The sequence below is a fragment of the Brachionichthys hirsutus genome, chromosome 12 (genome assembly GCF_040956055.1).
Source record: "Brachionichthys hirsutus isolate HB-005 chromosome 12, CSIRO-AGI_Bhir_v1, whole genome shotgun sequence".
NCBI classification, from domain to species: domain Eukaryota; kingdom Metazoa; phylum Chordata; class Actinopteri; order Lophiiformes; family Brachionichthyidae; genus Brachionichthys; species Brachionichthys hirsutus.
This window is the reverse complement of record NC_090908.1, coordinates 7,791,542-8,077,714: the sequence shown is the minus strand read 5'-3', so window position 1 is coordinate 8,077,714 and position 286,173 is coordinate 7,791,542. Positions and strand designations below refer to the sequence as shown.

The following is a 286,173-nucleotide window of genomic DNA, read 5'->3' as shown; positions in this document are numbered from 1 at the left end:
ATTTGATCAGGATCGGATCTGGATTGCAGATACTGTCGCGATCCAAATCTTCTAATTTACTTATAATGGCGAAATTGTTGTACTGAATATTCTTTGGTGTGAATGTTGGAGGAGCATGAAGAGGAGGAACTGAGGAATGTTGGATTGGGAAGAGAGAGGGAAGAAAGCAACGGAAAAAAAGAAGGGAAGGTTAATGAGGAGTCTGACGCCCCCGGGGGAAGCTTTCCTTGGCTCCAGACATACATACAAATGCACACACAAATGCAGACACACACACACGACCACACACCCAAACACCATGATAAAACCTCAGTAAAAGCTGTTAGCCTGTAGCTTAGCTAATCATCAGGCAAACAACAAGGGACGGCTGCCCCATTCACACATTTAAATGCACTCACAAGACTAACAGGACAACAGGCACTTTTTGTATATGACACAAGAAGGCAGTGGCTGCTCAATGGTGTGGGAAGATGCCGTCATCTCCTGAAATGAAGGCGTGCTGTTGTTACGGTTGTCTCTCTGCCTCTGCGTTGTGTGTTGGGTAACATATGAAGGTCCACACACGGCTGGTTTTGTCGTCATTTACTGGATTTATACAAATAAAAGTACATTAGCACATCTCGGCATCATGGCTGCTCCTCTCAGCGTGTTCAAACGAAGTGCTGGGGGAGGGGAACCAAGAACTTGGGCAAAACCGCAGGATGGAGAGCCAGGAGGGACAAAATACTCCAAATCATCAACACCCCGAGATGTACATTAAAACAAATGAAATAAAAACGTGCGTAATTATAAAAAGGAAAACAAGACAAATACATTAATGGAAAAAAGATAAATCCCCTTTATGCAGGATTTAACTGCATCCATATTTACTCCGTTACACTGTGAAGTGGTTGTTACTAATGTGTTATTAATGGTGACTTAACAGACTTAAATGCCTTCTTTCATTTGCTTCTCAATGCTACATTTGTTCAAACTGAGATTATGAGGTACTAAAATATCTGAGCTCTAAACATTATTTCTCACACAACAATATTTGAAACTGTCCAATTTTCATCAGGTACCTGCAAAAACTAACATCTAAAAAAGAAGCTGATGAGACATCAACATAGTAGCATCGTCGCATAAGCATGTCAGAATGATGAAATTAGCATTTAGCTGAAAAACAGATACAAACATGAGCCTGTTTGTAGATGTACTGAGAACAGAAAGTCATGTACGATTTCCAAAAATGGTTCTGATTTTAGATTAGAGGGGGCCGAGGCGGGCAGGTCCAGACTCCAGACACAAAACAATCCAGCATCTTCATCTGTTGTGTGACCCAGTCGGCCAGAAATGCTGATGAGTTGAGAAAAGAAGCAGGATTGGAAAGGCCTTCTTATTCATCCTTCTTATCAGGATGACACCAAAAACAAAAAACAGGCTTCATGGGGCTTTGCAAGGGCCAAGGAGGAAACCAGTAAATTAGGAATTTGAACAGGATAATGGAATAGAATCATGCATTTACTTCTATTAACATTCCAAGATGGGACTTTTTTTTCCGCATCTCTATCAATTAGACGGAAACAGCTTGACAGGTGTCCACGAAACGCGCCAAGTTAGGATAATAATTGGAATTTGGTTTGATTTAATGGAATGGATTTGCTCGACTGAACTTCTAGTCTATTTTCCTCTCTGTGTGCAAAAATATTAAGGCAGCACTGTGTTGAATACCTGCCTAAAATATAAATCACCTTTTGTGTCTCGTCCATTTTCCCCACCTGAAATTATGACTGTTCCGAACACCATGAGCACTTCAGTCAGAAATGGTCAGCCCTTCATCCTCGGGTCTGTTTTCTGGCCCGAGTACCTCGAGCTCTCTGTAATTATTGCATTTCCGTATGTATGGCAGCCTTTGAGAGAGAGTTGGAGTGCATTCATCGCATAAACAGTCTTCCCAGATGTATCCATTTCTGTGGGCATGGTCTTCCACAGAAACTTGCCCCACAGCCTTCCTAAGTGACCCAATTTTTATCCCTGACTATTTTTGTTAGGCATCTCACAGCAATAATATAACAAAGGGCCCATTTCATTAAGTTAAGACAGAGAATCAAGGCTTTATAGGTTAAAACTTGTACATTCAATTGTTTTAAACTTTGTTTCTGCAGTCCCAGCACCTTTAATTCGTGAAGTTTAGCCCTTTGCTTCTTTCCTATAGGCTTGAGAATGAAAATGTCACTTTGCGAGTGACATTCGAAGGCAGCGTGTGAAAGTGAGTGTTTGTTAAATGTCAGCAGGCAGTGGGTGTGTGTGCATGTTTGTGCTTTGGTGGAGAGCATGCTTTGCAATCTTTAACCAGCTGGAGCAAAGAGAGGAAAACTTCAGCAATGTGGTGTGAAGTCACTGCTGCCACCCGCCCACATGCACATAAAGTTAGGCTGCATGGTGTGTGTATTACCAATCCACCTAAACATGAGGCAAACAGAAGAACAAAGGAAGCATAGAGGCTAATGAGGTGTGCTTCTATTACAAACCATATAAAGAAAGAGCCCAATCCAAACCAGCAGTTCTCACATTTTGGGAGCTGACGTTCGTTTTGGCAACCGTCCCCCACAGCAAATAAAAGCTTTCTTAAATAAAGAGCAGCAGTTTATTGGTAGTCAACATTTATAAATCGTTTGATACTGGAAGAAAAACAGCAAAAGTGTTGCTTCCAGTTTAAGTGAGAGCTTCTAATAGATATACATTCTAATAAAAATCACACGGGAAGGCTGAGCAACAGTGAATCGTTCATTATCACTGTTCGTATACGTGTGTGTCGGTGTGCGTGGGTAGAGAGAGAGAGAGAAAGAGAGACTTAAGGGTATTTCAATTTTACTTAAAATTTGACACTTATGCACTGAAATTATTTATTTACAAAGAAAAGTTTAATACATTGTGTTTGATTATTTATCCTGTACAGGCAAGATATTTAAGTTATGCCAAGTGTTTTTTATATTAACTTTACCACACACAAAAAATATGTTACAAATGATACAAAGTTGTCATATGTTTCCATTTATACTGTACATAATGTAAAAACACTGAGCTAAAATGCTAACAGTGATGTCCAAAAGCAGAGTTCAGTGTCTTCAGAGCATTTCTGAAGCGCCTCTATTGCTCTGCGGTATTCAGGACAGGGTGATATGCTGTTTGAAATCATCAGATGTGACAGGGGATTTCACAGCCAGAGCCCACAGCAATCCTGCCATCATCTGATGTTGGCAAGCCAGTGAGAGGGAAGCGGCTTCGGAAGCCATGTAAGAGGAAAAAGCCAAGAACCGGACACATCAAGGGGCTCAGTCGAGAAAGCGTGATAGAGAGATAGAAAAGATTGGAGAAGGGTAAAAGGCAAGGTCAGTATAATACTTTAGAGTGTATTAGTGCGATCTTGCATGATGTTTTGGATATTCACACACACACACACACGTTTATAAATGCCTATACACGTGCAGATCTATGAGTATGCACACACACGTGCAGGATTACCCTCATCCGGTGATAATCGCATCACATCTGACGCTCCGTTCATGACCTCTGGCTACACACTGGCTGACTCGTATGTCTGCTGAGATGAAGCAGTCACATACTAAATTAATTAAAAGTCTTTTTTCTTCCATTCCTCCACCCTTCTTTGCACTCACATACGTAAAGGACACTATAATACTTGTCAGGATGTGTAACATGGGTAGAAAAAACGCAGAAATAAAGGTTAACAGAGACTAAGAGATTAAGAATGAGGGGAGTAGAGATTTACGAAAAATGTCATTTCAGGTGAGATCAGGTCTTTTTTTTCCGCTGCCTTCATTCCTTTTATTGTCTTCGTATCTAGGCCTATCATTTCATATGAGGTTCACATATATTAAACCATATACTGCAGATATGATCATGCTAAAGTTGCTTACTGCTCGCCATCTTTCTCTGACACCAAAGATTCTCTTATCCATAAGCCTTCCATAATATAAATGAATATTCTCCCCCACACAATCCCTGTCGCTGATCTTTGTCCATGAGTAATTGAAATATACCATATGATGGGATGAGGTTTATGTTTTTTAACATTTGGCTTTTGTGATGTCTGTGTCCATCAGTCTCATCAGTTCTAGATAGTTGTTGTCTTTCTAATGTACAGCTAATCCACTTTATTTCAGAGAATTATATATATGTATTAATTTATTTATTAGCTGCGACTGAGGTTGCCTTTGTCTCCTTTATTTCTATAGATGGTTCTTATGCATCCAGTTACTGCATCGGGTTTACATTGAAAGAAGAACAGACAAATAAATGAGAGTCAGGCTAAACCCAGAAACCTCCATAAAATACGTACACAAGAACTCACGTACCCACCAGCACGTGCACACGTGCAGATAATGACAGTGTGGGGGAACAGACACAGCCACCGAACACATACAGAGACCTTCACAGGACAGACGCCCAGGCTACTGATGCGATGCAAACGAAATGCCGCAAACAGGAAATTCTCCGAGATGTCTCTCCCTTCATGTGGCGAGTCGCTGGTAGCTCGAGCTTCTCCGCAAACATGTTAATCAACAGGGAGAAGTCGGGGTATTTTTTTTGTTTCGTTTTTTGGAAGAACACAGGATTTATATCAGACTTGTGCTCATGTAAGAAAAATGTGAGAGATTGCTTCTTGGATTACAACATTGTTCTCAATTAGCAAACTCATCACCAACAAATAAGAACCAGAATATGTGAGGAAAAAAACAACAATGCATAATTATATCCTCAGCTTTAGGCTTGTTACCTCAAATTACACAAAGACATTTACTTTACCTTGATCCTTAACTGGAAGAAGGTTAAGTACACGTTTTTTTTTAATGATATCTAATGAGACAAAATGGGTTGTTAAGAGATTTGGAATCCTTAGCGGTGTGTTTGCGCCAAACCTGAGACGTGACCCCAAAGAGATAAATTAAACCCAATACATCTGAGTAATCTTCAACAGATTTTACTCTTGGTTTTATGAGCTCATCAAAGCTCAACATCCACTGACTCACAGTCTCCTGTCCCCTCTGATAAAGAGCAAACTTCCCTCCAATCTGTTCTCAAGGAATGACCTTTGAAAACACAGCGGAAATCTGCCCATGGCCAGAGCATGGTTAGATTTCACTAATTCCTCTGATAGGAACGTCCAATCTAAAAAAAGCCACAGAATCACAACCAGATCATCAAATGTCCTGTGATTTAGTCTGGATGTTTTTCCAGTTGTTTTTTTTACTGTTGCAGCTAAAATGTCAGGCTTAAAATACAGCCTTATTAAAAAAAACTGCATTACTTTGGTTTCCAGCGACACAAACTCAACAATGATCAGCTAGACTGTAGAGTGGAACGAAAGAAAAATGGAGAACATAAATAAAGATTAACGGCTTGTCTGTGATTCAAGAAGCATCGAGCACACACGAAACATTCATCAGCAAGTAAACACTGGAGATTTCCAGCAGTGGAGTGAGTTTAAACTGCTTTCCACCTGCTATCAGAGAAAAAATCAGAGACTCATCAATCCTGCTCACACAGAGAGAGAGAGAGAGAGAGAGACTCACATCAGGGTGGTAAAATCTTTGAAAATGTAACTGCTTCTCTATCTAAATCAAAGTTGCTATGACGACCGACAAAGGGAGGAGGAGTGAACCAGTGGACTTTGTGCTCATGTAACAAACAACCTGTGGGGAGACTGATCAACCATCATTTGTCACCACAAAATGATCCGATAAAGCGCCGACAACGTTGCACGTATCCGATCACCTTTTGGCTTCTTCATCTGGAACAAACTACCTCGTGTCTGTTTAGACAGGCCCCAAAATAAATGAGCTCTGCACGGCGGAAGTCGTCCAGTTGACATTAGGTCTGCTGCTGTAGGAATAACAAATGGGCAAACGTTAAGCTAAGATGGCTGTTATAATGTGGGAACAGCACCGTGATCATTCTTAATGAAAGTGGATCTCTGAGGCCTGATATGTCCTCCTAGGTTTGCTTTGTAAATGCATGTCTCCTGTGTCTGTAGCACTGAATTAGTATAAGCAGGCTCGCTTGCAAGTATTAGTATGTGAGATCACACCTCGCCCGCGCATGCAGCTCTTGTTCGGCATGAATGAGGGCAGTGTTCTGCTGTTTGTCCATGGCTGCCACTAGTAATGATGCTGATCACTGATCCAGGTACCAGCAGAGCATGAAGACACAAAACTCACAAAGACGCTCCTCTTTCATCAGGTGAGACTTCATTCTGAGTGAAGGAATATTATTCTTACTTTGACGTGTATCGTGAGTAAATATTTGGTGATTAGTTTCTCAGGGAAAGTAAGTATTTTTATACAGCATCATTCAGACATTAATGAATATATTTTACAGATTTAATTAGAAGTTAATCTTTAATAGCAATAATATGTTAATTGCATGAGAGACTGTTAAAGCAAGATTTCGGAATATCAGAAAAACTGTAAATAAATGGTGCTAAAAACAAAGTCCAGAGATTAGGGAGCAAATATAGATTATATTATGAGAGATAGAAAGTATAGACAAAAGGCATCTTGAATTGTTGGAGTAAATAATGTTTTAAGATCTGGATTAAAAGAAATGGGTGCTTCATAATGTACAAATAAATCAATAAAAAAAAATTCTCAGAGGACCAATTCGATCTAGGATCCTTTGCCACACAGGAAGCAGCGTAGTAACCTGCGGAGTGCTCTGCTTTCTCTGCGTCGGGGTTGGATGAGAGACCACTCTGATGGAGCCTCCACTCTGGTGGCAGTGATGATGGGTTCAAGAGTGGACTCGATCTCAGCAACGGATATGGTGGTGAACTGGGTGGAAGAGGGTTCTGATGGCTTTGCAGTCACATAATAACTAAAGGTAGCATGAGAGAACAGATTTACACCAACAGCATAAAAGGCTCATTGATATTCAGGAGGACTATCCAGCAACTCGGCTGCATTTAGCCACAGAGAGGAAGAAAGCATCGTCTGAAATGTGAGTCTGATGGCACAGACTTAAATGACTTGCACAGCAGCACCTTCCCATTTGAGAATGTGCATCTCAAATGTTTGCGTTTGCTGTATTCAAGCTCAAAGCTGATGTTGTGCTGCCACAGCTGTTGTAACCATGGTGACTGCTGACCATGACATCATTTGCATGACCTCTGCTGTGAAAGAATGAGCATGGAGATAGTCTTCCTGAACATATGGTGGACGCCATAATTACTGACAGAAGGAAACACTTTAAAACAGCAGGAGATGGCTAGCATACACACACACACACAGGGAAAAAACAACACACAAATTCACATATTGATCTTTGCACACAGGCAATCCACACATGAGACTATGTCCAATGTTTACACTGCTGAAAGTCACTGCCAGTGTTGACAGTTTTTTTGTTTAAGATATTGACTGAATCTTACAAGTTGTTTGGGTATGTGTTCTAAATGTTCATTCTGTTTTTGAATATTATTTTACTTATGGAGAAAATTCAGAAAGAAAAGACAAAACCTCATTGGATGCACTTTGTGTGTGTGTTTTGGACTGGACAGAAGCTGGAGCTGGTGGGGAGAGAAGCTAACAAGAAGCTAACGTCCTGGCCCCCGACACAGAGACATGCACAAATTAATGCTGAACACAAATCTAATTATTGCTTCTCGTCTCGCACAGCATCTGGTTGTTTAATGCCAGTGGGACAAAATTATGTAAAAAGGCTTATTGAAAAAAAAAAGGCTTCTTGGAGGATTACTCCTAGAAACAAAAAATAAGTTTCAATACTCACTTCCTTGGCACAATTCAGAGGCAGAGGAGACTGTCCAACTTGTTTTGAATGGTCAGTACCTTTTTAAAATATGGATGCATTGGGATTGTGTATAATTCGATTAGAAAAGTACATGTTCACAGACCTGAACCAGCCTGTAAAGACAGACATGTTCACTCTGGAGGATAGAATTCAGAATGATTGACAGCCAGACAGCCAGAGAGGTGACGTCTTACATGCAGGCTTTACTTTTGCATCACTTTTCAGTCCTGACATGAACTTTGACCTGAAACAACCATTAAACTGACATGAAGGACGTCCATCACACCCGAGGACTAAAACAGCAGACAAAGGCTTGGAATAAAAGCCTTTGGTGGAAATATAAATATCCCTGTTGTGGTCAGTAGCTGATGACACATATTGTACCAGTATTGTTAGATCCGTAATAACCCCGTTGACCATGATTACATGATCATTGCTACTGATCACCACCTGCATTCAGACTCTTATAATTCATAAAAGTGCTTCCAAAAACTGTCCCCTCAGTTACCGTTTCCTCTGCTACAGAAGGATTGGAAGTTGGAAACCATCTGGAGGTAAGTTGACGTACAAGTAAACATGGCCATGGTTACAGTCACAGCGGTTCCATAAATCACAAGGCTTACCATCGGAATGAAAATAGAAACTGGTCGTGTAGAGGTAGTATTATGTGAGGGCTCTGTGAAGTAGTGATGATAATTATGTTAAACTAAATAGTGTTACTAACGTGCAGTAACTTGCACGTAATTGCATGAAAAGCTTATTTGCAGATATTGTAAACGTTGGTGCATTTTAAAAAGTGTGTTGGTCTGCACAAGCAGCCTCCTCAAGCTAAAATACTGCAGTTATATTTTCCCTGACAAAGTACATTAGAAGTCTGAGCAGAAGATAGAACTCAGGTGATTGCTTTAAGAGAAAAGGCTTCCTGGCACTGTATTGTTGCGTTTCTCCAGGCAGCGGATGTCGACCCACCCACGAGTCTGAAAGCAAAGTTAAATACAAAAGAGACAACTGTTTCAGGAGTGAAAGAGCCAAGCTCAGTTAAGCTCTCCGGCTGAAGGAAGAGATGCATTTCTAGACTCATGGCTATGCCATTACTGCAATTATTGCATGCATGACCCACAGATCACTGGTAACATGCGGGGATAGCAGATGCTGCACACAGGAACATGTTTTGTTTTGTGCCAAAATGGAGGTAGCAGTCTGTAATATGAGAGGTAAAACTAAAAACACATCCTTCTAGTTTCAACATGTTGCACAAAAGAAGCTTTTAGCTCTATTCAAGTTTGAGTTCCTTCCGAGTAAACATGGGCCAGGACAGATGCACTTTAAAAGCTGGCGGGGGGGTTCTGTGAAACCGCTAGGGGAGAAGGAGCAACCAGGCAATAAAGCAGGGAAGGCAGACAGAAAGGATGGAGAAGAAACAACAAAAATGTCAGAGGCAGTGAGGAAGGCAGGAACATGGGAGATGAAAAATGCTCTGTGCATTGTGTTAAAGGTAAGAGGAGTAGGAGAAGAAGGGAAAGGAAGGAACCTCGACATCAAACATGAAGCAGAATACGAGTCTGACCTGTGCAGGAAAGGACAGAAGGACTTGACCCCTGACATCTGTAAAGACACCTTTATTCCAGTGTCTTTTACACACACACACACACACACACACACACACACACACCATTAAATTTGCAGTTCTTTTTTCCCATTCTGCATTGCTTTGAGCTTTTGTCTCTCCTGTGTCCCATTCAAACCATAAACACGTTTTAAAAGTGGAGCTACACTGGAGACAAGTGTCACCTTGTCTCTAATGGAGAAACTGTAGCTTCACCCGGTTTTGCTCAGACTATTAGTTTTCTGGTTCACTGGTCAGAAGTTATATCAGCGTGAACATCAAAATTAAAGAGCAGAATACAAATTGGGTCTCAGCAGTATGAACAAAGCTGCAGTCACTTTCCCTCCCTCATCTTCTGTAGGCACCAAGAAGAAGATCATTAAGTGTATTGACAGTGTTTCAATTTGTGGATAATGACGTGCATCAGATTCAAAGTCGCACGATGTCAGGAAACATTTGCTGGATTGTATTTTCTCAAACCAATGATGTCCCGTTTTAACTTTGGAACCGCCCTGGACCTTGATTGAACACATCCTGAGGTCAAACAAAACATCAAGAGGGTTGTCTACCTCTGATAAATAGGATGTAGCAGGAAGCAGTGGAACTCAATCAACCCCTTTTAATGGCTTTTATTTGCTTAATCTGTTTGTTCATTAGAGTTCTATTTTGTGCATACAGAAGAATATATTACAATCCTCTGCTAGTACAACTGTGCCATCATGTCAAAATGAAATATTTGTATTTTTGTGTGTCATATGTGATCTTAAATAAATAAAATAAAAAAAGGTGTGTGGGTTTTACTGCACAGAATGAGTGCAGAAGTGAATTTTTTTTTATTCGTTTTTATTGTATTTGTGAAACATTCTTGTTTTTAATTGCGATGTGTATTGTGATGCTCTCCTACTTGTCGGTGCTTTCCTCAATACTGACAACAACAAAAAAGACTAAACCCAGATTTGGTTTGGGTTTCCGGACCTTTTGAAGCCAAGCCTGTGATCAGACAGCTCGAGGTTTGATTGCTGTCGGCTCTGCTTAACGTCTCAGCAGCTGAGGGCTGTTTGTTCACTTTAACAGAAAAACACTTTCCCGCGTTTCAAGGTCAAATGAGAGCCCTGTTCAGTCACCATCGGCTTATCTAACAACACATTCAGCGTGACGAGAATATTGAGAGAATGTGCATGCACACTGTGACACACAAACATCCATCATCCAGGTAGTTATCTATCCCTCTCAGCTGTTAGCACAGAGCATTTTGTATGCAGCTACATAAATATACAGGGCATTGTGGATGCTCGTGTTCAGGTCTGGAGTGGGGCAGATAAAATTAGGAATCCAGACTGGCTGAGCATCTGTCCCTTGAAACAGCACACAGACAGACAGGACAGTACCGGGCTAGTTGGCTAAGTGATTCTGTCTCATCTCTCTGCCTGACCAGGCTGGATAAGCAGAGCCATTTGTCTAAAAGAGTCCCGTCAGAGAAAAGTCTCAGGACGGAGCAGCTCCCTATCCTGGATGCGGGAATACTGCTGGAGTAGGTGACAAAACATCTCCAGCGGTCCCATTCAAAATGTGCTTGAAGGCAGATGCTCAGCTTTCATGCACTCGCGAAACAAACAGTTAAAGTTTAAGGTCTCCAGTTGGTAAAATATTTCCTTTGCCTGAGGTGGGTAACAGATCAGGGAGTGGCACAAGTTCCACAAATATTTGTTTGCACAGTGCATGTACAGCCATGAGCACAAGGCAACAACTGATGAGGTCTCAACAGAAATGCAAGTGTTAAAAGGGATAATATTGCCTGCGTTCACACCCACAGTGACATGTTCTTATGAATATCTACCTTTATGCCGCCTATTCCTAATGTTTAATAGAAGATTCCATAAATACAGTGGCGTCGCCTATTTATCAAGCGGAGATGAAATTCATCCTCCAAAAATTCTGTTTTTCATTATTTAGTCTCACACTTTCTGTTGCTGGACAGCAGGCGTTGGTTTGATGGGTGAACTTTATTTTAGGGAAACAATCTGAAAATGCATGATGGCAAACATCTGGCTGTAAAGTTAATGTAAGACGGCCTCGCAGTTTTACTCTGTCCTCTGAAAGAGTTAAAAACAGGAAGTGGCCTGGGAACCAGGCTGCCGTCACATCAACAGGCTGAAGTGACACAAATTTGTTGAGTTTTTGTTTGTTTCAAAGTTACGCAAATCAGATTTTGACACGGATGACTCGTGCAAAGAGGCGTGACTGCTGATATCCAGAGACAGATGTGTTGTAGGGAACTCAAGACGGGCTCCTTATCAATGGTCTGAGTAACAACAGGGAGCCGAGTGATGAGACTTCTGGCCCAGTTCACTACAACTAACACAATCTCACTGAAGCAGCAGCAAATGATGACCAAAATGAGAGCGAATGAAGTATTCTGTTCATGTAATCACTCTGATTCTGCAGAAAAGCCAGGCTTATTCAAGTAATTCATGCGACCTAATGATTTGAGACTGAATTAAACACAAAAGATATCTCATCATAAACGTCATAAACACATAACAGATCCACTTGTCCAAGTCTAAACATAATGACAGAACTAGAAGAATTATAACTAGCAACACGTGCCGAGAGTGAGGCAGCATTCTGTGGCAGGAATAGACAAAGAGAGGACGTTTTGCATTCATTTAATATACCCAACAAATTAATCTCATCTTAAATGTAGCACCAAACTTACAGAATGAAAAAATGAGGCCCAGAAGGAATGCAGACTTGTGAAGATTTTGTAAACACACAGGACTAGCCAAACAACCTCAGAGCACAGTGGGCTTCAGTTTGATGCTGGAGGTCACAATGTGGCACCAATTAGGCTGCACTGTTTGGCTTCTTTGTGGAACCTTCATGACAAAAGCGGCAGCATGAGAACTGAGAAATTCAGCTGACAACTACAAAGAAATCAGTTTAGTTTCCAGCAGCAATGGAACAACAAACATAGGAACAAGGGAGGTCAGAGGGTGTGAGATGATTAGATTTTATCCTGACAGAATCGCACCCCAGTAATGGGCCCACTCGTGTGTGTGTGTGTGTGTGTGTGTGTGTGTGTGTGTGTGAGTGTGTGTGTGTGGGGGGGGGGATAACAGTTTTTGCAGTGAGGAAAGTCGCAGCTGAAAAGCGGAACTTCCTTCCTGTCTGAGCGATATGACACGCCAACAATAACACACACGCTCTCCAGTTTCATCTGTTTATCACACTCTGGATTTGTCTGGATTTGATGCAGTGCGCACACACGCACACGCGCGCACACACACACACAGCAATGGCTCATGTGAGTGGTGCACGCCTACACAACCACACACGTGCGCACACACACACACACACACACAGAGTCACCAAGTGGCAGGGAAGCCTGGGAATGTTACCCACTCCTCCTTGGAACAATGAAGGATAGCGTGGGACAGGAATTAGCATCTCAGTGGATGATTTGCTCATATTTTATAGCAACAATGAGTAGCAGTAAACGTTGTATTAATATATGTCTGTTAATTTGTTTGTTTGTTTTACTACTGGACTTTTGGCTAATCCCGTGAGGGGTTGCCACAGCAAATCAACCTTCTCCACTTCACCCTGTCCTTTGCATCGTCCTCCCCAACACCAGCCACTCTCATGTCCTCCCTCACTACGTCCATGTATCTTCTCCTGGGTCGACCTCTAGCCCTGTTTCCTGGCAGTTCCATCCTCAGCATCCTTCTACCGATATAGTCCCAGTCTCTCCTCTGGACATGTCCAAATCATCGCAGTCTGTCTTCTCTGACCTTATCTCCAAAACGTCTAACCTTCACTGTCCCTCTTATTCTCTGATTTCTAATCCTATCCAACCTGGTCACTCCCAAGGAGAACCTCAGCATCTTCATCTCCTCCACTTCTAGCTCCGCCTCCTGTCTTTTCCTCAGAGCTACTGTCTCTAAGCCGTCCATCATGGCTGGTCTCACCAGTTGTCTTTACTCTACCTTTGCTTTCGTCTCATCTCCCTGTACTCCTGTTAACTCTCTTCTGTTTTCTCAATGACCCACTTCTTCTTATCTAACCATATACACTTCTGCACTTCCTGGTTTCACCACCAGGTCTCCTTATCGCCTTTCCTTCCAGACACCCAGGACTCTCCTACCCGTCTCCCCGATCACCTTAGCTGTTCTATTCCAGTCTTCTGGAAGCCTCTCTTGCCAACCTCTTTCCTGAAGCCACACAACCCTCTTCATTCTTTAGCCTCCACCACCTGGTCCTCTGGTCTGCCCCAGTCCTCTTCATCTTCTTCACCACTAGTTTACTTGTATTATATTTAGCTGTTCATGAATGAACAAATATTTAGTTGTTATTTATAATTTTTTCTCTGTATTTGTTTCACCAGCAGCTTCACAAAACATTAAACACATTGTCCCATTCTGCGAAACCTGGTTTGACCCTTAATGCATCCCTGGATCAGCTTTAGCACAAAGGAGAAATCATGGCCGACCAAAGTGCCCAAAATGCAGGTCCAAAGAGTCTGGTATGATTGCTTTGCAAAGTAAACCAGGTGGTTTGTGAGGGACCAGCTCCAATAGATGCTGAAAAGTATTAAATTAAAACAATTCCCTGTATTCTATGAACCAACATGATCTCACAATCACTATGCCTTGAAATAAAGATCAGCAGATCGGGGGTTTTAAAATATGAAACATGCCCTACTTCTCTCCTCCATGCATGCTTTCCAACTCTTCAGGAACAATGCTGACCTCAGCTGGACCAACTACGTTACTGTCATTGTTTGTTACACTTAACATGCAAAGCATCACAGAATACTGAATTAGGTTGCATTTCTGGTATACGGAGAGATGGGAGGAAGGGGGGGGGGGGGGAGCAGCTAGAGAGACAGATGGATGCAGCATAAGGACAAACAGGTATGCAGACTGCTCTGCCAGTATAACAGAGACATGTGGTCACAAAGTAAGAAAGACAAGCAGAATAAAGACTGAAGCACCCCACGCTTTATTAATTAGAGAGTGAAAACAGTTAGACGTGTAACATCCAAACAACAACACACCCACACTAAAAAAAAAACAAGATACGTCCAAAACAACATGAACACACACAGACAGGCAAAGGGTTGTATCTCCTCAGATTGCAGGTTTTTAGATAAGAGAGGGAAGAAAAAAGGGATGGAAAGAGTAAGGAGGGTTGCAAATGAGTAGGGGGAAAAGAGGAAGGGGACAAGGGGGGTGGGAGAGAGGAGAGGAGGCACAAAGATGGAGTGAATATCATGTGAGACGAGGCCAGATGAAGAAAAGATAAATGTATGAGGAGAGGAGGGGAGAAATGGAGTGTGAGATGAAAAAGAGGGGAGGAAGAGGAGGAGGAAGGCAGATCAGACTGGAGAGGGACAGCCAAAAAATAATGGCAGTAAAGTGCAGTGAAGAGAGAGTAAGAGGTAGATGAGAAAAGAGTGGGGGAGAGAGACGCTGCGACCTCGTGTGCTCGGCTGCAATGACGCCTTGAAGATCATCTGAAGGTCGTTGGATAAGAGGAAACTCAGACAGAGACAAGGGAGGGAAAAGAACCGGGTAAAAGATTGTGAGAGTGATCAGAGAATGAGACAAGGAAAAACAAAATATGTAAAGAAAAAGAAAAAAAAGGAGAGGAGAGGAGGGTGAGAGGGAGGTGAAAGGAAGCGTGAAGAGATAAGATGAGGGCAGAGTATTAGAGAGAGAGGACGACAGTGATGAAAGCCACAGAGGAAATGATTCAGTGTGTGTGTGTGTGTGTGTGTGTGTGTGCGTGCGCACTGTGTTTTAAGTGGGCATGAAGGAAGCATGCATGAGCATTTACGCAGTGTGTGTGTCTATTAGAGCAGGTATGCAAAGATGTTACTAAATGTGTGTGTGTGTGTGTGTTGGGGGGGGGGGGGGGGGGGCTCTTGGCAGTGATTAAGTACAATGAACCTGCCAGCTAGTAAACACCCTGGGAGGATGTGTCCCGTTCCTTAATGCGCTCCCCTTATCAGTTACCCCCCCTCCTTCTATGCAGCCCTTATTTACTCCCCTCTCCATGTGCCATTATAATTCAGGCATGCTTTGTTTCTATCCTTCTTTTAAAGCGTCCTTTACTCAAATACCTCGTTTCGGGTTTACCTTCGTCCTGCCATCCCTTTCCATTCCATCAGTGGCACTGGAGCGTTGGGCGCAGAATTATTAAGCAAGGTTAATTTGCACAAATTACAAGCCACTGTGTCTTGTTAATCACTGTGTTTATTTTAGCATCACTAGCATCGGTTGCTGGAATAGCAATGCAGGTCTTTCAGGTCACAACTTTGGGTTGATGACTGCATCATAATCGGAATTTATCAATTGCTTCTTTTTTTTTTATGAAAATGCCTGAAATTCCCATGTCATCCCACATTATGAACAGAGAAAGCTAGTATGTTAGCATAGTCGCTATAGCTTGACTACATTCAGAAGCTGAATAGGCTCCAAGAACTTTGGTCAGAATTTGACTAAATCTGTACGGACGATTTCATTCTGACAGCGGACAAGCGCCTCTTTAAAAGTTGAAAATGTCCTCCTGACATAACCCCTCATTTCCTCAAAACAAAACAAAAACAAAAACACTTTTGGGTCCAAGTGACTTGATGCAGTGAAAATGAAAGCACCGTTGGCTGCGGTTTGAAATGGCAATGTTACAGCGATTCCTGAGCCGTCAGGTCTCTTTGTGTACATGTTGACGGCAAATGACGGTCATGACTTGAACTTATGTTTACTAATGTGTTACCTGCCATAAATCAAATGAAACGCACTTATATATAGTTAATAGGATTACAGCAGGTACACTGTGGAGGAGACATCAATCTGCTCTGGAAGTCGGCCATGAATTTAGTTCCTTCACATTTCACAGGGTCTCCTTGGCCAGCTGGCAGGGGCTGCTATCTGCATGATGATTTATTGCAATATTTCCCTATTTTTGCTGCAGTAGTGGCTTCAGAAATTAAATATGCACTACAGAGCAAAACTAAAGATTTAAACGAACTGTTAAACATCTTGGGGGACCAGGCTTTGCTGCTGACTGGGTAGCTGGAAGATTGATACCAGTCTCATTGCTACCGGCTGCTGATTAGCTCAGTTCTGTACAGAGGCCCGAAGCAGAGAAGAGCACGAAGCTCACATTCTTTTCACTTTGGGCCAGAAAAAGACAATAAATCAGTTTCTCATAATCTGAAAGTATCATTTCAGTACTGAGCAAGTCGTGGTTGTTGCAATACTTTAGTACGTCTCTCTGTGTGCTGTATCATCATGTAGCAAGTTTAGCACCTCAAGATTCAGGAATTAATGTTGTCATAATATGCAAAAGGAAAAAATGAAACATTGTGGTTTTACATGGTATATAAGCGAAAACTATTTTCAGTGACTGCTCCCAGCCGAGAGGCAGCGCAATAAATACAGGCTAATAAAAGCCCAGATATTCCTTTCTGCATAGATGAGCCATAAAATGTTAATTGGTGAGCTTGCAGGTAGGAGGTTTTACCTTAAGAAAGAGTGATGTTACCTACCTCCACTCATTATGCTAAGCTAATTAAAATGTCTGCTGGCTATAGCTTCATGCACACATGAGAGAAGAGTCTTCTAAACTATCTTTCAGCATAAAAAACAACAACTAATTTTAATCATTTTGCATTTTTCATTGAAAATAGCACAGACAGGATCTAGTAAATGCATTTCAGCACTTTGTTGGGAATATATTTTCTCAATTACCAAATTCAAATTATGAACAAATTAAAGCACAAAGGAGAGCTTAATCTTTTAAAAGAAAATACTATATACTGTGTAATGTGCATTATTTTGCGACTTTAGATATCCTCTGTTTATGAACATGGATATAAACAAAATAATGAAAAAAACTTACAAGACATTTAAAATTCTCATGAATTGTAAAATACTGATATTTTTATTTTTTTCAAAAATGCAGCAGAAATGTTTAATGCTCGGCACAATCCCGCCATCCACTGAGTCCATAGTCCCATATGAAAAAGAAATCAAACATAACCGTTTTTTCTTTTATGTAATTTTTATAAAAGTTATTTGCTCGTCATCCGTAAATGTCTTCGGCTTTCGTTTCTCATGTATTCTCTTGACAATGAACTAAAATCTCTTACGAAGGAGTTACTGAAGATAACAGGAGATTAAGGATAGTCACACAGATCGGGCTGGAAGGGGAGCGGGATGTGGGAATAGGGCAGGTTTGGGCAAGGAAAGGAGCACGAAAAGGACAAAACCAGGAGGGGAGCGTCTCAGTTGGGCCTTCAGTAGAGTTTACATAAGCTCATCAAGTCTTGAGCATTTGTGATTGATCGTTTAGTTGACATGTAAGGTTTTCTTCTTCCTACGGAAACTAGACAACGCTTGACCACTGGTTATTCCATAGTGGCACTCAATGACAGCGTCACATCTCATCTTCAACACAAATCAATATGACTTGGGTGGAGATTGATTTTATGAATGCACCTTATCTTACTGTGATTTCACAAAGTGCTAGCTGCTCCCGAGTCAGCAGGAAAAGGGACTTCTCCCTGACATGGAGCTCAATCATTGTTTCCACAGGGAGTTGGTTGCAAGTCCAATCATTAATTCACATCTTCTGAAGACCGCTTTGGTCGCAATTTGGGAAAACACCCTGGATGCTAACAGGATGCTAGAAGGCTTAGAAGACATTATTTTTGGAGGCCATTGATGTCAAGTTATACATGATGATCGTGCTCATCCCTCCACCCGCGTTCACTTCAATTCATCAAATGTAGATCGAAACAAACGCCATCCTTGAAAACGAGGGTTGGATTTCTGCAATGTGTCACACGGAAATAATTTAAAGTACAGCTTTGCACAGATCTTTCTGATTGAGGGGCAAATTTTTAGTCAGACGTAGGGAGCTCAAGCAGGGAATACTATCTACTAGTAAGAAGTCAGCCATGAAGGTCAGATGCATCCAAAAAAAAAAAAAAAAAATCTCCTTGGGACACACGATGACTCAAGTGTCCCTGAGTCATCACCACCTGCCCATCCTTGTCGAGTTGATTATAAAATGTATTCTAAGGCCTTTCGGATTCATTGTAGGAACAAGGGGGAAAGGAGATCAGGAAGGTGTTCGGTCGAAAGGGTGAAGGGTAATGGTTTTTTGGGCTGGTACGCAATCATCAAACGATAATGCATTATCTACACAGTACGAGCCCATCAAACAAAAAAGACAGGATGGTGTCAATGAGATGTTGTATACGTCATGTTTCAAAACAAGTATCTAGATTACAAATTTAAATAAGAAGTATTGAAGTATCAGTGCATAGCAAATATAGCATTTAAATAATGGTACTGTGTACATACTACAGTGGGTGAGATGGAAAGACAACCAGCCTTGCTTCAGGACATCTACACAATAATATAGTAATAGGTTGAAATGAAAGCAATAATGCGGTTAAATAAGTTTCATGTTTTGATGCAAGAGCAGCTAAAATGCTATAAATCATAATATATCATCTGAATCTCTCAGCAGTTCTATTTACAAGAGTTTAACACGTAGCTGGTAAGAGTGATTCTTCAGTCAGTCTGGCAACACATCAGAGGCCTCCTCCTCTTCTGAAGCAAATCTCTATCTCTTGCTACACTTTCCATTCCTGACTTTTCCACATCACTCGAGCTGTTAAGTCCCTCTCAATAAACGTGTAATTTATGTCCCACCATTTCCCAAATTTCCTTCAACTACTGTTTTTTTAATCCCCTCTTCCCATCTTTCTGGGGTTTTTTTTTTAACATCCGTCTCTCATAGAATATTGTTATTTTTCTCCTCAGCTTAGTTTGATCCTTGGCAGATAGGGCCAAATCGATTTTATTTTTAACGGAAAAATAAAATTGCTACATTCACATTTCACAGGTTGTTCAAGTTGACATCAGCAGTCTGTGTGTGGTACCTTTTTAGTTCTCAGTTCTGCATCTACATCTGCTCTGCTCAGTTCCAGCACTGCTTCACAGTGCAGCACAGACACCAATCCAGAACTGACCATTCCACCGCAGCGCTCCTCCTCTTCCTCCTCGTGTGTAGAAAAAGCAGGAGATCTCTTATCCAAAGCAGGTGCTGAGAGGGTCAATGGACGTCCTTGTTCCATGTTATCAGAGAATGATGCATAGAACTGCATCTCCTGGGGTCCAGTTGGTCTTCAGGTCCTCGACATGCGACACACAGCTGTCTGTCTGCTCATCCTGTTACTGAAAATGTATCTCACTCCGTATGTCACAATCCTGCAGGGTAATTAGAGAGAGGTATTTAAATCGTGTGTGTGTGTGTGTGGTCGTTATGTCCCTGTATGTGCAGCGGTTGGTTATACACGCGTAGTTGAGTGTGTGTGCGTGGAGATGTGTGTGTGTGGTAGATGTGTGTTGCTATATGGGTTATGGTGTGTGTATCTCTGGTGTGGGTGCCCCATCCTCATTCCCACTACTGAGCCAGGCGTCATGGGGGTCATCGGCGTTGCTGGGGTAACAGGGTGAGACCCGGGGGTCATAGGCAATGACCCCGGGGTCAGAGAGGTCATGAGAGGGACGTCGTCAGGCGACCGGCGCAAGGTGAGGGTATAGTCGGGTGGGCAGGTGAGGCGCACGGTGTCCAGTGTGCTGTAAATGTCCTGGGTGTCCAAGCCGTCCAGGGCGTCCAGCGTGTCCAGAGTGTGATGGTGGTGAGCGTTGTTCCTCCCATCTGCTGAGGCAGCGTCACACTCCAGCTGCTTCACCTGAAGGGCGGGACGGGTGGCGAAGGAGGGGGGGGGGGACAATAAGGTTTAAACTGAACATCAGGCTCATGACAAAACCATCAAAGGCTCTCACTAAAGAGGATTGTCATTATCAATCATCCCATCGATTGCTGCAAGGTTACCGAAAACATCAAAGAGATCCAGAATCCAGATCACCAACATTTAAGGTAAGATTCCCAACATTTCCTGAATATTTCATCCAGATCCGTCCAGAACCCTTTGAGTTATCTTGCTAACGGACGGACGGACGTAATAAATGAAATCAAGCTAATTAAGCTAATGCTATGTGGCGTTACATTGCTCTCGTTCCATTGCTAATTAACAGGATTTCCCAGTCTGACATTTCGCACACTGTGTGTAAAATTTCAGCACGACCAATGGAGCAGAAAAGATGCCACATCATCAGTGGCTGAATTGGAAGCAATCCAAGCAGTTGGACACGGTTAACACGTGCAAAAGCATCGAAAAACACACTCTCAGACACACAAATAAGTGCACACACACTCACGCCGATAACATCTGTTGATGACATGTCATGTTCTGCAAAAGCGTTAAGCAGGCCGTCTTTCCACTGGCATGAAAAGTGTCGATTCAGACATTTACACACACACACACACACCGCATCACAACGGTCTTAACTTTTTTATTATTATTACATATTCACAATCATCATCACATAACTACAGAAGCACACAGACACAACTACAATTAAACACACATTAAAACTTCCCAAAACGCACGACTCACCTGCAATGACATTAGGCCCTCCCCCTGCAGGTGGGCGGCGACATCTGCAGGTGTGATGTCTCTTCTCGTGGGAGGAAGTGGGCGTGGCCGACGATGCTCCAGGCGCCTCTTGTCTTTCTTGTACAGCAGAGCTGCGAACGCCAGGATGTTTAGGAACAACAGCGACGCGCCCACGGCGATCGTCACCGAGAGTTCGGTCGAGTAGTCCTCGTTCGGGACGCGGGCGCCGTCTTCCTCGCCGCCTTGGCCCAGAGCAGCCTCTGGCGGTTGTGGAGTACCTCCTTGTGAGCCTGGGTGACGCGTACTACTAGAAGGCCAACCTTTGGCTAGACGTTTAGTGTAAGAATAAGGAGTGTCGTCCTGTGGAGACGGACTGTGTGTGAAAGAGGACACCGATTGGAGGAGTTCGTTAACGTGATGCAAGTGAGGCACCAGCTGGAGCCAGAAGGAAATCTTGGTGGCGCGGTAGTGGTCTCTGACACGGGGCTTCAGGCCGATGTGGAGGTAGAGCTGCTCCTTAGGGGTGTACTTAGACCAGGCCACTTCTTCAAAACGGTTGGGTTTCGTGTGGATGAACTTGGTGTCTTGTGGAACCGGCTGATTCGGGTCCCTGGAAAGAGTGGAACACAATTATGCATTATTTTATTTCCCACATCTGTTTGCGGTTGTTTTGCTTCAGGTGCTGTTTTATAATTTATAATCAACAAAAAAGAAAAGGCAAAACGTGTTTTTCGTTCTGAGCCTGCTATTCTAGAAATAGCTGTAATTGTATATAAAGTACTCCAAGTTGTTAAAAACAAATCATTTCCTCAGCAGTAGTGGAGCGCCTCTGCGGCTCGGGGAAGAAACTGATCGATACGCAGTTTGAGAATCAAGTTTCCACTCCTGTATGTAATTCAAGGTTCATGTCTAATAAATCAATTATCTTGGTGCAGTTATTTAATGTCCAGCCGTGTTTGATTCGTTATCGGGAGCAGCAACATCTCATGCCTTTACACTTTGGATGTCAGAGAACCTAATGGAGCTGCTGCAGACTTTTTGCTCGTTCGTACATCCTGAGGAGTGGAAGGCTCTTCCAGGCTGGTCAGTTTCACAGGTGCTGGCAGAATTCTCTCTCGCCAATGTCAAAGTAACATAAGACCAACAAGTGACACAAAAAACGTACAAAGAAATGCACCTTTGTTTTCCTGTAAAGTAATTCTCAAAGGTGTTTATATTGTTTTAACAACATTCCAGAGACTTTAAATGAAAGCACAGCTCAAACGGTGAGCGCCTTTTCACAAACACGCTGTTGCTGTTGATTTGATGACTAATATGTCTGCGGTGGAACTGGCGTAAATGAAGCGGCAGCATCCTCACAGGTTTGACACTTGCATGCTCTGTGCCCCCACTTGTCAACGTGCTATGAAAAAGACCTGGCAGCAATCAAACACACAGGTTAAGATTTACACGCTCATGCAGAGGCGCAGGGAGAATCATACCCCCCCTCCCTGTTAAATTGAGCTGTCACAGAGTTCCATCACCCTCGGAGGCGCTCTCATCCGACTGAAATATTCCTCAGATAAAGTTCCTCCCTGATAATTGAAGTGCGCAGCGACATCTTCTCGAGCCTGCTTGGTGATTTTTCTCGGCAGCTCGCTGTGGCGGTAATGACAACACAGACTGTGAGACTAAAAGCTGCTGGCGTGATGCGTTTTAATGCCAGAGTCAAATTGCGTGAGAGCACTGTCCTAATTCGGAGTTTTTTTGAGAGATAAGCAAGGCTCTGCGGCGAGTTAGATCAAGGACTGCAGATGTCTCTGTATATCTGGAGAGGTCTCCGTGGAGCAAACCTGGATTGGATCAATTGCTGATAATTACTCACTTCAAGCACTGCAGAAAGAGGCTCCATCCTCAACAATTACCTTTATCTTGTATATCATGTCAAAATGGGCAGATAAAGCACGCTCTTCTCACCGTAACGTGTCAGTTTTTTGTCAGGCTGTATTCTTTGTAGAACATCTGCAGCTTCCTCAGCAGCTGACGGAGCGTTTCACGTTCAGTTTATTATATCGGAGCTCTTGATTTTATTTAGCTGCTGGAATATGCCGTTAATGCTAACATGTTAGATTAACCCCGGGTCTCTGTCTGCCTGTTTTAGCCCGAGGTGACTGAATGAGGCTGCAGAAGGAGAGAAGGGAATATTTATCAAAAACGTGGCCAATTGTTCATTCTTCTCTCGAGATGTCACTTTGCCGGCTTTCCTCAAGGATATTTGAGAGCAGAGGTTCTATAACTTTCTCAGCCAAGCTCCAAAGATGAAAAGCCTTGTCGAGATTTTGACATGACAGAGAACTCATGTGCACCCTGTGCCAAAATTAGCCTGCAGTGCTTCTTTCATAGTTGTGTCTAAAGCACCATCTTTTCACATCAGACTCGTTTTGAAGGAAATAAATTATAATATCCTATCCTTTACCTGAGAGCTCATTATTTTTGTTGCTTTAAAACGGCACTTCGGATTTGCTCCATTAAAGATTTTACCCAAAATGTAATAATAACATTTGAAAAAGCTTTTGTTTTTTTTCCATTGAAATGTCACGTATCTTAACAGGATTGGATTAAGTGGATTTAAGATGATCTGTCCGTTGCATTCGTTCTTAACACACTGTATTTTGCCAACTCAATAAAGTTACATGTGAAAGATTTTTGATAATTACACTCTACTTTAGAGGAAGTTCCTTTTTCGTAAAACATAAATTATAAACATAAAATATTCGTAAAATATTTACTGTGAATTTTCCTTTACATTTTAAAACGTGATTAAAGGGCGAGGCTTTGAGTCACCGTCGAGACACATCTTCTACTTTTTGGTGGAGATTGTAGAATAAAAGCAGAACTTAAGAAATAAAAAAGGATTTCTGAGAAGGTAAAAATAAAAACTGGCTCATACCAAAGCTGCATTTTATCCTCTTTTCTTGAATTCCTTATTATATCCATTCAACAGAAAAAAAAAAGATTTGTCCTCGGTGGGATTTGCCAACTGAAAGCAACGTCTCACATCATCAGTGTGTATTTTAGAAGCTCACCCAGTCTTGGCAAAGTTGGTCCAGTAAGTCATGACTACAGCACTCAGCATCACGTCATTCTTGGAGAAGTTACAGTTGAACAGATCAGTGGGTCCCACCATGGGCACCCCGAACACGTACGGAACCTAAACACACACACACACACACACACACACACACACTTTAGGAGAGCAAACCATTGGAGCCAACAGATTATATTCAATCTCTTGACACCGTGACCAGAACTGAATGACTCCCAGTGACGCCAGAAACGGATTCATAAGTAACATCAGTGAACCCAATCTCATGTCACTAAATCCACCTTCAGTCTGACACATCATCCCACAATCATCTGAACTGAGATCCATCCCGACAAACACACACACACACACACACACACACCCAGCGTGCTGAACATAACATTTATATCTGTATAAAAAAAAAAGAAATATCAGAGCCAATGGTTTAACATCCCGATAATAAATTAAAATAAACACTAGCATAATAAACTGTAATTTTAGGGTAAATATGCAGGTATATGAATACTTCATATATTTTGTGCTGTGCACTATTTTGATCATCACTGTAAAGCTAATTATTTTTAAACGCATTCTAATTTAGTGATAAATGACTGTTCTGTCATCAATTTTTTCCAATATCATGTCTTCTTCCATTACTACACGAGTCACACGTTTGACTTGTTAAACTGGCGCCAACATCATCCTACCTCGTCACCGTGGGCCGAGTCAGCCCAGGGCGGCGTCGCGTCGCTCTGGCAGTGGTGGTAAAAGGAATAGAAGTAGGTGGGGGATCCGTACTGAGCGTGGAGGTCGGCCGTGGCAATTGCAGGTGCCACCCATTGGTGGTCTGTGAAAAGCGCCACCAGGGTCTTCCGCCGGGTTTCTGCGTTGTCGCGATCCGCCCAGTCCGTGTACATGAACCTTAAAATGAGCCATTCAGTCCTTCGATTAACCGAGCAAGACATTTATCTACCAATCCATTAAGAAACATTGCTATTTTTACAACAGAATGCAAAAATAGATTTTTCCTGAAAGTAATACACTCTAATCAATGTTTGATCACAAATATAAAAATGCCATGTTGTGCCTTGGCAAGAAGTATACGAGGTTTTGTTCACACTTTTTACTAATCAAGGATCTCACTATTCTCAGGCTCGAAATAGTTCTGGACCTTCACACTCCAGTTTTTGTATCAATGAAATAAATTAGTTTAAGCATTATCATTACGGAATTTTATAGGTACTTCTATGTCGATTTTGTTGCCCAGTAACCTCCCAAAATGGAACAACGCCATCGATACATTCAAACTCACCTTATGCTCTCTCTCAGCGTATCTCGGCCTTCGGGGTATCCATACAAACTATCCACAAAATCTGACACAGCAAAATCAAAGTCCTCAGCTGTGACGCCGTCCTCCGAGTCGACAATGCCCTCCACGAACTTCACCCCCTCGCCCTGATTGACCCCCAGCATCACGTCGTAGTTCAGAAACTCTCCTTGCTCCATCAGAATCTGGGGGTCATCTGGAATAACGTCACCGTCAATCACCGGGGCAAAGGCCGTGTGGTATTTGGCCGGCGTTATGTTCTGCTCCACAAGTTCACGGTAGCTCCGGCCCTGGAGGCAGGCGACCAGTTGGGTGCTGTCATCGATGCCACAGCCAACCCTCTCCCCGAGCTGCCGGGCATACTTGCTGGGCTGGTAGTTGACAGCCCAACTGGCTAGAGCGCTACCGCTCTGGATGACGGCTCTGTGGAACAGGTCTGGGATGTGGAACACATGGATACGAGTAAGTGTGTATAAAGTATGTGCACTGACATATATGCATGCATTTGTGTGTGGGTGCACGTAAGCACATGCATTATTCAAAAGGACACCTGGTTCAAGTAGGAAAGGGTTAAAAACTCGAAATAAAACCGCTCTTAGCTATGTGACTCGTATTATTAACAAGGCTTATTCAGGTGTTGCCAATAAATGAAAGCCACATCGGTTCACTGGAGACCTTGAGAAATGTCATACCCTTAAATGATACAGCTTTCACTGCAGCTTCAAATCATTATTTATGCTCTCTGTCTCTGTTTACTATGTATTTTAAAAACCTCTCCCATATCTGCGGCACATTAGATTATACTGAAATACACTCCCGTCCTACATTTTGTCCATGAAACATCCTTACCCTCAGAGTAGTGAGACAAAGTGAGCAGGCTGACACAGGAGGCTCCGGCGCCGGATCCAAACACTGTGACCCTGTTTGGGTCTCCTCCGAAGGCTGCAATGTTCTCTTTCACCCAGCGCAGAGCCTGTATCTGATCCAGCAAGCCATAATTCCCCTTTGCTGCCTGGTCACCTGTACTAAGAAATCCTATGGGAAAACAGAGAATGCAATGTTACTGTGATTGGACGGTAAATTGTTCTGTGAAGATTTGAAGGGGGGGGGGGGGGGGGGGTGCGGGGAGGAAGGTAAAAACAAAGATCCATCCCAAAGTAGTTCTAGTCCCGACTAGTCAGAAATTGGTTGGACATTCCTGCATCACAGCATCCACAATGTTAAGATCAATTATGCATGAGCCTTGTTTGTAATAAGTTTAAAGCAAAAACTAATGAAAATTGATGTTCCTCCCCTTCAATTCCTCGAAAATGGGATCAAATTAACGGAGGACATCCATATTCATGTCAGTGAAAATCATCTTACACACACGAGCACACAAGACTTAAACACTCAAGTCACAATCCAATCCCTTATTCCCATTACTGCTGACATTGTTAAGCAAACACAAAGGATCCTAATGGCTCACTCCACTACAGTATATCTCATTACTGCAGAAGCGGATTTCTATGAACCTCCAGCTGTCATATAAAAGCAGAATTAACAATTAGCAATATTCTTAAAATGATACATTTCCTAAAGCGTGTCAGAAAATTATCCCGTGCAAAACAGACATTTTAAGCAAACGACATGACATAACAGTTCAAGTCTTATTTTGATATTGTGCTGATACTGTGTATTTGCATTCCAGCAGATTACAATAGGATTAACAGCAAATTATTCTGTGCATAATATTATGCTGCTGTGCAGAGAAGAGCTCACCTCATGCATCCAACTTATGATGACAATGAAGAGGAAGCAGAGGTGGGAGAAGACACTGTTACTCAAGATGATGGATGATGGCGGTGGTGATGATCACATCGGAGGTGGTGTAAACAGGGATGATGGAGATGAAAACAAAAAGAAGCATGTAGGAATGGTTTTGTTTAGCTCAATATGATAATAATGGCTGCACCAACTAGTTTGATCCCCAAGGTCAGCATTAAGTAGTTGTTTCTCCCGCCAAGCAGATGCAGATTTATACCATTTCATAAAAATCAATATCTGATGAATGCCTTAAAAGCTTCTGGAAAAATAGAAAACACTGCATGGATATAATAAAGTAAAAAAATAGGTTTTGGTTGAATGTTTTAACCTTCTATCATGTATTCTACTTCATTTACAAAAACATATTCTGTGTGATTAACAGAGAAAGAAGAAGCATGTCTTTTCCCTGTCAGGCAAGGCCAGATAAACCGGCCTACTGAATAATCTCCAACGGAAGAGAACGATCATTATCTTGCCTTCTGTCAGCACAATGGCATCAAACGATAGAAATTAAAATAAGTGCAATAAAGAAAGCTTAATTCCATGTGACATTTTCCTTCACTCACTCACAAACTCCAGCATTCCTTTTTGTGAAAACCCACCGGCCATCTTTTGCATCATAAATCTAATTAGACCGAAGGGAAACGGGGATAATAACTAATTAGATATCATAGTGTACGTTTTGATAAAGCGCACAGTCTAATTCATTTCTTGATTAATCGATTATTGAACAGAAGGCAACACCTAATGAGAGTGAAGACGTGACTTAACCCAGCCTGGAACCATGGTGCAGCTTTCTGCAGGTGACGTCATTGAATCTTGTTGTTGTCCTGCTCAGGCTTTGTAATATTTATGTAATATTATGGTTAAATAAAGGTTGGGATGCTACAGCAAACTACGTATTCTGTCTATGAGTGTTTTTTAGCTGGTTAAAGTTAGAGAAACCGCATGGAATGAGATTTATTTTCCCTGTTCAGTGAGCGATGAGTCAGATAGTCGTTGGGGTAAAAATGGATCAGATTTGAGTCGGTGCTACTCGGTGAAAAAAAAAACTGGCTTCAGGGGGTTTATTTCCATTAGGGACGCCATATTGAACAGGTTTTCACTCCAAAAATAAAAATAAAATAAAAAAAGGCACTCTGGGTGAAAACAGCTCACGCATGGTTTTCCCCTTTTGCAGCTTGGCGGAGTAGTAAACAATCCAGATGGTGAGCATAATGTAAATGTGAGAAAATGTTTCGTTAGAAGCAATGGCATTTACAAAGTGTCAACACTAAAATCTTAATATCAAATACAAATCACTTCATAAAAAGCTAACAAGCCATAGCTGAGTTAAAATAATAGTTTAGGTTAAAACCTTCCTCTTGTATGTAAAGATTAACTAAACATCTGCATCCTTTTAACAGGACATTCAATGATTCTTTATCGGCATCTTTTTCATCCACTTATTACCTTTACGCCTCGTCCCTCAATGTAAAGAAAATTACTGTATATTCTGTGTGATACTGCAGTAATATTACTGCAAAAAAAAACCTGAGCGCCTTGGGAGAAATTGCACTGCTGTTCTTGTTCAAAAGGCGCAGCGTGATGATGAAACTCGATTACAAACATTTTAAAAGATGATTTGCTTCTCTATACTTTGTTTCTTTGCTTCATCGTCTTTGGGAGGGGTCTCCAGCGAAGTCTCTTATACGAACAAAGGCCACTATAGAAACGTTCCCGCCGCATGCATATATCAGCATAATCATTGGTTGCCAACACATGACTATGATAATAACAAAGAGGAAGAGAGAATGACTGGTGGCGTACAGCGGAATGCAGATTGATGACAAAGGGCGTAATGTTGAAATATAGCCGTCCCCATGCTGAAAGCATCGAGGCTCACATTACTGTAAAAGACTGGCATGTTCAGCAAATGATGAGGATACAACAGATACGCTTTACCCAGCACGCCGAGGCGATAGTTGAGGGTTATGACAATGACGTTGCCGTAGCTCGCCAGCACGCTGCCATCCATCATGTTCCCGGTTCCTTCCGTGTACGAGCCTCCGTGGACGTAGACCATCACTGGCCGCTGACCCCCCTCCTCGTGAATGTCTGAAAACAAGGGAGGGAGACAGACAGACAGATTGATAGATAGATAGAACCAATATGTATGCATGAGAGAGTCTGTGTCCTTCCCACAGGGGAAGGCAGAAGCCCCTCGGCGACTGGCGCAGTTGTCTGCATACAAAGTGTTGTTCCAACCGGCGGCACGGACAAAGGGCGGGTGCTGCGGGAATTGGTTAAATAGTTTACTTTTTAGAAAGAAAAATACCCCCCCCCCCCCACACACACATATATACAGATTCATTTAACAGGGGCATGCGAGTATCCAGAGGGGACATTATCATGGTTTAGTCCTTTGACACAGCCACAATATTTCGGTTTTGAATTCTGGACAACATGAAAATAGGTATATCCTAATTCTAACAGTGCATGTATACCCCCCCCCCCCCCCCCCTCCTTTCCCCTGATTTACTTTGAGTTCACTCACCTTCCTCTGTTGGCACGTATATGTTGAGGTAGAGACAGTCCTCACTCTGGTGAGTGAGGTACGTCGCCGCTATATCAAGGTTAGCCGTGAGCCACGACGGCATCATGTCTCCCAGCATGCTTCTCTCATCCAGTGACTGCGGGCACACGGGAGCAAACTGTGTCACGTTTCGTATTCCTGGCCAGGGCAAAGGGGGCTCGGGGGGCTGGAAGCGCCGATCCCCAGTGGGAGGTCTCGCGTACGGTACTCCAAGGTACTGAATGACGGGGCCCAAGAGTTCGGAAGGCAGCGGGGTCAGGATGCCACGGATACGACCCTGTGCCGTGGAGACGACAGGCACAGTCTGCTGCGCTGATGATGAGGACGGGTAGAGGAAGAGGGAGAGGAGGGAGCAGAGGAACCCTAGCAGGGATGAAAAGAATGGGAGCGGCGAAGAGGGAGGGAGAGTCTTCCTGGTCCTCAGCTCAGACATGGTGGTGTGTTCGGGGGGGGGGGCTAGCTGATGAAGAATGGTGGGGATTTATAGGGTCGACCCTTCAGTGGTGTCTAACACTCGCACGCAGCTGCTGCTGAGCTTGGCCCATAGCACACACCAAACAGTCCCGAGTCCTGCAAGCAACCTTCTCGTCTTGTTTCTTTGATCCTGCCTCGGAGAGCGCCGTGACTCAGTCTGAGACGCCCTTGAATACACGCCCGTGTGTGTGTGTACGTGCGGAAGTGTTTCAGCGAGTGTGCGTGGCCTGGCCCGGCGATTTGAGCATGTGTGTGCGTGTGTGTGTGTGTGTGTGTGTGCGTCTCTCGTTATGTAAACAGTAGCATCACTGTTCCTCCGTCACTCTCTCCTTCCGGTCAAGCCCATAACAAGCCCCGCAACTGCCTCCTGGAGAAAGAGAAAGAAAGAGGCGGAGAAATGGAAGGGTTGAATGAGACTTCATGAGAAATAAACTAAAGTCACACAAACTCGCAGCAGACTCGCACATCACATCAGAAGACTGCGCTTTGCCACCTCACTGCCGCTCACGTTAAAAATAGATATGAGGGGGGCCGATAGGGGCAAACAAGATGTTGTCCGCTCAGCTTCACTCTGTGTCACGGCCGCTGACAGGAATGGGATCAGAAAGTAACGGGATCTTTGTTCCGCTATTGAAGTAGAGCTTTCAGGTATCTGATTTTTACAGCACACTTTCCTGCCATAACGAGTTAATTAAAGCCAAATGGACAATTCTGCGGTGAAAACCCCATCCATGATGTTTCTGTCACTGTATATCACGCAGGACAGGCAAGAGAATAGATGGAAAATGCAAAAGAGGACAAACAGACAAGAAACACGCAGAAAACTCGGCCGTGATGAAAAGACGTGATGTCCCTGTCTTGTCTGTCCTATTTTCTTCTGCTCTACAGCTATTGCTGGCATTTTGTGAATGGCAGCAATAGAGGTTGAAAATACAGTTTTTAATCCCTTAAATTAAAAGATCTAATATTATATACCCTTTTTCCACAAGTTAACGCAGTTCCCAAACACTTCTAAGAAATATTGAGACAGTCTTTGGTCAAAGCAGCAAACAGATGCTTGCAGACAGCGGCTCTGCCTCTGAAAATGAAAACGCGCGTGCACGCAATGTGCACACACATCTTGTGCACGTTCTAACAATGTGACATCACATTAAGGAAGATTTCTACCAGACACGTTTCAGTCGGTGATTACAGAACTACACGCAAACTACGCAGGACGACCCAAAACCACCATAAGAGTCGTGTAAAAACATGGGAAAGTGAGTTTTTCATAATATGAGACCTTTAATATTATTATAATATAACAACATATTTAAACGTTTCCACACATGTAACTGTACATATACTTAAAGTAAAGAATGCGTGCTCTTTGGACACCTCCAGACAAATGTCACACCCTCAACACGCTGCTTCACAGATCACAGGTCCCGGTTGAAGAGGAGGAGGAAGAGGAGATGGGTGAGGGGGGGGAGGGGCACGTCATACGCTTAATTAAACCCTGAATGCACCGTGGGGCTCCTGACCAGCATGTAGCATAAGGTAGGAAGCCTGTAATACACACGCACACGCACACACACACACACAGCTCTCTATTCCTCTCCCACACAGGCACGCACATTTTTATCACACACTCAAACATAGGTCCGTCTGTCCTCCAGAGGCTCTCTCTCCCTTAAACACGCACACATTCACCCACACACGCACGCACACACAGCTGCTACCCAGCAGACACTGTTATCCGAAGGCCTTAGGGCAGAATATTAACACCTAGGCTCGCGTGCACGCGCGCACAGAGGGAGCAACGTCAACATTTCCGCGCCTCCTCACTCAGCAGTGGAGCTATCAGAGCTGTCCAAGGTGCTAGTTAACATTCCGGTGGTGAATCCCGCTCCATTGATCGCGGCGCGCCGCCCTCCCCGCGACTCGTCTTATGCAGAACATTATTTAAATTAAATTAAAAAAAATAATAATAAAAACAGCTACGCCGCGATTTATTCATAAAATAAGACAAGGAAGAAGGAATGAGGGAAAAAAAGGTTTGGTCTTGTGAGGGCAGAATATTTCTATCGACTCTGAAGCTGACTACGGCAAAAAAAAAAAAAAAACACGCACTCAAATGCAAAGCCCCAACCTGCAGCCCCCCCCGCAGTAAAACCACCGAAAGCCGAAATGTAATGAAATACCGTACCGAGCCAAAGTGCCGAACCCCACGGAACATGCTCCTGTCCGCGTCCACCGCAATATGCGCGCTGCTGCAGCTGGTCCGACGTGCCCGGGATGGGATATTGGGAGCTCTTCCTCTTCCTCTTCCTCTTCCTCTTCCTCTTTCTCTGCCGCTGCTTGCGGCGACGGAACGTCTCCTGTGTGGGAATGACCTGAAGAGGAAAGGAGGGAAAGCTGCCCTCGAGCCTTCAGTCCGACAAAGGTGAAAATGAAAAGAAAAAAGACGTTTTGCATGCAGTAGAATCTTTTTATCCAAGTCCCAGTGCGTTGAAATGATCAATCTCCCTAACTCCCCCTCTCTTCCCTCTCCTCCCTCCCCTGTATCTCTCTCTTCTCTCACTCTCTTCCACTCCCCGTGTCTCTTCCTCTCCCTGCATGCGATTGGACAGTGTAGAAAGCAGCCTCTACTGATCCAATGATAGCACCTATAGCTCCGTGAGGGAGAGGAGAATGGAGAGGAGGAGGAGGAGAGGAGAGGAGAAAAGCGACCAGTGCAGTCAAGCAAACACTCACGAAAGTGCACACAATTACACCAAGCACACAGCTTCAGCAAATCTACACACACCTGTAGGGGGTCCCGGTACACACGAAAACATACATGCACAAACTGACACACTTGCAGGCACACGCGCACACACACACACACACACACACACAGGAGCAAGGGGTACACAAATATTGCTGGAGTACACAGTGACCTCCTCAGGACCAAGAGATGTTGCCATTGCACTGCTCGTGTGCAGCTTTCTCCCCAGGCACCGTGTTTGTGTGTGTGTGCATGCATGTGTGTGTGTGTGTGTGAGTGAGTGTATGTGTGTGAGTGCGGTGGGTCTGCAGCCACAACAACTGTGTTTGAGAACACTCCTCACATCAGCAAAGCCTGCCGCAGCAGCGTTGAGAACTTTCTATCCCTCCCCTCAACAATCTTCCGTCCACCCGCCCATCTCTTTGTCCGGCTGCCCGTCCGTGAACTTATTTGTCTATTCCCCTGTGTTGCCGTCTTCTCACGTCTCCCCCCCCCTCCCCTTACAAATGTTGCATCAGTTTTTTTTAATAAGGCAAAGTGAAACACGCAAGCCATTTGTGGAGAAGTTAAGTTTGTACAAATGCAGTTGGAGAGGTGATTTCAAAGTCTTTGCTGCGTAAGACCGAAGGGCTCCCGTGACAGCGAATGGCCTGTCACTCAGATTATCTAATCAAGACTGCCAAAAAAAAATATCTGAGGCCATGTACAGATGATTAAAGTGTTGGGCTTGCAGCTAGAGGTAAGGCCCAGATAAATAAATTATTGCTGAAATTCAAGTTGAGAAACTGACAGACTGCAAATGTCGGGGCCTAAAAATAAGCTGCAGCAATTTGCTCACATCTGGGGATGCATCACACTTAAGATTAGTGAGGTGTCAACAGATACGAGACACACGGCTCAGACACTCATGTTCGATTCTGCAACAAATGCTTGTCGGGAAACGACCTGAAATTGATGTGATGAATTTGCAATAGCAGATGTAACCAGACATCTATTACAGGTAGAAACAGATCAACCTCACACTCAGAGTTGAAATGGATTCAGGGGCAATAACGTGGAAGCAACAGAAAGTCCGGGTTGTTATTTCTTATTGAATCTTTACATGTTCAGGCCTGAGCTGCTCATTAGCAAGCTTCTAGTTGAAGACGAGTCGTAGCCTGTACGGAGCTTTAATACAGTGAGACATACTGATACAAAGAAAATGCATAAATATAAAAATGTAATTAGGCCAGCAGAGATGTTGCAGTAGCATAACACAGATCGGCATTTACATAACTAATAAGGCTTTTTAGAGTAAACACTTCAGACATTGTAAAATGAACCGCTGTGTGATGATTATGGAAACAACCTGTAACTTGCTCACTATTAAATGTTAAAGATTATCATAGTTTAGTCCGTAGCCAAAACAGATGGAATCTAAACACCAGAATCACAAGCACTCCTGTGATGCAGCAACCCTTCGGGAGGCCAGTCCCCTCCTCAGAGCTGCTCGGAGTAGCTGTTGAGTGAGACGAGGATGCTCACAGGATGCATCAGAATATTGATTATTCTTTAGGCAAATTTCTCGTTATAGGCTAAAGCTGAGTGTGGACCCAAGAATGCAGAGATGGAGGCGCGGGAAAAAATTCAAACAATTTTACTTCAAAAAGTAGAGTTACATAAAATGCTAAACACAGAAGTACAAACGGGACGGATGACGGGCTGGTGTCCGGAAAAAACAACGAATAAAAATACACAGCCAAACTTAAACGGAACTCTAAACTCTCAACCAGCAGGATTGTGTGTCGGACAGATAATGATTAATAAAGTATTTCATTTCATCCAGTGGGCAGGCGCCGAAGGAGGAAACAAAAGACACTTCCAAACAAATAAACTACTCACTTCTATAAGTACAAACGCAATGGCGAAACAAGTGGGAAGACACGGGAACAAGAGGGGGCATCTAGACAGCAAACACTGGAACGAAAGCATAATCTGGTGCCGGGGCGGACCTGAGGAGGAGGATGGTGATGGAGAATGAGCAATAGGTGCACCTCGGTGTGTTCCGCCGCCCCCGCAGCTGCGCCCACACTGAAAATTAAAGAGACAACGCCAAAGAACAGTAGTGCAGGATCAGAAACGCAAACCAAAACACGAGATCATGGCAATTCCAGGTGCCAGAGGTCTCTGCTGCTTTCTGCCTGCACAAATGGAGCGGCAGTCGCCCGTCACGGACCAAGGCAGGGAAAGTAGCAGGGAAATCCAGAAACTGAGCTTTATTGTTCGTTACCGGGTAGTCAGCCCAAACCAGCAGGTAGAGGCAGGCAATGAGGCAGTTTCAAATACCAGGCAGAGGTCACAAACCGGGTAATCCAAATAGGCAGAGGACAGACAGATCCCAAGGGGCAGGCAAAGGGACAGAATCCAGGAATCAGGCTGGGTCAAAACACGGGAGAGCAATTTGGAACGCTTGAGGTAGGAAACGTTACTAACTATCTGGCAGGTGTGTCTGAGCTGAGTATATGTAGAGTCTGAGCTGACGACAGATTAGCTGCAGGTGAGTTTAGGAGCACAGGTGACCGGAATGAGCTGATTGAAGGAGGAGGATCTGGAGAAGTTAGTGCATGGAAAAGCACAGGCCCGCCTCAGGCTGTGACAGTCACCACTACAGTGGGGTCATCAGATGGTGCATGAACTTGGGCATAGTCTATGTAAAGCACGCATCCATGAAAACTGCCCTCATGGTGCCGTACTGCAAGACGTTTGCTCACTCCATTGTAAAATTACTACGATTTTACTCACAAGGAAACGTAGTGAAAACAGCAGCGCCTTTGTCAGTAGTTTGACAAATGGTCTGCATGGAGCAAGACCCTGCTGGAAATATGGAGGCTGTGTTACCTGCCAGTCAGATTTAAGTGGCTCCAAGTGACGATAGTGACCTGAAACATGTCTGACTCATGCAGTGTGGGAGGTGAACACAAAACAACATCTTCAGGCGCTCCTCTGAGAAACAGACAAAAGTAAAAACAGCATGTGCCTGTCCTGCATAAAGATGTACAACCATTAAAATATAGATTATTTTTTTTCTAAAATGGGGCCATAAAATGAGTGGTGCATTTTTTAAATCCCTTGAGTGTACAACAAACACAGCAGAGTGGAGGAAATGTAAAGTAAAAACCTGCAGTAAGGTAAAAACCAATCAGCCTCCCGAGCAGCTTGATCTCGAACGGAGGGTTGAGCTCCATTCTTCCCAACAAAATTCCGGCACTGGTGCTTTAATAATGGTTTGTCACACGCATCAGTATGAAACGGTTTTATTGGTGCTCAGTCTTGCAAGGATGGTATTGATTTGCATATTTGGTGCTGACCACTCCCTTTCTGGGCAGACCTCAACTCAACAGAACATTTAAATGTGATTTTTTTTTTTTATGATATATTCTTGTATGCAGGTGAGAGATATTTTCCAAATGTTATAAAATAACATGAACAGATAATATCACATTATCACATACGCCAGGTTGGGTCGGACAACTTCAGCTCCTAATGCAACCCTAACACAATTGTAAATTCCATATAACCATCAGCTGTATGTATATTGTTGCTGTGGCTGCAGCACATTATTCATTTTCATTATTACCTGCAGGACCTGGATGCAGCAAACATTTTGCATGTTGTATAGTAGAAAATTAACAGCCTCACAAAACGTTACGAGCAAACTTTAGTAAAAACAGCTACCCAGTTATCTATTATTGAGCGCGTAGCATATAAAAGCAACCCATGGTAGCGAGGTCAGAAGCTGAGACAACAACAGCAACTTAAACAACTACTAATTGAATAGAGGACTTGTCCACTGATGAGAGCGAGGGTCTTTTGTACTCATTTTCTGCTCAGTGGGGATTTCACCATGCTTCATTTCTGTATGGTTATTTTAGCTTGAAATAAGTTCCCTTCACAGACGTAACACTTTTATTATTTATATCATTCAGGGGATAAATGTGTGCATTTATTGGACAGATTAAAGCTCTCACTAACTGATCTCATCCATTTTAATATATGCTCTGATTCTACACATCTGATTGGCCCACTGATTGCTCACTTTCATCTAAAAACCCCTCTGCTCAGCCCAGTTGGCCTGCAAGTTGCCCCCCTGTTCACCCCTAGGCCTCCTCGAGGCACCTTAAGTGCCCTCAAGTATAACTAAGCTCAGTCCAAATTGCACTTTTGCTTAGCCTAAGTGCAAAAGGACATAAATGATCCCTTACCTTGCACCCTGTAGAAGTGACCCCTCTTCTTTTCCAATTGTGCCCCATGAAATGACTGACCTGACACTGATCTTGTGTATGTATGTAATATTTATCACCTCCACCACAGAGGTGATGCTTTCTCTGCCAGTGGTTTGTAAAAAACAACCTATTCAGTTTGGAGCGGAAAATGATAAAAGGATGGATCTACGGATTTCTATCATTTCTTTCAGCATTTGAGATCCGGTTTGTTTTCAGCATTTACACAATTACTTGATAGATATAAACTACCCGTCAAACGTTTGGGCACATCTTCTCAGTCACTGTTTTTTTCCTTGATTTTTGTATAGCAAACAAAGAAACTGTGAGAGAACTCTAAATATGTTTAATATTTTAGATTACTCAGAGTCGCCATCCTTTAATTCGACGGCAGCTTCGGAAATCTTTGGCTTTTCCCCAGTGAACTTTATGAGGCAGTCACCTGAAAGGGTTTCCACTTCACAGGTCAGCCTTGTCAAGGTTAACTTGCTGATGTCCTTGCCTTCTTAATCCTTTATTTGAGCAACTGGATAATTCTGGCAATTTGATTTTCTAAAAAAATCTTTTTAATGTTACAACATAAATAAAGTTTTGTTATGTCCTCCAATAATATTCTAAGGTTATTTTTTTTTCAAAGTATTTCAATGATTGCCCTATAAAGGGTTAACAGGGTTGTATAGAGTATAGACGTTAGGTTGCTTACAGAGTAGACGGCTCTGTATGACAACTGTTAGAAGCCCACATTATGAGAAGAGCTAATCAGCTACGAGAAACGACAGCCCATCATTACTTTAAGAACTGTACAGTCGCAAGAATCATCACCTGCTACAACGAAACTAGTTTACACGAGGAGCGATTCCAGGAACGGAAGACCGTGGAGTTCATTTGAGTCACCAGCCTCAGATATCACAAGTTAACAGCGTCTCAGTTTAGAGCCGAGGAAAATGTCACACAAGACACATCTCTGCATCAACCGTTCAGAGGAGACGGAGTCGATCGGGCCTTTAATTAAAAAAAACTGCTAAGAAAACACTATTAATGAAAAGCACCAACAAGCAGAAGAGATTTATCTGGGCCAGGAAACACAAGGAAATCCGTGTGGTCTGATGAGTCCAAATTTGTTACCATTTGGTTCTACCCGCTGTGTCACGGTAAAGGTGAACGGATCTCTGCATGCATGGTTCCCACCGTGAAGCATGGAGGAGGAAGTGTGGTAGGGGGGGGCATGGTGGAGGTCTGGATCACGCGCTCCTAATTTCTTTGCTTTCCTCCCCAGAACTTCTCAGTGAAAATGTCTCCTGTTTTTCTCCTTTTTCTGAAAACTCACTCAAACACACACACACACACACACACACACACACACCCTTTACATTTGTGAAGCGTTTGTGCTGGTTTAGGGGTATTTTCACACAATGCAGCTATTTGTCCATTCACCCATCTTATTAAATAAGTGCTGTTTTCTCTCTATGCTCTTTAGTCCACTTCATCTTCCATCCCTCCACGTTTTCTGTCTCTTCTTCTTCTTCTTCAACACATTTGCTCTGCTCACCTATTAAATTATCTCCTCGTCTCGCTGCAGCCCAATTCCCTTTCAGTTCAACCTTTCCTCCCGCGGCTCCCACTCCCTCTTAAAATATTTATTGATGTCTTAAACACTTTTTCTGTCTCTTTCACACACACACACTTCCTCTCCTTAACTCTTTCACCGCTCTTTGCAACCGCTACCCTGGTTAATTTATTCATAAAAATCAGCTCACCCCGAATGCTTGTTTTACTGTCGAGAAGTAGTTTAATTTAACATTCTGTGTATGTATAACATTATGTAGCCATCTGTAAATGATATACCTGAAAGCTCCTTTCGGATTGCATACCGGTAATTCTTTTTGTCACCATGACTACTGTTTGATTGCAGTTATTTTCACAACATTTGGAGTGCTGCAATCCTGGTGGAACCTCACCAAAAACGCGCGGCAGAAAATGCTGGAAGTGGTCTTCCTGTCTCTGAAACACAACGCAGAATAAACCACTGAGGCTAAGAATTCACAGACACATAAATGCATTTGATGTGATTTGATTGCGTAACATGTCGTTTCTCTGTGTTTAATGTCTGCGGTTTCCTCAGGTTATCCAAGTGCACCAAGATAATCCTTTTATTATTGCCGTCCCCCGAGCGCATTAATGCGGATGCACTAACGAACCGTCATTTCCTCTGATTCAGACATCATAGCCAGGGTAGAAATAAGCACTCCACCGCTGCTCTACGCATTTTCTGTGTACCCTCTTGACACAACATCTCATTTAATTCACAAGTGTTCCAATTACATTTCAGTCAACCTGCATTGCTGCTGTCTCTGAGCCCTTATCTGTATGTCGGTCTTGCTGGCCATGGGTAACTGGTGTAGCCACGCTTTCAGATTTTAATCCCTTTGCATCGCATTTTATAGCTGAGCAGTCAAATCAAGTCAGATTTATTTATGAAGCACTTGTCACAAACTGCTTAGTCACAAGGACCTTTGCTTCCAAGAAAGCAAAAGGACATACAAAGAATTTTAAAAACCCGGGTCGTTAAGCGTCAAAACCGAGAGCACACGCAAATTCTAGTCTGCCAATGTGTGCGATGACGTAATCAGGGTTCGGGATGCATGCCAGACTAAAGCAGACTATTATGGAAGAGCCACAGGGAAAGTAATTGCTGGTCTTTATGTAGGAAGCTTTTCTTGCTTAATGGGCTTGTAGGCTGCAGCGAAGTCAGACACATTCTCCGAAATTATGAAATGGGGAGACTGATGTGTAGAGAGTGAGAGGAAATTAGTGCATGGAGAAGAGCAGGCTTCAAAGACCGAGAGCACAGAGCCAGAACTAATTGTTCAGATTATAGCTATAGCAGCAGATTTATAGATAGACTGCATCAAGCGTTAATGAAGATAATCCACATTCAGGTTTTATGACAGAAAAAAATGGCCTAACCTATAATCCTAAAAGTGGCTCCCATCGGGTGTTTAAACGGTGAATGTGATTATGAAGCCTTCAGCAGTGGTCTGTGGTAAATCTGTCCCAAATTAGAGCAAGATTAAATCTGATGTATAGTTAAAAGACTGACTAGAAAACAAAATGATCACAAATTCACTCTAGATTACATTCTATTAATAATTTATTTAGGATGGTTGAACGTTCGTCATCCTCATCTGCAATTCATCAGCAATGTTGGATCGCTACAACAATACAGGAGTGTAGAGTGACGCTTTCTAAAGTATTCATCTATTTGCATCATCTTAATTCAAACAAAGCACATTTCAAACACATCAAACTCTAAATATCTACACCAAACACAGATCCTTGACAGCAGCTGCTGCTTATCGTTCCCACTGATGAAAACATTTCCCATTCGACATACCCATCGGGGGGGGGGGGGGGGGAGCAGATAGCACTGGTTGGCATTCTTATGGTGTTTTAGGAGCAAACGCTCCAGCACACAGCGACAGGTCCTTATCGGCTATTCTAACAATGTCAGAACAGCGTGAGGGGGGGGGGGGAGAAATTTGTAGATGGGGAATAGGAGCAGGTAATGAATGTAAACAAGGAAGGAGGAGAAAGGGAGAATATTAGAAGGCAAAGAAGAGAAAGCAGCAGGACGAGAAAGGAAAATTGGTGCAAGTGAGAGACAAAGAAAAGTGGCAGAGAGAGAGAGAGAGAGAGAGAGGAGAAGGAGCACCGATGGAAAACTGGCAGCCTGTAAGAAATGTGAAAAGCAATTAGGAGAGGTGAGAGCTTAGATAACAATAAGGTGTTATAGTGAGAGGCGTTCTATCAATCTGTTAGAGTAACAGTTTAGTGAATCTACTGAGTTTGCACATGAAGCGGGATCACAAAGGTGAGGACGAGCACCGATCGACCCACGGCACCGGGATGCATGTTTTTGCAGAGGCCGGGAGAAAATTGGCACGCCTTGGCTATACTTATGTGTTTAAAAAATCTAACCTTGTAATTGGTCATTCTCTGAGCACTGGTCCGGGGGGGGGTAAATGGACCTGAAACTGATCTTCCTGGGACTTCCTGGTTCCACTTACATGTATAACAACATGACTGATGTTACTTCCTTCATTGAATGACAGGACAAATGAGAGATGTCAGGAGTGACCCATGACTAATCAGTTTATTGATCAACTGACTGACCTACAGCTGTACGGATGGACTGGCCAACTGAACGGACTGAATACTGAGAGCAAGAGAGCAAGCATGGCAAAAACAAATACATTGCAAACGCCAGATTATTATTATTTTTTGCAACATAATGCAACATAACATAATTAGACTTTTGCCTGAGACAGAATCCATCTGTACTGCAGGGTTGTTGGGACCAACGAGCTAAATGCAAGCGCTAACATAACCAGACATTCACCAATCTGGACATCCGCCTATCCTTTCCAGTGTCATGATGAGTCTACCCCAGCTGGCAGCTGGCAGGAGGCGGAGTTTAACCTGGACAGGTCCCCAGTTCATCACATGGCCAGCACATAGAAAGACAAGCTTATTAAGCATCTCTGGAAAATTTTAGAGGCACAAATTCACCGATATAATGAATGTCATTGGACTGTGAGAGGAAACAAAACAGCTGGAGGTAGCACACACACACACACACACACACACACACACACGCAGAATACATGCAAATCCAGATGCATCACTGTGCCACGCTTCCCATAAACCCGGGTGAACACACCTGCAACTGACATAATTATTTTAAGTTGCACTTTATCATATAGTATATACTTTTGTTTTTATCTCAACATAGAATAGAATAGAATAGAATAGAATAGAAAGCCTTTATTGTCTTTGCATAGTGGCTACGCAAAGAGATTAGGAGCGTTGCTCCGTCCGGTGCGTAGTACAACATACAGTTCAATAATAACAGAACATGCAGGTAATTGTAACAGGAATTGCTGCGATGTTAAATTCACAGTGCCTGAAATTGGTGTCCATGTATCGCAGCCCTTGAGGGGCTTCCTGCTGTCATCTCGCATTGAATCGAAAAAGAGGCTTTCATCACTCAGGGATTATTATTTTTTAAATATGCATGTGTGTGTCCACAAATGTTGGAGTTCTCTCTTTTTATTTGTGTCAGGAGATGCACTGCCAACGGTACTCCTGAGATGCAATCTCCTGCTGTGGCCCTTGAATTGATTTGACAGATTTTCCATCAACAGATCTATGGCCACTGCTAGGCAACAAAGTCCTCTGGACTTCCAGAGACATCTGGATGCTTATCTTGAATATCCCCCTCTTCTCAGTCGTCTCTGTCAGGTTTTGAGTCTGTGCTACAATCCCCCATGTGGATCGGCTCATACGCACCGCCTGCTGTGTTTGTTTAAGCAGCGTCCCAACATAATTACTGCCATAATGTGATTGTTGTTGAGAGAAAGACTTTCCACTGGTTGGCTGTTGGTTCAGAGTCTCTCAGCTCGGAGGATTGTTCATGATGTCCCGGTCTCATGATGGACACAAAATTGATCCTCATATAATCCAAATGTCGATTTGACACCGGACAAAGTAGCAGGTAAAGTAACATAAATTGAAATAAAATAATAGTATATATATAGTATTTAGCAAAAACCACGATCTCCATGATAATCGATTTACGGTAGCATTACATTGGGCTTTCTTTAAAGTGATAACATTCTATACCAACACTTTTTGTACAATTTGTTTGTCATTACTATTTATTATAGGATGTTTTAGGTTGGCAAAAAACATGAAACATTAAAATCGCTCAGGAGACATTGGGGTTAAAGTTGCACTCATATGTTTATGTGGAAGGAAGGTATGTTTACTGTAATTTAGTGTATAATGTATTTTTCCACACCACAAGCTATTATTTAGGTATGAACATAAATGGATTTCCACACACACGGCTGTTTAATTCAGTTGTTACTCTGGCCATTCCCTTATTTTTCTCATAAAGTAAGAGACCAACATGAACTATGACCTCCGGCCTTGCAGCAGGCATTACTGGTAATGTTCCAGGAATATTCCTCGTACAGGCTGGAAAAATACAATTACATTAAAATGCAATTAAAATATAAGCAGATTAAAATGTCATTTTTCACATGAATAAAGTGCTAAATAAACAGCAGCTCTCTTACAGAAGCCACCAAACCAACGACGGTTTGCACAAACTGACATTGTCAAGCTGTTGGTGGGAAGTCACTTTGAATGGAGAGCAGGAGCGAGACGTTAAGACAGCATCACCCCAAGAAAATATTCGTGTCAAGTGAAGATGTCAAAAAACGAGAGCAGGGCTGAAAAAGAAGACTGGAAATGGGTAAAAAAAATAAAATACCATTCTAACTGTACTGAGCCCCTCAGTATTAATAATTCTCTCAATTTTATATGTGGACAAAATAACCTTTTATCATTTTGGAGCAGTATGTCACTCTTTCAGTCTCAAAATACTGTTCAAACACTGAATGTCTGCAAATAATACCTGTCGACATGGGAGTTTACGGTGTATTAGGGTTTGGTTACATGACAACTACTGAAAAGAGATGTTTTTTGTTTGCATTTCTTTTTTAAATCCTCTAGTCTATATTCATGCAGCACCATTTCCTAAATGATCCCTGTATACATCCCCAGAAATGACTGAAAATACTGTCCTGTGAATGCCAAGGTTGCTGGTGTAGGTTTTAAAAATCTAAATTACAAAATACAATCACATTGGTGGTTCAGCAAATCTATGTTGGTTGAGTCTTCTGCAAAATCTGCAACAGGAACAAAACTGAAGAGTCCAACATGGTATTTTGTTGTTGATGTGGCCATAGACGAGTGTTTCCTTTCTGCTCATGTGAAAGAACCTGGCAGCCATAATAGGCGTGTGTGAAGTTGGACTCTGTCGTCATGAAGTGGCACTTTGAAAAGTTTCCATTATGGAGCATGTTTTAAAAGCTTTGCAGCTTCAGTCCCTGAAAAGGGTTTATATTTTTCCAATGAAATTCTCATTGCGTTAGAAATGTCAAATCCTTAAGATGGAGCGCAAAAGGAAATAAACTAAGACAACTTTCAAAGAACTTTCAAGGACTTATGAACCTCTTTTCATGACAGACAGACACCAAGGTAATGAGTTTGTAGGTTGGCTTTTGTTTGATGTTCACACAATGTGCCATTCTGTATTCCTATTTTCCATTTTCTGTGCCTTCCTTTTTGCATGTCATGCATTGATTTGTATGCATTTGCCTCACAGCACGACTCCACATCATCGATTGATGCAACATACTGTATGAAAAAATTATACGGCAAAAGAACCTGCAATTTATTCTCCGCTATTGCTGGGTCACATGTTTGTGGTAAACTAGCAACTACTCAAGGGAAACCATAATAAACAATCAAGGTCTGACTCTTTTTATGATTTTTCTGCAGCTGTGCAATAACATATCGTCAAGATTCATGACGAGAAATGTCTTTAACTCATTCAATGCCATTAACATCCAAAGACAGTCACTGCCAACCATGACATTGAAATCTGCCTCTCTTCAGTGGCTTATAACTCCGGAACGAAAAATGGTAGGAGCACACACTGACTATGTATAGTCATAGTAAAGAATATTCTGCCGGGCTTGGAAAATCAGGCAAAATGAGCGAAAACTGGGGCACTCAGCATATAGCTGAGTTGAAAATGGCTGGCACTCAATGAGTGAAATTCAAGTAAACTGCGAGGCGTTGAGAGGAGTCAAACGCTCCAGCCGGCATGTGTGCAAGGAGGCATTCAAGTATCCTCACTGGAGGAAGTAAGGTGAGGAGAGGGAAAGAATGTGATGGATTAAAAAGAGGAAAATAGATGCTAGTGAATGTTCTCCACCACAGAGATTCCTGCAGGGCTCAATTCAGGGCCAAAGAAGGTCAATAACAGCCTCTAAAGCGAAACATTCATTCTTCACATATAAATAGACGCTCTGGAATTAAAAGCTCGAGACTCAGCGTGTTTACTAATGAAAGTGGCCACATAACAGAGCTACTGACGCATTTATACATGCCTCCTTATTTTAACTGAGGTGCATTTTGGAGATACTTTGGCTGCAGAGAAGACCTTGGTCTGTTCTACTGTATAATGTATGAGTATGATAAAATATGAACAGGTTCTCCATAAATTTCCAGCAGCAGTGAGGCACAGGGGCCAATTTGTATCTACAGTCCACGTTTGCAGCCAGTAAAAATAACAGCATCAAATCCATCAAATCATGCGGCAGCGTCTTCCCCGGATGCTCAGTTCATAATGCATACTAATGGCTCTTAAAGAAACACAGAGATAAGGCTCAATGTGAGTTTGCAGGTCAGCGTTGTCTGGGTAGCAACAGGAGACGAGCTAACAGACAGCCCCTTGTATCCTCAAAGTCAAACATATCCCGCAGTAAAACAGAATCACAAACAAAACAATGACACATCAGACTTCCTGCCCTCTCTGTAACTGAACAATGTTGTTGCAAAATGATGACGCATTTAAGGGAGCGTTAAAGATACTTTAATACAGATGGATACGTCCACTGACCTCAGCCCTTTGTGGTGGCATCGCCCCATTTCCACTGTCAACGCTCTTAATATGTACCCAAATTAACTCAAAGGATGGGTGGACAGCTCATTCCATATCTATCTTTAATGTAGAGCATAAGAAAGGTCAAGTCATGGCTTCATTTGTATGTGCACAACAATTTCACACAAGTAGAGCTTGCCATTGAAATTCATGACTCTCCTTAGACAATGCTTGAAAATATTAAGAAGAAAACTGCAAAGGCACAAAATTAAGTGCAACTAAAATATATAAATAAAATAAGTAATAAAATGGAAGCATAAAATGTGGATTATAAATAGGCCTTAAGGCGCCACCCTCTCATAAGGACCAATAACCAATCACTCCGTCCAAACATCCATCAGAAGCAAACCGGTTCTCGGGCACTTCTACACTGCAGGGGTCAAAACTTTGAGCTATGCCTGCATTTTTTCTTCCGCTGGATATTTTACTACTTATAATGGGTAATGCATACAGTTATATACATGCAAGAAGAGTAAAAGGAACAAAAAGGTACATAATTTACCTTATGTGTCTCATAATACATGACAATCCGATGGTTCAAGTAGCAGGGAAGTAGTCACCCCCCTGAAAAAATGAGGTGCTTAGTGCCATTATTCAGGTGGACTGAATTCGGGTTAACAGAAGTGGGAGGTAAAGTCACAAGGGAGCCATGAACTCTACAACTACTTCAGCCACTCAATGAAGTGGCAAGTCTAATCTATTTTGCATGGAAGCCATAATTAATGCATGCAACAGAAGGCCGACGCATGCATTTCTTGGCTGTCTTGCTATGTCAGAGTACAGCGAGTTAACTTTAAAAGGGCTGCCGTGTATAAAAATGTGTACAAGTACAGTCAGAGGTGAAAGTCTAGGGACAACAGCAGAGTGAACATGTTGCTGCTGGTGAAAGTGAGTTAGCATTTAACACCCTGTGCTGCCCACTGAGAAAACAGTGAGATACAAAAGAAGCAATGATGGATTTTTTTTTTGCTCACGTCAAATGCATTCTCGTAATGTACTTTACAAGAATAAAATACATTCAGTGATGTAATCATAGCACATCTTTTCAGACAGTCTGCAGCAAACAAGACACCCAGGACAGTTATATGTGCATTTTAGTGTATAGCTATTAAAAAATGTAGACGTTAGTCTCCCTAACTGCATATAAAATAGGTCCCCCCCAAGATTCCTGAAGTTCACATTTAATGAACGGAAAAACAGAATATTAGGTTTTAGTTGAAGACAGGATCATCATGACAGGATCTGGTCTGGATAGATTGGATTGTTAGGAGATGACAGGTAAAGATGACAGGATAGGCTGAGATAATAGAGAAGGAATATACTTCATAAGACGTAATAGCTCCATGCAAGGCGACAGTGTGTTAATGAGGTGGCTTCACAGCTGGCTCATTGCCTTAGTTATCCCTTCCTCATCTTTCTTATTTCTCCCTTATGCATAGTCCCTGATCAATCAATGCTTCTGAGAAATAGCCCTCCCTGTACTCATCTTTCCACTACAGTAACACAATTACCTTAATGATGCCACTTAAGGAAGGATTTATCAGATATTCGGGTATAAATTCTCAATGTATTGATGGTGAATTTGTCCAACTATGAGTACAGAAACTAAAGTTCACCCCACTTTGAGGGAATGAGTATCAGTTCGTGATTAAGTCTTGCGAGCAGTGTTGAACAAAAAGCTTGTTTTGGACATTTTAATTCATTCATGCACCATCTTGAAGGTATGAAACTACGTCAAATGAAGACAATCCAATGAAATTGCTATTACCACAGAAGGCTTAATCCCTGCTAATCCCTTTTGCTATGCGAGGACTATGACTTCAAACTGGAATGCTGATATTCTCAGGATGAGACTCAGATGAATTACTATACAAGAACGTCCTATTTTGTGGAGGACCATCAAGAAACCTTGTTGACCAAAGATCACAATCTCTACGAGGCATCATCCAGATCTGAAGGTTTTTGTGACCATTTTTCATGGATCCGGTCCACGAGTGAAGCAACAAAGTGACATGTTGACAGTCGGTGATTAAACTTCAACTAAATATTGTAATATAAATGCCTTTGAGCATGGACTCTACTCCAACATGTCAAATACAGGACAGATTGGACAAAGTATATATGTACTGTATATCATATCTCTATGCTACCTTACTATGCTATTCAAAGACTGCACAAAGTATGATCCTTATAAGTGACAAAAAAAAACATGTATTTAAATTGGCATACAGGTGGTATACTTAAATCACAGCAACTTCTTGTTTTTAATTAAATATCTAAATAAAGATTTCTTGTGACATAAAGTACACAAGCACAGTTTCCTTCCACGTTCAGTTCGAGGAGCGCTCCGGCCCTAATTGAAGATTACACCAGTATCTCCAGGAATAGAACCTGTGATCTCTCTGAAAGCCAGGGAGACCACTCAACTAAGAAATGTGAGTACTTTACAGCCCTGTGGCAAGTATGAATATTTGATTAGCCAGTTGCAGATTTCAATATTTGATTAGCCTGTTGCAGGTGGCTGAGTTGTCGAGCCTGGGTGTTGCTTTCCTCTCGTGCCGTTTACGCTTTCATCGTCCAATTCTTTTTTCGTGGGGGCCGTGGGCTTACCTCGACAACCTTACCTAATAAAATATCTAGCAACCACTAAATAATGGAGCCGTTAAAAACAGGTGGCTTAGCAGCTATACGGTTAGTTGTAGGCGAGCCCAACAGCCAATCAGAATAGATTATCTCATGCAAGCTCCGACACGCTTACACAAAGACAGGACTCTACCTTGATGCTTTTGTTGTACATGCAGCAAGAGTGCTGAACTAGATGTTGCAGCACGCACACACACACACACACACACACACACCCAGCTGCACTGCGCTACCTCATCGTGATCGTGTCATGACGACAGCGTCTTGTGTCTGTGACACACTCTCCATGTTCACACTACGAACGCTATCATGGGCAATGGGCTGGAACGGCCGCGACTCGGTGAGACACACAGCTCAACAGTGGGGTTAGAGCCCTGGGCGTGAGCGTTCCATGCACGTACACACAAGCAGAGACATTGATAACACTCCCAGTCATGTGACTTTAGTCATAGGATCATGGCTCAGGTGGATTTCAGAGCGATTCAGGGCTTTTATTTCCGATAATCTTGTGTTGGAAATGTAATTGATTGAGATTACTGCAGAAATTACAACGTGTTTATGAAATAAACTTCATTTTGCAGCACACTATCAGTGAAGTGTATGTTCCAGCTGAGGCTACAAAACAGTCCCTGCAGCAAACACACACACACACACACACACACATTAATCTTGATCTACCTTGTTGTGTGTGTATGTCATCATGGGTTCTCTGTCCATGATCACACACACACACACACACAATACCTCTGGTCTGATTCTCAGGCAATGGACTGGAATTAACACACACATTCCCACAGATGTCACACATATAAAAACACTCACACAATAAAAAAAAAAAAGCACACAGGCAGAGAGCTGATGAGGACAAGCATGCTCATAGTAGCTGTGCTGTTGCTGTTAGTTGAACATACAAACACACACACAGTTATGGCTGACTCACAAATGTACACCCTGTCTATATAAATCACTTGCAGCACACACACACACACACACACACACACGCGCTGCAGTGTTCCCATCATTCATAACAATGTGTGCTGCAGCTGCATTCAGGAAGCGGCTGCCTTCATGGGTGAACTCTGTGACAGCGGCCAGGATCAGAGTTCAACGACCCGCATCCAGCTAAGATGAACCGGAGCCAAACCAAATCAGAACTATTTCCTCTCAGTGTTCATGATATTAGCCAAATGTTAAAAAGGTCAATGCCAATAGTGTTAAAGAAAGGGGGAAAAGGTGATCCAGTATCTCCATCCTTACCCAGATCCTACTCACACTACAAACAAACACACACACACACACACACACACACACACAGCAAAAATCATCTCATCCAATTGTCTTTTGTGGAGCGGAACATTTTCCAGTCAAGTCCTCCGGCCTGGTTCCCTCCCACTCCTCTATTTCCCAACCTCTGCCTGGCATCTTACGCCACAATGACAGCCGCCACCCGACACAAACCGTGAATTGTTTATAAAATGAATACTGCAGTTTACTTTACAGTCATATTGAACCATGCCGTTAATCTGATCCGCTTGAATCCATCCATTTTTCAGGTGTCGGGGGGTCCTGCTGCTACGACTTCACAGCATTCGAATGCAAATTGTGCCTTGAATGGGAGCCAGGCATTAGGAGACGTCTCTGAAGAATTTCATCCCAACATTTTAGCATTCTTAGCAATGGTGCAAACTCATACATATTTAAAATTTCAATCTGTGATGGAAAATGAAAGCAATGCTTTGAAATTGTCTTTTTTACTAGCAGTTTGCGTGAACATTATACACGAAGTGGGTTAACGCCAGGCATCCATTAATGACGTTGCTCCTTCCCAGTGCCCTCATGAAATATTCACGCATGCCTGCGCAACATGTGTGTCTTCAATCACGTAAATGTGTATGACCACGATTTCTTTTTGCAACAGACACCTCCTACTTTAATACAATTTGACAGAACAAGGAACCGACAAGTGCATTCAAAGTCACAACCTTTATTGTAGTCCTCTGACCGGGACACGAACCCTCACGGCTACAGACACAGCTCACGTTGGTTCCGTAGGCGGTGCTCCAAATCCTCCACGGAAAAATTAAGCATCTTCTTTTCCCTTTTGTTCCCAGTTTTCCCCTCTTCCTTTGTCTTCACCCTCGTCGGCTTTTATCTCGTCCAGTCTCTCATTTCTCACAAATCCTCTTTTCTCCTTTTCTTTTGGCTGTCGCTGTTGTCTTTGTTAGACTGTCACACATTGTTGGGGAAACAACTCTCACTGTGATCCAGAACTCCCACCATGAGATGAATTCATCAGCTTATCCAATGTGTGTGTGTGTGACCTCCTTTCCTGGCTTCCTGACAGTGGCCAGAGCGCCTGGATTGGCTGGTCGTTGCAAAGCACTCAGCCATCCATCGACTGACAGGCATTGATCTGCAAATTCCAATGAGTCACGAGCTGCTCGGCATGCAGACCACATGTGACTTACATGCAAGCGTCATGCGTGTAAACAGGCAGAAGATGATGCCCTGTGACCGTAATGATTAATCATGTGATTATAGTCCACCAATGAAACAACAAGAAATTAGAGTTAATATTTAAGAGACTGCAATTCATACGGATCACTAGCCCTAACCTACAAATAGCCATTAAGAAAGTGATATTGCAAAACTAAAAGCAGAGTCGAATCACCGGCTCGGCATTTCTAATTGAGACATTTGTTGCGGTTATTTATTTTTTTTGAACTTCCTGTGCATGACTTTCTGCGAGGGAGGAAGGGGCAGAAATGATTTATGGGAGAATTAGAGAGGGTATTATTTTTAAATTAGCAGTCAGTAGATTGATTTGATTTCAGCTCTGCATTAAGAGATTCATCTTTCAAGCATACGCAGAAGAGATAGCCTTCATGTTTGCCACAGCAAATAAAGATTCCGTGTGTGTTAGGAATTGATTTTTTCCCCTCACAATCTGTTTCGAGTTCACCAATTTGATTCGCTTTCTTCGCTACGGATTAGAGAGGGACTATTTTCACTATTTTTATGTGTGCAATAAAAATAAGGCTTTGAGATCTTGCAGAGACTGATTGTAGTGACGGTTAGGAAGGCTTCGTTGGAGAGTCAGTCCCCGCAGTCATCATTTTTATACAGTCCTTTGAATATAATGCTGCTGGAGAGGTTTTTTCCTGAGCTGAGTGTGAGTCACACATTAAAGCTTTGTGGGATTCACCATCAATTCTATATAATTATGTGCATGAAGAAGTAATTTGCAGATATATGGATTTAAATTCACTCTTCTTGTCTTAAATTTTTACAGATTAAAAACATTTTTAACTTGTTTGACCTCACATAATAAAAAAAACTGTATCTGATCCTGGCTTCAACAGCAGAACCAGTTAGAAATGATCAATCACCCTCAAACTGAGCCAACAGTGAGTCACTCCATTCCTGGATTGTGGCTTTATTTTCTCCTCTTGTTCTATTTGAAGAAGAAACAAATATTTAAAGACACTGCTTAGTCCCTAAAATCCATGGTAACAGCACTGGCTGTGTTTATTTGTGTGTAACCAGGGGGATTTGTATTTCAAAGAGGAGTACTGTAAATAATAGGACCTTTCAGATCGACTAATTAAGACCTTGAAATCTTTGTCACGTGCCACTTGACATCTGTGTTAGCAAAATACTCAAAAATGTAACGTTTCAAAGCTCTTAATCCGTACTTTGCTACTACTTGTGACGTTTAACGGCTTCATGTATATATCAAGTGTTTTAAGGTCGTTTCTGATGCACAGTCGAAAATAACTTCCTTCGGTCTCTGACCTTCATCCCTGCAGTTCTAAGGAAGAGAAAGGGCACCGCCTGTCGGACAGTTTCAGAAATGCAACCATTTTCTAAAGCATTTTTCACAGGTACAGTACATGGTCGCATCAAAGCACCTTAAGCAAACATCCAAAACATGCATTCATTTTTATGTTTTTATTTTTCACTGAGCACAAAATCTTGCCAGTAAATAAATTGCAAAGTCAGGTGGTGCTGAAGGTTTTTATTATAGGTCTGAAAGCTGGCAGCCGGTTTCTGAGTCATGCACAGAGTTCTGGGTCACGTAACTTTTATTGATCATTTATTCTGTGACCACATTCTCACCTGGATGTCCAAATTTTAACAAAGAAAACTCATGCACACATTGAGTCACATGGCACATAAACTACCTTCCTGGTGAAGGGAACCGGTTTGTTGTTGCCAGCTATTATTTCATTTGTGCAGATTCTATAAAATAATTCTAATCCACAATTTGAATAGTGTACCGAGTTAATCACACAGAAAGAACTCCCAAATGACGGACAGGTAAAAATAAAACGTTTGGCTGTATTACATAAGAAGCTCAATGTTTTAACGTAAAGACAAACGTACTAAACTAACGTCACGAATAAGAAAACGACCGGTACTGCTCGTGGACTTGGTGACGATCATTCATCTTTCCACAACAAACTTCTCTTGCGTTTAAAGTTTAAAAAATTATTTTCAGACAAAACAGGTGTCTTTAAATGGCTCAAGCCATTTCAGGAGACAAAATTAATCTTTAAATCACTTTTGATCAGCTGATAATCATGGATAACTTAAGTAGCTTCAAAAAGTCAAAATACTTGCTCATAAGAAGTTTCACAAATAATTGGACTAGATTTATAAACTCACTAATATTACCAGTCCTGTTTGCAGCAGGCATTTAATATTGAGCATGACTAAAGTGAGCACGACACAGGAGGAAACAAGAATAAACATCACTGAAGTCTTTAATAATCAACACAATTATGTACAAAGCAAGCGACCCACCAAAAGAATGCTAAAAACGCGTCTTCGCCTGCCGTCCGTCGTTAAAAGAGCTCGAGTGTCTGAGGAATCAAACGGTTTGACACTGTTGGTCGTCACTAGAGTTTAAATTCAACAAAACCTTCACAGAGCATCCTGCACAATTGAAGCGGCCACTGGGCCTAAGAGCTCAACAACAACAACAAAATGAATCCAGGTAAGATTTCTTTCTCCAGCGAGTTAGTTTAGACTAAAGATTCCAAAAAAGAAAAAAGAAAAGAAAAAATTCAACCTTTCCCGGTTCCCGTTTGACTAAGCTTTGCTTTCATTCACCCGTTACCCAGGGGAAACGAGCATTCGCCCCAAACATATCCTGTAAGCCCAGACCAACTCGCTCTGAAGACCCACAGCAGGCCTTTTAGAATTTAAGCAGATAATAATGCATCAGTGGATTATATTACAAGAGGCTTCTCATCGTTACACTTCTTTATCCTTTTTGTTTTCCATCTGAATATGATGCTGATGTGTAGATGTATAAATCCTGTGATTCAGATTTTCTTTCAAAAATAATCTTGACAGAAAGAATCCGATTGTCCGATACAAAAAGAACAACACGAGGGGACTTTATAAACGTTCTTCATTCAACAGTAAAACACTGCAATTCTTTGTCAGCCGCAGGGCAATACAGTAATATGGCCTGTATTCTCCATGTGAGCCTCTAACAAGCTACCTATAGAACTAATGTCTTAAGAATATAAGCTGCAACATAAAAGGAAAGGTACTTTTAAATGTTCATCTAATCAGTTACACAGTGAAAGAAAAATGTCATTCTAAACAACTAATTTCCTGCATTTACAGTGTGACATTTAATTGAAATTTGCATTTTCATATCATGAAAACAACATTTGAATCTGGGCTAGGTTGTGTTCTGATGGCAAGCTTCCAAGCACCCCATCAAACCATTTCACAAACACTAACGGTACTTTGTATTCATTTAGATGCATTTTAAATTAAATGACGCAAATGCATGTGTTAAACTGTAGCAAATTAAATGTACAGACAATGTGTTTTCTCATTGTAAAATAAACAAGGGGGGGGGATACGCTTGGTGCCAAAAGGGAAGGAAAGGAACATCCCTTCTGGCCAGTACAAACAGAATTTAGCTACGTTTTGTGGACAGAGGTGATAATCTGTGCCAAAAACAAATTCTTTTCGTAGCAGCCTTTTAGATTCGGTTATTCCATCCCTCAAAATAACATGGTCTGGCGCTTTGTTCCAGGCTTCATATGGGTCCACCTTCTGTGAAACATCCCGTGTGAAGTTCAACCAACAGGATCATAAAAAATCAGGGACTAGAAATAATCGGGGGAAATGCAGCCTTTCCCACTCAGCACAAGGTTTAAAGGAAGCGTAAAAGTAAAAACTAATTTTCATTGTCGTTAGTTTGGCTTATTTTCTCTTCAGCCTTTGCAACAGTGATTGAGAAGTTGGTGGAGAAAGTCACTATATACACAGACGCACAAAATTCAGACACAACTTACAGCCATACAACGGTGCACACGATAGACAGTGTGTCCATTTTTTTTCAGTGGTATCCAAGGTGACAACCGGCCAGTCTCTCTCTCTCTCTCTCTCTCACACAGCAGGATCGGTGGCTGCTGCTTATCGGGCCCACAACAACAAGGGTGGTCTTTTTCTGTGGTGTTTGTGAGGCAGTCACTCCGTACGTCTGTCAATGGGAACTAACTGAAAAGGCAGGTCTTCCTTGAATCCTCCGAGTGGCTGAGAGCAAACAGAGAAAGGTTCAATCAGGGACTGAATCAGCCGTTCACCAGAAACTTGTCGTAATAATATTCACACAACGATTCAATAGAAGCACAAACTCAGCAACGGACAATTGTCTGGCTGGGGGGGGGGTGTCTGTGTCTCAGCAGATGCACCTGTTTGGTTAGTTTACTCTAGGGGACATCCGATAGGCCGAAAGACACATTATAGCTTGTAATCTGCCGCTTAATGTCACATTACGAAAGTGTTTCAGAGAATAGATGATCATCTGAAATGTGTTTTCTAATCACCATCAACACGCTCGCTACAAGCTAAGCTACCTCCATTCTGTCTCTGTCTTCTTAGACACATTTAGATTTTATTTAGTTACGATTATTGTTCTCAGTGTTGACACCACTTCACAGCAGGAACGCCAATCCAGAAGAAAAGGCAACGGAATAAAAAAGGACGAGTGTTCCATTTCCGTAACTGAACAGCCCACAACAGAATTAGACCCGACATTAATACGCAGTGCGTAAAAGACAAAGACAGATAAAGAAACGGAAGCAAGACGGCGGAAGATCGTACCATGAGGGCGGGGGGATTTTAAGTTTCATCGTCTGAAACATGGGGCTTCGCTATGGTCATCTCTTCTTTGCTATTTGCAATCATCTTACACTTCTGCACAAACAAAGGCAAAAACAATAAATGTTACTTCACGCTGCAGGTAAACTCTGAAAGCTCCCCCACTAGACGACGTTCCGCTTACCTCGGTGAGCTCCTTGATGGTGTGTATGTTAGCTTGCTGCGTGACCTTCCGCTTTACTTCTTCGATGTGGTTCAGGTTGAGGGATGGCGTCGGTGGGGCAAGGCACGGGGGAGGCTTATTCGTGATGGTAGGAAGCGGGGCGAGGGGCGGCATTGCTGCCAGGGCGCCCATGTTGGTCAACGCAGCCGTCATAGTAGCTGCCGTCATACTCGCCATAGCAGCGCTCATGGTGATGTTTGACATGCTCGGCATCCCTGGAATATTGGGCATCCCCATTGGACCCATGTTGGGCATACCCATGCCCATTGGAAGAGGTAAAGGTAGAGGCAAGGACAACGGGGTGGGCGATGGGGTGGGCAGCGGGAGCTGGAGGATGGCTTTCGGCCTCAGACTCTCGGGGATGGGAACCCCCGCCTTAGCACACATAGCAGCAGCATTAGCTTTGGCTATCTCCAGCAACTGGTCCTTATCTGGAGAAGACAGAGGGAGGGGTAGAGCATTATCAGGAGGAACATCGTGAAAAACCGAATCGTGGGGGGTGTACCTGATCGGGCGTGCATTAGCTCAACGCTTACCCAGTTCAGTGAGCCGTGGAGGCGACTTGCTGGTGCTGCGTCGTGTCCGGGACCCTGAGCGACGCTGTTTGCGGAGAATGAGAACCGGAGAATGGCTCGGTTCCCTTTTCCACCGGTCACGTCGATCAAATGACCGGCTGCGAAATGGCGGCCGCCTACCACGACCCCTTGACCTAGATCGGCGTCGGCGGTCAGAAGAGCGCGACCTCGACCGCCTGCTTCTGTCCCCTGACCGCGATCGCTTTCTCCGGCCAGTGGAGCGACTCTTGGAGCGCCTGCTTCTATCAGTCGACTTGGACCTCCTTCTCCCACGGCCAGAGGGGGAACGGGATCGCTTCTTGCGGGCTGGGGAGCGGGTCCGAGACCGGTGGAGTCTGGTCCGAGACTTGGAGCGCGATCTCTTGCGCCGCGCGGGGGAGCGTGACCTCCGACGCCGTGCAGGACTATGAGATTTGGAGCGTCGCCTCTTTCTCTCTGATGGAGATACAGACTCTCTTTTCCTCACCGGAGACTTGGACCTGAGGAAAAGGGTGAAGCATTGGCCCAGTGATGAGTAATAATCATCACACACAGCCATTAATGCACCAACGTGAGCACTATTGGCAAGTTGCCTTCCGAGTGCCCGTTTAAAACCTTTAAAAGACCAACACACCCACACACAGGACAGACGATGACACAACCAACCTAGAAGCCTTCTTTCTGGATGCGGCCTTGGATGGAGACCGCTGAGGCGGCGAAGCCGAGCGTGATGGTTTCTCTTGCTCCGCAGGTGAGGGCGACTTTGACTTCTGTGCCGCGAAACTGAGAAGTCTGAGGAGGGTTTTAACCGGAGAAGAATTCTGTTCTTCATCCGAGCCTCCAGAATGCTCCGACTTTTCTGGACTGGCCCCCGGCTCGACGGAAGCGGATCTCGACCTGGAAATCTGCTCGTCGTTGGGCAAGTTGGCACTTTCCCTCTCTTCGCCGTCGTCGTTGGAAGCGAGTGTCTGAACCTGCAAATCGTCTGGAGGGCTTTCAGTGGGGGGGCTTTCAGCGGGGGGGCTTTCAGTGGGAGGGCTTTCAGAGGGAGGGCTGGGGGCTGCAGCACTGATTACGGGCTTCCAGCAACCTGCAAGGCAGAAGTGGAATTACTAACCATAATGACAATCAGGCATCTCCAGTAAAAACTTGTTGGGGTTTACATATTTTAATGTGAATTATGTGACACACTGCAAAGCAACAGCTGTAATTATTTGCATCTAGTTACGAAGTGTTGAGAAGAACAATCCACAACCTCGTTTTACTTCAACCACGTCCTGGAGGCCTGAAGAGTGAGGAATAATTTGAGTTTCAATACGGCACATTTACATATTTGTACATTGTAGAGAAAAAGTTTCAATTTGACATGAATAAAAGATACTGAAACAAGAAAGAGTCCTGACCTGCTATTATTGTAGGTTCTTCACTTTCTGCAGCTGCATTCCCACCATCTGTCTGCTCTGCTACAGGAGATGGAGACTTCCTCTCTTTAACAGGGGAAGAGGGTGGCGATCTGGCTGGGGAGGAACTCTCAGAGGGGCCACCACTTGACTGAGACCTGGATCTGGATCTGGACTTTGATTTCTTCAATTCAGCAGAAACAGATTCGGACTTTTCTTCCCTCTTGCTGGGAGATGGGGACCTCGCCTTGGCAGGCAGTGGTGAGGGTGGGGACCTCGCCTTCGCAGGTGAGGGTGGGGACCTCGCCTTCGCAGGTGAGGGTGGGGACCTCGCCTTCGCAGGTAGTGGTGAGGGTGACTTTGACCGGAGCCTTCGAGACAATGAGCGGGATTTTGAGCGTTTTCCAGACCTTGGTGGAGAACGATTCCTCCTAGCAGGGGAGCGCGAGCGCCTTCCGACTGGTGAGCGCGATGAGGAGCGCCGGCGGGAAAAGGGGCTTCTGGATTTGGTCCGTTTGCGTGGACTCCTTGATCTGGAGCGCCGATTACGTTTAAGAACTACAAGGGAACGCGATCGCGTTCGCCTGCTCCTTCGGATGGAGCGGGAGCCTGAGCGGCGGGACCTTGTGGGGGGTGATCTCCTACGGCGGGACAAGGATCTACTTCTGGAGCGCCTGCCTCCTCCGCGCCGAGGTAAGGACCGTGACCTGGAGCGGCGGGCAGGGCGTCTTGATCTAGATCTGGAGCGACGGGTCCTGGCGATGGACCGTGACCGTGAGCGCCTGCTAAACGCACCACTTCTTCGAGGTGACCTGGTCCTGGAGCTCCTTGGACCGCCACGGGGGCGCGACTCTGATCTTCGGCTTCTCTTTGGGGAACGAGACAAAGAGGGGGATCTTCTGCCACGGCGTTTAGGGGATCGCGATACCCTTCTTTTGGGAGAACGGGAACTTCTGCGGCGCTTTGGGGAAACAGATGGCGAACTCCTCCTGCGCTTAGGAGACTTGGACTTCTTTCTCGGCTTTGACGCTTTCTTTTTGGGGGTGCGAGAGCGGGAGGTAGACCGAGACCGACGGCTACTTTTCTTGGGTGGCTTTGGGGAGGGGGAGAGTGACTTCCTTCTCGATTTTGGGGTCTGAGAGCGAGACAGAGAGCGGGAGAGAGAGCGAGCGAGCAGACGACCCTTTGTAGGAGTTGTAGATTTTTTCCCTTTAGACACTGACCTAGGGAAGCTCGGTGACACTTCTTTCTCAGCTGTTGCTATTGGTGCCGACTGAGGTGGCGATGCCACACTGTGACTGGACTCCGTTCTCTTCATTTCGAGACCCTTGGAAGGGGATGGCGATCTAGACCTGGAGCCATCACGTTCCTCGACAATTGTCCTATGAGCTGAATTGGCATTATCATTCTGGCTCGCTTCCTCTCTTGGGGTAGCACCTTCCTGTTTTGGGATAATATCAGGGAGTTCCTGGGCATGGCCGATTGCACCGTCAGCATGATTATCCTCGGTCTTTAGCGCCGCTGTTGCCGTCTGTGTTATCTCGTCCTGGACTACAAGGGGTGAAGCCCCATCATTTCCTGATCCGTTGGGTTTTCCCACCTTCTCGTCAGATGGAGAAATATCCATATCTGATCCTTCCTCTTTTACTCCAAGCGGCTCCGGTTTCTGTATTAGAATGGGAATGGTTTTCTCCTCCTCCTCCTTGCTTTTTGAAACCAGTTTAGACAATGGCTCTTGGAGGTCGGACGCTGCGGCTGGAGGGTGTTTGACCTCACTAGCCCCTTTACCCGGTTCCCCTTCAGACTCTGAGCCTGAAGCTGAGCTACTGTCAGTTGGGGAGCGGGAAGGGGATTTCTTTTCTTGCTTTTCATCTTTCTTTCTTTTCTTTTTCTTTTTTCTTCTACTAGACAGTCCAATGAAATTGCTATTACCACAGAAGGCTTAATCCCTGCTAATCCCTTTTGCTATGCGAGGACTATGACTTCAAACTGGAATGCTGATATTCTCAGGATGAGACTCAGATGAATTACTATACAAGAACGTCCTATTTTGTGGAGGACCATCAAGAAACCTTGTTGACCAAAGATCACAATCTCTACGAGGCATCATCCAGATCTGAAGGTTTTTGTGACCATTTTTCATGGATCCGGTCCACGAGTGAAGCAACAAAGTGACATGTTGACAGTCGGTGATTAAACTTCAACTAAATATTGTAATATAAATGCCTTTGAGCATGGACTCTACTCCAACATGTCAAATACAGGACAGATTGGACAAAGTATATATGTACTGTATATCATATCTCTATGCTACCTTACTATGCTATTCAAAGACTGCACAAAGTATGATCCTTATAAGTGACAAAAAAAAACATGTATTTAAATTGGCATACAGGTGGTATACTTAAATCACAGCAACTTCTTGTTTTTAATTAAATATCTAAATAAAGATTTCTTGTGACATAAAGTACACAAGCACAGTTTCCTTCCACGTTCAGTTCGAGGAGCGCTCCGGCCCTAATTGAAGATTACACCAGTATCTCCAGGAATAGAACCTGTGATCTCTCTGAAAGCCAGGGAGACCACTCAACTAAGAAATGTGAGTACTTTACAGCCCTGTGGCAAGTATGAATATTTGATTAGCCAGTTGCAGATTTCAATATTTGATTAGCCTGTTGCAGGTGGCTGAGTTGTCGAGCCTGGGTGTTGCTTTCCTCTCGTGCCGTTTACGCTTTCATCGTCCAATTCTTTTTTCGTGGGGGCCGTGGGCTTACCTCGACAACCTTACCTAATAAAATATCTAGCAACCACTAAATAATGGAGCCGTTAAAAACAGGTGGCTTAGCAGCTATACGGTTAGTTGTAGGCGAGCCCAACAGCCAATCAGAATAGATTATCTCATGCAAGCTCCGACACGCTTACACAAAGACAGGACTCTACCTTGATGCTTTTGTTGTACATGCAGCAAGAGTGCTGAACTAGATGTTGCAGCACGCACACACACACACACACACACACACACCCAGCTGCACTGCGCTACCTCATCGTGATCGTGTCATGACGACAGCGTCTTGTGTCTGTGACACACTCTCCATGTTCACACTACGAACGCTATCATGGGCAATGGGCTGGAACGGCCGCGACTCGGTGAGACACACAGCTCAACAGTGGGGTTAGAGCCCTGGGCGTGAGCGTTCCATGCACGTACACACAAGCAGAGACATTGATAACACTCCCAGTCATGTGACTTTAGTCATAGGATCATGGCTCAGGTGGATTTCAGAGCGATTCAGGGCTTTTATTTCCGATAATCTTGTGTTGGAAATGTAATTGATTGAGATTACTGCAGAAATTACAACGTGTTTATGAAATAAACTTCATTTTGCAGCACACTATCAGTGAAGTGTATGTTCCAGCTGAGGCTACAAAACAGTCCCTGCAGCAAACACACACACACACACACACACACATTAATCTTGATCTACCTTGTTGTGTGTGTATGTCATCATGGGTTCTCTGTCCATGATCACACACACACACACACACAATACCTCTGGTCTGATTCTCAGGCAATGGACTGGAATTAACACACACATTCCCACAGATGTCACACATATAAAAACACTCACACAATAAAAAAAAAAAAGCACACAGGCAGAGAGCTGATGAGGACAAGCATGCTCATAGTAGCTGTGCTGTTGCTGTTAGTTGAACATACAAACACACACACAGTTATGGCTGACTCACAAATGTACACCCTGTCTATATAAATCACTTGCAGCACACACACACACACACACACACACACGCGCTGCAGTGTTCCCATCATTCATAACAATGTGTGCTGCAGCTGCATTCAGGAAGCGGCTGCCTTCATGGGTGAACTCTGTGACAGCGGCCAGGATCAGAGTTCAACGACCCGCATCCAGCTAAGATGAACCGGAGCCAAACCAAATCAGAACTATTTCCTCTCAGTGTTCATGATATTAGCCAAATGTTAAAAAGGTCAATGCCAATAGTGTTAAAGAAAGGGGGAAAAGGTGATCCAGTATCTCCATCCTTACCCAGATCCTACTCACACTACAAACAAACACACACACACACACACACACACACACACAGCAAAAATCATCTCATCCAATTGTCTTTTGTGGAGCGGAACATTTTCCAGTCAAGTCCTCCGGCCTGGTTCCCTCCCACTCCTCTATTTCCCAACCTCTGCCTGGCATCTTACGCCACAATGACAGCCGCCACCCGACACAAACCGTGAATTGTTTATAAAATGAATACTGCAGTTTACTTTACAGTCATATTGAACCATGCCGTTAATCTGATCCGCTTGAATCCATCCATTTTTCAGGTGTCGGGGGGTCCTGCTGCTACGACTTCACAGCATTCGAATGCAAATTGTGCCTTGAATGGGAGCCAGGCATTAGGAGACGTCTCTGAAGAATTTCATCCCAACATTTTAGCATTCTTAGCAATGGTGCAAACTCATACATATTTAAAATTTCAATCTGTGATGGAAAATGAAAGCAATGCTTTGAAATTGTCTTTTTTACTAGCAGTTTGCGTGAACATTATACACGAAGTGGGTTAACGCCAGGCATCCATTAATGACGTTGCTCCTTCCCAGTGCCCTCATGAAATATTCACGCATGCCTGCGCAACATGTGTGTCTTCAATCACGTAAATGTGTATGACCACGATTTCTTTTTGCAACAGACACCTCCTACTTTAATACAATTTGACAGAACAAGGAACCGACAAGTGCATTCAAAGTCACAACCTTTATTGTAGTCCTCTGACCGGGACACGAACCCTCACGGCTACAGACACAGCTCACGTTGGTTCCGTAGGCGGTGCTCCAAATCCTCCACGGAAAAATTAAGCATCTTCTTTTCCCTTTTGTTCCCAGTTTTCCCCTCTTCCTTTGTCTTCACCCTCGTCGGCTTTTATCTCGTCCAGTCTCTCATTTCTCACAAATCCTCTTTTCTCCTTTTCTTTTGGCTGTCGCTGTTGTCTTTGTTAGACTGTCACACATTGTTGGGGAAACAACTCTCACTGTGATCCAGAACTCCCACCATGAGATGAATTCATCAGCTTATCCAATGTGTGTGTGTGTGACCTCCTTTCCTGGCTTCCTGACAGTGGCCAGAGCGCCTGGATTGGCTGGTCGTTGCAAAGCACTCAGCCATCCATCGACTGACAGGCATTGATCTGCAAATTCCAATGAGTCACGAGCTGCTCGGCATGCAGACCACATGTGACTTACATGCAAGCGTCATGCGTGTAAACAGGCAGAAGATGATGCCCTGTGACCGTAATGATTAATCATGTGATTATAGTCCACCAATGAAACAACAAGAAATTAGAGTTAATATTTAAGAGACTGCAATTCATACGGATCACTAGCCCTAACCTACAAATAGCCATTAAGAAAGTGATATTGCAAAACTAAAAGCAGAGTCGAATCACCGGCTCGGCATTTCTAATTGAGACATTTGTTGCGGTTATTTATTTTTTTTGAACTTCCTGTGCATGACTTTCTGCGAGGGAGGAAGGGGCAGAAATGATTTATGGGAGAATTAGAGAGGGTATTATTTTTAAATTAGCAGTCAGTAGATTGATTTGATTTCAGCTCTGCATTAAGAGATTCATCTTTCAAGCATACGCAGAAGAGATAGCCTTCATGTTTGCCACAGCAAATAAAGATTCCGTGTGTGTTAGGAATTGATTTTTTCCCCTCACAATCTGTTTCGAGTTCACCAATTTGATTCGCTTTCTTCGCTACGGATTAGAGAGGGACTATTTTCACTATTTTTATGTGTGCAATAAAAATAAGGCTTTGAGATCTTGCAGAGACTGATTGTAGTGACGGTTAGGAAGGCTTCGTTGGAGAGTCAGTCCCCGCAGTCATCATTTTTATACAGTCCTTTGAATATAATGCTGCTGGAGAGGTTTTTTCCTGAGCTGAGTGTGAGTCACACATTAAAGCTTTGTGGGATTCACCATCAATTCTATATAATTATGTGCATGAAGAAGTAATTTGCAGATATATGGATTTAAATTCACTCTTCTTGTCTTAAATTTTTACAGATTAAAAACATTTTTAACTTGTTTGACCTCACATAATAAAAAAAACTGTATCTGATCCTGGCTTCAACAGCAGAACCAGTTAGAAATGATCAATCACCCTCAAACTGAGCCAACAGTGAGTCACTCCATTCCTGGATTGTGGCTTTATTTTCTCCTCTTGTTCTATTTGAAGAAGAAACAAATATTTAAAGACACTGCTTAGTCCCTAAAATCCATGGTAACAGCACTGGCTGTGTTTATTTGTGTGTAACCAGGGGGATTTGTATTTCAAAGAGGAGTACTGTAAATAATAGGACCTTTCAGATCGACTAATTAAGACCTTGAAATCTTTGTCACGTGCCACTTGACATCTGTGTTAGCAAAATACTCAAAAATGTAACGTTTCAAAGCTCTTAATCCGTACTTTGCTACTACTTGTGACGTTTAACGGCTTCATGTATATATCAAGTGTTTTAAGGTCGTTTCTGATGCACAGTCGAAAATAACTTCCTTCGGTCTCTGACCTTCATCCCTGCAGTTCTAAGGAAGAGAAAGGGCACCGCCTGTCGGACAGTTTCAGAAATGCAACCATTTTCTAAAGCATTTTTCACAGGTACAGTACATGGTCGCATCAAAGCACCTTAAGCAAACATCCAAAACATGCATTCATTTTTATGTTTTTATTTTTCACTGAGCACAAAATCTTGCCAGTAAATAAATTGCAAAGTCAGGTGGTGCTGAAGGTTTTTATTATAGGTCTGAAAGCTGGCAGCCGGTTTCTGAGTCATGCACAGAGTTCTGGGTCACGTAACTTTTATTGATCATTTATTCTGTGACCACATTCTCACCTGGATGTCCAAATTTTAACAAAGAAAACTCATGCACACATTGAGTCACATGGCACATAAACTACCTTCCTGGTGAAGGGAACCGGTTTGTTGTTGCCAGCTATTATTTCATTTGTGCAGATTCTATAAAATAATTCTAATCCACAATTTGAATAGTGTACCGAGTTAATCACACAGAAAGAACTCCCAAATGACGGACAGGTAAAAATAAAACGTTTGGCTGTATTACATAAGAAGCTCAATGTTTTAACGTAAAGACAAACGTACTAAACTAACGTCACGAATAAGAAAACGACCGGTACTGCTCGTGGACTTGGTGACGATCATTCATCTTTCCACAACAAACTTCTCTTGCGTTTAAAGTTTAAAAAATTATTTTCAGACAAAACAGGTGTCTTTAAATGGCTCAAGCCATTTCAGGAGACAAAATTAATCTTTAAATCACTTTTGATCAGCTGATAATCATGGATAACTTAAGTAGCTTCAAAAAGTCAAAATACTTGCTCATAAGAAGTTTCACAAATAATTGGACTAGATTTATAAACTCACTAATATTACCAGTCCTGTTTGCAGCAGGCATTTAATATTGAGCATGACTAAAGTGAGCACGACACAGGAGGAAACAAGAATAAACATCACTGAAGTCTTTAATAATCAACACAATTATGTACAAAGCAAGCGACCCACCAAAAGAATGCTAAAAACGCGTCTTCGCCTGCCGTCCGTCGTTAAAAGAGCTCGAGTGTCTGAGGAATCAAACGGTTTGACACTGTTGGTCGTCACTAGAGTTTAAATTCAACAAAACCTTCACAGAGCATCCTGCACAATTGAAGCGGCCACTGGGCCTAAGAGCTCAACAACAACAACAAAATGAATCCAGGTAAGATTTCTTTCTCCAGCGAGTTAGTTTAGACTAAAGATTCCAAAAAAGAAAAAAGAAAAGAAAAAATTCAACCTTTCCCGGTTCCCGTTTGACTAAGCTTTGCTTTCATTCACCCGTTACCCAGGGGAAACGAGCATTCGCCCCAAACATATCCTGTAAGCCCAGACCAACTCGCTCTGAAGACCCACAGCAGGCCTTTTAGAATTTAAGCAGATAATAATGCATCAGTGGATTATATTACAAGAGGCTTCTCATCGTTACACTTCTTTATCCTTTTTGTTTTCCATCTGAATATGATGCTGATGTGTAGATGTATAAATCCTGTGATTCAGATTTTCTTTCAAAAATAATCTTGACAGAAAGAATCCGATTGTCCGATACAAAAAGAACAACACGAGGGGACTTTATAAACGTTCTTCATTCAACAGTAAAACACTGCAATTCTTTGTCAGCCGCAGGGCAATACAGTAATATGGCCTGTATTCTCCATGTGAGCCTCTAACAAGCTACCTATAGAACTAATGTCTTAAGAATATAAGCTGCAACATAAAAGGAAAGGTACTTTTAAATGTTCATCTAATCAGTTACACAGTGAAAGAAAAATGTCATTCTAAACAACTAATTTCCTGCATTTACAGTGTGACATTTAATTGAAATTTGCATTTTCATATCATGAAAACAACATTTGAATCTGGGCTAGGTTGTGTTCTGATGGCAAGCTTCCAAGCACCCCATCAAACCATTTCACAAACACTAACGGTACTTTGTATTCATTTAGATGCATTTTAAATTAAATGACGCAAATGCATGTGTTAAACTGTAGCAAATTAAATGTACAGACAATGTGTTTTCTCATTGTAAAATAAACAAGGGGGGGGGATACGCTTGGTGCCAAAAGGGAAGGAAAGGAACATCCCTTCTGGCCAGTACAAACAGAATTTAGCTACGTTTTGTGGACAGAGGTGATAATCTGTGCCAAAAACAAATTCTTTTCGTAGCAGCCTTTTAGATTCGGTTATTCCATCCCTCAAAATAACATGGTCTGGCGCTTTGTTCCAGGCTTCATATGGGTCCACCTTCTGTGAAACATCCCGTGTGAAGTTCAACCAACAGGATCATAAAAAATCAGGGACTAGAAATAATCGGGGGAAATGCAGCCTTTCCCACTCAGCACAAGGTTTAAAGGAAGCGTAAAAGTAAAAACTAATTTTCATTGTCGTTAGTTTGGCTTATTTTCTCTTCAGCCTTTGCAACAGTGATTGAGAAGTTGGTGGAGAAAGTCACTATATACACAGACGCACAAAATTCAGACACAACTTACAGCCATACAACGGTGCACACGATAGACAGTGTGTCCATTTTTTTTCAGTGGTATCCAAGGTGACAACCGGCCAGTCTCTCTCTCTCTCTCTCTCTCACACAGCAGGATCGGTGGCTGCTGCTTATCGGGCCCACAACAACAAGGGTGGTCTTTTTCTGTGGTGTTTGTGAGGCAGTCACTCCGTACGTCTGTCAATGGGAACTAACTGAAAAGGCAGGTCTTCCTTGAATCCTCCGAGTGGCTGAGAGCAAACAGAGAAAGGTTCAATCAGGGACTGAATCAGCCGTTCACCAGAAACTTGTCGTAATAATATTCACACAACGATTCAATAGAAGCACAAACTCAGCAACGGACAATTGTCTGGCTGGGGGGGGGGTGTCTGTGTCTCAGCAGATGCACCTGTTTGGTTAGTTTACTCTAGGGGACATCCGATAGGCCGAAAGACACATTATAGCTTGTAATCTGCCGCTTAATGTCACATTACGAAAGTGTTTCAGAGAATAGATGATCATCTGAAATGTGTTTTCTAATCACCATCAACACGCTCGCTACAAGCTAAGCTACCTCCATTCTGTCTCTGTCTTCTTAGACACATTTAGATTTTATTTAGTTACGATTATTGTTCTCAGTGTTGACACCACTTCACAGCAGGAACGCCAATCCAGAAGAAAAGGCAACGGAATAAAAAAGGACGAGTGTTCCATTTCCGTAACTGAACAGCCCACAACAGAATTAGACCCGACATTAATACGCAGTGCGTAAAAGACAAAGACAGATAAAGAAACGGAAGCAAGACGGCGGAAGATCGTACCATGAGGGCGGGGGGATTTTAAGTTTCATCGTCTGAAACATGGGGCTTCGCTATGGTCATCTCTTCTTTGCTATTTGCAATCATCTTACACTTCTGCACAAACAAAGGCAAAAACAATAAATGTTACTTCACGCTGCAGGTAAACTCTGAAAGCTCCCCCACTAGACGACGTTCCGCTTACCTCGGTGAGCTCCTTGATGGTGTGTATGTTAGCTTGCTGCGTGACCTTCCGCTTTACTTCTTCGATGTGGTTCAGGTTGAGGGATGGCGTCGGTGGGGCAAGGCACGGGGGAGGCTTATTCGTGATGGTAGGAAGCGGGGCGAGGGGCGGCATTGCTGCCAGGGCGCCCATGTTGGTCAACGCAGCCGTCATAGTAGCTGCCGTCATACTCGCCATAGCAGCGCTCATGGTGATGTTTGACATGCTCGGCATCCCTGGAATATTGGGCATCCCCATTGGACCCATGTTGGGCATACCCATGCCCATTGGAAGAGGTAAAGGTAGAGGCAAGGACAACGGGGTGGGCGATGGGGTGGGCAGCGGGAGCTGGAGGATGGCTTTCGGCCTCAGACTCTCGGGGATGGGAACCCCCGCCTTAGCACACATAGCAGCAGCATTAGCTTTGGCTATCTCCAGCAACTGGTCCTTATCTGGAGAAGACAGAGGGAGGGGTAGAGCATTATCAGGAGGAACATCGTGAAAAACCGAATCGTGGGGGGTGTACCTGATCGGGCGTGCATTAGCTCAACGCTTACCCAGTTCAGTGAGCCGTGGAGGCGACTTGCTGGTGCTGCGTCGTGTCCGGGACCCTGAGCGACGCTGTTTGCGGAGAATGAGAACCGGAGAATGGCTCGGTTCCCTTTTCCACCGGTCACGTCGATCAAATGACCGGCTGCGAAATGGCGGCCGCCTACCACGACCCCTTGACCTAGATCGGCGTCGGCGGTCAGAAGAGCGCGACCTCGACCGCCTGCTTCTGTCCCCTGACCGCGATCGCTTTCTCCGGCCAGTGGAGCGACTCTTGGAGCGCCTGCTTCTATCAGTCGACTTGGACCTCCTTCTCCCACGGCCAGAGGGGGAACGGGATCGCTTCTTGCGGGCTGGGGAGCGGGTCCGAGACCGGTGGAGTCTGGTCCGAGACTTGGAGCGCGATCTCTTGCGCCGCGCGGGGGAGCGTGACCTCCGACGCCGTGCAGGACTATGAGATTTGGAGCGTCGCCTCTTTCTCTCTGATGGAGATACAGACTCTCTTTTCCTCACCGGAGACTTGGACCTGAGGAAAAGGGTGAAGCATTGGCCCAGTGATGAGTAATAATCATCACACACAGCCATTAATGCACCAACGTGAGCACTATTGGCAAGTTGCCTTCCGAGTGCCCGTTTAAAACCTTTAAAAGACCAACACACCCACACACAGGACAGACGATGACACAACCAACCTAGAAGCCTTCTTTCTGGATGCGGCCTTGGATGGAGACCGCTGAGGCGGCGAAGCCGAGCGTGATGGTTTCTCTTGCTCCGCAGGTGAGGGCGACTTTGACTTCTGTGCCGCGAAACTGAGAAGTCTGAGGAGGGTTTTAACCGGAGAAGAATTCTGTTCTTCATCCGAGCCTCCAGAATGCTCCGACTTTTCTGGACTGGCCCCCGGCTCGACGGAAGCGGATCTCGACCTGGAAATCTGCTCGTCGTTGGGCAAGTTGGCACTTTCCCTCTCTTCGCCGTCGTCGTTGGAAGCGAGTGTCTGAACCTGCAAATCGTCTGGAGGGCTTTCAGTGGGGGGGCTTTCAGCGGGGGGGCTTTCAGTGGGAGGGCTTTCAGAGGGAGGGCTGGGGGCTGCAGCACTGATTACGGGCTTCCAGCAACCTGCAAGGCAGAAGTGGAATTACTAACCATAATGACAATCAGGCATCTCCAGTAAAAACTTGTTGGGGTTTACATATTTTAATGTGAATTATGTGACACACTGCAAAGCAACAGCTGTAATTATTTGCATCTAGTTACGAAGTGTTGAGAAGAACAATCCACAACCTCGTTTTACTTCAACCACGTCCTGGAGGCCTGAAGAGTGAGGAATAATTTGAGTTTCAATACGGCACATTTACATATTTGTACATTGTAGAGAAAAAGTTTCAATTTGACATGAATAAAAGATACTGAAACAAGAAAGAGTCCTGACCTGCTATTATTGTAGGTTCTTCACTTTCTGCAGCTGCATTCCCACCATCTGTCTGCTCTGCTACAGGAGATGGAGACTTCCTCTCTTTAACAGGGGAAGAGGGTGGCGATCTGGCTGGGGAGGAACTCTCAGAGGGGCCACCACTTGACTGAGACCTGGATCTGGATCTGGACTTTGATTTCTTCAATTCAGCAGAAACAGATTCGGACTTTTCTTCCCTCTTGCTGGGAGATGGGGACCTCGCCTTGGCAGGCAGTGGTGAGGGTGGGGACCTCGCCTTCGCAGGTGAGGGTGGGGACCTCGCCTTCGCAGGTGAGGGTGGGGACCTCGCCTTCGCAGGTAGTGGTGAGGGTGACTTTGACCGGAGCCTTCGAGACAATGAGCGGGATTTTGAGCGTTTTCCAGACCTTGGTGGAGAACGATTCCTCCTAGCAGGGGAGCGCGAGCGCCTTCCGACTGGTGAGCGCGATGAGGAGCGCCGGCGGGAAAAGGGGCTTCTGGATTTGGTCCGTTTGCGTGGACTCCTTGATCTGGAGCGCCGATTACGTTTAAGAACTACAAGGGAACGCGATCGCGTTCGCCTGCTCCTTCGGATGGAGCGGGAGCCTGAGCGGCGGGACCTTGTGGGGGGTGATCTCCTACGGCGGGACAAGGATCTACTTCTGGAGCGCCTGCCTCCTCCGCGCCGAGGTAAGGACCGTGACCTGGAGCGGCGGGCAGGGCGTCTTGATCTAGATCTGGAGCGACGGGTCCTGGCGATGGACCGTGACCGTGAGCGCCTGCTAAACGCACCACTTCTTCGAGGTGACCTGGTCCTGGAGCTCCTTGGACCGCCACGGGGGCGCGACTCTGATCTTCGGCTTCTCTTTGGGGAACGAGACAAAGAGGGGGATCTTCTGCCACGGCGTTTAGGGGATCGCGATACCCTTCTTTTGGGAGAACGGGAACTTCTGCGGCGCTTTGGGGAAACAGATGGCGAACTCCTCCTGCGCTTAGGAGACTTGGACTTCTTTCTCGGCTTTGACGCTTTCTTTTTGGGGGTGCGAGAGCGGGAGGTAGACCGAGACCGACGGCTACTTTTCTTGGGTGGCTTTGGGGAGGGGGAGAGTGACTTCCTTCTCGATTTTGGGGTCTGAGAGCGAGACAGAGAGCGGGAGAGAGAGCGAGCGAGCAGACGACCCTTTGTAGGAGTTGTAGATTTTTTCCCTTTAGACACTGACCTAGGGAAGCTCGGTGACACTTCTTTCTCAGCTGTTGCTATTGGTGCCGACTGAGGTGGCGATGCCACACTGTGACTGGACTCCGTTCTCTTCATTTCGAGACCCTTGGAAGGGGATGGCGATCTAGACCTGGAGCCATCACGTTCCTCGACAATTGTCCTATGAGCTGAATTGGCATTATCATTCTGGCTCGCTTCCTCTCTTGGGGTAGCACCTTCCTGTTTTGGGATAATATCAGGGAGTTCCTGGGCATGGCCGATTGCACCGTCAGCATGATTATCCTCGGTCTTTAGCGCCGCTGTTGCCGTCTGTGTTATCTCGTCCTGGACTACAAGGGGTGAAGCCCCATCATTTCCTGATCCGTTGGGTTTTCCCACCTTCTCGTCAGATGGAGAAATATCCATATCTGATCCTTCCTCTTTTACTCCAAGCGGCTCCGGTTTCTGTATTAGAATGGGAATGGTTTTCTCCTCCTCCTCCTTGCTTTTTGAAACCAGTTTAGACAATGGCTCTTGGAGGTCGGACGCTGCGGCTGGAGGGTGTTTGACCTCACTAGCCCCTTTACCCGGTTCCCCTTCAGACTCTGAGCCTGAAGCTGAGCTACTGTCAGTTGGGGAGCGGGAAGGGGATTTCTTTTCTTGCTTTTCATCTTTCTTTCTTTTCTTTTTCTTCTTCTTGGCCGCATGCTTCTTGTGTTTTTTGGATTTGGAATCTCCTTCCATGTCCGCACGATCTGAGAGAGAGCGACGACTTTTTTTAAAAACACAACTGAGCGATTTCTTTGCAATTATTCTATCATAAAAAATATTATTTAAATAAAATGATTTTGTGGGAGGGCCCCCTAACCTGTAATCGCATCCCTTTTGCCCCCTTCCTTCAACACAGTCTCGTCTCCAACTCCTGCGGCTGCCGCCAATCTGGCACTAAAAACAGAATCATGCGCACAAATAGTTAAAATTCATAAATAAATAAACAAATAAAATGTACTTCTCAATTATTGTTAAGACACAGAATTCATGCTCATTTCAGTCCATGTTAGACATAAAAATCCTTTTTGACTAGTATAAAAATCTATTTGAGGTTTGTGGGTTTTCTCAGACATATGTACCTCCATAATATACAAGATGTGGACTCCAAGTAATCTTCTGGAACATGACATGCATGCTAAACGTTGCTTTTTAAAACCTCCTACTCTCCTTCTCATAAACCTTTCTGCATATAATGTGAAAGAAACAAGATTGAACTATTTATTTTATGCTCCTGTTGGATAACAGCAGAGGAAAGCATTTGTAACAGTCACTCATATCCGAGCAGCTAATTCTTGTTGTCAGCCATCTTGAATTTTAAGAACCGTTAAAACAGTCCACGCAAAGGCACACATCTATGAAGTGTCCGACAGAATACAATTAGCCAACACAAACGCATTTAAGCGTCCCTTCTGACCTGGCCCTGGTGGTCCTGACAGGTTTCAGGTGAGGTGGAGGCTCAGCATCTGACTCGGCACCAGATTCTGAGCTGCTCTCCTTTTCCCCCTTCCTCCGCTTCTTCTTCTTCTTGCTCTTGTGCTTTCTGTGTTTCTTGTTTTTCTTGTGGGGTGGCTCAATGTCTTCTTTCAAAATGATGTCATTTTTCTGAGAGGCCTCTTCCTCACCTGCAGAATTTCAGATTACACGAATAGTCGACAAACCTATCACATTTCTATGGCCTAAAGAAAGTCATGCGTCTGCTTATTTGATTTGGCAATTCATTATCCATTAACTGATACCCATCTTGTGTTTTAAGAGGATCAATTCATCCTGCACTAACTGGTCCAAGTACACACGTTTTGTGGATAACCCATTCCATCCTTAATTTGAATAGCCTCACATCATCAAGTGGAATAAACTGGGACTGGGTGCTTTCAATGTAATATCACAATTATTTTAAACTGGTACATGTTTTGTGATCAGCAAATGATTATTATGCTTTTTATATTAACATTGCATTTAAAAATGAATCCTTTCAAAGTTCTCGGTCAAGGTCTGCACTGGAAATATGAAGAATCCCTAAAGCTGGGATACTCGATCACTGTTTGTTGTTTTATCAATGTGGCTTTGCAAGCACCTTTGTTTTGATTGAACATGGAGTAAAGTTTGTTGGAGACGGCAGAGGAATGGCACTGAACACAATTAAGTTTATTACAGTTCTTGAATGCAGGCATCAGGGTAAGCATTGAATGAATTAATTTCACTTAAACACCCAACTTTAGACTAAACTAAACTCGTAATTTGTGGGGAAACAGCACTAAAATAAAGTAAATCAAAGTGGATAAATATTTAAATGCCATGATCCATCACTGACCTGTGGGATTGTCCGCTACACACTCCATCGTGTTAGTGGTTCTGCAAAACCGTCACTCTCGTGATGCTCCTTTACTCAACACTGGTAAAAGAAACAAAGGCTTAACAAAAAAGGATTATAAATGAATTCGTCATTTTACACTAAATGTGACCGACTTCATGTCGATTACACTGACAAACGCAAATATGGTCATTTCCTCTGAATGGCAGCTAAAAATCAAAATATCCAAAATACAAATATTATCATTGATGTTATTAACACTATTATTATTAACAATAATAGTAACAACATTATTTATAACAACAATACCTACAAAAGCACTCAGAGAGCAGGCCTCCGCCGAGCAGCTCATTCCCTTTATAATTAGATTTACACCATCCACACAGTGATCTGGATCATCACCAAAAGGTTACAAACTGTTCTCGGTATCTTTATACACCAACCGTGGAAAGTGAATCAGAGTTGATGTGTATTTTTAACAGATTTTTTAATCCTTAATCCGTTTTCTATATTAAAATGTAATTTTTTTTCCCCCTAACATCCTGGATACAATCCAGATGAAACGGTAAGATAAAGGGTCCCATTTATCTAGGCCAAATTACATAAACATCGATCAATAATTAACTGGGATATTGAAGAACACATTTTATTATTATTTATTGATTATATGATCTGTTGCATTATTTTTCTTTAGTTCCCAGCATAATAAGATTTAAATGTATAAAACCAGAGGCCAAAGTGAATCTGCTTATGGACTCACTGTCATTCAGAGGATATTTACTTTTTGATACACCTAATGCACAGTCACATCCATAAAACCCACAATCCCATAGCATGACACCCCTCTAAAAAGCTCTGTATAAATGGGTTCAGTAGTTTTTGCAGAATTAGGTTGCATTTCAGTCACATTAAAAAAGATCTGACCAATCTATCCCCCCCTTCCAGGAAACCCTTACAGTACAATTTATTATCCTACTGACAAACCAAATTATACGAATAAATGCATGAACTTTTGGATAAAGTTAACAAGAAGTCTTTCCAACCCATAATCGATAGCTATGACTGCAGCTTTCCCCAGATTACGTTTATAGTAAAACTACCACTTTGCTTATCTTATAGTATAACATCTATCTGTCTATATTACGTGCAATGGTGATCAAACATTAGCGGTGACACAGGAAATAATTTACTAAACCTAAACAGGAAAATATTAACACGTAAATCGATGCACCATCACGTAAGCCACAAACCTAGCTAGCGAGCGAGTGTGTGTGTGTTACCGCTTTTAGCTTAATGCTAAAGCTAGTCACCAAAGGTACGGTCCTTTTGGATTTCAACGACGTTTCAGCGTTGGCTGAATGAATTTAGTCTTTCCGACACACTGTCTGAATTACATGTCAGACCAAAACGGGTCCAGACGTGAAGGGAGAAAAGTTTTTAGCTCAATAGAACGCTATCTGACGCGGACGGGCCTGCTCCGCTGCAGCCTGCGCAACATTCATTCACGGCTCAACAATGCTAGTTAAGCGGTAGCTTAAGCCAACACGTGAGAGCGCACGATTTTGCAAACTATTAAAATATAAAGCGATTATTATCTTAATCAATCGAAAATCTAATAACATAATAGCGAACCTGATATTTACACTGTGGCGATTCACAGCTAACTCGCTCACCAGCTAGGCTAGGCATTTGTGCTCGTTAGCGCGCTCGTGAATAGTTTGCTAGGACATTAGCTTCCCAATTGTTTCAACAATGTGAGCTCTTTCGCTAATCACAGCGGTAGATTCTGCAGCATAAAATTAGTAGCGTATATTTACCCAGTTTCTTTTTGGTAGTCGAAAGCCCCCGCGTTGCAAATACCAGATGGATGTACCGATAGTTCTAAAATGTGTGAGACCAAACAATCGCTAACATTAGCCAACTACCTGATCCGCCATGATGAGGCGAGGTATCCCAACATGCCATGCTTCGCGGGTTTGAATGGCGGCGTCACTGTCTCCCAGGCAACTTCATGCTACAGTTTGTGTTTAGTTTAGTTTTTTTATTATATTTATTTTTTATCATAGTAAAAATAAATTAATGGTGTAAATAAATTACTGGACAATGTCTACCAAGACATTGAATAAATTGAACACCGGCATTGCTAATGTCTGATTTTTTTTTATGCATTAACATTAAGCAAATTCATTGTTCATGTTTGTTTGTACAACATTGCTTATTAATTTTTACAATCGAAAATGTAGCATTATTTTAATATATTAAGTAAGTGTTCCCTCCCTTTGCCCACAGCAAGCTGGGATCGGCTCCATCAACTCCCCCGACAAGCGGATGAAAATGGATGGATGGATGGAAGGTCGATAAATGACAATGCTTTTTTATGTTTATTATTCTGTCTCTATGTTTATTTTGACACTTACCAAATAAAAATAGTCATAAAAAAGGAACACAATTTGTGATTTGTATGTTTCATAAACTACAAAGAACATTTGCAAATAAAAAAAATGTTTTGGTTTGTTTTTATTTTGAAAAGTCAAACCGGAAGTGTTAATGCTGCAGCGCTAGCTTGAGCTGTGACTGAATTTAGCGTCGAGTGAAATATCTGTTGCTGAATGTATTTGCCTTCATTCGTTTAAAGACATGAAGAAAAGGTTTGACATTAACCTCGATGACTCCGCTTTCACCAAAGAAAGGCCACCGGTCAGTCCCCCCCCCCGTTGTAACGCTATTTTGTCGGAGTTGGTTAGCTAGCATAGCATTCCTGCTAGTTGCTTTCCTGTAATATTAAACGCTTCTGTTGACAAATTTAGTTGCATGCCAATTTAGCAACACAATGATTTGTTTAATTTAAAATAGCTGATTTTCTTTCTCCACGTGATTCGTTTGATACTTGTCGATGCCTAAATAAAATTTCCATGTGATTTGTTTTTCCAGCCGAAGCCGCAGTTTCAGTCTTCATCCATGGGCGCGCAGAACACCTCAAAGCCCGGTTCCGAGGCCGGCGATCCACCCTTGTCTTACGCCGCATTCATTGTCCACAGTAAGACCAACGTGTCCTCTGCTGCTCAGACAGAGGGTCCCTCCACACTGCCCAGGACTGAAGGTTCCACCGCCGACCTGAAGCAGACGGAGTCCGCGTCGCTGTCGTCTTCCACAGGAGAACGTGAAACACTTCAAGATTTTCCTAAAACGACTGGAAGTGAACCTGAAATGGTTCAGGCGAGCGAAAGGACACAGGAGTCTAGAACAAACCAAAAAGAGAGGAGCATACCAAAGACAGGCACACATCCTAGCCTCGCTGCGGGTCCTTCGCCCGTGGGCTCTGGGAGCAGCATTGTTGTTAGTCCGCGGCAGGTATGTATCAACGAGTCACTGGTTCTGATCCACGTGGACACAAAATGTCTATTAGCCATTTGCAATAACCAAATCGAACCCAAGCCTCGTGTCCAGAAGGTCTCCTGACCTGGACTGTCTCTTCCTTGGCTTTAAACGCTGTATCCGTCATCAGTCATTGTTAGTTTTGCTCAACAGGACGTGGGATCACACAATAATGTTTTTTGTTTTATTTTAATTCAGAGGGGGAACCCCATTCTGAAGTTTGTGAGGAGTGTCCCATGGGAGTTTGGAGACGTTGTACCAGATTATGTGTTAGGCCCTACAACGTGTGCTCTCTTCCTCAGGTACGTTTTTGTCCATCAAATGCAGTAGATATAAGCGAGGTTATCTAAAAACGCACCACTGTGTTCATTTGTAAATAAAATAAAAAAGTACATTTTAATGCTTATCTTAAATACTAATGAGTGAAAACCTAAGCAACATGCATTTCTGAGTTACCACAATTGGTGAAATTATCTTTATATGCTATCAGTAATTGGTAAAGAGCACGGCGGTAATTCTCTTCCTCACAGCAACGCTTATTTTTTCACCTTTTCTCTTGATTCCTGTTTTTCTGTGATGCTGATTTCGTCCCGGGTTTAAAGTCTGAGGTATCACAGCCTAAATCCAAACTATATCCACGATCGGCTCAAGACACTCGGGAAGTCGTTCACCCTCCGAGTATTGCTTGTACAGGTAGATGTGGTAAGTTAAAGATTTGCCAAGGCCTGGAAAAGTTACAGACATCTTCAAAGGGTTAACTGATCTGCTCACATTGTGATATTTTGACTGTTTAACCCTTTGTTCTCCAGTTTTGTCAGCGGTTCTGAGGTGTCACTAGTTTCATTTAGTACTCTGTTATAATATGTGACCTATTTCTAATGCATCAGGCACTGTTAATATGTAAATAATGGATTCCCCATTGCTTTAAAAAAAAAAAGAGAAGACACATAAAAACCTCCAGACATCTGGGAGCTGTTAATACTGGTAACTAAACTTTGTACAACACAAGCAAAGGCACGAAACACGTTTGTTTCTTTTTTAAAAATTGGAGTTTACCTATGAGAGAGCCATAATATAAAATAGCCATGAAAAGTTTGTCAGGCATATCTTTTCTCAGTTTAAATAATTCAACTGGGGTCGGTGCAATTCTTGCCTTTTTAGACTGTCGGTATGGTGTGTATAAAAATATATTTGGTCAAGATTGTGATGATGTATGAAAACAGCACATCTCCGTCTGTTTTCCAGTTCCGACTTTTGATTGTACCTTTTCTCTGGTTTCTAATCCCAGAAAGATCCTCATCATGCGTTGAAGGAGCTGGCTCAGATCTCCATCAGGGCCGATTGCACACTCATCTTGTCTTGGAGGTGAGTCCTAGAACTGCAAATAAAGTCTGTTAAAGGACAGTTTAGTCATGTATATGTGATCCTAAAATGCTGCCATTGTTTTAAAATGTAATGCTTCCAGGAGTCTGTAGTGAATATTTATCCTTTTCCGAATCTATTTGTGAAAGATATTTTCTTTCATTACGACTCCATTCTTATATATAAACATGGCAAACATTTTCCTTCGTTTTGATTTGACAGTCCAGAGGAGGCGGGGCGTTACCTGGAAACATACAAATCATATGAAAAGAAACCAGCGGATATTTTGAAGGAGCAAATAGAAAAGGACTATCTGTCTAAGGTGTGTGGACGCTGCCTTATTCAAGATTTAGACTCGCATATTTCTCATGTATAATGTTGTGATGTTAAATGTGTCTGATAAGGAATGCTTTCCTGTCTTGTAACAGCACTATAAGAATTAGTAATTGAATTGCTTTTGTTTTAAGGTGACTGATTGTCTGACCACAGTGAAGTCTATAAACAGGACTGATGCCATTACCTTGCTGTCCATTTTCTCTGTGAGTCCCACGGCAGCGAAAATTCAGCATCAGGAGCACGCAGAATGAATCATTTCATTCTACATGTCGTCTAGCGCTGTTCTCAGAGGAAAACAAATCCGCTCTGACTACTGAGACGATTACTTCTGTGTGTGTTTGACAGTCTCTAGAAGGAATAATCGGTGCTTCTAAGGAAGACTTGGTTCTCTGTCCAGGCCTGGGACCACAAAAAGTGAGTCAAGCTACACGTATACTGTATGATGTGTATATTCAGCGCAGATGAGAAATTGCTCGGTTAACCACATGGACATTTTGTGCCTGCAGGCGAGGCGGCTCCACGATGTGCTGCATAAGCCCTTCCTCAAGTCCAAGACAAATAGCGGCTGATGGTTGGTCATCGTGTTGAGCGGTGTGCAGGGACACAAACATACAGAGTACTAAGTTGTAACTATAAAGGAATAGTTCTTAAAGTGAGGTCCAAGGAGTCTCATTTGTTCTGCAGTGGTGTCCCAAGCAAAAAGGAGATAAAGTATTTACACCTCAATTCCAAAGTAACAGAAGTGATGAATACTTTTGTATTATACGTGTACTATATATTGTTTGATGATACTACTCAAATACTCAATAGCAAAAATTGTTTTTCCCTCAGTCTTGATCTATTTAAGGAAGAAATACAATCAAACTAAAAATCAGCAATTGTGCTTTTAAAAAAATCACAATGTTTTTGATTGTTGAATGTTTTGTGTTCCATAAACTATGTTGTAATTCTTAATATTTTTCTTAAAAGAAATATTTATAAAACATTTTTGGCTAATAATATGCGTCTTATTTGACGAATACCACAAGCATATATTTGTACTAGAATGATTACTGATGTAGCAATTTGAATTAGAAATGATAGGAATGAGCAGGAAGACATCTTTGACCTTTTGTAGTGACTTAAATGTCTCCGGAGCATCAGACGAATAGAAGGAAGCTTTCACAGCACGGCGCTACCCTTTGTCCAATTAAGATTTTTTTGTCGTGACGGAACGACTTCCTCGCGTTAGAATGCTTCTTCTGAAGGTCTTAGATAACATCCCTGCCGTGACGCTTACGTGTATTGGAGCGGCATGAAGCGACAAACTCCTCCGTCGTGTTGTAGGTGTATTCTGCGGAGGCCAGCTCCACAGCAGACAGCTGGCGAAGACGAGGTGGACCGGAGCGGGTGGACACCCTGGTGTCCGAGCGGACAGACGTTTCCTCAGCGGTGGATAGTCGCTCGGAAGCCGTAAATCTTCCGTTGAAGGACCAACTCGATTTTATTTATTCAGTGCCAAATCACGACGAAGGCCGTCTCAAGGCATTTTCATCAAAGAGCGGCTCTAGGTCATAAACTCTATTTTATAGAGACCCAGCAATCAAGAATGGGGTTTAAAAAAAAAAACAGGTGCAAATCTCAGAACGGACCACGACTCAAAGTGCCTCAGCTTGACCGGCATCGTTGAGGTTTTAACTTTGAGCTGGATTCAAGTGCCATATGATAATGATTGTGACGGTCCAAGGGGGGGGTCTGGGGGGGTCACGGCTGGCTTCAACAGGTCCAGCAATAACTTTGATGTGAACACTCAGGATGCGCGAAGACGATTCGTAGAATAAAACATTTTGCATTGAATTTTAAAGTAAGACGTTTTAATGGATGTCTGTGGTCTAAAGTGTAACAACACAAATGGATTAGTTCTCTGTGACACTTTAATGTTTATTGATGCATAATCTTTTACAATAGGCACCTCATTTACATTTTAATTGGTGCAGTACATATATACACAAAATAGTTGCACGAGTTCAATAAAACACATTAAACATGAATATTTACGTTTAGACGTATACTTTTGTAAACCATGTATGCCACTTCCATCTCAGCTATGAGTGTAAATCAGCCTTGCTTTTAAAAAAAAAAAGCCATTGTAGTACCCACAATAATAATAACTTACTAAAATTAAATAACTGCAAAGCCACTTTGATTTCCAAGCACGGAACATCTTGCTGTTGGTAGCAGGTGAGATTTACGCATGCCGTAAATGTGACACCAAGTCCGTGCAGGTTCTGTCATCCAGGACGAGCAAAAAACGAAGACTCAAGTGGGATCGAAGACGTTTCGCGTCTCATCCAAGAGGCTCGTCTTCAGTTCTGAGACGGGTCGAGGGTCCAGACGCTAGCACATGTGTTCAAGCCTGTCCAGTGGAGGGCCGAGACACTCCATGTTTTCTTTCCAACCATCTCTCCGGCAGCTGACCTCACTAATGAGTTCCTCCTCTCAAATCGGAGGTGTTGATAATTACAATCGCCTGCTTTAATAGCCGGCTGGAAGGAAAACCTGGAGCGTCTCGGCCCTCCACTGGACAGGTTTGACACCGCTGCGCTAAGGCATCGGTGACACCGTTAGTTTTCATGTGCAGCGGTGGAACCGTTACGACATGGCTTCGTTAAGCAGCGTGTTCTTTTGTTTCGTCAATGGATGCACTCCCCTCGGTCAGGCCTCCGTTTTAGTCTTTGCTTTTGCTCTGGAGCGCGTGTTGACCTCCGAGGATAAGGGCTGAGCGGTTAACGACCCAGGAGGTGGCGCCCTGGAGAGCGGAACGAACAGCGGGGGTTTCACCACGTAGTCTTTATCCTCCTTGTCCTTGGTCTTCTGCCTCAAGTGTTTCTCACAGTGGCTCACAAACGTATCCAGCTTCACGAAGGTCTTGTTGCACACCTTGCAGTGATAAGGCCGCTGCCCTTTGTTGAGGCGAATATGCAGCCTGATGTAGGACGATTTTACGAAGGTGCGGCAGCAGACGCCGCACTCGAGCTCCCCCGACGTTCTTTCTGTCCCCTGGGGCTCTGTGATGGCTGACGCCACGGGTTTGTCCCGGCCGGAGGACTCTGCTGCCTTGTGAGCCAGCAGGAGTGGCAGCGAGCGAAAGCCCTCGCCGCACTGCTGACAGTTGTACGGCCGCTCGCCGGTGTGCACGCGGACGTGCGCCAGGAGCCCGGCCTTTTGCGTGAAGGACTTGTTGCAGTAGGTGCACTTGAAGGGCTTCTCGCCCGTGTGGAGCCGGCGGTGGGTCTTAAGATGCGAGGCTCGGCCAAAGGTCTTGCCGCAGTCCGGGCATTTGTACGGTCGATCCCCGCTGTGGATCACCTTGTGCGCCCTCAGGTGGGCCGACTGATGGAAGTACTTGCCGCAGGTGCTGCACTTAAACCTCCTTTCCTTGCTGTGAGAGGCCAGGTGAAGGGCCAGGTGGGCAGAGGAGATGAAGGTCTTGGTGCACAGGCTGCAGCCGTGAGGATCCAGGCGGTTGCTCCGGTGTGGGCGTCGACCATTAGGGAGGCTACTGCCCGCCTGGCAGGATGCGCATTTGGAAGGAGCTTCTGCTTCATGAGCAAGCTGCTGATCAGGAGAGTCCGAAGCAGGGGTCGAACCGGGGTCAGAGGCAGGCTGCTGGAGGCTGAATGTACATCCGCAGTCGGTGCACCGGCCCGTCTGTTGACCGCCATCGCCGGCTTTATCCAGCATGGTGCTACAATCAGAGGGAAGGGAGGATCGGTCATTATTCGACAGATCTGATGAACACATAATTGAAGCCTAGCTTAGCTTTGGTGTCGCTAAGAGACCCATGTTAACGGAGCACACCCCCCACGCGAGATCAGTTTAAACTTCTCAGGAAATCAGATCCACGGATTCAAATCCACATTAAACACAAAAAGGCTCAACATTTCAGGTCTGGAATATTTCTCAACCTTCTGAATCTCATCGCTCACACGTCAGCAGATCAGTGAACATTCACGGGCTTCACGCCCGAACAAGACATGCATCACTGGCGACCCAAAAATCACAAGAATAATTTGCTTCACTCAGATCCATCTAAATGAGCCGGAGATGTTTCTGTGGAGTGATGAAACAAGCTCTTCCTGCTCGTGGATGAGCGGTTTGTCCGGAGGAAGGCTGAAGCACATGGAAGGAACGCCCCATCCATAAGCGAAAAGCATGACAGCGCCTCAGTGAGGCTCGGAGGCTGCGCAGCATCCTCGTAGAGGGGAAGGTGGATTCTACCAAATATCAGGAAATCTCAAAATATCTCACCATCTGTGAGGAAGATGAAGCTTGGGTACCATTCTTTTCTTTTCTTTTTTTAATTTATTCTTTGTATTGCAAAGAACGCACAGGTCAGATTAACGCGATCATTACGCGAAATGCGACTTAACACCAGCAGCAGAGTTAGCTTAGCATCAGCTGCGTGTTAGCCCAGTAACAGCTGTAGCAACTGGGGCCTTGCCTCGCCCTGAACAATGGGTGGGGGGGGGGGGGTATCCAGGGATGACGCACGAACAAGACTTTACGTACCGTCTTTATTCTTACGCAGAGGGCGCACGGACGGGAGGAAATTCTCTCTCAATCAGCGGGGAGTGCAGCGATCACAGGAGCAGCCAGATCGTCTGCGGCATCGTCGCTGGGTCGCATCTTCTTCTCTCCTTGCGAGCGGCTGAAGCGCATTTTGTGTTCAAACCGGGGCTGCAGCGACATCTAGCGAGCGGCGGCGAACCTGACGGGCGGGGGTGGATATCAGAGGGTTCGTGGATACAAAAGGGACCATGAGAATATGAGGTTCAGACGTGAATCTCATATCTTTTGTATTTTTTGTAAAGCGACTTTGAGTGTGTAGAAAAGCGCTATATAAATAAAATGTATTATTATTATTATTACATACCTGTCAACCAGTACGTTTTTGCCATACAAAGTACGGTTTTTATGCATTTAAAGACGTGTACGGCATACAAGAAAATCTGTACGGGAAAACGCAAATTTGAAAATGATGGGTCTGTAGCGTCCGTCCGACGCTGAAATCAGGACGAGATGTTCTCAGAACAAGCTTTTATTAATCGGTAACTGCGCCGCTAACAGAACAAACATCCTCTCCCGTCTCTCTCACCCCCTCCCCCCGGGAGCACGCTCACACACACACCGCCCCTCCTCCCTGGATGCCTTCACTGACTCTCTGCAGAATAGGAATTACGAACACGAACACGAACTGTTACAGTACATCCGGTCTGCACCGAATATCAAGAAACGTGAAAAACATGTTTCCCAATCACAAGCCAGCAAAGGTTTGTATTTTTCAGTCCCTGTTTGAAATTTAAATTAAAAGCATCATTGATCGATATTTAAGTTTGGTTTACAAAAATAAAAATGCTAACGATTTTTTTCTCTCGAAATATCTGTTCTTATTTAAACATTTAAATTACAAGCATTATTAATGGATATTTTAGTTTAGTAAAATATCAAATGTTAAACTGTATCATAATTAATAAGTTAAGCGGTCCAACTATGTACATAAATACACGCATTTGAAAAAAAATATATGGTGTAAGATTATTTTGTATTTTGTAAGGAAAACTTCAACGGTTTGTAAGGCCATGGAGCCTTGGAGGTTGACAGGTATGTTATTATGAGCACGAATCATCTCCTCTTTATGAGCCGGATGAAAACCACGCAGCTGCGTGTTTTTGTACTTCCGCAATAGCCGTCAGTTTCGCCTCCCGTATCTCCAGTATCTGCCTCCCAAAGTTTCGTTTCATGCAAAACATCAGTTTAGTTTAGTGTGAAATGAAAGTGATGAGCTCAATCTGGTCTGGCAATGACGTGTCAAGCTGTGATTGGACATCGGCAGCTATTATAAAGCCGCGTTGCGCACTTTCGCAAGCAAATTTGCTGCCAACCGAACTGATGCGACTCTCCGTCGAGCATGTCTGAGGTAATGTGAGCTAGAATTATTACTTTTAAGTTCTTTTTGATCATTTTTATCAGTAATAATTAACACCAATAATAATAATAATAACTCGATTATTAACGTTTCATTTTCAAGAAGTTGAATGAATTATTTGTAATGCAGTTTCTAATGAAATTAGAATGAACTATTTGAAATAAAACATTTGACGGAATGTTTCAACGTGTAATTCAGTGTAAAAAGTATTTTCTTTATAATATAAATTCACCAAACATCATACATGATAATCTATTCGGCCCCATTGTCTTGATCTTCATCAGGTGTGTCCGGAGCAAAACGGCCAAATCTCGCCTGCTGTAATCTGAGGAGCAATGTAGGCAGAAACAGAAAGCAGGTGAGCAGGGGAACAGTGAGGAAGAGCAAGCAACAATGACAGTCTGATTATGTTTGTTTTAAAACTTTACAGCACTATATATCAAGTATTTAGCCTCGTATTTGGCATTGATGAGGTGTTAAATGGGCTCAGGTTTGCATTGATTCATATTCATTGCTATTCACTGCACATTTCACTTTGGTGTGGCTAAGAAGATGACACATATTTTTCACATTGCATTCAATTCTATTACAGTATCCAATGCTACAATGATGAGTCTGAAGACGAAGAAGAAGACTCGGTGAGTCCCCGCTCTCATTTCTTTGTTACTCTTATGATAAGCGGAAACAGATCCGCCCTTGTTCTGTCTTTTGACTGTAGTAGAGATGGCCGGATGAAGCCTTGTGAAGCTTCTTCCTGATTGAAGAGTCAAAGCCTCAAATAAAGACCCTACCGGTGACATCTAGTGGTCAACTGCTGTTATAGCAGACGTGAATTTACAAATTTACACATCTTGATTCCCGTTCCAACACAAAAGCAATAAAGTCAGTCTGAAGCAGCAGCTGTGTCTGCATTCTGAGAATCATTGTCACAAATTAAAGCAGGGGGTCACCAACCTTTTTTGAAGCCGAGGGCTATTTCATGGGTACTGAGTACTACGAAGGGCTACATGACTTGGGAGTACTTATTTACAGCTTCACCCAAAGCTGCAGATGCAGAAGCATTGTCATTTAACACTGCCTGCACAGATGGAAAATGCAGCATTTTTCTTCTCTCTACTTGCACAAAGAACATGTTCATCTTAGCTTGGAATAAGTTTACTGCACTTGTGATGTCAGCGACAGTCTTATCTTTACCTTGCAACTCACGATTCAAATGGTTCAGTTTCTCAGTCAAATCTGTTAAAAACGCGAGGTTGTGTATCCACGCCGTGTCCTCGAGCAGCGATGCGTCTCCCCCCCCCCCCCCCCCCCCCTTGACCTCATAAACTCTTTGATTTCACTCAGAAGTGACAAAAACACTGCAGAATACGTCCCCTACTGAGCCATAGGATTTCTGTGTGTAATAAAAGGTCATTATATTCAGCGGACAGCTCTTCCAACAGCACCTTAAACATTGTGTGTTTAGCTTTGGAGCGGATGCTATTTATGATCTTCACGACAGGAGTCATCACATGATCAAAGCCAGTCACCTTTGCACGTATCGCCTGCAGATGAATGATGCAATGGTATTGTAGGAATTTTGGGAAGTCTGTATCATTTCTGCATTGTGCAATGAAGCCTGAATGCCGGCCTTCCTTGTGCTACACTGTGAAGACAAAGTGAAAATGTGCAACCACTTTTCTTTACACGTTTTAATTAAAGTTGCTGAACCCTCACGCTTAGCAAGAAGATTCTGCAACATAGAGGAGGTATTATTACCAAATACCAACTTGTGAGCATATGAGGCACTGAGCCTAACTTCAAAATATATTGATAGTCGAGATAATATGAAAGTAACGAAGCTAATATTACAGACTGATCATAATGATCAGTAGGCTAAACAGCCACATTTGACAGAAATGACGTATAAAGTATTTTTTGTCAAAATATTTATTCATTTTCTGCAACTGTTTAATCCTCACAAGGGTCGCGGGGAAACAATTAGCAAAATTGTCATATTGTAAAACGTCTCCCTTTTCTTTGTGGGTGAAACAAGGTCGAAGTGTTCACATACACAGGATCGTTTTCTTCCATTCACATTCTCCAACCTTAAACTTCCCTCCAATTTAAGATCTATGGCAACGCTATGAGGGGGAGCGCCGCGCGTTCTGCACCTGCTTTATAATAAATGAAGCCGCGCCAAAGATTCAAATCAATTACACCCCTTTCGGTGTTTAGGCAGTTGTTGTTTTTTTACAGTGAAGCAGGCAACTGAGTACTTTTAGAGTTAACTCTGGTTTCTCTTCCTTTGTCTAGAACGTCCTTTGGGGCAACAGCGCCACCTTTCATTGATTACTTGAAGGACATTCTACGCCGATACCCAGATGGAGGACAGATTTTGAAGGTTGGTGTCGCCTTGTCAAACAGTGATTATGATAATTACTTTCTATATTATTTTCTGGTTGTTATATAACCAAATAATAAATGTCTAATAAATGCATTCTCCACCACAGAAATATCATTTCTGTTGATAAGTTAGTGAAGAACTCCTTTTTTGTTTGTTTGTTTGGGTCAGACATTCCAAAAATATTTCTTTCACAGTGAGTTAGACGTGTCAATGATTAATATTTATGGATTCATTCATTCGTTTGTTCATGTAACAACACACGGGTTGTTGACCTGCTTGAACAATTTTTTTCCAATTACTGCTGATTTTAATTTGTGTCAAAATCATGCACATTTTATGGTAGATTGTGTGTTTATTTCATTCTGTCTTTTCTTTGTGGGTGAGACAGCAGAAACTGTCGTACACTCAACTTGCTCTCCCCCTTTTCAGTAGTTCGTAAAAACACGTACATTTGGAGGTAATTTGATGTAGCCTCTTTAGATACAGCAGTTCTTTCTATAAGGTATTTTATATACAACTGTAAAACTGTTAAAGGTCATTTTATTGAAATTCAACTATTATACATACAATAAAGCAACAATCATTTTTGACTGATTTAATTACCTCAAAGTTTTAAATTACCTAGATTCATTTAGTGGAGAAATTAAGAGTTTGGTTTTGCTAATAATTGGATTTACACAGTGATTATTTCGGTTGCAAAAGAAATACAGACCTGTAAATGCACTGAGATGAAAGCAGTCCCAGTCATTTCGAATGATAAGTTTGGAATTATTTTACAATTTTAAAGGAAAAAGTATTTGAAATATGCATTGTTATTGTTAATGGGTCCAGACTTCAGTTTCAAAGAATCAGAATTTTATGCCACTTATTTGATGGGTCAGGCTTTACAGGTTTTAAGGAGAATGTGAGGAACAAGTACAACAAAGCCCTCAGAGAGGTGATGCAGATGCCACTCGAGCCGTTTGTACATGCCCACACAGTCCCTAAATTATGTCTGAGCCAATTAGTGGAAACGCCTTTTTGATGGCTGGACGTTAGATATGCAAGTTTTTTCTTTTTATATTCTAATCTGTGTAACCGAGCTTTGGAGCCTTGCGAAGTGCTCACGGGAATATGGGAGACTTCGAGAGATATCATTGGCCCTGTTGCATCCGGGTAATGGTTTTCATTTTTAATTTATCAACAGGAGCTGATTCAAAATGCAGATGATGCTGAAGCCACAGAAGTGGTTTTCATCCACGATGAAAGATGTTATGGGACCTCGAGCCTTTGGACTGAGGAGCTGGGAGAATACCAAGGTGTCGACAATATTTGAGGAAATGCATTGATATGCGATTGATATGTGATATGATGCATTTTTACCTCCACAAAGGAGGTTCTGTTTTTTCCTGGCCTTTACCAAGACACTGTGGAATTAGTAGTGGACAAATGGATTTGTTGTATCTTCAAAAGCCACCACTACTGATATTGTGCTTTTTGTGAATAACTTCTAAACTAAAGGTTTGTTTTCATGGTTAAGGAATCTAAAAATATAGATTAAATAAATGTAGCGCCATTATTTTTGGTGTAAATTACAATATAGGAGGACTGAGGTGCTTGGCAGAGATCTGCGCTTTCCAAGCGATTTTCTAGTTTAAATTGATGTTTTTTATCCCAATTTGCACGCTTACCTGATGTTCTACATTTTTTATCTTATTCTTGTTATTTTGGGTTTTGTCCCATTACCCAGTGTGTTTGGACAAAGATTACTTGTATGTATGTATTTTTCTCAGTACCACTAAATTCTTATCTCTGTTGTCATGATCCATTGAAAGGTGTGATTAATGTCTTATATGTGCATCATTTACCGACGTTATTGTTGTACAAAGGTCCTGCTCTCTACGCATACAACAATGCAGCCTTCACCGATGACGACTGGGAGGGAATTCAGAAGGCAGGGAGGAGCGTAAAGCGTGATGATCCAAACAAAGTCGGGAGGTTTGGAATCGGCTTCAACTCTGTTTACCACATAACAGGTGAAGCAAACCACACTCTCATCTTAGGTCTTGGTGTGAGGGGGAAAAAGTGTATCACATTAACGGGAAAATATCTGTTTCAATGCTTCACAGATGTTCCGTGTATATTTAGTTCGCGGCACCTTGCCTTCATGGACCCCCAAGAAAAAACATTTGGAGAGGGAGAGGGAGGATTTCGGTGGTATTTTGATGACCCAGAACACAATGCCGCTCTGATGGCGATGCAGGATCAATTCCAGCCCTTTCGAGAGCTTCTTTTTCTGGTGGCTAAACAAGACTGGTCAAAAGTCATCAAGGAGGACCAGCACTTTGACGGGACACTTTTCAGATTCCCTTTGCGCAACAAAGCATCAGATATTTCAGATAATCTGTATGACTCTGATAGAGTGGCAGATCTTTTTGATAGCTTCATTGCAGATGCAGATTTAAGTCTTCTGTTCCTGAGACATGTGACCTCTGTTACCTTGTTGCATATCAGTGAAGATGGCATTACTGACACCAAACTCAAAGTGAAATCGTCAGTCTACACAAATCCCATTTTGGGGACCGATGATGCAGTTGTTCAATGTTCGACAAGGTTCAAGTCGATAATCCTCAATTTGGAGGGCAACAAAGAAACAAAATGGCTTGTGACAACATGTACCATGAAAGAAGGCCAAGTAGAACTTCTTGATTCACTGGCAAAAAAGTTGAGATTCGTCCCTCAAGTTGACCTGGCGTTCCCTTGTGGTAAGACGAGAGACTGTAGTGACAGCAGACTGAGCTGCTTTCTCCCGCTTCCAAACAATGAATCCAACAGGACAGGACTTCCTGTTTCTGTCAATGCATGCTTTGGACTCACAGACAACAGAAGACACATCAAGTGGCAAGAGAACGACCAGAAACACGACGAGCACGCTGTCTGGAATGAATTGCTGATAAAGGAAGTGCTCCCACGGGCATACCTCAGGATTATTCAAGATGCAATTCAACTTGTCAAAGATTCTAATCTACCTGCCGGTTTGGTGTATGAGCTATGGCCAGATCTTTCTCAGGTGGAGCACAGCAACAAATGGCATGCTGTTGCTCTTGATGTTCTTCAACACTTATTCGGACAAAACGTGGCTGTTCTGTCTCTTGCAAAAGATGAAAGAGTGTTCATCACCCCATCAGAAGCTGTTTTGCCCTGTAATGGCCCAATGAACCCTGCCACAGTGGCTGCCATTAAAAAGACATTGGTTTCCTGTGGAGAAAATATTGTAACTCTACCGGCTAGTGCTGCGAGGGCTTTAAATGAGGCAAATCCACGTGTCAGCACCTTAAAACACGCGACTCCAACTTTCCTGAGGGGCGTTCTCTGCAGGATTGACATGCGCATCCTCTCCATAGAAGACAGGCTGTTTCTTTTAGTGTATGTTTTGAGTGATGGAAAATACAAAGAACTCAAGGGGCTTCAGCTTCTTCCACTCAGCGATGGCTCTTTCAGACGTTTCACCGACAGAGAAGAGGACACTGTTCTGATTGACAGCAATGAATTTCCAAGGTAGAGTTTTTATTCTTGGCTTTATTCTCGAGCAAATAAGCATGATGAGAAATATTCTCAAAGGAAATATGTCCAGCCTTTCAATTAATGACCCATGTCTTTCCAGAATCCTATTGTGTGTAACTAAAAGTCCTGTGACTCAATGCAAGTTGAATTTAGATATGAGTATAAAATTATAATCTTTTAAAAGTCAGAATTATGCTTTTTAGATTACGTACTTCTGCTGATGTATCCAGATGTAGTACACAGCAAAGAGGTGTACTCTCTTGATGGTGCATGAATGAACAGTATATTGTGTCAAACTGTGAAAGGTCTACAAGGCAGTGGTGAGGCCGGCCATGATGGACGGCTTAGAGACAGTGGCTCTGGGGAAAAGACAGGAGGCGGAGCTAGAAGTGGAGGAGATGAAGATGCTGAGGTTCTCCTTGGGACTGACCAGGTTGGATAGGATTAGAAATCAGAGGATAAGAGGGACAGTGAAGGTTGGATGTTTTTGAGACGAGGTCAGAGAGGACAGACTTCGATGGTTTGGACATGTCCAGAGGAGAGACAGGGACTATATCGGTAGGAGGATGCTGAGGATGGAACTGCCAGGGAACAGGGCTAGAGGTCGACCCAGGAGAAGATACATGGACGTAGTGAGGGAGGACATGAGCGTGTCTGTTATTGGGGAGGACGATGCAAAGGACAGGGTGAAGTGGAGAAGGCTGATTTGCTTTGGTGGACCCCCCCTTGGCGTCAGCATTATATTTTCAAATTCTTCTAGCTCAGGGTTATATATAAGTACATACATAGTGATAGTCTTTGTTTATTTTAATGTTGTCTGTGGTTACTATTCTGTATTTTACAAGTATATTGATTATTTGTGCATTGCCATTATTTTAGCTCTGTTTGTAGATTTTAAATGATTTGTATTTTGATTGCTCAGTCTAAGCCACCATAAGGTAAAGATCTTTTTCTTGTTGTGTACATGTGCAGATCCTTGCTACCATGCTGCAAGCACCTCTTCATCCCAGATTATCTCAGTCCAGACTGCAAAAGCCAACTGAAAGAAATGGGCAGAAAAAGTAGGAGTTTTTGTCATTTTACAGGAATACACTTATTTTACATAAAAGTGTTTTACGTTACATTTGCATATATTTTTCTAAGTATTTTTCCAATGTTTGTTTTTCCAGATTTATTCAAGATCATCAACATTGATGCAAACCAGGTAGCTGAATATACGAGGAGGTATTTTCCACAAGACTGGAAGAAAACGGGTATGGGACCAGTCACATGGGACATCAGCAACAGTCAACATCCGCCTTTAGACTGGCTCCAAGAATTCTGGGAATTTCTCAACAAACACTTCAAAAAGTTAAGTAAATTTTCTGGAATGCCACTGATACCAGTCAGTACCCCATCTTCCAGTCAGTCTGTATCACTAGCAAGATTGCAGCAGAACACAACTCTGATTTTTCAGAAAAGCAAGCAGACTGACTTGCCAGCACAAATAGCGCAGATGGTGAACAAAGTTGGTGGTACAGTGGTGACAGGAACCAAATGGCTGAGGCATGAAGACCTAGACTCCTATGTGCTCTTCCCTTCTCCAAGAAGTGTCCTGAAAGTCTTTGTCAATTTGGCTTTTCAGGATCTCATCACAGAACTTGACAGTGCCTCTCACACAACACGGAAAGAGCTGAAACAGTATCTGTCTCTTCTGGATTGTCTCTCTGCCAGTGAGAGAGATTTACTCTCAAAGTTGCCTCTGTTTCAAACCATGAAAGGATCACATGTTGCAGCTCATTCAAAGCAGGCTGTACTTCTTAATTCAGGCCCAGCAATACCAGCGAAGGTTCCCATTCCTGATTCAGTCGTGCTGTGCGTCACTGAGGCTGATCGCAGACTGTTCCAGCTGCTTAAAGTTAAACTCCTGAGCACTGCTGAAGTTGCCGTTTTACTTGTTGAACGTATTGAGAGGGATGCTTGCAGAAACGAAGACACCCAGAACGCCATGGCTTGGCTATTGCAGCATGGCTCTAGCTTTCTCTTTCAAAATCAGACCTTGAAGCAAAAATGTAAGGACTTGAACTTCATTGAAGTTAATGGGGAGTTGAAAAAGACGTCATGCTTTTTGAATCCAACAATCCAAACCTTTACAGTCATCTTTGAGTCAGATCTCTTTCCCCCACCTTTATACACCCAAACACCACAAATGCTTCAAAGTCTGACAGATCTTGGATTGCTAAGTAAAGATGTGGACTTGTCACCCGAACACGTGATACGTGCTGCCTTACAGATTGACCAGCTGGATTTTTACCATAAATCCGAGGCTCTTAAAAGAGCTCGTGCCCTTTTGAAAATGTTGGATGCAAATGATCTACTGTCAAAGTTTTCTCATCACCAGCTTCAACACCTGAAGATGCTGAAATGGGTCCCGTGTGCTACATCTTTCTTAAATGAACAAAGACACCACGGCAAAAAATCTCAGAATTGTGGTTTATTCCGTCCAGAAGAAATAAGACATTCGATGTATGAGGACATTGTTGGACATGTAATGCCTTTGGTGGGAAATTTGAGTGACAACCTTGCCAACAGACTTGCGCTCAAACATTCCCCCCCACCTGAAAAAGTGATTGAAAACTTGTCTGTCTTGACATCCGAAGCAGAGACCATGGCCGATCCTGACACAAATGTGAGTTTCAAAAGGAAGCTGCGCAGCATTTATGAGCACATGCAAAATCACATTTCTGAATTCACAAGAGTGATGAGCAAGAACACTCAATGGTTGTGGAGCCACAGCCAGTTCGTATCACCGCAGGATCTTGTTCTCGACTACCCACGCAATCTAGATCTAAGTTCTTACATTAGGAAGGTGCCAAATGAATTCCTGCCATACAAGAAGCTGCTCCAGGAGTTTGGCCTCAGAACATCACTTTCAGACGAGGAAGTTATTGGCCTTCTTCACTGTATTCAGCAGAACATCGAAGACAGGCAACTCCCATTTGCAAGTTCCGCTGAGGTAAAAGTGACAATAGAAATTCTTAACTGGCTGTGGAGGGAAAAGAAGAGCGTTAAGGATGACATCCCAGTGCCGGTTCTCATAGAAGGTGAAAAGTATGCCCTTAAACAGCTATCAACAGCCGTCTTCTGTGACGTAAGCAAAAATGGTTTGAAGGAGCTTGAGTACAGTCAGGAGGAAATTCATGTCGTACATGATGGAATCCCCAAAGCAACGGCTGAATGGTTGAACATCAGATTGCTCAGTACCCACATCCTTGATCCAGAGTTAGTTGGAATAGAACAGTGTGGACAATCCGAACCAATAACGACGAGGATTAAGAACATTCTTAAAGAGTATGACGAAGACAATGACATCTTCAAAGAGCTTATACAAAATGCAGAGGATGCCGGGGCAGGTGTCTGTAGATTCATGGTGGATTTCAGAGTGCACAGAGATGCCGCTGATAGCCTCATTGACCCTGATATGACCCTTTGTCAGGGACCTTGTCTTTGGGCATATAATAATGAGCGATTCACACCTGAGGATTGGACAAATATCATCAGAGTTGGGGCTGCCTCAAAAGAAGACAAGGTGGAGAAAATTGGAAAGTTTGGACTCGGATTCAATACTGTGTATCATGTGACCGATGTTCCCTCTATCCTCAGTGGCAACCATCTGCTGATTCTTGATCCGAACGTAACCCACCTGAAGAAGCACATCAAACACAAGACAAACCCTGGAATCAAGCTGAACCTCTCTCAGCAGCGACTTTTTCATTGTTTTCCTGGTCAGTTTGGACCATATGAAGGCATTTTTGATTGTGATTTCAAAAAACAAATTCCACCCGAGCCCTACCATGGCACTCTCATCAAACTGCCTTTTCGAACTGAAGAAGAAGCTTGCAAGTCGGAAATCAGTACGAAGGTATATAACAAACACGATATCAACAGTTTACTAAAGCACTTGACTGAAAAGTCAGAAAGTCACCTGCTGTTTCTGAAGAACATAAATACACTGTCTCTACATGGCATCTCAAAAGACGCCTCGACCCCTCCAAGAGATGACAACCTTGAAACCATCTTCAGCATCTCTAAAGCCACTACGGAAATTGGGATTCCAGATAAAACATGCCACATGTCAAAGCAGCATCAGGCTGAGCAGTCATTGATGAAACTTGATAGAAAATGCAGAGAAGTTATTGACAACAGCGCATTCAAGATTGTCCAGATAACTAGTGAGCGGTGTGGTGTTGCTGAAGTTCAGTCTTGGCTCCTGTACAATTGCTTTGGGACAAACAGGTCTCTGAAGATGGCCCTTCAAGAAAATGAGAAAGCCAAGTTCTCTTTGCCCATCGGTGGAATTGCTGTTCCTTTGCAATTTGATCCCCAAAGTGGGGAAATTGACATGGTAGAATCTGATAATGTTGGACATGCATTTTGCTTTCTTCCTCTTTCCATTCAAACTGGTCTTCCAGTCAATCTAAATGGAACATTTGCTGTGACAAGCAACCGAAAAGGTTTGTGGGAGACTGGAGTGAAGCAGGACTGGAACAAAGCCCTTCTTCAGGATCCTGTGGTGACGGCGTATGTTACCCTTCTCTTGCTGCTAAAGACAATGTCTGAAAGCAAACAACTGAAGAGTTACATGTATTACAAGTTCTGGCCAAATAGAGAAAACGTGAGTCAACCTTTCAAGCCTTTGGTGGATGCATTTTATTCCATTATTGCCCAGAACTCCAGTAGTCCTAAACTCTTCAGTGATGGAAAGCACTGGTGCTCATTGGGCAGAGCCGTCTTTCTACATGAGAGCATTGAAGAGGATCAAACCATCAGTGCATTTGTGGCACATGTGTGCAAAGAACATGTGAAAGCACCCAACCATTTTGTACCTCTCCCACTGTGGTTGAGGAACAGCTTCAAACAGGCTGGCCTAAAAAAGGTTTTAGAGGACAGAGTATGGAACTGGGAGAAATGTTACCAGGAAGTAGTGTTTAATAACCTTGACGCCATGGACCCTAAGATCAGAGATGCACTTATTCTGCACGCTATTGACCTTAACATCCAAGAAATTGATCATCTACTGGTCCAGCACCCATGCATCCCCACAAAAGGGGGGCAGCTCCAGTATATCCGAAAACTTGTGAATCCTTCCGGGAAAGTGGCCTGTCTTTTTGAATCTGATCCGAACCGCTTGCTTTGTGGTACCATAAAAGACTTTTGCTCTACAAAAAGAATTCAGCGCTTGTTTGAACTTGGAATGGCAAATGATCATCTCCCACTGAAAGACATTGCAGAGAAAGCAAGCACAATCGCCGAAACCTGGAGCACTGATTCAAGGAAAGCATATGAGCATTTGAAGTGCCTTCTTGAACTAATGAAAAATCACAAGTATGACAACAGCTCTCCCCACTGGAAAACACTGAGAACGATTGACTTTCTCCCTGCCTTTTCCCCTGGCGATATCAAAATGGAAAGAAATGTTACACTGAAAAGCCCCACTGGTATTTTTAGTGACAAATGCTCCTTACTGGTTAACATGACGCAACCTGTGTTGGACCATATCAATCTCAAAATACACAACACTGATCCAGTCCTAGAAATGTTGGGAGTTCATGACAGTCCGCAGCCTGAGACTGTGATTAAGCAGCTGCAAAAAGCATGCAAACACTCTCAATCCACAGACAGAGCCGTGCTTCACAAAATAGCATATGAGTGTTATAAGTTTCTGGACCAGTGGCTTGTTGATTCCACACATTCCAGTTTAATTTCACAAGGAGCAAAAACCTTTCCATTCATTCTCATTGGCAGTACATTTGTCAATGTGTCCCGTGTAGCAGAGAATGAACAATTTGAGGCAAAACCTTACCTCTTTGTACTTCCACCTGCCTTCACCTTTTTCAAGAGGCTCTGGGAATGTGTTGGTGTCGAAAAACATTTTACAACCCATCAGTTTCAAGCTGTGCTGAAGGATTTGCACACTAAACATGGCAACAAGCCCTTGCCAAAGAGCGACCTAGCACTTTGCCTCACAATTTTAAACACAGGAATATACGAAGCCAAAGAGACAACAACGGATGACTTTTTTATACCAAATGAAAAAGGTGTTTTGCAACCTGCGAGTAAGATGTTTTACAATGACAGTCCATGGATGACAGTCACTTCAGCTGTCACTTTATGCCATGAGAATATCTCGCGTGTTGTTGCTTGCTACCTTGGAATCAGAACAACCAGGCATGATACGCTGCAAAATCATGAAATTAAAAACATTTCTCCGTTTTCCTTTCAGTTCGAACAGCAGGAACAACTAACTGTTCGAATTAAAAATATCATTTCAGCTTACCCATCAAAGAAGGATATCATTAAAGAGCTTATCCAAAATGCCGATGATGCAGAGTCAACAGAAATTCACTTTATTTGGGACAAACGGCAGCATGGCAAAACAAAAACATTTGGAAAGAAATGGAACAATCTGCAGGGTCCAGCACTATGTGTGTTCAACAACAAAGTGTTTTCGGATGCCGACCTAACTGGCATTCAACAGCTGGGAGAAGGAGGAAAGCGCCACTGTCCAGGGAAGACGGGAAAATATGGGGTGGGATTCAATTCTGTGTACCATCTCACCGACTGCCCCTCAATCCTCACTGGAGATAAATTACTCTGCATTTCTGATCCTAATCAAAAATACATTGAAAGTCATGCAGACCAAGCACCAGCTGGCATTGGCTACAAACTAGCTGATGATTTCAAGAACATGTACATGGATGTCTACAAAACATTCCTTCCTGATGCATTTCCTCTTAAAGAAGGCACCATGTTCAGATTGCCTCTAAGAATGGGTACCATGGCAGAGAGCTCGAACATATCAAAGCAGGGAGTCACTGAGGACGACATGAAGGAACTATGCTCTACCCTAGTCGAAGATCCGGAAGGATTAATTCTGTTTCTGAAAAACATCTGCAAAATACAAGTCCATGAAATCAATTCTACTGAAGAACTTAAAACCATCTTCATGGTTGAGAAAACATTACCAAAGAAAAGCAGAAAGGTGAAAAAGTCTTTTCGAGAGCTTCACCATGAGGCATTGCAATCTGACAAGGCAATAAAACAAGAGAAGGCCATTTATGAAACCATTATTTCAACCTCAGATGAAAGACAAAGCAGATGGATGATTGCAGAACAGTTTGACACGTCAGAAAACAGTGGTGGAAGAGAAATAACAGTCTCAGACCAACTTCCACGAGCAGCAGTAGCAGCTCGCATGAGCTCAAAGAGTCTATATCCAGAAACATCCAGCAGGAAAAATGCCATCGGTGAAGCTTTTTGTTCACTTCCTTTGCCAGGGAAAACTGGACTGCCAGTGCACATCAATGCAAATTTTGAAGTAGATTCTTCAAGGAGAGGTCTTTGGAAGGAAGATGGCCAAAGTCTGAAATCTAACTGGAATGAATCTTTGAAACAGAATGTCATTGCGCCACTGTACGCAGATCTTCTTTATTGCATCTGTCACAACATTCCACATCAGAGAATTCGTTTGCCAGAGGTCGAATCATACTTCAGTAGGTCATACTTGTGCTTTTGGCCAACAGTGTCCAAAGATGTTGGTCAGGATTGGCATGAAATGATACTTGAGGTTTACAGATCAATCACAAAAAGAGGCCTGAAAGTGATTCCTGTGGTAAGGAGTTCAGTACGCATGATTTCAAATATAAAAATTACGGAGTACTCTTTTGACTGGTGCAAGGTCACAGAAGCTGAAAAGATTAAGGCGCCTCACCTGACTAACTCAAATTATGTGATGAATCCCATTTTGGAAAATCTTGGGATGACTTTGGTTCCTTTTTCCATGGAGATGGAAAAGGTTTGGAAATGTTTCAGATCTGCTGGCGTTGAAGTAAAGAATGTGAATCCTTCCAATGTGAGGGCTTTTCTGATGGAAAAGTCCCTAAATGACCCAACTCAAACAGACAAGGACTTGCCCCTGCCTGTAGCTGCTACCCTGATCAGGAATGAAAAGCGATGTTCGAGACTTTTGAGTTACTGCCTAAGTGATTTTGAAGGAGACTTGAAAAAAGTGACCAAAGACGATCTCAATTTGCTCAATGGGCTTCCACTTCTCCTCACAAGCAATAAAATGTTGAGAGTGTTTAACTCCAAATCTCCCAGTCTGATTTCAGAGTATGACTGTCTGTTTATCTTTAACTACAAGAATCAGTTTGCCGATTACCAGACAAACAAACAGCACATTCAAGTCCTAAAACATTTTAAACTTGTTGAAGGTTTGACAGTTGGCGTAGCAGCACAATATCTAAAGCCTGCAATCCAGCAACATCTCCAGGACTGCCCAGTTGATCCACACAATGGTCTTCATGTCCCAAATGAGACAATGTTGAAGTGGCTGAAATTACTTTGGAAATTCTTAACAAGTCAAATGAAAGCTGAAGCTTCTTGTGATGATGAACAAAGTCTGACCATAAGTGATGTGAGGAAGCTCTTCAGTCAGTGCTTCATTTTACCTGTTGTGTGTCCAAGGCTCAACAACAAACACTTCCTACAGACAATGAAAGACATGCCAAATGTAATTCACTTCCACACAGAAAGCGACATATCAGGTATCCTCTTCAAACTGGCGTTTTTGAAGCTTGACATAACGTTCTTCCATGAGATCAATGCAATCAAACCTGACGTACATTCACTTCTGCGCCCTGAACTTATGGATGTGAATGATAAAAGCTCAGTGTTGGACCGACTATACAACATTAACAGTTCAGAGTTTTCCCAGCTTTCCACCGATGAGTTGACAGAACTTCAGTGTTTCCTGCAGAATGGAGTATCCAAGTCTGAAGACAAACGGGAGTATCAGAGAAAGCTCAAATCCCTCCCATTGTTTGAAACAATACATGGCAGCCGTGTGAGGATTGATGAACTTGAAAAGGTTTTTGTTCTCGACAGCCAGCATTCCATGGGATTCCCGGAGTTGTGTAACCTGGCCGACCGCAGCAACATTTTTCTCAAAAACAATCCAGAGAACTCCAGTCTGGCAAAAATACTGGACATACAAACCCTAAATGATTCGGAGTATTTCATGAAGTTCATTCTTCCTTCTGTGCACTCGCTCACAGAGACCCAGTTGCTTGAATGCCTCAAACTGTTCCTGTCACTGTATCATTACTCCAGTTTTGGTCAGAACAAGGTCGCGATTATCTCCGCGTTGAAATCAGTGCAGCTGATTCGCAGTTCTCAAGGCAGATTGGAGTGTGCTTCGTACTATTTTGATGAGACAGTAGCGCTATATCAGAAAATGGTGCCCAAAGAGAGCTTTATACCTCAGAGATTTTGGACTGTGATGTGTGGAGAAGAACTGCCAGGAGAAATTCAGACACGAGAATTGCTGAGAGAACTTGGAATGAAGCATGTCGTATCAGAAAATGACATCATAACTTTTGCCCACCAGTTGGAATCAGAGGCAAAGGGAAACGGCCCGTTTCCTGAGTTGAAGCGGAAATCATCATTGATTTTAGGAGAAGCCATGACCATCCTGAAAATTAACAAATACAAAGACACGTTTCTAGAGACCATAGCTGACATCAAGTTCATTTTCCCAAAGAGAATTCGCGACGAATTATGCAACTATCACCAACCATTTGCGCCTGAGAGAACTACTGTGAAAATCAGAGGATCTTTGATCAATGACGATCTTGAATTCCAACACCTAATTTGGTCCTCCATGCCAATAATACATTTTCCAATTTCTATATCAGAAGAGCTTGAGAAACCTTTCAACAGTTTAGGAGCTCATAAACAACCACCTCTGCACTGTATAACCAAAAATCTGAGCAACATCTGTCAATCGCCCTGTAATTCTGATGGTTTAATCAAAACCCGTGCAAAAGTGTTTCGGACTTCATATGCCTTCCTGCAAGCGCATGAGTTTGACAGCCAACCACTGGCAGGTCTTCCTGTTGTGCTGGTCGAAAGTGACACGGAACTTGTGAAGACCGATGACGTGTCTCTTTCACTTTCCGATGCCCTTGAGTTTCGACCATATTTGTACAACATTTCAAAGGATATCAAGTTTGAAGACTTCTTCAAGAAAATCGGTGTGAGCGAGAAGCCTACTGCGCTGCAGTATTGTAATGTTCTGGCAGCAGTTTACGCTGATTCCTTTGATAAAGCACAACTGAACCCAAACCAGCAGAAAACTGTGAAGCGAGCTGTTCAGCATTTTTTCCAGCTATTCCAAACGGAAGGAAGCCAACCTTGTGTTGAAGATGCGAGTACTTTGTATCTGCCCGCAGTAGATGGTAAATTACACCCGACGTCCACACTCTACTACAATGACACAGTGTTTGAGATCAAAAGGATAGAAGAAGCACTGAATGACATGTTATTGCTTGAAAGGCTCAGTTTATGTCATTTGGGCAATGACATCTACATGCATCATCAGTTGATTCAACTGCTGCCTCAGAAATTTCAACCTAAAATGTTGTCTCAAATCACTGAAGAGCAAGTGGTGGAAAAGAGCATGCAGCTATGTGAGCTTGAGAGCGACTGTGAATTCAGGGGCTGGTTTGAAAAACATCTGTCTTCTGTGGCATTCAGATATGGACTCATCTGTCTCATCAGGGGGCAGTCACAGGGACAAATAAACCAAGAAGACGCCATGGACATGTGCAATAAGACGTTTGGCAGCATTCAGATTGTTTGCTGCAAAAGCCTGGAGACGACGCTTTGGCTGGAAAAACGGCCTTTAAACAAAACTGAAACTGAAACTGATGTTTTTGTCAAAAGGGGGGAACAAGGTTGCACCTTTTATCTAAAGCACAACAATGACATGGTTGCTAAGGTGATAAATGACATTAATATGACATTGACAAAGGAGATAAACGCCCTCTTAGGCAACAAAATTGAATCAATTCATCTCCCAGTTCTTGGACAGCTTCTCATGTGTGACGACCTGAAAGATGTGAGAAAAGCTCTGTCAAAGAGCGGGATCCGTGACAGTGCTGAAAATGAAGGCTTCCTCCTAAACCCCCCAGCCCCTGGAACAGATATTCCAGAGGAATGGCATGATGCCTTAGACATGAGCTTCCTCAATATCTTTGAAGAGGGGGAGTATGTTGGCTACTGGACGAATAGCAAGTATATTTATGCAGTTATTGTTGAGGAACTGCCTGAGCACTCTGGATTATATTCACGGCGATACAAAATTGACATCGGAGAAGAGGGGCCGATTGAAGTGAGTTGCCTTGACCTTTATCAGTTCAAACGGCAAAAAGGAGACTCTGGAGGGAGGAGGAGCACATCTACTGGAGCCTCCTGCATGGAGCTGGAGCCACACAGAGGAGCGGAGCCTCATGGCTCCCAGTCATCATCTACAAGTTCAAGCCCCTTGCCTGCCTCTATTGAAGAGGCTAAAAGAGAAATTGATGAATGTTTGGCAGAGATTTGGACTCTTCCTGAGGAGGAAAGGCTTAAAGCCATCAAACGACTCTACCTGAGATGGCATCCTGACAAAAACCTCGACTGCCAATATCTTGCCACCGAGGCGTTTAAATACCTGCAGAATCGCATCACTGAGCTTGAAAAGGGGAAAGGCAGTGCCAGCACCTCTAACTCATTCCGTCCAGAAAGAAGCTGGAATTTTAATTTTAGAAACTTCTATTCGCAATGGGATCAGGAGGCCAGGCATCACAGACGTGGCAGAGAGAGGTTCTTTCGAGGCTACCAGTCATACAGCTTTTGGACCCATAATGATAATATTCCAAGGCCAAACAAAGAGGAGGCACAGCGCTGGTTCAGACAAGCTCGCTGTGATCTCAATGCAGCTTACAAAGATGTTGGTGGGGGAAACACAGAGTGGTGTCTCTTCAAAGTCCATCAAGCTGTGGAAAAGTCTCTCATAGCAGCAGTGTACAGAAGAAATGGTCAACATCCCATAAACAGCTGCATTTCCGCCATGGCTGCAGATGTTTCCTCGTACAGCATCAAACTGAGAAGGCTGCCTCAAATTGTGGAAACTCTGAAGACGATGGGAGTGGATGCCAAGAAGACTCAATATCCCAACTGTCACAGATCCCCCCACATTCCACATGGACAGTTCAGATCAGAGAACGAAGAGCGAGCACTAAGCGAAGCAGTAGTGCTTCTCAGTATAGTAGAGGAGTATGTGAATTAAGGCTAGATTTTGACATGTAAAAACTCAGTTGTGATAATGAAACATAACCGTTGGTAAAATAGCCACGTACTCTGAAGGCGTGTTTGTTTGAACATAAAAATGTGTTTACTGTTGGAAACCTTTATGACGAGGCTGTATCAGCATAACCAGGGCACAAGTTTGTTAAACGTTTATAATGACTCAAAGTTACAGTTTAATAACTATATTACTTTACTTTAGAAATACAATGTTAACATTTTAACTACTTACTGAGAACTACTATAATGACTGTGTGACTGCTTTGCTCCCATTGGTATAACAACTTAGTCAACTATACTGTATTATCACTGTTACCTTTTCAATTATGTCTTCTTCTTTGCATTGCTTGAACAAACTACCGAGGACCAATACGAGTGCATGATGGTTAAATAAATGAATGTAATATTTTTAATGTTCTGTTAAGCCTTTACCTTTTGAAATATAAAGTAATTTCAAGCTTAAAATTGTGATTCCTGTCTCATTTGTTAAAAATGCAAATATTCGGTAGCCACAGCAAATCGACCTTCTCCACTTCACCCTGTCCTTTGCATCGTTCTCTCCAACACCAGCCACTCTCATGTCCTCCCTCACTACGTCCATGGATCTTCTCATGTATCTAAAATATAAACTTACTCTCTTCAGCAAATAGTAGATCACCTGTACTTGTGCAGTAACTTCCAGATGGGGAAGACAAAAGTACTGCAGTGCAGTTTAAAGTAAACGTTTGCTAGAATAACAAATAAAAAAATACTTTCAAGAATTAAAATTAAATTACATGAATAAATAAATAAAATAATGTACTGTTGCGACAAATAAAATGTAAAGTGAAAGTGCAGAAATCGGTCTAAAAACACAAGCATTTACCTCTACTACGTAAATACATAGACAAAAATATATGATTGAAATCTGTTTGGTTGTTTACGTCGCAAGGCATTCTGGGTGTGACGTGAAACGGCTGCAGCACCGAGCTCACGGCTATTGTTTAGTATGGCAGCGCTGAGCTCCTCCGTTCAGCCTTTTCAGTCGGAACCACAGCGTCAGCAGAGACAGAACAGTGAGGAAGAAGCCAGAGATGAAAATGGAGATTAGAATCCACGGTAGAACACTAGATTTGGTCATTTTGTTCTCCGTGGCATCTGCGTCGCCATGCCGACAGAGAGAGAGAGAGAGAGAGCGTCCGCTGTAAAGAGCTCCACCTCGCCCCTGAAACAGACTCCGGCAACCTCCCGCTAAAGCCGAGAAAGCCTTAGAAAATGAATTTGAATGAATAAAATTCATACCTCTTCAATAGCTTATATTTGTGACATTTGGTGCAATTCTTTTCAGCTCAGTGCTATACGTCCACACATTATCATTCTCAACAAATTATAAATATTGGATCACATTTACAGTTTTTCAATGTTGCCTACACACAAAAATCCAAACCTGAAGCACAATCACTGAAACCTCTGGCTTGTGTACCAACTCCTTAAACCAATTCTGCAGAAACACAAGCACAATTCCTGCTTTTCACTCAATTCTCAATAGCACACGACAAATTTTAGATCACTACACACAATTCTCTCTAGTTTGCACAATCTTTATGGATAAACCCTCTTTGTGTCCACATGGAACACACGGCCACTCAAATGGAAAAACTCCTATTTCCAAGCCTGCAGTACAATTTGGAATCAGAGCTTCAGCAATAAAATGGCCAGCGACAGACACCAGGTTTGGAGAGCAATTGATGGCAACATTGAAGAGAGAGGCGATCGGAGAGGCAGAGTAGTGAGACTAAGAGGATGAGGAGGAGGAGGAGGACGTGGAAGAGGAAGGAGAAGAGAGCCATCATCTCTGATGAGATCCGTTCAACTTTGGTCGACCATTACAGTAGTGAGGCTGTCCACAGGGACCGGAGACAACATGCACGTGTTGTATAGTGTTGTTTACTAGCCTGTTCTATGGACTTTCTACACATCAGTGTCTGCTATGATGTGTAGGCAAACCTATTTTGGAGAATATATGCATATTTGTGTGTATAAGAAGTGCAGTGAATAATGCAGTGACCTGCATTTGAGTTTCCAATAAAGACAAACATTTCAAGTTAAAAGCACTTTTAAAATTCATTAAGAAATCATGTTATGAAAATAATAACAGCTAACCAAGCATCAGACAAATGCGTCTATCCATATGTCAACAACAAAGGTTTGCGTTGGAGGATGTGACATCTCATCTTCTCCTTGTGCTTGGAGTGCGCTTCGTCTCACCCTGGAAGTGGCCATTTCCCACAGTACGTTCCTACGATAAAAAACGTCTACAAGGCTCTCCGTGATTCGTCCCGATGTCCGCACGAGATTAAATGTCAAATATTTTATGTTTGTGGAGAAGTTCACACACGCAAGATTCAGTCTGTGGTTGTCTCCTCCATCCATTCATAATTTACACAAAAACCCTGTACATACTTACAGCAGGCTGGAGCCCGTTTCTGAAGGGATGTGCACACAGAACAAAGAAGCAACATAGAGTGATGAGAAACTTTACAAAGTAAATGAATTCGGGTCGGAGGCCATGTCGTTACAGGATTATGACGCTTGCTTCCTTCCTATGGTACATGCAAAAAAAAAAGTAAACTCTCATTCAACCATATGGCACTCAAAATGAGGCTATATCATTCCATATTAAATCTCCATCAGTTACAACTTCCGTTATTTTGCTATAAAACACACATTCAACACAACAGATATTAGGAACAGACTACGAAAAATACATAATGGAGTGAGTGTGTTTGCAATGGCTGATGTTAGGATCAAGTATTCATCTAAGGTCAAGACTGGGTGCAATAAGAGCAGGATTGATCATACCTAACCTCCCTCTGCATACTCCCTCCCTATCCAACAGCTGATAAACTTCACTAAATCAAGTCAAACAGGAGCTGGAATAGGAACAGGCATTTGAAAAAACACTTAAGGCTTAATTCATCATTTGGCACGTTGCAACGCAACATTAATATTCTTCTCTCCTGACTTCAGATCATCGGCACTTATCTGTTTCTGCTGTCATTCAAAGCATCAACTTCCACGTCACTCATATTGCATTTTGTTAACGTAAAACAAGTGACTATATTACAAATTCCAGATCTGGAACAGAACAAGATAGTCAAACCACAACAATATGTCTAAAGTGTCTGTTACTAGCACTACAAACAATAGCATTACTGCTGGAATAAGCAACAAATAATATGAACGGCCCCTCGATAAGGCAATAACATGATTTGAAACAAAACTGGGCACACTTTGGGACACAACTGTAGTGCAGCTCCTGCAGTAGTAATAACAATGTAGTAAAGGTAGTAAGGACCTTTTCTTGAGGACCTGCACTGGTACAGGAGCCTCTGAGACAACGTTAGCACTTGTTTGAACCAGGGTGAGCGTACAGTCTCTCCTATCCTATGGCACAAGCGTATCACACGTACAGCTAACGCTCATAATTCTGGCGAAAAATAAATGACTTTAATGGCACAGTGTAGTTTTATAGTTAACCACCTGCTGGAGTATCGGGTGTCCCGGGTTCAAGGAGTTAGATGTTACAATACAGACATAACTCACGTCAACAGAACCAGAATGTCCTTTGAAACTATTTGTTGGGGCAATAAATCAGAGCGAGAAACAGCCGTGAGTCCCCCCCTCCCCCGGACTTTCTTTCCATTCTGCTGTGCAGTTCCGCCTCCACATGTCTTTTAGTCCGGTTTCATTCCACTGAAGCCATACGGCCCCCGGGCCTACACGCCTGGGCGTTTTTACCATCCTGCTGTTTTCACGTTTGTGATAAGCATCATGAAGATGTAAGCCTCCTGCGACAGGACCATCACATGTTGTAAGCCACATATATGGGGTCCAGCTGGTCAGCCAGGAATCCATCTCTGAGGTGCATACGTTGTTTCTCCCCCCGGGAGTTGATGGGGATGACGCCAGGGTCCACCACCACCACCACCCCTACAATGAGGTAGTGCTCTTCCAGGACAACGTTAGTGACCAGGGCCACCAGGTCCAGGGCCTCCTGCTCGGAACCTTCCAGCTCTACGACCACGACGAGGAGGTTTGTCCATGTGAACACAGCACTGAATGGAGGAGTAGTTGAGTGAGAAACAAAATAGTAGACACAGTTCATGCTTCTCAAGTGTATTTTGAAAATGATAAATTTGCCCTAATTATAAACAATTCAGAAGAAGTTAAGTGAAAATGATCTATAATGCATTTCTCACCATTCAGCTATGCTCTTGTGAGAACGGATCACAGACGTTTCGATGTCAATTGGGTGATACCTCATTCCCCTCAGTTCCAAAGTCTCATCAAGAGAGCCAACCACATAGAGGGCATCATGGCGCTCTGAGACACACACAGAGAAAAAAGTTCATTTATTTATGATAAGTTAAAGAACACTTTGGGGCATTTTTCAGAAAAATGATCTCACTTTGCTGCTCTGAAATTAAAAATAAATAACCAAAGCACCAAATATTAAGGCTGATGAGGGCTGATGTGTCTCACCTCCACTGGCGTCAGTCAGCTCAGTGCGTCGCAGGAAGCCCAGGTAGCCCGTCCTCGCCCAGACTGTCTGGGTGTCGCCGAAGCTGAGCTTGGTGTTGAAGTGGTCAGTGTGCAGCGCCTCCTCACCGTATACCGTGAAATAGCCTGTAGCATTGTGGGGACTGCTCACCCAGACCTGTCAGACACACACAATGCATTTGCACAGACGATCTTACACTCACTGTGTGAATAAAAGTACATCCATGTCTATATACTAGAAAATAAATCACTTCACCGTAGTCAAATTATTAATAAAATAATTGGGACTGTTCGAAAAGCCTGATGATACAGTTTTTGCATTGTTTGAAGTCAAATAAACCGAGTGTGAGAGAGCAAATATGACAAATAAATATTTTGTCATGAAAATGTACTTATGTAAACTTTTTAATGCAAATTTGTGCATGTGCGTTTTAAAATCACAACTGATTTTGAAATTATAATTGAATTATACACAAGCAAGAGACTTTCTATCCTCCAGTCTCAAAACAAGGTGCATCACACACTACAGATCATTCTTATTATTAAGATCATAATACGATGGGACAGACATTCGGCTTTCCCTTGGACAAATCTCTGGAGAAACTGGTCTATTCTCTTATCTCAATTACAATTTGCTGTCTTTTAGACTTCGTGCACAATAACTCAGTTAATTACAGGAAGTAAATGGTAACCTGTCAAGTGCATGCAACGGTAACTGGGGAAATGCCACGTTACAGGTCTGCTCTGAAAATAAAACGTCACCTCTCCTAAATGGGAGTCTCCTAAAGGTCCTTTCGTCTCAGTGTTGGCAATGATCACCTTCACCCCTGGAAGGATCTACAACGAGAGACATATTTCAAATACAGAAGACATCAAAAAAAGGGCAACCCTTTTGCAGTACAACATCCCAGTTTGTCTTGTTTGGGTGCATCTTTGAATAATGCCATACCTTCCCAGACTCCATTAGTGGCAAACTGTGTGGTGACCCTCTCTCGACAAGGCGGACCCTGAAAATGGGAAAAGAAACAATTGAAACATTCCTGCCATTTTCTTTGTTTCTCAACATATGCAATAAAAATTATTACATTATGAAAACTGTAGCTTAACATCGCATGCAATATTTTCATTCTGAATTTAACAGGATAATCAAAGCATTAACAAGCAGTAACATGATAATGACCTATCATGTCGTAGAGCTCTCATGTCCACATAAACTGTAGTGGGATCTGGTCCAGCTGTGCCCTGGAGAAAAAAGCCGCATAGGGGACACGAGTGAACCATTTACATTTTACAGCGCTAACATTAATGTTGTCTGAGTGGAGGGGAAGTGGAAGCTGTTCATGATAAAACTGTTGACAAAGCAGCGGAGGGCAGCCAGAAGCCAACCAGCCGGGCTACAATAGTTAGGGCTTTGGCAAAACTCAGCCAGTTAAATCCCTCTGCTCAAAGACTGGCAGTTAGCTTTCACACAACTGTCACAGGGCGGGACACAGCTGGGAAAGCTGAGAAATTCTAAATCAAAACCAGTGTCTTTCTTTCAAATTTTTATTTTGTCTGCAACCCCCCACCACAAATGTCAGAAAGAAAATTGTACTGTAATTGTGCAGCATCTGTTTATATTAAAGGTTTCTCAGATATTGATTTAAATAATGAAATATTGATTCTTTCTTGTTCTTGGATTTGTCTTTATCATTGGTTTAAGCTGGTCACAAAACAGTATGTTTTCCATAATTATTTTTTCAGCTTAGAGCCAGAGCACAAGCTAGCAATGAGTTTGTGTATGGTCATCGATGATATCCAAGACAAACAGCGAGAGCAGACTTCGGTAAAAATGAGGCAACATGTCAGGCAAAGCAGAGGATTCACCAAACAAGCCTTTTTGGAGCATTTCTGACTGAATCCAGAGATTCATCATTGCACAAATAAAAGCAACAGTCTGATTAGCCTGCATTAAATCTCTCTCAGCAATATATAAAGTTTTTGGAAAGGAAACATGTTGGCTCATTCAGTAGTGTTGAAGAGTCTGCAGTGTTTATATATGAGAACAACTGTGCTTTCATTTGTATAAAAAAACCCAAGATGAATGTAAATTTGTATCACATTGTTGAAAAAAAGACAATAGGATTCGAAATTATAACGCTAACGTTCATGCTGCTGGCTCATGGTATAATGTAGAGCGGCACATCACATAAAACACGCATGTCTGTAACGGTCAGTAGCTGAAACAGGAAAAGATACCATAATACTTTACTAAAATCAAAGGCATTACTGTGAACTCAAATAAAAAGTGAAAGGAGAAACGGTGAATAAAGGTTAAGATTGTTCAAAAATAATGCAAGAAACACGCACAAACACACAAACAGACAAATACACACAGAGACACAGCATCAGCCCATGAGCAAACATCAACTCTAAGCCTACAGTTACCTGTTCAGCCAGTTTCCCTAACCTGTTGGGCTGACAGGACATGGCAGGACAGATAAAGATATATATGTTTATATACGCGGACACACACAGTAAAACTGGTAACTAGACCAACTTTTGCAGAAATTGCGGATTTGAACTCTGCATGTATGACACACCGTTTTAGCAGGATGTTTAAGTCCTGATAATGCACAATGTCCCCTCAGTGCAGGTTCGTGTTCAATTCAGCGTCCATTGGAATCCCAAATACAGACATATAGGTTTACAAACAAAAACGATCACAGGAATGGGTGGAAACATTAATCACATGAATGACAAAAGAAAAAATGATGGTGACCGAGAGGCAACTTGAGCATTGCATTTTGTAATCATTCAAAAAAAAACTTTTCATCTATGTTCTTTCATTTTTTTTTCTTTAGCTACATTGGTAAATGACCTTTCGTGTGTGTGTGTGCGCTGATGTGTGATATACATATGACAATAAAGAGTTCTTCTTCTTCTTCTTTGATTTCCCCCCTGTATTTGTGCTCCAGGATGTGATTCATATTTTATTGCATTTACTGCATTTAGGTGAAATAGGAATATTTGCACTTTTTTTAACAAGTACCTGTAATTGGAAATAAAAATAAAATTCAAATAAAAGTTTGACTTTTCATCCTGTACTTCATCTTAATTGGTAATATCTTAAACTGTATCTTTTGACTCATTTGGACTCAATATATCAGCCAGTAGACACCACAACAACATCATCATCTCCACTTTGCTCTTCCCACATAATCTTTTTGGGGTGAACTACCTCATCATCAGTTATTAAAGCTGTATAAAATAGTGACAAAAGCCATCATCATCGTCATCATCATCAGCAACATCATTCACTCTGATGTGCTGCCGACTCTTGTGAAATTGATTAATAGCTTCACAGAACCTACAATCTTCACCACCAACACATATTCTGTTCATCTCAAACCCGCCTCATCCTCCACCAGCTGCTTACCTGCAAACAGATCGCCACGTTCACCCTGCAGCCAAAGGTGGTGCTTACGGCTCGTGGTGAAAGCCCCAAGTCCTTGAAGATTTTTGAGAAGGACTGAGTGAGTGTTATACGGGGCCTCTCTTCTGCAACCACCATGCACGTACGCACGCAAGACAAGTTCACATTTCGCAACTGGAATAAAAAACAAAACAGATGTTTCTCAAGTTGCAGGAATTACAGAATTCTCAGATATGATTGACAAAAAAAGAAATCCCAGAGCAGCGGGTGTTCCACTCCTCAGTGGTGTGACTGTTTGGAGGAAAACCTCTACATTTTCAGGAGGAATATAAATACAGTATTGTTGGATATCCAATGCTAATAATGCCCAGAGATTCAAACCAACCCGCAGTGCTTCCGTCTGTGAACCCAGGCCCTTGGTGCACATCTCCATAACTGAATATGAGCAGAAGGTGACACGGACTTTGTACTGGCTCACTGCCGCGAGCCACAGGGACGCATTGGTCTCCAGCTCCAAAGGGGGAACCAGGATCGATTGATGTCCTGAATACACACTGAGACCAGAAACATACATGCAAACAAAGAAGCTGAGTGGAGAAACAGAGGAAAGTAGCTCCACAAGAAAATAACATCCTCTAGCAGTGACCATCACCTTTTTAATTTCTGATAAACTAACACTGATTTTGCAGAGCAACTGATTTACCTGCACAGGCACCATAGAGCAAAGCCCAGGCCGCAATATGGGTCCAGACAGATGGCGATCTGTCTGGAGGGGTAGAGCTCACACTGCAGTTTTATGGAGCGGCACAAGGCACTGGTGGCAGCGTGAGACATCTAAAGGAGATAATGTGACACGAGTGATGCATCATAACGAAAAAATTCAGCTTGAAGTAACTCCTTAAGCTTTTAAGAATCAATTATTTCACTTATCGAAGGTTAAGCATTTGTGTCTCCAGCTACAGAGTTCAAGTATTACTTTTTGTATTTGGTTAGAGTTACAATAATTAGTTTTTCTTTCGCATCTCTTTGTCACAGCAAATATAAATATTAAGAATTGTAAAAGTCCTGCCGGCATGAATAAAAATAAAAAGGATAACTTGACAGTGACATACTTTGACTCCTGCTAAGATGCCTGTTGTGGACACACTAAAATCCAGGTAAGCTAACATCTCCGGGGTCGGGGGCTTGTACATTTGGGAACTCTTCTTCCTGGGGAGGTCATCTTGAGGGTGAACACAATGAAGAGGACAGTTTTAAAGCAGCAATGGAAATCACAGATCATGTCTTTCACTTAAAAAAATAATCTCTTTGGATGATGATGATGAGAAATACAGTTTACCGGTGTCCAGCACCATGGGCCAGCTCTTGGTATCCACGGCAGCATTAGCCTCTTTGGATTTCAGCAGCTTTGTTATTGCTTGAGAGGTCAGGATACACACCGACTTACTGACCTTAAACATACAGATGCTGCAGTATGACTACAAATATTGCACTACTCTTGCCTTTCAAAAAAAATTACCTCCACATGCAGTTCAGTTTATGTTGTTTTTTTTCATAGAAGAAAATTCAATACCTGTGTGGCAAGAAATAAATGTAAAAAAAAATGTGTTACCTCAACAATCATCTTGACAGTGGGCAGGGTTGTTGCCAGGTTCTGGGGGTGTGGAGGTCTGACAGTCACTGGTACGCAGCCGGCATACAGGCAGCCATAGAAGGTGGCAATCAGGTCAATGCCTGCACACAAATGTTGGTCAACTACGCTTCACAAGGAAATAATGAGCTTTAGTGAGAGTTTCAGTCTCCTCTGGTGTGTGACCAAGAATAAAATAAACTTATATCTGTGATAACAGCAACATCGCCGCTTTCTTACCTGGTGGGTAGACAAGTGCTACATGGTCTCCGGTGTTGAGGCGCCCCATCAGTGCAGTAGCCACTCGCTCTGCCCGTTTGTGCAGCTGCAGACAGGAAGCTGTGCTGGCCACCGCGCCCTGAGGAGCAAAAGATAAGAACAGCGTCATACACAGCTACTGAATCATTGATCAGATGATGAAAGTTATCAGTTCATCGTTATGACCAAGGGACTTTTTAATATTTTCTGCAATCGCCCCTTGCATGCAAATTTTTAATTATCTGATAATGTAATGAAACACCTTTAGTATCTCACAATAATAGTAAAAAAAAAAAAAAAGCAGTACCTTAGCATTGAGAACAAGGAACAGAGGATGATCCGGAGTGGCCTGAGCTCTCCACTGCAGTACATCTTGTATGTACAGGAACTATAAGGGGACAGGAAAACACGTTTGATGAAAGTAAAAACACAGCACACTGATGATGATGATGATCCTTATGCAAACAATGCAGAATGAACACAACAAAAGTTGAGTTTTGTAGTGAAGAAATGAAATTTGAATTACACAACTCCCATGTTTGTTCTCAGGAAGTCAGGAACCATATCAGGAGGTAAGAGGATGATTATCCTGCCTATTTACCTGGTCATTGTCCTCTAGGTGGGCCACGTCTCTCCCGCTGGCCTGTGCTATCCTCTTGCCTGCCACCAGGTTGCCCACTATCATAGAAGCAGGGCCGACCTCTGTCCAGCACAACCACATTCATGTGTCATCATACACAAGAACTTGGGTCCAACATTCATATCAACATAAAATATACGTAACAATGAAAACAATGAGAAATGCGGTGAAGTCTTAACGCTACGTTTGTTTCTAAGCCTCATCCATTCTGGGACAGCGGTTGCTCTACCTGGTTGCTTTTGTCTTGGCTTTGGCAGGTTGGTCACACATGTGTGAGGGCACATGAGAACATTGCAAGGGTGCAAGGCACCTTCCAGAAAGCGCTGCTTGGTCTCAGATATATGGATACCGCCCAGGGGAGCTTTAGGAAGCGTGTTGGCCGGTACCAGAGCCAGGCAGTACACCCCGACCTGGTGGATGCTATCTATGGCCTGGAAGCAGATGGGGGTTTTCATGTCAACGACACAAACTGACACAAAGACAACAGACTTTGTTTGATGCAGCTTTGTCTAAGCGTTCATCTGTAAGCCATTCACTTGCTGGATGTTTAAGTAAAGAGCAGCATGGTGGTGCAGTAGGTAGAGCTGTTGCATCACAGCCGGTCTCAAATTTACCTGGGCACCTGGAACTATTCTGTGTCGAATTTGCATGTCCTATTGACTTAAAATGCTTTAATATCATGATATATGAATACTATTTTGGAGATAATTATTAATTAGAAGGTAGTATGATTCTATGTGGAACTCAAAGTTAGATCATAATAAGTTAGTAACAAAACAGCCTTTTTTACAGAATTAGCGTTGAATACCTTTCACACACCACCTATGTATGTGGAATGTCAAAGCTGAAAATATCACAATGATTAAACGAATGATTATAGTCATGATTTTGAGAAATAATACAATGAAGTAATTTAAAATAAATGACTAATAAAGCATGGTGGCGCAGTGGTAAGCGCTGTTGCCTCAGGTCTAGAAGGTCACAGTGTCCATAGGTGTGTGTGAATGATTGTCTGTGTGCGTGTGGCCCTCGAGCTGGCGGCTTGTCCAGGGAGTACCTCGCCCATTGACTACTGGGATAGGCTCCGAAATGACCCGCGACCCGGTGAAGAAGATGAATGAATGAAAAAAAAGTATACTGAAACCAATTTTTTTACAGGGAGGAAAATCTATTTAAAACTATGTAGAAAGCTGTAAGTGACTAATATTAACTAAGGACTCCAACACGCAGTTAAAAAAACAACAACACACAAATAAAGTATTTTAAATGAATGTGACTCAGTGATGAGAGAGTACCTGGAGTACACGGCTCATCCACTGGAAACTGTCTTCCTCAGAGGAATCTGGCCTCTGCTCTGCCACCACAACAATCCGCTCATCATGCAGCACAGAAATGGAAAACACAGCGATCCTGGAACATAAAGCATTAACGCCGTTACAGCTGGACTGTAACAGCTGGACTGTAACAGCTGCTAGTGGTTGTAGTTTTACCTTCCTCTATACACAAACTTCATGGGCTCCACCGCCAGTGCTGTAGCAACTACGTCATCAGCATTGTGTCTTCGCCCGCTGACCACCATCAGACCGTCCAACTTCCCCACAACAAACACAAGGCTGTCCTGGTGGGAAACACCACGCACGTATCGTTCGGTGAAGAGAGCTGGACATTTAGTTCATCCATACATCTGGCACACCCAAAACCTCCAAAGGTTTAGTGAGGCCTTACATCTCAGGTTAGTTGTAAAAAAAAAAAAAAAGTTTTTAATTTTTTTGTTCTTGTTTTTATAAAGTAAAAGAAAATTATACTGAAAATATCTGCATGGCTTTTAATCCTAATTTTGTGATTTGTGTAAAATTACAGGTTAATAGGTAAATAGATATGCTCATAAATAGCTTGTGCTATAAGATATACTATTAACTTACTGGTCCCACAAAGCCCAGCAGTGAGGTCCTGGTAAAGGGTCTGTCGCTAATGGGGACCCCAGAAGACAACAGCGGGATGGTCTGCAACAAGATAAAAACACTTTGATTTTTGAAGTGTAAAATTTTTCATTTGTCTCCTTGAAATAATCTATCATCTACTACAGTCTGGATTCATTTGGTGCAAATTTTACGGCCTTTAAGCAAATAAACATTCAATTTATCACCCGCACTACGGCTTAGATTTGGTACCTCTCCACTTTTACGTACAAATATTTTGTAAACTTTGGGCTGAAAACCTTTTTCATTCTTTATGTCCGTATAACTAAGATTTAAAATAATAATTTGACAATCCGGTTTCACTGAGCAGTTTTTATGTGAATGAATAGATGAATGGATGATAAGAGTTTTCCTGATAATGCAAATTCATGAATAACTGCTGGATCAAACTGTGGATACTAACCTCAAAGACATTCTTGGTCATGCCCGGAAGGCCGTAGTAAGCTACGCCAGTGCTGCCTGAGCTCACACAGATCTCTCCAACCTCATCTGTCTGACAGAGATAGGGTGTCCCCTCCACCCGCACCACACAAGCCACAGCTGGACATGAAGGCAGGATGATGATTCTCATATGATTAATAATGTCTTAAAAAAGTCATATCAAAACTGAATATTTTATTGGAAAAAAACTGTTGTCCCTAAAGGGATAACTTCAAGTAAACAGCTCAAATAGCAATGTTATCAAATCATCATCATTGTTTAACAACTCAGTGCCCGGTGTACCGCACCTCCAGGCATGACCTGTCCCACATCCTGCACCGTGAGGACAGAGAGTTTGTCCTCCGAGTCCACGCGTATCACGCTGTGGCTCAGCCCACCCATGGACAGCACTGCCTTCCCTGGAGGTGGAACGCCCATTTCAGGAGGTCTGCAGGGCAAAGATGTTCAATTAAACATATTATTGCAAAAAGCAATCACAAGCACTTATTCTTCTGAATCTGTTCTTCATTGCAAACCGAACATCAGATGCCAGTTCTGCCTTTCTTTATGGAATCCAGCCTTTTAAATAGCCGGCGTTGTATAGCGTGGCACCATGCACAGCCTTAGCACAGTATCTTCTTTGCAGCAGAGCTGACAGCTTAAAAGGACATAGATGTGGATTTTATAGAATATAATGACCATGTGAATCTGGGAGATAGACCCTGGATCCATGATAAGATTTTTAGACTCCTTCAAACTCTCTCTCTCTCAAAAAAAAGAGAGGCTCATCTCTAAAATAGAGCCGCTTGGGGAAAGTGTTTTTACTCAGTTTGTCGTCCTAATCCTCATCCTTCCAGATGATTGTCTTTGCAGGATCAAAGTCACGTGACGCTTTGGTAGGATGCTTCTAAGACGCAGTGATGGCAGCTCACCTGCGGATGGCGACACTCATTGCTTCTGAAGAACTGGCACATGGACAGATCACCTCAGGTCGCAGCCCACGTGCCTGAAACACGTTGAGGAAAGCATCGCAGGAAGATATCGACCCTTTCGAAACAAACACACACACACACACACACACACACACACACACACGTCCAGTTAAACACATAAGACACAAAATCAAAGAAACAAATTGAATCAATGATAATTTCTTGTGGCTTCAGGGTGCTTATGAGGGCATTTAATTATATTAAACTAGAATCTGGATGTAGACTCACATGGGTTAGCTCCATCAGCCACAATAAGCATACGCAAGGAGCTCAGGCTGATGTCCCTCTGGTCTCTCTGGGCCAGCAGAGACCAGTGCATGTCCCGAGACTTCAACACAGCAACCCGTGCTTTCCAGGAGATGGAGAGACAAAGAAATTATAGAATCACCCACTCAACACCGTTTTCATTCATCATGACAGCTGATCACAAAATCTGACAGCAAAACTCGGGAGTAGAAAGAAGATGATGCTATTCAGTTCAGCAGACTGCCTGTCCTCAGCCTCCACTGGGGTTTAACCTTCTGCTCCTACTGTATGAGAGAAATAAACCCACTGTGGAAGCCAAACCTGGTCTTACACAGACAAAAAGACTATTATGAGTAATAATAATAAAAAAAAAAGAGTTTTGCTCTTGATATATTTTTGTGAAAGACCATTTAAGATCATTGCATTATTCTGGAGTCGGTTTAACCTGAGCTGAATCTGACTTTGTAAAGATTAAGATGCCTCAAGCAGAGAATTGGTGAAAAATGACCATGTCAAAGAGGAGTGGACGACAACCTTTGTATGTGTGAACCTTCTGTATCCAGGAGAGGGGATTGACTTTCATCAGGGAGTAGGGAATGCTGATCACATGCATCCGATTCACGACACTCTGCCATGGGAAGAGACGCCAAAGATCACATCAGCACCGAAATATGGAAGAGGTGCAGAACTACGATGCCCCATAAACACGCTGCGAGTCACAACAAGACTTTCCTTTACTCACTGCTGAGAATACAAATAAAAACATGTTTGTGCTACTGCTGCCATTTAAGGAAGTTAAACTCGAAACAGCAGGTCATTTATTTGCTTTATGTAAAACCCATGACGTGTTTGAAATTGGCTGTTAAAGCTGACTAATAAAACAGATTCAGTTATAATGCAAGACATTCCTGCTCATTAAGACTTTGAATGTTGCGTTTGAATGTATTTACATATTAATTAAGTCCTCAGAGGGAAGATATCAGTCAGACAAAATACATTAAGATGGATCTTTTCCATTTCTGATCGCAAATCCCCATCTATTAGCTTAACCAGTGGGTTCCAGAGCACTCACAGTGAGGACGCCATGCCATAACCCAGCTTCTCTCTTGAAATCCAGGACATTGGTTATCGTCTCAGCTGCAAATCAAATGTAGATTTGTATTTTTTTTGCAAAAATCAGAAGGCAAAAACAATTCATATAATAATCTTCATTTCAATCAAGCGTTAAACCTATTGCTTTTAGAAGAAATTGTGCATGCAGAAACAGACAAGGGAAATTTTAAAGGGTTTATGGTTATTCTGGGGGGGGGGCGCCTCACACTATTTCTTTTCAAAGAGGCGTGACTCAAGTCTGATGGCATGAAACCCAACCATCAATCTGGAATATAATAACAGAATCTGACAGAAACATAAAAAGGAAGTCTATATTTCATTAAATTATGAAACAGGCTCGTTTGATGAATGAGTTGCTTCTGATGAAACCTGCAGCTGCTTATAAGTAAAACAGACAGCAGTGCTAAAAAAAAAAACTAAAACAAATGTGGTAAAAACATGGTCAGTAGAGGAAGTCAGCCTCTCTGAGCCACAAAGCAACACAACTAGTACTAATAGCAATATTAATAGTTATAATAAATTACACAAATTGTCAATAATTGTGGATTTTAAATATGGAATGCACAAATTATTGTCATAATCATAATATATATGATTTTTCCGTTAGCCCGCTGTCTGTTTGTCTGTCTGTGAAGATCAGCTCTGGGGTGACAAAAAATAAATAAATTGCACACAGTAGGTGGGATTATGCTGATTCATGACACAAATAATAATATTAAAATCATCCAATTAGCATTCTCAAACACCAAAGGGAAGATCATTTCATCACCCTAAACCAAATTCAGGCTCAGCTAAATCTGGGACTGTTCACTGCGATAAAAAAATACATAAATGTTGCCCCTTCTGAGTGAAAGAAAGGTGAAGAGCCCACAGACATCCCTGCAATCTGATCTGTTTGAATAAAATAATTGCTTGTTATTTTACCTGCAAAGTAGGAATGTGTTTCACATGAACTCACACTGGGATGTAGGCTGACACTGATCTGATGGACAGACTCCGCCCCCAAACACACAAACTGCCACTGGCCAAATGCATTTGTAACTTTTTATGAACTGAAACTGTTTTCGTGTTCTGTTTCTTTCTCTCCATTTCTCTCTTCTGGCATTGTAACGCCACAAAGTTGATGTTTTTCTCCACGACGCACAAAAAAAAAACGAGTTTAGACTGTGAAAGCGTGAAGTGTAAAAACTACTCGAGGCGTAAACGCGACGCGTCCTCCTCACCTTCAGTGTAGCCGCAGGCCTGTGTGAGGGCGCGGCAGTGAGTCAGCATGGCTGAGCGGGACACTGCGATTCCCATAGTGCTTCCTTCTTTGCTGGTTTTATACTGAAATGTAGAAACAGAAGAGAATTTGAAGAAAGAGAGAAAAATCTAAAAACTGTCAGATGGATTATATGAGAAAGAGTTTATAATTATTGGTCTCTTAAAACATTGAAGATGAATACTAAATGATTATAAAACATCATTGGCATCATCTTTGACACTAGACTTGCCTCTATATAGGCTATGTCGCCACCCGCTTCCCGTATTGAAGGATGCCAGTCTTTTGGAGGCTTTACGACATGTTTCCCGTCTGTCACGAACCACAGCAGCCGCGGCCAGCCTGCAGAGACCGAGATTAGACCAGATGAAACTACTCAGACAGTGAAGATGAAAATAAAACAGGCCATACCTTTAAAAGTGGCAACCTCCCCCGTCTGCGCTTTAGGCAAGCCTTTCTGACAGGCGTCTGTGGTAAGCGCCAACGTGACGCCACAGCTGCCCAACAGAAAGCCAATCTGTTGACTTCCAGCGTCCTGGAAAAGCCGAAGAATCAATCTGTGTTTGTCACACAACAGTCATCTGCTGAGGACAATAGAAATTCACCGCATTAAAAGGTTCGAGAAAAGATGCTCTAAAGAAATGTGGGCCTTATAACACAGAGGGAATGGAGGGTGGAACAACCCGGTTACAAATACCGCTGAGCATCAGAGGCCATGACAACTGGAGTGAGGTCCAAGGTTTGACGCATGCTTAATAATATTTGATTGGATGGGAGAATTATCAGAGAGATGCTGAGCAAACCCTGCTGTGCAAATGTGAGAAAAAAAGGAGGGGGAACGAGAAGGAAAATGGCCTGGAGAGCGAGAGAGAGAGAGAGAGAGAGAGAGAGAGAGAGAGAGAGAGCGGAAGGAAGAGAATGAGTTTCTGACTCTAGAGAGCAGTTGCTCTGTGAATTCGACATCATTTCACCTCACTCAAATCCCATTAATTACAGCACAGTGTCTGCAAACCACATGCTTGTAAAGAGCGACGAAGAGGAGGCATTAATATTCAGTCTGCGTAACTAAGGGGATAAATTTGGATCGGCTGGAGATGATGGATGTGTGGGAAACTGCAACGAATTACAGAACTGTAATCAGGGCAGTTTAAAGAGAACACTGCTGTTCAAGTTGTAAACATTCAACTCAATAATTATGTTCGTTTGTTCAAAAAATATATTCTCCATAAAATATCTTCAATCATGTTAAGGACCAAAGGTCCAGCAGGGGTCACTACGCATCCTCATTTCTTCTGCCCATGCACACACAGGAGATTTCGCGTTCCGTTTGCCTTTACCTTTCTGGTTAGCGGCACTTCGATGGGCACGGGGACCAACTCCGCCAGGATGCAGCCATAGAAGGCCACCATGAACGTCACCGGGTCGTTGTTGGGGAAAACGAGCGCCACCTGCAGGTTTGTCATGACATCATGGTTCTGATATGTTTGTATAAAGATCTTGCTTTAAGAAAAGCATGGATCTGAAAAATGCTATACAGGCGGTCCTCGCTTAACGCCGACTCGGAGTTACGACGGGCATTTGGAAAATTTTAAAGCATGAGTTTCGTGACAAGGAATCGTTGTTACGGCGACCGGAATGCACTCGCTGCGGAGTCGTGAGTACGTACGAACATATAAATGGCCTGTTTGTATGCAAATAGGCAATTTGTCGGTGAACAGCTGGTTTTAGCGACGGGGTCTCCGGAACATAACGCCAGCGTTAAGCGAGGACCAGCTGCATTCTGGTTCAAGCTGAACGTCTTTCGCTGTTAGTCACTGGTAACGCCGGTGAAGAAATGCAACGTGATTCTGCCGCCATATTCCTAAATATCATTTACAAAAGGGAATGTAACATACAACAAACCACCAGAGAGCACTTTTGCATCTTACTCTGTCTCCGGGCATGAGCAAAGGCTCGTTTCTGGTGCTCAGCTTGTTCAGAAGCGTGTAGGCCAGTTTCTGACTCCGGGTCCATAGTTTACCTGCATGGGTGGAAATATTTTGTTAATTATTTCACTTGATGCTTAAATCTACATGCAAAAAAACACAAAACTGAAAATATCAACAGTTTACAAAAAAGGCCTTTGAATACAGGTAAAAAAGAAAGACTTCTTTGTGCACCAGTTGAGCAGATAATGAAAGACACGCAGTGATGTGAGGCCATTCATCTCATACCGTAGGTGAGTGTGTAGACAGGCTTTCCAGCATTGTCCAGTGCTGTTAGACAGGGACTCTTGGGTTGAGTCGTGCCCCACCGCTGTAAGGCTGCTGGTAAGGAAGGAGGCCACTTGTTGACCACCTGGAGATGTTCTCCTTCCAGGGTGCTCATCTGCTGGCCCTCGGGCTTTGGCTGGTTGGGGTCTGGCTCCTGGACTAAAAACGAGAGACAGCGAAGGACGACGCCTCTTTACAAGAATAATTCAATGAGAATATAAAGATAAAAGAAACCCCAGACTGAGGTCATGGATTGCTGCGTTCATCCGAGCTCTCTTTCAAAACAAGTCAGGTCAATAAAACTGTTGCGATTGAACAAAAATAATGAGATGGGTGAAGCTTTGGGGTTACAGGTGAATCGGTTCTATTTCACACGCACCGCTTTTTGGAAAGTTCAATTTTCATTCCTGATGTTCTCTTCTGTCAGGCTCTCCTGCTCACTCCTTGGCTTTCATCTCTTCATCATGAGTCTCCCCTCACCCTCTACTGAACACTGATATGTGGAATCCAAAACGACTCCACAAACCCGCTGTCAGAACAGCGATGCGTGTTTCGTTGCTTACAAGTCGATTCCTGATTCATGCCATGCCACAATATCTCTGCCAAAGTCAGCCCAAGTTTCAGAGCCGCCTGCTGATATATCATTATTCTCGCTGTTTATTCATTTTTTACAGTGTGCGTGTCCAGCCTGGCAGTGTACCCGAAACAATAACCCACAATGAGCTGGCTGGAATGGAGGAAATGGTTAGCCGGGGCTGGTCCACTGCAAGCATGTCTCCTGACACAGTATCCCCCTAACCACTCCCTAAGAGCACCGGGTGGTCTTTGTGCAGGCATAGCAGCAGCCACTGCCAAATTCTTTATTTTCCATTTGTGGGGTGATGCGAGGTCAACGTGAAACACATTTAACAAGTAACCAACACTGAAGCTGGAAAATGCCCTGAAACGTACACACACACTTACACACCTTAAAGCTGAAGAGGATGTAACACACATCCCCCCCCCCCCCCCCCCCATGATCTATGGATTCAGCTTACCATCCAAAAGCTCCTCAAAGTCATCAACAAAGAACTCTCGCAATGGTGGCCGCTTTGGTCTCTTCAGAGTGTTGAGCAACTGCTGGATTTTGGATGAGACACGACTGTTGACTGGAACACCTGCACGGCAACATTTGAGGAGATGAGAAAATGATGGAAAGATACGGGGGGATACAGATGTAGAAAAGAAGAATGAACGCAAAATAGTGATTGATGAAATAAGGAGTGGGATGGATATGGGGAGGCCAAACAAGAAAAGAAATCCGGTCAGCATAATGATCACACATAATGATCGTGACAAAAAAAAATAGTGGTCAATATTTGCAGTCTTTAAGGAAACCAAGAATCAGGGGAAAACCTCACAAGCTAAATAAATCTGAAACTAGGAGCCTCCCTGTCTGCTGCCTAGCAACGCAGACATAGTCTCCATGATGAGAAATTCAGGAAGAGTGTCACATAATTTCTGCAAAATGCCATATTTGTGAGAGGTTAGAATCAATCAAATCTTCAAATTCTCAAGTCCAAACGTGACTGACTCATTTGACAAATTATATTGAAATTGCTGAAGCAGAACATAATACATAGAAAGCGCAATCACAAAGACGTGGACTTCTATAAGCACAAAGGACCATGAACGTTGGCGCAGAACAGCACAGAGAAAGGAGGACTAAGCATGAAAGAAGAGAGGGTGTCTGCTTGAGTTTCCCCCTCATAGTTTGGATGGTGAAGACTATAATCATCACCAAACGCTTCCTCCATATGAATTCATGCTTAGTCTGGGAGGGGTGGTCTGTGTCAGACATTCCACATAGCCATAGGAGATGAAGGCCACAGCTGCACGCAGCCTGCCCGGTCTATCATACTATAATAAGCCTGGCTCGCACAGACACTTCATGTGGGGACAGATGTACCCGGGGGTCGATATGTGTGTTTGGGGGGGGGGGGGGGGGGGTCAGTGCTGCAACTGATGGGCCAATTAGAAAACCCCAGACACACAGGAAAACATCTGAGGACCCTAAACTCAGGGGCCTCAATCATCATTTTCAACCGGGATGCACCTGTGATCGAGTCTATAAATAACCTCCTTTAATAATTTAGCCCTCCAACATAACGCTGGAAAACACTACCTCTAGTTTAACTTCAAACATTGCATACAAAGCAACTGCATTTATAATAAAAGAAAAAAGAAGAAAGAAAGTCATGAGAAAAAATAGAGTTGGAGTTAACGACGTTAACAAATCCAAATACAATTGATCCTGTTGAAGGCGTTTCTCTATAAAAACGGTTTCCTACAAATGACTGGACAGAATCGCGTTTATTAAACATGACCTTATAAGCAATGTATTTATTGAGGGACTATTTTTTTTAATCCATGGATTAATGTTTCACATGCTGGAAGGTATTTATAGCACCAGAACTATCTGGGATTGACCCCCGAATAAACAGCATCGCATATACTTATCATATACTTATGGGGCATGTCACTATTGATTCATAATTTATTTTATTTTTTATTTATTTTCGGGGAATAGTTCCAGGACAACAATAGATCTCTGCAGAGGAATACGTTAAACTGGGCTTTAATTAGACAAATACTTGGATGACCTGCATCAATTGCTGATATTAGTCTTTTAACAAAAACAGACAGAAGCAGCGTCTGAGATAGAACCGGCGTGTTTCCACATCAACTACGGTACATGTTGTTCGTGAGGTGGAAACGAGATGCTAGATTGCTGCCATTAAAGATTGCACTATTTGGCTGCAGGCTTAAAGAATGTAGTGGGGAAACAAACAAATGAGTCTCGCTATGAGCAAATAAAAGCAGCACGTCAACATGCAAATTAGTGCTGAATAGTTAAACTAATTAAACAACTACACATAACATGATCGATTTTAAGTTGCACATGGACAAAAGGTGCTGTGAAATCTCTCAGCAACAAACTCAGTTCTGCAGAATTACTAAATTCACTGAAGCTTTGTGCATGTTGTTTTGGAAACCCCCCCCCCCCACCATGGTTTGGACAGGAGCGAGACCCGACAGCGGAGGTGAGGGCAGAAACACAAACATCCACAAACACAAACGCACACGCAGCAGAGTGCACAAAGAGCTGAGTTTTAATAACTATGATAAATACCATCCATTAAACTGAGGGATCCTTCACCTCTCCACTCACAGCCTGGAGGAAAGACACATCAGGACGTCAATGGAAATGTCCTGCAATGTTTGCGAGTGTAAACGTGTGAATTCTGGCTGCTCTAACTTATTTAAAGCCCTGAGGTTGAACGTATGAAGATGGACAGGAGCACATTAGCACCGCTGTTAAGGACTGGTCACCGAGCTTGTCTCGATGAAGGCAATAACCGTGGATATTTTTTTAAAACAGTTCTCTGAATGCATCATGTGTTCCCCCAAAATCTAATACTTTAGGTTCCTTTTCAAGAGTTTAAACATTTTCCTGTATAAATATCATTTACTTTTGTCTTTATATTCGTGTCACGAATATCAAAGGAGACAAATATGTGGTATTTTAAACGGGGGGTGCCGTGTTACACCGAGAACACAGGAGGGTCAGTAAGCAGCTTGTGGCAGTCTGTCAGGCAGACTGATCAAAGAGAGGACGGAGGGACAAACGGCAGGGGACGAAGAGAAAAGGGAGGTGACTGTTTCTGTGCGCATGCGTGAGCAGGAAACTCACCATCTGCAGTCTCCATGACGCCGGTGTGGTGGTTGTAGCCCCTGGAAACGCCTCGTACCGAGGCCACCTGGGGCCGCTCCGCAAGATGCGAGGAGCGCTCCGACAGCCCCGTCACATCGGGGGGCGCCGAGTGGTTATCTGTCACGAGTGGGGTGTCAGGGGTTAAAGGTCAAACCAAGACCAAGACTTTGGATCATTCTTACTAAATAATAATCAGGGGCTTGTAGACAAATTGATGTGACATCCTAGGAATGTGACTGTGAGCCTGAAAGCATTTTTAATTATTTAAGTGTGGAAGAGTATATTTCAACAGATTTTAATATTTGACCTCCTTTTTAAATACCTACTCCAAATTTTTAAGTCATTAGTCAGTTTAAAAAAGTGCTGCACCCTGTAACTTCAACATGGGCTAGGAGGGTGTAATCTGTCTGGCCATGGCACAATGTCAAAATATGAAGGGTTTGGACACTGAATGCTACGTCTGTTAATTTAAGTATCTGATAACATTATATAAGAATCCAGCATTAGAACAGTAGGATGCTTTGTTTGTCATTCTCGCTACAGCCACAGACTATACTTTAATATAAGTCATTTATTTATTGATTTATTTTCATTGGCAAATAAGCTTTGTTCAATTTAAATAGGATAAAGCAACTAAAAGTGATTGAAACCATTTTTCTACCTTTTCCAACAATCACCAAACCCAGGATTGGCCAAAAAAAATAGACCAATGATTGATGTGAAAATAATCTGTCTCTTTTCAACTGATTCTCTGACGTCTCCCTCTCTTTGGCCAAACAATGATTTACTTGGTCTTTTCTTCATTTAGTTGTTGTAAATGATGAACCAAGATAGTTTTGTTACATCTTATTTCATTTGCAAATATTCTCAAGCAAAAAGGTCTATGTCTGCATGGCTCACTCCCTTACAGGTAATCATAATCTGAAAGTGCACAATAGATCAGAAAGACGTGGCCTCACTCCATCCTCCTCTAACCTCAAAGACATTTCTTCAAATTCGTCTCTTAGTCGTTATGTTGCTCGTATTTGATGGTCAGCATGGTCTATTTCTGGAGTGAATCACAGAAGGGATCTGAGATTAAGTATTTTTACAGCATTACTGTCACTTCCGAATGACAGCAACCTTGAGCAGAGACAAACTGGACAGAAATCAGACCGCTCCATCCTAATAGGATATCGCTCTGCTAGCAGACACACACGGAGACGGAGAGAGATAAATCCCCTGAATCTCATCAACTCGCTGTGCTGTGGAAGGGCTCAGTGGAGTGGGAAGCTTTGAGAGGGACGGGGAAGCAAACTCGTTTACATGATGGAATCACAGTGAGGAGGTGGGAGAGACGGCTAATTAAGAGAGACACGAATTAAAAGTCCGTCACTGGTTCCTGATCAGGCAGCTGGACGTGGTGAGGGACGACGTGAAGAGTGGCTGGTGTTGGGAAGGATGATGCAAAGAACAGAGTGAAGTGGAGAAAGTTGATTTCCTGTTTGGACCCCTGACAGGACAAGCCAAAAGGAGGAGGAGGAGGAGGAGGAGGAGGCAGTTTCAAGTATCTGGGAGGAGATATTGGCTCTAGCAGGTGTATGAAACACGTTTGACTGTCTGTAATTGAGCTAATATACTACAAGTTATTTCTGATTATGCAACAATTCTGATTGGCTGACAATAATAGAACGCTCCAAACAACTACTGATATCAGCAAGTGTAAGACAAAGAAAAAGCATGAATCGTGCAGACATTAAAGCCTCATTGTGAATAAGGAAATGTAATTATGTTGCTTCATTACTTGGCTTGGACATGTTATCTCAGTTCTAGTTCTATTACAGCCTCATACTTAAGCTCACAAACACCATTAAACATCTTTTAGATTTGTCTGAATAGAATGTAAAGGATGAATGTCGAGCAAAAGAAAAACAAGCAAAGGGACAAAAACTAAAAAGGTATAAGAACACACTGATAGACCAACCCAAGTGCAATGCCCTGTCGGACCGTGTGTGTCACTGACCTATCTGGGTGTGTGCCATCAGATCTGCCAGTGCGGTGGCTGCGGCATTGGCGTTTAGAGCTGCAAGGGCAGCGGTGTTGGCGACAGATCTCCCTCCTGGGTGGGACGACGTGGACGACGCAGAGGATGAGGTGGAAGAGCCTTGGATGACTCGGTTAAACCAATGCTCGACGGTTGGATGGCCGTGCCCCTGGTATGGCGTGGAGGTGGCCAGACGTCCCTGCCGACGCAGTGAGCCCTCGTCTTCTGATGCCGAAGAGGTGTCTGTTTTTGATAGACAAAGACAAGGCAGCGTTTAATAGCGGACAAAGAGATGGGACGGACAAAGGACGATAACAGGAAGACAACCAAGACAGTCAAACTGTAAACAACGTACTGCAGGAATTAGATTATATGACGTGTGTGTGTGTGTGTGTGTGTGTATTTCTTCAAAGGAATCTATGAAAATGATGCATGATGGACTTGAGTAAAACTGAAATCGTGTACCCAAAAATTCTATCTAGTACCGAAAGCAAAATGAACTTTACCAACTATAGCGTATGCTGAATTGATCAAGTCCTGGCCCAGAAGCCTGGCACTGATTCATTATTGCCTTTTCCCGTGAGGTATAATAGCCCAACAGGAAGTACTTCAAAGAACGGCAAAGATCATTCAAAATGAACATATTCCACTTCATCAGCTCTCAGAAAGGTCTGCTCTCTTGACAGGACCGCTGAAGTTACACAAGAGCAGAGCAGTGTGAGATTTTTAGCCTGCAGAGAACTGCTTGCAACAAAAAAAACAAACAAACACTTAAACGGCTCGGGCATCGTCTGCTTGAGAAATTGAGATGCTCAGTTCCTGAAATGGAACAAAACCTGTTCACATGTCTCAGAATTTTAAGTCTCCGAGCATACTTGACAAAATAAAGCTTTATTAATATGGAAATCCAATCCCAAATCCACTGAGAGGATAAGAGAGAGACGTTTTGGGGAGAGATCGAGCTTCGGTGTGTGAGCAGCCGGTGCCAGATGATGTCGCTAAGCTAATGAGTCTTCATGTAATTAATCTGCCTCTTAATCGCTCACGGTGTGAAGCTATGAATAAAGCTCACTGATTGAGAAACTATTAAAAATGACTGTTTCCTCCCTCAAGTTTTCTTGCAAGGCTGCCAGCACTGGGAGGATGTCTGTGCACCCAGCAGACTCATGGGGTTATCTTGCATTTATTATTCTGTTTATTCTGCTACTCCTCTGCCTCGATGTGATCTACCTGCCTCTCTCAGTGACCTTGATGCGCTTACACAACGCGGGAAAGAGGTCAGAATGTAAAGTACGAAAATACGGGTGGGAAGAATCTGAGAGTGGAAGATAGTTATTAGACAGATGAATAAATGGTAAGAAAAATTCCAGTGATGGAGGTATAACGGTGACTAAAACAGATATGGGAAATAAATTCAAATATGTTAATAGAGTTTCACCAGCAGTTACAAGCTTGAGCTGGTTTTCACCGATCCGCTTCTGTACAAAATCTATTTATTCCTATTGGATGTGCGACATCATAAGATAGTCCCTGAAAGTGACAATTATTACATTGGCTGTGTACAAATGGCCTAAATACAAATGGAAACAACACTAAAAAGCTATACAGGGATGCTTTTGAGTCAAACGCAAAATGTCAGCATGCAAATGCAAACGAAAGCATAAAAACAACATGGTTAATACTGCTATATTTTACCACGACATAATAATGCTTTTAAGTAATTATAAGTACTAATGGCTCGTCGAAACATCATTTCGTCACTTGGTTCTAAACCAAAGTGCTGGATTAATAGATTTCTAAGATAATAATCTACCTGGGAACAGCTGAAACATTAAAATAATTGCTAAAGTCCGAAGGGGACTCCCCAAGTGAAATTCAAATTCGAGTCATTGTTAATATGTCAGTTGTTTGAATAACGTTTCCACCATTCAATCAGGCCACGTTGCACTGAAAGACAGAGCTGGCATCATTAAAAATGACACGTAGTGTGGTCAGATGAAAACCAGCCACTCCAGATGAAGAAACTAAGAGATGGAAAGGGATTATTTTAGCCAATGAGCGTGAAGCTGGCTGCAGACACCAAGAGTGGCATTATACATAACCATTAAAGGCCAAAACCCCACTGAGGGTCACACCTTTTCTGCCACCTGTCAAGCTTTTAAGTCTGCCATATATATATATATATATAATCAAATGACTGATATGCTCATGCTTGGCTGTACACACTGAGCATTTCTGTCATACTGTTTGCACAGTGCATGATTCCGTGTTTGAGCCGCGCCACCAAAGCAAATTACCCAGCGTGATTGGAAACAAATATCAAGAGGTGCTCCCTCTCACCTGTTCAATCTCCAGCGTCTGAGCTTTTAGGCCATCTACTCATTCAATCACTCTGTCCACTCTCTTAATGGAAGACATGGGGCTCTAAAGGCCCCCCGAGTCATTAACTCTTGAACCGAAACACAGAAGCCACTTCAGTGTCTGAAACACTGGCAGGTTTTCTGCCATCAAATCTTACATGGAGACCGGATGGACAGATGGACGATGAGATAAACTAATGACACACAAAAAAAGGCCTTGTAGCTTTGAAAATATACATTTAAATACAGCAATAAGGCGCATTAATATTGAAATAAAACGCAGTAAAAACTGTTAGAAAAGAACGCGAAAGGTCGACATTTTGAGAACATCTGAAATCTGATTATGCACCCATTATGCAACTCTGCCTGGGAACACAATGTTGAGAATACTGGAGCCTTTGTGGTAACAAAGAATGGACATATTCATCAAACTGCATTTCATTTCCAGTTGCAAATGTGTGGCCAAATCATCTCTGATCACTGGATTAAAAAAAGAGAGCATCATCATCCTACACAACACTGCTCACGCAAACACACAGCAGGCAAACAGCCTGGTCTGCCCATAAATATAGGTTCTTTGTGCAAGTGATACAAATCGGCCTGTGATGTATAACAGTGGGCTTGTAGAGTTCTCACCTGGCGGAGTGCATGCCTCCACAGAAGACTGAACTAACACAGATCGTCTCTTAGACGGCATTGGCATCTTCCTCTCTTTGTACTTCGCCAAAGCTGCTTGGACGGCTTCTGTGTGCAAATCTAAGAGAGCACATTGACAAAGATAAGCAATAGCATAAAACAAGAGCAACGAGGCAGCGTATGAACACCGTGATTACCAGATCTGAAACGCTCATCCCGAATGTTGGCTGCCCGGGACTTGTTGTGTTTGGAACCTGACAGGACAGCCTGGGAGGAGGTCTGGATCCTGGTGTCAATTTGCAGAGAAGGATCTACACCTGCAAAGACGTAAAACCAATACGGGAAGAGGACAGTTTATAACAAGACACAGAGAAAAGTACATCTTAAATGCAGAAGTATCACTGTCAAAAACACAAACACAAATATTCTTGGACAGAGAGAGGCTGCTGTACGCTGCTCAACCGGATCAAGTATCCTAAAGAATATTGGTAATCCCCTTTTTAGGCTGCTTTCTTCTGACACGGCAAGTTGGGAAAGTATTCACTTTAATTAATCCAGCCTCTCTCACAGCTTTCAAGATGCCCACCAGCTCTCCAAGAGAAGCAAATGCAAATTACACAGTTGTTAAAGAAAGGAGGCAATTAAGCACCATGAATGTTAAAAAATACATCTAACCCACCACCTGCGTTGTTGAAGCCCATTGGACTGTGTGAAGAAGATGCCATTCCCATTTTAGGTTGTCAAAATCTGATTCGAGCCTCATTAAAAAAGCAAGGTGAGGATCAGAAAGGAACCTCAAGACTGCCACCTGCAGGTAGGTCATTCAAGGGGCAGCGAGAGAGAGAGAGAGAGAGCTAATATTCCAGGTGCTTTATGTTCAACTGATGCTCTCTCTCCCTCATATTGTCGTGTGCTGGGCCTGAACGCTGTCTGCCTGGTGTCTGTGCAAGACTGGAGAGGAAAGGGAAACGTCTGGCTTCATGCTGGAAAGCATCCATCAATTTATCGAACTGCCAAAGCTGCAAATTTGCTACTTGCAGCTTGTGTTTAGTTCCAGTCGAGAAATATGTCAGAAACAAAGCAGGCATAAATGACGTTCATATATGTTTGCCTGATATTTAGGGATTTAAAGCAGCTCTCCTCTCATTGGCTAATCATTAAAATAATTAAAATTAAATTAATTAAATCGTAGCTGAACTAACAAGATATGTAAATATATAAATATACACACAATGGAAAATAACATAAAATTATTATTTATTCATTCAAAGTAAGAAAACACTTTTCAAAAACAATGCCTGCATTTTAATAATACAATACGATGCTCAGGCTGCTGCCTGTCTCCTCTGCTCTCTACAAACACACCTGGGTCAGAGACAGACACTCTCTGTGCATACAGATCCTTCTTTTCACTAACAAACAACCTTTAAATATGAGTATGAGAATTATGTAAGACGTATAAATGAAAATAAGATCCAACAAAACTTTATTTATATTTTAACTCCTGTGACCAAATGAACTGAGAGCGAATTCCTTTGCATGTACATCCATCAGAGGCGATCCTTTTGCTGCTACATTCGGCGTGATAGATCCAGCATCGCATCGGCCAATCAGCCAACCAGCCAACCAGCCAGCCAGCCAGCCAGCCAGCCAACGAGCCAGCCAACCAGCCAGCCATCAACTCGACAGGCCTTTCAGAGTCAGCTTAGTGTGGATCAGTGATTCTCCACGCTGTCAGCAACTCTTAGGCCGCGGCAGCGCCCATGCACCCGAATGCTGAGCAACATCCGCATAAGCCTCAACTCAATATATGCAATTACATGAATTTACACAAGCTCCAAGGACATTTAAGGACATGCATGCATGCAGTCGGATGGAGTCGGATACACAAACATGATCCGCCTACATATACAGTCTGCTGTTCCCTTAAATCGCTCTGGCAGTCCAGTCACATAGCAGCCTTTCCACAGCTCTCGCAGGAGAAAGATTTATAAAACAGCACACCAGACCTGGTTGCCGGGCAGAACACTCTCCAGACAGATGAATTCTTACTACCTGTCTGTGCCAACATTTGCAGGTGTGGTGGCTGTGCTGTGTGACGCTTCCTAGAGCAGCAATGTGCTTTTCTAATGATATATTGTGTATCAAGATTACGGATGTGTGGCGTGATGTGCTTCACATAAATGAAGGGACAGGAAATCTAAGAAACTGCATAAATATAAGGTCCTCTCCTAGCCCTAACCCCCCCATGGTAAAATTGGAAAACATCACATGACTGCATTTCAAATCAGAAATTACAAAAATTCCTCCATGGAGATAAATGTTTATTCCTCTAGAATTACATTTACATACTGACCTTTCCTTAACGTTTGCCCTCCCGAAAGGTCAGCATCTGCAGCAAAGATTTTCTCTAAGTGTGCAGCGAACCCTTACAATTACTACTTCCAGTACTTATACGCTTTCATAGTTCTGAAAAACCTGGACACCTACCTTGAACTTGTTACAATGAACGCATGACATACCAGACAAGTCAGTGAAACATTGATCTCCACAGCAACAACATTCAGCAGACAAGACATCGTTAAAGTCCCTAAAAATTATTATTATATATGTTGCATTTGGCCCATGCCTTGTACAGTGAAATATAAGGCAGTAAAAAAGCGTTTTGTTTGGAGCTCCTAAGCCTATAGTGTATGAGTCTCCTATTTCAGTCCGCCAGTTGTTAAATCCTAACACTGATTCGTTCGTGCTGGTTGCATGTGTCATTAAACCAAACCAAGAATCTCTCGTTTTCCAAACCCATCCACGTCACTTCTCTTCTTCTTCGGGTGTTGAGAGCAAAGATTGAATGGATCCAACCGTGAATGACATAAGGAAAGCACATTAATCCTCGATAACAAGGAGGGATAGAAAGCTACAGGAACAGAGAATTGAAAAGGATATAAGATAGAAAACAGCCTCCCATTCTCAGTGAAACGCCAGTCCAGGGACCCACAACAGATGCTGGTTTCCACTGAGGCTTGGGGTTCTGATGGTGGGCCAAACCAAAGACTGCCGCGGGTGCAGCATATATTGCAATGGGAATATGAACATTTGCAGAAGATAATTTAGAAAGGCATATGAAAATTGCATATCTTGTTTATATGTAGATACTTTATATAAATTAATATCAGCCAATATATCAATACCAAATCTTTGTTCGCTCCCTAACAAAAGGTATCAGCGCTGAAAATCCAGAATCATTGTTGGTTCTTTTCAACACTATATATTAGAAAAGGGAACATCCTCAGCAGCTTAGCATTTGTATTTTGAGGAAAATTAAATCTAGACCAGTTATTCTTGCAAAGTGTTCTATTATTTCCATTAGCGTAGGTCCTCTTTGCATGCAATGATATGCATGATGTCATGAGGAATATACAACAAGCCCAAAGGTCAAGGCAGCCACAGAAGGCGAGTAAAATAAAGTGTCAACCTTATCCCTGCAACAGCTTTATGATGACCATGTGATGCTATCTGCAATCACCCTGTACACAATACTCCCTCCGTCTAAAATGTATAATCATTTGAACTACGCATCTCCAGGTTGTAATTTCTGAATTTGGACCCTTTTTTTTAATGAACTTGACTTATTTTTTCATCTAAGATGAATGCGTTGAATTCTATAATCATTATAGATACTTATCGCCTTTCTGATTTCGGAGTGCTATGTCAACAGGCAAAGTTAATCCTGTTTCCGGACAACACATTCCCTGCAGGCCTGCTCGTCTTACCTTGGATCTGTGGGACGTAGGGCGCCAACAGCTTGCCTCTTTTCTTCTCATAGCCCTTCTGAGTGATGTCTCCTGTACAGACAGAGAGAGAGAGAAAGCAGAGAGAGAGAAAGTAGAGGGGGGAGAGAGATGAGTCATTAGCTCAGCTGTGCCCGTGTGTGTGTGTGTGTGTGTGTGTGTGTGTGTCATGCTGGTTACACTGGCACCACAGGCACCAGAAGAGGAGTGCAGTAGCAGATGAACAGCCCTTACTGGCTTTCTATACAAAGAAAAACACAAAGGAGTGACCTTGCAGAGCTGACATGGTTGACAGATACGGCCGTTTGGTGAAGTTCCCGCTGAATACTTGAACGGTGACATCAACTCGGGAAAAAGCCATTTATAAGATCGTTTGTTTCGGGTGCGCCTGAAACATTTTCCTTATAAGCAGTTTTACCAGAAGTAAAAAAAAAAAAAATACTACTGATGTCAGCATGAACTGAATCTGCTTCTGTTGTCTTTGCACACATGATAAAAAAAAAAAAAAAAAGCGGCCTGTTAAAAAGATCTTGCTGCATGTTTTTTTACTGATGCAAAAACTTTTCCGGAGTCGCAATTTAACTGCAGTACACGAAGACAGAGGGAGGAAAAGAGAAAGGATGGATGAATTGTTACTTTACAACAGAGACACAAGCTCAATGTTGTTTTTGTTTAATCATAGACTTTGCATGTACGATTCAATAAGAAAATACTAAAGCACGAATGGAAACGCTTTCATTTGCTCCATCAAAGCAGAACGCGTGTTTTCTGTGTGTAACACATTCCCATTGGCTCAGGCTGATGGGGTTGATGCTCTCTCATTTGCAGACAAAAGCCATATTGATTCATGCACAGAAGGCTGACAAGCACCTCTGAGACATTTACATAACCATGCTCCCATTTCAGACGCTCCCATGTAAGAGCCCCAACAAAGATGGGGGGGGGGGGGGGGGGGTCAAAACAAACAGCTTGTAGTTTCCTGTGGAAAAACTACATCAAGCAGCCACTTGTTTTGGGTGGATGCTCATGAAAGTCATAATGAAAGGGGGACGGCACTTTGCCCTGGCCTCTACGTTAATCTCTAGACAACGCTCAGTGGGTGTCATCGTGGTGGAACTCAATAGAGTCATGTGGACATAAATTATTTAGAGATCCTACTTCTTCATCTCAACATGGGAGGACTGTCCCTTGTGCCTTTATCGGTATATTACTGAATAAAATGTAGGACGAGTTTAAAAAGAAAAAAACTGTTTCTTATGGAATGTCATCATGAAGCATCTTTGACTTTGACTGCCAGTGAACACAACAGCGTTTTTAGTGCAAAGACAGGTGTTGCTGGTCACACTGGTTGCCCCTGCTGGTCCTGAGTCATCAGCAGCAGCTCAATACCAGCACTGTTACATATCCAGGCGAGCTGGAGGCTACCAACAATGCGGCGCTGTCCAGAGGCAAAGCCGGCTGACCTGGCTCTGCCTCTGACACTGGCGATGAGTGTCTCAGTTTGTACAACAGTAGAAGTTTGCACGCATGCCAGTGTCTGACTAAATGCATCCCAGCAGCCGGCCAGCCTGACCGCCGCACAATAGCAAGCCATTCTCTGCAGAGGTTCAAGAACTCTGCCCGTCGACCTCGTGGCCAAATGGCCCTTGTTCCACGCTGATCCATCAATCTTTTGATCTGCAAACAAGCCGCTTTGCATTCAAATAAGGAGGAATGGATTCCAGCATTCAGCGAAAAACAAGGAGCCTCGCAATAACAAAAATAAAAACGAGTGTCTGCATTTTTTTTTTGCATTTACAGACTCACTCTCGGGGCTGCAGGATAGATGGAATAACGGAGGAGAGAGGGACGGCGAGATCCACAGAAGGAGAGAGATGAACGAACGGGCTGCCAATGCCAAATTACACAGCTCTCCAGTTTACAACACATTTACAAGGGGAGTAAAGCAGATTTAGCCCCTTCACCCTTTTCCCTCTGAGTACAGAGTTTGACATTTCATTGAGCTGCTCAGAACTCGCCAAAACAGTAAAAATGCGCAAATGTGTCAAAGGTGGAAGGCAGAGAGAGATGATCCAGGAAGGAGGCGCTCCTCCCGTCAGGATGGTTAGTGAATACCAACCCAGAGGCTCAGACTGTCATGTCTTTCCTCCACCGTCATCGAAACCAAACTCTGATTTCGCCAGTCGAACCTCCTCACCGCCTTTCAACCTGCAAAGCCTCATGTGTCACACAGACGGCAATTTATCTGACACTTTTTGAATTCCCGCATGCAGGAGGAGGAAAATGTCTAAAGTCCACATTTGCTGGGAAATCAATGCTAGTCTCGTAGCACCGGCCTCCATCCGTCCGAGGTGTCAAGAGCTTATTTCCACGAGTCGAGATGCATTTCCTCTGGAACATCGTCCAGCGTTATTTGTTACTATAAGCTTTCCACTGAATCTCATTTCAAAAGAGAGACCGTCCGTCTTGTGGACACTCTGAACCGTGACAGCAAGGAAGCCCGCTGTCCTCTGCTTGGTTCTATTGATTTGAATTGACTGTTGAGTGAAGCTGTCCCGATGCGGTGGCCCATTTAGAGGATTGCCTCGCCTTCACCCAGATGGATCTGCTCAATCAAACGCAGCGCAATCTTCTGCGAGCCGGCACAAACACATTAAAGATGGATAATGAAGTCCCGAATGGAGGCGGCGAGGTTCAGATGCTGTTAAAAGTAAAAATACATCCATACAGGACAGTCATACGCATTTTCTCTTTTCTTTCTGATGCTAACAGGAATACTTTAGATAGTGAAACTGTTGCCGTGCGATTGATTAGCCGTCGCTGCTGTAGTTTACCATTATATTACCGTACCATTATGGTGCCTATAATCATTTATTTTACAACTCATCAGCTAAATTGAAAGTCGCTTTCTATTAAATGTCAATATCAAGATAAATTAATTCATTAATACTTCTTCTTTATCCTGAAATGAAACCCCATATATTTCTACCACGCTACCGAAGATAAGAACAAGAAGAGATCCTCTCGGGACAGGCAGCCAGAGAGGTGGCCCCACCCACTCTGAATGTCAGTTCCTGTGCCAGGCAGACCAACAATGTGCCAACGCTGCTGCCAAGCCCCCAACCAGCCGTCTGCGCTTCAAGCACAGGAAAACCACCGTCAAATATTCAGGCAGGGCGACGTTAGACTTGACAGACTCGAGCACTGAATCAGACAAAAGCAGATGTGACTTAGCGTTAGCTCTGTGGCACAAATCTGTGAATTCAGCACATTTACTGGACAGAAAGAGAATATTTTCCAATGTATACTTGCAGTGGAAAGTTTATTAAATGCCAAGAAGAAAATCTATTTCAGGCCTGCATGGTCAGCAATCTGCAGGAGAATTACCTGCTGCCTAACTTCTAAAAACAGGTGCAGATGCACAGATGGGAGAGAAGATCTACACTGCAGAATCAACCACGTGCATAGTGTGTTCTATACACGGTGAAACCACCAGACAGTCTGCAGGGGGGGGGGGAATATCCCTATGAATCAACGCACAGGCCGACAGATAACTCACATGCAGAAGAAGGCAGATCAATGAGGAGACGTCTTCAGCACAGACGGGTTGAGAAGGAGATGCCAGCGGCCGAATGCAGGCAGCGGAGGCTAACTGAGCACACCCTGAGAAGTCGTGCTCACAAGCCTGCCCCTTCAGCATCCTTTGTTTCCTTCACTAGTGAAAGCTGGAGAACGATAGCCCTGATTTTCCCTTCGCCATCACCCCCCTCCCTCTCAAATCCGTTGCTCCTGACACCCCCTCCTTCGCCCTCGCGCTCTCTGCCCCTCTCGCTTTTCCATCCCTCTCTCCTCCCAGTGAACGTCTCCACACAAAGCCAAACTAGGTTGTAGGACCAGGGTGTCAAAGTAGACCCATGCCCCCCCACCTTCACACACACACACACACACACACACACACAAACTATGGCAGAAACTTTGCGTTTGTTGCAACATGTTTATACATGCTGCCTCAAGGCCGAAACAAAAGAAGGACCATTTTGCACAGACTGTCAAACCGAATGCACAGTTTAATATCATTTATGTGACACACATCCTAATGGAAGGTTAAAGATGGGCAGGGACGGGGGCTGGGGGTATGTGTGGCACCAAAGAGGGGCTGATAGAGCTTGACACTGAGAGCCAGCTGAAGCAGAGGCTACAGAAGGAGCTTTTAGGGAGACTTTGGAGACAGAAGAGGGTTGATGAACAAAAAGATGAGGAAAAAGTAGTGACTTCCTCTTCCTTTCACCAGACACACATGCTGATATCCCTGATCCAAAAGTCCCTGGGCGTCTCTCAGCCCCCATCTATCAACTCCACCAATCACGCCGTCGCATCGCTTTTAATTAAGTAGTGCCAACTAATTAGGAGACCGAACCAGCCCTAAATTACCGCTTTGCTAATACGTAACCCCCTCATCATGTATGCACACCCAAACCCCGCCCCCCACCGGTGCCCCAGGGCTGGTGAGCAGACAGACAGCGTGAATAATATGACATTAGATGCAGCAGGGCCCGGCTCAGGGGGGCCTGCAGCTGTGCAAGGATTTGGGGAACGCGACAGGGGGGGGGGGGCATAATTAACAGTCACTAACACTGTTACTGTCGTCATGCATATAAAAGAAACCACGTCCAATTCCTGGACGTGTCCTCAAAGGACTGAAGGGCACTGATTGGCCGGGGATCAGGCCATTATATTAAATGTGTAACATGAGTCTTAGATCCAGAAAGGTGACGCTTCACTGTTTGGGGTTGGACAGAGGTTATTGTGTGTGTGTGTGTGTGTGGGGGGGGGAGCTCCACTCCAGACACATTCATCTCAGTTCCATTTAGACACTTGACACCCGGCATGGACTAACTGATGTGCTGCTATTCTGGCTCTCAGCCAGCATCAGGATGTGTAAACGTCTCACCCACATGGAAAGCAGGACACCACGGCTCAAAGGAAACCGCCCTGATCAAAGACAAAGACGAGCACAAGCACAGGAACCAACAGGCCTGCTCTTGAATGCCGGTCACATCGGATACATGCGATATGCGTCAGATATGCAGCCTCTCTTTCTTTTGTCTTTTGCACGTTAAAAGTATATTTCATCATTACAAGCTGCATGCGAAAGTCGATGAATGTGAGAGGCTCTCACATTAGCGTGTGCGTCTCTGCAGTGCACGTGTGATTTGTGGAACAAGACATCTGTGTGACAGGCGTGACCAGCCTGAGAGTAAAACGCAGCCAATGAACACATTAATCTGTTTACAGCCACAGTTCTGCTTCCAGTTACTGAGGCGGACTAACTGTTTGGCCCACGACGGCGTCCTCACTGTACTCTGGGCTTGCTCACTTATTTTTTTTGTGGCGTGCCTGTAAATCAGTTGCCAGTGGTTACAGCCTCCGTCTCTATCTCTTGTGCTGCAAAGACCATGTGCGCTCCTGACATTTGGCCAACACGTCTGAGCTAATGGCTAAAGGAGAGCACCATCCAACGTACCCAGAAGGGATATCGCAAAGCTTCACGCGCCCACCGTGAAACAGGTTTGAGACGCCGTTTCTTTACTGCCCTCCACAGCATCACGGCACCAAACTCTATTACAGGGGCCCCCAAACCTTTTCCTGTGAGGGCCACATAACTTTTCCCTTCTCTGTCAGTTTGCACAGGAAAAGTGTGAAGATGGCAGGGCTGCCTAAACATTTATTGTATTCCAGACATCCACCAAATAACCAATAAAGTCAGGAAATAAATAATAACACTATTAATAAAATAAATAATAACCAAATAACCCTTTCCGGGTTCATCACAGAAAAAAAGGTCCATTAACTTTCTGGTCGTATGTGATCATCATTAAAATTGTCCCAAATGAAAGGAAGAATGCTTTTCTTCATAATATTAATATATTTTCCACTATTAATATTATTTTTAGGAAAAAAAAAATTGAATTGATGACCCCTCTTAAATGCGCCAAATAACATTATTGATCCCCCACCGGCTACTCGTGTTGTATGGAAAGGAAAATAAGAAAAGGAAAAAAATATAATATATTATAAATATAAATATATATATATATATATATATATATATTATATATGGTATTGTTCAGGGGGGCAGGCCAAATGTGAAGGCGGCCCGTAGTTTGGGGGCCCCTGCTCTACAACCTCACTTGTCCAAACTCAAGATCACAGCCTGATGCAGAACGGTCTACGCTGATGGGAAATCTTTTTATCCATCGCACTCAGACACACACGCTGCCTGCGGTTTGGCTGTTTGACATTGCTCAGGGGAGTCGTTTCATAACCCATGGAGGAAACCGATGCTTACACCGACCAAAGATCGGATTAAAAACAGGGGCGACAATCACGCTCCTCAGCCACATGTGTGCGCTTTTCATTACTGGGATGTGAAATCAGTGATGAGAACAACATGGGCCAGCCCGATCCAAATGTGTTCCTCTTTTGACTTCCTGTTAAAACCAGAGCCGCAGTGACAATAAAAATAAATAAATTAAATACCGAAACCTAACGGCCTAATTAGGAGCTAACGACTGCTGACAATGGCCATCCCATAGTCAACAGGAGAGAATCCCTGCCTTCCCTGGCATCTGAGAAATGAGTGGAACATCTGAAGCTCCAGATCCGCAAGAATGTTTCGTCTCGTTATTACCACATGAATGTCCCTGCTTTTAATGGCCTGACACTGGCCGAGCCATTAAACGCTTTATTAGAGACACACACACACACATACACACCTACACACACACACACACACACACACACACACCACCTTCGCTACAAAGAGGGACAGTGTGTTGTGCGAGAGCCGGGTATCTGTTCATGAACACACGAAACAGCTAAACGTCTACACATGGGCGCCATGGCGATCCAAAACTTTGTAGTGTTTTAGAGATGCAGGCTGTAATCCCCCCCACTGGGCATCCGTGTGCGCATATTTGTATCTGTAAGTCGGGGGGGGGGGGGGGGGGGGCAACTATCTCTGCTCCAAGTCTAACAAGACCATATGGCAAAGCCTTTTGTTCTTTCCCTGTGATTCATGATCGGGCTTAGGAGGGGAGCCCAGTGTGTGTGTGTGTGTGTGTGTGTGTATGTGTGTGTATGTGTGTGCTTAACCAACACTAAACACACTGTCAGCCCATTATTTCAACACTGTAAATGTGAAACTGTATTGCTTTCAAATGCACACACAGTTGGCAAAGCAGGGCGAGTCCGTATGAGCGAAGGTCAACAGAACAAGCAGAGCAGGTGGATACATAATATCCAACAATTATCCTGAAACACAACTGTGTACTTTGCACCTGCAATGGAGGATATAATGAGCGTTGCAAGGACTGAACCGGATGGTGGTGACAGTCTCCAACGCTTCACTTCTTTCTGCAATGGCATCCCTGTAATCGTCTTGTCTGATTACAAAGATGAATTAAGGTTTTGAATTGTGCCATGAAACATATTGAAGACTCTGACAAACTCTTATTGGATTAAACTGTGACGACAGAGAAGACGGAGGAATTTATTACATGTAGACAAGTTCGAGGCATCGAACCATATCCTCAGAATAGCAGCAAACCCAAACCAGTCCGTCTCACTCGGCTCTGCGCGGAACAATCGCAGGCCTCACCCTCTGTCAACAAGCATTTGCTCATCGCCTGCCTCACTTCCAGTCGGCATCTCAAACCCGCCCAACTTTCACCACTATCATTCACCATCACTGCAGCGGTGGCCCCAGCCACAGATCATATGCCAAACACCAGTACAACCCAGTACATCCGGTTACCCTCAAACAAAATATATATTTTTTTATTTTTTTTGTCATCTGGATTATTACAGTGGAAATTAAACGTTTCAACTCTTGTACAGTCCTGTGATGATCTGGCAACTTGTCCAGGGTGTGCCCCGCCTCTCGCCTGTAGACTGCTGGGATAGAGCACAACCCGTTAAGAAGAAGAATGAATGAATGAATGAATGAACTCTAATGCGTTCAGACGCGCACGACCAGTCTCCTAATCTCCCAATAATTACATCCGAATTCACACAATAGAAAAATATGAGCACGGGCAGAGGAAGAATGAGAAGGGATTCCAGCTGGAACACACACTTAAAGGGCTCTTGTACCTAATGAGTGTATTGATCAGTTTAAAATCACACTCAAACAAACAATGCCGATCAATATAGTCACGTATGAAAGATTCACAAAACGCAGCGCCCTTGGCCTCTGAGCTACACTCAAGCTGACGCGTTCATTTTGGTGCAAACTGATACCCCATGATGTACCTGGATAACAGAGGGAATAGCTCCGTGCTACACAATAGCGGGTTGTCCTGCCCCTGCAGTGTGCAGTGAAATAAGTGGTGGGCTTTTTGTTAAATTTGTCCAACAGAGGGCGCTGCAGCAATGTGCAGCCTGAAGGCTCGCACAGCGATGGACGGTCATCTTATTCGGTCTTGCTGCTTTTGTCCTCGTCTCCTTCCCCTTATCCTATCTCAGCACACACATTCACTGTAGGATCCATCTGATCCGGGCTTCTTTATGTAAACATATTTGTGTTAAATGTCTTTATTTTGTCATCACAATGTTTTCACAATATGCGGCATAATTCCACGGTGGCTTTGGGCGGTTCTGGGCTCTCTAATGAGATTTGCTGAAGACAGATCCTGATAGCTCCACGTGTGGATCGACCAACTGAGCTACAGCACAGAGCGAAGCCTTTAGAAGGCCTTCGGTTGGTAAGCGGGTGCCGGGAAGTGATTTTGTGTGTTTCCTAATGAGTGTGCTCTTAACGACGGCTCTTCATCAAAGGTTAAGCTATAAGAAAGCAACTACCGTCCTTTAAATCGGCAGCACAGGCGAGGACGTCCTCGTTTCCACAGGAATGGTTTGACCCTCCAGGCAAGAAGCGCCCGTCATCTTTTTACAGCGATGTGTTTACAACTGAGCTGAGTGTGCTTAACGGAGAGAATCTATTCATGGAGCGGACATAGAGCTGTGTCTATTCATTGTCCCAGCAAAGAAGCCCAAACCTCCCTCTCCCTAGCCAAGACGGGAACCAAGACGTTCCCAAGCCGGTGAAGAGATATAAGCCCCCCCAGCAATGTCCTGGGTCTACCTCTGGGCCTCCTTCCAGCGGGACATGCCTGTGATACCTCCTCAAGGAGGCGCCTAGAATCTGCCTGAGCTGACTCCTCTCGATCTGCCCCTCCTGGATGACTGAGCTCCTCATCCTGCCTGATGTCATTCAGATTACTGTATTACATAGTGAAAAATACTAGGAAATCTAGAAAACCAGGATCAGCAACCGCAGATGAATCATTTGTTGGACCATGTTCCTGTTTTCTTTTTTTTCTTTTTTACAAGATTTATTACATCTGTCAGCTTCACTCTATAATGTTTAATGTCCTCATAACAAACTGACTAAAAACAGATTGCAGTACTGGAATTATTCCAGGATTCTTTCAGTGATTTGTTACCACTGTAGATTATTTAGTTTTGTCATTGCATAAAAATAAACTCCAGTGTATAGATACTACACACACGTTAGTTCTGATATTGCCTATATGGGTCCAAAACTGCTTACAACACTACGAAAGGCACAAATGTGAACACAGAAACAGCTTCTGGTTTAAAGGCAGTTTAAATCTTCACTAGAAACAGACCATTGATTGAGTGTGTGCTTGTGTGTGTGTGTGTGTGTGTGTGTGTGTGTGTGTGTGTGTCTGACTGTATGGTCTTGGTTGACCAGAGTGATGGGTGAAGCCGTCACTGGAAGTCGGCGCCGCATCACCGGTGAGCGATCCATACGACAAGCCACGAAGCTTGACTTTGAAATGAATTCAAAAGGGCCCGTTTGTAAAGGTAACCTATTTTAACTTACATGTGTGCAAAGCGTGACCGAGAAGCATGACAGGAGTTAGATAAAATAAAAATTCACGTCATGTCTTGTCATCTAGAATGACCGATGGTTAGCCCTGCTGTACAACCCCAGGAAAAGGGAGATATTATGTGGCAGGAAGTTCAGCGACTACTAAAATAGATCCCATAATGCATCTCTCAGTGTACAGTGTGTACTTTGAAAACTGGCTTCATGGCTTTTCCTTTTCCAAAAAAAGAAATGTGAGTCATTCTAGATTACAGTTTTGTCGTTAGTCCTGGGAAAGAGCTACGTTTCATCCTCGTACAGCTTAACAATGGAGAGGATACATTTCACCACCGTCAGTCCAGACACCAAGCAGGACACAGTCCCTTACAGGGGCTTTTACCTTTTTTTCATCCTCCTCACACCAGATAAGGAGCAATGTGTTTCCACACTACTCTGGATCCTGGCCTGAGGGTACCAGGCTCTGGCAGGAAGCCAGGATGCCTGCCCGTCCGACAGGGCTTTTCATGTCTTTGAGTTGGTGGGGTGCTCTCAAAACGAAATGGAAAAGGGGGAAAAGAGAAGCTGAGAAATAGAGGAAGACAAAGAGGGAAAAGTAGTAAAAGGGAAAGATATTGATTTAAAATGCAGAGAGGGGAAAGAATAAATGAAATAAAAACCCTCCCCTGGACTGAGTAGGTAGACAGGAAAAAGATGAGGGGGCATTCACTTTGAAGTTATGAGCTGAGCAAAGACCTGCCTCCCTGGGGCAACACCAGAGGAGGGATGGAGTCTGCAGTCCTGAAGAGTAGATGGTAGGAGGGAAGGGAAAGGTGATGAATCACGATGAGCCGGATAAAAGAGGAGCTCCGCATTTCTGTTTTTATCTGCCAAAGGCGGCCACAAAACATTTTGAGCGACTGGAACAACGTTCTTGTTTGATGTCTTTACTACACTTCAGTCGGTTCTCGACATCAAAACTGCTTTCTGTTTTCTTTTCTGTTTTTGTCATTCCTGACTGTTTGGCTGAAGATGAGTCCGTCTGATTAAGACAGGCTTGAAGTGGTGACTTAGAGCAAGTCCAGAGTGCCCTACGGTCCAGGATTGCCTGAACGGAGGTCACCATGGCGACCGCAGAAATGCTCTCCAGAGACATCCGACAAGGGGACAAAATACGAGATTGACTGCTCAACTTAACGAGAACACGTATGCGAACTGTAAATTTGATCCATTTCATATTATTCATTCATTCATTCATTTTCCAACCGCTTATTCCATCATCGGGTCGCGGGCCAAGCTGGAGCCAATCCCAGCAGTCAATGGGCGAGAGGCGGGGTACACCCTGGACAAGCCGCCAGTCCATCGCAGCCATTTCATATTATCAAACTCCAAATGAAACACAAATTAATTTGTACGAAAACAGAGAGGATGAAATGTTTTATTTTGCTCCTTTTAGAGAAGGATATAAAGACAAAATAAACAGGTCAAGCTCTGAAGGATTTAGTAACGGAAAATGACAGACCTGTATGGGGGGGGGGGGAGTTTTATGGGATAGAGAGACCACTTTATCTTTCCTTCACACTCTGTGGCCCCTCTTACAGTTGCCAGGCTCTTCCTGTTCCATTGTGCAGAATGCCGGCTGCACATACAGGAAGTGGTCTCTTTGTTTCCTTTCTCTTTCCTGTTGGTGTCAAGCACAGGGACGAGAGGGATGTGTGTGTGGCTCTGGGAGGGAGGGAGGGAGGGAGGCACAAAGACACATGCTTTTGTTTGCAGCTAACCAGGAAGGAGCACCTGGAGACCTTAGCACCTGAACACGCACACACACACACCAGCAGCATGTGGGGCAGGACTTCAAACGTAACAAAGACAGGGTGATATCAGAACAGTATTATCCATGAGCCGGCATTTAACACAGCCACACACCAAACATTAGCGCTCTTCTGATTGGACACTGGATCATTGCTGATTACCTAATCAGTTTTATGTCCCAGCAGAGCACCGGGGGGGGGGGTTGAAGCTCGCAGCTTCAACCACATATGTCACATCAGCAAACTCTATTTATCACTCTTTGTTGATTCATAGCCTCTGGAAATGTGGAGCTTTTATTGGCTGGAGATACATCAATACGCCACTTAATAAATCCTGCATGGTTGGTAAACAAGAAGAGAGAAAACATATAACACTCAAATGTCCTTCTCTCATCATATTTACTGGGTTTTTAAAAAGGAATATATTTAACTCATCGAAGAGTCTGGAATCAATCTACTGTGTGGATTTTACATTCAGCGTAGCCCCCCCCCCCCCCCCCCCCCCAAAGAATATGTCCATAATCAGCAAAACAAAGAGCAACAGGCTGCAGAGCAAACACGTCATCATTTCGGCGACAATATAAGTTACTGGCTGCATTCACCCGTCTTTTAATCCAGATTGTGTTACTTGTTCCTCATCATTGCAATGAGAATGACCCACTTTCATCTCAACTCTGAGGGATCAATCAATCAAAGTCTGCTGTAATGCAACTGAAGTGAAATAATCACAACGCTTCGTTTTTGAAATTGAAGGAAATTAAAACACCGACACCTGGAGAAACGAGTTCCACCGGACAGACGGGTCAGAAGAGAAGGAAACGGGAACGTTCTGGAAAGAAGCGAGGAGGCAGCAGCTCCCCGAAACATTGATTTAAAGCCATAAAACGGATTTGAAAAAGAGTTAAAGATGAAAGGGTTCATCCACTGGGGAATATGAAGGTCAGTCCAACATTTAGCACAAAGCCAATGCTTCAGTGTGATATTATCACCTCTGACACTGAGATCACTCATGAAGCGGTCGTTACAATATAACAGCCCGCCACCAAGCCTCCATCGGAGAACCTGATGACGTGCACGTCTACGTGCGCGCTCCCGTTAAGCATGGTTCAGACATGTTTAATACTGTTCAGCTCAAACACTGATGGAGGCGGGATGACGTGTGTGTATGTGTGTGTGTGTGTGTGTGTGTGTGTGTGTCTTCTGAAGCAAACACGGGGATTACAAAGAGCTGTAGATTAGACTCCAGGGGACACAGCTGGGACCCTTGATGTTTCGTCTTTTCATAGAGGTTTAATGGAGTGTGATGATAATCTCAACCAATCTGAGAGGGTGATGGGAGGTCAAGAGACCCTGCCTTGAGGTCAATGCAAGAAGAGAAGAAAGGGAGAGTGTTGCTGCGCCCAACAGACACACACGTGTCTTTTAAGACTATTTTGAGTGTTTAAATGTGCAAACCAGCAGCAGGAGGAGGAACAATTACTCAGTAAATCGAATATTTGATTTAAACATTTGTATTTGATGAAAAAGTCAAAAGTCCTTCCACTAAAACTAAAATGTTATTCCCCAGAGAGAGAGAGAGAGAGAGAGATATGCTTACAGTTTAATCATATGGTGGGAAACAAACAAACTGATTAATACAAGAGTACAGTCACAGTAATATGTTTGTGAACCCCTTCACACAACAGACAGACAAAGAGTGTTAGACGATGGCTTCATGGAACACCGACACTGATGTTAGGGAGACCGAGACCACACGCAGCGACGGAGACACAAAAGCTGTAATGATACACATCAGCGTACCCATTCATTCATTTCTGAATCAAACTTCCTGTTACTTAACTACAGTGTTTGTGCAAATTACTGGACAAAAATACAAGACATTTGGTCTAATAATAGCAAGGGATCTGCCAAAACAAGCCTCCATGCAGGGATTACAATTGAATATATGGATCCCTTATAAAGGAAGGCTTCTTTGTGTTTAAGGAAAACGGATGAAGATCACAGCTCTGCTTGGTAGAGAGCATGAAAACCACTACTGAAATGCCTGAATGTAAAGTGAAAATATTAATGAATGAAATATCTCCAAAAGAAATGGCAGTACCCAATGGTACTGATACATCCTTCCATCCTTGATACTCAGGCGCCATTTTTATTGGCCACAGGCGGAGAGCTGATGCTTCTAGAGGAGGAAACCAATCTCAGAAAATGTTAGAAATATTCCTCACTTGCCATTTTTGTTCAATATGTTGCCTTGTATCTGTTGAAATACCTTTTTAAAAAGCGACAACACAAAGACGAGCACTTACTTTACTTTATCTGTCACTGATCACCTAAAAGATACAGACACAACCTCAGGCCTGCTCGGGCCATCCTGAATTCTCCCTGGACTCTTCTACACAGCTCTTTACGAATGGCCATCTGTATTAACACACAGAACCATTAGCGCTTTCGCTAATGCCCCCCCCCCCCCCCCCCCACACACACACACACGCACCCTAATCCTGTGCTTCATGCTTGAATACCCGTCTAAAACACATCCTGGACTGATCTTGTTGTCGACCTATGACTCACAAACTGCTTCCCCTCTTTTCCATAAGCACACACACACACACACACACACCTCTTTGTATCGGTCTTTTACAGTGTTTGAGCTTGTGTGTTTTTACAACCCCCCCCCCCCCCCCTACAGTCACTCAAGATATCAGGGTAGGTTGTCTTTGTTTTTTTGTGAAGCTGCTAAGCCAGCTGTGTGTTTGTTCTGAGGTCCGGATCCAGATCCAGAGAATCAAACCAGGGAAGAATTTGCAGCAAACTGTTCATTCCGCCAGACGAGGTGTGTGTGTGTGTGTGTGTGTGTGTGTGTGTGTGTGTGTGTGTGTGCGTGTGTGTGTTGAGTCCAAACAGCACATTATAAAGACGAGTTCATTTATCTTAATCCTACTCCCTGATGCTCCAGACACACAGACATAACCTAAATAATGCTCAGCTTACACAGATCCTTATTAATAGGCTCCGCTGGCCTTATCTCCTCTCCAGCACGCTGTCCAGCTCGGATGAGCGGCATCGATAGCGCCGATCCTTCGTGCTGAACGGAACTGAAACATTATAGGGTCAATCCGCTTCACAGACGGAGCTGATAGCATGTGATGATATTTAACAGCAAATCTGGGCCGAGATATTCTGCACAACTCCACAGCCGTCTATTAACACAACTGCTGACTGCGTCCTTATATGGACAGGTGATGCAGCGATGCAGCTGGAGATGAAGAAAAATGGTGTTTATTTACATGGTACAATGGGATGTTTGACATGACTACAATTGGGACGGGGAAAAATCAGGATAGAGGACAGATAACAACGCACTGCCAGGAGGTCAGTGAAGTAAGAGAATGTTTGTCCTAACGCATGTCTCATGCAAGTCCGCCCAACGGAAAGACAAGCAGTAGGCCCTTGACTGCACAACAGAGGCAGCAAAAATTAAACTGCTGACAAGGCTCTTCTTTATCGCTGATGAATTTTATGTTTCAAAGTAAGAGCGCCTGCCCAGAGCAAAAACAGTAACTTAAAATATTATGTTTTAAGTTCAACTACAACTTTCTAATTTAATGCTGTTATGTACTGATGTTATTAACCTATATATATATATACAGTATGTGTATGTATTTGTATGCATGTAACCGATTATACAATTACTCCACTGTTTTTGAAAAGCACTCACAAGGACTTTTTGTTCCTTTCTTCTTTCATTTTCTGCAGGCAACAGTTAATTCACTGAGGCCATCTATGGTGACAGGTTCCTCACACACAAAAGCACTACCTCATTGGATAGTTTTGCAAATACTTCATTCGGTCTGTCAAACCATTTTGGTGTGATGTTGCTCGGCAAAGATGGTAGCTGAGGTCAGAGATACCCTGGATGACGGAGGTGAACGCTGGGATTTGTGTTGCTCTTTCCCCCTCTGTGTTATTTCTCGCTTTCAGACCATCTTCTTGTACTTTTTTTTTGTTGTTGTCTCTTTCAATATGTCATCCCATCTAACATTTAAGTCTTTGTCAGGTGAGTTTAGAAATAAAAAAGGCTTTACGTTGACGGTGTCCTGAGGGAAGTGTTGCAGCTTGGTCTCATCTTTCAGAAGTCCGACAACCTCCATCAAACACCCTCAAGTTACAAGCGAGAAAAGGAAAAGTGTCTTTTGTTTGGGCTAGGCCACATGACTCACGGACATACTATGGGAAGATACAAGAGACTATTGTAAGAAGCTATTATACAGTCACTGCAGTACTCCCTCTGTCTCTGTAATGGATGATACTGTAATAAATGTTTTACGTTCTCGACCCAAATGAAACCAATATTCCATTCATCTCCCAGACCAGAATTCAAAATCATTAATCATGCGCATCTCTCCCTCCCTCTGTTTCAGCCCCAAGCACCTCAGCTCATACCAATGATGACATGAAGACTGCCTGCTACCTGTGACCTCGGTGACCTTTGGCTAATTCAGCCATGCTGCAACGCTTCAACAGCTCATCTGTGGCTGCAGGGACCTTTAGTTAAGCAGCAATAAGGTTAAATCAGACTAACGCAGCTTGCGGCACGGAGGTGTACGCTCACAGAATAGTAAAAAGGACGACTTCAGGCGACGACAGCCCCCTTTTGAAGCCGATGTCCTGCAGGCTGAAGCTGAAAAAGGCGGCGCGAGGTAAAAAGAAACGTGCACACGGACACACACGGAGGATTCGTTGCATTTTTTTAAAATCAAATAAACATAAAACAATACTAATAGCCTATTAAATGACACACAAACGTTCTTTCAAAACTAAATTCAGATGAAGGCATTAAAGAAGAGAAGCGGACTGTAGTGCATTGTTCTTTTCTCAGTCCTACATTACATGAACTTAATGTCCTCATCGCTGCGCAGCCTCTTTAACTTCAGGCGTTTTGCGACAGGGAACCGGGTCCAGCATCCAGTAGTCGGAAATACCAGCGTGACGGAGAGTCGAGGTTCGATCGCTGAGCTGGTGACGGACACATCCTTCTGCAGTGTGCCTGATAACACTGTTGTTACACACACTCCTCATCTGCACCGCCAACGGCCCGAACAGGCAACAACTTAATACGCCTTGTGAAAGTTGCGTAGTTGTGGCGCAGCTTGGGTTTCGCTTCAGTACAACATCTCAAAGCGGTTTCATCTGCATGCTCTATTCGCATGCCCGTCGACGGCAAGCGTTTCAAGCAGGTGGAAGCAGAGCTCGAGTGTTTTTGGGCCTCGGGCTTGTTACTTTGGCTGACTGAACACTATATATAACTAGATGCTTTTTTTATTCCAGAGCCCTGTGCTGCAGCAGACGCAGCACTCTTCAGTTAAGAACTGTAAAATAGCTGAACTTGCCAACCATAAAAAAAAAATCATCCTGATTTTGGTGATTTCTGCAGGTTGAATTTTCATCTTTAAATTAAGCCTATTACTTTCTACTAGCATCCAAGTTTTAACTTTCACATAACAAATCTGGAAGGATTAGTCGATGGAAAATGTATTTTATTCCTTCACTTTTTCTTTGCACTTCAGTGACAACAAACAACATCATCAATATATAAGAATCAGATCCACATGCTGATGCAGCCACTCAGAGGGACCTTGCTACACATTGAAGGACACTGATGCAGGTCTTCTCTGGAGGATGGTGTTAACCTCATCGCTCCCCTCTGCGGGCAAGCTGCCCGGTTCCTGGACAGACAGAGACGGGAGGAAGTACAATGCAGCTACCTGCTGAGCTACCTGAAGCTCTCTAGCAGCAGTTTCGAGGTAAAAAAAAAAGAAAAAAAAGATAAAGAGCAGCTCAGTGCGCCAATAAAGACACTTGCAAAGGTCTTATCTAAGCGAGGGGAAACAGATAAACAGAAAAATGGTCTTCATTTGGGGATTGACAGTACTTTGCAACTGGATACTTGTATATTATGTGGTAAAATATACTTTAACTGGAGTTATGTCACATCCAAACCACTGTCTATCCATCCGTCTATTATCCAAACCTGCGTATCCATAGCGGGGGGGGGGGGGGGGGGGGGCAGAACCTAAAAGAGCAAGATGGCTCGAACCAAAACCCAAATTGATCAAATGAGGAAGGTTGGACGATGCAAACCTTAAAGGAGACAAATTATAAAAAACTCACTTTTCCCATGTTTCTACATGATTATGGTGGTTTTGGGTCACTACCAACAGCAAAATAAACCATCAAGTTAATCCTGCATAGTTTGCGTAGTTCTGTCATCACCTGCTTAAACGCGTCTGGCAGACATCTCGCTGTCACAGAGGGCGAGATGAATGAATGAACTTAGTTTCAGTTACGTTTTAAGAGGCTTTTCTGACAGAGCTGTTTTAAGACAGAAAAGAGGGACGCTGTCCTGCAGCATCTGTTTGCTATTTTGACAAAAACCTTTACAGATATTTCATATAAGCGTCTGGGAACTGTGATACATTGTGGAAAAAGAGTATACTATGTGATCTTTAATTTATTGAACCCCCTCACAGATTCCATTCGAGAAAATATGTTGCAATTGACTACCAAGCGGAATCCGTCTCACATGCAGCAATATATTTACATTTCAATATGATCCATCAGTCAATCTCCTGCTGAGCTGAATCCGACCGATCCTGATGCATTCAATCCTAGGATTGTTATACAGTAGAACTTTAATACATAATTATTCATTCAAACCTCTTCTTCATTAAATATGTGGTGTTTTCCAAGACATGTCGAGCTCCAACTACTTTATCCTCGACTAAAAACACAGTGGCAGTGGGGAGTTTGGTTGATAGAATGGCATCAGGGTAAAGAAAAAAACTAATCCCAGGTGTTTTGTGTTGAACTGAATGCTCGCTTTTCCTCCTGGATGTGGATTAAATCCATTCAGCAACTGGAAACCTTGAGAGAAGCCACAAGAGAAGCAGAGATCTCCGCGTGTAAACACATAGTTGACGGATTTCTAGCTAAACACAAAGGCATCACTGATAAAAAGGCGCAATCGTCTCATCTGAGACAACGTGGACTCAAACACCTGCTGACGGAGATAATTTAAACATCAAGATGGACTTTTTCCAGGCTAGTTGTTTCATTGCGAGGTGAGTTCATTCTTCAAGATTGCTTTGAGGGCATCTTTGTCAGTTACTTTTATTGGAACATGCTGTACCTGGGCTGAAAGTGAGGCATTGGCAGGCAATATACCATGCTATTACATGTCCATGCTCTGTGTGTGTTTACTGCAGGGCTTGGTCTGTCATTTAAAAAAATCTATAGAGCTACTTTTCCATTGAACATCGCTGCTCATTGATGACTTACACCATATGTGAAAAGTAAAAGTGAATCAGAGTTGATGTGTAAATTGTAACTGATTTTTAATCTGTAAATGAGGTTTTAATGTTAAAATTAAATATTTGTTGCTGACTCCATTCTGGATCCGACCCAGATGATATTCAGTGGTGAGATAGAGCCCCCCCCCCCCCCACCCTACATGACCTAAATATCGGTCAATAATCAATGGAGATATTGAAGAACAAATTACAGACAGACGCTGGCGATTACATAACCTCGGGGGATATTTTTACAGCAGTAATGTATCAATATATTTTTAGAACTATGCAATTGCATATGTAATATTTATAATTTAAGTATGTAGTAGTAAATACAGTTATTTAGCAACATGTTAAGGAGTAGTTACATTTTATTTACATTACATTACATTACATTTACACGATGTTACACTTACAACTGGCCCTTTGAGGGCAACCATAATGCTGAGTTTGACACCCCTGCCCTACACTGTGCCATCCAAACCTCATGAGACGGACTTTCCTGTTGTCTTTTCATGTAAACATCAACCAAAACCTCCAGCAGCACCCCCCCCCCCCCCCCCCCCCATCCTCCTTTACAAAAGGTCACGTCATGCTTTGTTGTGCATGTTCTTAATCTCTCTGTCACTTTTAGCAGTCCTTGTCATCCTCCTATCCATTATTTCCACACATGGTTCATGTTCTCTGCCTGAGATTATTCCCTTTGTCATCGTCTCCCTCATTGAGTCCCCCCCTCCCCCCCCCCCCCCCAACCCTCCTGTGCCTCAATCAATATTCTCCTGTCTGAAGCCTCAAACATTATTGGAATTGGTCAAACCCCCGGAGTGAGCCTCTCAGCCACTTTAAAGTCTGTGTGAGTGTAGATAATATGTGCTATATCATGCAAACAAACAAACAAACAGCAACAGCCACAATGACTTATATGTTGACGTGCTTATTTGTGCTGGCTCACAATGCTTCCCCATGCATGAGGAAAACAACTAGATAATGAACTTGTTGTAACATTTCTCCCAGCCATCCCAGGCCTTTTTTCCAAGTGAAACATTCCACATACGCCTACAGTCATGCAGAGAACGGGTTGCTCGCTCTTCTTCTGGGATATGTGGATTGCAGAGAGCGAAGCCGTGGCGACATTGTTCTCAGGCCTGCTGCGTTCTTCAGGTAACAGTCGTCAACTGTCGGTTAATCCAGCCTCTATTAGTTAATATGGAAAAGCCTCATGAAAGGGGTTCATGCTTTTCCACATGGGAAGTCGTAATGTGGATTAGTTTGAACCTCCTGGGAGAAAGAGATGTCACTTTAGGTTTAGACTGTGAAGATGGAAAACAACATGAAGTGGTGAACTAAATTGGTTTTATTCAGTCTTGGGGGAATCATTGGCCATTTTTGAGGATCTGGTCAAATGATTGTCAAACTCACCACAAGAATGCAGGAACTTCTGTAACTCATTGTTTTAAAGCACACAACTCCAAAAATGCAATTTATAAAAAGCAACAGCTCTATTGCGCCAGACAGAATAACCATTATTTGTGGAGCCTGGGCTAGCTTGCTGTGGGTGGGGTTGATCTTAATAGCTGATCCTTCAAAAAAAAAGTGGGTCTGATTCCAAGGCAAAAACAAACTCTCGTCCTGGATAAGTCTTGTAATAGCATTTTTCTACTCGGTGATAGATCCAGCTCCTCCAGCACTCCTTAAAAAAAAAAAAAAAGATTTAAAATAAGAATAAATGATCTGTTCCAGAGAGAGAGAGACGAGGCTGCCAGCAAGGGATCTGGTTTTGTGCTTATCCTCACACACATGTGTAAGCCGGGGGCCAAACCCTGCCTAACTCAACAAACAGGGTGTGATACAAGCGAAGGGGGGGGTATCCCTGTGTGTTTTTATATTCTCACATACATACACGTGCAAAGCCTGCAGACGGTGAAATAACACCAAATCGAGCACGGTCAGGGGTTTCAAAAGATGGTCGAGGCGGACCGAGTCAGCAGCACATGGTCTCTACCCAGGAGCCAATTCATTTTGACCTAAAAAGAAATGGCAGATTGATTGCAGCCCCTGCATTAACCCATCATTCGTCTTCTGAGAACTGCAGGGATTCTAGCACTCGTCCTAATGCAGCATCAGTCCCTGCGGGGTCAGAGGGCAAGACCCTGCTGGGATCCGCAGCCAGCTCATCTTCAAAAGTCAAGCGACACATAAAGATCCCCTCTGCTTACAAATGTGTGTGTGTGTGTGTGTGTGTGTGCGCGCGCCATAAAATGTCTGCCTTTGACTACACTGACTGTATTTAAATATACGCACTGTATATAAATCTCTCTGGTGATTCCTCTCTCAGGTATTATAAAGGGAACTGCTCTTTCAACGCTCGCATTTGTACCTGCAGTTGTGGTCGGCGTCCAGAATTTCTCAGTGAGGGACAAAAAGTCATTTTTAATAGAACAGTAATAGTAATAGAATAAAAACGAATTGCCAATATTTGGTTTAAAAAAAAAATAGACCTACAGAAAATATCTGGTCGGATTTGGAGAAGGTATGGAAAGTATGCCTTTGAGTATTCCAGAACTGGAGACCTCCAACAATGAGGAACGGGCCAAGATCCCCCAGGAACTAATCACTGAATCACGTTCAGACAGTCAGGCTCAGAGTTTCATTAAAAGAGCTATTGAATCTGTTCTTCTGCAAACAGCTGATGAAAAAGCCTCAAGGCTGAATCTGAAGCCATGACGCTGAGCAGAAAGAACGAGAATTTACACCAAATCTCAGCTGGGAAATAGAACATTTTACGGGTGAATAACGTTTCTGGAATGACTGTGTTTCACTGCAGACGCTGTGACTGACTGAACATGGCGTGTAAGGATCTGGTGCTTGTGATTATTACATAGCCATTCTTAGCATTTGTTTCAACGTGGTATTTACTGCATCAGAATAACTATAATCAGAGAGAATCATGAATCTGGTACAAAAATATATTTAAAAAAACCAAGTAACAGGAATAATTTGTCATTTGATTTCCCTGTGGTCTGATGTACTCCAACTGTTTTTGTGAATCCATGCATCACTACCCACTAATCCATCCTTCCTTCCTTCCTTCCTTCCTTGTCTGCTTCAGTTGAACTTCTAACAAAAATCTTAATAGATTTGACTTGGAAGGAGGAATGACCTTAACCTAAGAAAACCAGACCAAATTGCTCGCCTGCTGGGGCTGTGAAAGGCATGTCATCTTTAAATAGAAACAGCGCGGTCACACAAACTGATTTTCTTTTCCCTTTTTTTCATTTTCCTGCATATTTTCAACCAGCTTAGCTTCGTCAGCTTAACAGTCATTCCAAAATTCCCCAAACACAGGAGTTAACCACTTGTTTTGAACCAGATTTAAGGCCAAAAAAAAAAGAAAAAGGAAATCAACAGTAATTCCAAGGTTGGAGTTGTACTAAAGCTCGTGTGTTATGTCCATCCTTCCCATTTCAGTCTTATTGAGCTCCAGCAGACAGAACATAAAGGCAGAAACTCACTCTCCATCCACACAACATGATGACCAGAGAATGTCTTCGTGGTCAAAGATAGGCCTGGTGTGACCACGGCAACAGTAAAATGTAATTTGTCTCTTCAAATTAGATAACAAGAAGAGTACGAGCGAGCAGTAACTCTGTCATGGGTTTTCAGGTTCAGGTCAAACAGACACACACATCATAAAGTTTGCACTAGTGTGTGTGTGTGTGTGTAACCGATGGGGCATGACATACTACGAGAGCTCTCTGCCCCATGTTGGCATCTCAAACTCGCCTGCTGTTGGCTCCTGCTGACAGACAGGGGGGGGGGGCATCGAACAAATATTAGAGTAATGAAGAACAGACTTCTGAGATTCAGCAACTGAGCGACAACAAGTCGCACACACATAATGGAACCGCATCCATGAGCGCCGACCACAGAGTGTGGAGGTCGCAGACCTCTACGTCAAGAATGTGTGAGTAAGCGCGCCGAGGCGTGACGTGTGCGTGTGCGTGTGTTATATTAGATTACGGGTCAGTTTCGTGTTGTATCCATGTCATTGTTCCTCCATGAGCGCTTGGGATTCCACAACTAACTGTGTGAAAAGGTTATTTAAAATCACTAGGGCGTGTTGACCGCCAGCAAAACTGTGTTTAAAACCAGGAGGAAAACCTTTAGCAGTGTTTTCAGAGGCCCGTGCACAGACTAGTACGAACTGTACTAATGAGGGTTTATTACCTTTGGACAATAGGAAGGGAGTCATTTTGGATAACGCTCACCCAAAGTGCTTTAACAAAGACAATAATTATAAATAAATAAAAAAATCTGTAGGCTTCTCTTAATATTAAATACAGTTTAATGTGAGCGGCTTGGATCAGAAATGTTCTTCAACCTTTTGTCAGTAAAAACATCTGATGCCTCCGTGGTGGTGCCAGAGAAAACATCATTACTTTAGACATTGATCATACGTCGTATGAGAAACTACATCCATAAGTCATTACTCAGGAAGATCTCTTGGATTTCTGTGTGCCCAGAAAAACCATGTCAAATTTACATCATATATTTTACCTCTGCCATGGTTTCCTCCCCGCCGTTATGTTTTTGGCGGCGTGTGTCTGTCTGGATCTGATCCAGAATGAGGTCAGGAAAAATGACTAAAGATCCTGTTTTATGAAAAACTCACTTTTGCCATGTTTCTACACTATTATGGTGGTTTTGGTTCATTATCAACCCAAAACCAGCTAAATTAACCATCCAGTCGATCCTGCGTAGTCCTGTCATCAAGTACAGAAACGCTTCTGGAAGAAATCCCTCTTACTGTGATGTCACAGTAAGAGAACGTGCAGAAGATGTGTGTGCACATGCACACACATCCATTGCGTGCACGCAGCTGAATTTAGTTTTGTTCTCAGAGGCGTTTCTGACAGAGCTGTTTGAGACAGAAAAGAGGGACGCTGTCCCGCAGCATCTGTTTGCTATTTTGACCAAAGACTATCACAGATATTTCATATAAGTGTCTGGGAACTGTGTTAACTTGTGGAAAAAAGAGTATACCGGTAATATATTTAAGTTTTAACAGTGAAAACTTCATTCTTTGATTAAAAATATCGACTCAGATTCAGTTTTACTCTTCATGGTTGGTGTATAAAGATACCAAGAACAAGTTATAACCTTTTGGTGATGATCCAGATCACCATGTGAACGATTGAAATCCAGTTAGGAGGGGAATGAGCTGCTTGGTGGAGGTCTGCGCTCTCAGAGTGCTTTTTCTGTTTCAGTTATCCATGTATATGTACAGAGAAATACAAATAACATACATTTTCTCATACATCAAGTCTACATCCAAATCTTCATAAGAGAAACCTAATATTCAACAGTTTAGTTTAGTCACACTTTTTGAGCATCACAATCAGTGAAGTTGCAGCTGTGATAACAAGGATTCAAAAATGAAAAGGCATAACATATTATGACTTGGTGGCCAACGCAGGCACGACCAGGCTGTTAAAAACAAAATTGTTAAAATGTCAGCAATAGTTCCTCAAGATGTTTACGGACAGTTGGGTAATGATATGGGGCTCGGCCTTGGCTTTCTCCTCCATGTGGGTTTGAACAACCTGAAGCTGATTCAAAGCTCAAATGCAATCTGAAATGTTGTGCTTCTCGCCGCACTGATTCAGCCGTGTGGATTTGTGCTGCTTTAACTATCAAAAAGCCATTATCTTCGTGGTTTAGTACAAATTATAAGCGTCGATGTTTGTCAAGTTTTATGAGCTGATGTCGTACACGCATTAGTGAGTGTTCGCTGAATGCTGAGTCATACTCTACAGTTTGACAGTTATGCCCCAGGACTTGATATGCAGTTGTGACTTGCCCTGGTTTTGCATCCCTCTTTTCTTTCTGGTTATGCAGGTTCATGTTTAATGACACACCGTCTCAGGTCCCTGGAGAAGAACAGCTGCAGAGCTAATCGAGATAGCATGAATGCGGTTATGAGCCTTAAAAAAAAAAAAGGACCTGGCTTCAGAGGTATTCAGCTGCATTTCCTTCCTTCCCTCACACTCTACTGGGAATGAGGTGAGCTAAGCCCCAGCCTTGTTCTCCTGAGAGGCTATAGGACAACCTGCTATGGTATGTGTCAGTTGTTTGTACTGGTGCCCTCCAGCAGTGGTGAGGATTTGGAACGCCTTCTCCTCACGGTTAAGTTGATAGGCTGTGGCACATTCCAGGCATTTTTCACTGTTTGTTTTCCACTAGGAAAGACTCGCAATGCGGCCTGCTGCTGCTACAAAGGGCCCCATTTCACTCTGATCTCCATGACGCACATCACTGAGCCTGGACAATGACTGAACCAGTAAAAACGATCATGCAAAAAAATCCATAGTTTTCAAGTTGATGCTACGCTTAAGTTTAGAAAGAAGACTACAAACTTAAAGATCCGATATTATACGCTTTTTCCACAAGTTAATGCAGTTCCCAGACATTTATATGAAGTATCTGTGACAGTTTTTGGTCAACACAGCAAACAGATGCTGCAGGACGGCGTCCCTCGTTTCTGTCTCAAACAGCTCTGTCAGAAAAGCCCCTGAAAACGAAACTACATTCATTGCATGCACGTGCACAGCTGTGTGCACGCAATGAATGTGCATGCATGTGCACACACATGCACACGTTTTAACAATGTGACGCAACATAAACGGCGATTTCTTCCAGAAGCGTTTCTGACAGAAGTACGCAAACTATGCAAACTACTTCACCAGATGGGCTCACAGAGGATGAGGGATCAAAGACAGACAGCGGTACAAACAGACAAGACAAAATTGACACTGAAATTAGGATTGAGGTTAAACCAAAGCAGAAAATAGGAGCAGTGTGCGGACTAGAATGAATTTTGAACTGCACCCTTGAAGTGGACTATGATGCCCACTGCATCGGCCTGCTCTAAAGCATCCCCCTCACAGCCAGAGAACGCACAGTCACCTGGAACCCATCACACACGGGGAATAGTCTGACCTTCAAATTCTGTATTTCTTAAAAAAGATTTCAAGGTGAGGCACGACGCAGCAGATGGCGAGATGGCCGCCCGACTGGAGGTTGTCTTTCTACTGCATTGATAGGAAAGGACTAATGTTTCAGTTTCCTTCTGATCCAAAATGCAAAAGTACAACAGACTTTAGACAATATTAAAATACAGAGATACACAGCAAGAGACGTTAAACTGCTAGTAGCTCAATTTAAAGAATTACAGAACTTTGTCTCCATGGACTTGAAGAAATGATGAAATTGAGTCAAAGATCAACGTGTTTTTTTCCACCAATAATGTAAATTCAAAACAGACTCTTCATTTATATTACTAACGGATTAATGAACTGGTTGAGAAGTTAGCAGCTCCACAGTTCTGTTAAACATTTTTAGCAGTTGAGGTCATTTTAAAGTATTACATTAAATTTGTCTGAAATCATGAAAATGTGGGATTGCCTAATTTTGCTTTTTGTTGTGTTGCTTCCCTCTAATTTTAGCGTAATTCCAGCCATCTTGGACAATTAATTATCTGACCGGAGTAACAGAATGCACTTCCTGTCAATTGAGGTCCACCAACAGTTTAAGGTATTAATTCCATGGCAGTTTTTTCTCTCACATACAGAGTAAAGTATATTGGTAAATACTGCAGTCTGCCACAAACTGTAGGAATGTGGCTGTGGAATCAGATTTGTTCCATCAATTAGAACCATATCAATAAAGACAGAATGCAAAAAAAAAGTCAGTTAACATGGTACACATACATTAAAAATCTCTCCCAACTGAAATCGCTCATAATATTTTAAAAGGGATGACAAAAGTGAGCACAAAGCAAATCATTACTGAAAGAGTGTCAGTGTTAGTTTCGTAATATAAAAATGTCAATACGGCAGACATTGTGGGCTGATGAAATAGGCTAATCAAAAACAGTTTGACTTTTACTTCACTAAATAACCAATTATGGTGCAAATGTTTACTACATTTTCTACATTTTATAGAACTGCTTGTTTTCAACATGAATAATGCTATTAAAGAGCAGATTGTTGATTCGGTAATGAGTTAACTACTAGATTAATTGATAACACTGGAAGCCATCTTATTCTGTCGACTCACGCAGGCTTGAAGAAATAAAAGGAGAAAAGACATATTTGCAGCTCTGACATGGTGCATCCATTAAATATTCATGGCTCCTATAAAGACAGAGACACGACTTTGAAGATCACACTGTAAGAGTTCTTAATGATGGAAAATAACTTTAACAATCCACCCGGAGACATGAGCAAAAAGTAAGCGGGCCAAACGGCCCCATGCTTCCATGTGCGCACGCTTACATTTACAGGCAGACGTATTTGAGAGCAACACAAACATCTAAACATCGCAGGCACACCCTTGAAATATTAATGACTATGGCAGGGGCACAGAATAGCTGCCTCTTTATCTACCAACCGGACTTTGCAGCAGCTACAGCAGTCAGCTCGCTCCCTTATAGGCTCGACACTCGTCCCTTTCTTGATCCAATTATAGTCCTACCTGTACAGCGATCCGTCTATAGTCACCCTAAAGCCACGAGTCTCCTCAAAGCTCTTAACACAGAATGAGTTTCGGCAGTCATCAGCTGGACTCACTGGTGGAGCACAGTGGACGTTCTTCCTGAGTTGATGGTAGGAGTAAGGGTCCGCAGAGAGGGATGTGGACGGGCCAGAAGTAGTCATTCCATGCATGAAGTGTGCTTTCCTTGACTAAGTTGGTGGGCTAGCTCATTGAGGTTTCCTATTCACGCATGCCTTCCAAAAAAGAGGTTTTATGAGACTGCTGGCTACAAAAAGATGCAAGCATGCAAGCCCTTAACATTGATTATACAGTATAAGAGGCCTGTGTATCACGTGATTGTAGAGTAATTCTGTTGGGCGAAAACCATACCTTATAAAATACGTAATTAAGGCTCTATGTGAGGATAAATTGCCACCAGTTGATGTAAATTTAGCAGGCTATAAAACAAATGTTCTGATCGTAGTACTGTCAGGATCCGTGTGTTTTTGGTTTGCTTTTGTTTTTCTCCCCTTGGTGTGTGTTTGTGTGGAGCTGGGTGGAGCTGGGTAGAGCTGGGCGGAGCTGGGTAGAGCTGGGCGGAGCTGGGGAGTCGCCACTCACCGGCACACCTGCCAGCCATCAGCAATCAAGCCACTGTTAACTTGTGTAAAGTAAAAATGACAACTTGCTGTTTCATAGTTGTACTTCAATCAATAAAAAAAAACCTCATACTACATTTTGAGCATCACTTTGAGATAGTTTGTGAGGTATGATGATGCACTGTTAAGATTTTGTTTTGTCCTCCACTCCTGCACATACTTGATGTTGGAGTATCGTCATTGCAGTTGATTTTAGGGATTGCGCTGCAAATTATGTAGAAATAAGTAACAACTAAATTGATATTGATTGTCTGCCCAGCCCTGCTTTAAAGCAGACTAGAACTTTCATTGTTAAACCATCAATCGACCAAAGCCAATTCTTTATTATAACGGTGCCATTAATCCGACTGGACGGTTGTTGTTCTTTAACCTTCAGGACTACGGCGAGAACAGTGTACAGCCTCACTTTAGCGTCATGATTAGATAAGGTGACAACACCCGAGACTACAGCCATAAAGGGGCCAAGCGACCTTCAAGCAACCAACAACATTCCTCCAAATGCCGGGAGCAGGTGAAACAAGTGCAGTGACCAACCAGGGGATCAGCAGTTCCCCGGCAAACACCAATGCTGGACGAGAAACAACTGCGAAATCAGAGAGATTACAGAAACAAACGCTGGAGGAGGGAAGGAAAGAAATCCAAGAAATGATAGATTGAGTCCATGAATTAGTCAGGAGAGACGTCACTCCCTCTGTCCTCCCTGCGGGACATAATGGGGATCATCAGTCTTCCTGCCCTCCTTCCTACCTCGTTTTTGGGCTACTGCATCCAGGTCAGCTGAGAAATAACGCCGGCCCTTTACTTTAACTGTGCTGCATAACTTGTTAGGATGGGATTCCTTCTACCGGCACAGCGTGACCGGTCACAGAGCAGAAAGACCTCGCTGGCCGGACTGCACTGATTAAAGAATGAGCTTCATGAATACAAACTTTAACACGTATGCTTGTTGAGCCGCCTCCAGAAATGCATTCTTGTCTTCAACTCTTCTTACTGGGTCGAATTTGGCAGGGCAGAATTAGAAAGCTATGATGTCACAGAGTCAGGAACACCAAATCAGGATTTAGGGAGGACTCATTTCACAAATATGCCAGAAAGGGTTCGGCTGAAGGGTGGATGCCATCAATGTTTAAAAAAACCAAGTCAATAACACGGCCTCTGATTGGTCACAAACCTTTGCTAGGATTGCCAGTGGCTTCTTTGCGTCTTGTCGTCACACAATGAGATGGTGCAGATGGCATTGTTACGGTGGCCCTGAAGTGCAAAACACAACAACAAATCGTAGCGCACACAATAAAGAAGGAATCGCGCAAACAAGAAAAAAACACACACACAAATAAGAAATCACGCAAACAAGAAAAAACACACACACACAAATAATAAATCACGCAAACAAGAATACAAAACACACAAACAAGAATCAAAATCACGCAAACAAGAAAAAACACACACACACACACACAAATAAGAAATCACGCAAACAAGAATAGAATTAACGCAAACAAGAAATGAAATCACGCAAACAAGAAATGAAATCACGCAAACAAGAAATGAAATCACACAAACAAGAAATGAAATCACGCAAACAAGAAATGAAATCACGCAAACAAGAAATGTAATCACGCAAACAAGAATAGAATTAACGCAAACAAGAAATGAAATCACACAAGCAAGAAATGAAATCACGCAAACAAGAAATGAAATCACACAAACAAGAAATGAAATCACGCAAACAAGAAATGAAATCACACAAACAAGAAATGAAATCACGCAAACAAGAAATGTAATCACACAAACAAGAAAGCTCCAAACCGGAAATGCTAAATATCGGACATGAGGGTTCGGTCTGGTTGCTGATTGGACAAAAGCACTGTCAATCATTCTGACTTTCGCTACAGGTTTCCCGTAATTGAGCAGCAATTAGTAGCAATTGAGTAGGTAAGAGAACAGCGTGAGTTACGAAAGTATGTTTTGCCGTCATTGTGGTAAAAAGTTACCCGAAGAGGAACGGCCCAACTATTGCAGTGGTTGCGGCAAGAGACTTCATGGAATTGTGGACAATGAACCAACCGCCGGACCGTCTACAGGTGAGCTATTAGCTGTCCCGTTATTTGTGGCTAACGGAGGTGTTGGCTTAGCAAAGGTTTCTCAGACGTGGTGTCCGTAGGTTGAAAGCCATGTAGCGTGCTACTGCACTGTAAGTGCTACAGAAATGTTGAATGATATTCTAAATGTTGCTGAAGAGTTATTTATACTATTCTGATTCAAGCTGTACATCTCTATAAATATAATCTGTCTTGAATGCGTTATTAATTGTTATCCTTGTGTAGCAAAGCCATGCAGTTTTTTATTACCACTATTTATACACCTGTAATACACGGTTTTCGAGAACAAATTGTCTTCGTTTTCTTGCAGTATCACCGGATCCTCAGTTTGATCAAAACCCAGGGTTAACATCCTACAAGGAATACCGTATGAAAAAAGCAGAGGAAAGGCAAACATTCTCATCTGGTAAAATGAGCGCAAAGAAAAAGCTAAAAACGAACGTTCAGGTAAGCAAAAATGTTTTGATATAACTCAGAGAGTGAACAACTGAACCCATAATGGCAACCTTTTAATGTAATGATTAAAAGTAATGATATTTTTTGAATCCAAGAGTTTCCATCCTTGCAGCAGAGAGACAATCACTTTTGAATTAAGCACTGTTCTCTAATTCAAATGGAAAACTGTGTTTCATTTGCAGATAAATATTGGCTTGATGGCTGTTCAGAAAGGTGGTTTAAGGTCAGTACGTGGTAAAACCATTTCCTTGAGCACAGACCCTGATACCACTGCAGAAAGTCTTCTTAATAAGGCTGTGAAAAAAATGAGGGACTTCAATAAAGACTTGGATGAAGAACCCTTCATCCTTCTCTATCCGGATGGATCTGAAGTCATCAACACCCCAGGGATACAAAGACCTTTTATTCTAAAAGAATACAAGGCAGAAATAGGCAAACCCTACCAAAGAATCACCCTTTACATCTGCACAAAGAAGGATTTTCATGAAGGCAAGTGGTTTTGCCATATTAACTCCTGTACCTAGTAATTTATATGTTGTTGAGATAAGACCTTGGGCCAAACTGCTTCTTACATGTGTATTGTTTTTTGTTTTTGTTGTCTTGCATTTGCAGATGTGTCAAACAATTCAGACTCCGACTGTGAAATTGTTGTAAAAAAACATACAGAATTTGATCTAGCTGACACACTGGTGAGTGCAACATATGGGTTAAATGTTTTTTTAAAGACAGTTTTAAGATTTAGATTTGTTTGCTTGATGCTGATATTTAGACAGCTGGGTGGCCAAAGGCTGTAATGTAATACTGATGTCGTGGTGGTGCTATGATCAAGTTACACCATTGGTCAGCCAAATACTGCTACTTCCTGTATTATTTTAAAATTACAAGTTTCATATACTGTCCAATCATATGCTAGCGTTTGACCTGTTTTTGTTTTTATTCAATCTATTGAGAAAGGCTTTGAATGATTATCTCACAATGCCTGATTTTACCTGAAATAAATCTTGTATTTAAGTATGTAATGTGTGATGCTTTTTTATTTTGTTTTATTGCAGCCATGTGAACCTCACCATGCAAGCAGTCCTATGCCAACAGTGCCAGAAACGAGGTACCTGCATTTCTTTTAATTATTGGTTTTAATTTTTGAGTAGTCAGCAAATAATGAGATTGGATCCTTGCAACCGTTTGTTGTGTTGCATTCACGTGCACATATGCATGTCCCAGTGAGTGCAAAGCAGGTTCAATGAGTAAATAAATATATTCTGCTTTTACTACAACCAACTGACAAAGTGGGTACACCTGCACAGCCAGGCCTATCCTAATCACTTTTCTACAGTTAGGTCATTGTAATATCATCGTAATTTATGGCAAACATTCATGCATTTCCTCATTGGTTACTGTCTGTTTTCTAGCAGCTCGTTGGGGGCATCAGCTCAAGCTATAATGGATGAGGTAGGGTATTTTTGCCAATTTTCTTGTTAATAGATATAATATGTTTTCTGTAATTAAACAGTTTAGTGCTAATACATTAGGCTATTACTGTAAACATTTTTAATAGACTATTGCAATGTAATGTACAGCTTTTATAGTATTAATATTGTCAATTTAAATGTATGCTGTTAATCTCAAATCAGATGCTTATTTTGGAGCCTGGTGAACTTTTGGAGGGCAACTCTGGAGGAAGAAAGGAGACTACTTCAAGGTATCGTGTAGAGCTAGGTCTTTTATCAATTTGTTAATCTACATTGATACCCGACTACACTAATGATGAATTGGTTATTCATTAGTTTTGTAGATGCAGCCCTTGCCACTATGACTGGTGTACAGGCGGTGGAAGACACATACAGGTACTGTTTCTTTTAGGGTTTTGACACACTTTCAAACACTTCCTGTCAATGTACTCTAGTATGATTCAAGATGTAGAGAAACAAAATGTTGCGGCACAATGCGGTGATGAGAGTGGAGTATTTTATTTATGAGTATTGGTTTTTTAATGGTTAGGTATCTGGTCTTAAAAATTGAATAACAGTAGTTGTGAGTTTGATCCCAGTGGCCTCCCAAGTGCCCTTCAGCAAGGTTCTTTACCCAGAGGTGCTTCTGTAGTTAGCTCACTGTAAGTCATTGTAGAAGAACATTGGCTACATTACAAATAATAATTGTAACTTCCTTATTTGCAGCACGTACACACAGCTGTATGCGCCTATCATAATTGAAGATGAGGATGAGGATGAAAGTCAAGATTGTGATGTCGCACCCGTAGGCACCAATCCTGCAAAAACTGCAGAGTAAGTATTATAGTGACTCCTAATTATTTGTCGAATAATCATTAAACATTTTATTAACAAGATATTTTAAAGAGCCACAGCAGGGCTTTTGTACAACAAATCAAGTTTATTTAACATCATGTACAAGAAGACAAAAAACATTCTAAGAATATTTTGGGGAAGTAGGAGACATCTTGTGTACAGAGGCTTAGCATTTCAACATATTCATAATTTCTAGATTTTTACTTGGAACGAAAAAGAGGAGATTGATTTGTTATTAGTTCATCTTTTTTAAGGAAAGAATTACACCGCATCTCTCGGATGCAAAATAGAAAATAGATCAACACTGATATTGTATGTCAAATCATATATTGGTACCATATTGGCTCGTATTAGCATTGAAATTAGGCTGAAAAAGTGGGGGTCATCTTACGTTCGAGGTCTAGACATTATACCCATTCAGAACGCTAGATGGCGTCAGATATCTTTACAGTGAATGCTGAACTTAACTATCCAGGCCACAAAGCGAACACCTGTCACGAAGAAGAAAATAAAAATAGCTGTAGCACGAAGTAGATAAATATAAAATAGCGGTAAGAAAGAAAAGAGAAGAAAATACCGGTAAGAGAAGAGATAATGGAGAAAAGAAGGGGTCGTATTATATTCGGGCTAATACGGTACTTATGTACCTATGATAAGTGGATGAATATTTACTTTTATTCCATTCTTTTCTATATCTGTTATAGGGACACTGGTGTATCTGCAGCCATGATCATTCAGGAATTGGCAGATGTCATAGACCACAACACTGTCAGCAGATTCAACATCACGCGCTCAAATGTTTGGGATGGAGCAGTCAGAGGATTCAGACGCTCACGCTTCTCTGAAAAATCGAACTTGCTTGTGAAGTTCACTGATGATGCAGGCTCCATGGAGGAAGGAATAGACATTGGAGGGCCAACGCGAGAATTTCTGACGCTTCTAATGAGCAATCTGCAGTCGCGACCCATTTTTGAAGGACCCCCGGAGAGTCGGTACTTGGTGTACAATGCCACAGGTTTGTTGGCAGACGAGACGTTGAATAGTTTGATGTGAGCCAGTAAATAATGCGGGATTATAGATTTCATATTCTTTATTTTATGATTCATACAGATACTGAGTTAATTGTTGTAATGTGATGTACTGTAGCTCCACAACTCAGTTACATTTGTTTCCACCCTGTGTTATCCTCCCAGCAATCAGAGAGGATGAGTTTTTCATGGCAGGGAAGATGATAGCTGTGTCCATAGTTCATGGAGGTCCAGGGCCACATTTTCTCTCTAAGGATCTGGTGAACCATATTGTTGGACAACCTGGTTTCTCTTCAAATGTGAAGGATGTGACAGATGATGAGATAGGGAGAGCTCTTCATGAGGTAAGACAAGAGAATACACTTGTCGTCACAAATAAAGCAAATGTAAATGACTGCAGAAACTCCTCAATGTAAAAAAAAATTAACATTAAGTACTGAAAAAATGTAAATCACATTCTTCTCTGTGCGACTACATTTCAGATGTTTGTTTCTTTTTCCTGAGCCTTAAAGTAACATAAGTAATCTTTATTGGCTGATGATGAATGTATTTCTTTGGTGACTGTTCCCCCCCCCCCCCCCTCCTCCATCTCTGTCTGTCTCCCATTCAGATCGAGGTGGCAAATTCTTTGAACTCTCTTCAAGCTGCCATACTGAAACACAGCTCCTTGCTGCAAACTGCAGGATGCTTCAGGTGTGTCAGGTCTGTGGAAGACAGGCACAAAGTTGTGGCAGAATACCTTAAATGGTACATCATAGACCGAAATTACTGTGTAATTGAACGGTAAGTCTAAGTGTTTTTTAAATGAATGTGTTAAATGAAGCAGCATAATCTCATGATGCACTTGAATTATTACCAATGTTGCTACTAAAACCACAACTACTATTTCTGTTCTATAGTAATAATGAATCAATAATTATGTGTTGGTCATATATAATGTTCACCCAGAGCAGAGCAGCCACACAGCCTATTTGAAAACGTGCTCTGCTGTGGCTAAAGCTGTTCATGAAACATATTGAGACAGTTAGCAGTGCTAACTCAGCCGTAATCACAGTGTGTTTTGGGGGGTGATGCAAACACTGGATGTTGCCAGATATAATGCTGATATAAATAATCTTGTATGTTGTAACGAAAAAAAGCCAGTTTTGTTCCTTACAATTATTCACCAATGTGTGTCCGTCAATAGATTCAAAGAAGGACTAGCCAGCCTCCACTTTCTTGATGCCCTTTGTCAGCATCCCAGTGTCCTTGCTCCTGCACTGTGTCATGTGGAGAAGAAGCTGACGGCTACAGAATTCGAACAACTCTTTGTGCCACAGCTTAGTCTATCAGGAAGCAACAGGAGGATGAAAGAAAGCTTGGCACTCAGCTTCTGGGGCGACTATATAATGGACTGTGAAGGTTTGAATTAAAATACTGTTGCAATAATGCTATCTTACATGAATGGAAATCGATCTAATGCTATCTCTTTTTCACAGAACAAGGACCTGTGCCACTGGAGGAGTTGTTGATGTTTTGCACAGGTGTGAATTCAATCCCACCTGCAGGAATGACACCGCATCCATGCATTACATTTACACTGGAGTCCATGTATCCATTAGCGAACACATGTGGCAACACAATCACGCTTCCTCTCCTGGAAACATACAATGTTTTCAAAGAAAATATGGATTTTGGCATTCAAAATTCACCAGGCTTTGGACGCTGCTGAAAATTAAAGACATGAAAGGTAGTTCCAAAATGTTTATTAGTTTACCTTATGTTAAATCTTATTTGCAGCAATAAACAAGTTCTTAAACATGAGTCATGGTGTCCTTATTCATAGTGCAGCTATTTGCTTCAGAGTGAAGTACATTGCTGAGGCAGATTCCCAGTCATGGGGTTGCTGTAATCCCTTTTGTTGCACGACATGTTGGAGATATTCCTGAATGTTTGGATCGCTGCACAAATGAATAGTTTGCCTCGATTCAGGAAACACGAGGAGTTCCCGGTCTTCAACAGTGAAGCCACAGTCCCTTGAGCCAAACCTGAACAATAACACAATTACATAGTATAGTTAAAAAGGAATGGAAAACAAATCTTTTTTTTATTTTTGTTCAAATGATTTTTCTTTATATTTGCACATTCATAGGCAGAAATAAAAAGTTAAACTAAGGCCAATACATTCATGGTTATGAATTACATATACCTGTAATTGTCCAACTGCATTACCCATAATAACGCTTGCGCTTTAATCCAACACTAATAATACATACTGCCAATTGATTGTGACTTGCTATGGATTACCTGTGAGGCAAGAAATAGAGTTCGTTTGGAATCCCTCCAGGACATCGTGAAAGTCTGCTGGGTCGAATCCTGTGCTTGTTCCATAGGTCAGTACATTCATCAAGATCTTTTTGCAGAACATCACGGAAGCAGAATCTCACTAAGTCCTTGTGTTCGTTGCTGCCATTAAACTGCCCAAAGTCTGCCAGGTCTTTAAACAGGTCGATCCAAAACTGAGCCCTGGAATACAATCAAATGTCTTATTTTATCCAGGGGTTAAACATTATGATTTAATCTGCAAATATTAAAAACATGCATTGACGCTTGTAACAGTAAAATAGCGACATGTACCTTTAAGGAGGCGTCGCCTCTTATGACGTCACCAGGCTGCGCCTGGGTTGTTATGGTTACCCCATGTTTTCGGCTCCTTAAACTGGTCGATCTAACTTACAGTACAACTTTTATCTGTCCCTTAATAATATTCAGTGGTGGTTTGGGTGCTGGCAACTATTTATTTCATGTTTGAGATGCTATAGCTGGACAACCGGGCTTGGTAAGGTTGGAGTTATTTAATAAAAGACGAGCAGTTTGTGAAATCCCAGTACAAGTCTGGCTGTGAGTTTCTGTCTGGCACCTTCTTCTCTTCACGGCTTCAACCGAGCGACACGCACCCAAAACCATTACAATCTGTAGCGAAAGATGATCAATCAGAGATGTACCAACCTTCCTTTCCTGAAATAGGACCACCATGACTCGATGCGCTGGTTGGCCGTTGATGAACCGTAACCGTGGCTGGAGGAGCCTGCGTAGTAGTCCGTGTGCTCATGGCGAAGGGTGCATTGTATCGCTGCCATTGTCCCATTTTCTGTTCCGAAATCGGTTCTTAATCTCATTGGGATTACGCCAGTATTCTTGACGCAGTTAATGTAATTGTGAGCGATAACAGACGGGTTGTTGTTGGTAGCCCCGCAAACAAGCCACATGATTCTTCTGGAAAATCCATCGATACACCCGGAGAGGGCCAAGCCGAAGGGTTTGAGTTTATCATAGCCATCTACGTGCCATATGTAGTTGGGCCCCATGGAATGATATGCTCGCCTAATAAACCTCCGGCGTGTCCTCATGTCGGTCCCTTGTGGATTGAGTTGTTTCAGTAATCTCATCACTACATCACGCTTAACACGTAGCCTGTGTTTTTGTTTTAGCACTTGCCACATAGTCCGATAGCCGAACAGCTGTCCCGGCCCTCGCAGCTCCGTCAGAATAGCTCGTCTCACCTCTGATAGCTGGGAGTAATTCTTCCTCCTGTACAGCCCCGCCTCTCTTAAACGCGTCTTTAGAGTGCGAACACTCATTGTGATGTTGTGCAAAGTTGACAGCATGTCAACTATTGCGTCATAAGTGTGTCCCGCATCAAAATAATTCCTGATAATGTCTTCGGTGGCAGCCATAATTACAAATGAGCTTTTTCAGCAATCAGCATCCGGACCCCTGCATGTCCGATATTTAGCATTTCCGGTTTGGAGCTTTCTTGTTTGCGTGATTTCATTTCTTGTTTGCGTGATTTCATTTCTTGTTTGTGTGATTTCATTTCTTGTTTGCGTGATTACATTTCTTGTTTGCGTGATTTCATTTCTTGTTTGCGTTAATTCTATTCTTGTTTGCGTGATTACATTTCTTGTTTGCGTGATTTCATTTCTTGTTTGCGTGATTTCATTTCTTGTTTGCGTGATTTCATTTCTTGTTTGCGTGATTACATTTCTTGTTTGCGTGATTTCATTTCTTGTTTGCGTGATTACATTTCTTGTTTGCGTGATTTCATTTCTTGTTTGCGTGATTACATTTCTTGTTTGCGTGATTTCATTTCTTGTTTGCGTGATTACATTTCTTGTTTGCGTGATTTCATTTCTTGTTTGCGTTAATTCTATTCTTGTTTGCGTGATTTCTTATTTGTGTGTGTGTGTGTGTTTTTTCTTGTTTGCGTGATTTTGATTCTTGTTTGTGTGTTTTGTATTCTTGTTTGCGTGATTTATTATTTGTGTGTGTGTGTTTTTTCTTGTTTGCGTGATTTCTTATTTGTGTGTGTGTTTTTTTCTTGTTTGCGCGATTTCTTATTTGTGTGTGTGTTTTTTTCTTGTTTGCGCGATTCCTTCTTTATTGTGTGCGCTACGATTTGTTGTTGTGTTTTGCACTTCAGGGCCACCGTACATTGTGACCACTGGGCTGATCCAGTTTGAACACGCCGAACGAGTCGGGGAGGAGGGAACTCCTGCTGCTGCACAATGTCTGTCTGAAAGTGGCTTTTGTTTTAAGCTTCAGAATATTAACTCTATAAGTCAAGGACATAAGGAAATAAAGGCATTTTAAAGCTGCAGCGTGGTTATGCACATCCGGATGCTCACTGGACCGGGCTGTGAGAGCAGCAGAGTCGCTGTTGACGGAAGCCAGAGTTTTGTCACCAGAGTCGGACAGACGGCGGTTTCTGACAGAGCGACTGCAGGAAAAGCAGCAGCTACAGCGATGTAGATTCTCCCTACTCCTTTTCTGCTATGAAAACCATTTTCTGGACAATAAACTCCATTGTGAACGGAATTCCTAACTCTTGTAGAGCAGCTGTGTTCCTGTGCCATCTATTATGAAGGGCTCCTATTTATGCTTGTACGTTTCCACATTAAAGTATCTGGAAAATTAGTGTGTTGCATATGAATAGGGGAGTAACATACGGGGATAAGGGACCCTATGGAAAGGACGCTCAGCTTTGGCGGCGGTTTGCTATCGCCAAACACTTTTGATTATTTTATTTCTTTTAGAACTTTGACTGATTCTCATTTAATGATGCTGAGATTTTCTGAAACTGCACATTTTCAAGGTTTTTAAAGCTAAATATTTGTTATTTATTTACCCAATTTACATTTACAACAATTTCAGCTTTGATGTAGTGACATTATTTATAAATTCTGCCTCACAATGCAAGCCCCGAGTTATATAGAGCGTAGGATAACTTAGGATGCATGTTCACTAAGAAATAAAAACCTGAATTTCAAGGAGAAAGATTATTTATTATGTGCACAGATTGCTTATGTCCCACATCAGCAGCCCTGCACTGATGACGGATTATTATCAGCCTGACCTGCTGGATCTTCTCAAACTTATGCTGTTGCTAAACTGCTTAAGAAAACGCACATGGCACATCGACTCCACTTCATGAATAATACATGCGCACTCATGCATTCTAAAGACTGAGATGTATCACTCAGTAGGACATGGCCTCGCTTTAAATCCCTCTGCAAAGAGCTGATTGGGAGGGATAGAAAACCGTTCTCATCTCCTTCCAATAAAAAAAGCCATTTTACTCGATCCTGAGACAGGAAGCAACCGAAAGGCATCATCCAGAGGTGAAGAGTTCACGGTGGTGCGAGAAAAAGGCTTTGAGAGTGAAAAAATAGGTTTAAAAGACAGTAGAGCACCTTCTTTGATCTGGGAGATCTAGAGGAAATATGGAGGTGGTGGAAAGGGAGCCGTGCAGGGTTGGCCACATCAGAAGAAAGATAAATGGCAAGGCGAGACGCTGCTATCAAAGCTCTAACATGACAGGATGTGACATGGGGAGAGCAGGAAGAGGAAACTGGACAGATATAGATGAATTCAGTGGCTGCTGCTGAAAGCAAGGCCGTCCCCCATTAGGGCCCTCAGTGGTAGTTAATGTGCTTATCAAAGCACACACCTTCAGTCTGTACTCCAAACCCTGTTGCTGCACACAACTAACACGAATAAAGTTTATTTGTTTAGCTACGGCTCAGTGGAGAATTGTAGATGTATAATAGTTACTTTTACGCAAAAAGAAATGCTATTTAGAACCCGATTTAGAACCTGATTTCTGAAAATTAGAGAGTAATCCCTTTACATCAACCTGCAGATGTTCAAATCCCATTTTAATCAGCAAATTCTAGGAGGAACTTTCACATTGATCCGAATCCGTTTACATAAAAACCCGAGGAACATGACTTGAGCAAGGCACGGATGCTCTGAGTCGGTTCAACTTTTCCGATGATATTTTAATACTGTGCATTTGACAAGAGGAGAATGATCCCTGCAGCTACCTGAAAAGGGACAGACGCTGCTTTCTGTGGGAGCCTCGAACCCGCAGCTTTGAGCGACAGACGGAGCCTCGAACCCGCAGCTTTGAGCGACAGACGGAGCCTCGAACCCGCAGCTTTGAGCGACAGACGGAGCCTCGAACCCGCAGCTTTGAGCGACAGACGGAGCCTCGAACCCGCAGCTTTGACCGACAGACGGAGCCTCGAACCCGCAGCTTTGAGCGACAGACGGAGCCTCGAACCCGCAGCTTTGACCGACACACGGAGCCTCGAACCCGCAGCTTTGAGCGACAGACGGAGCCTCGAACCCGCAGCTTTGAGCGACACACGGAGCCTCGAACCCGCAGCTTTGAGCGACACACGGAGCCTCGAACCCGCAGCTTTGAGCGACACACGGAGCCTCGAACCCGCAGCTTTGAGCGACAGACGGAGCCTCGAACCCGCAGCTTTGAGCGACAGACCTGAGCCTCGAACCCGCAGCTTTGAGCGACACACGGAGCCTCGAACCCGCAGCTTTGAGCGACAGACGGAGCGTCGAACCCGCAGCATGCAGGGTGTGTCCGGCTCAGCTGATACCGCGGAGGCAAGAGAGATCCGTCGGGTCCAAAATACGTCATTTTGGAGTTTTAGACGCGCGAGGAAATGTCAGAACAGCAGCAGAACGCATCCACGAGAAACGGAACAAAACGCAGCAACCTGTTTACGCGCCGGGGGCTGTTAACGTGCACGAGGAGGAAACTCCAGCGCAAGTTCATTTCGGCTGACTGGCAGGTATCAGCGTGAGAGTCGGTGACGTTTCTCGGTACCGACACGAAGGGCGGCGCCGTCCCCCGGGCTCCGCCGGCTTACCTTCGGAGAGCTCCAGCTCCAGCTCGGCCAGCTTCGCCCGGACCTCCGCGGGCAGCGTCATCGCGACAGCCGGCGTGGGCTCCAGCATCATCAGCAGCCCGGTGGAGGCGCGCTCAGCCATCGCGGTCCAGTGCGACGCACGAAAAGGTTCCAGCGGGTCCCAGGTGAGGAGGAGGAGGAGGAGGAGGAGGAAGAGGAGGAGGAAGAGGAGGAGGAAGAGGTGGAGGAGAATAATGCGGCCAGAGCAAACAACAATCCCTCCTCGCTTGGTTTCTCCAGAGCGCAGATCAGGGCGCGTCGCTGAAACGTCGAACAGATGCGTGAGAGATCTCTCCAGGCGTCATGACGCGGCGAGCAGGCACACCTGGCGCAGCGCGGCAGGACCCGGGTCCCTGCGGCGTCTCGGGGACAGCTGTCCGGCCCTCGGACGCGCTGACGTCGTCCTGGGTCTGCTGCTGCTTCACTTCAACTGTGTGGAGGGAACTCATCCAACTCCGCGCTCGCTACCCAGGGCGCAGCCGTCATTGCATCATAGCAACAGCAGCCCCCGACGAAGCACGTTCACGCCGCCTGCTACTGAGTGTGTGTGTGTGTGTGTGTGTGTGTGCGTAATTGCGCGGCTTCAGCGACATCCGCGCAAAACTTGGCTGCCTCCTACTGTCACGTTCGCACTGCTGCGGGCACTGGAGAACAGACAAATGTATGGTGAACAAATACGCGTGTATTCAGTCTGTTAACTTTTAATATATTTATTTAACATTTATTATAACAAATGTTATATCAAGATGTATATTTTTAATTCTAGGGATATAATTTAGCATCCACAATACAGACAAAAAGTTCTCTAATACCTTCTTTCTAAACAAGAATATAACAAACCTTTCACACACTCATAAAAAAATACACATTTCCAACTTATCATGGCTCATTTTTGTGGAGGAGCTGGTGAAGCTGGTCTGACACTGTGTGCTCCAGATAAGATTACGACCTCTCCTCTACATTTTCCCATTAGGGGTTGCCACGTGGATTAACTTCTTCCAAAACCCTCTGTGTTCTGTTCCAGTATAAAAGTCAAAACATCGAAATGCTTAGATACATAATGTTGTTGATATCTGTGTATAAAACCTTTGTGAAGTGGGAATGTGTACTTTGGACAACAAAGTGATTACAGAACAACAGACTAACAACATAAACAACAGATTTTATGGGGGAATGAAAAATGCATCTATCCAAAACAAAACAAGAACCCTTAATAGTTTAAATATAAATGCAATAATAGTACTCGGTTACATTGTTTTGTGATAGGCAGATATATAAAATATACAATTTAGTTCAGCCAACATTAATTGTGCCACTTCTAAACAGATTTAAAAGTCATTCATTTAAACTTCATTCAAGACAGATGCTATATAACAAATAAATTATTTTTGCATATCTGAAAATACATTCCATTTTCAAATATAAATCATAATTAATATATAAAATGTCCAGAGCATCAAAAAAGCACATCTCCAATACCCAGAATAAAGACAAAATAAAGACAAATCCCACTCACAGAATAAGAATGACACAAAAGAAGAGTAAAATACAAATCTTAAATGGTATCGCTGAAGTAATTTGTTGTTGTATATAAGTTTGTTGAATTGTATGAACAGATTCATCCCCTCCTCGCTTCATTTGTGCTGAGCAGAAAAACATTCTAAAAATAAGAGCTGCACTATGTCAGGCAAGAAAAAGCTCTTCCACATATAATCCATAACATGTTCAGTAAGTGGAAGCTTGAAGTAACTACAACACATTAATCGTGACTTTTCCTACATTAAATAAAAGTACATGAAAACGTGTTTATTCATTCCTGTATTCAGTCGATACATCCAGAAGGTGTCGCTGTTGGCCCAGTAACAAAAACCTTCCTCTGTGGACCATAACCTGCTCTATTAATACGTGTCTGAGTACTGAGGGTTTAGTGAATGTGATCTACTGAATATTTATTGCAAGTAAAGGTCTTTTCGTAGCGTGTGCTTCACATCGATGTGGTACTTTCCTCCAGGATTCCTTTCGTTATGTTCAAAAATGGCCCCGTTCACTTTGGTATGAAGATCAACAAGGTTTGTTTTCCTGTCAAACACAAACAGTCGTTTAGTTTATAGTTCCAACCGCCTACGGATGATATGCTGAACAGCAGCCATTGGATTATTGCCTGTACCTCCTCTGGCCATAATCCAAGGCATCCGTCAGGGCCTTCAGGTAGATGGAGTGATGCTGTTCTTGCTCTACCTGCTGTTCATCCGTCCAGCAGTGACTCCAGAACACATCTGCATCTGTTGGGATAATATCACATCTGGACATCCCTTGACACCCATCCGTCTCCAAGTCCTCGTCCCTGCGTTCCCACCTGGCACACGGCTGAAACTCGGAGACGCCGTACCTCTGGATGAAGAAGAGTTTGGGCTTGCCGGCCAGCATCGGACATGAGTCCGCAGTGAAAAGCCGTCTGATACGGTCCAGATGTAGGCCCACGCCGTGGGAGTCTGTCCCCAGGAGACGGTTCGGAGGACCACGGCTGATGATGCAACAGGCAAAGCCGTCGCTTTCGAGGTGCTCCCTCTGTCTGGAGATCTGACCGAGGGCTGAGAGCGTGTCATCCACGCTCATCCACTTGTAGAGAACCACGCTGAAGAGGAGGGCCTTAAAAGTCTGTTCCAGCAGGCCTGAGTGGGTAAAGTGGGATTATCCTGATAATCACGCTGAAACAGCTGGATAGGGTTGTGGCTCGGCATCTTCTGCTTGTTGAACCGATAATCCAAATGATTTTTCACTGATAAACACCAACATACATTCACACGAGCACTTTACTCAATTGTGTACAAATATTGGACTTTCTACTCCTTTTTTCTCGCACATAATGTTTTTTACAATGCAAGTATAAGAGGCATCAAGCAGGCAAAGCACAGATACAAGCAGCGCATTGAGGAGCACTTTGAGAACAATAACCCACGTGACATGTGGAAAGGCATCAGGGCTGTGACGGACTACAAACGCAGGGACCAGCACGCCAGCCACGACTCCACCCTGCCTGACACCCTGAACAGGTTCTTCTCACGCTTCGACTCTCCGAGCAGCAGAAGGTCTGTGGATCTGCCCCAGCCTGAGGTGCAGCTGCAGCAGGTCTCCTCAGCCCTGAGGAGGATCAACATCAACAAGGCTGCGGGACCAGATGGCGTGTCAGGCCGGACACTGAAGACGTGTGCTGACCAACTGGCCGGGGTTTTCCTGGACATCTTCAACCTGTCCCTGTTGCTCTGACTCCCGTCGTGATGAAGTGCTTCGAGAGGATCCTCCTTAAACACATCAAGGACGCCGTCCCTGCTGGCTTGGACAGCCTGCAGTTCGCCTACAGGGGGAACCACTCCACGGAGGACGCCGTCTCGCTGACACTTCACTCGGCCCTGACTCACCTGGAGCAGCCTAACACCTACGTCAGGATGCTGTTTGTGGACTTCAGTTCAGCTTTTAACACCGTCCCGCCGGACATGCTGGCTCTGAAGCTCCACAGCCTGGGACTGTCTCCACCGCTGTGCTCCTGGGTCAGGGACTTCCTCAGCAACCGGCCCCAGGTGGTGAGGATAGGAGACACCACATCCTCCCCTCTGATCCTGAACACTGGGACCCCCCAGGGTTGCGTTCTCAGCCCTGCTCTCTTCACCCTCTTCACCCACGACTGCCCTGCCATCCACTCCACAAACATGGTTGTGAAGTTTGCGGACGACACCACTGTGGTGGGTCACATCTCCAACAACGATGAGACCCACTACAGAGAGGAGGTCCAGAACCTGATGCTGTGGTGCTCGAGTAACAGCCTTGTTCTGAACACCAGCAAGACCAAGGAGGTCATAGTGGACTACAGGAGGTCCAGGAAGACTGAACACGCCCCCCTGTGCATACGAGGGGAAGCAGTGGAGCGTGTGGAGAACATTAAATTCCTGGGCATCCACATCTCCTCTGACCTCTCCTGGACACTCAACACCAGACACCTGGTGAAGAAGGCCCAGCAACGGCTCTTCTTCCTCAGGAAGCTGAAGCGGGCTGGACTCTCCTCTGTGCTGCTTGCAAACTTCTACCGGGCCACGATAGAGAGCATCCTGTGTCTCGGTGCGACCGTGTGGTACGGCAGCTGCACGGCGCAGGACAGGAAGGACCTATCCCGGGTGGTGAGGACAGCTCAGGGGATTGTGGGTCACCGTCTGCCTGATTTGGACTCTGTTTACATCTCCAGAGTCCAGAGGAGGGCCAGACGCATCTCCACAGACCCCACCCACCCGGGCCACAGACTGTTTGTCCCGCTTCCATCAGGGAAGCGGTTCAGGACAATAAGAAGCAGCACTACGAGGCTCAGAAACAGCTTCTTCCCCCGAGCTGTGAAAGCAGTCGTTCCCTTGTAGCGATCTGGGACACTTTATGCCGGCCCTGTTGCTGCTGTTGCTATTTTGCACTTTATGCCGGCCCTGTTGCTGCTGCTGCTATTTTGCACTACTGCCTGTGATTCTCACTCTCTCTGTGTGTATATATTGTTTCTTAAGAGAGAGAATTTAGTTTGTTATGATGTGTGCCTTAAGCCGTGGGCCTTCTCACGATTTTATTATGCTCGCATAATGACAATAAAGTATCTTGAATCTTGAATCTTGAATAACAACTGTAATACAACTTATTACATAACTAATTATTATTACACGTGGAAATTGTCTCTTTCTACTCCGGATATGTTCCGTTTCATGATGCAGCATAATATACTGAGGGTAATTTAACATGGGGCGACTTATGGACGAGTCGACGACCCCCACCCCTGTACAAAACATTTTCTGTCTTACCTCCATCCTTTCCCACACAGTCGATGATAACACAAACTCCTCTGGGGTTTGTGTTAAAGTTGTACAGATCTAGTTGACTCTGCAAGAAGAATAGTCATTTCATAAAAGCACTTTTACTCTAATATATAGTAAATGTTCCACCAGGGGTGAGTGCAAACCTCACCTGACAGTTCTCCTCCCTGCACGGAGACAGTGGCGTGTTTTCTGAGGCTGCTGCAGAAAAACCTGATTTTACGAGTATAGTAAAGCACAATGAGTGACCTGAGGGTGCTACTGTCTTCGGAGGGTGGCTATTAAAAGTTCTATTTTCACATCCTCACTACAATTTTAGAGATTGTAATTTGTCTCACCGCGGTGGAGGACCTGTCCTTGTCGTGCCGGCATTAGAGGACTATTTTCAGAGGGGAATGACCGCTGAGAAGAAAAGTATTACAATTACGAGGGAATAAATCAATACAATGAATGTGAATGATTGAAGTCGTACTTACATGAGTTTTATACTGTTGCCGCTGAGCCGGACGATGCTCCGGAGTCTCAGCTGGACGCAGACAAATACAAATTCAATCTATAGTTCTCTGCTTTGAGGATTATAAATGCATGCTTTGGATCAAATTGCAGGGTTTTTTTTTTGCAAAAATCACATTGCAGTGATGAACTGAGGACATCTTAACTTTCACTTAAAAAGCCTAGTAAGAAATTTCTTATTCAGTGTCACATATATGTGATCAAATGTATGTTTTATTTCAAAACGTAAGGTCCGTGAGAGCAAACATTTTGAAAAACAACACGTTTTTGACACTCTTTTAGTTTGTTTATAATGAAAGGAAATTATGTGATTTGTCATTATCTAAACCTAACGGTTTAATAAACAGAGAATGCAGTATTATAATGATCACAGTATGTGCAGGCGTCAAATGGTACCTTTAACCCCTTATCTGTAAAGTGGATGTTTGGTGGTGTTAAATAAACATGAAGTTCATGTTGTTTTCTTACAATTCTTCATCATAATCTGGGAATGAAAACACAATTCCTGTTTTGAAAATGGTGAAATATGTGTATCTTGAAGTTTGGCTCCTCTCCTGCTTCTCTTTACTACATGTTTCGTTTTCATTCCCTTGGGTCGAGATCTGTATACAGGATGTTAACAGCTTTACAGTTTGTTTTAGCCAATAATCCAGCTGTATAAAGAGGTGGATCCACGACTTTCTTTTCACTTTCACTTCAATAGAACCCTGAAGGCAGCCACACAAAATAAAACAAATTTAATATTTAGAATTTAATAGAAGGGACTGTTATGGTGGAGGTATGAACACAAAGGAGTGCCCTTGTAGTTTATATATTTTATTCCCATGTATACTGAAACATTCTTTCAGTAGAAGCTCAATTATTCAGATTTTCTGCCTAAATAATATCTACATGTTTTTTTTTTTTACTTTTCAATCACTGCACTTGCTTACTTAAGATCTTCCTTGTCTCGTTTTGTCAAAAGTGAGCCTCTCGGCATAAAAAAAAAAAGGTTAACGCAGCCTCACCTGACATCCTGTACTCGCCCACTCGTTTACCAAGGTCGACCCTGCCGACGTTTATTAAACACTTCTCTACAAAATCCACCCTTTCAGGTGAAACCATGTCAAGCTGCTCGAGTTCCGCAATCACGTCCAGGAAGCTCTACCACAGGAGAGAATGGGGGGGAGGGGGGGGGGATGTTAAATGTGAGAACGGTGACACATTTCTCTGTCCAGTGAAACTCGCCCACACACACACACACACGGGTTCTGTAAATGTAGACGAGCCAAGCTGATTCTTTTCACCTCCACTTTTCCCAACTTCCCCCGGGATAGGGTGCCGCTCAGCAAGAATTTCAGACTGTTAATATCTTCATCGGCCATTTCCTCACTGATATTATCCATCAGCACCCTGCAGCGTGAGAGAGACCCGGGATGAGGGGAGCACGCGGATTAAACGTGGACAGCTCATTGAAACGAGTCGTTATACCTGAATCCTTGCAGACTCGTCCCCGGAGTCCGCTCCGCCTGGCCTCTGCTGCTTTGGAACACCTTCCCCAGGAGATCAAAGCGTTTCAGGTGCAGCAGCAGCTGTTCCAGCAGCAGGTGACCAGCCTCGCTGCGCGTCACTTCACGTCTCAGCATCTCCTTCAAACGAGTGACGCTGTTGTCCGCGGCCGTGACGTCACACATGTAGAAGATCCTCCTGCGTTCGTCGCTGCTCAGAGCCTCTGAGAGTTCGTTGATGGCTCTCTGATGTAGGTCTGGGAGAGCCATTTGGTAAAAGGGTCGATACCTACAAACACGAGTGCGTATCACGTTAGTGTTGAGTTGTTAATCACCAAATATATATATATATATATATATATATATATAAAGGTATTCCTAACTTGCCGGGAGGATTACTGGACTGAAACAACCAACCTTTCTCCGTCCCGTCGCACAAACAGAAACCCAAAGAGGGATTTCGCAGCCCACGTCGCGAAGATGACGCGCCGCTAAAACGTCCTGAGTGGAAGGAGCTCGTTGATCGAACGCATTTTTCGACTGTGCGCGCAAAAGTGGAAGTGAAAGTGAAAGCAAAGACGCAAACAAAGGAGGTCGTTCTTCTTCTTTGGTTACATTTATTTAAAGGCACAACCAATGAAAGGATATGATCTTAATCTTGTATAGTTTGAATTATTACTTCTATGATTTACTTAAATACATTGTTGCCTGTTTGCACGTCGTGCTTCGTGAAATCAGGGGTAAACAAACATGATTTTGCCGCTGTGAGGTAAGTTTGTAGAAGTGCCAAGAAGAAGTGTTTTACATTTTCCGATGTCTTTGAATGCATCACATTCTGACCAATCACGGCCCGCTGTACTCCATCACCATTGCGGTGTGGGGAGATCATACGGAGGTGTCGCTGGCTGCGTGGGGGCTGCGTGGGGGCTGCGTGGGGGGGACATTCTCGACTCGGATCGTTGCCCGCGCCGACCGGACTTCCCCTTTACGTGACATCGTGAGTCCCAGCTTGGGTCGGGTGAGTCATTGATTATTCGGGGTTTAGCAGGGAGTTGTAGTCTTTGCTGACTTGTAATCATCACCGGTTGGTTTGTGTCCCTGTAAACCTGTGGCGGGGGGGGTGAAGCGCGTCCGTCCTGGCCAAAGGGGGGGGGGGGCACAGAGGAGATGCTTCAGCACTTAGCAGTGAACCGCGTCGGCCCAGTCACGACTGGTGACCCCAAAAAGAGGAACGAGATGAGGACGTCCGGCAGCTGCTGAGCGGAAAGGGCTACCAGTGTGTGAACCGAGCTAACGTGGCTAACGTGGCTAACGTGGCTAGCACCGACAGACTCGGGCTGTCGTGGCATCGCTGTCAAAGACGCTAGCTAGTTAGCGACGGTCTAAATAGCTAGCAGAGCTGCGTAGGGCGACCCGGGTAACGGGTCGGGTCGCAGCTAACCAGTTTAACGTTAGCCGTCAATGGACTTCGGCAACTTCACATTTCATCCGAACATATTACGCCGTTTCACTGTCAGACTGAGAGTCGAACACTAAAACGGCGCAGCCTGTTTGGTTGAATATGATTTTACTTTGAAAATTATTAGCGGAAGTGACAATTTTGCTTTCTCAAAATGTATATAAAAATTTTTTTTGTGTGTGAGTAGAACATTTAATCTACCAATTGTGCAAATGGATAGCTTTCGCTGTTCACTGAAGACTGTAATAAGTTGCTGTCGGTAAATGGCTTGTGTGTGTGTGTGTGTGTGTGTGTGTGTGTGTGTGTGGTTGTTCAGCACGTTACATTTACTACATTACCACCTAGCTACGTGTATTTCTTAATGTCGTGATCATTTAAATCATTACCGCTGGTGAATGAACGTGACTCTTTCATGCTTCAGCCTTTGAAGGTGCAGCCGGCTACACGCGTAGCTAAGAGGTGTCCATTTCCAGTGACTTGCTGGTTGAACGCTGTTGGAGCATCAGACATGATGCGCTGCACGACGCGTTTCATCTTGGTTTACGTTTTCAAGCACGAGCTACATGTGCACAGAACCCCTGATCGATGGAGCCATCCATCCATGTTCTATTACTACGTGTGTGTGTGTGTGTGTGTGTGTGTGTGTGTGTGTGTGTGTGTGTGTGCGTGTGTGTGTGTGTCTTCCACAGTTGTCGAGACAAACAACAATTTAAACAGAGGAGCCATCTAGAATCACCTATTGTGGTTTTTTTTGGACTAAGTGGGGAACGCATGCAAACTCCACACCGGAAAGTCTCCGATCCGGGTTCAAATCGAGAGCCATCTTGCTGCGGAGGCAGTAGTGATGATGCGCTGATGGGATTTGAGTGTTTCTGATGGCGCTTGTCTGTCTGTCTGTCTGTCTGTCTGTCTGTCTGCTCGATGGATGTGGATGGAGGGCGGGATCTGAAGATGGGGTTTAGTCTAATTTAGATCCCCTTAATCTTTGAGAGCCAATCCCGTCTGGATACAAAAACCATGTGGATGGTGTAAATCCAATTACGAGGGGAACGAGCTGCTTGGCGGAGGTCTGTGCTCTCTGAGTGCTTTCCTAGTATTAATGATGGACTAAACATTAGACCGATAGTTAACAACAACCAACATTAATTTATTCCGCTTCTCTCTGCCAGGCCAGTTTACATTACTCTTTCAGTATTTTCAGTACTCGGTTCAGTAAATAAAATGATCCTACCTGGAGCAATACTAGAGAGGACATGGTTCTGACTCGTATTAACCCTAAAACAATGGTGTTGTAGGCCAGGATTAATGACCTAGATAATTCCATGCTAACTGGTGCACATTCTCAACTCACCGGCTTCCTTTCAGCTTCTTTCCTGTATCTCTACCACGCCGTGTTTTGGGACGATCATCGGAGCTGTAGCCGAGTTCAGACTGAAACTCCGTTCACCCGCTTCATCTCTGTCTCTGACTCCCAGAGTCCAGTTTGTTCCTGGTGCTCGTTGCAGCAAATTATATTTTTTCCAGCTCATGTCTTCATGATCAGAAGGCAGTAAAATATGTCAGATAACGTTTTTGCGTTACACAATTTCCTTTATCAACTATACAATATACTATACTTACAAAGCATACGAGGCATATGCTAACTTGCTCGAGTGCTCTAAGCCAAAACAAATCTATTTCTAACCGTATTGAGCCCCAGAGTGTGTTTCCTCCCTCCCTCCTATGGCGATGCACACGCTGAGGGGGTATCAAAGCAGGAATTAGCCTGCCGTGGATCAGAATCGGGTCTATTTCCCACTGAGCCAGAAGAGCAGAGGCTGCCAGCCTTCCTCTCCTCATATCTATAAGATGCAGGAACATGAAGCTTTTTGAGTTGACTGTAGTATTTTCCTGGTCTGACTTCACGCAGCATCCTGGTGTGAACACACACACACACACACACACACACACACACACACACACACACACACTGCCAGTGGAGTCGTTTAGCCAGTATTGACAATCAGCTGGAATATGTTTGGCATGCAGAGAGAGACCTGGTGTGTTGCTGACTCACTGCACTCCCAGACATCTGTGTGTCTGCCAGCAGAGCAGGAGTTGCTGCTGTTTCTCTCTGGGGGGGGGGGGGGGGGGGGTTGGTGCTGTATAATGTGTGTGTGGCCTTGCTTGTAAATTAATCGGTGCTGTCAAAAGTGATTGTAACAAGGTTTAGCAATCAAAGGCTGAGTCGCCAGGACAGTGAAGGCATTACCAGAGCGGCGCGTGTCGGGATGGCGACTCATGTTCATCATGCTAGTTTTAAGGAGGTCAATTAAAAGTGTTTTCAGCGTCTGTGAATAAAATGATGATGAGCTGAAAAATAATAACAGACAAGACATGGCTCTGTTCTTACTATCATTAAAAAAAATTACAAATGCATCCCAAACGTGAACGTTTTTGGATTTGCATATTGTAGCTCCACATCCACACACATTTGTATTATGTTGCATTAACTGTAATATCCCGAAGGGGGGGGGACCATCTCCAATTGAAGTGCTGAAGGCTTTTATCATTGCTCTGCCACAGTGACTAACAGAGTTGAGTTAGTTCAATGGCTTTAGCCTCCACCACTTCATTTCAGTATACACCCCTCTAGCAGCTTGCCCTCTTGTAGCCCTCCATTGTTTAAATCCAGTGGTTAACCGTTAACGCTCAGTTCTGCAGGGGATGCAATGGAGAGCCAACTTGCAGCCTGTAATTTATCCAATTTAAAGTCTGTGTGATACACTGCAGATAAATAATATAGACATCTGTTTGCACTTTGAGATGTGGTTTTATGTTTTTAAATTTGAACAGGATTTAAAAATACTAGAGGGTAAAAATGAACAGTTGGTAATTTCTGTGTTTTAAAGCTAAGAGACACTTTTTATTTTTTGTTTTTGTTTTTACTGAGTATTGCCTTCCCACAGCTCACTGCTCAGCTTGTTGAACACGACTCGCCACCTATTTGAAGTTGAGTCAACGCCAGAACCCCTGGTTGGGTCCAAGAGCTTCCAAATTATTGCTAGTTGTTATGATATGTTGACTAACGCTCGGAGGCAAGGCGGCGGGTTTCGCTGCAGCAAGCTGTGAGAGCTCGCTGCAGAGTGGGCAGCCGTTGGCAAACGTGTTCCTCTGCATTCAGTGACTCATTGTCTATACGGCCCGCACGCCGAGCGTTGTTGGGCAGTGTGTGTATCGAAGGCTTCCAATGTTATTTTTAGCTGCTCAAAAATGGAAACGCATCAAACAAGCTGCACTGCGTAATTAATTCTTCATGAGTGTCCAGATCCTCAAAAATGGTTAAAAAGAGGGTTTCATTGCCAAGCCTGGCCAGAGCTCGATGTTTCGCGGTAATTAGCTTGGCCACATTTGATACCAGAGCTATTAATATCCAGCTACTGTGTTTTACATGGAATCCAGTAGAATAGATACAGACAAATGTAGTGTTTCAGACTGTAGGAAATCATTTGAAATATTTTTTGTGTAGCTGTAGCTCCTTGACAGAGCTTCAGTTACAAAAAAAAAGTCAATGAACTATTCATATCTCATATCTCATATCGCTAATTGCATCGACTGGGGATGTCCTCGCTAGACAGGCTGGATAGAAACTGAATTCACAGAAAGCATGAAAAATTCTGGATTTATTTTATGAATGCCAGAGCGATGCTAATGCATCCGGGTGAATTAACAAACAAATGAATCGTCTCCATTCACATAATGCTTACAGCAGCAGAGCCGTCTCTCAGGAGCACACGCAGGATCAAAGAGCAAATGTGTCGGTATTAGGCCCATGTCTATCCTCTATCGGGAGGGAGCAGGCTGGGCTCGGCATAAACCGTGTGTGTTTAACCTGTATACAGTCAGCGTCTGCATTGAAAGTATTTGTGTTCCGTGGTTTGAGGAGCAGAGTGGGAAGCTGCAGGATGCCGTCGGCGTTCGCCTGTGCTGTTGTGTGCTGTTGCTTACCCCGTCTGATTGGTGGAACTGTGTCAGTTCATGTTCTTATTTGCCACACGGGCCCATCCCAACACGTCTGGCCCTGCAGCTGCAGCAGAGCTAATTTTAGACCAGGATGTGCGTACGCCTCAGTTCCCTTACGCTGGCCTATCGGTGATGCAGAGAGGACGAGGGAGATGGTGGAACCAAACTTGGTCTTTTCCTCTCATCTTTTTGGTGCCCCTGGCTTTGTTTCTCGTATTATTGCCCTCTGTTTTTTTGTGCACAACACTATTGATTGGCACAGGAATATATTGACCGTGGTTACTATGACCTGCCTTTTTACGACCTTTACTCGGGGGGGGGGGGGGTCTCTATCTCTGTCACTGAGGTGGACGTATATGCGTGCCTTTTTAATATTTTCCAAACGATACAGAAATCAAATTTTCTTGTGCTGTATTTGCTATCAATAATATAAATTCTATTCTTGTAAAAATGGATTACGCCGCTGGTGAGAGACTAGTTTCCCCCGCCGAGGCGAGGCGGAGGTTATGTAATTGGCGGCATTTGTTTGTCCGTCTGTTGGCAAGATAACTCAAAAACGTCCGGTTGGATCTTGATGAAATGTTAGGAATGTTACCGGGAACGGATTATTACATTTTGGTAATAATCCGGAAGACATCCTGGATCAGCTTGACATTCTCCGTAGCATTGCAGTTACGGCATAAAAAATGTGTTCCTCAATATCTCGGTTGATTATTGACCAATGTTTATGGAATTTGACACAGTCATGTAGGGTGTGGAGTGGACCTCTGGATCGGATCCAAAATGAGGTCAGGAAAAAGTAAAGTTTTACATTTCGTCATCCTGCTGTAGGGTCGACCAAATAAAATGAATAAATCCCTACTGTATTTAATCCCGTGACCTCCCCATTGGAGAAGGGAAGGAAATGATCAACTCTGAATCAATGAATGGCAATCACTGCTGTATATCTAGTTCCTCTTGTGTCACGGTGAACAAACTTTAAGCAAGCAGGACGGTGACAGAAGCAGCACAAACAGAAAAGCCACAGCGCTTGCTCAAGCTCAATCATTCATGGCTGAATGAGCTAAGCTGACCTTGAAACGTCCCCAGTGTTGGACTATTGAAACCCGGCACTGCTCATTAAGGGCAGAGAGGAGAAGTTGAGGTGTACAGACAGACAGACGGACGGAGAGAGAAACCAACAGGAAATGGTGTCCTCGGTATCGGTAATGTTCTTGTGCTGTCTTTTACTTCCATTTGTTGATTATGCAACATGAATGTCTCTAACTTTTGTTTTATTTTATTACATTTTGTAACTTTACCCTGATTTTTCGTGTATGAGACAAAACGTGGTGTATTTCTCTGTGAAGTGACTGAAGGGCAGAAACGCAGCCTGCCTGTTAGTCTTGAGATTTTATTATGTGAAAGCAGAAATTCCACACAGAAAAAACATTTTTCACAGATACTCTATAATACAACTGCAGAAACATGTCTCCTTTACTAATGTTTATTGTGTAACTTCTTGTGTTCTTCTCTGGCTGTGATGAGCTAACAGTTTTCTAATTGTAGCTGCTGTACTTTGTGTACCAGATAAGATGATTAGCTCTGTGTGTCGATCTCTTTTGATTAGTTCTGTGAATCTGAGCACCAACCCTTTCAGCTGTGGCGTGTGTGTAAGAGTCTCTATAATGGTCACGCAAACCACCTCTTGCTTGCGTCCGAGGGCTTTCTATACACGCCAGACGCATCCATTACACCCAGTTATCACTGATGCCACTGCAGGATTTGCAATCCTCATTACAATAACACAGCACACTTCATTTGTCTTCCAAATGTCCCTCCTCACTGCGGTGCTTTGAACAATGACTTGCAAATATGTATTTGGATTTTGTAATGGACCGAAGTCTTTCCATTTCCGTTGACTTGGAGGTGAAGTGAAGTGCCCTCAATGCCTCTTCTTCAGTTACGACTGCAGCCATACTCGGTGGAACCAAAGAGCAAGTATTACCTTGTACTCTAAGGTTAATCGTCCGCTGTAACGCACGTATTGAAGGTAGTTTGTGTCGAAACCCGACTCTCTGCCTCGGACATCGTTTTTACGTTCTCCTCTCGGTTAAAGCAGCGGTGAAGTGTGGTTTCCTGTCCGTTCAGTTCGCTGTACCCTCGTGCTTGTTTACACTGGTTTAATGAGTCACTTAGTCACGGATGCTTGTGTGATTCATCGGTCTGCGATAAATGATGTGTACTTTGCTGCACATGAGAACCTAACATTTAGTACTTTAAAAAAACCAGCTGTAAAGGGGGATATGGTTTTGTGCTGATCATTATTGTTGCAGATCTGTCACCAGATGGAACGGCTTCATTCATTGACGTGATCGTGGCTGCAGTAATGTGTTTGGTCAATCCCCAACGGGAAAGGTTTATTGACCCTGGCAGTAAAGAGCACATCGGTGTACGATTACCTCCCAGCGTCCCAGCGCCAGCGTGATGAGCCTGGCAGGGTTTGCTCTTGGAGAGCGTGTCGATGGGGCGCTGCAGCCGTTGTTGGTACCGAATCGGTCCGATTGGGCAGCACCACGAGTCCTTCTCAGGCATTTTCCCTGTTTTAATCCCATAATTTTAGGGTTTGAATAGACTTGGTTCTCATTCATTCATTCATTATGAATGAAACGTGTGCACAGCGATGGATTTAATGGCCCTTGTTTATTGAATATGATGACTGGCCCATATTTAATCGGGGTCAGACATTTTGATTCTGAGCATCCATCCATTTTCTTCCGCTTTGCATGCCGTTGCGTGTTAACTGCTGTCGGCTTTGTTCCAAACGTATCGGTACGTTGTTGTGATTTGGGGTTTGAAGCGCCGTAAACAGGACGGGTTGACGTTCTGCTTGTCCGATGCGCATCCTGCCCCGGGACAATGTACGGGTCATTAGTGGCGTATTACCGGTACGCAGTAGTTCCGTACTTCACTTCTATTGATGGAATACTCTTTCACAAGGGAGGACGGCGTTGCCATTTTTTCTTCATTTCTTAATTTCTGTTACTAATCCATAGATTGGCTTTTGGGTTTCATCTGTATGTTGGAGGAAAAAGTCACAGTACACTGATGCCACTGCAGGGCATCAGTGTACTCCAAAGGCTTTTTGGAAGCCTGAAATTGAGTAAGATTATTTTGTTACACTGCATCCTTTTATTCTTCATACACAGCAGTTCAAATGTCTTTTGGTTTCCTTGTACTCTCTATAAAGCAGACTTCATGTACGTGGAAACCTTGTTCTATGGATTCTTGATAATGCAAAGAGAATACATCTTCATTGCTGCTTTCAACACTCGGAGAGGCTCCACATGTTCTCGTCAGATGGGACTTCATCACGGTTGTTTCCTTGCTTTGATGAGTCCTGATATACGAGTCTGGATAAACACAATGGTTGATCATGTTGAGTGTACTTTGTCTGTTTCTTAGTGCTGCAGTGCAAAGTGGGCTCTCCAGTGTCTCTTGTGTGTCACTGAAGTCTTGATTCATTCTGCCAAATGCAGTAAAAGCTACGAGTGTGCGTCCTCGAGATGCATTTTTAGCAGACAAAGTTCTAACCAGCTGACTGTTGCTATGCAACTGTGGGAAACTTAAAAATGGACTCAAAATGGCGGATGTATATATTTATATGTGGAAGGTATGAATTCCTTTTTTTCATGGAACAAATCTTATGCTGTTTGCTGTGAATGCTTATCGTGGCTTCCCTGTATAATAACAGTAATCTTGAATATTTAATGAGGACCGTGCTCTTCTGCAACCATCAGTTGGTTTCCAAATGGCCATTTTCTTTCACTAATTTGTACATCGTCTTTACTGAGCCTGCATGTCTTATTTTTTTTGGGGGGGGCAGCAAAATAAGACTGGAAAAACACAATCCCATTCTTTCAGGCACTGTTTGAAGCCTCATTCTTTCATCATCAGTGTCTTTACTGCAGTCTGAAAAGATGAACGTTTGGAGCTAGTTTAAAATGGGAGCAAAAAATGGAGTGCAGCTAATTATTATTTTCATTCTTCATTCTGTCAATGTTGTATGATATTAATAGAACGGTAAAACGCAAGCCAGTAAATACATATGACGGCCGTTCAAATGATAGTCTGGTCGGCAACCGCATCTACCTACCTGATGCCAGCTGGGCTACGGGCGAGAGGTGGGGCACACCCCGGATGAGACGCCAGCTCCATCGCGGGGCTGGAATCGCACGCACTAAGAGGAAAAGGGACTCCGCTAGCGCGACCCATGCCACTTCCGTGGAGCATAAAACTCGGAGGCTACATTCTCAATTACATTTTTAATTTAGTTATTTTTGAGGATCCACTGCATTGATTTATGTTTTAAATAGAATTCTAATTTTCTCTTAACAAATGTAGTGTGGATTAATCAATTAGCTATTCTTTTAAAAATGCCCATTGGACTTTTGCAGGGACCTTGATGTGCTGTTTTTCCAGCCAGCAGCAGATCTTCCTGTGATTATCTGTCTGATGGATCTTTTGTGTCGTCTAGGTGACCAACTAAGATTGACAGATGTGTGACACGATGGAGAACCACTTCCTGCTCCCAGTGGAGATCTGAGTTCTGGGACACGGAGGTAGGTAAGGACGGGAGAATTAATATCACGCTTCTCAAACTTCCTCATTCAAGTCATTTTAACAAACAAAAGACATTTCTCAATTTGAGTCGGATCGATTTAAATGACCGGAAGTCAAAGTTGCCTCAACAACTTGAGTTCACATGGCAAATGAAACGCTTGCCCCGCCAATGGAAACTGTCACCAGTGAATCTTTGACAGTTTGACAGGATGGAGTAACGGAATGAGTCGGCTATTCGAGAACTGCTGAACAAGCTAAACGGAGGCTCTAAATTCACATATTCTCAGATTTAAGGCGCATGCTCATAGAAAAGATTTGCCTCGTATCATCGTTTCCACAGTGAACATGATCTCTGGCAACAGCACACACTCTTCACTCGCTCCTCTCACTTTTCTAACATTTTCACGCTTATCTGTGCCCTTCAGAGGCAAGAATTTCCCTTCCAATTGTTTGGAAGGGTCATTTTTCACCTCTTGTATGACAGACTCTTAAGCCTTTCACGGCAGAGAAAGAGAAGCGTGTCCAAGTCAAATTGGTGCATCCAGGATGTGTTGCATTTAATCAGTCCTAATTTGATTTTGTAAGAAAGGTCAAAGACGAGTGTGAAAGGCTGTCAGTTGCAATTCCTTTAATAGGTTAAAACTCCAAGCTTGTTTTTGTTGGTGGGGAAACATTTCTGCTGATATTTTTGTATGCATTGCTCGTTTCCTGCAGTCAAATAACAATCTGTGCCTTTCTGAAGCATTACCTGTTGCCTGAGCTCATTCAGTTCTTTTAACTCAACATGTCAGCAAGTTAGCCCAGATACAACTGCAATACGTTTACGGCACGCTTCTGTCACATGCGACAAGCTGCGGGATAACGAAGTTCAATGTGCAGAGAGTGAATGTGTGTGTTCTAGTCATTATCCCTAATCCCATGCTATTAAAACAAGCTCCATCGCAGCTTTATGCAGGCGACAAAAGCAATGCTGTAGTTTTCAAACAGTTTTATCCAAGGTCCCCGGTGTCACTATTCTGCAACTGTTGCACTAAATCAGAAAATGTTTGTCCAAACGAGGACTGGATTATCTGGTATTTATTCTCTTTAATGCGTTATAGTTCATAGTTCAAACTTGAACATTCTAAAGGTCTTAAGTTGTCTGTCATTGCGAAGTATAAAAATGTGAGCACTAATTCAGTTTAAGTACGGTTTACTTTCTATTTGTTCTGTTGGACCGACAGCCTGAGAGTCTCGTACGTCTGTTCCATAGATGGTTCATAAGATTAAAAAAGTTAAAGCACATTCACGTTTTGATTGTGAAGAGGAAGTCCATCTGTGTGATTGTGCTACTGTCATTCCGTCTCCATGGTGACGGCTGAGGTTGCTGGGGTGACTCTTAAGTAGCCTTGTGGCCAGCATTACAGCTTCCATATTCCGGGGAAGTTAAGTACCGCTGACCACTTCTCAACGCCTGTCGGACTTTTGGGTTTTCTACTAATTGTTCGTGCATAAAGTGGTTTCTTTTTATTTCTCTTTGCAGGATAATCCATCGAGTTGAACAACATTTTTTTTTCTGTGTATTGTTTCCCCTGCTCTTGTCTCGTTCCTTTGTGGAAACCAACTATTTGTTTTGTGTCTCCTCCTTTTTCACAATCTCTCCTTTACACTCTCTATCCTGTCTCACCTCTCCTGCTGTCCTCTCCAGGCAGACGAGGAGGGGTGGTCTCTGAAGAAGATGCTGGTTTCAGAGCGCAGTGTTGTCGAAGAATGGCTCTCAGAATTCAAGGTAAAGGCCATTCTCTGCTCTCCATCATGACTCGCGTGAATTAAGTGTTCTTCTGGAGGTCATCCTTTTGATGCCTAGTTTCCCAGAGGGCCGCACACTGCCAGAAGACGAATGAAAGAGTGCAAAGAGAGCGAGTTATTGCATGTCACCTCTTTAACATTTTTCCTTGGAAAAATTTTAATTAAATTCAGTGATTACTAGTATGAACTGGGGCCATTTAAAGACGGTGACTCGGGGTCGGTGCTTCTTACGTCAGTGTAAGATCATTATGTCCAGCGCACACTCTGTTTAATCTGTTGGACATGTGCTTGTACGGTGAGTAAGCACAGGTTTTACACGCGGTAAAATCAAACCGGCCTCTTTGTTCCTTTAGTTTGCCAACTTTCTAAAACTGTTTTAGTCTTACCATTCTTACCACCGTATTTATCTTCAGGTGCTAAAAGGTAATGAAAACACAAAACGGTAAATGAAACACTAATATTATTGGAAGTGAAACTGGATGAAGATGTTCTACTTCTGAGACACTAGTATTGCACCTTGGACCGTGAAGGTGAACAGGACAACATGAAAGCTGCCCTGATTTTAAGTATTTAAAATGATCCGGATGCAATTAAAGGTAAGACCAAAACAAAATGGCATTTCGTGTTGTTCATCAAGATGCCAGCACAAAATTGTGAAAGAGGAAAATTGGGAGGATGAATAGTGAGGAAAATGAATTGACATGACTCATGGTGTGAGAAATGTAGACCAGGCATGTTGTTCTTTGTGCTAAAAAAGGCCATACTTGGGACACAGATATTTCCGTCCTGTAGTACACAAAGTGGATATTCTGAGCCTGTCCGATATCGCTGTGAACTGTTTCAAAGAAATCTTGTGGTTCCCCTTTCACTTCACCTATTCATTCAATTCAAAATGATTTTTGACACGTACTTAAGACAAGTCACAGTAGGAAAGGTACGGGTGTGCCTGATGAGAATTAACAGCTGCTCTAGCTCATGGTCGCGCCGTCGTGTCACACTCCCGAATAGCAGCACCATTGTCACTGCTATTGGTGACACCTGTTATTAAAGAGAGGCAATGTGTAAGGGTATGAAATTATACTACTGGATGTTAAAATGATGTAATATCGCGGGAAGACGTTTCAAATCGAGCAATAAGATGATCCAATTTAGCAGTCGGCAGTATTTCAATCGTTTTCATTTCTTACTGATTACTGAATCTTGATTACATGGACACATTCCCTCACACTGACGGACTTGAACACAGCTCAGAGTGAAGAGGGGGGGGGCGTTGTATGAAATGTATTATGTCGTGACATGATGTCACCAAATTGGAAAGATTAGATTAAGTCTGAATTTTAATCCCTATTTTCTATAAAGTGTTCTGGATTTACTGATGGGCATGCACCATCGAATGTTTGCGATAGATTCTCCTCAGAGACTCAACAAAAGGATGATAATTAGTGTCTGGAAAAGTATTAAATGTTTGTTTGAAAAAAGGGGTAATTTTAGAACTAGTAGCAGCAACAAATGTTTGTTCTCCTGTGAAGGTGGCTGGAAATGTGTGGAGGCGACGCTGATTCCACTTGCATGTGTAAAATATTAAATTGTTATTCTTGTTTGAAAAATAACATGCCCTCCATCCATGCTAATGAAAATGATGTGTGGAAAGCAGACTAATGAAGACTGCCTCTCCTTTTCATTCATTCATCTGTTACATTACTGGAAAAACCTGTTCATATTCTACTGATGTGCAAATCAGCCCTGGCATCATATGAATATGGTCCAGAATAGATGGATGAATGCCAGCGGTGCAAACTTGCATTATTTTTCATTCCTGTCTGTTTTATTGATGCAGAATTGCACTGATTTGGTTTTTTATACAATTTGCTTTAATTTTCAGAGCAGTATAAGCTGCCTTAAGTTTTACATGGAAAATACTCCAATTGTCTTAATTGTAAATTAAGTATCCTGTTTACATGGACTATATGACATTCAAACACTGTCAAAATCAACAGTCCTCGGTTTCCTAGACATATAATCGTGAATTACGTAGGTGTCATATCTCAAAGATTCACATTTACCAAGGAAACTTTCTTTTGTCATCCCTTTAGTCCTTACCAGACACCCACATCCCCAGCTATGCCGGCAGCCTTCACCTGAAGAAGTCCCTCGTGCCAGCACTCTACAGAGTCATCCAGGACCCCAACAATGAGGTGGGGTACAAAGGGCACAGACGCACGCAACAAGAAGGGCTGTTTCCAGCTGAGGGACATGCATTGCTAGTTAAGACGAGGCAAACGCACCACTGCTTCTGCGGCGGCATGCAATGCGTGCATTGCTCTCTGGGAGAGTGTGATGGACGGGCACGCTACCTGTGAGACGGCACACATGGTTCTTTTATGTAGAAACACGCAGCGCTCTCACTCACAGGGACATCTGCCACCCGCGCTTGAGACGCTACACGCATGGCGAGACGACAAACATGTTCTATATACATGCTTATAATTAGGTGTGTTGCCACACACGAGCACCTTCTGTTTTTAGTTTGTTTCTTTTTAATCCAAGCTTTTCCCTGCACCAGCAAAGCTAAACCAGTGTTCTCTCTTTAAAGCAGCAAAGCATGCTAATTTTAGAGCCAAGGCCGGAGGCATGCAATGACACAGGAATGACTTTTACTCTCAATGATGAACTCCTTACCGCCATCTTACATCTGATTCACTCTTACATGGTCAAGCTCGAGTATTAAAGAAACCACGGAACTGAATTACATTAGCGTTGTCAATTCATACGAATGCAAGTGCTCCAGGAGGGTGCGGTGCGTGTAATGGAGAAGTTGTAAAGTGTGCTTTGCTATTGTGTTGTTTTTTTAGGTGTGACATGCGTATCAAATGCTTCACCGGCTTCATTAGTGAGTTTCTGCTTATATCAGCGGCAGCCCGCCACAGCGTCGCTGCACGGCCCTCCTTTCACCGGGCAGCACAAACGGTGTCCCTGAGTCAACATCTGAGCAGACTTTCAATGGAGCGATTGATCCCCTCTGCTCTCACACACCTCCCACCACCGACCAATAGCAGGGCTTTCCTTTCGTCTGCCTGAACCGCTGAGTTTTACTCAATCGGATATTTATTGATGGTTTGAAACAAAAACATATTGTCTATATAGTGTTGGATATTTTTAATGTTAAACTAGTATGATGACTGGGGGGGGGGGGGTCCTTGTATCTCTTTTCAGATTTCTGCATCCTTTTGGTCATGTTCATATTTTAATGGGTTAATAATACTGGTATAGTAGTTTTTTTGTTTTAGCTTTCATTTTGCCCACCAGCTGCAATACATTTCTAAAGGTTTTCAGAACTGTGCTTATCATTTTCCAATCCAGCTCCTCGAGCCCGTCTGCCACCAGCTCTTTGAGCTGTACCGGAGCTCTGAAGACCGCCTGCGTCGCTTCACCCTGCAGTTTCTTCCAGAACTGGTGTGGGTATACCTACGCGTCACAGCCAGCAGGGATCGCCAGAGCAATGGGTGCATCGAGGCCCTCCTCCTGGGCATCTATAATCTGGTGGGTGTCTGCCATGGCGAGGGTGAGGGGCCGTGAGGGTATAGGCTGCATGTACTACTGCAGCTCATTTATAGCGTCAAGTCTGAGTCTTCCAAAACATTGATTTCATAGTAAACAAACTGAGCCATGGCTTATCATGGTCTGGAACAAGACCCACCTTACCTTTATGTAAGGCCAATGTGTAAATGTTAGATCTGGATATCAGTCCAGGGGTGTTTTCACGCCTGCACATTTATCAACAGAAAAGTCTGAAAATCCAGTCTTAATAAAGTACTTTATTTAGACTGGATTTTATTGAGTACTAGAAGTTTTTTTCTCTCTCTTCATGAAGTGCTATACTTCTCTAATGCAGCTTAGATAGTCGTGACGGACATTGTGTCTGACGTTTCCAACTGTAGACATGGAAAAGGCTCAGCTGTTGCTATGCAAACCATTTATTATATTTTAGCTGTTACAGGTTGAAAATGAGTGAGGCTGTAGGTTTGTTGACATTCAAGACGATCGACAGGGAAAAACCCTCTTCAGGGATAGACTCAGGATAGATTGCATCACTGCAAGACATCCTTGGGGGGGGGGGGGGGGGGGGGTGGACCTAAAGCTAGCAGCATCAATAGAAAGAGCTCCATGCCAGCCAGAACGGCCAAAGGCATAGCCATGCATAATTCATTCCTTTCTGTCTATATACACACACACACACACACACACGCACGCGTTCATAGACCTCTCTCCTACGGTCCCTGATGAGCGGCTTTGCTCTCAGCAGACTATCAGCTATTTGACGATATGCAGCTCGCCAGTGAAGGGCGAGGCCCGAACCGGCTGTAAGCTGAGGCAGAACGCCAGATAAAAGGGCTCAAGTATTTTTGGTACTCCATTCATAAAAATATAGATCAGGGACGCTTTGATGAGTGGATGGATAAATTGCTGTTTGTTGTTTACTCCGCCCAGCCAGGAAATAGAACTCTGGCCACTTTGATCCGAACATGAGAGGAAATAAAGAACCGCTGTGAAATCACGCTAACCACATTTAGCTTTCTATAAAGAGAGCTTCTTCCACAGCTGCTATAAATCGCAGATAAAATCAAGGAACATCTTCCACTCTGTCTCAAAACATGCTTGCTATGTTCATACATCGTTAAAGGAATCACCGATAGCTCTCAACTGAGCCTGAAAGCCACCCACCCCTCCACCTCGGAGATTACTGCTCACTATCTTCTGGTTACAGCGATGACTGGCGTCGGTATTACTTTTAGAAATATTATTTTTTTCTCTGAGTCGTGTGTTTGCATGAAACAAATTATGTGGCGTCGGTTCAATAAAATTAATGTCGGTCAAAACTGAATTTGCATCAGCAGCCTGCGGGACGGTGGATTGTGCAGCAGTTTGTATCCTGCTAAAAGCTCTCCACGGTCTACAGAGTAGGACAGAACAGAGTTGGTCTGAATGTGTTTAACAGAGCAGACTTTTTTTTCTTTCCCTCTTTCTGTTCTGCAGGAGATTGTGGATAAAGACGGGAACAGCCGGCTCCTCTCCTTCACAATTCCCTCTCTGTCCAAGCCATCGATATATCATGAGGTAGGACTCCGGTCTGTCACATCAGTTAAAGCGTTGCACTGATAATGTACGTCACTACTACTACATATACTTTTATTCTCCTCCTGTCTCCTCGTCTTTGCCTTTGGCTCCGTTTAATGTTTTAGCATTAGAAGTGGCTGTTTGGAAGATGGGTTCTCATCTCTGTGTCGGTTTTCTTTAATCGCACCTTCAGCGCTAATTGAGCTGGCCCAAAGACTTCGCTATGAATATATTCCAGTAGAGATTACACAGTTTATTGAGCCTGCCTTTACTTTTGGTGTTGATCCACTTCTGTTATTTGAGAAATCTAAATTAAAAAATTTAGTAGGACAGTCAGACTTTTTGTTGAGTGTTGAGTTTTAAAAATAAATGTCTCTTTCACTCCTTTTTTTTTTTTTTTAAAGTTTCCAGAGTTTTTCCCAACCTGATTGCCAGACAGCAGCACTCGTCTGAGCAGGAATTTCTTCGAACAGGAGCTGCAGTCTTTGGGTGGGGGTTAGATGAAGGCGTTTGCCAGCATTTTAGGCAGTTTTTTCTGCTTTCCAAAGCAGACGAGTGTTTCCCCAAGTGTTATACAGTATGACCGCTCTCAGTGGGTGCAAGAGAGTGTGTTCAACATGACTGCACTGTGTGTGGCGTGTGCTGATGGGGAATTTATTGCTGTAATTACAAGTTTGAGAGACTCTTTGAGAGAATGAAGGAAGCATTGGGGGGGGGGGGCGTATTCATAGCGTATGAACCACATGGTTTCATTATTTGGAAACATCCACTCTCTCTTCACGTTCAGTTTGTCAGGTCGTTTTCAGTTAACTCGACGTAGGAAGAGCGGTTACACTTACGAACCACGCTACGTTGTAGCCTGTTAAAACCTGTCAAACTCCAGTCATGCAAAACAACGCCTATATGCAGCTTATACTACAGAAAGGAAAATAAAAAGATGCTAATATCCACACAAAAGAAGACTAAAATAAAATGAGGACCAAAATTATCCGTGAAAACCCAGGTAGGACACAAAACAACACTAATATCCAGCTAAGAATCATAGATGTTTTCTACAAGTGTTTTGGAACTGCATTAACTTGTGGAAAAAAGGTATATAATATGTTTTTATAAATGGTGGGCATGTAATTGATTGTGTGTTTTTCTTTTGTGTGTGTGTGTGTGTGTGTGCAGCCTTCTTGCCTGGGATCCATGGCACTTACAGAAGGGGCTCTCTGTCAACATGACCTGATCAGAGTGGTGTACAGTGGCCTCCACCCTCAGAGAGAGACCTTCACAGCTCAGAACAGGTGACCAGTCCTATTGCACCAGATGCCAACTGGGAGGGAATCACTTGAGATGCAGTGCAAATCGCAGCAGGGTTTGACTTTCCAGAGGAGCTGACACTTTTTCTTTCAACTACATACAGAAAAATGGACGCGGTGTAAGTTTCAGTAAACGCTGCTGGCATCACCACCCTGAATCCAGTTTTATCCCTTTCAATTTATAATTTCCTTAATCAAAACGGTTGCTTTTATTTCAGTTAAAAGACCACTGAACATGAGCGTATAACCCTCTGACTCTCATTCAGCATCCTCCGGCCAGACTCGGCAGGCCTGAAAGCTTTTCTGGCTCTTATATTTTCTCTGCTTCTGTGGATGCAGGATTATCTCAGCATGATAATGTAGCATCATCACATCCTGCCAGAAAATGCTCTGCTGCTGCACTAAATGCTGCATTCTCTGCCGGTTCTCTGTCTGATAATAGGCAGCCCAACCCGTTTACCTCATCCTTTAGTTGTCCACACACACACACACATTTCACTGCACAAATGCTCCAAATAATGAGACTTTTTGAACTGATCATTTCCAATTTTTAGTTTTTTTTAGCTCACAACAGCAGCATTTATATATTAACAATAGAGACCATTTATTATCTGAATACTCTTACAGGGGATACAGAATATGGATTCTATGTTTATCATTGTGACATGGCGATTCTGTGATTTTCATGTTCTTTCCTGTGCACAACATTGGAAACATTCACAAATGGATCCATTTATTTATCCGGTCAAATCTTCACAAAGTGAGCAGACCTTCCCCACCAGAGACCGTCGCTCAGAAATGGAGCCTTTTGACGATAACTCTTTCAAACTCAATCAGGATTATCACTTATTAAGGAAACGCTTCACTTTTCAAGATGTCGCCACTGTAAAACTCAGAATGAATGTAATGGATGCAGTTTCATTTTGGATGTTTTGTCTTTGTGTGCTTTTCAGTCAAACTTTTTGGAGTTGTGGTTGAATCATTCATGTTTGCATTTTAGTTTGGCCTTATCTGGAGTGTGAATGTCTGAGTGGGTGAACGTGAGGCTCTGTAACGCGCTTTGGGCACCGTGAAGGTGTAGAAATCATTCTATAAGTGCAGTCCATTTCCTGTTTGTTTTCACATAACGAGTCTTATTGGTTTTTTTGCAGGTTTGAAGTGCTGTGTTTCCTTATGCTCTGCTACAACTCTGCTGTGGTCTACATGCCCCTATCGTCCTATCAGTCGGTCTGCAGAATGAGCTCACGGTGAGGAAAACTCCGGGGAACCTCCCGCCCTCTCTCCCTCTGGTCCCCGGTACAGTTTATCCTTAACCTCGCATCGCTTCAAACACTTGATGCAGGAGGATTTGTGCAGTTTTAACCACGCCTCTGCCGCCTTTGATTGGCTGAGTGAAAGCGTAACTGCTGTGCAGCTGTCTGACTCTGTCGGTCTAGAAAACACAGAGACGCCCTGGAGTCTTTGAAAGGATCAATGTGGAATTCACAATGCGAGGCTGTGCAGAGGAGCCGCTGCCCGGTGATTGTTCCACCGCAGCCTGCAGGTGATTCCGGATCATAAGACGTCCCCACTGAGAGAGCAGACGGACGCCGCCTGAAGCGAGTTCAGTCTAGACACACGGCAAACCCACTTTGTAGATTTCATAAAGGAAGAACAATGCGCAGTCTTTGAGTTGAGCCTTGCTGTGTAGCCTGAACATCCCGTCTCCTGACCTTTCCTGACCTCTACAAGTGTGAGCGATTTAACAGCCTGTTCCTTCTGCCTCCTGCGTTGTGCGTTTCCTCGCTACGCAGGAAGGGCCTGATGCTTTCTCTCTTTGGTGTCTGCTGCTGTATGACTTTGCCCGCCCAACTCATGACTGTGTGCGCATGGATGTCGTCCCTCTTCAGGTTGTGTGTATGTGGTTTCCCTCGGCAACAGCAGAAGCTGTGGAGGGAACCGTGTAACCGCGTGCTGCTGGACCCGGAGTTCATGGTGCAGATGCTGACTGCGGTCTATCACGCCATGTACGTATCTTTTTAAAGCAGTTGTGTGTGTGTGTGTGTGTGTGTGTCTGTCCTAAAACGGCTGCCATCAAAGCAAACAAGCAAAGCTATACATTGAGTTTGAACCAAAATTAGCAAAACGGTGCCTTTGTAAATATGAGCTGCAAACCCCTTTCACATTTAAATCGTTGTTACGGCCTAAAATGAGGCATAACATATTTAGTCAGGACACAGAGGCGACGATGAAGGTTTAACATTCAATTTTATTGATTGTTCAGAAAGTACGCTCTTTCCATGTGCCCTGAAACAAAAAAGTCTGCAACTCAAGATGGACCCGATGAGCCGGCCAAAATCAACAAAAGGGCGTCTTCATAGAACCTGCTCCCACATCAAAGCTAAAAGGAAAAAACCGGCCCCGAACCAACCCAAAAAAGTTATGAAAACAGGACCGCCGGGCCAAACAGCCAAAATGAGCAAAAGCCAGAGCGGCAACAAAACAAAGACAAAAAAAAAACATGGGCAGGCTCTCACTTATGACGTTTGGCCTGCAGCCACAAAAACAGGTGACTGGAACAGCCTGTTGGCACAGGTGTGCCAAATGGTGCTGCTGGGAGAGCGGCAGCATTAGTGAGAGAGAGAGAGAGAGAGAGAGGGAGAGAGAGAGAGCGACCCAAAGCGCCTGAAGGCCAGTATATTTATAGGCTGGGAAGAGGCAGCGCTTCAGACCGCCAAAATACAAAAACTTCCTAATTACAAAAGGTATGTACAAAAACCTCCCTAAAACGAAATGATATCAGTACAAAAAGTGTCAAAGACCATTCTTGGATCTACCCCGAACCTCCCGCGGGCAGAGCAATGTGCAGAGCACATAACGTTGATTCATCAAATATATGCATTATGGCTGCCTGGGAATCAGACCCCGTGGGATCTCGTCAGAGACTCTTAGTTGCACAAATAATGGAATATTTATGTGTGTAGATACAATGGTGAGTGGGAGATGGGACGGGAGGCTCTGGAGGACGTTCTGTACCGAGCCCAGCTGGAGCTTTATTCCCAACCCCTCTTGGTAAGGCTAATAACATTTTACAGATGGAGCCGCTGAATGGTAACTTGAACCTCCGCGTTTTTTTTATTTTTATTCCCTGCTTATTGGTCTTTGTCTGAATGTGTCAACTCCAGCTGGGGAACGCCATGAGGAACTCGCTGCCGGACAGCGCTCCCAATGAACCACTGGGACGCAAAGTGCTCCAGGTGGAGGTGACGCCCACCATCAGGCGCATCTCCATCTCGGCCATCACCACCGCCTCCATCCGACGCCACCGCTGGAAGAGAGAAGGTAAGAGTGCTGCAGCCCCGGAAACGGGAAAGACCTCCAGAGTGGCCTCCGAACAGACGTAAACCCGGCATCGGTGGCCTTTCATGTTCCTCGCTTTGTGCACCTTCGCTCAGGTAGACTCTGCTGCCGTGTTTGTGCCACTCGCTGCTCTTTACTGCTTCCATTCGCTTGTCCCGCCTACTCCGTATGTGCCGAGCTCCGTGTGACCAGTTACATTTTTAGGCAAATTGGTGCCTGCACTGGCCTGCATTTGCCCCGGTAGCTGGGTGCTTAATGGGGCAGATAAGGTCTTTAAATGGCACGTTCCTTTCTTTAGTTTTAGTGTTGGGCCGGCTGTGCTCACGATGGATGAGGCCAGAATCACCCGAGGCTGGCTCCGGCTAAAGAACCGTGTTTCCCCCCCGTCTGTGTTGTTGACTCCCAGATTGTTTTGACTACTCGGCTGATGCAGAGTTGAGCCTCTTCGTCAATCCTCCTAGCCTCGCCCAGAACCACCACCGCCGCACTCGCGGGGACCCTGCGGCCAATGAGGAGAGAGGAGGGCCTCCTCAAAGCCACCGCCGCAGCAGCAGCAGCGCCATACCCCCCATCACATTTGAGGGTAGGGGTTGCGGGCTGAACTCGCAATGCAGGAGGAGGATGTGCCCCCCCCCCCCTTCAATCTGTATCTTCCAAATGCTCCTGCGCCTCCTCAGCTAAAGAGGGTGAACTCTGCCATTCTGTTTTGGCTGCCTCATCACTTCCCCAGAGTATACTAACTCATCCAGTAGACCCTCAGCCAGCCCCCCCCCCCCCCTGCTACCAGACCCCTGCTATTCTGTTTATTACTCACTGTGGACGACTTGCCTATTCTGGGTTTGAAGGAAGTTTGGCCGATGACCGTTTTGCATGGATCAAGCCGTTTCCCATCGTTTTCCTCATCGTGCGTTCCTTGTGCCGCCGCCATTGTTACTCGCTGAGCATGTTCATTGCCCAACCTGCAGCTTAACAGATCTGTTGATTGGTTCTCTACGTCCGACGGAGTACCTGACGTTGTGCGTCTGCACTGGCTCCTATCCGCTGCCTCCGTCTCGCGTTTCAGTCGAGCGTCTTCGTTTCTAAGCTTTGACGTCTGTTGTGTTGGGCTTGTTTCCTCAGCTCAGTGAGTGGGAATGGGCTTTTCATCATGCATGCGCATGGGAAGCAAGCATCTGGTAAACTGAGTACATGAGAACCTGGAGTACTAAACGTTTTATCGGAGTAAATGTTTTCAAGAATGGCAAATACAGTAGTTATATTCAGCATAATTTTAGGAAAATTATTTCAAAAATGACCATTGAAACTTCTGTCAGAGGCCTTGAAAGGGATTTCTATATTTTAATACTCAGTGCATGTGTGTCAATGAGAAGGTCCCAGAGAGAACAGTGAGGTTACAAGGAATAGACGTAAAGAAGCGAGAGGACTTCGGGTTCCTCGGGTCAACAGTGCAGAGTGATGGAGAGAATGTGGAAAGGAAGTGAAGAATCGTGTGCAGGCAGGCTGGAACGGGTGGATGAAAGTATCAGGTGTGTTTATGTGATAGAGTCAGCGAGGATGAAGGGAAAGGTCTACAAGACAGTGGTGAGGCCGGCCATGATGGACGGCTTAGAGACAGTGTCTTTGAGGAAAAGACAGGAGGCGGAGCTAGAAGTGGAGGAGATGAAGATGCTGATGTTCTCCTTGGGAGTGAGGATTAGAAATAGGATTAGAAATCAGAGAATAAGAGGGACAGTGAAGGTTAGACGTCCCTCAGGACAGACTTCGATGGTTTGGACATGTCCAGAGGAGAGAAGGGGACTATATCAGAAGGATGCTGAGGATGGAACTGCCAGGGAACAGAGCTAGATGTCGATAAACGGAATTCCCTTTTAAAACGTCCTGAATCTGGAGCTGCTTAGTAACGGAAACGATCCTTCTGATGGACGGTTAAATGAAAACTGCATTTACTTTTCAAAACAATTCTTCATGATTTAGTCACACATTTTTATTTATTCCAGTGTTTCTGATTAGATTCACATTACAGTTTAAACAAACGTAATACAGCCCTGAGATACTCTGCTGATGAATATCTGATAGTTATTTGTTCCATCATTGAGAACTCACAATGTTGACCCACATGTCAGGTTCACCTGCTTCGTGCTGCATCATCATCATCTTCGTCACAAAACTCAAAACATATTATTTTCCCAGAAATTCAGGTTACTTTCTTTTAATGGGTTTGCGTTTATTTTTGACAGTCTGCTCAGTCCTGCTGTTTTAAAAAGGATCCGCGCTCCACGGCTGAAGCGGCACAGAGACCAAGAAAGCGTGGATAGAAACGTGTTGCGCTCAGGAACGCTAAAGCGGTAACTCTGCAATCCTGCAAAGCTCTGAGGAACTTTGAGCTTGTTGTTTACAGCCCGGCCCATTTGGCCTTGCTGTCCGCTCTACCCAGAGCGCTATTGATTAGCTGCATCGCTGTCCAGTGAGGTGTCTGGACTCGCCTCGGTGCTTTCCACAGATTGGCGTGTGACCTGTGGGCTAGCGCTGCGGGAGAAATGTGTGTGTGTGTGGGGGGGGGGGGGGGGGGGGGGGCAGGAGAGCATGTGAGCATGCGTCTCCTCCTCACATTACGCATGCGAGTCCAGACCGTCTCGGTTCCTCTGATTCTTTTCTGCTTCTGCTTTCGGTTCCACCCAGTATTGCACGTCTCTCTGAAGCATGTCAGCCGATCCTCTGTCTCTTCTGTTTGACGGGCTTCATCCTGCCGACGTTACGTCAGTAACGTTCATCATCTCTAACGTTCTATATTGTCTTTTTCCCTTTCAGCTTTCAAATGATGAGGCCATAGCATTTTGAGCTGTTTGAGTTTTCTACTTGTCAGTTCTAGCAATGCCAAAGTAGCACCAGGTAGTACATTTGTTAGCCGTTATCTTTCGAGTGTGTCTTATTTTGCTAATCAAGCTATACTCTTATCAGGAATGTTATTGAATTAAAGGTCCCATATTATTCCTCTTTTTCCTCAAGTTAACGCAGTTCCCAAACACTTGTATGAAATCTCTGTGCCAGTCTTTGGTTAAAACGGCAAACAGATGCTGCGCGGTCGGAACATAGATCGACCGGTAAATGGAGCGCTTCGCCTTTCGGCTCGGCTTCCTCGTCACCATGACGGTGGAGACAGCGCAGACACAGGGACGCGCGCGCGCACATCTTGTGCACGTCCCCCCCCCGGCTTGACGTCAAGCCGAGAGGGATTCCTTCCAGACCTAAGCGAACTACGGAGGATTGACCGGATGGTTTATTTAGCCGTTTTTGGGTTAAGGACCCAAACTCACCATAATAGTGTAGAAACATGAGCGTTTCTCATAGCATGGGACCTTTAGGACCACGATAGAGCAGATTTCAGAGTGGTTGTGTCCCGTCTAGAACTTCTCCTGAGACTGGTGAATGAAGCAGCTCGGTGTGAATGTCGCCGCTGCTTGAAGGCTGCCGGGGATTTATTTATTTTTCGGATTTATCCTAAGTCCGTGTTTGTTGCAGGCCTCTACACATCACCGGCAACGAGACGTGTTCTCTCTGGATTACGGTGACGCTTGTCTAGATTCTTACTGTTGCTAATATGCTAGCATGGTAACGGTCTAGCAGCTGCCGCATGCTAAGTCTCACACCGGACTAAAAGCATTCGGAGCTCGTTTCCTTTGATGTGCCTCCGTGGCCGTCTCACTCACGCTTCCGTTTGTCTGCCGTGTGTTTCTCTCTCGTGTATTTGTGCGTGCTTTTATTCAGATGCCGACGGCATGAGCGGTGGGGAGGACTCCTTCAATCTCAACGACCCCGACGAGGGATTCTCCTCCGGCGCGTCGAACAGCAGCCAGCCCGGCGGCACCAAGGCGTGTGGCGGCGTGGGGCCGAGGGGCGGCGGCCTGAACAGCAGCAGCATCAAGAAAGCCATCACTGCCAGGCTGTCTCGGGAGAAGGAGAAGGAGAGGGAGAGGGAGTCGGAGGCTGATGCGAGGAGACGCCACCAGAGGCAGCAGTCGCCTCCGGCCAGCATCGACTTGGATGCCATCCAGCTGAGCCCCATAAAGAAGCGCCTGAGCTTCCGGGCGGGGCCCACGCTGGTCCGGACCGGCAGCACCTCCTCCAGCAAGTCCTTCGACTGCACGAATTTCAACCTGAATGGGGGCGATGAGGACGGCGAGGAGGCGACGGGGGGCTCTGACAAAGAGGGAGGGCTTCCGGCAGGAGGCTCCCACCGCCACTCCACCATTAGCCTGAAGGAGGAGCACCTGATCAGGCCAGAAGAGGCCCAGGACGTCCTGTCAACTCCCCTCTCCAAGCAGTCTCGCTCCCCCAGCTTCAACATGCAGATCATTTCACAGGTCTGATGTGCGGGGCAGGGCACACACACACACACACACACACACACACACACGCACACGCACACGCAGCAACACATTCTGATTTGTGTCTCGACCTTTTTAGCATCCTCACACCTTCAAACGATCGTGACCTGCAGGCGTCGCTGGTTTGCTGTAACATCGTCCAGCATGTCGCCGCGTCTCGGCTGAGTGTTCCGCGCAGAACCTCCTCAGGAGGAGGAAGGAGGATACCGGTTTAGCTGTAGGGAGATTATTTATTCCTTCTTATTTCTGTCCAAAAAAACAATCAGCAATAACGCCACCTCCCATGAGGAGAAGAGCGGGGTCTCCTCATTCCTTCCATTTCATTCCTGGGCTCACGTGCAATTGTCTTGCTGATTGATTATCCTCCTTGTTAATTGTTGCTTTTAATTGAGCATAAATGGTTTGAGGAATAAAATGTATTGCATTTTTTTTTTTTTTGTTATGTTTTATTGCAATCCAAAGACAGTTGCATTTGTTTTTCTTCGATTGTTGCTGGAAATGAGTCGGACCCAAGGGATTCTCTCGTCTTGACGTTCACTTTGGAAAATCGGCCTTTGATTATTGTGTTAACCAATCTGGAATGTGGCGAGGGATTTTGTCTTGCCTCGAGCTTCTAACTGGACAAATCAGAGGAAACCATTAATCTGCAGCGAGCAGAGGATTAATTCATCTCAGAACTTGATGTGAAATTGAAGCTGATCTTTGCAGAAGATTAAAACAATTCAGAAAACGCACGTTTTGGCCCGAAGCTAAAAGGCAATCACTGTTTAGTGGCTCCTTCCACCTGAAAGCTCTTGCTGGTGTTCGGTTTGCATGTGGGTGTCGCGTCTGAGCTGGTGCATTACTGCCCCCTGGAGGCTGGTATCAGTCACTGCGCATCAGGCGTCACTGTGACGTTTTGTCTGGTGTTTTGTGTTCTGATTGGATGCTCATGAAACATTTTGTTCTACCTCATCACCTGCCACTCAGACGGACGCAGGATTTAAGGACGCCGTTAAGTTAGAAACCGGAGCGCTTGTAACCGGCGCGGACCAAAAACGGCTCCGCACAGACGGTCGAGTTCATGCAAGGAGTTCTGACTGAAGAGCTCGGCCTTGCGTTTCGCTTCAATGGCATCATACACGGCTGCAAAACAACAACACAACGGTCTTCAGGTTTTCAGGTTTCTGTCAGTCAGCATCAGGGCTGCCCTGATTTTTATTCCCCTGAAATGTCCTGCTTATCTTGTTTCATGTGATTTATTTTTTGCAAGTGCAATTTCTTATTTTATTCTTACGTGCATGGATTTGGATCTGCTATAAAAATGCCTGCATCTGCCTTCCGTAGAGCTCCACACCCAGGCCGAGGGGTTTAAACATGGAAGGCCTGTCTGCATGTTTAGTGCCCTGCTGTCCAGAATTACGAATTAGACGGTGGGCCAAACCCAAATCTTGTCCTTTGCCATATGTGCCAATACGCATCCTCTCCTTAAGTTAAAAAACAAAAAACCTTATTATTACGTGTCTTAAATTAAAATGCCTATTTTTTTCCGTTTCCTGGTCTTCTTTTTTTTAAGTCGGGTGACAAAAGACATGATTGGACGTATGGCTCAATCTGCCCTTAGATGGCGCTCCACCTACTTTGCCATACATTTTCTTTTGTCGCGATTGCGTGCGACCTGCTGTACGTCCACGCTCATGACTACATTGCTGTTCGCTTGTACACGCCGTGTATTATGCTTCAGTGTACTGTAGCTGTCAGCTGTTGTATTGCTCAAGTGTAAATGTGACTGAATGGTAAATGTATATAAAAGTCAGTTCCTTCTGCAGTGAGAAGTCCCCCCCCCACACACACACACACACACACACACACACACGTGCTCCCACTGTCCTGGAATCCTCCCCTCATGCCCCCCCCCCACCTTTCTCTGCTAGGGTGGGAGGGTGCAGCTGGAGTTCACGCTCACCCGGTCGGTCTGGCGATCCCTGTGCCGTGTGGCTCAAACAGTCACCTTCACATTTGCTGTATTTTATTTTTTTTGCTGTGATTCGAGTGGCTGTTTTAAAACTGGTGATGTGTTCATGTCATTTCTGATCGCCCCTGGCCAACGTTTACCGGCAGCCATGTTGGTACTGTATGTTGACTTGGACTAACCGTTAGACAAATGTCCCTCGATGTCTGGCGTTATCTGCGTGTGCTCAGGGCTGGAATTGAACACACCAGTGAATGTGGGTTCAAACTGGGGCTGGAATTGGGATCCCCGAAGTTCCACTTGCATTTCAAAATCTAATTTGTAGGTTGCTAAAAAAAAAAGTCTTTGAATTTGTACTTTGCTACTTTTACTGGTGGGCAAAGTTCGTTTCCTGTCCTGCATGTGATATCTGTGGGCTTCGTTTTCATACAGTATAATGCACTTTATTCCATCACCACGCTCCTCAAGATAGTTAATTGAAATGATATATAAATATATATGTGTGTAAAATGTGTGTACACTCGATGCAGGGTTTTAGTCTCTTCAAAGTAGTGCGTCTTTGTGATGTCACATCCAACACAATGCTATTTTTGTTAAAGTCTAAGGGTACAACTATTTATTATATTTTCAAAACCAAACAAAAAGGGGTCGCAAAGGTCTCAGGAGTTTATCAAAGAAGCTATTTTAAAAACTGGCCGCACCAAAATTTCTGTTTCTGAAGTCAGAATTGATTCTATGCAACATTTCCCCCCTCCGGTCAGGTGGGATAGGGCCGACGCATTGTTTTTTAAGGTGCAGGTTCCTGACACCGTCCCCATCCGGTGATTCTATTTGTACACCCTGTTGCAGAGTGAAGGGCGTCTCTGGGAGGGCGGGGGGGGGGAGCAATCAGACCAATCGAATCGAGAGAATGCCACACATGGACTTTTTTTGGTGCATGTTTGAGCCCTTCTGTAAGTTTGCTGCTCTGCAACTCTGAACCATCCGCTGGTGTATGAGAATATAAACAAATGATAAATGATGAATCTCACCTTGAGGCTTCAAGCGAAGCTGCTGGACCACGTGATAACACTGTACTGATGATGTCGTATAGGTGGAGAGAGAGAGAGAGAGAGACTTATTTTAAATCTTGTAAATAAATCATGTACAAAATGAGATCAAGATGGATATTTAAAAAAACAGGCTCATTCTGAGATGCAGAGATAAATTAATCTGTATATTGAATAAATATTGTGCCGTAAGGAGTACCTGCTTGTCTTTTCTTTTCTTTTTTTTATGTCGTCCGTTGATAAATCTGATTAGAGGTTAAATATTTACTGAATGAAATTAAATTTGTAAAGAGGAAAGTTGTCTGAAGTCGTAGTATTGTATTTCTGGTTGTGATTTCATTTGAACTCGATAGACTTAAAGGATATTTGAAGCAAAACTACTGAACAATATTAATCTTGAACGTGAGGCTTTGTTTCTTCTTCCTCTGAGATGAATGCTAAACATCTTCAGATATTCAGGATACATTTCAAAGTTTATTTTGGCGTTCAATAAAGCAAATAATTTTAGTAAAGTGAGAATAAAAATGAGTTGTTTTAAAACTTACAATTTAATTGGTGTTTACAGATCTGTAAACACCAATGTAGAAAATAAAGCCAGCTATGATTTTCCCACAAACTAAAAAAAAACCTTAAAAAACATTTGAAAATAAATGTAATACCCATTCAAATCTTTATATAAACATTTACACAAATATCTAAATAGTCCTAAATATCTCAGTAAACCCAGCTTCTTGTTCCAATCAGAGGGAATTTAATATTTAAAGCCTCCCAGTTGCTTCACGAGACTTGTATTGACATTTGTAACGAGGCTTAGGCAAGTTGTAGATAGCACCATAGTTCATCAAGATATGAAGCATGAGAGAAGCAGACTTACAGACTTACAGGCTAAATTGCAGAAATATCCATCCGTCTTTCATAGATTATAATCTGTGATCGGTGGTGATGTGCTGACATCTAGTGCTGGTTCTCTAGAACCTCTATAGATTTGTAGGCGTGTGCCCTCCTAACAACAAAGTCACACAACAAATCCCATTTTACTAAAGTGATTCACCATTTTAATAATCACTTAAAATTAACCAACACAATGTTTGTTTCTCTCAGAAATAGTATATTTAAATCACATTACTCCAGACTGTGTGACTCACGAGCCCAGATTCTGCAGACTTCACCAGTTACCATTGCACTGCTGCGTGCAACTAATGTGCCAAATGAATGGGCTCTGGACAATGATGTGGCTGCCGAGAGTCCAACCAAAGCTCCTGTTGGTAACTGAAAGCGTCGCCTGGCAACGAGCATCGTAACCCACGGCGCTCACGCACGCCTCAAAGTGTGAGCAAGACTGCGGAAACGACTTCAGATTTACGCTGCTGTTTAATCCAGATTAAAGGGGGACCCTGGAAGAATCAAGACAGGTAACATAAACCATGTAGGATCATGAAATCTACACTGAAACGTATAAAGATATTTGTATGAAATGCTCAGTGAATAAATGGATTACTGCGAGGCCTTGGTGGGAAGCGGATTAACTTTCATTTCAAAGTTCTAAAAGCATAATTCGGTGATTAGTGCAGCATATGGGAGTATTTCCTGTGTCCACTCGAGATCATGAGATATCTATTACCATGCTGCGTTGGACAGGTTGGTTTTGACTTTAAGTTTGCAGTATAGGTTCAGGCGCTTCATTAATAATCCATTTGTTGGAGTTGAAAGTTTCCTGCTGCTGAATACGGGAAGCCGAGCGAATGCACGGCAGCTCGTGAGTCAGCAAGATAAAAGCATATGAAGACTGAAGTTCCAGGGTCCGACGGTAACCGACTGGACGTAGACTCCTCCTCCTGCCTCTCCTGGCTCCAAGATGCTCGGGCTGCGTCTTCCAACCGGAGGCTTTTAATATCATCCCTCCCCCCCCCCCATATTTCCTCAGAGATGCTGCCTAAATCTGAGAGTAAGATTCATCCGCAGCAAACCATCGATCCCCTGCAGCAGGGAAGACTTCAGCTGTGTCGAGTGGTTTCTCGCTTTAAAAAGGTGAGTCTTTGGCCTTTGCTTGGGACGAAGTCGCCTAATTATTGTTAATCGAACTGTGAGTGAAATGAGTTGATGTTTTATATGCTGCTAACTGTGCGTAGACGATACACAGGGATTCTGCTGGATGTAACATGCTGGACGTAATCTATCCGCTGTAATGCAGCTGGTCATTGATCCAGATCTGACCCCCCCCCCCCCCACCGCCTCCCCCCTCCTACTCACTGCGTTGTAAGAGGAAGGATTCAGCCGTGTCCTCATCCGGAGGTCAGCTCTGACGTCACTCATGCATTTGCTCATTGCTAACCAGCACCCACAGCAGTCACTGCAGAGGCGCCGCTCTCCGGCCACGCTGCCGGCGCTCCAGAGGCGGATCCGCGTTGCCGTGTCGACCCCCCCCCCCCCGGTGTTAGCCGTGAGATGGAGGAGGCTGAGATGGAGTCACGTCTGGCTCATTCTGTGGAGAGAACCAAAGCAACACCTAAGCGCCTTGCTCTCCGCCCTTTCTTCCAGCACTGTGCCTTTTCATCCTGGATCAAGGAGAATATCCACAAGAAGGAGTGTCGCTTCTTCGAAAAAGAGCCCAGGTAGGGTCGATCGCTCTGTTTCAGTGACGGGACGTGTGATGGCGGGGCCTTGTGGTCGCCGCTGGCGACGGAGAGATGCATCCAACCCTCGGGTTGTGTTACGTCTGCCTCCTGAATCTGCCGGTTGGTTTCAGCGGTGTTGCTTCGTCTGCCCATCAGAGGGGACACATGTAGGTGTGGCCACTTAAAGACGGATCATGTGGATGACGCCGTCAAGTCGGAAGACTTCACGGGCGAGTCTTGGGACGCACACAGACATGTCCGTGAGGTGCCCACCGATGCCTTTGGGGACATCAGCTTTGGTTGTTTGGGGCAAAAGGCGGGAAAGGTGAACCCATCTCTCGCATCCACGGGTCCCATCGTGGCCTCCCTGGTCTGATCCTGTCTTTTACGTCCGCGTTTGTCTTTCTGTGTCTTCCCCCCAGTATGCCCGAGTGTCCACAGACACCAGCCCTGAAATTCTTTACCAGCTATTGACCGATCATTGGAAACTTTCCCCACCCAATCTGCTGATCTCTGTAACGGGAGGAGCCAAGAATTTCTATCTGAAGACCCGTCTCAAGGACATGTTCCGCCGAGGCCTTATTAAAGTGGCCCAGACGACAGGTCAGCGCCGCCAGGAGGAGTCCTCTGCGTTTCCTGCTGCAACATAGCCGCCGCTCACAGCGAGAATAGAAGACAGTTTACGTGCAAAATCTTTGGGTACATCCCCACTTCATAACCGACCTTGGCTATAGTAGGCGTGCGCATGATGAAGTGTATGGGCTACGTCCAGGTGGAAACAGCAAACCTTGTTCTGTCCCACCAGCACCGCTAAAGCTAACCGATTAGCATGTAGCATTGGGAGCGCAGACGCCTGATTTCCAAAAATGTGTAACTGTTACTCTAATGCACCGTCCACATGTTTGTGGCTACATAATTGATTTCTAATCGGTGCATATTGACTATTGCATTGGGATCCGTGCGCTGTGCGGCCCCACAGGTGCGTGGATCATTACAGGTGGCACCCACACCGGCGTGATGAAGCACGTGGGCCAGGCTGTGAGGGACCACACGCTCAGCAGCGCCATGCAGGGCCAGATCGTGGCTATTGGGGTAGCGACGTGGGGAATCATTCACAACAGGGAACATCTGGTGGATCCAGAGGTGTGATTCACATGGCTCGGATCAATCAAATACATCATCTGCATTGCAAATCGTCTTCTCCTGCCCCCCCCCCCACCCGGTCTCGCCCCTCCCTTCATTAGGGTTGTTTCCCAGCCCACTATTTGATGGACGAGAAGGGCCAGGGCCGACTCTCCTGCCTCGATAGCAACCACACTCACTTCCTTCTCGTGGACGACGGAACCCAGGGACGCTACGGGGTGGAGATTGAACTGCGTAGCCGTTTGGAGAAATACATCTCGGGAAAGCGCCTTGGAAACAAAGGTTAAAAAAAAAAAAAGAGAGCTGAGTCAGTGGCAACTCAAGCAGAGCGCGTTTCACCCAGCATGCCACATCTGATTCTGCTCATCTATCTTGTTCCTAAGATTGATCTGTTTTATTGTCTAAACAGAGAGTCAAGTGACCATCCCCGTGGTGTGTGTGGTTTTAGATGGAGGACCAGGCACTCTAAATGTGAGTCATCCCTTTTCTATCTGTCTCTCTAAGTCTGGATGTCTTGCCTTGCTTCTCCTCTCATGCTCTTTATCGACCGCCGCTGTTCAAAGTTGAGATCTGAGATGCCATGCATTTCCACCGGCACTCCCACGCAGGGTGTGTCCAGTCTCAGGTGGTTCCCGGTACCACCCACCTTGGAGACCTCTTATTCCTCCAGTAAAACCGCCTATAACTGTGTTGTTAGCAAGGATAATGCGTGACCTGAGATTAAGTCCGTGTATTACGTTAATCTCGCCCCTTCCAGACTATATATGCCGCCATGTTGAATGGCACGCCGTGCGTGATCTTGGAGAGTTCCGGGAGGATAGCAGATGTGATCGCCCAGGTGGCGGGACTGCCTGTGAGAAGGGTCACTATTGCTCTCATCCACCAGCTAATGAAAAAGTTCTTTGGCCAAGAGTATGAAAGATTCTCCGACCGCAGCATCATAGAATGGACCAAGAAGGTAAGTCTGATCTACCGTCTCTTTAACGCACAGGCCAGATCCGTGCTTTAAACTCGATGCTTAGAGTCGGGGGGGGGGGGAGCATAGACTAGTGAAACTGGATATAATACAAGTCTTTATTTTAACCTAAACGTAGTGAGAATCTGACAAATGCACTTATCATGGCTGCTCAAATCAAAGAAATACAACCAACAGAAACCTTCGCTCAAAGGCGGCAAGCTCGACAGAAATGACTTTCAGAAAGTGACTCATTATTGTTTATATTTATCAGTTATAGCTTCATAATAAACCGGCGAATCATTTAACCTTTAACCTTTAACAGAAAGTCCCCTAGCATTGGTGGCGTATAAAGATGCCAAGAACAATTTAGAACCTTTTGGCGATAATCCGGATCACCGTGTGGACGGTGTAAATCTAATTTATGCTTTGAACTTTGCTCTGCAAAATACCTTATAACATATAAGATTTAAGATATCGTCAGAAAAGTCTGTGCGAATGAAGTTCTGCTTTCTGCGCCAGATTCAGGACATAATCAGGATGCCTCACTTGCTGACGGTCCTCAGAGGAAGTGAGGATAATCACGGAGACGTGGACGTCGCTATTCTTCATGCACTCCTCAAAGGTAGCGCCTGTGCGGGTTTTTTTTATACATCTGAATAGGTGAGCAAGACGGCATGTATGAAAACAAGAGATATACGTCACTTACACGTTTAACATGATTACGCTTCACTTTATGAATAATGGCGTCATGGAGATACATTATGAAAAACGCAACCTCTGAGCCCAGATTATGTCTTGCTATGGCATCAAAGTTCTGAAACACAGATCAAAGACATTAATTAGCAGTTAATTAAATGTTTATACTGAAGTCAGCAAGCAGGAGGAAAATGCTAAACTTTTTTATCAAGGACAAACTTTTAAATATGAGGATTTCTTGCGACACTAAAAAAATATATTTTTACTTTTAATTTCTTTTAAATATCTTTGACTTTTGTATTTTTTGGGCTGTTTAAGAACACAAAATGTCATTTTGTATTTTGGGGGATTGTGATCTCACAATTAGTAATTATGTGGCGTTAAGCATTCAAATATTTTATGCTGCCCTGTGACATAAATAATTCATCCCTGTAGCCGTCGATGCAGACAGAATTCACATGAACTTAAATTGAGTGAATTCAAATCCCCCCTCAGCGTCAAGGACCAGCGAGTCACTGGGAATCGACTGCTGGAAGAGGCAGCTGGAACTGGCGATAGCCTGGAACCGCGTGGACATAGCTGAGACGGAGATCTTCACCGAGGAGAGCCAGTGGAAGGTGTGTTCTCGTGTTATCAAACAACAAGCACCATACTGGGATGATGCTCCCCACTCTCCTGTTCCCATCCAGTCCCATGACCTCCACTGGGCCATGTTCTCGGCCCTGGTGGGCAACAAGCCCGAGTTTGTGAGTCTGCTGTTGGAGAACGGCGTGAATCTGAGGGATTTCCTGCAGGATGAGGAAACTCTATGTGAGCTCTACAGGAAGCTGCCCGGCGGTTTCTTCCTGCGCAAGCTGGCCAAGCGGGTTCACAGATCTAGCCGCCGCAGGAGACCAGCCATCGGCTTCAGGATCAGGACTCGAACCCCCTCGGGTGAACTCATCTCTATGACGCAAGTGTCCGATGAGGTGCGGCACCTGCTGGGCAGTTTCACCCAGCCCATCTACCCTTGCCCCGCCGCAATCAACCACTACAGCATGTCTATAGAGGATTCATCAATGTCAGTGAGTCTGTTTAAATCTATCAGCTGCACAAAAATGAATGGAATCCGTTTAAGAAAAGCACGCTACGGCTAAGACAGAGCATATGCTACAAATGCTAATAATACCTGCTAAGCAAATCAAGGTTATGATATGTTGTGTGCATTTAGGACGGAGAGGTTATGGCAGTTTCTTATCCTTGAAAGATGTCCTTCATATATTTCAGGAGGCTGAGCCTGCTTTGTTAGCCAATCAGTGTTCTGATACCAAAATTGTGTCATCGCTGTTTTTGAAGTCCCTCGCTGTTCCTCCAGCTCTCCAAGAGTCAGGCGGGTTCCCAAAGCGCCCTCAGAGGGGACAACGCTGATGCACAGAGGGACGTGGGCAGAGACCTTTTCCTTTGGGCCGTCGTCCAGAACAACAAGGAAGTGGCTGAAATTGCCTGGGAGCAGGTGATCGACAGACTCAGAATGAATTTGTGAAGATACATCTCGTGCGTGCGTGCGTGTGTGTGCGTGTGTGTGTGTGTGTGTGGTCTTGCATCCTCTTTTATTGTCATCTGCACAGTGCAGAGACTGCATGTCCGCCGCCCTGGCCGCCAGTAAGATCCTGAAGACAATGGCAGAGGAGGGGAATGATGCAGACGAGGGAGAGGAAATGAGAGCGCTCGCCAGTCACTACGAGAAACACGCCATTGGTATAAAACCACAGAAGCCTGCAAAAGAATGTGATCTTACACATTTACCGTTAGACTTTTATATGTGTGTGTGTGTGTTTTTTTCTCCCAGGTGTGTTTAGTGAGTGCCACAACAGTGATGAAGAGCGGGCTCGGAAGCTGTTGGTTCGTGCCTCGCCCTTTTGGGGAAGGACGACGTGCTTACGGCTGGCGCTGGAGGCAGACGATAAAAGCTTTGTCGCTCTGTCGGGCGTTCAGGTAGAGAAAGATTTCAGGGTCATCCTTCCGTTGTGGAACCTTCTGGATGTGTGTGTGTTTTTTAATTGCACTGTTTTTTCTGCACTGATAGAACTTAATGTTCAACTTGATTGAGTCTGGTAACACGTCTGTCTTCAAGGCTCTGCTGACACAGATCTGGTGCGGCGAGCTCTCGGTGGACAACCCCGTGTGGAGAGTTCTGATCTGCATGGTTTCCTTCCCTTTTATCTACACCGGCTTTTTGGTTTTCAGGTGCGTTTTATCTGCTTTAAACACAAATTGGGCAGAGAGAGAGAGAGAGAGATGAGGGGCTCAGGAGGAGGCAGACCCCCGGTCTCCTCCAAGCCTTACAGAATTTTAATATTTTTATTATTCTTTGAATCTGCAATCAGGGCGCACAAACCCGCTGATAACCTCACGTTTTCTGATCGGTTTCCAGGGAAACCACATACAGGGTTCCAGGAATAGCCAAGAAGTACATTGTCGAAAAACACAGAAAACTGTGTTCAGCAAAGGATGAGAAATAATCAGGGAGTGATGCTCACTAACGGCTCCCCGTTAGATTTAGTTCTTCTCTTTGATTCGATCGGTTCCATGATAAATAAAGAAACAAACACACGAGGTCTCCTTCCAGCATTTACATGTGTGGATCTTTCAGGGCAGCTTTCTTCTGGCAGGTGGCCTAAGCAGCAACCATGATGGCTCATCATGTCAATCACTGCTGCCATGGAAACAAAACAAAACAAAAAAAACTCATTGTGATTGATTGTATGATATGCGGACGGCATAAACTGGAGGCTGCTCCCTCTGCTTAATAAAATGTGCTGTTCCTCCTTCGACGTTCCAGTTAGACCATTCCGCATAGATTAGTTAGCGTGGGGGCCCCTCAGAGGCACGTCTTTCTGTTTTACAATGTGTTACATCGCCTGGTGGCAGCAAGACTTCCTGGTTCACGTCCTTTGCTATGTTTGTCTTTATGCACCATCTTATCTGGGGGGGGGGTTCTTGATGAATTGTAGACGCGATGAAGTCCTCCAGAGAGAAACTGAGGAGAACGAGGAGCTCAGGACGGTGGAGAAAGTGACGGGGAGTACGCTTCGAACAAAGTTTAAAAGCTTGTAAGTCGAGCGCATCTTCCGAAGTCGGAGGCCCGTTGCAGGTTGTTTAGTGGAAAGCGTGAAATAATGATTCTCTGTTGCTATTGGCGCCCACAGCGACCGCGCCGGCGCGGCGGAGCGCCGGAAGCCTCTCGGCAGCTGGTCCAGGCTGGCTTGCCTTTACGGCTCGCCGCAGGTCAAGTTCTACTGGAACATCGTGTCTTACTTTGCCTTCCTCTTCCTCTTCGCGGTGGTTCTGATGGTCGACTTCCAGGTCAAGCCGTCCCCTTGGGAGGTGCTGCTGTACGTCTGGCTGATCTCTCTGGTGTGTGAGGAGGTCAGACAGGTGAGAGGACGCCCCCGGGAACGCTGCTGCATCGCTGCTGCAATGGACTTGACTATTTTTTGCCTTTGTTTATTTTAATATTTGACTTTCTCGACTTTACCTCAGCTGTTTTATGATCCTGATGGGTTTGGCTTTCACAAAAAAGCCCGGATGTACATCAAAGACATGTGGAATATTTTAGACGTTCTGTCCATCGTCCTCTTTATTATTGGTCTTGCATTTCGGTAAGTTGCCCCCCCCCCCCCCCCTCTCAGAAAATCACTCTCGGCAATTAATAGGTGCTCCATTTTCCACGGGATTAACGGTGCATCGCTACGTTTGTGTTTTCTATCGCAGGCTGACCGCTATGCTCTTCTACGCGGGTAAAATCATACTCTGCATCGACTTTGTGGTCTTCTGCCTCCGCCTGATGGCCATCTTCACTATCAGTAGAACCCTGGGGCCCAAAATCATCATCGTCAGGAGGATGGTGAGAGGGACGGCCTTATCTGATTGGAGATCAGATTCTTCTTTCCTGATGCTCCGCCTTCGTAGATGCATTTGTTTTTGTTTTTTTTACATAGTGCTATTGCGTTTCTCCTCTTCATACGTCGCATGTCTGGTTGCATTTTTTTTTGCCCTTCAGATGACGGACATGTTCTTCTTCATGTTCCTGCTGAGTATCTGGGTGGTGGCGTACGGCGTCGCCAAGCAAGGCATCCTCATCCACAACGACGGCCGACTGGACTGGATCCTCCGCGGCGCCGTTTACGAGCCATACCTCATCATATTTGGCGATTTCCCCAAGAACATTGATTGTGAGTGGGGCTGAACATGCTCACGATCTTATTTGTAGTTAAACCACTGCTGCTTTGTGAACTGAAGGTGAGTGTATGGTTGTTGTTGTTTCTCTCACACACACACGAGCACTCAGAAAATGACGTCTTTGCACTGAGCAGATGCTGCGTTCGACATAGAATCCTGCACCATGAACGGGACCGATCCACTGAAGCCCAAGTGTCCCGTGCTGAATGCAAGCCAAATGCCAGCCTTCCCTGAGTGGCTCACCATCACCATGCTTTGTGTTTACTTGCTCTTTGCCAACATACTGCTGCTCAACCTGCTCATAGCAATCTTCAAGTGAGTTCTTCTCCTCCCGTGTCGCCTGTGTCTCTCTTCTGTCCTGACTTCACTCGTCTGAGCTCTGGATTTCTCCTCGTCTTCCTGCACAGCTTCACGTTCGAGGAGGTTCATGAAAACACCGATAGAATATGGAGGTTCCAAAGATACGAGTTAATTAAGGAGTACCACAGCCGCCCCACTGCCCCGCCCCCTTTTATCATCCTCAGCCATCTTTATCTCCTCATCAGGAGCGTGGTTCTCTGCAGGCCCCCCACCGGATGCAAAGAGTTCCGTGAGTGTTATTCATTCTGCCGTTTCTGCAAAGTAGGTTTGATTCTTTACGTTTTCTCTATAGCTCTACTCTTTCTTTAATTGCGTAATTGCGTAACAACCATGTGACATGTGACACCATGTTTCAGGGAATGAACTTCTTGAGACTGAGGAAGAGGAGCTGTTGTCCTGGGAGGCCTTGATGAAGGACCGATACCTGCTGTCCACACGGCAGGAGCAGAGCCAGAGTACGGAGCGACGCATCCTGGACACGGCACAAAAGTACGTTGCTTTAGGTTAACCACCTCCAGCTTTGCTGTTTCGGTAACCAAGGTTATCCATCGAGTCCTACGTAATGCTGTGTTTATGCTGAAAGTAATAATATTCTCTTTTATGTATATTTTTATTTTTTATTGATTCTGTGACATCATTAACAATATATATTTCGAGGGCCTCTTGAAGGAGATAGACGGGCACCCTGGTTGGGAAAGATAATCAGATATCAAATCATCATGATGAGGCTCATATTCTAATTAAACTACAAATATGGAGCCCTAAAACGTTCGTCTGTCGTATGAAAAGAGCCATGCATAGTGTTCTTCTTTCATCCTGAGGGTTACCACCATAATGGAGCGACTGGAGAGGGAAGAGGAGCTCACTTCTGGTGCCGTGCTGAAACAGATGGCTCGGCTCGAGGAGCAGGTGCGGACCTCGGCTTCGGTTCTCCTAAAAGACACGTCACCAAAGATGTTTAGTGTTTGGCCCACTTTGCATTTTGTCTCCTCAGGTCGTCCACTCAGCCAGAGCCCTGCAGTGGATCATGGACAGTCTGAAATCTCAGGGTTTTGCAGCGAAAGAAGCGCAATCCCTGCGTCAGCAACCGACTTCCTCACCTCTGATGAATTTTAATTAACATATAACCCTGCAAAAATACAACAGGACTAATCTTCCTCCTTGTTCCAACCATTGTGTTTACCCCCCCCCCCTACAGCATCGACTGCGTCCGACGAGTCCCCAAACACGTATGTCAGCTCGTCAGAGAAGGAGGAGGGGCTCCACGTGAACGCCCGTCAGTTTCACTACCCGGGCAGTAAAATCACACGCTTCCCTGTGCCGGAGGAGAAAGTACCCTGGGAGGTATTCCACATATAGGAAGTCAGAACATCACTGCATGAAAAAAGATGGAAGAGTTCAATGGATCCCGGCGGTTTTCATGCCTTTTATTCTCTTTCTTCAGGTTGGCTTCAGCTCATATGTCCCGCCTTACTATGCCTCTGAGGACACTGGGGGACACGTTGATGGGTATTCTTTCACTAAGTCCAAAAATGCATAGCTTCACACCTATTAACTTGATAAATAAATACCCGTAGCCCCTTCAGAGCCCCTCGTCTGCTGCGTTTCATTTGTTATTTGCCTTTACAGATCAGAATCAGAAGCCCTAAATACTTACAGGTATGATAAACCTCAAATTAGCACTTTCAGGAAGATTAAAAACCCCTTCCTGATGGCTGCTGTGTCTCTGCCATCCATCATCAGAAACCCGGGAGGGAGGACAGGCATCAGGGGACGAGGTGCTCTGTGCCGCCTCGGCCCCAATCGGACCGTAGACGTTGTGCTCACGCGGTGGGTCGTCTTATGGTCTCACAAAAAAACAGGATTTCACTACTGGACTAATCAATGATATAATTCTTGCCAAATGGATTGACAGCTGGCGAGACAGCGAGCGGTCCGTGTTGGAGTACCTGGCGGTTTGGGATGAGCGCCGAGGAATCCTGTCGCTACCCGGGGTGGGTTCTGATCGTTGTTCACGTCACCGTTTTTGTTTCTCTTGGGGTTGTTCTAGAACATTTACGGTTCCGTTGTGTTTTATTGAAACCTTTAGGGACCCGCCCAATCTGCTGACCAGTTACCTGAGATGTGTATGAGAACAATGGGAAAGAAACTGCATGAAAAAATAAGTGAAAAGGTTTCCGAGGGAACAAAGGCAAGTCTACACTTTGACCTCCACGAGGAGAGACTGAAGAGAGTCGGACAAATAAGAAAAGTTGCATTTCTGGTGAACATGCCAGGATGGAATGTAGAAATCATCAATGCCTGTTTATGTCATTAAATGACAAGCAACAAGATGCTTTTTGGAGTTTCAAGTTTTTGCTTTCAGTTGCTCCTTGAGGTTGACCCTCATCAATATGATGTTTGCTCGTTTTGAACTGACTCTACTGCTTTTTGAGTTGTCTTCTTCCTGTGCTTCAGGTGTTTGAGGGTTATGTGGATGACTGCAGGAACACCGATAATGCCTGGGTGGAAACCACCGTCTTAAACATTCACCTGGACCGAACAAGTCAGACGACCGTTGATACCAACAACATGGTGAGAAACAATCATCATTTATTATCTGAGCGATAAATAAAACAATAAACTAGAAAAGCACTCGGAGAGCACGGACCTCCTCCAAGCACCTCAGTCTCCCTATATTACACAAAAAATATAATGGCATTACATTAGTTTTATCTATATGTTTATATTAATCATGAAAGCAAACCTTTCACGTTGATATCATTATTAGTTTAGAGGTCATTCACAGGAAACACACTTTCAGTAATGCTGGATTCTTCTGGATCTGGATTCGTAGCTTTTGAATATACAACAAATCCGTTTGTCCACTACTAATTCCACAGTGTCTTGGAAAAGGCCAGCAAAAATCGGAACCTCCTTTGTGGAGGTAATGAGAGAGAGATATTATTGAAAGTGTCCAAAAAGAATCATTTTATTGTGAAAATATACCCCGATTTCAACTGGATCTGTTTCCTCGGGTATTAAAGATAGAACAAATTCATTGATGTTCTGATGTGGAATTGACTCGGCTATAAGAATACACTTGTTAGAAATCTCTATCTCTAATATTATACACACAGTAGGCCCGAAACGCAAGTGTACCCCCATTTTGTAAGAAGAAAATAGATAGAGGCCCCCACCCTACACGATTGTGTCAATCATCAACGGAGATATTGATGAACACATTTTGAAGCTCAATTTGTTGCAATGTTAAGGAACATTTCAAAGTGATCCAGAATCCAGGATCTCTTCTCGATCATCACCAGATTAACAAATCGTTTCTGAAAATGTCATCAAGATCCGTTCAGAACTTTTTGAGCTATGCTGCTAACAGACAGACAGACAGACGGACGCCGGCCTAGACATTCTCGGCGGAGGCACATGAGGAATCTGACTGATATTTGTGACGCAGCTGTTGCATGCTGTGCTCTCCCTCTCAGGTGGAGCGCAGCCGCGGCTCCCTTCAGTGGCAGGAGGTGAGCGGCAAAACCAGACTCGACTCAACGCAAAGAGACTTCCTGCGGCTGGTTGCTGAGCTGCACAACAGGAAGTTCTGAAGCTCACGCTGCTCCAGCTGTAACTGTGCCTCGACCCAAAGGCTTTCCGTGGCCTCTTGCTTATGGCCGATTGTTGCACCAACAGAACTTGTGAAGTATAAAACACCAAGAAGCCATATTGTTATGCTGATTATTTTTCACGTCGCAGGACTTTAATATGTAGCCCACAGGCTGTGCTATGTGTTTAGTATTTGTGTACGTTTACCATGAATGAATCCTTCAGTGGCGCAATGCCTGCTTCAGCTAACTCATGGAGGGTGAAGTTTTGCAGTAGGTCACACAAGTACACAAGTATTTCTGCTGTATGAGACCTCAGAGTGCCAGATTACTACGTATTAATTCACTGACAAACAATGTTGGTACATTTAAAATCTTGTTTAATAATAACAACAATGCAACAGCATGACTAACAGCATACAGTATGGGCCATACTGAATTATTTTCTTCGGTTAAGGCTTCTTGATTTTCACTTGAGTAAGATTGTGAAAGCAGGAATTTCACTTGGAGTATTTTTTTACTTTATGGCAGATCTCTGCTACATTATTTCAGTAGAAGCTCGTCAAATTACACGCAAAGGGATTTAATAAAGCACCGCTTATTTTTCCCACACAATTTATTCAATCGGTTTTTCTATTTTAAAATGTGTTTTTAATTTGTGTTTTTGTTCCTGATTTTTTTTTAAGATAATCCTTACAATTTGAATAAGGAATAAAATCCGGGTAGAGTAAACACTTTGGAATAGTTTTAAATGCTGCTAAAATTATTTCATTCTGATTTGTTTGTGTATGCTGCAATTGATCTCACCTGAAATGTATACAATAAAGACGTCTTGGCCTTAATCATTATTTTTAAGAAGCTACCTTTGTTGACTTCTAATGCCAGGCCTGTGTTGTTTCACGAAGCTCTGCAGGGGGATGTTGTCCACCTGCAAAGCCTGTAGAATCACATTAGTTTCAGAGTTTTTTGGCTCTGAGGACTCTCATTGGCTCAGAGTTGGCTCAGCGGATGCTCCTTGGCTCTGAGGATGCTCATTGGCTCTGAGGAGGTGGCCAGACAGTTCAGTATCGGTCGATTTACCTCATTCAGAAAAATCAACTAATCCTTTGCCAAAAGCACGAAACACAGAGCTGTGACTTCCGAATGTCACGAATGATGTCCCGGCACTTTTATTTCATTTTTTTTAATTGTTAAGACTGAGCCTTGTACAAGAGCTCCGGCTCTGATTTGCTCTCAGATCTGATGTCATCATCCTGCTGTCCTGTAAACCCCCAGCAGCTCAGCCCATTGAAAAGAGCGAGGAGCTATTTTTAACCATAACGCCAAAGAGCATCAAAACAGGAGCTCCCACTCTAAATTAATGACAAGCAGCAGTTTGTAGAAACTAGTAACTGATCCCACATCCAGTTTTAATAACTGGATGTGAATAAATCGCCACCTGTTGTATGTGACTTCTGTTTCTGTTGTGTTGAAGGTCCAGGAAATGATTCTGAATAATCAGTTTCACCGTGACTTTGTTTACAGTTGAAGGAATTGGGACATTTGCCAGTTTTCACCTGAGCTGAGGACGATATGTTCATAGAAGAGACACGCATTGCTGCTTTGTTGGAACTGTCTTGAAGATCCTGAGGTTAATTCAGACAGGATATGGTGTGATGAGACTGAGACTAATGTGGGTCAGATAGGAACATCCTTAAATGTTAGAAATGCACGTTGAAGGCTTCACCAGAAGCATCGGAAATCATTCTGCCCGCCCTTTCAAATGATGAGAAGTAGAACTAGTAAATAAATAGTAATAACATTCTGATGCCTGATATTGATACAATTTATTGAAGTAAAAGTAAAGTGGTATTGCCACCTTATAATGAGGCCAAGCAAAACCTCAAGTAAAGATGCAGAAGTGACCGAACAATTTTCTAACAACACACAGTGTTACATGCATTTCTACAATACAGTCATTGCTGCAATCATAGAGAGCAACCTCATAGTATGTGTGTATAAATGCATCATCTTTTTAAACTTATATTTTACGTAAAATTCTCAAAAATAAATGGGGAATACAGCTGTCAGATAAATGACGTGCAAGTTAAGAGTAGATTATTATGTATTATTTGAGATTCGTGAAATTCAGTGAAGCAGCCTGTAAAGTGAACTTTTAAAAAATAAGGGAGATGAAAGGATAACTTCTACGGTACTACTACTTGCACTTTACTTGGGTAAATGCGCTTAGTCCACATTTCACCACTGCCTAGTGCAGGGGTGGGCAAACTTTTTGACTCGCGGGCCACAATGGGTTCTAAAATTTGATAGAGGGGCCGGGCGAGGAACAGATGGATGGAGTATTTGTGTGAGCTAATATAAATGATGTGTAAAAGCCATTACATGAAAGGATTTGGCATTTTACAGGTAGCATTACAGGGAAAAGGTCAAATGAAATAGGTTTAATTATAATACAATTTTATTTAATGATATCATTTGGACAAGTTCGGCGGGCCGGATTAAATAGCCCAACGGGCCGCATATGGCCCGCGGGCCTGGGTTTGCCCATGCCTGGCCTAGTGGAAACCCGATTATAGTTATGCAAGATTCAAGATTCTTGATTGTCATTATGCTAACATAACACAATTAAGGCACACAAAAGAACATCAAACAAAATACAAAAGCTTTTAAAACAGAACTGCAGCAACTATAAATTAGCGCCACGGCTAATATTTACTCGTTGTCGGCATTTTTCTGAGACTGGACATCATCACTTTCATAGACGATCTCGGATGACGCGATGGCCGAGGTTTTGCAGGTGCAAGTAACCGGATGTGACGTAGGCTCGCTCGTACAACAACACCATTGGATTGGGCGATAAATACAAGGACCGAGGGACGGGGGGATTCGCAGTGGGACGTTTCCGAGGCCATCCTGCGGCGCTGGACGGGAATATTCCGCATTTTATAGACGCGAATCAATGGACGGCGCCTTTTAGTGACGTAAGAACTCCACATTTGTGATGTTCGGTGAGAAGCGGCTCGGTTTGGTGACGCGGTGGGAGCTGAGTGCTGCCAGCTGACCGGACGACGGAGTGTTTATAACTGGTAAGTAATGCGTTATAACCACAAATAAACACCCAAACACACGACGCTGCTTTTAATTACATGCGTTTTACACCTACAAGCCGGTAAAATAGTGTTTTTTCTGGTTATAATATTTAAACAAGTGGAAAGTTCTGCTGCAGGAGAACAGGCTAAGTTATAGTGGGTGGTTTATTTTTGAGCGAGATATATTTGTTTGACAAACAAGAGGGTAAAAACGGGCTTTCCTTTGATTGTTGTCTTCACTGTTTGGTAAAAACAAACATTATATTGTCTTTGCTGTGATCTGAACGCTCTCTCGATGTATGGAATCTCTGCTTTTTATTCTTCATGTTTTTTTTGTGTGTGTTGATTTTAGATTTGTACTTGAAGCATGTCAGTTGTAAATAATAATAATTACAAAACAATAATCAACACAACCAAAACTAGACTAGACTAGAATAGAATAGAATAGAATAGAAAGCCTTTATTGTCATGGCATAGTAGCTACACAATGAGATTAGGAGTGCTGCTCTGTCTGGTGTCTAAAAACAACATAAAATACAACTCGGGAGAGTACTTATACCCCATACCAAGGGCAAAAACATGATTAATTAAATATTTAACTCATAGCCGTCATTTAAGGTTGCTCGATTACAAAACATTAAAAACATTTGAGCTGGTGGTTCCAGAATTGTATTTGAATCTGTGCCACATCTATCTGTCTGTCTGTCTATCTGTCTGTCTACACATTTATCTGTCTATCTGTCTGTCTGTCTGTCTGTCATCCTTTTTTCTGTGTATGTTGACTGCAATGTATTTACACCAGCTGCTGCTGAGACGATGGAATTTCCTGCCAAGGATTGATCTATCGATCTATTTTCATCTGAATAGATCTAAACACTGAAACAAGCCTGGCCTGTAGGTGTGTGCTCTTTGCGTTCTGTATAATATTCTGTTTTTGATGTTTAACTAATTGTTATTTCGGCATTTTCATTTTGAACTTGTGCATCCCATGAGGCTGGGCACCCTCCAGACAGACCAGGCAGTGATCTGCACTCAAACAACTGTTAGTTCCGGTATTTTAACGTACAATACACACATTTACACCAATATATCAGATATCTCGCTAATCCATAGCACAACTTGGATAACTCGGAGGCCAAATTTTCTGCACTGCTTCCGTGTTGGACCCAAACGGGGATCGTGCAATCACTGTCACTTTGTGCAATCACTGTCACTTTGCCACTTGTCACTTTCTAATGTTGTGTATATATTTACTTTAAGTTGAATGAATGTGTGTTGTGTGCCTCGAGCTGGGACCTGAGTGCTGTTTTTCGTTCGTGCATGAGAGTGTATGAATGACATTAAAGATTTCTTGATTCTTGATTCTTGATTCTTGAACTTACTGAGCTGGTTCTCTGGATATTCCTTTATCAGCTCAAGTATGAGTTTATTTTGGCTCGGCCAACGTTCCAGTCCTGGATATTCTCACCTGCACAACAAACGTGTATTACTCCACGACTGCAAATACTCACTACTCTGATGAGTACTTTTTGAGTACCTAGCTTTCATTCAAACTATAGAGCAGAGCTTTTTTAGAATTTTTTTAAAAGTGACTTCTTTTTTAGTTGAAACAATAAGTTTTATTAGGGATTAAAACAGGGGTGGGCAAATTTTTGACTCGCGGGCCACAATGGGTTCTAAAATTTGACAGAGGGCCCGGGCCAGGAACAGATGGATGGAGTGTTTGTGTGAGCTAATAGAAATGACATGCAAAAACCATTACATGAAAGGATTTGGCCTTTTACAGGTAGCATTACAGGGAAAAGGTCAAATGAATCAGGTTTAATGATATAATTTGGACAAGTTCGGCGGGCCAGATTAAATAGCCCAACGGGCCGCATATGGCCCCCGGGCCTTGGTTTGCCCATGCCTGGATTAAAAGTTTGTTGTTGGGCTTTTCCAAAGGTTTTCATGCCTGCACAGCCCAGCAGGCCGGTCGTAGGACCGTTAAGTCAGTCCTGATGCTGGCGTAGAGACTAAGAGTCTGTATTTATGTAATTGACATGTGTAGAAACAGCAGTAGCGTAGCCTTACAGCTGGCCTAATCCCTCTAATCCCAGCCCCAGAGACTCAGCTCGTTTTTTTAATTCTCATTTCTATAACCGTGGATCCGGTCTGTGTTGCGTCCCAGCCCAAAGAACAAGCTCACCACTGAGTTTCCTGAGATGAAAGGCGCAGATTCATGAAGATGTTTCCACAATTTGAAACAATATTAAAGATTCTAACTGTCGTGCCCATTTTAAACAAACCTGACGTTCACAGGAGGATTCTTGTTTTATTGAAACATGCAGAGTAGTTACAGTTCTACACCCGACCAATCGTGAAATTTAAGCCGATTGAGAACCGAGGGTCACGTCTCCTCCCTCTCAGGTGGGTATGGGTTAGAATAATCAATGCCTCGGAGCGGTAGGAAACAGATGTCCCATAGCTTTATGTCCTGATGGTCCACAGCGGGTCCACTGGGGGGCAGATGGGTGGAAACGGCCACTGAAGGAGGAACGTGAATGACTTGTTCCCTTCCCTTCTCCCTCTCCATGTATCTTCTCTCCCGCTCTCCTCCCTTGTCCAGGTCCCAGCCCCCCCCCCCCGTCCCCCCCCCCCCGTCCTCCTGACTGACATGTCTATAATGATCTTGTCTCAGCTCCACAGACTCCTTGTCCCCCATCCTTAGGTTACTGTACTGGTCCCTCTGCTCTGTTGACTCTCTGGAGGTGGAGGTGGGCTTGTCACTTGTTTTAAACAATGATTTTAATGTGACCAAACAGTAAAACACCTTAGCAGGAGACATTTTTTATTTTTTTTGGCTTGTGTGTATTCCTGTATGTGTGTTTGTATTGCAATCGGATAACTGCACATGGCTTTAAATGTACTTGTCTCTTGTGATGTGTCTGCTCGCTGAGTTTCTATAATTACCGCAGCCTGCAGCGCCTCATGGGGAGCATATTAACACACACGAGTGGAGGAGCACATGCAGAAGTCATGCAGGCAGTGAGTGTTTGAATGCATCAGTAGCGAGAAACACAAATTGAGCCACTATAAATAGTTTATATTTGTGAAAATTCCCTTCATCAATAATAATGTGCTTTTGATCGTTGAAGTCACTTTTCAAAGCCGTCTCTCGTCACAAGTAAAATGTTCCCGTATTCCGTATGGATACTGAGACTCCAGGAAGGAGTTGTATTGTTAAATATCGATGATTTATGTACTAAGGACTTTCAACAGAAACAATCATGCATCTGTGGTGTAAAATTATTTGTATTTTTCTATTGTTATTTTGCATCAATTGAGTAATTTAATATTAGTTTTATTTTTATTTGTATTGTTAAATTTGTATTGTTAAATGTGGATGATTTATGTACGAAGGACTTTCAACGGAAACAAGACCGCAAGGGCTTTTTTGAAATGCTCCTCTTAGACAGGATGTTTGACTGTACTTGTACTGTAATACATGCTACTGTGTGACTGTACTTGTACTCTAACAGCTTTTTATGACTTTTTATGGCCTTTTATGTACTATTTTTAACAATTACGTATTAATCAATCCAATAGAGGATTAAATGTAATACATTTAATAAATCTAGAGATATACAAACTGCTCAAAATGAACGATTTCACTAGATTAAATTACCAATATGCTTGCTTCCTCAGAATATTTATTGTAAATTAGTCGAGCATTGGTTTAACAGGTAACTGCTATTTCTCCGGCTATCTTTAGCCACTTTTAGCTTATTTTATCTTGATTTGTAGCATTTTTGAACTCTTGTGACTGCAGATTGTGAAGGAAAGCTGCCGCCTGCTGGGGCTCTTTCTCTTATTAATGTGGGGACACAAGAGCTGTCAGTGCTGTTGTTCCGTTGCTGGTGAAAAAGTAATGAGTGTGCATAACGTAGCCGACCCAGTGTGGTTTACAGCGCCGCTGCACGCCGAGGCGATCCGGGGCACATGCTTGGGCTTCATGTCTCGTGTCGGTGATTGAACGAAGCTAATTACCTCCAGCCTCCAGGGTCGGGGGAGGTTACGTGATCGCACGCGTTTGTTTGTTTGTCCACGAGATAACTTGCCAGCAGATTTGATTGCAATTTGTGTAGCGTTGGATCTTGATCCAGTGACGACTTGAATACATTTTTAGATTAGTACGAGGATTCTGGATTTTTTTTATTTTCCTGCAACGTGCACAATGTCAGAAAAATGATAATTGGCACAAAAAATATCCAAGCACGGACAACTCATGATGTTCCACCATTATGGAGAAGTAAATCCAGGTCTGGGAGATTGAAAATATATGACGGAGAGGGTCACCTGTGTAAGGTAAGAAGGTACATGGAGATAATAAACAGATCTTCAGAGATGGTAGCTCAACGGTGTTGGTGGAGGCATCCACTGTTTGATGGCTTTCTAGTGGACAGACAGAAGTCAGACTCTTACCTGTTTATTAATCTTAAACAGTGATGTCAATATTTTTTGGCTAAAGTTTTTAGGTGTAATCTGCAAAGACAGCCTGCTCAGGTAGTCCCAAAACAGCACCTTGCTCAAGGGTACCACAGAAAGCCCCATCAAGCCGAGCCACTCTTAATGCTACCAGGAGTGGGGTTCGAACCCACGAGGACATTAGTCCATTGGATCTTAAGTCCAACGCCTTAACCACTCGGCCATCCTGGTACAAGGACCCTGTGAACAGAGAGGATTTGAGACTTTTCTTTGGGGCAAATGGAGGGACATCAGTGCAGGTCTCTTCATTTACATCTCTTATACCTTCATCGTCCACGGAAAAGCCTCTTGGTTCATATCAAGATGAAAGCTGGCTCTTTGTGCTTTTTTATTTAATGTGTCGATGCACGTATTTACAGATCATCCTCACGAAGCTATCAAACTACAGTGCTGCAACTGAATTTAGCGTAGCGTAGCATTTAATTTCTATTTAATTGAGGAGTTTGCATGTTCTCCCCGTGCCTGCGTGGGTTCCCTCCGGGTTCTCCGGCTTCCTCCCACCTCCAAAGACATGCAGCCTAGGCTGATTGGTGACACTAAATTGGCCGTAGGTGTGAGTGTGTGTGTGGCTGGTTGTCTGTCTCTGTGTTGCCCTGCGATGAACTGGCGGCTTGTCCAGGGTGTACCCTGCCTCTCGCCCATTGACTGCTGGGATTGGCTCCAGCTTGGCCCGTGACCCGATAGCGGAATAAGCGGTGAGAAAAAAATGAATGTGTTTCTTGGCGTCTGATGCTTGATGACCTGCTAATCTGAGCAGTTTCACTTACAGAGCAAAAGATGCTGGTTGTGCCGCCTGAAAGTGATTCAGTCCCTGCCTCTACGGATATCTGATCTCGATTATTTATCTAGAGATATGTGGGAATCCCTCAGCTGTGTTTTTGTGTACACGGTGTACATGTTTGCATAAGCGTGTCTGATAATTACACTTTCACTTCTCACTCTGTTCTTTTTCAGGCCATGCTTGATTCCCTGTTATTTTGGTCTTTACATCACATCAGTGTAGTTTGATCGCGTTCCCTTTCTGCGAGTGGCGTTAGAGCCAGCATCGCCAGCCATCTTCTTGGTGACTCCCTTGACTGCCATTCTTCACTATCAATAGGCTGTGCTTGAAAGTCTTACCCCCCCTTCAGACTCACCCCGGGATACCAGAAGCCCTCGTCTGACGGTGTTCTTTGCCGGGGTGTGGCTTTAAGGATGGAGTTTGAACAATGGAGCTGCTTCATTCTCACAACCCCCCACCATCATTAAAATTCTTTCTACCCCCCCCTCCCATAATAATCCTCCCCAGAGGTTTCGGCCTGTAACAAGAGGGCGGAGCATCTGTTCCCAGATACTTGAATCCTGTGAGATGATCGCGCAGCACCTGACAGGTCTGCATCTTGATGAGCGAACAAACAAAAGCAGACACAAAAATGTGTCGATGTGCGGTGGGAACATGAATAAATGAACTAATTCAGCATGTCCAGGGTGGCCATAAATACCGCGTACAAAATTTGACATTTGACAGGATGCCATTATTGAAACTAGAATTAAATTAAAACTTTCCGTAGATTTGAGTTGAAAACAATTACCTTTCTTGGTTAGCAGATTTATTTAAATCTTTTATTTACTGTTTTTCTGTCATATTTTATTGCAAATTGATCCTCTTTTTGGAATTGAGGCCTTAAACAATGAACCAAAGCAAGATATTTAGCGTTAGCAAATGTATTTTGAGATGTTTTTAATGGTATTTTATTATATTACAAACACACACACACACAGTCCTTGCTATAAATGGAGGGAGCAACGTGCGGTCCTGTGCGGGACGGGGATGCAGTCGGCATGGAGAGAAGAAGTGATTACTGATTTGTCACAAAGAGATTTTTCCCTCGGGTGGAAATAGACTGTCCTACTTCCAGCCGAACCCGCTGCTCCCAGCTGGTTCCGCTTTGAAATGCCCTCCTCTCCCTCCGTTTGCCCTCTCCTCTTCCTTTCTCTTTGCTCCTCCTCCGAGTGGGTGCAGAAGGCGCCCCCCCCACCCACCCCCCCCCCCGAGCTGCGTCCTTTCTGCGTCAGACGAGTCCATTCATGAAAAGTGTGACGTGAGCAGCCCGGTGATGCTGCGGACCGCCGCGCACTCACAGCACAGGTGCTGCGGGAGTTAGAGGAATGTCTTCTGGTCCTCCGACGCTGAGCTCCATTTCAGCTTTGCCCTCCGTTCTTTTTTTTAAATCTGCGTCTCAGATGAATCGGAGCTCTGTCTGCTGCGCTACCGGCTGACGCGGTGTCTCTTGGCGCGATGTGGAGGTACTTCTCCCGCTTGTTTATTTTGTCTCTCGTGTGTTGGGTGTGTACGTCTGCGAGGACAGATCCCTCGCGTGTGTGCGTACATGCGTTCCGTTTGAGCGTGGATCAAGCTGTCAGCGTTTGCTCGGTGGTCGCACTGCAGGAAGTGTCTTCGGCGGGATCGTGCGTCGGTGCGTTCAGGAGCTATTTTAGGCGTAGCTTGTGATGCTGCTGCTTTCTGATGCGGTAACTCCTCCATGTCCTTTGAAGGACGAGTTGAATGTAGGATAAAAGTATAGACCAGCGGAACATGCGCTCAAATAATAGTCTGCATCACGGCACCGGTTGGTCGGAGCCGACGTGCACACACGCAAACCAGCCACACTTTTTTCCAGTATTTCATTTGTTCTGTTTTTGTGTTTCTTTGGTCAATTCTTTGCCCCATCCTCACCTGGCAGCGTCGTCTCCTCACCCCACTCTCAGATTCATCTGTCTCTTCACACTCCGATTGGGAGCAGGAACGCTGTATCTGCCCACCTCTGTCCTCTGCCGTTAAGCATGTTTATGTAACTGCGTTGGATGAGTAGCCGGCAGCCGGGCTTTAGAGGAGAGGAGGAGGAGGAGGAGGAGAGCGCCATCCATCCATCCATCCATAAGTCCCTACAGAGATTTCTAATAATGGTTGCGTATTCACATCCATGAGGAGTTTGCGTTTTGATTTTGCGTCACTGCAGCTGCTTTTAGGATGGAATTTGATAGTGACACTCAGCTGAGGTGCATGATGGGTATGGGTAACCAGTGATAGGCGCTAATAGAAGCACTGTTTGTACTCTCTGGTGGGGGGGGGGGGGGGGGGGGGGGTGTAGAACAGCACTCTATCCCATTTGTTAGCTCAATATTCCTCTTCTTTATTAGTCTCGAGCTCATTTTCATGTTGCATCCGGTTAAATGGTGTCAGTCAGAACAAATCAAAAATGTGTGTTTGTCTGTTGTGTCAGGTTCTGCATGTCTCTCTCTCTCTCTCCCTCTCTCTCTCTCCCCAGTCCTCGTCGCCGGCAGGCCATCACTATTAAAAGAGCACAAGGGGGATTGTTGTGGCAGCAGCTGCTCTGATGAGTTGCGTGTGTGTGTGTGTGTGTGTGTGTGTGTGTGTGTGCGTGTGTGTGTGTGTCTCCTGGCCGTGCAGGGCAGTCAGGCCCAGTTCACGTGGAGCCGGCTCCTCTTGTGTCCTTTGTTGTCGCTCTGGGAGTCTTTCCCATCCTGCCTTGGTCACGACAATATCATACCGAGCAGCTCTCAGTACATTTCCTCCACTTTCTCTCATTTACAGCCATAAAATGTTTCTCCCCATCTGCCCCCCCCCCCCCAATCATAACCCTCCATGTTCTTTTCTGCCCCCCCCTTGCCTGCTTTTCATCCCCAGCGTTTCTCTTAGCTATTCTTTGCCTCCTCGGCGCCACCGTGCCTTTCTGCCTGTATGCATTTGATCCTAATGGGAGGCATTCAGGCGCAGAGCTCTGAACACATTTGTCATGAAGCATTGTCTGAATGTTGAAGCTTTTGAGTCCAGAGTATTTGTGATGATTCCAGAATGTAGGAGGGTTTGGGGTCCTGAACAGCCTCACGGAGAAAGTTATTTCCTCCAATTCTGAGGCTGAGCTGAGGCTACGCAAGTTCTCCATCCTCATATCCGTGAACACTCTCTGACGGTTTCATTCATCCACCTGTCCATCCTCCTTATCCTCATCCTGCAGAAATCCAGGCGTATTCCAGATTATGCTAGCTGGCCCTTTCCCAGCAGGAGTAGTGTTGACCTTGTTCTTATTTTCCCATTAGTACCATTGAAACTGATGTGTGAGGATTATCGATCCGTTCTTTGCACTCCCCTCCAGCCACCACATGTATTTGAGCCATCCCAGGTGAGCCAGCGGAACGTGAAGGGAGAGGGATTATAGAGACGCGTCAGCCGTGTGATGGCAGATGCCCGGAGGCTGTGCCAGAATGTGTTTATTTGCCCCTCCACCACTGTGGCCGCACCAGCAGATTATTACTTTCACCCACCTACAGCAGGCTGTCCAATCCCCCCCTGGCAGGCCTCGTTGCCATGGTAGCGATGGAAAGCTGATTGAGACAGTCGGCATCCCAACAATCAGATCCGGACCTGCACAGCTCTGAGTTATATTTCAGAGGTCTCTCTTTATGACGACTACTACGACTACTACTACTACTGTACTACTACTACTGTACTTTCAGCTTGTCCCATGAGGGGTCGCCACAGCAAATCATCCTTCTCCACTTCACCCTGTCCTTTGCATCGTCCTCCCCAACAGACCTTTTGTCTATCTGCTCCAAGGGGGTGAGGATTTGCATCACCTGTTTTGAAATAAAGTGCTGTATAATATGCAGTAAGCAGAAGGCCAGTAATCAACTTTAAGGATGTGATGAGGGCTAGTTTACGCTAAAGCAAACGGCTTTGGCCTCCACCAGCCTGAGATGTTGGATGAGAGTGGCTGTGACTGGTAGCAGAAGGTCAGGGTGGATGCGGTGTTGCCGTGGTAATGTGTGAATGACGCGGTGGGACAGGGTTCTTTAATTGTGGCACAGCTGTCACCTAAAGGGACCCCCCCCCCGTGGGGCCCAGCAGGGCTTCCCTTAATGAGGAGCAGAGCGATGGAACCACGGATGACGCCGCTCGGTTGCGAGCAGGTGTTGTCTATGCTAAAGGTCTTCCTGTTTGACTGCATCAGTGTGGTGGATGGTTCGTTTGTTAAAGTGAGCCCACAGCATGTTCAAAACGTGTGTGTGTGTGTGTGTGTGTGTGTGTGTGTGTATAGTTGGGTGGGGGGGGGGCTGAATACAGGTTCAGACTGTGAAACGCACTCATACACACCTACTTTGCCAACGTTTGACAGATAATCACAGATTCAAAGTTCCAGGATGAGTTACGGTGTCGAAACGCAAACGACATTTCTCTGGTTCAGTAGTGAAGTGGAAACAAAAAGGTTTCTGTGGAGACGAGCGGCCATTAAATCAAATCATCCCACACTCCAATGGGTTCCGGTCGGTTTGTGTACTGGGTATGATATTCTGTACCTTCGCTCGTATACAGTGCCTCCCTGATGATCTCTCTTTCTCTCTTCCTTCCTTTTGAACAATTCTTCTTCATCGTATCGTTTTCTTCTGGGAAGCAACGTCCCACACCACATGGACGGTCGGTCGTTCTCAGAAAGTCCTGTAAATAAATGAATGTGAAAGAAACCCTGGGTAATGTTTTGATGAGGTACAGACGTCCATGGGATTCAATGACCGGACAGATCTTCCTTTAGAGATTAATGGCAAAGAGCACGAGGTCCATTTCCTGCTGGCGGTGTCAGATATAGATGGACAGATTCAGCTCTGTTTCACCCTGCTAGCAAAATGCCGTTTGAATACATTCTGGGAAGCTGAAAGCAATCAGATTACTCTTTGGACATTATTTAGGTGAGATGAGAGTACAGTTTGTTTTTGCTGAGTTACACTTTATTTGCGTGTTCCTGCACAGCTGGCCACACCCACCCACCTAGCCGACGTCAAAAGTCCAGCGCTGAGAATCGTGCATGGGATGGAATTACAGCGCGGGGGCCCCGAGTCGAACCGCTCGATTGTCTCTGCTGTGGAAGGGACGGATTTATTGGATACCTGAGAGAGCGTTCTCCCCTTCCCCTGCACTCTCAGCAACCTTCTTAGAGACAAGCCTGCATTATAGATGAGCTTCTGGCAACCGCCACACTCTCACAGCTCTCATGTTACCCCCCCCCCCCCCCCCCCCCCGGCAGTCCGTGCATTCACACAAGTATGAATGTGGCATCTGAGCACGGCAGGCTTGGACCACCTAAAGGGAGAAGCTCCACATTTCAATGCTGCCAAGACTCAAATCTTTCCTTTCCGTCCACATTTTTCCATCCATCCATTTTCTTGTGTTCTTCATTCTGTTGTAGATTGTTTCGTGGCTCATACTTAAACTCACAGGCCGGAGCCCGGAGTCCATTTTCAGTGTCGTTGCCTTCCAGCAGCTTAGATAACTGCACCAGAGGAGCAGAGCTTTATTGTACTTTGCCCCCTGCTGGGAGGAAGACTCGCTCGTTCCTACCGGTGGCAACAAAGCGTGCTTCGATTGAACGTTACGACCGCCGTCTCCCACTCAGGAAATGTCAGCTCGCCGTTTCCTCCTCTCCGTCTCCTCCCTCAAATCCGGACGTTGACCTTCTGTTCCGGACTCCGCCCACTGTTGCCCCCCTGTCTATGCCCCTCCTCGTTCTCCTGCCCTCTCAGGCTTGATTGGATTTCCCAAATTATGTTTCCCCGAGATTGATAAAAGGCCGTGTGATTATCTGGAAGCGCAGTCGTAACAGTTGCCGCACCCAGTGTGACTTTGCCCGGTGGTGGAGTGCTCACTGACACGCCTGCATCAAGTCATTGCTGCGTCCATCAGTCCGTCTGTCTACCTGTAAACATTCATTTGACCCAGACTTAAAAACTGTTCCGTATGTTTTCAGGAAAGTTGACTCACACGTCAAAGACATGCAAGATTGTGCGTTTTGGTCGTGCTTGTATTTTTCTCCTTTTGCTATGTGTATTAATCCATGTCAGAAATAATCCACCTTGCTGTTTTCTCCCTGTCTCCTCCTCCTCCTCTGTCCATCTCATTCATTCATATCCCAACAAATTCAGTATTTGCTCCTCTTTGAGTAGAGACACTACATTTGTGATCAACATGCTGTTAGCTTTGATCTTTTAATCAGGGTTTTACGGAAAAACAAATCAATTCTAATCTTACTGCTACAGATACTGACAGACGTTATGAGTTGTTTAGTCTTTATTTAATCTACCTGACCCAGGTTCAGCAGTGTCTTGTGTAACGCGACCGAAACCGTTTTCTCCTCGTCATTCAGGGACTGGTTGAATAGTTTGTTTGCTGTGCTGCTAGCTACAGGCCTGCGTTGTGTGCGGCGCTGCTTTGCTAGTTAAACAGTGACAATGGGTTGCGTGTGCCAGATGCTTCACTCTCAGCGGTCCTAATACACAGCACGGGTTTTAATCCCCACTGTACTGTCATAGAGAACATTGTAAAGCCCCAGATTGTGTGTGTGTGTGTGTGTGTGTGTGTTTGTGTGTGTTTGTGTGTGTGTTTGTCGGTTAAATCCAAATTCTGCCCAGAAATTTCTCCGAACCACATTATTAGTATCTACTCTGCAGCGTCTGATCTTTACTGTCCTCTGCCCCCCGGCAGTGTTTGCACTCCATATTTAAAAAGTAACCGTCATTAACGTAAACTCTATGGGAGGAATGTGCCTTTACTGGTGTGACAGAACCCGATGGTCGCAGCTGTGATCGTGTTTCCGTTGGATCAGAGGCGTCGACAATCATCCAAACGGATTTAACTCCGTTGTTTATTTATTGTTTATAATCTGCATTTCATTTGCCAGTGGCTTCCTGATATCCAGGTAACTCCCCCCCCCCTCTGTTCTGTGTCTGACCTTCCCATCCTGCAGGTGACTTTCATTATTCAGCTGAATCGGCGTGTTAGGACGTGCCCTCCTCATCGTCGCAGGGTTGCCCATGCACATGCGCGACACCATGGGTAGCTCCCCTGAGGTGCTCTCCTGGACTTCCTGCCCCAGTCTATTGGTAGGAAAGCTGAAAGAGGAGCTCAAACTCACCGTGGTTGGGGAGGCCATGAAGAAATCAAACTCACCCAACTCCCAATCGCAGCCTCCTCAGGCCCCTCCGTCCAGTTTACCTCCACAGATTATCACCGACCTCGCTCCGCCGATGCACCTGCCGGTTCCCTTGCAGACACTGAAGACGCCTGGCCAGGAGGAGGAATCTGCGCTGGGGGGCACCAGTCCGAGCACAGCGCTGAGCGTGGACTCGACGAGGAGCGAGGGCGGGCACTTCGAAAACAGTGTGCTTCAACTGCAAGAGCAGGACCACGAGGAAGCCGGATCGCCGGCTTCCTGTGAGCATGGCGGTGGGAGTGGGATGGAGGAGCAGGTGGGAGAAGGGGACTGTCCCATGCACCACAGCGGGGAGGGGAGACAGGGCCATTCCCATCACCCCGATGACATCAAGATGCACTTCCACCGAGCGGGGCCTGGGACTGGAGGCTTCCTAGAAGGGCTGTTTGGGTGTCTTCGGCCTGTGTGGAACATCATAGGGAAGACGTACTCGACAGAATACAAGCTGCAACAGCAAGGTGACCTGTGGGTTTCTTTTCTCTGCGTGGTGCAGGGTTTAATAGAAACGTTCCTCTCTCTTAAGAGGAACTCGTTTCCCGTTGTGTGTCTGCTAATACAGTAATTCAACAGCTGCACAGTTGTCAGCTTTAATCGCGGTCATGGTAAAGGTAGACCCCCCCCCCCCCCCCGCCCCCCTCTCTGCAGGTCAGACTGGACTAGGCTGCGTTTTATGGTTTCTCAGCTACGGTCTAATTTCAGCATCATAGCTGCTCTGTTTTTATCCCATGCGCTTCAGAAACATAGAAATAGCGTTTGCTTACGTTTTGCAGACATGTGGGAGGTTCCCTTTGAGGAGATCTCCGAGTTGCAGTGGCTGGGCAGCGGCGCACAAGGAGCCGTCTTCTTGGGCAAGTTCCGCTCGGAAGAAGTAGCCATCAAGAAGGTCCGTGAGCAGAAAGAGACGGACATCAAACACCTCCGGAAACTCAAGCACCCCAATATCATTAGCTTCAAGTAAGTCAAAAAGCGATTTGTTTAGCTGCTGCTGCCTTGTTGTTTTCACCTGTTGGGCATCTGATGCTGTATAAAATGGTGGACAAGCATTGGGCTTGCCACTGACCGTTGCCGCTGCTCTCTACATGCGTTTGCTGTGTTTTGTCCTACGTAGGGGTGTATGCACTCAGGCACCGTGTTACTGCATCATCATGGAGTACTGTGCCCAAGGCCAGCTGTACGAGGTGTTGAGGGCTGGGAGGAAAGTGACCCCCAGGATGCTGGTGGACTGGGCGTCGGGCATCGCCAGTGGCATGAACTACCTGCACCTGCACAAGATCATCCACAGAGATCTCAAATCTCCCAAGTAAGTTTCCTCTTTTCCTTATGTTTAAAGCAACAATACAATCTCTTCAGATTTGAAACAGTTGAAACTTTTTTTTTAAGCCTCAAAATACTTTGAGAAGGACCCAAAGTACGCCTAATTTATTTGAACATAGAGTTGATATTATATTGATATTCTTCTGCAAAGTACTGTACATTTTATTGTCCTGTTACTCTTATGTAGCAACTGATTTGCAATCGCAGGAAAAAAGCTCGACAGCCTCGTGGATTTTTTTTTTTTTTTTGCAGCAACAGCAGTTCAACCTTTCAGCTCCTAAAAGGTTGGACAATAACTAGATGGCCATTTTCACAGAGGAGGGGGGGGGGGGGGGGGGGCGTTGCCTATTCATAAGAAGACATAGCGTCTCAACCAAGTTGTTCTTTCTCACGATATGCACACTGCAGCCCTGTTTATCTCATCAATATCATCTTGCTGCTGCAGTGCCAAACTCCATATTAGTCAGCAGAATGATAGCAGGCGAAAAGCCCTGGAAAGGTCAGTCTTACTCAGCTGCAGAAAAATGCTCCAGTAAAAAACAAGTCTTTAGGTTTAGATTGAAATCCTACAAAAGCAATTCATACTGCTTTGAATCTACGGAATCTTTACAGGACGAACCTGAATAGTTTCGCCCTGTTAGTCTGATTAATGTTAGTCTGATTAATGGTAGTCTGATTAATGGTAGTCTGATTAATGGTAGTCTGATTGCTCAGATTTGATATGAAAGTAAACATTGTAATAACTCTACTATTAATATTACTGTGTAGTTCATACATGTATCAACTATAAGTACACATGTTGTACATATTGGATTCCCGTTTACTCTAATATACATATACAGTATTTTTTTGATTTTATTTATATATATATAGTATAAAATGTTCCTCTCAGTCAGAGTCCAACCTCACTAATGAGTCTGTGTGTTCTTGTTTGTGTCTGTTTTAGTGTTTTGGTCACTCACAATGACACTGTGAAAATATCGGACTTTGGAACATCTAAAGAGCTCAGTGATAAAAGTACAAAGATGTCATTTGCTGGTACGGTGGCCTGGATGGCCCCAGAAGTGATAAGAAATGAGCCTGTGTCTGAAAAAGTAGACATCTGGTGAGTAGGACAAAGATATAAAATAATACAGTGTTTGAAAGAGAGAAATAATATGCAGTGAATGCTCAGACTTTCAGAGTTTATGCTGCTCAATGCGTAGCCAAAATGTTAAATCCTCTGATGCTCCTGGATTTGACTCTGAATCTCTCTGCTTCTGTGTTGAAGGTCGTTTGGAGTTGTGCTATGGGAACTGCTGACTGGAGAAATTCCCTATAAAGATGTGGATTCCTCTGCCATCATTTGGGGCGTCGGCAGCAACAGTCTTCACCTTCCTGTCCCCTCCACCTGCCCAGATGGCTTCAAGATCCTGATGAAACAAGCATGGTGGGTGTGGATCACAGCATTTGTTTAGTAGTTTGCTGAGGTTGAAAAAAGAGGACTTAGTTTTTAAATCTGAATGAATACATCCTCCGGGTCCCTCCCCCTCCTGGTATCTGACTTTTCTCTTTTATCATATGTCCTCTTTCCCTCATCTTTGGCTGATTCCAGGCAAGGCAAGCCACGGAATAGGCCTTCCTTTCGTCAGATCCTCCTGCACCTGGACATTGCCTCCGCTGACGTCCTCGGAGCTCCTCAGGAGACGTATTTCAAGTCTCAGGTTGGAGATATAATCACAAAAAACGCGACCCTCACTTCCTTAAAAGGATTCTATAAACATCTTTTCCTGACTTTATATTCTTACTCTGTGAGGCACGAAGCTGATTTTAAGTTACATGGTGGCGTTCGTGTCCGCAAATGGATTGTCAGCCTTTCGCCTTTGTCTGCATTACAGTCAGAATGGAGGGAGGAAGTGAAGAAACATTTCGAGAAGATCAAAAGCGAAGGCACTTGCATCCACAGGCTGGATGAAGAGCTGATCCGACGCAGACGGGATGAACTCCGGTATGCATGACTGGGAGAACGTGTGTGAGATGCTGCTGCACCTTCGTTGCTGCTGTTTACATGGATGATGATGAGACTGCTTTGAATCACATTTTGTGTTGATACGGTTGTTTTTTTTGCGGCATTGAGACTGTTTTCCATTGAAGCACGCGTTTGTTTTCAGGCACGCTCTGGATATTCGGGAACACTATGAAAGGAAGCTGGAGAGAGCCAACAACCTCTACATGGAGCTCAGCGCTATCATGCTGCAGCTGGAGGGCCGAGAGAAGGACCTCATGAAGTAAGAAACCAGACAGTTTAGCTGTCGGGATACTTATTCCATTTGGAATAGGACTGTTTTCATTAAATAATAATAAGAAAATAATAGAAAAGCCTTTCAAGTAATTACATTATTCCAATGGCTGCAAATGCTGACTGTCTATCCAGCGAGCAGAACAAAAAGGAAAGCTGCTGTTTATTCCTATGAACCCAAACTAATCCAGCTATCCCCGCAGGAGAGAGCAGGCAGTGGAGAAGAAATATCCCGGGACCTACAAGCGTCACCCGGTCAGACCCATTGTCAGATCTAATGCTGTAGAAAAACTCATCAAGAAGAAAGGAAGCATGGCTCACAAACCAGGCCTGCCCCCCGCTAAAAGGTGGGAAAGCACATCAAACTACACGTCTAGTAGGAGGAGGGACCATAATTCCACAACTCAGACTTATTTATTTCAGTTTTTGCTCCTGTAGATGTGATTAATATGAATTATAATCATCTATTCCTCCTGAGAATATATTGGACTCTCAGAGTTAAGCAATTTCTTTTTTTTTTCAACGTGTCTTCCAGGCCGGACTTGCTTCGCTCTGATGGGATTCCAGGTGTTGACCCTCTCCCCTCCCCGTCGCCGCTGTCTGCCAGCCCGAAAGTGTCCACGCCTCCAGGCAAAGCCCGGTACCGAAGCAAGCCGCGCCACCGCCGCGCCAACAGTAAAGGAAGTCACGGCGAGTTCCCTGGCGTGCTGAAGCCTGTTGCCTGGTCGCTAGAAGACGCCCGGCCTCTTCGCGAGCAGCACGCCCCCGGTCGCCACCGCCCGACGACCGAGGAGCCCTTCCTCCCTTTGAAGGGCCGCGAGCAGGCCGTTGTCAACTGTGCCAATAACCTGCGCTACTTTGGCCCCGCCGCTGCTCTCCGCAGTCCTCAGACGGACCACCTGCAGCGCCACGTGTCTGGCTCCGGCCCCGACCTCATTCCCGCTGCTGTGGATGCGGACACGCGGCGGCGAGCTTCAACCACCAGCTCCAACGCAGTCCAGGGCGCTGCGGCTGGTTCTTTGTGTACCTGCTGCCAAGCTCACCCCTTCCCCGGCTGCCCCCGCTGTCAGGAGGCGCGCCCTGCATCCAACCACCACTCGCTGCTCAACGCCCAGGAAGGAGCCCCAGCCCGTGAGGGTCCAGCGTCGAACGGCGAGGGAACAAAGAATTCTGAGCCACGGGAACACGGTCCCACCGCGCCGCCCCGCGTTCTCAGGCCTCCGACAAAGGTGAGCGCCGCTGGTCGCCTCGGACCCGGGACTCTGTGTTGTGTTTTTGTGTTACGGAAGCTGCATGAAGTTCTTCTCCTACACCTACAGGGTGCTGATGAGTCATCTGAAGAAGAAGAGGGGGAGGTTGATAGCGAAGTGGAGTTTCCACGGAGACAAAGGTGTGTACCACCTGTCCTGTTGCGCTCGTGCATCATGTGGCGCAGCGTTCGCCGCGAAATGATGCCGCATTGTTACCTTGACACATCCGCAAATCCCTGAACGAAATGCTTCCTCGCAGACCTCACCGCTGCATGAGCAGCTTCCAGTCTTACTCCACCTTCAGCTCGGAGAACCCGTCGGCGTCCGACGGAGAGGAAGGAAACACCAGCGACCATTCCAACAGCGGGCCGGCGGAGAGGCTGAGCGCCAGTCAGGAGGAGCACCTGGATGAGCTGCTGTCCCACACGCCAGACATCCCCATCGACATCTCCACCCAGTCCGACGGCCTCTCCGACAAGGAGTGCGCCGTCCGCAGGGTGAAGACCCAGATCTCGCTGGGGAAGCTGTGCTCCGACGAACACAGCTATGAGGTCAGCGCGCAGCCGTTATGGATATTCAGTGTAATATAATAGTTGTGCATTTATTTTCAACCACTACAATAATTAAGCTAAACATAAAGTCGACATTGTCAAAGAGCTGTCCTTAAAATGCATTTGTGCTGATTTTCTCTCCACGTATGGCTCTTATTTTTCCTCCCAGAATCCTCTGCAGTTTGGGGACTCGGACTGCGATTCATCAGAAGCGGAGTGTTCTGATGTCACCATTAGAAACGACAAAGTCGGGGGTCCTTCTTCATGGTGAAACCCACCCCCGGGGCTTGGGCCTGTTCTTTGCCCGGAGTTCCATCGCGTCCCGCGCCGCCCGTACGGGAAACACAGCAATAAGAGGACGACATTGTAAAGGAAGCTCCCGATAGCAAACCCCCCCCCCCCCCCCAGAGCCCCCCATCCCGTCCGTCGCTCATCTTTAGCGCAGCATCCAGGCAACCCATGCAACCCAAAGGATTCCCTTTTGAGATCATGTACAGCAGATAGTAAACATTCATACTTTATTTTTTTGTCTGAGAGTTGAAGGAAGCGTCAGAATCTCTGTGTATTCTCTGAGCCAAGTGGAGAAAAAAAACAAAAAACATGTTGAAACTCAAAAGGAAGCGAGTGTGCATCGATACAGACACAAGTATGACGAGTCAACGGCTGGCGTGTCTTATATCTGCTATTGCTAGTCTCTCAGGTGGCTCGGAGTTGATTTCAGCATCTTAATGTTTAAACCGCAACTAACGAGGATTCCTTCTCAGCGAAGTTAAGACCAACCTTCTTTATCATGAGTTTACAGACCCCCCCCCCCCCCCAACGGCCAACCCCACTGGGATCTCATGAAACCCTGCGAACACCAGCATGAACAACCTTCCCTCCTTAAGACCCCCCCCCCTCAGTCATCAGGATTCCATGCCTGCTGTCCTAGCATGTCTGCGCAGCTTGCAAATGCTGTGTGAAGACCGCATGAAGCGAACAAGAGGCGAAAGAAAATCTCAACCCTGCTGACATATAAGGAAAAGATTATACTTTAAAAAAAAGAGAGAGTCTCTCCGGCTCGCCCTTCTGCAAGACATGCCAGCATCATTGTCATCGTCGGTCAGATGTCAAGACATCTGTTGAGGGATCATTAATGTATGAGTGGGTATATGAGCGATCGTTAGTCATCAGTTTCAAGTCTCATCTCAGGATTGTTGGAGGATTGTGAGAAACTGAATTGGACCAATTATTGTATATAGCAGTCCTCTCTGAGCGGCACATATTATGAACCATGCAGGGATATTAATTAGCCTTGATGTTCAGTCCACAGTTGCTATGACAGACATTATAGTTATGTGACGTTGTAGAGCCTTCTAGCTGTAATCCAGGTGCAGTATCCCATTTTTTATTTTTTATTATTATTAGTTGGTGGAGCTTCTCCCATTTAACATTTTCTAGGAGGGTAATCTAGACTGTAAAATAAGAACCGATGCCCAGAGTTTGTTTGATTATGCTGTCGTGAATAAAACGACAGTTTAGCACTCAGGTGGGAATGCTTGCTCAGGATCCAGGCCGTCTAGCTGGCTAGACACTGGAGTGACTGGAGGCTAGAGGAGAGCAAACAGGTTATTAATCTGACCCTTATTTTGTTAACCTGCCTTCCCATATATTTACGCTCAGGTTTTTACGTTGTGGATTGACAGCAGGAGCAATATAATCACGAGCCACTAGATGGCGACAATTGCTATTCTTTTCCTGGCGGCACGTAGACCGTCCTGATCCCATTCTTTTCTGTGTAGTGCAGTAAAACTGATGTTTCCCAATCACATAAAAAAAAAACTCGAATCCCAGCAATATTAAAGTTTTGCCTTTTATAGAGGGATACTGTATCTGTGGAAAAAAAAAATAGAAATGTTTGTCATTCACTTTAAGGACTTCGGAGCTGAAAATGATCCAGCCAGGTATGAATTTAATTATAATGATGTCAGTGTGTCATCTCAGATGTTTGAGGACAGCTGAGTTTCTCAGTGAGGAAGAAAAGCCAGGATCAAGGCCACAGAGTAATTAAGCTGCTCTTGGTTTTCTATATCACAGTGTTAGTTCCTTCCATGTCTAAATGTAATGTTTGCCCTTTCTCTTCAGGGTAGCACACAGAGCGTCACGCTTCGGTTGATGTCCAGCCGGCTGGTTGAAAATGAGCAGAACATCTGTGTTAGATCAGTATTACTCCGCCGGAGGGTGTGAGTCACAAGAACCAGGTAGCAGTAGGTGAATCTAAAACGCTACGAATGGGCAAACAACGTCTTGCTTTTAAGCCAGACGTTGCTTAATGTACACTTAATGTACACTTAAGTACACTTAAAGGAGCTGCTGCCCTTCCTTAAGCCTCATTCAACCCTTTTCTCTGTTTACTCACGTGAAATAGCCTAGTGTACTGTAAAAACTGGGTCATCTGATTAAACTTCATAACATTGTCTTTCTGGCATATATCCTGTGAAGTATGAAGTAATGTTGATTCTTTGGGGGGGGGGGGGTGTTCCTTTGTAGCTGGCCTACATGATTTAAATAATTTATTATGGATGAATAGAAAGGGGGTGTGTTCTTTTTAATTTCAGGCAGCTTTAATAAAATGTGATTTCTCCCAGAAGTATTATTTAAAGCACAATGAATTGGTTTGGGAAGAGGACAGTATTTGTATGGTAGAACAACGGCATTGTTAATCATTGGATGCTGAACATTCATCACTTAGATCGTCATTGCAGATGCAGATTTAGCTTTATTGCTTTAGCAGCATTAACCTAAGTAATTAGGAAAAAGGTATTCCCAAAGCTTTAAATATTGACATGGGCTATAAGTAATCTCTTGAAGTGCAACAAAAATCCAGTCAGGATTGTAACAGCAGGATAAATGAGACGTTAAGCCCGCGGGCATGTGTGATGCCGATTTATCGACATGTGCAGAGATCCCTCCGTCTCATTTTAATCTGCGTCAGTTACTCACTCTGGAATCTGAGAAATTGTCTCTAACTGTGGACATCATTGTTGCCTCGTCCCGTGTATCGACTCGTTTCTTTGGTACTTCCGTTTCCAACTCCGTTCCCTGTCGAATGGCATTACGATCAACCATTCCTGTCTGTTTCCTGCATTATACAGTGCAATGGGTATCTGGGAGAATAAAACCAGAGCAAAGGACCGCATGGAATAAATGCTGATGTACTGTACCCGACACGCAGTATAGTCTGTCTTCTTTGTGACTCAATACAGTACAATACATTTATTTATGTATGACGTCTCCAATCGCATGTGTAAACTGCTTGACACTGAGAATATAAACAGCACGAACAATCAAGAATAAGTGTAATTCAAAATCTTATTTCAGATTATATTATTTTAAGGGCAGCTTGGGGTCTTTGTGTTGATTTGCATTTTAATAGTTCTTGTGTAAATGCATATTTTTATTTATTTTCTAAACATGACAAAAGTGTGTTTTTATTGTATTAGTGTTACAAACGTGTCGTTGGAAAACTTTTTACCGCTTTACACTTCAGGGCACGCCGAACGGGCGGGGCTAATATTAAATGTGCTGACGTAACGTGCGTCGGGCGGTCAGCGGCTTAAAACCAAACGCTAAACGTGAGCGAAGGGGCGGAGTTCCACCGAAGGGGCGGAGTCCCACCGAAGGGGCGTTTAGGGCACAGCCCTTCTCCGGATTTTATGGCTGTCACGCTTTTACGGCTGAAAACGAGGAAGTGGACTCCCGCGGATTGACCCGACTCACCCGCGTCGGCCGGACAGTCGGCGCAGCGGACTTGCCTTCTCTTTTCGGGCGGTGCTGTTGTCGTTTACTCAGCGGGTAAACAAAATGTGTTCGATGGACTTGGAGAAGCTGAAGATGACGGGCGCTGGTCGAGCCATCGCCGTGCTGACGAGCGGCGGGGACGCGCAAGGTGACTCCAGTCAGCCGACCGGGGGCCGCGCCCCGAGGAGATGGTTAGATTCATGGTTTCTGCAATAAATGTCAACACAGGCAGGAAATAATGGCTGTCACAGACGCTAAACAACAATGTCAGCTGCGGGGGGGGGGGGGGTCAAAGGTCATGGCTCCGCTGAAAGTAATGACGTCTGCATGGACAGCTGTGTCGGAAAGTAAACATATTTACCTATTTAAATGTTTCATATGCTTCGATTAACTTGGAAATTGAAAGTTTTCTGACACCAGACAGATTTTTATTTATTTATTTGATTAAACAAATTATTTATTTATTCTTTTATTTGTCAGACGCGACCCTGAAGGGCATCTCCTCCTTTAAAAGTGTTAAAAACTACAGTAAACGGAGCATTGCCCGTATTTTTCTAGAGTCTGTCTCCAGAGGGGGGGGGGCGCCTTCGTCCAGAATGAGATAATGACGTCATACCCGGTTTTGTTACCTCATGGAGGATCCATTCCTGATCTTTTTTGTGTCACTGTGCTCAACCCAGGGATGAATGCTGCAGTCCGGGCTGTGACCAGGATGGGCATCTATGTGGGGGCTAATGTGTATCTAATCTATGAGGTAAACAAGCTGTTTGTGCTGATATGCCACTATTAAAAAATGAGTTCTTTCTTTTTGTTCGTGTCATTAATATGCAAGTGGGGAAATGTTTGTAGGGCTACCAAGGCCTGGTGGACGGGGGGGACAACATCAAGCTGGCCCACTGGCACAGCGTCACCAACATTATCCAGCTGGTGAGTTAAAATAGTATTATGGAGATATTATATTATTTATTCCAGATTCAACAAGCACGGGTTTTAAGAACCAGTAAGGGTTGCGCCGCATGTATTAATTAAAGAAGCAGAAAAATACACAATTCAAAAAGTACTGTTCTTTTTTGCGTTAAATCTATGCAACCAACGTATAAATAATCTTACGACGCCTTCTTTGTTAATCAGTCGGGACCTTTCACCTCGTCGGGGGTCCCGCTTTGTCGTGATTCGGTGTTTTGACTTTGATTCGACTGAAGGGTGGGACTGTGATCGGCACCGCCCGATGCAAGGTCTTCACAACTCGCGAGGGCAGGCTCGCCGCCGCCTACAACCTGGTGAAGAAAGGCATCGCCAACCTGTGTGTGTGCGGCGGAGACGGCAGCCTCACCGGCGCCAACGTCTTCCGCAGCGAGTGGACAGGCCTGCTGGATGAACTCGTAGCGAAAGGTAATTATATTTGTCGCTGTACCTCACATTTGACCTCTGATCATGTAGTCGTATAGTATTATTTGTACGGAGCCTCCCCGTTGTAATCTGTAATCTGTAATCTGCACTGTTATTAGCTCAATAACTAGGCTTCCACCATTGTAATCATAAACCGTCAATGCATGGGTGGGATTATACATCGTCATCAAAGCAGTGATCGGGGAAGTCAGGCGGGCATGGATTGAAAAATGTAGCACGCGTGTTGACATTGATTCGTGGAATAAATCCAAATGTTGGAAGTAACATTCTGAATTGTGACTTATTCTCGTGCTTGTTCTGTTGCAGTTTCATTGGGTTTGGTATGTGTTATAACCGAGTAATAACACTACTGCTTTCGCCTCTTCAGGAAGGATTACGGACGCTCTGGCCAAACGGCACGACCACCTGAACATCGTGGGCCTCGTCGGCTCCATTGACAACGACTTCTGTGGCACGGACATGACAATCGGCGCCGACTCGGCTCTGCACCGCATCATGGAGATAATCGATGCCATCATGACCACCGCCCAAAGGTCAGATTCATCAAAGCGATTCACACAGGTCGATTCATGTGTTCATTATTAAACGCCAGCTCCCCTGCTCACGGCCGTTTCTCATGATTTCACTCCTCATCGTGTCTGGACTTGTTCTCCTGCAACTCGGATCGTTCCAGCGTGTTCCCTGTTTGAATGCTCACACATCTGCTAGCAAATGCTGATTAGCTTGTTTGCATGAAATCACTGCATCTCCTTACAGCCATCAGCGCACCTTTGTTCTCGAGGTCATGGGGCGGCACTGTGGGTGAGTTCCGCGCTCACCCTGCCATGCCACCTTTATCTACTGACGCTAGTGAAGCCACGCTTTCGGCTACTGACGTGTGCTCGTGCTCTAGATACCTCGCCTTGGTGTCAGCCTTGGCTTCCGGGGCCGATTGGCTCTTGATTCCAGAGTCGCCCCCGAAGGAGGGCTGGGAGGACCGTATGTGTGAGCGTCTAGAGCTGGTGAGTCATTCGGGACGCTGCGTTAGCATGTCGGGACTGAAATAAGCTGAATTGCTTCTCTATAAAGAATGCCTTCACTTGATTTGTTGTTGTTTTTTTGCATCTATTTACCTCTAGAGCCGCACAAAGGGGTCGAGACTCAATATTATTATTGTCGCCGAAGGAGCCATCGACACGAACGGCAAGCCCATCTCCTCAACATACATAAAGGACGTAAGTTTAACGATGTCAAGGCGCCGCTCGGGCTGACGGAAAGAGATCGGCGTTCAGACGTCTGCAGCGAAGGAAGGATCGAACTTCGCCGTTTCAGAGTTCATGTGTTCATGTGCCTGCGAAACGGCAATCCCAACAATACGCCCGCGTGGGTTTGTGTCCCGTTTGCAGCTGGTGGTAAACAAGCTGGGCTACGATACCAGACTGACTGTACTCGGTCACGTACAGCGAGGAGGAACGCCATCGGCGTTCGACAGGATACTGGTGAGTTGGGCAGCATTCTGTCCTTGTGCCGTGTTTACCATCAGTGGGTCTTTGTGCTTTTACACACACACACACACACGTGTGGACTTCAGAGCACGAAGCTGAGCGTGGAGGCGGTGATAGCTCTGATGGAGGCCTCTCCTGACACCCCGGCTTGCGTCATCGGCTTGTCGGGTAACCACGCCGTCCGCCTGCCCCTGGTGGAGTGTGTGGAGATGGTGAGCTGCGCTGCTTTTAATGGACAATGCTCCGTGAACAGTGGGATGGGTGTCACATGTTTTTTGAGACTGTGCCATCATTTGCAGACGAAGCTGGTGCAGAAGGCCATGAATGAGAGGCGCTTTGATGAAGCTGTCCAACTGCGTGGGGGGTGAGAGTTCAACTCCGTACTGTAAAGGATCGCCTTGATTGTGCACAAGATTCATCAATTCATATTTTGATATATTTTCAGTGCAACTAAAAAAAAACTTTTTTTCCCAGGAGTTTTCAGAATAACTGGAACATCTATAAGCTTCTTGCCTTCCAGAAGCCGGCCCAGACTCGGGTGAACCATCATCTACACACGCCCGTACATCATCAGACTCAACTCAACAGCACTTTTATTTTTTTATGTATATCTGCCTTATATTCTCTCGCAGACCAATTTCTCTTTGGCCATTCTAAACGTGGGAGCTCCAGCTGCAGGGATGAACGCTGCAGTGAGGTCTGCTCTGAGGTTGGCGCTCAGTCTCGGACACAAGGTCTACGGCGTCCACGACGGCTTTGAGGGACTCGCCAAAGGAGCGGTGAGGACTTTACTTTAACAAGCTACTTGTAGAGACCGAGAGGATGTTGGTGACGCTGACTGCTGTTCTTCTGCAGATCGTTGAGATGCAGTGGCATAATGTGGCGGGATGGACTGGCCAAGGGGGCTCGCTGCTCGGGACTAAACGGTGGGTCCTCTCGGTTTGGGGACTAATGGGTGACATGGCCTAACATGGTGCAGGAGAGACTACAGTCATTGGAACATATATGTTTTCTGCTATTTCTGACATTTATATTCCCCAAAAAGCAACTTTTAAATTCAAGGATGTCGTTTAAAGTCTTGAATTTAAAAAAAACAACAACCCCTCAAGTGATTTCTAATTTTGGTTTTCTCTTTCAGAACTCTCCCAAGAGAGCACATGAAAAAGATTGTGGAAAACATCACCAAGTTCAGCATCTCAGCTCTGCTTGTAATCGGAGGCTTTGAGGTAGAGCATCGGCCCCTTTTTAAAGAGCGCAAACTGAATTACACGTCCCTTCGTGTCAATCTGGCATCAAAGGGGTTTTCAACCTTCGTCTTGACGTTGCTTTCAAAGGGATACGAAGGAGTCCTGCAGCTGTTTGAAGCCCGCGGCTGCTACGACGAGCTCTGCATCCCCATGTGTGTGATCCCTGCTACCATCAGCAACAACGTCCCTGGAACCGACTTCAGCCTGGGAGCAGACACGGCTGTGAACTCTGCCATGGAGGTAATGCAGAGCAGACGTGGAAGCTTGAAGTTCCAGGATTAACTTGAAAGACCAACCAAGCCAGAAATTATTATATTGGATATCTTTGAACTCAAACATCTAAATGTAGAGCGTTCATTTCTTTAAATTTGGAGAGGGAGGAGATGGAGACGGGAAGCGCTTTATGTCACACCCCCCCCCCCCCCCCACTCCTTATCAAAAGGGACATAATACACCCCATACTGTATACAGTACAATAAATGTAAGTATTATTTAAAGTTGTCTCTACTTTTAGAGGAATGCTTTTTTATTTTTGGTTTTGCTCTATTTTCCTTTTCCTCATCAGGGTTGTGACAGGATCAAGCAGTCTGCCTCTGGGACGAAGAGACGGGTGTTTGTGGTGGAGACGATGGGCGGATTCTGTGGCTATCTAGCGACCAGCACCGGCATAGCCGTGGGGGCTGACGCAGCCTACATCTTTGAAGACCCCTTCAACATCCAGGACTTGAAGGTAAGATGAATAAAACATGCCCTAACCCTAACCCTTTTTTTTTGTTAACCTTACAGTGACTTTTGTCTTGGCCTTTTGACAGACCAATGTGGAGCACTTAACTGAAAAGATGAAGAAGGACATCCAGAGGGGTCTCGTCTTGAGGTAGGACAGATTGTTATGGGGTCTTTGATGCAGAAGCTCATGAAGAAAACTCTCTGTATCTGAAAAAGGCAAGTTCAACTGTGTCTCAGTGCGGTTGGTACTTCCATCGTGATCTTTTGAAACACGAATTTAGTGCATCAAACCAGTGAATGTTTTATTAGCAGACATTTCATGACTGTTATTGTTCCGTATTCCATTTAGAACAAGATGCTCATGCTATTTCACTAGCTCTGCAGCACATTTAAATTCTGTATTAAATAACCATTAGAGCCATTGCTGTTTCCCTTGTTTTATTGTTTACTCTGACAGGAATGAAAAATGCCATGAAAACTACACCACAGATTTCATCCACAAGCTGTATTCTTCAGAGGGGAAGGGCATCTTTGACTGCAGAGTCAATGTGTTGGGACACCTTCAGCAGGTACTGTGCCACCGAACAAGACTGAGATCCGTCACAGAATAACATGCAACCTATTCCTACTCTGCTTTTGTTTGTGGTCCAGGGCGGGGCGCCGTCTCCCTTCGATAGAAATTTTGGGACAAAGATGGGTGTGAGGGCCGTCCAGTGGATATCAGAGAGATTAACGGAAAACTTCAGACAAGGTGGTGTACCATAAAAGGCAAAGGTGATCAATTAGTTCCCATGAATGAGAGCAGTTTGCTGACTGCGCCTCTTTTCCCATCAGGCCGCGTGTTCACCAACTCGGCAGATACAGCCTGTGTGCTCGGCCTCAGGAGGAAGGTCGTCTCATTTATGCCCGTTGCCGAACTGAAGGCTGTCACTGATTTTGAGTGAGCAAATTCACGTCTTTTCTTTTTTCTGAAATTAATTTGTCATTAATCAATCATAATATGTGAATTATTCCTTTCAGGCATCGGATGCCCAAAGTCCAATGGTGGTTCATGCTTCGGCCAATGCTAAAAATGCTGGCCAAGTACCAAACCAGCTTCTGTGAATATGTTCCGGGAGAGATTGAGCATGTGACTCGACGTTCCATAAGTATCGACTCTGGGATCTGAAATCTCCAAATGGCCGTTCATCCTTGATTCCTGCGCAGACTTTCCTTTAACTGGAAAGGCACTTAGTAAAAATCACGTTGCTCATCCACCTCTCAAAAGGTAAAAAAAAAACACCATAAATCAAATTTACTACTGAATGTTTTATTTGAGTAGATTGTACATGATGGCTTTCTTTCTTTCTTTATAAAATGTATAATAACAAAAACAATCTTGTGAGGTTAAAGAAGTGTTTATAGCCACATTGAAATAAGATTAATGTTCACAAAAAAAAAAAGAAAATACTGCTGACTCTTTGGATGTCTCTCGATAATTTACACGAATGTGCTCCAATGGTTGATGTGAGTTGCTCTTCGTATATATTTAATGTCAGAATGTGACTGATGGGACCAATGATATGTTCATTTATTTTATTTGTAGACTGTATAGAACTGAGAAAGTTCTCATTTAATGAATAACACTCACAAAATACCAATATGCAGTTTATTACACTGGAATACATTTCACTGCTGCATTCACAATAAAGAAATATATATGCATCGTTTTATTTTCATACTCGGACTGTATCAATATTTCACCTTTGAGAGTGGTAAGAGTGTTTATTGTATTGCTGAACTAGTGACTTTAAACTGAATTTAAACTTGTATATAATAACAGAACAAGATAAATTGTACAAAAAAAGTCCTTCATGGCCAACTTGACTTTTTACCTAAGTTTTATACTGGTGTTAAACTGAACCATTAAGTATTTGTCTTTGTATTCTCCCATTCTGAACATCAATGAAGAAGATAAATCATGAACTGGTCTTAAAAACACAATAGAATGTTAGAGATTAAGATAAAATTCTCAAAAATTGATTGAAAATGGGAACTCGTCCCCAGTGTTGTCTTTGTAAGTTGTCTGAGGACTCGTGGCGCTGAAAGCAAACTGGAAGTCATCGCTTTGCTCTTGTTGGCTGAAGAGAAACTCGGGGCCTAAAAAAAATCATAACCAGTCAAAGCAGGTAACAAGCAAAGAAAAAGAAAGATCTGATTTGTGCTTACAGCCTGAAGATTTTGATTCGTTGTTTTTCTGAAAAGAGAGGGACACAGTTTGGTGAGTTTCTTGTGTTTCTGCCCGATAAATGGGCGCAGAGGAGTGTCGGCAGAAACGCACCTTCTCGTTGAAAAACGAGCCAGTGAAATTGAAAGATGAGTCCTGGAAAGAAAAGCAAGGTTGTCATTCATGTAAAATCTCTGGTTGAGTTTGCGCACTGCTCACCTCGTCTTGTGACGAGCCCAAGTCAAATCCAGAGAAGCCCGGCGTGCTCGGACCGGAGTTCAGTGAGAAGGCGAAGGCCGGACGTTTCCCGTCAGACGTCCCTTGCTGGGGGGAGCTGTTGGGACTAAAGCTGAAACGGCATCATAGAAGCGTCGTCCTCGGGTCCCGTCTGGGTCGTGATTCAAAGCCTCACGCGACTCCATCAAGGCCGTACCTGAACTGGAACCCTGGGGTTGAGGGCCCAGAGTTCACCGCTGCTGGAGGAGAATGAGGTTTAGTCTCCTGAGATAATGGCTGAGGAAAAGCAGCGAGTCCTTCGTCCTCTTTGCTTGGTGCCTCCTCCTCTTCGAGATCTGCTCCTTCCTCCATCTCCTGCTGCTCCGTTGCCTCCTCCGCAGCGCACCGCTGCTCCTACACAGAAAGCACCTTTAAGGTTCGAGAGCATCGTGGGAAGTCGTAGAAGGACAGACTCACAACATACTTGCTGTGAAGCCTTTTTTGTTGCCTGTATGACTTTTGGAATAAAGTTCTGAATTAAAATTTGCTTTATCAGTTATCTTTTCTAACTTTCAACCACGTGTGGGGCCACTGAAAAGCGTCTGTGATATTTTAATGATCTGTACTGGTTTCAAGGAGACGTGGATAGAACATATGTAAAGAAATAAAGTAACACTTGTGCCCTTTTGAAGGGAACATAAAAATACAGAGATCAAAACAAGTCAATTTCTATTCCCTCCGATACATCGTGTCAAATAAAAACGCTTCAATTGAGCATTTCCCATAATGCAACCATATTCTCATTTGAGCATGCTTGGCTGGTAAATGTCCCTGAAAGATATTCTGAACAGTACTCCCCATAACGAGTTAACAAGTCTAAAATAAGAAATTAAATATTTTATTTTCGGTATTTATGGTAATTTCAGTTTAATCTCGAGACTACTACCCGAGTCACACACTTGCACTAGACCAGGGGTCACCAACGCGGTGCCCGTGAGCCATGGTTTCTGAAGAGTTTGTATAAAATAAAAGACTTCTGAACAAGTCAAATCTTTCCCCTACCTTGTTAAAACGTTGTTAATAATTGGTGTGAGTAATCATTAAACATGATCAGTGTATTTACATAGATGCATATCATTAATGATTAATGGTACATTGAGCAAATGTTTTATTTCAGAAGTGTGTATCAAACTGGTAGCCCTTTGCATGAATCGGTGGCCAGAAAGTAGCCCTCGGCTTCAAGACGGTTGGTGACCCCTGCTCTAGACAATAAGAAGGAAAAAATGTCTGTCAAATTGACAATAGCGTCCATTTTAAGGACAGACGTCACTAAGACCTGGTCCCCCGAGACTCCTTCCTGGTCCTGCTCCTCCCGGCGCCTCTCGTCTCGCCATGCCTCTTCTGAAGACAAACACATTTGCTGTTGGGAGCTTGATGTGATGAAACCGACGCGTTCCCGTAAACCCTGAAACACTCACTGCCCTCCTGCCCAGCGGATTCCTCGGGGGGGGGGGGGCTGCAGGCAGCAGCATCCTGGCTGTTGTTGTCCTCGAGCATTTCTTCACCATTCATTTCGGCGTTCTTCAGGATCTGTCGAGGTTCATTCAGTGCGTTTAAATGGGAGGACTCCCTTAAATAGCAACTGACGACCAATTCAACAGCTTGGTGAGATTAAGATTTGAGATGAATAAAGTATTCTGAATCCCATTTGACATTTAACTTATTACAGTACCTGTTTCTCCTGAAGATGAAGCGAGGGGATTTCCAAGCAGCAATCAAAAGTGTTCTCCGCGTGAGGATCCGCGTTCTCTTCTTCCGAGGGTCGTTGGCCTGAAACACTTCAGAATAAACAGACGGATCTGTGATGGATGCAGTACATGTATATCATTCACTGGTATCTATGACACTCGCTGACAGATACTCGTCTGGTTGTTCCTCGGTGGGAGAAGAACCGCCTGCTGGACCTGGTAAAGACGGAATTGAAATGATGAGTGAAGCGACGGAAGCGAGTCCTGATGATCCAGATGTTTATTACCGGAGAGACGGGCCAGCTCCTTCTGTTTCCGTGCTATTTCGTCATCCCAAGCCTTGATCCGAGAATCGATCTCCTGTTTGTCGGCCATCAACACGAGGAGATTCTGCGCCATCGGACTCTGGCAATGGTAGTCTTCATGCGACCGGAATACCTCCCGGTAACTCGTAATTCTCTCTCCATAAATCCTCCTGGATGGGTGACAAGTTAGGAATAAACACGTTCGTCTAAGGAAATCTAACAAAGACAACGAAGCACGAATGACCAAACCCCACATGTCGTGTTTGTAGCTGGCCGTTCTGCTCTCCGCTTCTTCTTTCAACGCCTGCTCGTACTGACGGAGCCGCTCTTTAGTCGTCCTCATGCTGGAACACAAGCAGCGGGTAAACAGCACGCCGCCCCGCTGATGCCGCATGACGTCACACCGATGACGTCATCGCTTCGGGGCTTTACCTTTCAGCGTTTGATTTGATACGCAGCAAGGCGTTGCGTTTCAGAACGATTTCCTCCTCGAGTTTCCTGATATTATTCTGGACGATCTCAATGTAAGAGCGTCTCTCGGCAATGGCAGCTCTGTCAACTGGTAGCACGCACGCACACACACACACACACGCACGCATGCACACACACACGCACGCACACACGCACGCACGCAAACACGCACACAAAACCCGTTAGTTTGTTTTTCATACGTGACAGTGTATCACGATTTAATGCTTTATTGTTTTTGAGACAAATACCATTAATTTGTTGGCTGACTTCGTTCTTCTTTTGGATAAGCTCCCGTAATTGAACAGCTATTAAAACACAGTAAAACAAATGATGATCCAACTAGAAAACGTTAAAGATAACTAATGAGGATGATGATGAATATATTTATTAGATAGAATGTTAGAGTACAAGTACAGTCACACAGTAGCGTGTATTACAGTACAAGTACAGTCAATCATCCTGTCTAAGAGGAGCGTTTCAAAAAAGCCCTTGCGGTCTTGTTTCCGTTGAAAGTCCTTCGTACATAAATCATCCACAAATAACAATACCAATAAAATAACAATAAATTACTCCACAGATGCAAAATCACTATAAATTAAAAAGACACATAATATGTACAAGGTATGTGGACAAAAAAAGGGGGTGGGGGGGGATTGATCCGGAGAGAGTCGTGATGGCTATCTCCGTTTCTGCCCCCCTGAAAGGTGTATTTTTAGGGCCGTTTTGAAGGAGGCCAAAGAGGTGCATGTTTTGAGGGCAGGAGTCAAACAGTTCCACCCTTGGGGGGGGGGCAGTATTATAAAAGGATGATTTACCCATGTTAGTCCTATAGGAGGGGGTAATCAGGCTGTTGTTTGAGCTCCCTCTAGTGTTGTGGCTGTGGGTGTCACTGAATCTTTGGAGGTGTTTATTCAGGTAAGCAGGGACTGAGGGGACTGAGGGCAGAGCTGCATTGACTATTTTAAATGCCAATCCCATTTTAAGCTGTTTCACCCTGTCTTCTACCCTGAGCCATTTTAGGATAGCAAAATGGCCCGGAAGAAGGTGGGTCATGGGCCCCAGATTGAGGAGTAGCCGAATCAGCTTGTTTTGGGAAGTTTGGAGCTGGTATTGCTAACTGTATTGCTTAGCTAATATTGCTAACAATTAGCTAAACCTTCACGTTTCAATCCAAACAAACACGGAATGGCAGCAAAGCGAAGTTAAATTAAATAACACAAATAAGTCAATAATTAACTTACCAAGCTGACAGAGAAGGCAGTCAACATATTGTTGGTTCATTTTCACATCTGGATCACCTAGCAACGGAGCGCGCGCGCCCCGCCGTCACCCTTTCAACGTAGACAAGAGCTGTGACGTCATTGTTGTGATTAAACCTGGGAGTGCGTGAAAGTAAATATTTCTGCTGCTTCCTGTTGTTATAATAAACAGAGCCACAGTATAAAACACGTTTTAAACACTTTCATTTCCATATTTAGACTTTAAACAAATCTATTAGACATTATTATACATATAATTATTATATTTAATTATTCTGTGGTTTCTATTTGCGTTCACATATATGTTATTTGTATTTATTTATTTATACTTATCCCCATCATCCATTCTTTGGACAGATGTGTTCACACACGGGTGGGTTTATTCCACGTTCACGTGACCGTAGTGTGATCGACGGCTCGGGATTGGTTCGAGGGGCGGGTTTATTGCTATTCTGGAAATACTTTTACGTAGCTCATCTAAGAACACACACACACACAGGGATGTACGAAGCGTGGGGCGCAACCAAAGCCGTGTGATCTGTCTGTCTGTCCCCGCATGTTACTGTCCACCTGTCCACCTGTCCGTCCAGTCTGTTCGAGGTAAGATTGGATTTCAGTGACGTCGACTCCGGTAAGTGACATTTCACGCTGCTCGCCGGCCGGAATCTGCAGACAAAAGAGCGGACGTGGGTGGGACTTGAATGGGAGGGGACCAGCTGCGTGGAGAACGGGTCGCATTGTCGGTGCAGCCGCTTATCTAATGGTGCATTCTTCTGTTAAAAAAAAAAAAAAAACACTCCCCGTGCGCGTGGGTCGTGTCTTTAATGTGCACGGTGATGAGCTTGTAATATATCTATTGATTACACCGATGAGCTGCCATTCAAAGGAGAGCCCCCCCCCCCCCCCTCCCCCCGGATGCATACAGCCTTTACATTGATATTAATGAGACATCTGGTAGATTTATTCATCGTCACAAAAATAGCCAAAGAGGAGAATCCAGGCCAGAATCACTGAAGAGGATTATATTATCGTGACTAACAGAAACCCCCCCCCCCCCTCTCTCTCTCTCTCTCTCTCTGTGCCATTTTGCTTAGACCTTCTTAAAACCTGAATACTATGGGTAAACATAATAATCTGTGCAACCCAGATCTTCGTCGTTAGTCTCCACATGCGGCCCGTGGGAAAGTAGTGAAAGTCTTTAGTGAAGGTGAGGCGATGGAACAGGTAGAGCAGTCTCACACCGAAGGAGAGGGGAGCCCCCAGACCATCTCCTTAAGATCAGGCATGTCAGGAAACCACGTGGACGACGGAGAAGTGGGCCCCTCCATGAGGAGGAAGAGGAGGAGGAAGAGAGACCCGCGTCCGGAGTCCATTATCGTATACCGGTCTGACATAGAGAAGGCGCCTGGGGAGGACCAAGGCAGCGAGGAGGGGGCCGAGAGGAGCACAGAGGAGGGGGCTAAATTCCTCTGCACACCTACAGGTGAAGGTGAGCGATGTGAATGGAATGAAGGTTATTTCCCAGGACAGAAAGTCGATCTATGATCTTCTTCTTCTTCTTGAGTTGACCCTTGTTTGTTGCCATTTATCACACATGTAAACTCACACTACAGTGAATTATGTCCTGACAGGAGAAGGCTGGACTCTCCCTCCAGACAGCCGCTATGTGACCCTGACGGGCACCATCACCCGGGGAAAGAAGAAGGGTCAGCTGGTGGACATTCACCTCACCTTGACAGAGAAGGAGCTCAGGGACCTGGCTAAGTCCCGGGAGCGCCTCGATGCAGAGTGCGAGGCAGGGGAGCGCTCCAAATGCAACTGCAGCTTAGGGGTGTGCTGCGGGCCGCACGTTCTCCTGTGGAGCGTCTCCTGCGCCCCCGTGGTTTTCCTCCTCTCCTTCGTCACCTCCTTCTACTACGGCACTCTCACCTGGTACAACGTCTTCCTGGTGTACAATGAGGAGCGGACGTTCTGGCACAAGATTACAATATGCCCCTTTCTCATTCTCTTCTACCCCGTGCTCATCATGCCCATGGCGCTGTCGCTGGCTCTGTACTCTGCTGTGGTGCAGGTGTCCTGGGCCTTCGGCGAGTGGTGGCAGGCCGTGAGAGACTTGGAGAAGGGTTTCTGCGGCTGGGCCTGTGGCAAGCTGGGACTGGAGGACTGCTCCCCCTATAGTATAGTCGAGCTGCTTGACTCTGACACGGTATCCAGCACCCTGCAGAGCAAGGTAGGAAGTGAGCATGCTCAGACGTCATCTGTGTGAAGTAGATGGACACTGAGGGCCAAGGCACAAGGTCATGGCAGGACCAACGTGTGCCACAATGTTCTTGTTGGACTCAGGAACGGGTATGGAAGTTGTTTCGCTGTACTTTTGTGTAAAATGTAAAGTTATCAAACACTGCCTGAACGGAGTGGAAATCCTAAACTGCTACTGCTGCAGGTTTTCTAAACCGTTATTGCATCCAGATGTGTAAAAAAGGGTTCCTCTGACTAGCAGAGATGCTGATTCACATTTATTTGTTTTTTTGTTAAATGAAACCAGGTTTCACTTCATTTGTAAATATCTGTAATTACAATGTATGTGATGTGTGTGTGTGCTGCTGTGCACTTACATCAGGTATGTTGGATTTTATGCAATGCTGGATTTTGAGGCAGAAAATGTCACCTTTGATACAGGTTTGAGCACAATGACACGAATATAAGCAATTTCCCATGAAGGGGTCTGTGTCTCAGTGTAGTGTCTAATCTATCTCATAAAAGGACCAAAACCAATCGTTATTTCTTGTCTCGTACAATTCTGACTTCCATTTCTTGTGTTTGTAACCCGAGCTGCTTCCTATTGAGAATCTGCATCACTCATATTAAAGCAATGCAATTTGTTGCTCACTGGTGCGTTAATTATTTTTGCCACAGGCCTGCCTAGCAGGTGATTCAGTCATGATATGAAGCCATAGTCAGGACAAGCTGGCAAACCAAACATTTATTTGGAGAAATCTGGTTTTTAATGCCATGTTTTTATGTTTAAAGAACTATCTGATGTTAAACTACTTGTTTTGTCTTTAATATTCAATCGTGATCCATGAATGAGTGATTTTCCATCTATGAATTCCTGTCATATTTCTATATATATATACGTTTTTATGTTGATTTTATTTATTTTAAATATTTAAATCTAGTACACCCCATGATAATGTTGTATGTAAGTGTTTTATAGTATACTGGCACTTTGAATTTCATGTATTGCAAATAGCCTCGATAACTGAAAATACAAAATGGATGATTAAAAAACCTTCGTTAAGTCATGCAGGTAATAATCGGTGTTCTTTGAGTGAGTGTACATTTCATGTTGTGAAAATACACAATTCAAAGTAAAGAACTACACAAACGTGAAGTTTTATGTCGTTTAATTGCAGTGTTTTCATTTTGATATTCACATTTTAGAAGAGGAAACCTTCACACACTATTTTTATGACATATCTTGACTAACAGGAGCACAGGTTTACATCTCACTGGATGTTTCACTCGGGTCTCTGCTTCCATACATCTTTATTACCTCTGTGGATACGGTAGAGAATTTCTGCTACTGCAGAAGATCCACAGGCCCCAAAACCAATTTACTCTATGCACATGTATTTGTACCAGGGATACATCTGTTGTACTGAGTCACATTTAACACTGGGGGGCGTTGACCTACATCTGGTTCTGACATTTCACTGCAGTCTTTCCAGCTAACAAAACCCAACTTTAACATAATCAATGTAAAAACTAAATGAATGTATTAGTGCAAGTCTCATGTGTTTATTCAAGCAGGTCTATGGTAGCGTAAGGTGGACTAACTGTAAAATGATCGTACGAAGCCAATCACAGTAAATAGCGGAATATAAATGTTACTTCCTGTTTCTCGCCGGACCCATAATAAAGTGACTCACTGCCAAAGAACGGGGGGAAAATAAGATGGCGGGGTCTAAAGTAGGTAACCTTCTCTTACGTTACTTGCTCTTTATTCAGCATAGTGAACTAGTCTTTTGACAGGCAGTATAAAGGTTTAAAATACTACATAATAATTGTTCTCTTCCGTTGAGTTAGCTTATAGTACAGATGTTGAACGTTGGCGACATGTTGAAATCACGCACTGTCGGTGGTTTAAGTCAAGCAGCTATTAAATGATTTAAAAGCTTCGTATTTAATAGTTTCAACGTCGCAAGGACGACTGAAATAACATAAATTCAATCATCATGGCCTCGACAAATGACCAGAATTCTTTGTTTTCTTTTGTAGTCCGCGTTTGTTTTGTGCCTGGATGTTGGACTGTCCATGTCCAACTCATCCCCGGGTGAAGAGTCTCCCTTTGAAAGCGCCAAAAAAGTTATCCAGAAGTTTGTCCAGCGTCAGGTAAACCTTTACTGCACAGCCATTAAAGTATGAAGCAAAAAACAAAACAAAACAAAACACGCCTTCCATCGTTTGATAGGTTTTTGCAGAGAAAAAGGATGAACTGGCTTTAGTTCTGTTCGGTACCGACTCCACCAATAACCCTCTGATGCAAGACGGCCAGTACCAGAACATCAGTGTGCATCAGCACCTCATGGTGCCCGATGTTCTACTTCTGGAGGAAATACAGAATGCGATCCAGCCAGAGAGTCAGCAGGCTGACTGTATCCTTCTCCTTGAGTTTTAAAAAGTGTCATTTTTAATTAAAGTTTTTGGTAATTTTAGGGCTAACTGTATAAAAGGTATTAAGGATGCACTGAATAATTACTACTTGTATTTTTGAACATTGAATAAATAAATAATTCTAATATTTAGATAACATGTATAATAGCATTTTTCAGACCCACTTTGAAGTACTTATTTTTTATTGTATTTCTCTGTGACTTGTCTTTTATTATTAAGTATTGTACTTTCTTTTATTTTGCGTTTAAATGTCCATATGAGCGAAAAGACAATAGTTTTATCAATGAACTATTTCTTGATTGTTTACCAGGTATATTGTATGACATTATTTATAGGTAATATACAAATGCATATCTGCTGTGAGGCCTTTCTATCAGAATCATTCTGCTTAATCAAATAAGCATTTCAGAACTACGAGCTGTATCTCAATGATTGGGCTGTTTACATCCACCGGTGTGTTTTGTGGAGTTCGTTTACTTCTCTGTTTGCTTACCTGTTGTTTTAGTTCTGTGCCAGATGCACTATAAAGCAGCAGAGTTGTGAGATAAGCTCTTTAATGTTATAAATGTGTGCTTCCTAACTCTTCTACATCAGGGGTGGATGCTCTCGTTGTCTCCATGGATTTGCTTCAGACAGGAACAAAGTAAGAAGCCACATGCATCGCTCAATATAAACATAATAAAAACACAAATGTGTTTGTGAATTTTATTTTTTCGACTTGAAAATTGTTCTTCAAAGCTGTGACACTGTTTCGTGGGTCTCTGTTTAGGGGGATGAAGTGCGATCGTCTCAGCATTATCCTCCTGACTGACCTCAACATTCAGACCAGCTCAGATCACCTGGACATTATTATCGACAACGTGAAACAAGCTGGCATCACCCTACGCTTTATGTACGTTTCAGATGTGTGTATTTTAAATCAGGTATTAGTGATAGGTAGTTTTCTGTGCACAAGCTCGTGTTCAAATATATTTCCCCATCAGTCATCTCCACAAAGCTAATCAGCATTTCCCTCTACTAGCGGGCGCTCGAGTTGCCCTGCCTGCAACCCTGATGGCTGCTTTCTAGGAAGGGATGGACTCTATTTTCCTTATTATTATTATTATTATTAGATGTTTTTACATAGACTCAGGGAAAGTCCCAGAATTTGACTATAGAAGTTCCAAAATAATGTTAATACTCATGCAGTTATTCTGAAAATGTAAATTACAACAGAGATGTGAATTAAAGCTCACCTAGACTGCTAAAACATTCAGGATCACCTCTATGCACTATTAAAAGGTAACTTACTGTATATATTTAGCTTTGCTAATACAGTAGTTATTTTTTTGGCTGGAGTCAAGTTCACTATTTGCAGTTTTTTTTTGCAGAGACTCATCTATGTATCCAATCTTGACTTGTGCATTTTCAGTTTGCCTTTCTCTGCGGAGGACGAGGACGAGGACGGGGACGAGGACGAGGGAGGACGAGATGCAGACAGCAGAGGTCCTCGTCAGCCGGGCACAGGCAAAGGTCTGACCAGCGAACAGAAGGACGGCCTGGATGTAGTGAAGCACATCATGTTGAGCCTGGATGAGGAAGAAGGCTCGGATCAGATTTACACCTTCAGGTTTTACTCGAGATACTTCTACTTCATAAATGTCTTTCACTCTGAGCTACACGTTCTTTTTTGTTGTTTGGAAGTTGGCACTGCTCTTATTGGACGATGCTGTGTTGACTTGGCTCTCCATGTGCTGCAGGAATGCAATCGAGCATCTGCATATGTTCAAGCACATTGAGAGGAAGCCGATGGCGTGGCCCTGTCTGCTGACCATTGGCACCTGTTTGACCATCCGTATCGTTGGCTACAAAGCAGTGAGTTCACTTTAAAAGTTTTATTGGGGTGAAATCAAACAAACAGTGACCCCTTGTGGCAAAGAAATATCTTGCACGTTGGTTTCTGCAACTAGTTATGTGAACTCAAGTCCTAGATTCCTCACGTTTCAGTAATTTACCTTGTATACCAAGCTAAAATATATATATTTTTCTATCATTGTGTGCTACTTACTGATGTAGTATAGTGTAGAATGCTGTACTTTGTAAGTACTATACTTGCTCATTTAGAAGGATCCTTAAGATTGGATTTATTAAACTTTGCGTCTTATAAGCACACAGATGACGACTCACAACTCGTTTTCTCAGAAAGTCCCGCCAGTGAAGCTGAAGTGTTTTTTCCTCATTCACAAATACGAGTCGCTTATTTCAGGTGACTGAGGAGAAAATAAAGAAAGCATGGAGTACGGTTGATGCTCAAACCAACCAGAGAGACGACGTGAGGCGAGAGACTGTCTACTGTCTGGATGATGACAATGAGACGGAGGTGCAGGTGGACGATACCATCCAAGGTGAGGAACTGCTTCAAATTATATTGTTAAATATTGCTGTTCATTAAAAACATACTTTTTTGTTCACAGGTTTTCGCTATGGCAGTGATATCGTCCCCTTCTCCAAAGTAGATCAAGAGCAGATGAAGTACAAGCACGACGGGAAGTGCTTTGCTGTTCTCGGCTTCACCGACAGGAACCTGGTACCACTATACTGCTGTCACCCCTGTGTTATACAAATACTCAAGTACAAAGCTATGCTGAGCAAACCTTTCAACTTTCCACACCGACTGTTTCTTTTGAACCGTCTGTCTGCAGATACTTCGCCATCAGTTCATGGGGAATCAAGTCATCAAGATCTTTGCTGCCAAGGATGATGAGGTGAGAGTGGAGGGAGCTCCTGGGTTGGTGACGCTGATATTGACCTGATTCTGTTCCTGTTGTTCTGAGCAGCATGCAGGAGTTGCGCTGTCGGCTGTCATCCAAGCACTAGATGAATTAAAAATGGTTGCCATTGTACGTTACGCCTATGACCGGCGCTGCAGCCCTCAAGTAGGAGCGGCTTTCCCGTGCATCAAACGGGACTACGAGGTGCTGTGACTGGCCGAATTGCATTTCCAATATATTCACTGAGTCTCTGTCTAATGACTGATGTCCTCAACAGTGTCTGATGTACGTCCAGCTGCCCTTCATGGAAGACCTCAGGCATTTTACGTTTCCTTCTCTTGAAAGCAAGAAGTCTGCTCCATCGGGTACCGTCTCTGCGTCTCGTTCTCAATTTCCTCGTTGTAATTCAAAATATGTTTTTGCTGCACACCTCCTTGTGGAATGAACTCACGAGCTGCGGAGAGAGGTCTAAAGGACCGCTAGCGTCTGTGACGGTTTTGACCACTTCGGTTTCATTCAAAAACATCATCATTAGCGGTCGACTCATCTCTTATTTAAGCCGTGTATATTTCGTGCGATACCAGCTGGCGCTGCAGCTTTACGTTTCACTCGGTTCGCTTTACAAACGCGTGTCTTTGATTGTGTGTTGACATTTGTCTGAATGTGAATTCAGTGAGAGATTGAAGGATGGGAGGGGATGTCACATGTGATTCGTCCAGAGACCCAGCTGTCTGCCGTGGACTCGCTCATTGACTCTATGATGCTGGTAGAGGAGGAGGAGGAGGAGGAGGAGGAGGATGCAGAGCAAAAGGACATGTTCAAAGTTCACCACATTCCCAATCCTGCCTTCCAGAGGCTCTTCCAGGTACTGCAGTTCAGTTTGTATTTAAGACACGCTTACAACCCTCTGATTGTCTGTTTGTCCTGTCCTGACAACGCTTTTAAAAAGGAGTATCATTGTAGGTTCACTCTCGTTTAGCCCCGTGACAACCACCACCATCTGGAGGCTGTCGACACTCATCAAGGAGCTCTTTTTCAACCCATCCTTTGTTTCAGTGTCTGCACCATCGCGCAGTCAACCCCGGGACCCCTCTTCCTGCCTTGGAGTCGTGGCTGAAAGTCGCTCTCGAGCGTCCTGTCGTCATCAGCGAGCGTTGCCAGGCTCCGCTAGAGGAGGTCAAGAAAGAGTTTCCTCTCACACAAGTGGAGAAGAAAAAGAAGTTGAAGACGAGTGCTCAGATTTTTGGCAAAGAGTAAGTTTGATTCAATGTGTTAGGACTTCTTGTCAGCGAGGGAAAAGTTATATGTACGGCACAAAAATGATTAAGGGGAAGAATGTGGAATGTAATAACAAAAAAAAAGTCTCATGTTTGGTCTGCGGTAGATTTTTGTCCAGAGGTTTTTCTAATAAACTGTTTTCGGTATTCTAACCGTCCACCTGTCTCGTTCACAGCACCGAGGAGCCAGACGCCAAGAAGGGAAAGGGGGATGAAGAAGAGGAGGATTATAGTCTGGCTGACATTGCCCAGGGCTCTGTCACTTCCGTGAGAATTTGTGTAGCCGAGTGGCATAACAATCCTGAAGAGATAACCAATTTCTATAAAAATCAACCACCCCAAGTGAAAATAATTCTCCGCTTGTTTGAGCAGGCATGCTTTGAATGTTCCATTTGACCTTTTTTTTTTGTAACCAGGTGGGAAGTGTGGATCCAGCCAGAGACTTCTGTACTCTGATCAAACGGAAGAGTCTCTCATTCGGAGAGGGTGAGGCCCTGCTCTTTTATATAGTTTTTATTTTATGTTTTCTTGTTTGTAATATAAACCACCGGGACCCGCATTGATCCCTAGCAAATGTGTTTGTCTCCTTGTTTGGTTGCGGTGACCTCCGTGTCCTTCCCAGCCTGCCAGCAGCTGACTCACAGGATAGAGCAGTTGCTTAGCAACAAGAACACACACTACTACATGAAAAGCATTACCTGTGTCCAGGCTTTTCGAGAGCAGTCTGTTAAGGTAAATAAACATTCACTGTATTCCATTTGAGAAACGGATGATGAAGATGATGATGATGGTGTGGGGGTGTCTGTGCGAAATAATCTTGCTGTATCAGAACACATAGTTGGTGCTTTCCAGTGGAGATTATGAGTCAACCAGAGCAGATTGAGAGGAGTCTGTTTCATCTCTCAGAGACCTGGACCAAGGCCATGGCTTGTGTGTGTGTGTGTGTGTGTGTGTGTGTGTGTGTGTGTGTGTGTGTCTCTGCTTCTATGTCTGTGTGTAATCAAGACACTAATAAATTGATTTCCTCCACTTTTCAGCTGGGGAATGCTGAGCTGTACAACAGCTACCTGCAGTCCCTGAAGCGAAGCATCCCGAACAGACGGCTGGAGGTCTTCTGGGACCTCCTTGTTCAAGGTGCGTTCAGCCTCGCCAGCCAAGGCTGCAGGATTATACTGGAATCATTTCTCCCTTGAGATGAGATAGTATTTCCACATAATTGAGTTCAGAATATTATATAACCAGTCATACGATGCTTAATATTGCGCCACGTTCTTCTTGATTTCTGATCGACAGATGCCATCACGCTAATCAGCAAGGATGAAGTTGAGGCGAGCACCGTTTCCAGAAGCGACGCGAATCACGTAACTTAATGAACATTTAAAACGGGGCGAACTGTTGAGGAAAAAGCTTCAGGGTGACTGAAATCTGTTTTGTCCTCAGTTTCTGGTGGCTGAGGAGGAGGAGGAGGAGGAAGGCGCTGCGCCTCCAGCGGAAGATACAGGAGATGTCGATGACTTGGTTCGTGTTGCCGCCCTTTATTTGATTGACTCATCTTTTTCGGGTTTGATCTATTTTAGGATATACTACGCTTGTAAACAATGCATCGTTGATGAATATAACCTCATCATCTACAGCGATCCAGGAGTTTTCGGGTTAGATTTTGTTTTCTCCAGAATTGCTGATGGTTGTATTTGCAAACAAACGTCCGGCACAGTTTACTGCGTTCCAAACTCCTGCTCGCCGTTTCGTGTACATTTGCCGGACGTCCCACTCTGTGTGCTTCTTTGACAGATGATCTAATTGGTGTATTGAGACCTCTCATATAAAGTCTCTATTCTTGTGTCTTTTTTTTCTCTCTTCCTGTGCAGCTGGACATGATGTAAGGCGAGGAGGGCGATGGGAGCATCTGCAGTCGACATGGTGAAAAATGAGAAGAATGCAAATGCCTAATACGGGCCTGGCCAAACCCAATTCAGCTGTTCTTTGTTCGGCCTCCCACTCGCGTCCACTAATGCTTAAAACTAACGTGTAACGGCATTAATGCAGCTCAGAGTGTTTAAATCATGTTTACAACAGTTGTCTATTAAATATAACACTTTTCTAAAGAATTGTCCTGAATAGTTCTGTATGTCAAAGTTTGAAGATGTGTCTGAAATATCAATGGGAATATTACATAAAGTTGGATTCAGATAGACGGATAGACGTTCAGCAAAATGTAAGATCTAGTGAAGACCTCGGTAAAGCTTCACGGTGGATGAAGAACAAGCACCTTTTATTCTGTTTTTCTTAAAAACAAAATACAGGAGAGGATTACAGTTTTGTTGACAACTAGTAAAACACAATGTTATGGTGGTATTTGTAAATTGAACAGTGCATAGTAGGATCATAGTACACCAGTATCTCCTTTCCGGGGCAGTCGCTCCACTCTGTCTCTTTAGCATATCCACTGGAAGAAACGTTCAAATGAGCTGGACTGAGCCAGACCAGAGAAGTCCTTCTCTTTAAAGATGGCGTCTTGGTCGTTTAGTGCCAATTTTGTTAGGACGTCTTTATCGACGTCACTTCCTGTGGCGATCACCGTGGAGGTGACCTGAGCCCCGCGCATGGCGCTGATGGCCTCGTCCAGGCTGCTGCTGTTTGTGACGCCGTCGGTGATGAAAACGAACGAGACCTCCGTGTTGCGTCTCGTCTGGCGAGCGTTTCTTTTTCCCAGGATGTTGTCGATGGCGTGGATGATGGCGGGCCCCACGCTGGAAGAGGAATCCAGGTAAGGCAGGCGAGCTATACCCTCAGCGATGACAGCAGGGTTGTGAGTGATGGGGAAGGCGACGTGGTATTCATTCTCCTTGCCGAATTCCATCAGTGCCAAGCGTGCTCGCATGCGATCAGTCCTGCTCTTGGCAAGAACCAGGCTGTCTGCAACCTTCTGCACAAATTCACGGGTATGCTGGAAGTTCTTAAACCCAAGGCGCTCTGATCCATCCAGCAGAAACACCAAATCCACCGGCCGCTGGATGCACGGGGCGACGTCAGGCTCTGCAAGGACGGAAAACAAATCGTTTCCTGAACTAAACGTCGTCATGACCGAACGAATGCTCGGGCCCAGAGAAGCACCTACCGCTCCTGCAAGGGAGGTCAGGGCACACAATCACAGGTTCTGGAGGTGAAGCCAAATGGATGTTAGTCAGAGTAATGTGCTGATAGACCCCCCCTATCACCCCCCTGCTGTTACCAGCCTTACCGGGACAGAGCACCGTCTCCATCGTCTCTATGAAGTCATCCGCCACCAGGTCAACGTAACGCTTCATCTCAGTCACGCGTTCCTTTTTCCCACACGCTATCGACCCGAGAATCTCATCATCCTGCTCCTTTTGAAACATGTCACCGACCCCGATGGCGTTCACCACCACATTGCTGTCGTCGCAGAGGTACTGAAGCAGATCCTCGTCATCCCGCGGGTCAAAGCGGCCGTCCGTGATCACCACCACGGAGACTTTGGCTCGGGCTCTCTTGCTGTCCCTGATGAGGTGATCATAGGCGAACTTGAGGGCCGAGGGGGTGAAGGTGCCTCCGGCGATCCACTGCAGCTTCTTCACGGCTGTTTTAAAGCTCGACATGGAGTTTATGTCGGGGTCATTGAGACGAATGGCCTCAAAGGTCCCGTTGTGACTGAACTGCACGACTCCAACTCTGGTTCCTGAAAGAGGCAGACGTGTTATTCTCATGTTAGTTAAAATAAATCGCTTCCATAGACCAAAACCACAAATGTAATGAGACATTCCTTGACCTGTTTGTGTGTGTGTGACATATATATATACAGATTGTATTTGTTTTACTGCACTTTTCGCATAGTGCTACTTCATTAGCAGCGCAACCCCGTATGTGGAAGATAATTATCTACACATGTGTCTTAGTAATGAAAGAAAATGTCCCCATGTGTGACTCATTTGTGGGTTTTTCCATGCTGCAGAGGAATAAACAATATGAGCCTTTGACAAAATGAGTTTTCTGTTTTCTGTTTTCATTTTACTTTGTATTAGTTAAAAAAAAAAACAAGATTATAAATTATGCTTTAAGTGCTTTTAGAGGTTCCCTAAACCTCAACGTGAAAGTAAAATAAAATCTCATGCTTTTGTTTTGTAATCGCATCAAATTAAATTCGCATTGACACCGTTTACGCTGGGATGTAAGAATATTAACTAGTAGCACTCAGTAGCTGAGAATCTGTGCTCCATCTGTGCAGTCACAAATGTGAATTAAGGGTGCTGTGTGTAAAGGGCTTTACTGTCCAGACGTGTATTCATTGGTGGATGAAGCGACTCACTCTTTGGAACTGCTTGATCATTCGCTACAGCCTGTAATTGGTGAAAGTGATGCCTGTGTTGCGTTTTCGCCTGACTGTACCGGTTTGTGACGCAGGGTCGCTGGCCATAGAGCCCAGCCTGTTGATGGTGTTGATAACAAAGTTTTTCTCCAGGGTGAAGTTGGTCAGTCCAACGCTTTCTGAGCTATCAATTACAAAGACGACATCCAGAGCTCCGCAGCGCTTCTCGCAGTCTGAAAGAAGAGATGAGAAGCGGATCAGTGCATTTAAAGATGTTGGGTTAGGGTTATATTTGAATGCTGGTATTTGCCGCACCGCAGCAACCGCACGTCTCCCTGATGTAAGTCATGACGTCACAGTCCTGCAGCGACAGGAGTGCAGGTTAGAAGTAAAAGCACCATTTCCTTCAGTATTAATACTTTTTACGGATGACTCACAGTGAGGCCAGAATCGCCCACTGGTCCTTGATCCCCCTACGCGTGCACACACGCACACACACACACAGAGAGAAAGGGCAATGTACTGTAATTGGATCTAAGTTTTGCATCCATGGTCAAGTCATTATTGTCTTACATCAGTTCCAGACTCCCCTCTTTGTCCTCTCTCTCCTGGCCCGCCGGGCTGACCTGGTTCCCCCTGTGCAGGAAACAGTGGAAGTGATTCCCACTCATGAACAACGCTGCACTTCTTTTGAAAGTCAGATGATGTGCGTGACAGAACTGTTGGCCATTCTCAGGAGAATGCTCTAATTGTTTTTCACTATTTTTGCAAGTACACCATGTGGGTGCGCTGAACTCGGCAAACAACTTGAGCTGTTTAATTACACAGATGTTTTTAATTCTCCTGGCAGCGGGAAACATCACACCTCTGACGTCCAGCTGGTGTGACCGGATCCAATGAGACTGTGTGGAACCTGAATGAAGAGCATGATCCGGAACAACTTCTGACATTTTCAGCCACGTTTACACATAAAGCTTACGTACTGTGTACTGCTGGTATCTGTCACTGGAGAATAAGGGCAACTGACAGGCTTACTTTCGAGACTGCTGAGATTTCAGGAGCCATTTTTCAATGCTCTGGAGACCAAACTGCATTCACTGTGACTGTATTCGAGTTCTGGCAGAACTATATAAATATATATATATCAAACTGAGCAACATGCGTTTTATGGTTTGCATGTCCGGAGGCATTCCTACAGCACAACTCAAAGGCGTTTTGATGTCATTCTTACGGGGCCTCCTAAGGGTCCTTTGTCTCCAGGTTCTCCTTTGGCACCGCAGTGTCCTCTGCCCCCAATGGGTCCTCTTCTACCCGGATTACCTGTCTCTCCCTGGAAAGATGAGAGTTTGAGGATTAGACTGAAGTGTGCAAGATGTGCGGGAATATTTCGGAGATCAATGGAAATCCCTACAGTGGGTCCTCTCGGTCCAGAATAGCCGAAGCCTGGTCTTCCAATGTCTCCCTGCAGAAGAGAAATAAAACATTTGTTGCCAGTGTCATGGTTTCTGCATGACAGTGAAGAATAGAAAATGTGTACCCACCTCAGGTCCCGGGAACCCGGTGTCTCCTCTTGGTCCAGGATCTCCAAGATTTCCCAGAGTTCCCTGCAACCAGAGTTTTCAGTGAAATGACTTACCTATCGTGTCTTTGACGCACAACTCAGCCCATGAGCATTTAATCTGAGGCTTATGATGCTAGAAATGACCCACGTTTCCTCCTGGTGACCCCGGTTCTCCTGGCTGTCCCCTGGGCCCTGGTAGTCCTTGGTCTCCCTGGAGACATCAAGAGAGCATACAGATATTACTGGACATCAACTTCACTCAGGCTCACATACCGGCACCTAGAATTACTCATACTGATGTGGATTTGTTAAAGAATGACACTGGACAGATTATATTAAAAAGTATTTTCTATGGAAAATGTGTATTTGGTAACGGCTAGGCTCTGGCTAGTTTGGCAGGACACACAGTGCATGAGGCAAAAGTCAAGCATTGAAGACTTGCTGGGTTCTTCGGAAGCTTCTGAGTCATCTCTCCACTGTAATCCTCCCACAGAATGGTTTCCTCACCGTGGAGCCTTTTAATCCATCTTTCCCGGGCCGACCTCTGACTCCAAACGGCCCTAGTTCTCCCTTAAAGAAAATAAATGAATGTCTAAGGATCTGCGTCACACCCTGAATGTTAAACAGTAACAGTAACAGAGATGTCGTGTTCTTTTTCGGTTTCCGGAGAAAATATGCAAGGAATTTTTCTGAGAAACTGTTCAGGATACGTCTGATAGCAACACACAGCTGAATTATACTGCAGCAAGGAAATGTTTATGATCTTTATCTGGGAAAGTTAAACCCCGTAGACTGACACGAAAGACGCGGGCCTATCTCACACCGTTAAAATCTCTTTTTAGATCAACAGTGCCCAATGATTTGTGAGGGTTTCACAATAAATGATTGGCTGTTTTGATCCTAAGCATCAGCTATGTTTCCCCTCATGCTGTTTTTATTAAACACATTTCCTTTAACTGAGTCATATTTCAGAGGGAAAACGCCGCAGTGTTTACAACAAACAAAGCTCTGCAGCGAGACTAAAAACAGGAAGTGCTTTACGGATGTGTGGCTTTCTTTGAGATCTGCGCTAACCTTCTCCCCTTGAGGCCCATCCGGACCATCTGCCCCCTTTGCTCCAGGGCTGCCTCTCCTTCCCTGTCAAGATATAAGTAATAATCATTTTATTTTAGTAACTGTGGGAAAAGCTCAAAATGATAGTATGTTTGTTTTGTTTCAGAATTTGAAATACCCTCTCGCCTCTTGATCCAGGTGAGCCAGGAACCCCCTGCAGGAATAAATAGTGTCGTTTCAAAGTCGTCTACATAACATAAACTTAAAGTTATAGAAGCAATTCTGCAGTAATAATAATCATGTTCTGTACCGTTGTTCCTTTGTCTCCCGACGGGCCTGGATTCCCAGGATAACCTTTTTCCCCCTAAGGAAGTGGGACACAATTTCTTTATTTTTATAATAAAAGAGAAAATAAAAATGGACGATGTTTTAAATAAAAGTTTACCTTTAGTCCTTCATCACCTGTCGGGCCAGGGGGACCTGACTTTCCATGGAAGCCTGGGTAACCCTAAAAAACAAACAAAAAAAAGAGGTGATTAAATAATGTAGAATTGAAATCCCTAAATATCTGCAGGGCTAATAAATCAAAGATTTATCCTTTAATTCAGGCCACATGGGCCTAAAAGATTGGCCTTATTGAAACTAAAATCAACAAGAATGGCGTGACGAAATCGAACGAGAAAACGTCCGGACGTGTTGGAGCTTGCATTAATGGATAACAATAATACAATAATGTGCCTCAAAGGCTTTTATCTACAGGACAGCTTGAAGTTTACGGCAGGATAATGTGGCAGAGAGAGGAAGGCATGCAGCAAAGGGCGACTGGGGTGAATCAAATCCGTAGCCTTCGTGAGAGGACTCAGACGGGGTACCGCCCATCCACTGAGCAGCCTCGGAACAATTAGCTATGATTGTCAGAGGGTGAACACGAAACACACTTCCTGTTCTACAATCTGTCTGACCGCTGCGGTTTGGACTGAAATGTTTCAATCGCCTTTACATTTTTGGAAACCTTCATTCAGGCATTTATACCCTGTTCAGGATTAATTGTCAGTTTTCCTCTGGTCCATTATGTTTGATTACTTTTGAACTTAAGAACAAAGGCAAAAAAAAAAAATATCACTGTGTGTCAGTGAGGAGTGTTAAACTGTGGAATAAAATTAAAATGTGTATTTCTGTGAATGTTTTGCAAAAAATGTACAAGAAAATTGTGATCGTCAAATATTGTTTATAAGGTTTGAAGACAATATGAATATATATGTATATTTGTATATATGTTCATGTATGTGTATAATGTATATCTATGTGTATGCATGGATATACTGTATATAGTTATTAAGTAATTTCTGAAAGAATTGGATGGCTATAAAAAAAATTGTGTTTGAGAAGAAAAATAAATAAATCATTTTTTGGATGTTATTTTCAGAAAAGGGGTCACGTAGGTTCCACATCAGTATTTACAAGCTTCAATCTACCCGCCTTTGGTTCATCTCGGTTACAAAGCCTTTGAAAAATTGTCCTTTGTCTCTGTCTCATTAAAAAGTGAACCAAAATAAAATGTATTCATTCATTCAACTAAATAGCTCTAATGATATTCAAATTCTTACAAGCCTCATCTGTCCTTTATGTTTGATTCTAATTAGGAAAACATGGTTCTAGCGTCTCCCAATTAAAGCAGAGGCAAATATTCTGGTTCTGACCTTTACTCCTTCGTCCCCAGGTGGTCCAGTGTCACCAACATCTCCATGGTAACCATCCGGTCCCTTTTAGAGACAAACACCAAAAGGATTCTGTTTATCAGTATAACATTAACCCCTCACATGCATTACTTCATCGAACATAACATTAAGAGAACTGAGTCCATGAATGATCTCACCAAAGACATTGGCCAAAACACATCAAGTGTAACGTTTGGAAGTTATTTTGCTGTACAGTTGAAACCATCTCCTTCAGAGTAACGTGAAAATAACGTTGACGCATCCTTACTTTGTCACCTGGATCACCTTTACAGCCAGGAGCTCCGATACGACCGACTTTTCCCTTCAAATTCCAAGAGATAACTGCATCAGGCGCCAAATCAACACACCAATTAAAAGTTGTTGAATGCTACTTTTTTACTTTTCCATATGAATACTCACCTTTTGACCATCTGTTCCATTTCTTCCAGGTATTCCCGCCACGCCCTGAGCAGATGGAATTGTGGAGACAGAAAATTAGCTACTTTATACAAATATTCCAAAAAGAAAACACAAATGTAAGAACTTCTAGGTGTACCGTTCTTCCAGATGCTCCAATTTCCCCCTGTTGAGGTAAATCAGTCATTAATGCCAACACCTTTATATTTGACAGATGAACTGAAAAGCAGGACTATAAAGATTGAACTCCCACCTTGTCTCCTTTCAAACCAATGCCTCCCTATATCAGAGGACAGAAGGACATTGAGATTTGAAAATGTGGACATTTTTAAATGGCACACACAAAAGAAAAAAGAAAATCATTAATCAGTGTGTCTCAAACCTTTGGACCAGGTCTTCCAATTGGACCTTCAATGCCAGGATCACCCTGTAACATAATGAATATTCTTCAGTGACATCTTTTTTATAGACCTTCTGACGTAGTAAACACTCATTTATTTACCTGTCCACCCCCTTCACCTTTTTGCCCTATTTCACCCCTCTCTCCTTTCATACCCTAGAAATAAGCAGAAAAAGTGGCATTTCAACAGAACAAACACGTTGTAAATGTTCATCACTCTAAAAATGTTTTTCAATTCTCACTTTTGGACCTTTAAAACCTCTCGGTCCAGCGATGCCTTGAGTCTCGAAACATTTATGTTCATAACACTAGAAAATAAATGTGGTAATACAAGGAAAATAAGTGACATTTAGTGCAATTCCTGGCAGCAAAAATGCATCTCAAATCATTTTCAAATTACTGATATGAGTCATTTAAAAGCCTTTCTTACCTGTAAATATGCTTGATATTTCTGCAAATAAAAAAACAACAATAAGAGAGCAGCGCCCGATAATCATAGAATAATTTATATCTGATCACATTTAAGCATTAAACTCCAAGAAAGGACAAATATTCAACATCACCATGGCTTTTATGATTCGATCGATGGACTCGGTCTTTATTTTGGGTCGCCCATCAATGATCTCCACAGCCATGTAGTCATCGCGGTACAGACCAATAGGAGAGCTGGCAATCTCACTCATCCCTATGTCGTCAATGCTTTGGGACGCTGCCACGGAGAAAATATTGACACCTTGCTCCCGGGCCTTCTCTGCCATTGCCTTTATCCCTCCACATGGACTTCCTGTCACATGCCCATCAGTGATGACCACAGCAAAGAGGACAGACTTCTTCACAGAGAAGTGGTGGGTCAACTGATAGGTCATGTTTTTGAGGGCACAGTCGGTGAAGGTGCCTTTGCCTTTGTATTTAATCCCAGCGAGGTTCCTAATGAAATTCTCCTTGGTTGTGAACGGGCTGAACACAAACTGTGTCTGGGAGAAGTTCAGGCCTCCGATGGACCAGCTGATCTCGACCCTGCCTTTGTATTCCTCGGTTTCCAGCCTCTGGACAAAGATCTTTGTGAACTCCTTGACGTTTTCTACCAGGATCCCCGGTGGAGACTCCTGCAGGGCGATAGTCTCTGATGTGTCGATGGTGAAAAACAGCTTGATGGGACACTTGATAATTCCATCTGGAGGAGAGATCAACAACACATATTTAGCGTTTCTGTACTTTTGGTGTTTTACACTAATTCTAAACGCAATACTAAATGCAGTAGCAGAAGGTAACTTAGTACTATTGCTTGAATGCAGTCTTATGAAACTTTTATTTGACTGTAGTATTTTCATGGTTCCTCTATTCTACTACTTTTTAACTCTTTAGTTATTATTTACTTTAAAAAAATTGATTTTTGAAATGAATTTAATGAACATAAAACACACAATGTAACACACAACAATAACTGTTAATATAATGCATGCTTCTATTCTACTAAGGCGAAACTGTATATTTTCATTAAACTAATCTCTAATCTAAATTCCAATGACATATGTGCACCATCAAAAGGGCCCTGTTAAGTAAATGAAAAAAGAATATGGCTCTTTTTCTTAATCTGGATCTACTCAAAACTGTAAGAATTCTTTTTCTGGCACAAGCCCTTCTATTCTAACATATTTTTATAAGAATCCATCAAATAGTTTATGTTACGTAAATAAGCCTTATCCAAAAAGATAAAGGCCGTTTCATGAAAATATGTGGGGAGTAATATTTGAGTAAACCTGCTAACAGATGACAATATTACCTCAAGCAGCAGTAATAATTAAGAATTAAGAGTAAAGCATTTCATAACATTTTATGATGGACATTATGCTGAATTGAAATCACAAGATTACAGTGTATTGTAATTTTTACTCAGAATTTGATGGGATCTAAGTTAGACCAAGACCCATCTTCATATTTTTTTTTTCATCATGATCCATCCAGCAGTTTATCTATAATCCTGTTAAAAACAAACAAACAGACAAACAAACTGACAGAAAGACCAACGCTGTCAAAAACATAACCTAAAAATAAAAATATGTCAATTAATGGAACTCACTCTTACAATCTGGAGGGCCTGGTGTGGGTTCAAAGGGCGGTGGGGTTGGATCTGGATCGTCACCTCGGCCAGGTATCGGCCTGGGTCCACGGAGGACTTGAAGGGTGGCAACTTGGAGCATGCACAGGAAGATGAACCCGGAACTCATTCCCATCTTTTCCTGGATAACACAACACAACACAAGACAGGGGAGGAGCGAAACGCACAGTTGTTGAGGACTTCAACGCCAACGCTCCTTGTAAATGCAGGAAATAGCTGTCACACAAGTGAGTCGTCACAGCAGGCGTCTGCACGGAGCTTCGGAGTGTTTATCACTGCTTTAAACAACGTCAATGAATGACCTCACAAAAAAAGGACAATATTTAAATTCTGGCTGGAATGAAACATCTAGTCGTCTAGTCGTCGAATCCCACCTTTCCAGTGGAATCCAGGGGGGGGGACAAACCACTTCAAGCCAAGCAACAGAACAAAGACAGAGAGGATTTCATGTTGAAATGGGAGAAAATGAAAGTAACTCATTTCTAACAATAATTTTATTTAATTATTTAATCCTAATCCAGCAGAGAGTATGTATTTGTTGATGTAAACCCAAAACAGGTACCAAATTGAAAATAAGTACCTTTACGTATAGGTACCGTACTCAAGTGCTACTTTAAGATACGTGTACAAGAATATATCCTTTATATGCTGTGGTATATTTGTACTGCATCTTAGATCAGACTTTGAATTCAACTATCTAACATCTGTCAGCCACAGACAGATATTAGATAGTTAGATGTTAGATGTTTGAAACATCAAATATTCATGTGTTTACATAATATAATATTTAACATCCAAACTATATAAAGTTGATTTAAAATGCCTTGATATGAAATAGCTTCATAATAAAGTATATATAATGTAGTTTCTGCAACTGGCTCCTCTGAATCTGCTTCAGCATTTAAATACTACCTAAAAATGAAGTTTGGGTCCAACCCTGGAGCAGAACAAACATGTGGAACTTTAGATTCTTTCAAGCAGCATCTTGCAGCTGAAACTTGTCAGGAAAAACTCTGAAGGTTCAGTTCATCACATCAGAACCCAACCCAAGATATTCCCCTCCAAAAAACCAATAAACGGATTTCATGTTGTTCAGAGATCAACTCTCTGTCGGTGCTTTGCTTTGCTGAAACTTAATACAAATTGAAATTATGACGACTCACCGGCGACGAGAAGGAGACAAACCCAAATCCAAGCTGCGCCTTTGACTGCAGGGTTTCAGATGATTTCCAGAGGAGCGTTATTTTTATTCATCCCAGTCGCAAACCCTTCAGGGTCAGGAGTTGGTCCGGGAGCCGCGCTCTAGAAAGAGCGCACACACGCACACACGCACACACGCACGCACGCACGCAAGCGCAAAGGGGATTTCACTGGATTGCTCGGACCATTAAGTGGGTTCGGGGAGGAGCTGTGATCGCCCACACTCGTTTGTTTGAGGGTTGTGTTTTCACACTGGTTCCTTAGCAGGATTATGCAAAAACTGCTTTTTGGATTTCCACCAAACTTGAGAGGAGGATGATTTTTGGTCTGGACTGAGCCCAGTTAAATCTGGTTGGGATCCAGATAAAGGTTCTGATTTAGGATTCCATCCCAATTTCTGTAACATTGCGTCAGATAGCGCAGATGTCTCTTTCATTAAATACAGCAGGAACATTTTGGGGGGGCATCGATGAGTGTATCCCTATTGATGCAAATAAAGGCCCAGAAAATGAACTGGTTTGCTGTTACAACAGTGAATTTGAATTTCTGGTTAAATGGATGATTGATTTGGGTCAAGGCCTGGTGGAACTGAAGAGAACAGTTGTACATTCTAGCTTGTTTGTTTGTCTGCATAGGGAAAAGTTGTCAACATTTTTTTGTTAAAACTTTGTCAAGTGAAGAAGATTTTGAAATTGATCCTGGAATAGATCTTCTTCAATATAAAAAGTAAATAAAAAATCTTGTGCCATGCCCCGAGAGTAATGATAAAACAACTGATGATCTCCTTTGACAGGATCTTGTTTTTCTTGTTTTGACGTACTGTATCCTGGAAACCTTCGTCCTGCAGTTCAGCTCTCAGTGACAGCAGTGCTGGCAGAGGTATCCTCTCTCCAGAGTGCGTTCCAGTTGGCTGCTGTTAGACCCGGCAGCTGGAGCGAATGGAGACAGTCTCCAGATTGAAGGTGCAATTCTGGAACGCTGCCAGAATGACTGTGAGAGTCGCAGACTAATGCTCTCGAAAGAGACGTTTTAGACCCAACTCGGCTGCTCCACATCCTTACATGGAGAGGGCTGTGCACGCTCACAGTGTGTTTATGCTTCAGGATGTTACTGCACGCCATGAGAGATGTCGCCGCGCCGTAACGTAACTGCTGCTGCAACTATTCCAAAAATTACAAATGAAACAATAACTGGACTCATCAATCAGTTGGGAAACAGGAAATTTGTCTTTTTATAGACAGTTCAATAATTTTTCCAGCACAAAAATGTTCCAACTTATCGACTGTATTTGCTTTCTGTATTTTTTGGACTGTTTGTGCAACCTTGCGTTTTTAGAATAAACTGACTCGAGCATTAATTTACTTTCGTAAGGGTTTTATCCTGTTTAGGGTCGGGGGGGTTGCTGGAGCCTATCCCGGATAACATCAGGACAACTCCCCAGCTTATCTCAGTGCTACGTGCAAGACGAGCTACGAATCATACTCACATTCACGGCTATGGACTATTTTAGAATCAGCAATTCACGTCTACTGCATGTTTTTGACGGTGGGAACAAGCTGCAGGGAAAATATGCAAACTCCAGACAGAAAGGTTCTGGGAGGATTTGAACCAAGAACCTTCATGTTGTGAGGCCAGCAAATGTCACATATTTGTAAAATGCAGTGACTAGCAGCGTAGGGCCTGGTCAGAGGATCATCCTACTCGCTAAACAGCTGACTTTACAATGAGGGCCACAATTATTTTACCAGAAAAAAGAGACAAGATGAAAAATATTTCACTAATGATGGTATTTTTTGGGGATCTAGCTCAGTAAATTGAGATACATCAGACTAAATCAGCACAGGTTTAGCTGCGATGAAATCTCCTTCCTCCTGTGCCAGACCTCTTCTCCGCTGGCTGTGCTGCTGCACTGATGCATTTCTTGGTGGAATCATTTGAACCCATCAGCAGCCTCAAGGGCGTCTCGCAGCGAGGAAGCACCGATTCAACCGCTAACTCGAGAAGAGAAAACATCTTCAATGCAGCTTTGGTGGGAATTCAAAGTAATTCTGTTTGATTGCGAGTCTGAATGTTTGCTGGAAAAGCACGTTAAGAAACTGTTTTGATTGAGACCGTACTGTAGAAACTGGACTACATTTTCATTCCTTCTAGCGAGGCATAAAATCTAATTTTACGCATTTTTTAAATAAATGAAAGGCAGAAATGTGTCCCATCTGCAGTAACTGTGGTGAGGTCATTCTGTGGTCCTCTAAATGAAACTGCATGTACTTCAACAAAAGCAAGCACAGATATGCTCTGGTAAAAAAAAAAATATTGTGAGAAAGACCGAGGACTCAAACCCGAGAGATTAATTTATACTCACAACTTCCCTCAAATCTGTCCTCTAAACTGTCTTTCTCGCCCATCTACCGATAGAATTTCATGTGCTGTATAAGTCAGAATTACCTCTCAGAATCCATGGCAGAGTTTACTTACTAAAACTGATGTGGGGCAAAAAATAAATAAATTAAACGATTTAATGTTTGTCTGTGGAATTCTGTTCATTGTCAAGTCCTGATTTGTTTTTCTTCTCTCTGTCGAGGACAGACTTTTGTTATCAGATGAGGTGAATCATTTTTTGGTGTCCCAATGAACACAGATGATCAATGCTAAAATGAAACATAAAATGTCTATTAAACTAACACAATGCCTGAGGCTTCTTCAGCAAAGCCTCCCCACACTCTGTGCAGTACCTCGTGCTGATGCTGACATCTCTCCAGACCCGACTAGAGTTCCCTGACTTTACCCGCGTGAATGCAGTACGGTGCTTCTTTGCTGTTGTGGAGAAAACACGACGTTCATTCGTGGTTTGACTGCCAAGAGAGCAGTTTTAAAGTTGAGGCTCTTTTCTTGCATTGTCAGACTGTGACCAGAACCAGTGATAAAAGGCAGCCCTGTGAGGATCATGAGGAACAACACTGGACAAGCTCAACACTCTCATTCGGCAGGGCCATGCGGCCTTTATCACCGGTTCTGGTTGTAATTTTGATGGACATAATTTCTAGGTGCAGCCAGAGGCTGGAGGTGGTCCACTTTGGAGACTAAAGGATTTAATCTTTGATTTTTGTGGACAGTCAGCACCAAATCAGGAGTCTCATGAGTCAGGGGCTCCATAAGAGTCCTTCTTCAGCTTGAAGACATCCCTTACCTTGGGCGTACACCCACCCACCATTCGTTAGTCAGGTTTCATGACTGCATTAGCATTTAACAACTGTTGAATAAAAAAACCAACAATCTATATTCTCATCGCTTTATTTCACTGAGCTGAAGCCCATGTATGTAATTTAAAGAGCTTAAGCATTATTATGTGTAAATAATTTGTTTGCATGTAAGTTTTGACTTTTAGGATTCAGTATTATTAGGTAAATATGTTCTGCTGCTGACCTGGAAATCCATGAGGTTATGCCCCTGTCATAAGAATGCACTAAAATAAGGCTAAAAAAATGAAAATCAATACATGTGCAGCGAGATATTAAGAGAGGAGGGCATTTAAAGACAATGTAAGACTAGAAAACGACAATCAGAGATTGCAGACCCTCGCCTCCAAAAGACTATTCGATCTTGTGAGACAGTAAACAGGGCTTCCGGATCAGAGGGGCCAAACCTGCTCTAGCTTGCTGCTCTGGAATGTACTACTAGACACCTTCTGGACTCTTTTTCCCATCATGCCATTCGTGTCCCTCCCTCTTAAAGTGGCAGTTTACAGCACAGGCACAATTCCAGATGTAAAAATAATTCTAGAATCTGGATCCAGATCCGGATCAACGCCATTCTCGGGGAGGACCGAGCCACGGACAGAACCTTGCTTGTGTAAAAAATTCAAGTCGATTGGGTTACTAGTTTTTGAGGTTTTCTTTTTTTTTCTTCGAGTTACAGACAAACAGACAAACAAACGCACCCAATTGCAATACCCTCGCCTCCTCTTCGGCGAGGGTAATGATGCCTTTTGCTTATGGAAGGCATTGTTCTAATACCTGTATTTATTTATTTATGCATTATCCAATCCTCAAGTAGCAAAACTGTCAAAAAACAAAACACGAGAAAAAAAAATGAAGCTACTAAAA

At 43.8% G+C, this 286,173-nt stretch overlaps 15 protein-coding genes and 1 non-coding gene across 16 annotated transcripts; 8 read left to right on the top strand and 8 right to left on the bottom strand.

Annotated features, from left to right (window-relative positions):
* Positions 1 to 19,781: 19,781 nt before the first annotated feature.
* Positions 19,782 to 30,162, bottom strand: LOC137902703 (neuroligin-4, X-linked-like). Its single transcript, XM_068746791.1, has 8 exons — positions 29,691 to 30,162; positions 29,099 to 29,251; positions 26,198 to 26,383; positions 25,334 to 25,784; positions 24,729 to 24,942; positions 24,023 to 24,147; positions 20,958 to 21,567; positions 19,782 to 20,189 (listed from the first exon to the last, which is right to left on the bottom strand). Exons 1-8 carry the CDS (start codon positions 30,160 to 30,162, stop codon positions 19,782 to 19,784), a joined length of 2,619 nt encoding a protein of 872 aa, XP_068602892.1.
* Positions 30,163 to 52,433: 22,271 nt separating this feature from the next.
* LOC137902450 (serine/arginine repetitive matrix protein 2-like) lies at positions 52,434 to 59,367 on the bottom strand. The gene is made up of 9 exons (XM_068746539.1): positions 58,964 to 59,367; positions 58,386 to 58,875; positions 58,193 to 58,273; positions 57,988 to 58,111; positions 57,058 to 57,430; positions 56,323 to 56,840; positions 55,748 to 56,217; positions 55,567 to 55,659; positions 52,434 to 54,996 (listed from the first exon to the last, which is right to left on the bottom strand). Exons 1-8 carry the CDS (start codon positions 59,365 to 59,367, stop codon positions 55,585 to 55,587), a joined length of 2,535 nt encoding a protein of 844 aa, XP_068602640.1. The 3' UTR covers positions 52,434 to 54,996; positions 55,567 to 55,584.
* A 5,181-nt stretch (positions 59,368 to 64,548) lies between these two features.
* Positions 64,549 to 75,367, bottom strand: LOC137902449 (serine/arginine repetitive matrix protein 5-like). The gene is made up of 10 exons (XM_068746538.1): positions 75,236 to 75,367; positions 73,419 to 73,499; positions 72,522 to 72,729; positions 71,925 to 72,001; positions 69,859 to 71,811; positions 69,173 to 69,545; positions 68,438 to 68,955; positions 67,863 to 68,332; positions 67,682 to 67,774; positions 64,549 to 67,111 (listed from the first exon to the last, which is right to left on the bottom strand). The coding sequence occupies exons 2-9, from the start codon at positions 73,444 to 73,446 to the stop codon at positions 67,700 to 67,702; spliced, it is 3,702 nt and encodes a 1,233-aa protein (XP_068602639.1). The 5' UTR covers positions 73,447 to 73,499; positions 75,236 to 75,367; the 3' UTR covers positions 64,549 to 67,111; positions 67,682 to 67,699.
* Positions 75,368 to 76,055: 688 nt separating this feature from the next.
* ercc1 (excision repair cross-complementation group 1) lies at positions 76,056 to 79,430 on the top strand. Its single transcript, XM_068746542.1, has 9 exons — positions 76,056 to 76,115; positions 76,350 to 76,769; positions 76,992 to 77,095; positions 77,396 to 77,495; positions 78,082 to 78,158; positions 78,378 to 78,477; positions 78,623 to 78,694; positions 78,837 to 78,905; positions 78,998 to 79,430. Exons 1-9 carry the CDS (start codon positions 76,056 to 76,058, stop codon positions 79,058 to 79,060), a joined length of 1,065 nt encoding a protein of 354 aa, XP_068602643.1. The 3' UTR covers positions 79,061 to 79,430.
* A 5,635-nt stretch (positions 79,431 to 85,065) lies between these two features.
* Positions 85,066 to 103,009, top strand: sacs2 (sacsin molecular chaperone 2). Its single transcript, XM_068746355.1, has 7 exons — positions 85,066 to 85,097; positions 86,755 to 86,842; positions 88,032 to 88,143; positions 88,714 to 88,860; positions 88,954 to 90,382; positions 91,361 to 91,449; positions 91,558 to 103,009. Exons 1-7 carry the CDS (start codon positions 85,066 to 85,068, stop codon positions 102,537 to 102,539), a joined length of 12,879 nt encoding a protein of 4,292 aa, XP_068602456.1. The 3' UTR covers positions 102,540 to 103,009.
* Positions 103,010 to 106,185: 3,176 nt separating this feature from the next.
* dip2a (disco-interacting protein 2 homolog A) lies at positions 106,186 to 175,332 on the bottom strand. Its single transcript, XM_068746624.1, has 40 exons — positions 175,212 to 175,332; positions 133,848 to 133,919; positions 130,275 to 130,394; positions 130,078 to 130,197; positions 127,061 to 127,324; positions 125,038 to 125,175; positions 124,477 to 124,518; positions 122,342 to 122,461; positions 121,266 to 121,463; positions 120,981 to 121,072; positions 120,390 to 120,500; positions 119,464 to 119,587; positions 119,285 to 119,394; positions 119,015 to 119,117; positions 117,751 to 117,815; positions 117,213 to 117,306; positions 116,661 to 116,780; positions 116,373 to 116,487; positions 115,749 to 115,888; positions 115,424 to 115,560; positions 114,964 to 115,044; positions 114,532 to 114,659; positions 114,337 to 114,451; positions 113,271 to 113,472; positions 113,003 to 113,103; positions 112,709 to 112,789; positions 112,384 to 112,501; positions 112,126 to 112,247; positions 111,853 to 111,964; positions 111,626 to 111,735; positions 111,217 to 111,347; positions 110,899 to 111,067; positions 110,517 to 110,687; positions 109,526 to 109,555; positions 108,279 to 108,340; positions 108,048 to 108,105; positions 107,861 to 107,935; positions 107,081 to 107,255; positions 106,798 to 106,921; positions 106,186 to 106,653 (listed from the first exon to the last, which is right to left on the bottom strand). Exons 1-40 carry the CDS (start codon positions 175,330 to 175,332, stop codon positions 106,401 to 106,403), a joined length of 4,824 nt encoding a protein of 1,607 aa, XP_068602725.1. The 3' UTR covers positions 106,186 to 106,400.
* Positions 175,333 to 177,199: 1,867 nt separating this feature from the next.
* LOC137902540 (CASP8 and FADD-like apoptosis regulator) lies at positions 177,200 to 182,627 on the bottom strand. The gene is given in 9 exon segments (XM_068746628.1): positions 177,200 to 177,329; positions 177,418 to 177,922; positions 180,080 to 180,289; positions 180,430 to 180,493; positions 180,568 to 180,617; positions 181,612 to 181,747; positions 181,891 to 181,996; positions 182,075 to 182,380; positions 182,509 to 182,627. Coding segments are annotated over 8 exon segments (1,488 nt in total). The 5' UTR covers positions 182,362 to 182,380; positions 182,509 to 182,627.
* An 11,244-nt stretch (positions 182,628 to 193,871) lies between these two features.
* Positions 193,872 to 208,123, top strand: LOC137902240 (hyccin 2). Its single transcript, XM_068746317.1, has 10 exons — positions 193,872 to 193,922; positions 196,036 to 196,137; positions 197,303 to 197,482; positions 198,977 to 199,057; positions 200,231 to 200,346; positions 201,513 to 201,608; positions 202,251 to 202,367; positions 203,325 to 203,412; positions 203,526 to 203,682; positions 207,466 to 208,123. The coding sequence occupies exons 1-10, from the start codon at positions 193,872 to 193,874 to the stop codon at positions 208,065 to 208,067; spliced, it is 1,590 nt and encodes a 529-aa protein (XP_068602418.1). The 3' UTR covers positions 208,068 to 208,123.
* Positions 208,124 to 213,530: 5,407 nt separating this feature from the next.
* trpm2 (transient receptor potential cation channel, subfamily M, member 2) lies at positions 213,531 to 225,460 on the top strand. Its single transcript, XM_068746537.1, is given in 32 exon segments — positions 213,531 to 213,709; positions 213,857 to 214,025; positions 214,123 to 214,303; positions 214,680 to 214,843; positions 214,945 to 215,125; positions 215,253 to 215,314; positions 215,601 to 215,801; positions 216,321 to 216,423; positions 216,993 to 217,114; positions 217,187 to 217,561; positions 217,867 to 217,989; positions 218,105 to 218,234; positions 218,326 to 218,471; positions 218,611 to 218,723; positions 219,491 to 219,638; positions 219,717 to 219,914; positions 220,020 to 220,138; positions 220,251 to 220,383; positions 220,540 to 220,711; positions 220,853 to 221,033; positions 221,126 to 221,307; positions 221,435 to 221,567; positions 221,900 to 221,987; positions 222,073 to 222,155; positions 222,263 to 222,422; positions 222,523 to 222,587; positions 222,708 to 222,737; positions 222,822 to 222,908; positions 222,994 to 223,072; positions 223,168 to 223,269; positions 223,536 to 223,652; positions 224,558 to 225,460. Coding segments are annotated over 32 exon segments (4,443 nt in total). The 3' UTR covers positions 224,675 to 225,460.
* A 6,915-nt stretch (positions 225,461 to 232,375) lies between these two features.
* Positions 232,376 to 232,458, bottom strand: trnal-uaa (transfer RNA leucine (anticodon UAA)). The gene has a single exon. It is a non-coding gene; the product is annotated as a tRNA-Leu (tRNA).
* Positions 232,459 to 240,150: 7,692 nt separating this feature from the next.
* On the top strand, positions 240,151 to 245,993 carry map3k13 (mitogen-activated protein kinase kinase kinase 13). The gene is made up of 13 exons (XM_068746124.1): positions 240,151 to 240,787; positions 241,100 to 241,283; positions 241,438 to 241,629; positions 242,590 to 242,748; positions 242,914 to 243,072; positions 243,238 to 243,346; positions 243,521 to 243,630; positions 243,794 to 243,910; positions 244,125 to 244,268; positions 244,457 to 245,150; positions 245,241 to 245,311; positions 245,431 to 245,722; positions 245,892 to 245,993. The coding sequence occupies exons 1-13, from the start codon at positions 240,151 to 240,153 to the stop codon at positions 245,991 to 245,993; spliced, it is 2,970 nt and encodes a 989-aa protein (XP_068602225.1).
* Positions 245,994 to 249,565: 3,572 nt separating this feature from the next.
* On the top strand, positions 249,566 to 255,550 carry pfkla (phosphofructokinase, liver a). Its single transcript, XM_068746125.1, has 22 exons — positions 249,566 to 249,650; positions 250,183 to 250,256; positions 250,352 to 250,429; positions 250,705 to 250,894; positions 251,280 to 251,445; positions 251,669 to 251,713; positions 251,805 to 251,913; positions 252,031 to 252,126; positions 252,298 to 252,390; positions 252,483 to 252,608; positions 252,696 to 252,760; positions 252,871 to 252,934; positions 253,029 to 253,175; positions 253,252 to 253,322; positions 253,535 to 253,622; positions 253,731 to 253,883; positions 254,209 to 254,373; positions 254,456 to 254,517; positions 254,827 to 254,938; positions 255,021 to 255,120; positions 255,204 to 255,309; positions 255,390 to 255,550. Exons 1-22 carry the CDS (start codon positions 249,566 to 249,568, stop codon positions 255,535 to 255,537), a joined length of 2,343 nt encoding a protein of 780 aa, XP_068602226.1. The 3' UTR covers positions 255,538 to 255,550.
* Positions 255,551 to 256,357: 807 nt separating this feature from the next.
* LOC137902447 (uncharacterized) lies at positions 256,358 to 259,238 on the bottom strand. Its single transcript, XM_068746536.1, has 8 exons — positions 259,099 to 259,238; positions 258,827 to 259,014; positions 258,128 to 258,192; positions 257,009 to 257,205; positions 256,795 to 256,924; positions 256,690 to 256,731; positions 256,578 to 256,605; positions 256,358 to 256,508 (listed from the first exon to the last, which is right to left on the bottom strand). Exons 1-8 carry the CDS (start codon positions 259,236 to 259,238, stop codon positions 256,381 to 256,383), a joined length of 918 nt encoding a protein of 305 aa, XP_068602637.1. The 3' UTR covers positions 256,358 to 256,380.
* Positions 259,239 to 261,786: 2,548 nt separating this feature from the next.
* On the top strand, positions 261,787 to 262,840 carry tmem169b (transmembrane protein 169b). Its single transcript, XM_068746735.1, has 2 exons — positions 261,787 to 262,063; positions 262,206 to 262,840. Exons 1-2 carry the CDS (start codon positions 261,790 to 261,792, stop codon positions 262,838 to 262,840), a joined length of 909 nt encoding a protein of 302 aa, XP_068602836.1. The 5' UTR covers positions 261,787 to 261,789.
* Positions 262,841 to 264,520: 1,680 nt separating this feature from the next.
* xrcc5 (X-ray repair complementing defective repair in Chinese hamster cells 5) lies at positions 264,521 to 271,386 on the top strand. The gene is made up of 21 exons (XM_068746295.1): positions 264,521 to 264,546; positions 264,856 to 264,969; positions 265,049 to 265,232; positions 265,846 to 265,894; positions 266,021 to 266,143; positions 266,663 to 266,860; positions 266,991 to 267,105; positions 267,497 to 267,635; positions 267,705 to 267,817; positions 267,933 to 267,995; positions 268,068 to 268,205; positions 268,279 to 268,366; positions 268,721 to 268,866; positions 269,058 to 269,254; positions 269,455 to 269,545; positions 269,695 to 269,764; positions 269,901 to 270,010; positions 270,316 to 270,412; positions 270,572 to 270,639; positions 270,719 to 270,796; positions 271,147 to 271,386. Exons 1-21 carry the CDS (start codon positions 264,532 to 264,534, stop codon positions 271,159 to 271,161), a joined length of 2,211 nt encoding a protein of 736 aa, XP_068602396.1. The 5' UTR covers positions 264,521 to 264,531; the 3' UTR covers positions 271,162 to 271,386.
* A 164-nt stretch (positions 271,387 to 271,550) lies between these two features.
* Positions 271,551 to 280,985, bottom strand: LOC137902112 (collagen alpha-2(VI) chain-like). The gene is made up of 27 exons (XM_068746169.1): positions 280,832 to 280,985; positions 279,315 to 279,925; positions 279,182 to 279,202; positions 278,994 to 279,059; positions 278,854 to 278,907; positions 278,734 to 278,778; positions 278,605 to 278,631; positions 278,491 to 278,517; positions 278,355 to 278,399; positions 278,203 to 278,256; positions 277,917 to 277,979; positions 276,662 to 276,724; positions 276,527 to 276,580; positions 276,395 to 276,430; positions 276,238 to 276,300; positions 275,671 to 275,733; positions 275,312 to 275,374; positions 275,144 to 275,206; positions 275,014 to 275,064; positions 274,834 to 274,932; positions 274,176 to 274,238; positions 274,040 to 274,075; positions 273,918 to 273,963; positions 273,683 to 273,835; positions 272,520 to 272,975; positions 272,397 to 272,435; positions 271,551 to 272,314 (listed from the first exon to the last, which is right to left on the bottom strand). Exons 1-27 carry the CDS (start codon positions 280,983 to 280,985, stop codon positions 271,713 to 271,715), a joined length of 3,117 nt encoding a protein of 1,038 aa, XP_068602270.1. The 3' UTR covers positions 271,551 to 271,712.
* Positions 280,986 to 286,173: the final 5,188 nt, after the last annotated feature.

Bases quoted from the DNA above. Each gene is read 5' to 3' on its own strand.
- map3k13 (XM_068746124.1), top strand. From the start codon at position 240,151: ATGCACATGCGCGACACCATGGGTAGCTCCCCTGAGGTGCTCTCCTGG. The intron at 240,788-241,099 runs GTGACCTGTGGG...TACGTTTTGCAG, and splicing joins ATACAAGCTGCAACAGCAAG to ACATGTGGGAGGTTCCCTTT. The intron at 245,151-245,240 runs GTGAGCGCCGCT...CTACACCTACAG, and splicing joins TTCTCAGGCCTCCGACAAAG to GGTGCTGATGAGTCATCTGA.
- LOC137902447 (XM_068746536.1), bottom strand. From the start codon at position 259,238: ATGCGGCATCAGCGGGGCGGCGTGCTGTTTACCCGCTGCTTGTGTTCC. The intron at 257,206-258,127 runs GTCTTAGTGACG...CTTTCTGTGTAG, and splicing joins AAGGAGTCTCGGGGGACCAG to GAGCAGCGGTGCGCTGCGGA. The intron at 256,925-257,008 runs GTACGGCCTTGA...ATGCCGTTTCAG, and splicing joins ACCCCAGGGTTCCAGTTCAG to CTTTAGTCCCAACAGCTCCC.
- sacs2 (XM_068746355.1), top strand. From the start codon at position 85,066: ATGATGAGTCTGAAGACGAAGAAGAAGACTCG. The intron at 85,098-86,754 runs GTGAGTCCCCGC...TCCTTTGTCTAG, and splicing joins AAGACGAAGAAGAAGACTCG to AACGTCCTTTGGGGCAACAG. The intron at 88,861-88,953 runs GTGAAGCAAACC...AATGCTTCACAG, and splicing joins CTCTGTTTACCACATAACAG to ATGTTCCGTGTATATTTAGT.
- dip2a (XM_068746624.1), bottom strand. From the start codon at position 175,332: ATGGCTGAGCGCGCCTCCACCGGGCTGCTGATGATGCTGGAGCCCACG. The intron at 115,045-115,423 runs GTTAGTATCCAC...ATCTTGTTGCAG, and splicing joins TGACCAAGAATGTCTTTGAG to ACCATCCCGCTGTTGTCTTC. The intron at 106,654-106,797 runs GTGAGAAATGCA...TCCTCCATTCAG, and splicing joins CACAAGAGCATAGCTGAATG to TGCTGTGTTCACATGGACAA.
- LOC137902240 (XM_068746317.1), top strand. From the start codon at position 193,872: ATGCTGGTTTCAGAGCGCAGTGTTGTCGAAGAATGGCTCTCAGAATTC. The intron at 193,923-196,035 runs GTAAAGGCCATT...TCATCCCTTTAG, and splicing joins AATGGCTCTCAGAATTCAAG to TCCTTACCAGACACCCACAT. The intron at 203,413-203,525 runs GTAAGGCTAATA...TGTCAACTCCAG, and splicing joins TTTATTCCCAACCCCTCTTG to CTGGGGAACGCCATGAGGAA.
- LOC137902450 (XM_068746539.1), bottom strand. From the start codon at position 59,367: ATGGATATTTCTCCATCTGACGAGAAGGTGGGAAAACCCAACGGATCA. The intron at 58,876-58,963 runs GTCAGTGTCTAA...TCTCGCTCTCAG, and splicing joins GTGTCACCGAGCTTCCCTAG to ACCCCAAAATCGAGAAGGAA. The intron at 56,218-56,322 runs GTAAGCGTTGAG...TGTCTTCTCCAG, and splicing joins TCCACGGCTCACTGAACTGG to ATAAGGACCAGTTGCTGGAG.
- LOC137902449 (XM_068746538.1), bottom strand. From the start codon at position 73,446: ATGGAGTGTGTAGCGGACAATCCCACAG. The intron at 72,002-72,521 runs GTCAGAAGGGAC...TTCTGTTTTTAG, and splicing joins GTCAGGACCACCAGGGCCAG to TGCCAGATTGGCGGCAGCCG. The intron at 68,333-68,437 runs GTAAGCGTTGAG...TGTCTTCTCCAG, and splicing joins TCCACGGCTCACTGAACTGG to ATAAGGACCAGTTGCTGGAG.
- tmem169b (XM_068746735.1), top strand. From the start codon at position 261,790: ATGGAACAGGTAGAGCAGTCTCACACCGAAGGAGAGGGGAGCCCCCAG. The intron at 262,064-262,205 runs GTGAGCGATGTG...ATGTCCTGACAG, and splicing joins CTGCACACCTACAGGTGAAG to GAGAAGGCTGGACTCTCCCT.
- LOC137902112 (XM_068746169.1), bottom strand. From the start codon at position 280,985: ATGGGAATGAGTTCCGGGTTCATCTTCCTGTGCATGCTCCAAGTTGCC. The intron at 278,518-278,604 runs GTGGGAGTTCAA...TTACCTCAACAG, and splicing joins TTGGTTTGAAAGGAGACAAG to GGGGAAATTGGAGCATCTGG. The intron at 277,980-278,202 runs GTAAGGATGCGT...TGTCTCTAAAAG, and splicing joins AAGGTGATCCAGGTGACAAA to GGACCGGATGGTTACCATGG.
- pfkla (XM_068746125.1), top strand. From the start codon at position 249,566: ATGTGTTCGATGGACTTGGAGAAGCTGAAGATGACGGGCGCTGGTCGA. The intron at 251,446-251,668 runs GTCAGATTCATC...ATCTCCTTACAG, and splicing joins ATCATGACCACCGCCCAAAG to CCATCAGCGCACCTTTGTTC. The intron at 253,323-253,534 runs GTGGGTCCTCTC...TTTCTCTTTCAG, and splicing joins TCGCTGCTCGGGACTAAACG to AACTCTCCCAAGAGAGCACA.
- xrcc5 (XM_068746295.1), top strand. The intron at 270,011-270,315 runs GTAAATAAACAT...TCCACTTTTCAG, and splicing joins TTCGAGAGCAGTCTGTTAAG to CTGGGGAATGCTGAGCTGTA. The intron at 270,413-270,571 runs GTGCGTTCAGCC...TCTGATCGACAG, and splicing joins CTGGGACCTCCTTGTTCAAG to ATGCCATCACGCTAATCAGC.
- ercc1 (XM_068746542.1), top strand. From the start codon at position 76,056: ATGAAGAAAAGGTTTGACATTAACCTCGATGACTCCGCTTTCACCAAA. The intron at 76,116-76,349 runs GTCAGTCCCCCC...TTGTTTTTCCAG, and splicing joins TCACCAAAGAAAGGCCACCG to CCGAAGCCGCAGTTTCAGTC. The intron at 77,096-77,395 runs GTACGTTTTTGT...CCGGGTTTAAAG, and splicing joins ACGTGTGCTCTCTTCCTCAG to TCTGAGGTATCACAGCCTAA.
- LOC137902703 (XM_068746791.1), bottom strand. From the start codon at position 30,162: ATGTCTGAGCTGAGGACCAGGAAGACTCTCCCTCCCTCTTCGCCGCTC. The intron at 21,568-24,022 runs GTGAGCTTCTAA...CACTCTTTCCAG, and splicing joins ACCAACTTTGCCAAGACTGG to GGACCCGAATCAGCCGGTTC. The intron at 20,190-20,957 runs GTGAGTCGTGCG...CCCGCCCTTCAG, and splicing joins AGGGCCTAATGTCATTGCAG to GTGAAGCAGCTGGAGTGTGA.